This window comes from Pseudorca crassidens, chromosome X (genome assembly GCF_039906515.1).
Source record: "Pseudorca crassidens isolate mPseCra1 chromosome X, mPseCra1.hap1, whole genome shotgun sequence".
NCBI lineage: Eukaryota > Metazoa > Chordata > Mammalia > Artiodactyla > Delphinidae > Pseudorca > Pseudorca crassidens.
Window position 1 is genome coordinate 89,999,876 of NC_090317.1, and position 288,358 is coordinate 90,288,233.

The 288,358-nt window shown below is 40.6% G+C and overlaps 2 protein-coding genes, 1 long non-coding RNA gene and 1 pseudogene across 7 annotated transcripts; 1 reads left to right on the forward strand and 3 right to left on the reverse strand.

The window, feature by feature from the left end:
- Positions 1–27,198: 27,198 nt before the first annotated feature.
- Positions 27,199–186,766, reverse strand: CLCN5 (chloride voltage-gated channel 5). 5 transcript variants are annotated; one of them, XM_067724459.1, is made up of 15 exons: positions 186,530–186,766; positions 184,290–184,446; positions 178,963–179,166; positions 73,598–73,744; positions 54,316–54,467; positions 51,604–51,703; positions 48,019–48,206; positions 45,197–45,319; positions 43,793–43,999; positions 40,876–40,956; positions 40,103–40,645; positions 37,568–37,754; positions 35,954–36,352; positions 35,292–35,508; positions 27,199–33,946 (listed from the first exon to the last, which is right to left on the reverse strand). In XM_067724459.1, exons 4-15 carry the CDS (start codon positions 73,737–73,739, stop codon positions 33,856–33,858), a joined length of 2,430 nt encoding a protein of 809 aa, XP_067580560.1. In that variant the 5' UTR covers positions 73,740–73,744; positions 178,963–179,166; positions 184,290–184,446; positions 186,530–186,766; the 3' UTR covers positions 27,199–33,855. The 5 variants fall into 5 exon arrangements, with proteins under 5 accessions (XP_067580560.1, XP_067580558.1, XP_067580559.1 ...); XM_067724457.1 differs by lacking the exon at positions 178,963–179,166; XM_067724458.1 differs by lacking the exons at positions 178,963–179,166; positions 186,530–186,766 and adding an exon at positions 185,800–185,918.
- Positions 186,767–196,481: 9,715 nt separating this feature from the next.
- On the forward strand, positions 196,482–197,173 carry LOC137216678 (cleavage and polyadenylation specificity factor subunit 1 pseudogene; annotated as a pseudogene).
- A 39,384-nt stretch (positions 197,174–236,557) lies between these two features.
- Positions 236,558–242,411, reverse strand: LOC137216452 (uncharacterized). Its single transcript, XR_010939772.1, has 3 exons — positions 242,330–242,411; positions 237,527–237,799; positions 236,558–236,799 (listed from the first exon to the last, which is right to left on the reverse strand). It is a non-coding gene; the product is annotated as an uncharacterized lncRNA (long non-coding RNA).
- USP27X (ubiquitin specific peptidase 27 X-linked) lies at positions 240,220–242,088 on the reverse strand. The gene has a single exon (XM_067722480.1). It carries the CDS (start codon positions 241,838–241,840, stop codon positions 240,524–240,526), a length of 1,317 nt encoding a protein of 438 aa, XP_067578581.1. The 5' UTR covers positions 241,841–242,088; the 3' UTR covers positions 240,220–240,523.
- Positions 242,412–288,358: the final 45,947 nt, after the last annotated feature.

Genomic DNA, 288,358 nt, shown 5'->3' on the forward strand with positions numbered 1-288,358 from the left:
ATATTTATTTATCAGTAATAAATAAATGTTATACATATGAATTTTTTCAGGTTAAAGCTTGAAATACACTCAAGGATGTTAAGCACTGATTTTTTTTCTCTTTCTTTTTTTAATTGAAGTAAAATTGACCTATAACACTATGCTAGTTCCAGGCACACAACATGGTGATTCAATATTTCTACATATTACAAAATGATCATCATGATGAATCTTCCACTTTTAAAAGGGAATTAGACCTGACTAGAAAGTGTAACTAGTGAACTGGCCTCTCTTTCCTCTTCAGGTTCCTTTGGAACAAGGTCAGGGACAGATAACACTGTTGTAATTCAGGCTCAGCTTCCTACCATCTGGAAGGTTAAGTCATCGGTTTGTTATGTTTTCTCTTAAAGAGCCAACCACTTGGAAGTCCTGAAGAACTGAAATACTTACAGTTGCTCAAGGGCCTGCCAGTGTCCCCTGACTTCTGACCAGATGTGCCTCAAGCTGGCTGACAGTATTAAGAAATATGTGTCCTCAGTGAGTGAGTGAGAAGGTTGACAGGCTGTCCAGTGACGACAGCCTCCTCCTTCTAGCCTCTGTCCTCTGCCCCTAATGTGGGGATGGGGTGGGGCGTACCAGAAGTTGGTCTTCTCAGAGTTGTCTAGCTTTCCTTCAAGGGACTGATAATATTCTCTAGCACAGTATCCAGAAACGTGAGTTGCTTCCCCAGGGACCCAGGAAGGGCTTTTGAGAAAGATAGGTTCATATTTCCTGGGGGTCCTAATTATCTATGGCTGTGTAACAAGCCTCCCCAGAACTTAATGCCTGACATAAAAAAGAATGAAATATGGACTTCCCTGGTGGTGCAGTGGTTAAGAATCCGCCTGCCAATGCAGGGGACATGGGTTTGATCCCTGGTCCAGGAAGATCCCACATGCCGTGGAGCAACTAAGCCCGTGCACCACAGCTACTGAGTCTGCACTCTAGAGCCCACGAGCCACAACTACTGAGCCCACGTGCTACAACTACTGAAGCCTGTGTGCCTAGAGCCCATGCTCCGCAACAAGTGAAGCCACAACAATGAGAAGCCCACTCACCGCAACGAAGAGTAGCCCCTGCCCACCGTAACTAGAGAAAGCCTGTGTGCAGCAACGAAGACCCAATGCAGCCAAAAAATTAAATAAGTAAATAATAAGAATGAAATAATGCCATTTGCAGCAACATGGATGGGCCTAGAGATTATCATACTAAGAGAGTCAGACAAAGACAGATACCATGTGATATTGTTTATATGTGGAATCAAAAAAGTGATACAAATGAACATACTAACAAAACAGAAATAGAGTCATAGATGTAGAAAACAAACTTATGGTTACCAGGGGGGGAAAGGGAGGGAAGGATAAAATTGGGAAATTGGGATTGGCATATACACACTACTGTATATAAAATACATAACTAATAAGAACCTGCTGTGTAGCACAGGGAACTCTAGTCAGTACTCTTTAATGACCTATATGGGAAAAGAATCTAAAAAAGAGTGGGTATATGTATATGTATAACCGATTCACTTTGCTGTACACCTGAAACTAACACAACATTGTAAATCAACTATACCCCAATAAAATTTTAAAAAAGAACTCAGTGGATTAAAACAACCATTTTCTTGTATCTCATAATTGTGTGAGTCAGGAATTCCATCAGGGTTTGGCTGGATGATTCTTGTGTCCCACATGACTGAGATTGCTCTCAGCTGGTGGACTGGGATGGTCTGGAGCGCCCAAGATGGCTTCACTCATATATCTGGCACCTTAGTAGGGATGACTGGAAGGCTGGGCTCAGATGACACTGTTGTGCAAGGTGCCTACATGGGAACTCTGTGGCGTGACAGTCTCAGGGTAGTTGGATTTCTTACATGGCAGCTTAAGGCTTCCAGAGTGAGTGTTATAAGAAACCTGTGTGAAAGCTACAAGACTTATGACTTAACTTTAGAAGTTCCAGAATGTCAGTTTTGCTGAATTCTTTTGGCAAAGCAAATCACTGAGTCTAGCCCAGATTTAAGGCAAGGGGAATTAGACTCTACCTCTCAGGGAGAAGGGTAGCAAAAGATTTGCTATTAACCTTAATCTGCCATACCAGTCTTATAGAAACATTCATTCATTCACTCAACAAATATTTATTGAATGTCTACTACATGCATACCCTAGTCACTAAAGACAATAGTGGGAAATAAAGCAGACACAAAAATTCCTGCACTTGTGGAGCTTACATCTTCCCAGGGGAGGTAAACAACAAATAAGAAATTAGTAAAATAGGGGCTTCCCTGGTGGCGCAGTGGTTGAGAATCTGCCTGCTAATGCAGGGGACACAGGTTCGAGCCCTGGTCTGGGAGGATCCCACATGCCGCGGAGCAACTAGGACCGTGAGCCACAACTACTGAGTCTGCGCGTGTGGAGCCTGTGCTCCACAACAAGAGAGGCCACGATAGTGAGAGGCCTGTGCACCGCGATGAAGAGTGGCCCCCGCTTACCACAACTAGAGAAAGCCCTCACACAGAAATGAAGACCCAACACAGCAAAAATAAATTAATTAATTAATAAACACCTATCCCCAACAGCAACAAAAAAAAGAAATTAGTAAAATATATAGTATGTTAGATTCTTGCAAGTTTTAAGGAGAGAAAACAGGGTAGGGGAATAAGAAGCATTGGAATGGAGGTAGTGTGGCTAGAGAAAGCCTCATTAAGAAGACAACCTTTGGGACTTCCCTGGTGGCACAGTGGTTAAGAATCTGCCTGCCAATGCAGGGGACACGGGTTCGAGCCCTGGTCCGGGAAGATCCCGCATGCCGCGGAGCAACTAAGCCCGTGTGCCACAACTACTGAGCCTGCGTTCTAGAGCCCACGTGCCACAATTACTGAGCCCACGTGCCACAACTACTGAAGCCTGCGCACCTAGAGCCCGTGCTCTGCAACAAGAGAAGCCACCACAATAAGCCCACGCACCGCAACAAAGAGTAGACCCCGCTCTCCACAACTAGAGAAAGCCCACGCACAGCAATGAAGACCCAACGCAGCCTAATTAGTTGATTTCTTTAAAAAAACAGCAGCTGTTATTATTTTTAAAAAGAAGAAGAAAAAGACTTTTGGGTAAAGAGCTGAAGAAAGTGAGGGAAATAGCCATTCACCTCTCTGGGGGCAAACACTCCAGGCAAAGAAAAAAGCAAGTGAGAAGGGCCTGAGAAGAGAGGGTGCCTGGTGCCTGGTGCCTGGAATACTTGAGGAACAGTGAGGAGGCCAATGAGGCTGGAGGGGAGCGAATGAGGAGAGAGAGTAATAAAGTAAGACTAACTATGGAGATTGGTGGGTGAGCGGAGCACCAGATCCCCTATGTTCTTGGGATCCATGGTTAGCAGTTTGGCTTTTCTTCTGAATGAGACAGGAAGCCATTGGAGGGTTTTGAGCAGAGAAGTGATATGACCTGACTTATGTGATGTCTATTTTAAAAGGAACATTCTGGCTGCTCTATGGAGAAAGAAAGATTTAAGGGAGTCTAAGGCAGAACAGGAAGTCCAGTTGGCAGACTCTTGCAATCATGTTAAAGGTGATTCCTGGCGGCTTGCACCAGAATGATGGCAGTGGGCATGGTGAAAAGTGGTTGCATTCTGGATAAATATCTCCAAGGTCAAACCACCAGGATGTGCTGACAGACTAGATGTAGAGTATAAGGGAGAGAATAAGCAGGCACAAAAATACGGCCTCTTCTATAAGTTCACTAAAATCTCAGATCCCTTTAGATTCCCTGTTAGTGCTTTTCATGTGACATCGTTTTGTTGTATTTTTTTCCCCCAGAGGTTCTATTTTATTTTGGTAATTGTGTGTGTACGTGTGTTTTACTTACTTCCAGTATGAAAAAGAAAATTCACATCCTACTTATCTTAATTGAAAAAGTTATCTCTGTGTTTACTGTTTTAATTTTTGTCAACCTTGACTTTCAACATTTTTGGTTAGATCTGAGAAAAAGAATTTAATATAAATGTAAATGAATGTATCATGCTGATGATTGTTGGTTTTGAAAAGATGGGCCAGTAATATACAGCCCATATTGAACACTGTAGGCGTTTAGAAAATGTTGATTGACCTGAATTGGTACCTTCATCTAAGAGGCTAGAGAAACTGAGAATCTGTAGTCTTTACGAAAATTCTGTTAAACTGAGTTTCAGGATCATGTGTTATTTCATGCAGACACTTAGGATGATGGAGACTAAGAGTTTCCCTTCTGTTGTGTGGTGTTCATAGAAAATATACTACTTCTAACAGGTGTTTCCAGAGGCAGTGTCGCTAATTCCAAGGGGTAACTCACCTGTAAGGTCAGACTTAAGACTGGTTTGCTTTCTCATTCAACAAATATTCTCAAGGTATTCTACATGCCAGATTGTGTCCTGGACACTGGGGCTACATCAGTGAACAAAACAGCTGTGAATATCCTGGACTTTACTGATGGCTTGGATCTGGAGGACTATGGGCAGGAAGTTGTTTGTGGTCGTCATACGTTGTCTCCTTTGTGGAAGCGCTGCTATCTGTGGGCAACATGGTGAGATGCTGCTGGCTACCGTTGCTTCTACTCCCAGCAAGGCACCAGTTCATATACAGGGAAGAAGGTGGCTGCAAGAAAAGAGTTCTAGAGGCTGAAAGTCCAAGATCAAGGTGCTAACAGATTCAGTGTCTGGTGAGGACTGCTTCCTGGTTCATAGATAGCTGTCTTTTTGCTGTGTCCTCCTGTAGCAGAAGGAGGCAAAGGACATGTCACATCTTTTAATGGTAGGATTCAGGTGACAAATGCTGCAGTAAGCCTCAGAACACTGGACCAGTTGGGACTTGCAAGCCTAGAGGCACCATTCCACAGGAATTATGCTACTGGGCTGGCTAAATTCTTGTAGCCTGTACATAAGAGGTGGGAGAGCCTGTGTATTTCTAGCCAGTCTACATGTCTTGAGCAGCATTCATTTCACCAATGAAAAAATCATTTCTAATTTGCATTATGCTATTTCACAATCTCTGGTATCAACTGGAGAAAACTTAAGTATTGGTGACAGCCCTCTGGAGTGTGGGCTTCTTCAAATGAAAACTAACACATGGCTTGTGCATTTCTAATTAAGATACTTCAGATGTTAACCAAAAGCTCCTAGGATGTTGATCAACACTAACCAGATACACACACATGGATCCCACTCTCTTTGTTAAAGTATTTAAAAGTAAATTTCCAGAAATTTTAACTCTAATTGGTCTCAGCTCTGTGGCCCAGAAGCACTTGGTCTATGGACCTTGAGAACTTAGATTCTTATTGGGATGGTGTGGGCTAATTAACTGGAGTGGCCTGCAATCCCTTCCCTCTGTGTCAATCTAAGGACACAGAGGTCTCAGAAATTTCAAATGGTGTTTTTCTGCACCACTGTCCCACCTCTGTCCCATGCTCTTTACCAACGAGGCTTATTTTTCCACTTCCCCAACAAGAGCCAGGATGGACACTGCCAGTGCATCTGAGGGGCAGCTGACCACCCCTTCCTCACTCACCTCTGCTCACCTCACTCTGTTGCCCTGCAGCTCTGCCTCCTGGATGGATGGGAATGTGAAGGATGGGCTGGATTTGCTTAGGCAGAGAGGAGAGTGATGACAATCTGAGCTGGGGAAGAGCATGATCAAAGACATAGAAGTGGAAGCACACATGGACAGGACGAGGAGACAGGAATTTATCCCATGCAATTGGAGCTGAAAGCCACAATAGAGAAGCAGTAGGAGACCAAGTCTGAAACACAGGTTAGGGCCATGTAATAGAGGGGCTTGAAAATTTAGCTAATTCATTTGGTCTTCCTTTCAGTAATAAGAGTAATAACTTCTGTTTGTTGAACGTCCCCTATGTGCCAAACTGTCCCAGGTACTTTTCCTACATTGTCTAATATAATCTCCACATTAAAGTAGAAAATATTTACCCTGTTTTACGTTTTGAGGAAGTGGAGTCTTAGAGAAGTTAAAATCCCTTGCTCAAGGTTACCCGGCTAGTGAGTGGTATAGCCCAGCCGCAAACCTAGGTCTGTGGCTCTTTAGACAATTTAAACAAGTTGCTCTCCCATTTAAAAAACCTTCAGGTCCTTTGGAAGGCTCGGATAGAGGTGAGTTGAGTCCGAAGAGCTGATGGAACTCTAAGCTGAAGGTCTCCTTCATCCTTAACAGCCACCCGCTACTCTTTTCCTTCCAGAAACTCCAATCCATCCTGAGGAGCTGCCCCAGTCATCACTCCTACACAACTGGAAGCCCTGAGATCTGCTGTCTTCCCTGCACAACCTCACCTACCAGGCAGAGGCACTTTGGCTCAGTCAGGGTGGCAAGTACCATGTGTACACCTAGGTCTACCTTTGCTTCAGTAACAGGGCTAAAGACAAGGAGCCCTTCCTCAAAATCCAGTACTGATACAAGGTATCAACTGCTACACTGATTATCTTTAAATTGGGACTAATGATAGAGTTGTGAGGATTCAATGAGAATTCAAAAATGGTAGCTGTTACTCATAACAAGAAGACAAAGCTGAACTGAGTCTGTTGATCAAAGGAGAAAGCGTATAAGTTATACTGCATTTCAAGGAAGACAGAGGGACCAGAGAGTGAACCCCTCTGACCTGGTTGTCCCCCATTGCTGTTCCCCATTGGTAAGGTAACCATACAATGTATCATCCAAGCTGGGACACTTTTGAAAGTAAAAAGATGCTATTCATTATTATACCATGAATACAGGTATAAACTGGGACTGGCCCAGGGCAAACCAAGTTGTATGGTCACTCTACCCACAAGGAACATGGTATAACATAAGATAAAGGCCCCAACATTGTAAAGATAAAATCCATATGGTTTGAATCCATAAATCCATGCTCTTGTCTCCTGGGACCTTGGGAAAATCATTTTGCCTTTCTGAGATTTAATTCACACATCTTTAATTGCAGACCGAAAAATCCACTTCACAGAATTGTGGGTGAGGATTAAGTTCCTTGAAATTTTATGTAAAGTAACTGACAGCTCCAGGTGGCTAACAAATGCTAGTTCCCTTACTCCTATTTTCCCTATGCCCTCAGGACAGGGCCCCAGTACCACTGTCTCTCCAAGCCCCAGTTTCAACTCAAAATGCCCAACTGGCCTCCAGCCTCATAACTCTGGGCCCAAGTCCTGCCCATTCAGAAAGCTCAGCTGTTAGCAACCCAGTCTCCTTTTGCCTGGCCAAACTCAAAGGATCTGAGGCTAATTATCATGATCCTATCTGCCCATATGTGCTTCCAGTCTTGCAAAATATTTTCTCATCCAACATTTCATCACTATATGTCCATGCCACTCTCTCACTTCGTCCCAGCTCGATGCTTTGTGACCACCTAAAGGGGTGGAGAGGGAGGGTAGGAGGGAGACGCAAGAGGGAGGAGAGATGGGGATATATGTATATGTATCACTGATTCACTTTGTTATAAACCAGAAACTAACACACCATTGTAAAGCAATTATACTCCAATAAAGATGTTAAATTTTTTTTCATTAAAATTAAATCAGTATTCCTACCCTTAACTCACCATGATACTCAAGAATGGTCTTAAATAGGGACATCTGAAACCATCAAAAAGAATACATGTTACTGCCTATCAGCATGACTACAAAATCCTGGGCCAGTATTTCACAGGATTCCTGGGAGAAAGTGATGAAATGTTGGATAAGAAAATATTTTGCAAGACTGGAAGCACATATGTGCAGATAGGATCATGATAATTAGCCTCAGATCCTTTGAGTTTGGCCAGGCAAAAGGAGACTTGGTTGCCTTTTCTCCACACCCTCTCCAGCATTTACTGTTTCTAGATTTTTTGATGATGACCATTCTGACTGGTGTAAGGTGATACCTCATTGTAGTTTTGATTTGCATTTCTCTAATGATTAGTGATGTTGAACATCCTTTCATGTGTTTGTTGGTAATCTGTATATCTTCTTTGGAGAAATGTCTAGTTAGGTCTTCTGCCCATTTTTGGATTGGGTTGTTTGTTTTTTTGATATTGAGCTGCATGAGCTGCTTGTATATTTTGGAGATTAATCCTTTGTCAGTTGCTTCATTTGCAAATATTTTCCCCATTCTGAGGGTTGTCATTTCATCTTGTTTATGGTTTCCTTTGCTGTGAAGAAGCTTTTAAGTTTCATTAGGTCCCATTTGTTTATTTTTGTTTTTATTTCCATTTCTCTAGGGGGTGGGTCAAAAAGGATCTTGCTGTGATTTATGTCATAGAGTGTTCTGCCTATGTTTTCCTCTAAGAGTTTGATAGTGTCTGGCCTTACATTTAGGTCTTTAATCCATTTTGAGTTTATTTTTGTATATGGTGTTAGGAAGTGTTCTAATTTCATTCTTTTCCAGGTAGCTGTCCAGTTTTCCCAGCACGACTTATTGAAGAGGCTGACTTTTCTCCATTGTATATCCTTGCCTCCCTTATCAAAGATAAGGTGACTGTATGTGTGTGGGTATATCTCTGGGCTTTATATCCTGTTCCATTGACCTATATTTCTGTTTTTGTGCCAGTACCATACTGTCTTGATTACTGTAGCTTTGTAGTATAGTCTGAAGTCAGGGAGCCTGATTGCTCCAGCTCCATTTTTCTTTCTCAAGATTGCTTTGGCTATTCGGGGTCTTTTGTGTTTCCAAATAAATTGTGAAAATTTTTTGTTCTAGTTCTGTGAAACATGCCATTGGTAATTTGATAGGGATTGCATTGAATCTGTAGATTGCTTTGGGTCATTTTCACAATGTTGATTCTTTCAATCCAATAACATGGTATATCTCTCTCTCTGTTTGTATCATATTTAATTTCTTTCATCAGTGTCTTATAGTTTTCTGCATGCAGCTCTTTTGTCTCCATAGGTAGGTTTATTAATTTTAATGAAATTTGATGTGTCATATTCTGATTGTCAAAGAAATATATGCTTCATTGTAGGATACTTGGAAAATACAGAACAGTGTAAGGAAGAAAATTAAAAATCCCCTGAAAGCCACCATTCAGACACAGCACTGTTTCCTTCCAGACTTTTCTAGTAGTGTGAATAATAGAGTAATAACTAGTAATATTTAGTGAGTACTTACTATGTGCAAGCACTATACTAAGGGTTTTGTATTTATTATCTCATTTCAGTATTCACAACAACCCTATGAGGTACATAATAAACTGAGGCACAGAGAGTCTACTTACTTGGCCAAAGTTACCACAACAATTAACTATTGACACTGTAGTTTGAATGCAGAAATTCTGCCTCTGGAGTCCAGCGCCTACCCCTATGCTATGTGGCCTTGTATGTTAGATATTTCCTACCTAATGCTTCCTGCAAGAAGGCAGACAGAACATGCAAATAGTAACTTGAAACTTTTCACTCACCTTTCTTTGCCACATCTGTTCCTTTTCACCAGAGCTGTTCCCCTTCTAGGAGATGGGCTAGAAGCCACAAACTGGTCCAATACCATGCAACAGGAGGAAAACAGAGGAAGAAAATGAAGGTCTGGATGAGGTGGCCTGCAAGTTGAAGGAAGCCAGCATCAGACGGAGTAAACCACAAGAAGCCTATCCTCTGTGAGTTCACACTCTGTGACAGACACTTTTGGCAGGCATTCTCCTATCTTTTTGCTAACAGAACCCCAACACTGATCAAGTCTCCAACAGAGAACTCTTGACCTCAGGGAGGGGTGGGCCAGCACTAGGAGATGAGCCCATGATTGGTTTATGACAGTTACAGCAACACTCTTTTCCTTGACCAGTGATTGGTGCCAGCAGAATCCATTAAAAATAGATACATTAAACTTTTTTATTTTTAAAAAAAATATACACACACACACATCCAATGGGTCTTTAATTGAAGGAACTTAAGAGATATTTTTTTAAAGTCTCCTATTGTATTCCCATCATTTTAAAACTTTTTTTAAATTAAAACTTTTTATCGGTGGGAAAACCTTGTTAAAAGAATGACAAGACAAGCCATCAACTGTGAGAAAATATTTGCAAATCCCAGATCCAACAAGAAACTTGTACACGGAATATATAAATATATAAAGAACGCTCTAAAATTGAACAATAAGAAAACAAAGAATCTGATTCAAAAATTGGCAAAAGACTTGAACAGACACTTTACCAAAGAAGACGATATGGATCTAAAAACACATGAAAACATGTTCAACATCACTAGCCATTAGTGAAATGCAAAGTAAAATCATAATGAAATATCACTACACACCTATTAGAATGGCTAACATGAAGAATACTGAAGATACTAAGTGCTGACCAGAATGGAGTTATTTGAACTCTCATAACATTCCTGGTGGGAACAAAAACTGGTAAAGCTACCCTGGAAAACACTCTGGCAATTTTGTACTATGGGATTCAAAAATTGTACTCGTGGGTATTTATCCTAGAGAAATGTAAACTTATGTTCACACAAAAAAACGTGTACATGAATATTCAAAGCAGCTTTATGTGTAATTACACAAAACTGGAAACAACCCTAACATCCTTCAGTGGGTGAACGATTAAACAAATTGTAATACATCCACCCAATGAATTACAACTCAGTAATAAAGAGAAACAAGCTGCTGATACAGGCAGCAACAGGGATGGATCCCCCGGGGCTTACGCTGAGTGAAAGAAAGCTAATCCCTTGTGATTCCATTCCCTTCTGAGAATATAAAATTCTCAAAAAATGACAATATTATATATAGAGATGGAGAACAGCTAAGAACATATAGGGAATGAGAGGAAATATATAATTATAAAGTAGCAACATTGGGAGTTCCTTTGTTGTGACAGAACACTTCTGTCTCTTGATTGTGGTGAGGGTTATATCCATCTGCACGTGTGATGAAATGTAATAGAATTATACACAAAGACATACCCCAAAAATGAGTGCATGCAAAAACTAGTAAAATCTGAGTAAGAGCTAAGTCTAGATAATTGTATTGAACCAGTTAATTTCCTGTTTTTGATATGCACTTTAATTATGTGAGATGTTACTGCTAGGGGAAACTGGGTAAGGGGACACAGGACCTCTCTGTGTTGTTGCAATTTCTTGTGAGTTTATAATAATTAAGAAATGAAAAGTTTTTTTAAAAGAAAGAAACCTAGAGTTGGTAGTTAAAGCTATGCCCTAATTTTCTAACACTCACATGGCCCTTGTTTGCTAAAGACTATTTGCCCAGGGGTGACTTTCCAGGATATAAACCTTGCCACCAGTGTCTCTATAGAGCCCTTGATCTTGGGGAACTACCAGACTGAAGAGATGGAACATTAAATATTTGGGCAGGCTCTTTCCTCTAAAACAAATGTTCTTAACCTGGAGTCCATGGACCAAGCTTTTCAAGTCTGTCAGTGCCCTCTTTGATATTTTAGAATGGTATTTTTGTTTCTTTAGAAGCTATACACACATGATAAAATATTTGTAATGTACGAATAGTTAAAATCTTAGATTAAAAGCTCTCCAGGGGACTTCCCTGGTAGTCCTGTGGTTAAGACTCCACGCTTACAATGCAGGGGGCATGGGTTCGATCCCTGGTCAGGGAACTAAGATCCTACATGCCATGGGGCATGGCCAAAAAAAACCCAACTCTCCAGCCTCAGAACCCTAGTCCTTCTATCCAAATGTAATTTTACTTTTGACAATTTTGTGTATTCTTCCAGGAAAAAGAAAGATACAAGTGGTAGCATACTATAGTCACAGTTCCTACTTTTCACACTTAAGAACAAATCATTGAGATAATTCCACATCATTGTAAACTGGTACAGCCACTATGGAACCAGTATGGAGTTTCCTCAAAAAACTAAAAGCAGAGTTGCCATATGATCCTGCAATCACACTCTTGGGCATATATCCAGACAAAACTCTGATACGAAAAGATACATGCACCCCTATGTTCATAGTAGCACTATTTACAATAGCCAAGACATGGAAGCAACCTAAATGTCCATCGACAGATGAATAGATAAAGAAGATGTGGTACGTATACACAATGGAATATTACTCAGCCATTAAAAAGAATAAAATAATGACCTTTGTAGCTAGGACCTAGAGATTATCATACTAAGTGAAGTAAGTCAGACAGAGAAAGACAAATACCATATTATGTCACTTATATGTGGAATCTAATGAACACAAATGAATTTATCTATGAAACAGAAACAGACTTGTGGTTGCCAAGGGGGGAGTGGGGAAGGGATGGATTGGGAGTTTGGGATTAGCAGGTGCAAACTATTATATAGAGAAAGAGAAAACAATAAGGTCCTACTGTATAGCACAGGGAGCTATATTCGATATCCTGTGATAAACCATAATGGAAAAGAATATGAAAAGGAATTAATATATCTGTATAACTGAATCACTTTGCTGTACAGTAGGAATTAACACATTGTAAATAAACTATACTTCAAAAAAATAAATTTTTATAAAAGATCATTCCACATCAGCACTACAGCTCTACCTCCTGGTTTTACATAGCTGCTTAATGTTCTCAGAATTAATAGATGAACCACAGTTTATTTAACCAAACTTCAATGATGGACACTTTGTGTTTTGCCATTATGAAAAATTCTGCAGTATCTTTATATACTTACACCATGACATGCTTTTGAGTATATATACATATGGTAAATTCTTAGCAGTAGTCTTGCTGGGTCAAAGATACATAAATGGTAAATGCTGATGCACGCTGCAAAATTGCCTCCAGAGAACCTGTACCAATCATCCATCAACAGTGGAGGGTAGCACCTATTTCCCCTTATGCTTGCCGACCATGAGCATTATCAAACTTTAAAATATTTGTTGTCATTCTGATAGACCACAAATGGCATCACTTTTTTATTCCTGGAGATAACTAGCTTTGGATGATTATGATTCTTCTTCAGTCTTTCTCCGAACTTCCCTCTTTGTCTGTTGTCCTTTATTTTTAATTAAATAATTGTATCTCTTTTTGTTAGACAAGTACTAAATAACATTCATTGTATAAAGACAAATCAAACAATAAAGAAGTATAGAGAGTAAAAGGGAAAATCCCTTTTCTCCTCCCCAACCCCATCAGTCCCACTCTGTCCTCAGAGCTGCAGAGACACTGCTGTGTGCCCATGAGTTTCACTCTGCTAGATGCCAATGCACCAGCACTCATTCTGAGTCCTCTCATTTGGGACTGGAATGCTTGTGCCGGGGCATGGCTGAGGTTCAGCTTTATAATATCCAGAAAGAAGGGGGGGTGCTGAGCACTTCAATACTAATAAAGACTGCAGAGAATGGCTAAACAATGTATGTGAACAAAATGACTTAAAAGTCCTTCAAAAGCTTTAGAGGCACCATTTCCCTACAGCAAACCATAAATAATGTGTTCATGAAAGCAGAATCCAGAAGCACTTCAAGGAACCAAAGCTTAGTTAATTTATTTCCTATATGCTTTGAAAGTAGTGAGATGGTTATTTAAACAGAGAGGGAGAGAGGGGGGGAATTAGTAAGAAAAGACAAAGGCATAGTCTACATGTATAGAGACAGACTGGGGTAAATTATTTGACCCTTAATTTCCTCACATCCGATGGGAATAATTAGAAAATATCTAGCTCATAGGGCTATTATAGTAAATAATAATCTATGTAAAGTGCCTAGCACAGAGTTAGGCATAGAGTAAGTACTCAATAAATTGTAGCGACACTTAGCTATTCCTAAAACCTTTCCTGGAAGGGGGAAGGTATTGTGGATAGGAAGCACGGAATGAATCAAAGCTTGGATTCAGTAATGGGGATAATGTTCTTAGGACAATGATGAGACCTGACCAGAAGTGGAAAATTTGTGCAGGAAAGGAATGATTGGGGAGGAAAAGTATTAAAGCAGTGGGGAAAATAGAGACATTTTAGGCAAAAATCACTGTGAGAAGTGGGCAGAACAGTTTGGGATGGGGAAGTCAGTGGAGCGGGGGTGCAGTAGGAGGCTGTGGCAGTACAGGAGACAGGTCAGGGATATACTAACACAGGAGGAACCAGATGGCAGAAATGTTGTGAATTAAGATGAATGGACAAAGAAAATGTGGTATATACATACAACAGAATACTATTCAGCCTTAAAAAAGAAGGGAATCCTGTCACTTGCAACAACATGGATGAAACTTGAGGACATTATGCTAAATGAAATTAGCCACTCACAGAAAGACAAAAATAAGTGCATGATTCCACTTATATGAGGTACCTAAAATAGTCAAATTGATAAAGAGCGGAATGGTGGTTGTCAGGGGCTGGGGGGATGAGGAAATGGGGAGCTATTAATCAGGCATAAAATTTCAGTTAAGTAAGATGAATAGGCTGTAGAGATCTGCTGTACAACATTGTACCTATAGTCAACAATACATACATACATTACAACAATATCATACACTTGAAAATTTATGAGTAGCTATCATGTTACATGCTATCACAATAAGTTTTTAAAAATAAAATTTAAGAAAAGAAAGAATCCCCAGACCCTGATGCCTAACTATTTAAGGTATTAGGAGAGAAGGGAGAAGAGAAAACTATACTTGTTTGCTGAATGGCTAGAGGGCTGGTTTTACTCTAGGTGGAGAACTGAGGCCAGCAGTCTGTTTCCTTCATATTGGGTATGTGTGCAGTGACTGCAGAAGACTCCAATTAGTAAGGTTTACCTAGAGGTAAAATCAACAAGGCCAAGGTCTTCAGATCTCCTTTCCGAAATTTCTGGCCTCTAAACAGTTCCAATTCAGAATGGCTGACACGACTATTACATGTAACCAAGGTTGCTAATTTAGAAACACTCACTATCCTCCTCAGACATTGTTTTTCACCTGCAGATTTCAGCACTATTCCAAAACCTCAGTCCCAGGCCTGGTGGACCAGGGGTTTGCTACATCAAGAAGGCTGCTTTGAGGCCTGACTCCAAAATGGTGCCCATTCCAACCTATGGTTTCTCTGGCCTCAGACTGGTTATGGTCCAGAGATCTAGACCCTTGCTATTTCAAGTGTGATCCAAGGACCAGCAGCAATGGTATTACCTGGGAGCTCATTAGAACTGTAGAATCTCAGGCTCCACCCCAGACCTGCTGAATCAGAATCTGCATTTTAACAAGGTCCCCACATGAAAGTCTGAGAAACACTGACCTAGAGCATGGTTTTGGGAGTCTGACAGGTTTTGGATTCTTTTGGGGCAGGATGGGGAGAAAATGACTTTGAATGCAAATGTAAAATAATGGTGTGATGAGTCCCAATTTCAGAAATTTGAAAAAGATACCAATTCATAGAATTGAGGAAATGTGGTAGTTATATATTCAATAAATATATTATTACTTCTGTAACCCAGCTAGATGATGATATTAGCAGTTAACATTAACTTTCATTGAGCACTTACCTTGTTTTAGGTACTATTCTAAGTAATTTCCAGATAGCTTCTCATTTAACCTTCAAAATAATTTTATGCCTCACAACAAACCTATGAGACAGGTACTGTTATCATCCCCATTTAACAGATGAGGAAACTGAAGTACAGGGTATTTAATTGACTTGCCCGAGTTCACATAGCTAATTAGTATTGGAGCCACATTTTCAAACCAGTATGTCTGACTCCAGAGGCCACAGACTTAAATTCCATATGTCAGTTGACAAATTTTCCCCTATCCCAGACCTGGGAGTTCGACTGTCTCTCCAAGATGTCTATATTCTCAATGTCACTTGATCACTTTTGGCTCGAAGAACCCACTGTTACTGAAGTACTCTGCATCTCACTTGTATCTTACCTCCTGTGGCTGATCTCTTCTTTCTCTGAAGCAACCACTCCATGACACTCAGTCCCTTTTCCTTAATTTCCTCCAAAATCACTCACAAAAGACATCTGTGTATGTAGCAGACTTTACTGAAATCTCCGTTCTTCACTTTTGGTATTGATCATTGGCTCATTATTAACCTTGGGTCTTACTTATCACCCAGTGCCCATTTGCATTCTCTTGCTCCCATGCCACAAATCATAGCCTATGGCTCTCGTGCTATTGCTGTGCTTTAGTAAAAAAGGGCTTGAATCTGTGACTTAAGGGAGTCACAGATTCTGGTTCACTCCTTCTACCTGTTCCCAGAGCTGCCATTTCTCATTTTCCCCAGTGAGGTTGCAGGTGAAAACATAGTTATTGAACAGTCATATGACCTGAGGCAAGTCCACAGGGGGCAAACTTCCTTTGGGCTTGGAGCCAGAGCCTGAAACAGGCTGAAGCTGGCTCAGAATAGGCTGGAGAACAGGAAGTCAAAAGCCCAGGAGAGAGATCATTCTGGAGGAAAAGACATCTGTGAAAAGCAATCTGCTCTAATAAATATTAAATGGGAGAAAGAAATATAAGGCACTATGAATCAGCATCACTCTAATTCTGTGTGTGTATGTACAAACTGTAATATATAGAACAAATGCTAAAAATAAATTCACTAAAACCTTAACAGTGGTATCTCAGAGAGAAGGAATTATAGGTAATTTTACTTTCTTCACTATGATTTTCTGTATTTTTTGACAATGATCCTACATTTTATAATCAGAGAAAATGGAACATTATAGTTTTAAAAAGCAGACTGTTGCTTTTCACATGTCCCAGTGTCATCTGTTGAGCAGTTGGGAACTGAGGGAGGTGGGTTCTGATCGCTAGATTCTAAGAACTTTACCCAAGGAAGGTGTATTAGTCAGCTCAGGCAGCCATAACAAAAAATACCATAGAATGGGTGGCCTAAACAAGAGAAATTTATTTTCTCATTGTTCTAGAGGCTGAAGTATGAGATCAGGGTGCCAACATGGTCAGTTTCTGATGAAAGCTCCCTTCCTGGTTTGTAGACAACCACCTTCTCATTGTGTCCTCACATGGATGGCCTTTCCTCAGTAAGTACACACAGAGGGAGCAAGAGAGGGTGAGCTCTCTGGTGTCTCTTCTTAAAGGGACACTAATCCTATTGGGTTGGGTCCGGGCCCCACCCTTGCAACCTTATTTAACTCATTACGTCCTTATTCCAATTACAGCCATACTGGGGGGTCTAGGGCTTCAGCATATGAATTTTAGAGGGACACAAATAGTCAGTCCATAACAGAAGTAAAGGGAAGGGGTCTACATAACTACTAAAGACCAGGCAGTTTAACAAATAATCTTACGAAATTCTCACAACAATCTTGGAAGACAAGTGTTGTTTTTCCTCTTGTATATGTAATAATAACAACAGTAAAATTTATTAAGCATTTACCGTGTGACAGGCACAGGGTTATGGGGGAATCCCTGTTAAGTAGTGGAAAAAAAGCTTATTGAAATTGTTGCCTGAAGTTAATGTGGAAAGTAGAACACGAAAGTGATAAATTTGCATATTTACTCAACAAGACTTCCAAGCAAAGTGTTGAAGGTGTGGCCTGGTATTTTCTTGCTACCCATAATAAAATGTGAGGGGAGAAATAAATTAAGAAAAAAAACTGTTAAAACTAGAAGAAACCAGTACATGATTGATTCTCAGCCGCTCCAGATGGCAGAAGATGCAAAAATTAAGAAATGGCAGACTTCCCTAGTGGTCCAGTGGTTAGGACTCAGCACTTTCACTGCTGTGGCCCCAGGTTCAGTCCCTGGTCGGGGAAGATCCACAAGCCACGCGGTGTGGCGAAAAAAAAGAAAGAAAGAAAGAAAGAAGGAAATGGCTTCCAAGCACTCTTAAGAAAGCATGGCATTGAGAAAAGGCTGAGAGAGTGGCTGTACAACCTTCTGTTAAAACCTCAGAAAGATCAAAGGATCAGAGTGGTATTCACTCATACAATGGGCCCTTTCAAGAGATTAAGGGTATGCCTCCCGGAACCTTTCAAACAATAGGGCCTCTAGGAAGCTTAAGAGCTATGTACCTAGCCATCTCAGGAGTCCAAGGTAGAGAAGAGCTTATCTTGAACAGATCTGTGTGTATGTATTTTTTCTAATGGAGTGAACCTCAATTAAATCCACTGAAGACTCCTAAAGTTTTTGAGAAAGTTATTTCAGCAGAGACACTGTTAGCTTGGACTGAGACAGAGTAAAAAATTAAAGAAATTTTGGACCCCCCAAAATTCTATTGGCAGGAAGCAGGCTGATAAAACTACTCAGCTGCAAACTTGTGCCACCTTTCATGAAAAAGGAAGGATAAGTCAGAGGGCAGAACCAAGTGATTCAGAACTAATCAGGGAATATTTAACATTTGCCCAGCTGGATTTCAAAATTGCCATGGACTCTTCGATGCCTCCCAAGACCCCCTGCACCCTTTTCAAATGGAAATGTCTATAGTGGGTATTCTATGCCTCCCCACCATTTTCTGTTGGTTGTATAGGGGTAGATTATTTGTCTCTTTAGTTTTATAGATCATCATATTGAGAGGAATTATACTTAAAGGACCACATCCACACCTGGACCTGATTTAAGTGATGATACTCTGGACTTTAAGCAGATACTATAATGGGACGAGACCTCGGGGAATTTTGGGAGGGAGTGAATGTATTTTGAATGTGTAAGGGATGTGAATCATTGGAAGTCAAGAGGTGGACTGTGGCAGAAAGGCTCTAACATGGCCCCCAGAACCCCCATCATCACCATCCCTTTGAATGCGGGCAGGACTTGTGACTTTCTTCTAACAGAATATGGCACTAGTAGCAGGTTAGCACTTCTGTGGTTATGTTGCATAATCTTGTAAGGACCTTCCTGCTAGGACACTCTCTTCCTTACTGGCTTTGATGAAGCAAGTGGTCATGTTGGGGAGGCCCACAATGGCAAGTGTAATGGTTAGTTTTAAGTGTCAACTTGGCTGGACCATGGTGCCCAGATATTTAGTCAAACATTATTCTGGATGTTTCTGGTGGTTTTGTATGAGATTAATATTTAAATTGATGCCTTTGAGCAAGGCAGATTGCCCTCCATACTGTGGGTGGGCTCCATCCAATCAGCTGAAGGCCTGAGTAGAACAAACGACTGACCTCCCCAGAGCAATAGGGAATTCCTGGACTTAAACTACAACATTGGCTCTTCCCTGGGTCTTCAGCCTGCTGGCCCACCCTGTGGACTTTGAATTTGCCACCTCCCTTATCACATGAGCAAATTCCTCATAACCTCCTCTCTCTCCCCCGCCTCCCTCTCACTCTCCATATCTGTACACACACACACACACAATTGGTTTTGTTTCTGTGGCAAACCCTAACTAATACAGCAAAGAAGCAAGAGTGACCTCTGGCTGACACTAAGTTAGGAACTGATGCCTTCAGTGGGGCAGCCCACAAGGAATTGAATGTTACCAATAATCATGTGAGCTTGGATGTGGATTCTTCCCCAGGTGAGCCTCAGATGAGAGCACAGCCCTGGCCAATACCTTGATTTCAGCCTTGCAAACAACCCAGCTAAGCTTTGCCAAGACTCCTGATCCACAGAAACTGTGAGATAATATATGTGTATTGTTTGAAGCCACTGAGTCTGTGGTAATAGTGTTACACAGCAATAGACAACTAATAAAAGAAGGTATGGAAACTTGGAGATTCCTTTCTATTTAATGTCCTATTTTTTCTTTCAAGAGTTCTCCTAGGGGCTTCCCTGGTGGCGCAGTAGTTGAGAGTCTGCCTGCCAATGCAGGGGACACAGGTTCGTGCCCCGGTCCAGGAAGATCCCACATGCCGCGGAGCAGCTGGGCCCGTGAGCCATGGCCGCTGAGCCTGAGTGTCCGGAGCCTGTGCTCCGCAACGGGAGAGGCCACAACGGTGAGAGGCGCATGTACAGAAAAAAAAAAAAAAGAGCTCTCCTAGCTTTCAGTAAGTCAGTCCTGTGTAATGCTTCCTTAGCAAAAATAGCCAATAGCCTATGGAAATATTGAAGCGTCGTGGTATTACAGAAAGAGGCTCGGGAGTCATACAGACCTGGACTTGAATTCCACCTCCACCACTTCCTAACTGTATAACCTAGGACAAGTCACTTCACCCTCCCACCAGCATGAGCATCCCTTTCCTCAGCTGACATAGGGTATAATAACAGTATCTGTTTCTCAAGGTTGTTGTGGGGATTAAACAAAATAATAGATGTAAAGCATGGAATCTACCACTTCAACAAAGCAAGCACTCAATACGTGGAAATTTTGTAAATGCTAATTTGTGGAGGGTTCCTAAGCCTGCAAAACCCCAAGGATGAACACCATTGCCTATGGCTGCCCCAGATCCAGGGCTACTTGGTCATCTCGGGTAACAACTGGTAGTGGCATGATGTCACCATTCTCTCTAGATAGCAAAAGCCTGGAAGTACCAGGCCCAATAAATATTTGCTGAAAGAGTACAAGGAAAAGAAACAAAAAGCCTCTACTAGCCTGTAAGCCCTGTGAAGACAAGGACCATGTCTGTGTTGTTGGCCGCTGTACATCCAGCACTCAACACAGTGCTTGGGACAGAATTGATGTTCAATAAATAGTTGCTGAATGAATGAACGAATGAATGAATGAATGACTACCTCATAATGGGGCATGAAGGGAAGTAGGTTGGGTGTTTATTTCCAACATGTGTCTTCTCCACTTGAATGGCTCCCCGGAGATCCCTGATACAAATACTGGGGCCATCCAGGGACTCCCTTTAGACCAAATTATTTCTACTACTGTCTTGGGGAATAGTTAATTTCCCCCAAAGGGAGGCAAATAACTGTGAGCAGAAGGGCCCTGGTTATTTAATTAGAGCGAAATAGAAGTAGAATGTCTTTTTTTTTTTTTGCGGTACGCGGGCCTCTCACTGTTGTGGCCTCTCCTGTTGCAGAGCACAGGCTCCGGACGCGCAGGCTCAGCGGCCATGGCTCACGGGCCCAGCCGCTCCGCAGCATGTGGGATCTTCCCAGACCAGGACACAAACCCGTGTCCCCTGCATCGGCAGGTGGACTCTCAACCACTGCGCCACCAGGGAAGCCCCTAGAATGCCATTTTTTAAAGCATTTACCAGGCACTGCTGAGGTTTTTACACACATTATCTGTCTCATTTATTTCTTACCACAAGTCTCTAGGTTAGGTATTAACATTATCCCCCTTTGGCAGAAAAGATTACCGAGGTACAGAGAGGTTAGGTGCCTTGCCCAGGATCACACAGCTAGTAACTGAGAGTTAGGACATGAACTTAGGCCTGTCAGACTCCAAAGCCTATGCTCTTTCTACTACAGCAGTATTGGGATCTGGCAGTAGCCACAGACTTTTAGAAAGACAGCGGGCAGGGACCCTATCTTATTTGCCTTTGTGCCTCGAGTTCTGTCAGAGTGGCTGTCAAGTAGTAGAGATTCAATAAATGCTTAATAAACAAATCTATCAGTGAAGAACTCTTCTCATTCATTCGATCATTCATTCAATAAATATTTATTGAGTGCCTATAGTGTGCCAGGTACGTCTAGGTAGAAGCTGGGCATATAGTGGTGGACAAAAATCCCTATGGAACTTACATTCTAATTGGGGGAAATATACTATAAACACATAACTAAGAAAACCTCAGATGACGATGACTACTCTGAAGAAAAAAGAGCATGAAGTAATTAAGAATGACTGGGAGGTGAGGGAAGGCTTCTATAAGAGAGGTCATTTAAACTGATAATAAGAAGGTACTAATCATGCAAAAGTCTGAGGGAGGTACATCTGAGGAAAATTAAACAGCTAGTGAAAATATCCTGAGGCAGGAATAAACTGGGTGTGTGAGGAACTGAAGAAAAAAAAAGGGAGTGTGCTGGTAGCAAGTGAGAGAGAGGCTGAACACTAAGAGATGAGGTGTATTAGGTTGTTGGGGCTGCCATAACAAAGTGCCACAAACCAGGTGGTTTAAACAAGAGAAATGTTTATTGCCTCAGTTCTGGAGGCTAGAAGTCCAAGATTAAGGTGTTGGCAGGGTTGGTTCCTTCTATGGGTGTGAGGGAGAATCTGTTTGTGCCTCTCTCCTAGATTCTGGTGGTTTGCTGGCAAACTTTGGTCTTCCTTGGCTTGTAGACACATCACCTCAATCTCCACCTTCATCTTTACCTGGCATTCTGTGTGTGTGTGTGTGTGCACGTGCGCGTGCACTTGCTTCTAAATTTCTCCTTCTTATAAGGACATCAGTCATATTGGATTAAGGCCCGACCTATTCCAGTATGACCTCATCCTAATTTAATCACATCTGCAAGGGCCCTATTTCCAAATAAGGTCACATTCTGGGGGTTAGGACTTTAACACATGAATTTTAGGTGGACACAATTCAACGCATAACATGAGGTTAGCAAGATAGGCCAGATGAAGGTCATGGAAGGCCTCAGAGGCCAGGGTAGGGGGTTTGGGTTTGCTCTGGATGTAATGGGAAGCTACCAAAGGGTTTCAAATCAGGCAACTGACATGATCTATCTTTGAAAAGGATCATTCTGTCTGCTGTGTTAGAATATGAAAGAAAACAGCCCCTGTGCCTGCATGAGTCATATGGCTCCCCTACTGGGGATGGGAATTCTCATCATAACAACCATCTACTGGACCTGAGGCTTTAATTTTCTTTATTTATCATTAGTTTGCAAGAAAAACAAATTTAGCTTCCAACTGATGAGATAAACACATATTTATAGCCACATATAAAAATACTGTTTTCTTTCCTGGATGTTTACTTTTAAAAAAATATAAAAGTGACATATGCTCCCGGTAAAAACTTCAAATAATACGAAGGGAAGTCAATTAGTAAATACAGGCCCCCCAGACACTGCTCCCCAACCCCAATCCATCCCCACTTCTCACTTTTCTACACAAGCACATTTTAAAAAAAATCTCCTTGGCGATCCCCTTCCTAGGATTGCTTCTGATCACCTCTACACGCCTCTATACAGATTCTTACCCACAGTAAATTTTTAACACTAGGCCAACTGCCCAACCAGGCAGGCTCCTGTTACTCTCTTCCCATAAACTGGCCTAGAAACAGTCAGGATCAACAGGAGCACATAGCCATAAGATTAGTCTGGATCTGGGGGTCAAAAACACTGAGTTCCAGCTTCTGTTACAACACTTCCTGCCTCTGAGATACTGAGCAAATCACAAACAAGTCTTAGTCTTAGTATCCTCATATTTTGCCTATCTCACGGGGTTGATGTGAAGTTCAAGGGTATTTGTGTAACAAAATATTTCTAAGTATATTGCTGCTAGTGTAGACAACCGTCCTCTCCACTCCCCATATTCACACAGCCGCATCTGTTGGTATTCACCCACATACGAGGGAGTAACTAGAACTAGAAAGAGAAGTTATGCTGGAGGACAGGCAAGAAAGGAAAGGGTACAATCGATTTTCTCAGGCTGGGTGATACCTGGGGTAGGGAAGGGTTCTCTGAGTGGCTTTGCAGGCTTCAGCTGTGGTCAAGTGGGGGCTGGAGCTAGAGGGAAAAAATATAGGTGCATCCCTCTTGACAACCATAGCTGACAGATTGGTTTGAGTGTAGCTGGGATGCCCTGATTCCAGAGTCTCAGAGGCAGAAATAATTGGAAAACATTTTGGTGGGAGAGGAGGTGCCAAGATTCTGCTAATACTCAGCAGAGGCTGCTAAGCCCACAGATATTGGACTTGGAAAAAAATCTCTTTGTCATTAGAACAGACTGCTGGTTGATGCCACTCTTAATTGACTGTGTTTTGGATTGTCATCTCGGGAATGGGTCTATTTTTTCCTTTCATTGAATCTCCATTGCCTAGTGGTGCTCAATAAATACTGGTTGAGCGAACTGACTATTCTCATACATTACCTCCTTTAGCCCTCAGGACCAAATGAATAACAATGATGTTTGCATAGCCAACTTGTAAAACCCTGTTTTCTTACCTAGTTTCATTCATTTCAACAGTCCAATTAGCAGGTTTTATCATCATTACTACTTTACAGATGAGGTTACTGAGGTCACAGAGGTTGAATCACATGGTGAATAAGTAGCAGAGCCTGAAATAAACATGCTCTTCCTCACTTACAAAGGTTGTATGAGATGGTGCTTATCAGGTTGTGACTTGTAGTATAAATTATAAGAATTGCTTGGGGGTGGGTAAGCCTGGTGTCCCTGGAAGGTGGTATACATCTAGGGAAGAGACACATCTTCAGGCAGGCAACAGGAACTAAGAAGGCAAGTTTTACACAGGCTGCTATTCTACCAGTACTGCATTTTCAGAGGTCTTGCTCTGTGCTGGGCGCTCTATCTGGCACTTGGGATACAAGAGTGAACAAGAGGAGGGACAATGAATTCTCCCAGGTGGTACTAAGTTGATGCCCACCACGTAGAAGTCTGATAAAGCTTCAGGGCAGGGTGAAGCCTGTAATATCCCCCATATGGTTTTTCAAATACTAGTCCAAGACCTGGCACCAAACCACCAAGAATCTATATTTTAATACCCATTTCAGATGATTTTGCTGCACAGTCAGGGTCAGCCCGATGAGCTCATTGCACATCACGATGGCTTCATTTTCCCCAAACTTTTAAATTAAAAGTTCTACCTCCATCTCAGCTGTGCTATAGAGGCACTTTCAGACTAGAATATTAAAAAGGAGTGATCTCCACTACACCCCAAGGCCAGTGAGGTAACCAGAAAGATTGTCTCAACAGGAAGGAGAATCTTATGGAACACACAGCTGCACTGTGTGGTCCAGGAGCCCCTTTTCAAGAGAAGACTCTTCCTCCAAGGCCAATCTCAGAGATCCTGAGTTTTGTTTGATGGAGAAAGGTAGCAATTCCTTTATAGGAAGCCTCAAGTCCAGGTCCCCTGGCTCCAAATTCTATGCTTTTTCCATTCTCTCCGTCTTCTATTCTATCTGCAGCCTCCTGAATCAAGATCCTAAAATGTCTACTTAGAGACACTAGCAGTGGGCAATGTATAGACACAGAACTTCCTCAACCCAACAGCTTGAGGAGGCCTAAGGGAACCCAAAAGCCATAAGTGTCTTTCTCTTACCCTGAATGTTGCTCTCTGCTCAGAGTCCTATTATTTTTGAGAATAAAATTTTTTTGTGGTTGTCTGAACACCTCTCTACCCCATGTCCCAGTAGCAGTTAAGATGAGATTGCTTATTATGAAGGAGGGAAGAGAGGCCAGGAGAGGGGCTTTGGGAGCTCAAGGGAAGGGCAGAACCTTTGATCCTAGGGAAGGAACTTAGGAGCCCTGGAGCTAGAGTCCAAAGGACAGGAGCTGGAGATCCCTCAGGAAGAGCGGTTGACCACACTTCTTGGTTTGCCAGTGTTATCGACTGGATGTTTGTGTCACTCCCAAATTCATACATTGAAATCCTAACTCTCAATGTATTTGGAGGTAGGGCCTTTGGGAGGTGATGAAGCCAGGAAGGTGGAGCCTGAACATGAACAGGATTAGTGCCCTGATAAAAAGGACCCCAGAGAGCGCTCTAGCTCTCTTTCTGCCATGTGAGGATACAACAATTCTGTAGTCTGCAACCTGGGAGAGGGGCTCTCACCAGAACCCCACCATGCTGGCACCCTGATCTCAGACTTGCAGCCTCCAGAACTGTGAGAAATCAATTTCTTTTGTTTATAAGCCACTCTGTCTATGGTCATTTGTTATAGCAGCCTGAGCTGACTAACACACCTGGGATAGTCCCAGTTTGTGCCTGTTGTCCCTGGGTAATTATTAACACCACCATCCCACTGTCAGAAGTGTCTTAGTCACACAATAAATTATATGGCGATCCTAATGAAGGAAGAACTGGAGTCCTTTCCTCATTGTTTTTATCTGAGGCACTGCTTCTAAAAAGAAACTACAACTTTCAGACACCAGGACGATAGGCTCCTTAAAGGCAGGGACTGCCATGTGATTGACTTGTTTTAACAATAAGAAAAACACAGTTTATTATATACGTTAAAAAGAGAATATCTGATCAAATAAGGGATACCTTGTGATTGAATTTTGTATTCCCAGCATCTAGCTGTATGTATGAATTAACGCTTTTTGCCCTGCCTACTACCCTCAGACACAGTTTTTTTCTGACCAAACCAGAGCTATACCAGTATTTTAATGATTGCACTGACATCTGGTGGTCATTTCCAGGTTCTTCTCTGGGCAGCTCCTGTACTAGATGATGGATTAATCTGTACCTCGTACTCCATCAAAGCCATTTTTATCTGAGCCCTACAGCAACTAGACATGATACTCTAATTCTTCGCAAGTTGTTGAGAGCTGGTAACAGCTAGATGCAGTGTTTTTTTTCTTTGAAGGTATTTAGATTAGAGGCAGGGATGATGATAAGTGTGGAAGGGGTCCAGTAAAATGATAAATAACATCAAAAACTGAAGTTTCCTTGTGGAATTTCAGGCTTATGAGGGAGTTATTTATACTTAGAGGTGTCCTTCCTGAAATGATACCAAGTAGGCCAAAGTCATTAAAGTTCTTGGTAGCAACAAGGTATCAAGTCAACACCAGTGCAGATGTAATCAAATGTCAACGGGAGAAACTCTTAAATGAAAACTTGGACACACAGTAAACTGCCTTCCTGGTGGTCTGGCTAACAGAGAGAGGGAGGGAGAGGGGAGGAGGAATCAGATACAGGAAAAATAGAGTGAGAAAGTAGGAAAACCATACTTCATAGTATAGCTTTCCTTTGTTTTCTGGTTTCCAGAGAGGTGTGAAATGGAAATGTTTGCATATTCAACCACTTCCCCGAAAAGCCCCACTCCTCAGTTACTTCAAAGGGTTTCCCACAGAAAACATTTTAATCCCAACCCACCATAGCGAGGATACTACTAGCCCTACTATTCATTGGAGGAACATTTCCATCACCTATCCTACTCCTTGTAAGAACTGACTATAGGCAAGAGGCCTGTCAAAGCCCATAATCTTACATCATCAAAAGCTTAAAAAGAGAGGGAAAAAACACAGCTCCAGCTAATCCTCATTTCATCAGGAAAGGATCACCAATGTATGAGACAGGAACATTTAAGTAGCCATAATGAATGAGGTATCTGGAATCTCTCAGAAAATACAAGGTGCTCCTCATTTGTCTCCTTATGGTAAAAGGTATTACTCGATCTGTAAAACTAATTAAGTCTTTAATAAATCATTTTAAGAAGTGAGCCTACTAGCAGGAATTTGCAGGTACCTTTTACACTACCCTCCCCCAATCTCCACACCAAGCTTTTATGATCAGAAATCAATAGCTACAAAATTGAGAGTCTTCAGAAACACACCAGACACCAAGTTGGATAAGGCTGTGCTTTATTACATGCATAATTACAAATCTGTGCTAAGTGAAAAATGTATAAAGCAATGGCGACCTGGGTTTAAGCCACACAGAGAAAGGGCTGGACAATCCCATTAACCTTTCTGCCAAAGTCCATTCCATTGCCTTTAACGTGATTGTTTCCTTTTCTTACAATTTGCATAGCACTTACTTGTCAAAGTACTTTCCTTTCATTGTCTCAGTTTATCCTCACAACAACCCTGTGAGGTAGGTAGGGCAATTAACACTATCCCCATTTTGCAGATGGGAACACTGAGGCACAGAGCGGTTAAGATCTCGAGGCTAGTTAGTAGAAGCATAGGGAATAGAAACCAGGTCTCCTAACTCCCCAGCCCACATCTTCCTTTTTGGACTATGTTCCTATGCTTGACCAGGGAGCAGAATGAACTGTGCAGTGAGCCACAGCTTTGGTACAGGCTGTGCCTATGAACAGGGACCAATGTCTCTAAAAGTTAGAATAAAGCTAAGAAAGCGTGACTAAAGGGTTGGCAACACTCAGATAAATAATTGCTCTGAACAGCTCAGCACCAAGTTTCCTGTGGAAACTCTATTAGCTTTAGTTGACTCTAGTTTCTGGACGCCTAGCTACTGCTAATGTCTATACCTTAGCTTCGGTTGAACTTTTACCAACTCTCAGGAACTAAAATGTTGAGTCAGACAGGTTTTCTTTGGCTACTGCAGTTGGAGCCGGCCCTACAAATGAGCTTATTACAGAGACATTCATATAGTGGTCCATGGGCTGGAACCGGCGGCCCCTCTGATCCTCCTGGCCTCACTGGCTCACCTGACAGGTGGTATTTTTCCCACAGCCAGAAATGAATGGACAGAGGTAAGAGCAGGAGGCTGGCCTTGGTCAAATGAAGAAGAGTCACCATCATTACATCAATGGCATCCTTAGGTGACATGACCAGGGTGCTGTCCGTCAAGCCCAACTCCTTTCTGGCCTGTACCTGGTTAGCAGCATAGCTTCAAAAGACAGTTTAAAAGAACAAAATATTAAACACATCATTTTTTTTTACCTAGAATGAAATTAATTCTTAATCATTATATAGTCCCAAGGGACCAAATATATAATAAAAAGTAAATATTTATTAAAATCTGAGTGCTAAAAAGGCGGGACAATGGGAAAGAGAGAGAAGGAATAAAGTGAAATGGAGGAGGGAAAAGGAACACTCTTGAAGGACCATATATTTGAGGTACACTCAATAAGATAATGAGGCTAAACATTCCTACCCTGACAAAACCATCTCGGGCCATTCCCTTATCTCCATTCTGCCAGGTGGCATTTCACTCATCAAACCCTAGACCGCCTCTGACTTTCAACAGATTTGGACTAGTAGATGATAACAAGGTTTAGCAATGAGTACTTCACATGTCTGCATTAAGATGCTAAAGCCCTGGACACTGCCAACAGATACCATTGGCTTTAGCCCCTACAGTGGAGCAAAGCCCCACTGGTTCCATCAACTCAGAAGTATCTTCCATTCTCTACTCTCAGAATGATCCTCTCCCTCCCCAAGGTCCACATTCAAAATAATACACTTAGAGTAACTGAGAAAATTTTTTGAATTCAGGGTATTGGGGTGAGGAGAGACAGAGAGACAGGGGTGGGGAGGAAAGAGGAGGAGAGGCAGAGATCATTTATTTAAACCCTCATATTTTTATACCATCACACACTTTCTTCCCCTTAAAAGGCCAAACTTTAAGCAAGGCATTCATTCAACGAGTGTGCACCCAGAGGCTGAAGACCCTTTGGCAGGAACTTAGAGGTAGGAATTTAAGACTGCGGGATTGGGCTGGATGACCTGATAGGTCCCATCCAAGAAACGCAAACTCCGCACATCATAGACCTTCTTTCTTTCTTGGGTGATTTGGCAAAATCAGACTACAAGGTGGAAAAACCGATTTTGCTCCCTACGTCACTTCAAAACTTTGCCGAGATGCAGATGTTTAGAAATGAGACTGTGACCAGCAAACATTTAGGGAGTAACTTGAAGTTGCTAACACCTACTAGTCCAGGAACTCTTCCCCTTGGGGCAAGCAACCAAAATTGAGGCTGAGCACAGCTCAGTGGTTACCACAGGTCAAATTTACACAGCTCCCTGAGCTCTGAGAAAGCCTCACCTTTTTCTTTTTAATCTACAATAAGTACATACCAGGGAGGCTAACAATATAGATTTTTAAAATATTTTGCTATCAAAATTCAAGATAAGCTACCTAAAGCTTATCACTTAGGCAATGGCAGTAGACGCTGCCCTCCTCCGCAAGAGGGTCTGGTCTTGGGTCAGCCCTCTCCACAAAAGTAGACTGCCTCCACCAAATGCTGCTTTGAGCCTCTTGGTTGCTTGGAAAGCCTGGTCTTTGGTAGACTACTAATTTTTTCTCTCCTTGAGGCACATGATCAAGCAGTTTATAAATGTGGGGGTGTTTGGCTTGGGGCATGGAATGGCCTTCCTCCCACCATCTTACAAGAACTCGTATACTTGCTTACTAGGCTTTTTCCACTGCCATAACTTTCCATTCTCTCTCCAAAGGGAATCCAGGTTATCCCAGAGGTGGTTAAAAAAAAAAATCAAGGTCGTCGGACACTGAAGTTCAGACCACATATTTAGACACCTTTTTTTTAAGGACTCAATATTTCACCTCCCCTTTACTTTCTGAACTCCTCATTTTTTCTCAGAGTTTTTAAGAGCTCAATACTCTATGCACCACCATGAAAGATGCTCTCCTGCTTTCTCTGAACAGATGAGTGGCCTGCGTTTGGCTCTGATCCAGTGAAAGTAAACCGATTCCTCACAATACAATGTGGTCAGTCATCAGTAAGTACTCTGGCAATATAAAACACACTGGTCATGTCAAATTTTCAACTGTCTTCACTATCATTTATTAAAAACTCAACTTCAAAAACTGCACTCCTTGTGATTTATTAAAAAATAAAACCAAAAGATACTGTGGGGTAACAAGTACACCTTCCTACTCATCACCTAACTAAACAAATCAAGGTCAGGATCCAACCGGGACAGGTGATCCAAATACTTAAAACATACAGCAGTGATTACATTCCCTGATCGACTCTCTTGCACGCTGTTTTAAAAAACACATTTGCTCCCCCGACACCTGAATGGGTTCATAAATTCATAGTTAAGAATTACTTCACAGCCTTAGACCATACAAAGTCCCCATTACTTTATCATTCTTGTGTTCAAGCACAACTGAAGACTTGCTAGAGACATTTATGCTTCTTCTCTGCTCTTCCTGTAAAGGGTTCAGATTCAGCCTCTGGTGCCAAAACAACGGAACTGCTTTGCAGTTCCATCAGCAAATTAATCGACTGCTCTGCCAGCTGGCAAATCCAAAGTACCATCAATGTCAGATTATCCACCAGAGGATATCTGCTCTGTGGATTATACCACCTCTACTCCACAGCTGGGCTGAGCCTGAAGGACACCAGAGCCAGAAAAGAGGGGGAGTGTCTGAACGTACATCCAAATAGAAGTGATCTTAAAAGTGGCCATTATTTTGCTTGTTCAGTCCCCTGCTTCTGGCAGTGGCGTGACTAATCATGCCTTAACTATTTCGGCTTCTTTAATTCTTTACATCACAGATCTGAAGATACAAAATATAGCAGTTAGACTTTTACAAATCCATAGACTCTCATTCCTTTCGTGGCCTGGATGCCTACCAGATATTTTGGCTTGGAAAGCCCTAACTCTCTCGAAGCACTTATTGGCATTCTTTTGTAAATCCTTTCCGTGTGTCGGGAAACCTTCTTTCTTATTACCAGAATCGACTGGTCTCGGCTCATACTAATTTTTAAATCACAGATTATCCAGTCTTTTGCCATTGAGGTATGTGGCCATTTGAGACTACTGACAGACCCCCCTATATCAGCTTTGTTGGTTTAAGTATGTCCAACTGCTGAATTGGCAATGGCAGAAAGAACATTTTCCTTTGCCTCAAGACAAGAAACTCTGAGTGTTAAGGTGCTGAGCTAGCAGTCTAGCAGAGAGCTCTACCACAATTAGCCAAACTTGGAGCCAAACCATCGGACTGGACATATAATGGATACCATACACTACAGCTACTTCTAGCATATGAGTTACAAGGATTCCTGAGAAGCTGAGGTTAATGAATGAGATTTATCAGGAGTGAGGTATCAAAGGGATATTATTCTCTGGAGGGCCAATCGGTGCTTAGTATCTAGAAAGTATACCTTGGCACAGTGTTATCTGATTTCTTGAATTTATTCTCTGAAGTAGCACCTGAACACTGGCTCATCTGTCTCAAATCAAAAACAGAGCCTAGAAGAAACACAAAGGCAAACTTAGACACTCTCCATATCACTGCTGTACTATGAAATGCGACCAAACCTTTCACCATCACCAAATACCAGAGATACTAACATTTCCTGTTTTGCAAACTTTAGTTGGACGGCTGATAAGAAAAGACAGGTAGTGAACCAGAAGTACACACATAAGAACTTTGATTTGCGCACAACAGACGCGGTGGTCAGGCAAATAGCCTCATCTCGTGTGAGGGAATCAGTGGTACAGAAGGGACAAAAGACGTGAAGTTACTGAGTCATGACTATAATATAATATAACCTAGGGAGGTTTTTGTCTTTTTCATTAAAATGCTAGAGTGATATACTTAAGAGGAGAAACTCTGGTGACTGCCTTGATATTTTAAAGATAAAAATCAAAATAAGCCTTGGCTCCCCAGTTCTAGGCAATAAAAGAATTTCAGATTTTGGAAAGATAAGAAACTAGGGGTAAAAAATCCTAGAATCAGAGATAGACAACTTTTAAAATGAGGTACGCTGAGGTGCTTGGAGTGGGAGGAGAGGCTGTGCCGAGTGACTGCTGATTCTAGGCTAGAAGCATGGTGGGAAGCGCTGGGAACAGACTTGTAAAATGGGAAAGGCTCAACTCCCACCCCTAGCATTTGAGTCTCACTGCTGTGGGCGTCAGCATGGAAATGGAGCTACTGGGCTATAAAGCAAAGCAAATGGTTGTGCGTCACCTCTCATCCATGGGCTGTAAGATTGTAGAGGCTGGGTTTACAATTTAACTAGCCCTGGGAGTTACTTTTTTGTAACAGGAATGATTAACCGGGCACACTACTCAATCCCAAAGACAGGACTCAGGACTGAGGCGTGGGAAAGGGAGAATGGAGGGGGAACAACAGCACGTGGGTAAAACTGTAGAAAACGAAACAGTAGTCGGAATGATGATGGTGGCTCTGTAACTCCACCAGGTGTCCCTAGAGTGTGATATTTTCTACTGCAGTAAAGGTGGTAGGAAATTGAGACAGGCACCTTTTCAATTGTATACAAGCACCTTTGGTGTCACCAGGCCTTGTCCACACCCCTGGGTCTCAGGAAGGTTCTGCATTTTATTTAGAATTCTAAGGAGCCTCAAGAGAGTCACAGCTGCCTATCCTGTTCCAATGCCTTGAATATACCTGAAAGTACCCCAAGTCTAAATTCACGATCACGGGGACAACACTGGCCTGTTATATATATGTACTTAACACTGGGAGGAGGCATGAGTGCCCAGTCATTTTAGTACTGGTGGTTGTTATGAAGGAATGCATGAGAACGCAGATACAGTTCGGGATCTTCCCTGGTTTACCAGTATGCAGTCTAGACTTGGTTCCCTTTACTATTCTTACATATTCCAGAAGCTAAAAGCACCATCACTCATGGAGGTGGCATCTGGGTAAGAGTTGGGACCTCACAAAAATGTGAAAGTCCTGGTCATTGACTTTGCTTAGAACTTTACTAATCATTCGTTTCAAGGAAGATGGAGAAATCATTCCTTGCTACTAACAAATTCGTGGCAAAGTCCTTGTCTACTAGCTAACAAAGGCCATCTGGAAAATTACCCTTTTTGCAGACAAGGAGAAAATTCTATAACTTATCTTTTGTGCACTTCAAAAGAGTACCAGGAACAAGCAAGCTATAAAAGTCAACCTCTCTACATTCATTTAGAGGAGATTAACCAAAGCAGCATTGTCTTATAATCAGGTATTAAAATTAACATACACATACACACACATAAACTAATAATGCTAAATATTGTAACAAGAACAAGATAACATTTGAACTGAATTCACAGTCTGGAAAATACCATTCCTATTTTCCTTCTGGTTTTCCTTTCTGTGGTTGGAAAAGCAAAGTCCCTGGTTTACACTTCATCTTCCACCAATGACAGAGTCCAAAAAAGTGACTTTTTCATGAGCTTCCTGCAGGCTATAGGTCAGGACGGTTGGAATTTTTCTTGCATAGTTTTCAGTGATTGCATATTGGCTAATACTTATGTTTTAAATTAAAAAAATCTTTAGAAAAAGAATTAAACCATAGCAATCTTGTTTACTCTTTCATGAAATCTTCCTAATGCAATATCACAGAAGCCTAACTGAATTTTCTCCTAAAGAGAAGATTAATTTCCAGAGATTATGTAGTGCAACTGGTTAACTTGTAGGAAAGAGACAACACACAAATATAACTTCACCATCCAAATGTGGGAAATGTTTTTTGGGTACCCAGTTAATAAAATATATCCATGGTCTGCAATGTCCTTCCTGTTTTATATCCAGTACAACCCTGTGATTCTAGTTGAAGAGAATGGAATCAGGATCTTGGTTCGCCATCTGTGCTATATGCTTTAGCACATCCTTTTTGGTAATGATTCCAAGCAATCGCCTAAAAGATAAAACAAGACAAAAATTAATCTGTAGTTAAAATAACATTCTCAAAGGTGACACTTTTTGTGGTCCTTTTCATCTTTGTCTTTGAATACTATCTGTACTTACAGAACGATGACAGGACTAGATTACATGTACCAGGTAAATGGGACAATGCATGGGTCCCGAAGCATGCTCTAAGCACTTCTTCCTCTAGGTCTTAAATCCTGCTATTTCCTGTGGTTTAAATATTCTTCTCTCTATATACAAATCTTACCTTTTGCAACCCAGTTCAAATGTCCCTCTTCCAGAACACCTTCCCTGATCCTACGAGCCAGTAATAACTGTGCCCTCCTCCTGGGAACAGCATGTTCTGTGCACACCTCTTCCGTAGCATTTGTCCAATTTGCTGTGTTCTCAGCTTCCCTATAAACACTGTATGCTCCTTGAGGGCAGAGAAGGGTCTCATTGCTTTTTGCCTCTCCCCAGAATCTAGTGGAATGCCTTCTTACATGAAGTACAGATTCAGTAAAGGTTGAATGGATCAGTTAGGAAAAGTCCCCTAACTGATCTCAATCCTGCAAGACATCTGCTACGCTATTCAGAAACTGTAGAGGGCGAAATTCTTATATAATCATTAGATTAACATACCAGGGTCAAAAACAACAACAACAAAAACAAAAACACGCACCCTTCTCCTCAACCTCCTTTCTTTTCCAATAAAAATAGCATGGCTTCCTTTACTGGATAAGAAATATCCCAGAAAGAAAGAGCCTTAGCCTTGGAAGTCAGAAGACTTGTGTTTAGGGAGTTCCCTGGTGGCCTAATGGTTAGGATTCCGGGCTTCCATTGCATGTCCTGGGTTCAATCCCTGGTCTGGGAACTGAGATCCCGCAAACTGTGTGGCGAGACCAAAATAAATAAATAAATAAAGGCTACCACTACTAGACAGTAACTGAGGGTCCTTGTGCAAATCTTTAAACCTCACTGGAACTTGGTTTTCTCACCCTCAAATAATAACAACAAAGGTATCGTAAGCACCAAATACTATACATATACTACCTAATACCATTATAATTTCAGTGCTGCCTGTTCATGAGAACATAGTTGTTTCCTTTGTGGGGGAGGAACTGAGTTATTTATAATGTACAACCAGCAGTTCGCATCTCTCAAACCCACTATCTTCCCCAAACTCCTTTTCTATTAATTATGACAAAAAAAGAAACACATTCATCTTCATCTCAGAGCTTCAAAAAGGTCTATAAATGCTACAAGTATTCATGTGAGTTGGGTTCTTCTTTCTTTATCTCTCTACATTCTCTTTTCCTCCCAAATCCAATTTGCCTTCACCAAAGAGCTCTCACCCATTGTGTGTAACCAGGCACTGCCGCAGTCCCAGCTTGCGGAAGATATCTACCACGATCTCCATGGGTGTAAGGTCAGTCACAGTGAAGGGGCTGAGATCCAGGATGTTCCGAAGCTTGAGGGTAGGTGGGGTGTATGGTGGCACTGGAGGAGAATGCTCGGTGAAATAAATGACAGAAGTGCTCACAACTCCATCCTGTTTTTTTCGAGCATTTTCTATTTGAAAAGTAGAAAACAAAAGGTTGAAAAAGGAATGACTACTTCTAAACTTCTGGCCCCTAACCAGTCCCCTCTCCACTCTGTCCTTCCCCTTTTCACGCATGCATGCATGCTTAGTGATTGATTGTATAGTTGATTTACAATGTTGTGTTAGTTTCAGGTATACAGCAAAGTGATTCAGTTTTATATATGTATATATACATATAATTATATATATATTGATATATATAAACATTCTTTTTCAGATTCTTTCCCATTACAGGTTATTACAAGATACTGAATATACTTCCCTGTGCCATACAGTAGCCTTGTTGCTTATCTATTTTATATATAGTAGTGTGTACCTGTTAACCCCAAACTCCTAATTTATCCCTCCCTTCCCCTCATGCATATTTATTTATTTCCATAGTGGATTCCCTTATCCCATTTCTGAAATCCTTACCAATTGAAATAATGAGGTCTCTTCGGAGGACAAAACCCACAAGTCTTTGGGACTCCCGGGACACCACAACTGGGAAGCCACTGTAAGTGGTTTCACTGATTATGGTCTCTACGTCTTCCACAGTCATACTGTCCTGAGTAAGGACAGTCAACAAAGGATCATTTCTCCGGGGTTTCATCACATCCATTGCCAGGGTCTTGTGAGCAAACTCTTCTTTGGCTTCAAGAAAGGGGTATCCATTGAGACGGATGTGGGCATCATAGATGCCCTCCCGCCCAAGAGCATCTGCCACCCACTTGCTTGTCATGGCTGCGGCCATCAGAGGCACAATGTATTCCAAGCCACCAGTTAGTTCAAACATTATGACAACAAGAGAAACAGTCATCCGAGTCACCCCGCCTGCAAAAAACAGACACAGGCTACTTACTGAAGGGAGCAAAAGTATAGGATTCATTACAGTTATGGGCCTGTCACAGGCCCCATCCAGAAAAAGCTACTTACCAGAAACATCACTAAAAGGAGGCCTCACCTATAGACCCCTGCAACTGCATTCAAGCAAGTTTACAGTGAACATGAGTCAGACTTCTAAAAATAATCTCTACAAAAGTACAAGATACCTCCTTCATTCTTCGTCTTTTTTTCATTTGTCTGTTGCTCCCCACCCCCCAATTATATAAGTAATTGCATAAGATCTCTATGATTTGTGTAACACTACAGATACGAGAGGTTCTCTGGGATGTGCAGGCCCACGGTGGAAAGATAAGAAAATACATATATTTTTAAAGTATATAAAAGAAAGCCATTATCCATAAGCTCACTGTCTAGAAATATGCTGAGTAAAAATTTCAAATGACTTTTTTCAAAAACGTATGTTTTTATACAGATGAACTCATATTATACGTTTAAATTCCCCACCATGCTTTTTCTCCTAACTTTATATTAGGAATACTTTGTATATTAGTACAAATGTATTTAACATTGTATTTAAAGATATTAAACCTATTAGCATCACATTCAGTGGCTGTATGGTATGGCATTATATGGATGTACTATACCATAATTTATTTAACCAGTCCCTTATTGTGCTTTTAGGTTGATTCCAGTTATTTGCTATTACACATAATACCATGATGCACATTCTTGTGCAGATCATCTTTGCCCAAATTTCTGATTATTTCCTCAATATGACGGAATTTGAGAGAAGAATTACTCTCAAAGGGGAGGAATGGAGATATATGGTAAAGAATGCTTTCTTAAAGCACTTGAAAATGGCAAGCCCAACAAGAAATGGAGAGTCATCTTTAAAAAAATCTACAGTCGGGCTTCCCTGGTGGCACAGTGGTTGAGAGTCCGCCTGCCGATGCAGGGGACACGGGTTCGTGCCCCGGTCCGGGAAGATCCCACGTGCCGTGGAGCGGCTAGTACCCGTGAGCCATGGCCGCTGAGCCTGCACGTCCGGAGCCTGTGCTCCGCAACGGGAGAGGCCACAACAGTGAGAGGCCCACGTACCGCAAAAAAAAAGAAAAATCTACAGTCAATTGTGTTTAATATCACTCGTCTTTATAATGCCACCTGGGTAGCAATCTCTTTGGAATCAATGCAAACAGTACTCACCCAAGCAGGCTGCAGCCCCAACCATCGCATAAAGGCCAGGGGTGATACAATCCGCTCCTTGACTGCACCAGCTATTGAAGATGGCCCAGTCATGGTGGTAATAAGCCAGCTGTTCCATCCCTACTCCCAAAAGCCGACCCGCTATAGCACCAACAGCCATGCTAGGGATAAAGAGGCCAGAAGGGATCTGCAAAGAGAAAGCAAAAGATGGTCAGTGAGAAGTGATGTGATCGTCCGGCACATGGTAAGGGCTAGAGGACTGACCCTCTGCGAAGCGAACAGGCCAATGACAATTTAACTATGCACTACGCTAGCAAGTGGCCGCAAAGATTTGTGTAACACTACAGGGACTAGAGGTTCTCTGGAACGTGCAGGCAAGGACGACTGCAAAGACGCTTACCCTGATTCGGGGTCCATCAGGCAAGAGCCTGAACTCTCCAGACCAACACAGAACTGGAGGCAGAAATTAAGCCTTTCCCAAAGAAAAAGGAAAATAGATGGAGTTTCTCATATATGCAGACATTTTCCCCAATTTTGAATTCTAATCAACAACAATTACCCTTTATTGACTATCTACAATGTTCAATGCTGGATGCTCTATGGACCAGATTTCATGGGTTCTTTACAACCACCCCAGGAGGCAGGTGTTATAATTCCCAACTCGCAAAGGACCTAAGGTGCAGAGAGGTTAAGGAACTCACCCAAGGCCAAGATTTAGTAAACGCTGGTACTGCGGTTTAAATGCAATGCTTGTAACCACTCTCATGTATTGAATCTTGACCCATTACTCACACAAAAAGGATGGCACATGAGGTTTCAGTTTAACAGTATAAAGAAAGAATAAATGATTAAGTTTTCTTAATGAGATAGTGACTATGGTTGCATGACTGTCCCAAAAAGGAACCCCCATCTGTCTCCCCATTCTTTTTTTTTTAACACCTTTATTGGAGTATAATTGCTTTACAATGGTGTGTTAGTTTCTGCTTGATAACAAAGTGAATCAGTTATACATATACATATGTTCCCATATCTCTTCCCTCTTGCGTCTCCCTCCCTCCCACCCTCCCTATCCCACCCCTCTAGGTGGTCACAAAGCACTGAGCTGATCTCTCAGTGCTATGCGGCTGCTTCCCACTAGCTATCTATTTTACGTTTGGTAGTGTATATATGTCCATGCCACTGGAAGCAACCTAAGTGTCCATCATCGGATGAATGGATAAAGAAGATGTGGCACATATATACAATGGAATATTACTCAGCCATAAAAAGAAATGAAATTGAGTTATTTGTAGTGAGGTGGATGGACCTAGAGTCTGTCATACAGAGTGAAGTAAGTCAGAAAGAGAAAAACAAATACCATATGCTAACACATATATATGGAATCTAAGAAAAAAAAAAAAGGTCATGAAGAACCTAGGGGTAAGATGGGAATAAAGACACAGACCTACTAGAGAATGGACTTGAGGATATGGGGAGGGGGAAGGGTAAGCTGTCCCCACTCTTTTTTTGACTCCTAGGATACAATAGTGCATTCTCAATTTTCTGTGCTAAGAGAGGGAAAATGATGACAGAGATAATCCAAACAGCAGATTATTTTAAAATAGCTTGTATTCAATTCTGGAATATATTTGAATCAGGGTGGGTCTGATGGTCTGCAAATTCACTTTAGATGAAAGAATGAAGCCACGAGGTAAAAAGTAACTCAAGAAGCACTGAAAATCTGTCCAGGGTGTTGAGGAGGATGCATATCAATTCAGAGATTACAGTACTGCCTAAACCGACTTGCTGGCTCTTATTTTCTGGTTTGAATCTCCATTTCCCTAGAGAAGAGGAAATACCTTGGTAGCTGAGTGCTAAAAAAAGAAACAAACAAATGAAAACCAAGGAAGAGAAGGAAAATACTTTACAAATTTTCCTTCCTGGTTTCTTCTGACACACGGAAATGATAATGGGTACTGAAAATAAAAGATGCTGGCCTAATACCAGCTGTTGATAATCTAAATACTAATTTAGGATCACCTGTGAAGTTCTTGCTAATTGGACACTGATAACTGTAAAAAATACATTTAGCTACCTATTGGGTTGAGCCATATGAAATTGCTATTTTAGTGGTCAAAATGGTCGGCAACTTCTTTTGGTTCAACCTACTATCTTGCTTTATTCGTAACTCTAAAGCCACTTTATAAGGACCAAAAATGTGTTGGTCAGATATTGTTTTGATATAAAATGCACTGGAATAAATACCTCAGCATCCTTTTTGAGAGGCAAAATATGTTTTCCACAGAAAAGGAGAAAATCTTTCTACTTGAAATCTCATCACTGAGGTTTGCATTTGGCCTAAAACTGGGCTTGCACAGTTTTAGATAGAGGTACAATCATCTAAGAAGTTATGAGAACACGTGGGGGTAAAAAGGGATTTGGGTCTTTGAAGTTGGATGCGCCACACGAACTATGAGAATCGTACAATATCTTGGCTTTGCCCTCCAAACTTACAGCCACACAAATATCCACCAAGGACCAAAAGAATCTCCTCACCTTCATGCCAAAAGTGAATATAGTGATGACAATTTTCAGTATGAGTGTCAAGGCCAGCTGCCACATTGCGCTGTAGACTCCCACACCAGCTGGTCTGTCGGGCAGCTCACCCGCCTTGCTTGTGTTGAAACGGTTCTCATAATCACAGAGCTTAGAGGAGTCCAGAAGGCCACAGTCATTGAACAGCTCAGAAATGAGCTCACTTGTGCTCATACGGGTGTACTCATTGGGGAAAGCCAGGATGGCAGTGATGGCCGTCATGACGAGTACCTCTATGACAGGATACTTGCCCAACTGGGTGGTCTTACGCTTCCGACACCAGGCAATATTGGTGCGGATAAACAAAGCTCCCCACAGACCACCAAATATGCCCAACAGAATGAAGGGCACGAGCTCAAAGAGATGCCATGGGGTGTGAAACTCCACATAAAATAGAACCAGGCGGCTGTTCCCAAACGGATTGATGGAGCGTAGAGTGAATGCTGCCACTAAAGCAGCAAAAAACGAACGCCACAGTGTTTTGAGGGGAAAGTAGTAGCTGACCTATAAGAGAGAAAATGAGAAAGTAAGCTCAGTCAACGTGCATAAACTGGGGTGAAAACTGGTGCTGCAGGAATTAGAGTTGAGGATGAAAATGGCCTGGAGATCTCTGGCTCCGTGGCAAAGCACTGGAGGTGGGCAGAGCACTTTGGGACTGCAATGTACACAGACAATGGCCAGAATTCCTGGCACAAAATCATGTGCGTGGCTCTACAGACAGATAAAAGTATTACCTCTTCTAGGCTGAATAATACTCCGCCAATAGGTGCCCCAAAGGCTACAGATACACCGGCTGCAGCTGCAGCTGACAAGACCTATGATGTAAAACCCAAAATTAGTGAATAGATCAAGGCCACTTTCCTACCTTCAATCACATTTTAAAAAGGAATGTTAGTGGTTACTAAATAAAAAAACAATTTTATATGCTCCATATCCAGTTTATCAAAAATGAAGTTCAATGTATATTTACTTTGAGAGCAAACACTGTATGCTGAATTTTGAACACATGGTTCACATGCTGGTACATGTAGAGGGCCTTCCTTCGTAATTAATTTAGGCATGTACTTGATCCCAAATTATGCCCCCATCCCCAACACTCCCAATTCCGTAACTGATTTTGAGTCTGCAGACCTATTTATCACCTAAATGAGATACTTCCAGTGATGTATTTACATAGCACTTTCTTTATAAAGGAAAGCTTTTAAAATGAGATTTTAAAGGTTCTAATGATACAAAACTGAAGTAATGATTGGCTCACAGCTAGTCAGAAGTTGAAAATATTCAGACAATAAGTATTTAGAGTTTCCTGTACTATGTGCCCTACTCCATGCCTAGTGACCTATGGAAACAGAAGTAGGGGGGCGACTAGAGGCAAAATTGGGGATAGATTTTGAAAGGAAGAGAAGACCTAAATGTGTTTAGGTGTGGCAAGGAAAAGGGTGAGGAGGGAGGGGAAGAGGAAGAAGCTGTGAGAGAGAAATTAAAAGGGACAAGGAGATGGGGAAAGAGAGCAAGTGATATTTCGAGAGCACCATCTTTGTATGTCATAGGCATTGGCGTGTGTATGTAAAAGGTGCATGACAAACACACCAGAATTAATAGAAGGATAAAGTCCTTTCATTGGATTCTGGTTGCTGTGGGGTGGTATATAATTTGTGGTAGTGAGGAACTATTTTTAAAAGGAAGTTGAATAAAATTAAGAGTTTTTGAAGAAAAAATGGTTCTTGGCAAAAATAAATAGGCAGGTTTCTCTGCGAGTGCAGGATGGCCAAAGAAAATGAAGGGGGTGGGGGGGAAGAGTGATCTCTGGTGCTAGCTGGGGAGGACTTTGAAATTCAAGGCTAGAATGACTTTCATCTGAGAAGGATGAGGACATTTAACATGGAACTTGAGAAAGGGGATTTCAGTGACTTTGTTTAGGTTGAATTATGAGGGAGAAGAAAGAATCGAAGTGGCCTATTTGCCTTAATATTATGTTGTAGAGTAGGGTCTATCTACACCCTACCTTCTCAAATCTCTATTTTACTCTCAACCATCTGGCCACTTTGACAAGGCCCTGGGACATAAAAGGGTTACTGCTGATGGTGAGAACAACAGGAAAAAATAACTGCAAAGTCTGAATAAGCAACAGGAAGTGAATGACATTCAAATATTCATGAGTTTAGTTAGAAATATATATGACATCTGTACAGAGAACCAGCCAAATGAAACTCCTCTCTTATTTTATAAAGAACTATTTGAACAAAAATGCCAATTTTTATGGAATGAAAGTAACTAGCAATCTACAGTTTCAAAGTTACCTCTACCTATGCAAAACCAGCAACAATCAACACTTTACTCTTGACAGTTAAAATGTTTTTTTTTCATGTCTTTAGCTTCTGTTATACATTATTCCTGTCTAACAACCTCACTAATTTAATACTGCCTTTATGTCCCTCTACATTTGACAGATAGCTAAACAACCTACTCAGATTTCCCCCTCTCTCTCCTGCTAGCCTACCTCTCCTGCCAGGAACTTTCCCCCTTGAACTATCAAAATGTATTCCATATTTGAAATTTCAACATGTTTGAGTTTCCTTCCGAGTGTTATGGTGAATTTTGTTTTGTTTTGTTTTGTTTTGTTTTCAGAACAAATCATTAGGTTCCAATTTTGTGAAAAATCCTTTCCAATGAAATGACCTTGGTCTTGACCCATTCCATATGTGATTTCTTTGTAATTCAAGGAAAATAGAGCAAGAACCATTTTCTTAAATCCTTAATTATAGCAGGACAAAAGTAACCAATGACTTGGAACTTTTAAAAAAATGTTCTTCCTCCTCAAAATGACATACATTAACAACTGTATAAACACGAGAACAACTATAGAGATGCTGCAGCGGGGTTAATTTAGCGGGGTTGAGCCAGAAGACAAGGGAGAGAGAGATCCAATACAGAGAGAAACCAATGCAGCGTCCTGTTAGGTAGAAATAAAAGATGGAAAAGCTGGCATCTTAAACACATGCTGAATTTTATATTCTTTCACAGGGATAAACAACTTTCTTTTAAAATAATCTTCCATTAGTTTTGTACTTATTTTGTAATAGAAATAGCACATGCTTGTATAGAATTATTCATAATAAAAAGTTGACGTCCTTACTTCTCCCTCACTTTCCCCCTCACCAGAGGTAGACATTTTTTAACAGTTTGGGGTGAAACCACTTTCCAGTCATTTTCTTTCTAGGTGCATATATACATACTTTTCAAAAACATTAACTGATTTTTACTATACACATTATTCTGAGATTGGCTTCTAAAAGTTTAATGGTATTTTATAGCCATCATTCCATGTGAGTATACATAGCATTATCTCATTCTTTTTAACAGTTGCACAGTATTCTAGAGTATGGACAGAATATTGTTTAATCAGTCCCCCATTGATGGACATTTTGATTGCTTCAGTTTTTCACGATGTTGACAGATGCTTCACTGTCCATCCCTATACATCTTTGTGCACACATGGTAGGATGTCTGTAGGATACATTTCTAGAAGTGGAACTTCTGGGTCAAAGGGCATTTGCATTAACACTGGTAGAATCTCCCAACTCTCATCCCTAAGGTTGTACCATTTATGCTCTCACCAAAAAAGAGACTATTAAGGCCGTTTGTTATTACCTCTCTGCGTTTGGCTTCATTCTTCCTGTATTTGTTGAAGCAGTGGCACAGGATGTTCCCACAGCAGCAAGCCACGTGCACTAGGGGGCCCTCTTTGCCCAAGCTCAGGCCAGATGACACTGCCAGCACCAGTGTTATGGTTTTGATAATCAGGGTCCACTTACCCAGATAGCCCCTAATAATGAAACCACTCAAGATAGTTTTTATCTGCAGGTCAAACACAGAGAGATTGAATACAGACTAAGTAAGGAAACAAGGCTAAGAAGCTATAAATCTGGTCCTCGTTATAGAAACTGCACCTTTTGAAAACAACTGATATATAAATGCTTGACCCACAGTGATCCCAGTTTGGGAGGGAGCCCAGCAGCCCAAGAAAGTGAGAAATGTTCTTTAAACTTTCATGTTCCTTTTTTTCTTTTTGGCCATGTGATAGCTGGGCAAGGTAGTATTGTAAGTATGAGAGTGCATTGTATGGAGAAGGGGCGGCAGAGAGGGAGGGTGTTTCCCTTACTTAATCCTTACAGGCTAGTATAGCCCTGATTCTCTACCAAGGAATCTGTAACTATGACTTGGTCAGGAAACAGAGGGGGCAAGGTCATCCAGGTAACCTAAAATCTCTGTGGTTTCAGTCACTGTCAAGCAATCTAAACCAAAAGTACTTAGAAATAGGGTTTTAGTCACCCTCCTTCTAGCCCAAATCATATTGCAGGAAATGTAGCAAAACAGTTTTATTTCTTCTGCTCTAACAAAGTTAACAATACCACTATTTTTTCAGACCAGAAGCCTGGGATCTACCCTAGGAGCTTCTTGGTTAGGGAGTCGGGGAGGTCTTCAGGGGCCTGGTTCACCAGGAACCCGGAGGAGGCTAGGAATCAACTCCTTTATTTATTTTTAAAATATTTATTTATTTATGGCTGTGTAGGGTCTTTGTTGCTGTGCTCAGGCTTTCTCTAGTTGCAGCGAGCAGGGGCTACTCTTTGTTGCGGTGCACAGGCTTCGCATTGTAGTGGCTTCTCTTGCTGCGGAGCACGGGCTCTAGGCGCGCAGGCTTCAGTAGTTGTGGCTCTCCGGCTCTAGAGTGCAGGCTCAGTAGTTGTGGCACACGGGCTTAGTTACTCCGTGGCATGTGGGATCTTCCCGGACCAGGGATCAAACCCGTGTCCCCTGCATTGGCAGGCGGATTTTTAACCACTGCCCCACCAGGAAGTCCCTCAACTCCCTTTAATGTCCAGGTAGCCCAGCCTGGGAGGAGACTGAAGGGAAGATCTAGAGAGGCCCTAGATTGCCTCGTGATCTGATCCTGCTTGATATTCAACTGTGGTATATGCTGGAATACATATTAAATCGTTTTAACTAAAAAGGATTCATTATTGTTACCATTTATAAACCATTTTAGAGACTCACCTCAGGGATTCCGGAGCCACAGGCGTACGGTGCGAACACCTTGACAAGAGATACGGCAAGGAAGGCAAATAGGAGAGCCCAGAGGACATACATGAAGTAATTGACTATGTAAGCAAAGGCTCCCTGGAACAGGGGAAAAAGAAAGACGCTTGTTTTAGCCCAGACAGCCTCAGTGAGGCATGCATCTCTTCTGAGGAATGGGTTTTCAGGAGAGGAGGTCAGAAAGAAAAAAAAAACATTAAATTGCTCAAGATGTTCCTTCCCAGACTGTCAGCAAAGCAACTGTCAGCCCACTTGCTACTGAAAATGAGAGGCTTTGTTACACCCAGAGGACACTGACAATGCCTTCTAAGGATGGACAAGAACGAAGAAGCAAATTCACTTTCTATATGAGTGCTTTGATAGATTTTGTAGTCAAATATATATGATACTATGTCAATTTCATTAAGAGTCTTAACAGCCCTTTTACTGGAATGGCTGAACCTTGACTACACATTTGAAGTGAAGACTGGCTCCAGAGTTCCATTAAATTCATCCTTGCCTACTACCTACCTTGGTGTCAAATTCTCATAGGTTAGAGTATCTAAAATTCTTTGGTATTTTTCTTAAAATAAGCAATGACATTCTGTAGAGACCAGCACATCTTTGAGAGAATTTTGCCACTGTCGTAGCAAAGGTGTAGTTGCTGACTGGCAACAAGAAAATGCAGTAGAAAGTTTTGGGCTCTGACCATCAAACAAAATCAGTGAGATGCCAGATATCCCAAAGAATAAAACAGCAACAGCTATTTTTAAAAATGGAGAGAATATACTTATGAGACTATCCCCCTATTATAATGAAATCTGCCAGAAATCTAATTTTGACCACTAGCAAGCATCCACCAACATTAAAGGGCTCGCAAAATAGCTATGCCTTACAAAAAAAGATATTTTGAACACTACCAGATGATGCTTGCTCATAGAAACATTTGAAGTTGAAACTCACTCAAATTACATGAAACACAAAACTCAAGGGACTTTCGACTTTTTAAAACCTAAAACACTATCAAAATAATTCATTGACCTAGACAAGGAGAACCAAAATGCTCAGGTTTTTTCTGAGTTATAATTTTGACACAGGTTTCCCATTATTTTAGTCCCTCAGAGGAACAAATAATTGCTCTCTTGGCCTTTAGAATGTAGCTAGGGAGGAAGAATACTCTAGAAGTAGGAGACAAAGAGGAAAAGGGAGGGAAAGAGGAAGTAGCTGAAACTGACTAGAGGCAGAGACCAGGAGGTCAAGTTCTTGGCAGGAGAACTCTTCTTAAAACCTAGAAGACTCTTTCCCCGGGCAAGAATTTCATTCATTAAAAGGAGGGCCAGAGAAAGTTGTCACTTGTGCAAATCTCTGGCTCCAGTTTGAAAGTTATGGTTGGAACACTTAAACGCATGCACACAGCTCTCAAGGAGTAGCATGGGGGAGCCTTGTTGTGATGGAACAGTAGTTCTACATCTTGATTGTGGTGGTGGCTACACAAATCTACACATGTGCTAAAACTGTGGAGAACTACACACACACACACACACACACACACACACACACACACACACACACAGACTCACCCTAAATCCGGAGCTTCTCAAACTTTTCAACCCAAGTACATACTCCTAATCTAGGAGAGAGGATAGGGGGTGGGGTACCCAGAGCAGAGCTGAAATAGATATTCTGTTTTATCTTAAACATAGGACTTTTGCATTCCTTTTTAATGATTGTTTACATTTAATTTTTGAAAAAAATTTTCTTCCAAATACTGATCAGGGAAAACTGATATTCTGGGAAAGCACATAGCATGTATCCTGAGGTTTCACATACCCTCTGGTACGCTGACCTAACCCCAGTCTGAGAAGCACAGACTTAAACCCTCTCACACATATAGTATGTAGCTAACCCAAGCCAATATGCACAGTCAGATATATGTACATAAACACTCTTATTTCTGACTTTATTATTTTCTTATCCTTCTCTTACCTTCACTGAATCTGTGGGGGTGTGTGCCATTTCAAATTGTTTGTGGACCAAGATAGGTACGAAAATAAATTTTAAAAGTACAAACAAACATCCTAGTCTTGTCCCCCTCACTTTACCAACAGAGTAGATGAGGAGTGAGCTGAGATAGCTGTTTTAGTTGGTGGAAGCCAGAGTGGAATTGGGAGTTGAGAGTTGTTTTGTGTGCTTTCGTGTTTAGTAGGAGAGACCTAACATACAAACCAAATGGTAAGAGAAAGGTAAGGAACCAAAAAACAAAATTACTTTTACATCCAAAAAGATACGCTAAAAGACAATGACAAATGAACATTTTAATCTCAAAATGTATGGGCAATTTTATCCCTGGGTTTCTGTTATTTTGCTATGGAATGTATCATAATTTTTTTAATGTTCTAATGCAATGCTCAGGGAAAAATCGCTTAAACACATTTTTAACCCATTCCATCCTTTGTTAGAAATTATAGCTTACCTGTTGGCTGACTCTGACATTTCTACGGAAATAGCTAGAGAAAGATTCAGTCACACGGTGTACTAACAACTAAGAAGAAACATCAGGCTTGTTTAAAACAAGCAAAACATTTTAAGTTGTTGTGTAAGCATCAAAAAACTCCACATGTCAGAAGAGATAGAAATAGGACTGCACTTAAACCACAGAGAAAGGCAGCTGGCACTGGTTCCCCTTTTCATGAAAAGGAAAATAAAGGAAGCTTCCACATTTGCCACAGGGACAGTATAAGAAATGAAGTAAATGTAAGAATAATTAAATCAGTGGTTCAGAAATCTTCACTACGTGTTACCTCATTCGTGCTGATGATAAGCTGGGACCAGCTATTCCACTCTGGGCATTTGTCTCTGTCTTCAAAGGTGACGTGCTGGGAGTTCCAGCAACAGTGTTCATGGTTAAACCAGATTCCCCCTGTGCATATACCTTCTTTTAAGTCTGTCATCCAATGAGCAGAGATGTCTATCAAGCCAGCTAGGGAACCTGATTTGAGGGGAGGGAAGGAAAGGCCACAGTTGTCAGAGAAAATAAGGGAAAAGGAATCAAAATAATGGACAAGTATATACTTTCTCATTCCATCTGCAACCTCCTTCTGATTTTCTGTCTGCTTGCTTTTCACCTTTTATCTCTAATGGATTTTACCTGTTATTAAATGCCTGTTCAAGAGGGGAAAAAATAACAACAACAACATTGTCTGCATTAAACACTGTGTGTGCAGGATCTTTATTGTATATGGGAAACTTAGAGGAGAGCAAAGTGGTGGGGTGGGAGCAGGGGGCGAGTGGATTTGACTTTTAGCTGCTTCCCCGGCAAAGACTCTGCTTTGACTTAGAGTTGATGAATACTGATCCATAAAGACGGTCAAGTTTCTTAAAGTTTATTTTATTCTCACTTTATACATAAAACTGAGAAAATGTGAATTGCCCACGTTGAAGAATATTATATGATATTTATTTGAGATGGCTTGCCAAGGGCAGTTGATGAACACTATGAGGAAAAGGGCTCAGTCTCCACACCGATTTGGCTCCAGCAGCGAGGGAATTTGAGTGGTGGCAGGAAGGCATTCTAGGCTAAGGGAACTGAAGTTATAAAAGCACAAACTGTGATGTACATGGAAGATTAGATGAAGCTGTAGGTAGGTTGAAGCCTCCTGAGCCTAGGATGTGAACATTCTGAAGTTTTCTTAGTGACAAGGAACAAATAATATTTTATACAGAACGTTCCTCAAAGAAAATTATGAGAAAATGAATGGGGACTAATGCACTGCGGCTAATAGACTGATAGGGTTAAGATAGTTATAGTACTTTCAATTCTGCCCTTCTCATCATTTCTGCTGTCCAGATGAAGAAACGCTGGCATAAAGAAATTAAATGGTCTAGAATCGTGCTTTAGGGAAATAGCAAAGACATCATAAAATTCACAGCCCCTGAATTCCCAGACTGTTCCTGCATTCTGACACACTGCTTCTATTGTTGCTCTCCAATGCTTAAAAACAAAATACCCTGTGTGTATGAGGGAAAGAAAAATATTCACTGACCACCTAGTGACAAGATATACATTAAAAAGTTGAGGATATTACGCCTACGTTCCAACAGGCTGGAGGCCATGTCATGTGTATGTTTTGGTAGGTGCTAAGAGTGTTAACACACTCTCTTAGTTATTTACATATTTGAATAACCTAGTCAAATCTAACAAATTGTTTGACACCTACTCTTGGCCACTCCAGTTCCCGCTGTCTCTTCCTTCTAACTCCTATTGCACTTATTGCCTGGATTCAGAAAACTAACACGATGTTAAAGAGTTTGGCTAATTCTCTGGTTGTTTCACGTGTGCATGTCTTATTCTACCTAACACTGGTACCCTTCATCCTATCTTCCCGTCTACATCTCCTTCTCCTTCTTTTCCCAATTGGCTCTTTCCTCCCTGGTTACAAATATTAGCAGGTTTCCCCTACCCTAAAGAATGAAATGCTTCCCCTTGTCTATGCTACCATTTCAAGCTTCTGTCCCTTCTCTCCTTCCAGTGACTACCCAGTATCCCCAAAACTTCTACAATGGTTGCCTTCCCTTGCAATCTGGTTCCTGGGTACTCCCTGGTGATCCAGTGGTTAGGACTCAGTGCTTTCACTGCAGGGGCCTGGGTTCGATCCCTGGTAGGGGAACTAAGATTCTGTAAGCCGCGTAGCGCAGCCAAGAAAAAAAAAAAAGAAATCTGGCTCCTAATATTTATCTGAGATGCTTTTTCAAGGTCACTGGTATCCTCCTAACTGCTAAACTACATAACCTTTTCTCAGTCCCCTTCCTTCTTGTCAGCTTCTGTGCAATACTCGACATTACAGACCACTCAGTCTATTATGAGCCAGCTCTAAATTGTCCAGACCACGTCTCTCTTCTGTGCGAGCCAGAAAAGGGACAGCATTAACACCCTAGACCATGGGTTGGCAAACTATGGCCCGAGGGTCAAATCTGCCTCTGTGTTTTTAAATAGAGTTTTTCTTGGTCACAGTCCAGCGAGTTTATTTTCCTACTTTCTATGGCTACATTCTTGCTATACAGACAATTTGGCCCACAAATCCTAAAATATTTACTATCTGGCCCTTTACAGAAAAGGCTTGCTGACCCCTGGCCCAGATAATCTTTGAAAACTCTGCTATGGATGAACCATTTCTCATTTGCTGCGATCATTTTATACTCCATGGCTCATGAATTATCTCTAGGTAACAGCAGCATTGTGAACAACTGGGCACTGTGTTGAGTGCTGTATCGCTGTATTTCATTCAATTCTCGCAACAAACTTGTAATATAGGTACTCTTATCCCCATTTTACAAGTCAGTAAACTAAAACTTCCAAGGGTTAAGAAACTTGCCTGAAGTCACAAAACTAGCAAGCGGTGGGGCTGGGATTCAAATCCAGGTAGCCATAAACTAGAGCCTGTGCTATTAACTACCATTCCATCCCAACCGCCATCCAATTTCCCACCTTTTATTTTAGCTCAATATTCTAAATCTTCCTAGGCCCATCTTCTAATGCCACAAGGATATAAGTCTCAGCATCTCTGCCTGGTATTCTTGGCTTTCTGCTTTCCCCATGGGAGGGGAAGCCTGCTTGGGAACCTGCTTTAAAGCTGTATTGCATAGCAAGTGTGCTATTCGTGTTTAAGATTATATATTATTTGGAGTGGCTTAGAAGGTTGATGGAGAAGATAGGAAAAGGTGGTACCATCCCAGTCCTCAGTCACCATGAAAGAGTAAGAATTTAGGCCCCCTAAGGGTATGAGCCATATCTTACATGCTTTTCTTTACTCCCAAATGAGAGAGCAGATATTTAAGAAATAGCTACAAAAATCTCTCAGGAAGTCCTCTTCTACATGTTCTTTCCTAAACCCCATGCTTACTAACATGTTAAAAAAAAAGGGGGGGGGGAATTCTCTGGCTGTCCAGTGGTTAGGACTCAGTGCTTTCACTGCTAGGGCACGGGTTCAATCCCTGGTCGGGGATCAAGATTCTGCAAGCCACGCAGCACGGCAAAAAAACAAAAACAAAAAACAAAAAAAGAAAACCCTGTCTCTAATAGAAAGGTTCTTCCTCAAGACAAGCACCAAAAGGCAGTACTAACAGCACCTTTAAATGGATACAATATTTTATAGCATACAAATGCACTTAAATGCATTTCCTCATTTAACCTCATTTATTTAAGGAAGGAGATGAGGTATTACTACCTCTTTATAGATGGGGACATCAAGCTTCCCAAAGGTCCACAAACAATTCCGTTCATGTAGGAAAACAGTAAAGCACAGTATTCAATTCAGTTCATGACTTGGGAGAGGGGCACACCACAATTTTAGGAGATTTGTTTAGAAAGCTCACATGGTTTACCATACCTGATAAAAGCCCAATAAGTAGCATCAACAACCAGCCAGAAAAAGCATCGCTCACACTGTGAATTAAGGCCCATGTTGACTCCTTGCTTTTATTGGTAATCTAGGGAGAGATGAGAAAACATTGATACATTCTACACACACTCTTGCTTTTTTACCTCAAAATGTGCGATAAAGAAACACAAAGACAAACCTATTCATTGGAAATAGATTCCAATTTAGAGTTACTTCTCAAATCTTTGGCTGAACCAACGCCACCGCGAACTTTGAGCTTTATTGAACCCTGTCTTACTGAACCCACCTTCATCTCCAGTATTGCAATGTCTGCAAGTACCTTATTCAGGACTTCCCTATTAGCTGCTAAATTCTTATAACAATCTGTTTTGCTTATTGCAGCGGTCTCTTTCTAGCCTGGACATCAGATAGTCCAAAGATGGTCTCTTGACTCACAGCAAATAGTTTGATTGTTTTTCAAAGAATAAACAAACACGGGCTTATTTGAGGGGTTAAAAGTACAATTTGTGGTTTTCTACCTGGGGCTGTGCTTCAGGTCAGGCAAATTCCAAGACTTGATACCACAAACCTCTTACTGTACAGTGATCACAGATGTTAAATGATATCAGGGATGATCTCTTTCATTTTCAAAAACCTGCTGGGAATATCTGCAGCTTTCAAGAGGTGCAGAAACTTTTACCTTTTAGGTCCTAGCCTTGTTAATTTAACCCTTCAGTGCCCACACTTCAAAACCAAGAATTCTAACAGCTTTGTCATTAGTGCTTCCCCCTTCTCTGTACCTGTTTCTTTTTTTTCTTTTTTTTCTTTTTTTTTTTTTGGCGGTACGTGGGCCTCTCACTGTTGTGGCCTCTCCCCTTGCGGAGCACAGGCTCCGGACGCGCAGGATCAGCAGCCATGGGCTCCGGACGCACAGGCTCATGGGCCCAGCTGCTCCGCGGCATGTGGGATCTTCCTGGACTGGGGCTCGAACCCATGTCCCCTGCATTGGCAGGTGGACTCTCAACCACTGCGCCACCAGGGAAGCCCTGTACCTCTATTTCTTATCTTTGAAAGTGTAAGTTAGCTACCCCATCTTGATCTGCAGTAACATCACAAGTAATAAATTACTATAAAATTTTAAAAGCAGTTTAAAATTTCATTTTGACTTATGACTTTAAGTTTCCAATTTAAGTGCTGAAAGTAGATGAGGTGATACTTTTCCCTATGACACTGTTTCCATTCAGATGATGAACAGTTAATGCTAAAAAAGGTCACCTTTGAACATTTGATAAACACATTTTAATTGATTTTAAATTATTATTAGCTGATATAATGTGCCTCAGATGCAACCATTTTGATATAACGGGAAATGTGCCCTTGTCATATCACAGGTGGCTTTCACAATCTAAGTAACATGTTGAATAAGCAAATGGTGACAAACTGAACTCTGAATACAGATAGCAAAAATTCTAAAGTCGTAAGATTCTATATTTTAAAGGCTGCCTGATGAATTGATATAACAGAAAGCATATGTGTGTATGTTCCCAAATAGCAGGAATCTTATAAAAAAAAACGAATGTTTTACAGAGATCACCTTTTTGAATTAGGAGAAGAAAACTCTATGGGATTATGACAAATCCAAGGACTACAAAGAAATTTCTCAAAACCTGTACCTGGGACAACCTGACTCCTGGGTTTAGGTGGTCTTGAGAAAGCCAGTCAGGAGCTCGGAAAGGAATGAAAAGTGATCTGAACCTGACTGCTCAGGAGATTCACTCAGGTCTAAGAGGAGGAAATCATGAATTTAGGAGAGAATGGAGTCAACTTAAAAATCGAATTTTAAATTTGGAATCAAAGCAGAAATAGTAAGGAAGAAAAAATAATCATACTTACTGTTGGCTGAAGAAATGTTCCCTACTGAATCAGGATGACTGGGGCTGGGGCCCTACCTTTTGAATAAGCTCTCTATGTGCTCCTGACACAAACTAGAAATTGTGATTCCCTGATTTAAATGATACACAGCAATAAGTTAAAGGCAAATGACCTTGGCGGACTGCTCTGAAAAGTTTTCACAGTACTTTGAAAAGAGAAAAGTAGGGAGACTCTCTCGTCATATTCAAAACAAAACTGGGCCATAGCTATAAGTACCATCTATCACCTATCATATTAATATCATTGATTTGAATTTGATTGGTCTTGTGGTTTTGTGTGAGTTGAATGCGTAAATTTGCTTTGGTTTTATGGTTGTACAAGAGCTATAATCACGGGTTTACCCTGTAAGCTTCAGTAAACACTACAGCTCTGAGATTTTTTTTTTCTTTTATTCCTTTAAAAAGAGCCCATTTACTTTTCTTAGGTGTAAAAATCCTGCTTCAAGGGAAAACCATAAAAGAGAGATGAGATGGGGAAGGAAGATCTTTGAAATTTAATTTGGTTCCTCCCACCAACTTTGTTTTCACCTCTCTGCACAGGCATTTATACCCAAGGATCCTTTTCAACCACTTACTATCGGGAGATAAATCATCATTAAATATAAATTCTTTTCAAAATCATATACAAGATACCTTAAAAATAAAAATATATTAAAAATAAAACCCTACATGTCCAACAGATTCAGCCACATCCAGTGTTGAGGGAAAGAATACATATAAAGAATCTGTATCTTCAACTTCTTCTCCTGAAGTTTCCTAACACTCACTCACAAAGCATCTTTCGTCTTACCTCTCGGTGCCTATCCCGGTCTCGAGACTTCTCTCTCACCCAATCAATCGTATTGAAATCATCATAGGTCCCCACACCAGGGATTGGCTCCTCCAAGAAGTCCATCATCCTATTTGAAGAACCTATTCCTCCACCATTGTATGACTTGTCCTCTGGATTGAACAGAAAACAGACATTAGTACTTCAGACACTCTGGACATTTTTAATACCTCTTTTCTGAGCACCAAGAGGTGAGCCCTTAAACTATCAGATGACTACTGTTAGGGTGTGCTGATAAAGCAGAATAATCACCTGGTCGGAACATCCATCACATTCAGAAGTTTCTGTGGCTTAGGCACAAAACGATGAGCATCTCGAGGCAGTGTGAATGGAAAGGGACGTATGAGAGCCACAGTACAAAGGGAGAATTGACAGGGGTTGAAGTTCAGTGGGAAAGGATTTGTGAAACAAAAAACAGGAGCTTGCAGCAGCTTAGGTATTTCAGTTTCTGTTCTAGGATGAAGACAAAAGGGTCAAAGGTCTTTGCAGACAAATCAAGTCAGAAACCATTTTACATTTATAAGGCAGTAATTCCATCCTCAGAGGTGGCTTTTGCCTGAGTGGGGACTCCAAAGAAAGCACGTAGGTCTCTTCTAGAGTTAAGCTGGCTGGAATGTACATATTTCCCTTCCATAGATATAAGACTTTGATTCCTGATGCCATGGGTTTGTGGAAACTTTTACTGAGTATACCAGGACAGTCTAAGAAAAAAAGTGCATGGCTCAGAGATGACACGTCCCTCCCTGATCCTTCAACTGGAAGAAACATATCCTTTTGGCCAACAATCACAGTCCTTCACCTGCTTCGTTTTTAGCACTTCTACTACAATTACTTAAGCAAATGCTTTATCTTCTTTTCTAGACTATAAGCTCTTTGAGGGTAGCCCTATTATCTGATTTACCATTGCCTTCTCCAGTGTCTAGCACATGGCTACGACCCAATAAATATCAGCTGAACCCATGTTTGTTTGATGAACAGTTGGGATGAGGGAGGAGTGTTCAAACTCAGAAGTTGCACTTACACAAGGTTCCTTAGTATTGCTTAACAAACTTCTTCAAAATATTTCCACAATCCTCTGGTGAAACAAGATTTCACTATTAAACACAAAATGTAAAACCGTATTCAGGAATGCATGCAAATGCACAATGAGGAAAAATGCAGAGTAATGCCATCAATGAACTCAACCAGCCACAGCTCACATTTGCAGCATCAACCTTGGCAGGGACAAAGTTCTATCGAGACTGTTTGGTGATGAATCCCTCTGTGAAGAAGGCCAAAGTGGGCCTGAGCTGACCCCCTCTTCCCCCATCCATACCCCCACCTTCACTCTAAACTCCTAATAGACAACTTGAGCACCCTCAAAGGATAAGTTTGAATTAACACCCAAGTTGCACCTGGTTTACAAAGTCTAAGTCTCCTGAATACCTAGTTCAGCATATCTTTCCCAAGCAACACACACACATGAAAGGAAAAGCTCTGCAGAATCCAAATCATAATAAGGGTGGGGGTGGGGTGAGGGTGGAGTGGAGGAGATGAACAAGTTAATCTTAAAACCCCTAACCAAAGTCCTTTCCATATCTTCAAGCATACCTGGCCATAAAATGGTTGGCTGCTTAATCACCAGCCCAGCATTTCCTATCATGTCAGTGGCATACTGATAAAGATTAATGCTGGTGCGTTGTTTGAGAGCTTGGAGGGAAACAGCCAACCGGGAAATGAGGGCAGAAAGAGACTAAAGTATGTGGGGCAGGGGGGAACCAAGCTGTTTCAATTCTCAAGACAAACGCTGACATGAACACAGGACACCAACCAACCAGAAACTGACTTTTTAAAGCAGGTTAATGCTTCAATTGAATTTGGTCTGGTTTAAGTGTGCTCCTTTCAGGAGAAATTTTCAAAGGATTTTGTGAAACTGATTTTTTAAAAGCACCCAATAGTTACCTAACGTTACGCTGTATATCAAATGAGGCCCCCAGCTGGAAGAATATTAAGACAAAATGAAGATCTGCAACAAGCTTCCTAACAGGAAAGAAAAAATCCTATTACATCACTAGGTAACATGAGCACTGCATCATCCTTCTTTGTAGATAGTCTCCTATTATAAATGCAAATTGTCAGGCAGCTCTAAAAGAGCAGGCAGTGATTAGAATCCGACAACAGACTGCTTGTGATTCTCCAGATCCCCTTCTCCCTGGGGTCACGCTTCGGTCCTTGGCCAGGCTCAAGTCTGCTTACCTTCAATCACAGCTTTCTTTTTTTCTGCCTCAAGGAAGAAATAACCTTGGCAGCCCGCATTTGCTCATTTAGGTTGAGGAGCTTTTACAGAAGGAGCCCCTGTCTGAACTGCTTTAGAAGGGCACTTGCTGCATTCTCTGCCTTTCACAGGAACAAACGCCACCTAAAGAACCACCAGTGTTCCCTGGCGGTCAGAATGTGATGTCACCGTTGGAATCACGTGACCAGACCCTTGGACCAGCCTTGGAGAAAGGAAGATTTTTAACCGAGCACAGAAGCCTTAAAGATGTAGTCGCATCTAAACAAATGTCATCAAACTTGGGGCAGTCAGGTCAGTTCAGAAAACTGGGATCCAGAAGTTTTAGTTTTCAGACCTCATTTAGCAGGAAATCTATGAAGGCAAAGTAGAAATATCGGAAAGCATTTAGAGTTACAGAGACCCTAAGTTTAAAAAAAAAAAAAACGAGGCAGGGGAGACAGGCAAATATAGAAAGGCTTTTTAAAAAGGGGCACTGGATACCAATAACAGATAAAATCTCACAAATGTAACAAGCTAAATAAGTGAAATGAGTGACAGATGCTGGACACAAGAGAGCACATAATATGATTCTATTCATGTAAGTTCAAAGTCAGCCAAACCTAAATTATATCATTTTAGGACACAAATGTAAGTGACTACATTCCAAAGAGAAGCAAGAAAATGACAGAAGTAAAGACAATAAAGCCAGAAGTAAAACCAGAGGAGAGAGGGGGTCGCCATCTGGATGGAGCACATGATGAGGGTGGGGCTTCTGGAAGGCTGGCAATTTTTCTTAATCTGGGCAGGGGTTACCTGAGTATTCACATTATAATTATTCTTTAAACTGTACACACATGTTTTATGTCTTTCTCTGCACACATCATAGAGAAAATTATGAAAAACTGAACCACATATGAACTTACTATACTAAGTCAGTTCTTTAATACCACCTAGTAACTTTGAAAACTCAGAAAGCAGTCGAGAAAATGAGGCGTGTTAGTGGTAGTGCTCTACCTAGAAAGCAACATCAAGTCTGATCTCATTAATCCAACCTGAGTAAAAGTAGCTATTTCAGCCATGAAAATTAATTCACTACTACAGTTGCATTGTTTCAAAGGCTTTCCCTTCTCTTGTCTTATTCCAAAGGCTATTTTTAAGCAGGTTTTAATAAACTGTGCAGTAAGGCTAGTCCAGTAAAGAAGAATGAAATTGCCATCTCTCACTATACCTACCACTGCTGTATGATATATAGGAAAGTTGTTAAGAGAGTAAAGCCTAAGAGTTCTCATCACAAGGAGAAAACTTTTTCCTTTTTTCTTTTCTTTCTTTTCCTTTTATTGTAACTATATGAGAAGATGGATGTTAGCTGAACCTACTGTGGTAATCATTTCACAATATATGTAAATCAAAGCATCCTGCTGTATGCCTTAAACTTATACAGTGATGTATGTCAATTATTTCTCAATAGAACTGGAAAAAAGAAAAGAAAAAACCTGCCATCTCCGAACTCCTTACGTGAATCCACAGAACAGCCACTGTTGAACATTAATCTAGTCAGTGTGCTCCAATAATCAGACCTGAATGTAGGGCTTTGAAATGTTGTGATTACTCTCATCAGTTCTTAAGGCCCAATGCATCCTGAAATGTCAGTACAACAAAACCTTAGGAAATGTGAGGCGCTTCATGGAACCTGTATGCTTTTGGTCCGTCCATCATATATCACCATATATGATGATATCTCAGTCTCTTGATGAACTAACCTAGCACTAATGAGAAGTAAAATGAAGTGGCAATGGAAAGTATTGTGGCAAAGAACTAAAAAGCTTAAAAAGCAAAACCTAAGGCCCAAGTGTGACTGTCTTATACAATTACACTTTTAGAAAAGTATGTATATCTTACTTAGAGAGGATGACAGGGCCAACCTCACAAGCCTCCTTCAAAGTTATTCTTTACTCAATAGGATTCTGCCTATAGTATCTGAAGACCACTACAGAATTAACTTACTTTAATAAGATTTACATTATCTTTTTAGATTATTTTATACTTTAAGATACTATCTTTTTGGTACTTAAAAAGTGTGTAGTTCTTCAATGTACAGTGATTGGATTGCATAACCAGTACCATGTCAATAACTTCTGATGAAAGTTCATGTGTTTTTCAAATACTCCATCAGTGCTTCTAGGGGAGGAACTTTTTTATTCCATGTAAATTTACCTCTTTTGAAAATTAGAGGGCTGATAGCCATGACACAGTCCTCATACTAAAATGAGATTTAATTACAATTCAGATTAAGAAATGAGGCACTGGATTTGTAGCAACGTGGGTGGACCTAGAGATTATCAGACTAAGTGAAGTAACTCAGAGAAAGACAAATAGCATATGATATCACTTATATGTGGAATCTAAAAAATGATACAAATGAATTTATTTACAAAATTAAAAGACTCACAGACATAGAAAACAAACTTATGGTTACTAAAGGGGAAGGAGAGGGGGATAAATTAGGAGTTTGGGATTAGCAGATACACATTACTATATATAAAATTGATAACCAACACGGACTTACTGTGTAGCACAGGGAACTATACTCAATATTTTGTAATAACCTATAAGGGAAAAGAATCTGAAAAGGAATACACACACACACACACACACACACACACACACACACACACACACTAAAATTACAATGAGAATTGTTGTATTTTTTTGGCTGTAATTTATGCAATTGCTTTTTGTGATTTTTTAGAAAAGGAGGCACCTGTGTTACTTCATTATTGTAAAATTTTCTTAACCAAAATTTGGTGAATTTTAGTAGTCAGTCTACCTCACTTTTTGCTTATGATTCTAAATTGTTTTAAGTTGTGTTTACAGTATGTTCTTGTCCTTTAACTTGGTGAATGTAGTAAAATTCTCTCCCATCCCCCCCAAAATATATATGAATCACTTTGCTGTACACTAGAAACTAACACAACATCGTAAATCAACTATACTTCAATTAAAAAAAAAAAGAAATGAGGCACTGGTATTCAGAATTTGACATATTTCTTTTACTCTTTTCTACCCCTTTATTCCCTTCTCTGCCAAATTTGTAATCTCTAGCACATGTTTCTTTATACAGACTGCCAGGTCAACATATTATTATGGAAATAAGAGAAAGAAATGCTTACCAATTTTTAATGCATCCTATGATAAAACCACAATGATAAAGTTAATATTTGGGGACAAACAGAGTTATCTTTGTGGAACACAGATCTGATCAGATCATTTTCTGTTTCTAACACGTTAGTGGCTCGTACAACAATGTTTTTAAAACTTTCAACATAGGAAGACCACTTAATGAGCATTTGGCACAAGTGTGGACTAGGAATTGTAAGATATTCATTATAATTTTTAGAATAGGAAAAAATTATTTTATTTTTTTAAATAAGTAAATTTTTACAAAAGAGAGCAGTGTTGTTTAAAAAAAAGATTTTGAAATATTTTTCCAACCACTTTGGAAAAAAATATTTTTAAATGTATAATAAGGATGATGACAATGACACTGCTAATTTTTTAAGGTTTTACCAATGAGAGGGATGAAACTGTTTGCACTCTTTCACAGAGGTATCTATATCTGACTTGATGACAAACAGCTTAAGCTGTGGGTCTTATTCCACATCCAATTGGTTTCTTTTCTTAGCATTTTTATTACTTAGCAGAAAGAAATATTAATGTCATAAAACTAAGTTGTCAAGAATGGCAGTAGAGATTATTCCATTCAGGACCAACTACTGAGGTACAAAGAGAGTAGTAAAACACAAAAGGCGGGCTTCCCTGGTGGCGCAGTGGTTGAGAGTCCGCCTGCCGATGCAGGGGACACGGGTTTGTGCCCCTGTCCGGGAAGATCCCACATGCCACGGAGCGGCTGGACCCGTGAGCCATGGCCGCTGAGCCTGCGCTCCGCAACGGGAGAGGCCACAACAGTGAGAGGCCCGCGTACCAAAAAAAAAAAAAAAAAAAAAAGGAATTAAAAGATTTAAGCTTCTGGTGTGTAAATACTCTACCAAGGGAAGAAGAGTAAAATTAAACAACGACCCTAAATATCAGATTGGGGTGCTTATTAGGCAACTCTAGATTCTTGCCTCTATACAAAAAAAAAAAAAAAAGTAAAACTTAGGTTTTTGAAGGCATAGTGTGCCCTTCAAAGTAAGTTATATTTAAAATGATTTAATGCTCTAGCAGGAAAATGATTCAGGTTAAAGTACATCTAGCTCTTAAATGATAAAAGTCACCCAAGAGCTAACCTGGATTGCTTGAGTCTGGGAAAAAACGTACAAAAAACAAGTCAGAAAAATAAGTCAACCTTGAAACAGCTTTCCCGGTAAGTTACACTTAGGTCTAAAAACTTAATTAATGGGTGTTTAAAAGCACACTGCTTGAATGAGGAGGCATATAAATGAATGTATTTAGCTCATTTTCCTTTATGGAAACCACTTTCTAATTTTTTTCTAAAAATCGCATGATGCTTAAAACTGGAAAACCCCTTAAAATACAAGAAAAGAAACTCCAATTTGAGAATAATGTTTATTTCAATCCCTAACCAATATGCCATTAGACATTTCCCTGGGGAGCTGAACAGTAACTGATTAAGTGAATTAGTTAAACACTAACAAAGACACAAGGGGAAAGAGGATAGAAGGAAACCTCGTGCACCCTGAAGTACTGCTTTAGCGATAACCACAGCTGCATGAGGGCTCACTTATTGGCAGCAGCCTAAAGAAAGAAATAAGCACTCAAAGAAATGGAGCAGGGCTATTGGTACGTATCACAGGACTTGAAAATAGTTCCATTTTTAGAATGTATTTCAGTTTTTACAGGGATATATTGTATTTTTGCAAGGCTAAAAGCACGTGTACAAAAAAGTCAACACTCGACCTAGCACACATCAGCAGATATTCATCCTGCAATCTTTTAAACTGTACCTTCATTCAACAGCAAGTACTAAGGGTCTATTATGAGCCACTTCTCACTTCCATACCTGCACCCTTTTCCCTTCTTGTACTGGTTCATCCATTCCAGATCTCCCAATAAGCCATGAACCCTTTCACATTCCATTCATCTCTACGTTTGAGAATACATTACAGTTGAAGCCCCAATAATTAGTCAACATTTTTAGGACCTTTCTATATATCAACTTGTGCCTCCATTTTGCTTCCCCACTTACCGAAACCCAGTGGCTGAAAAGCAAATGCTTTCCCCCCCCTCCCCCCGCCCCGGCCACACCGCCCTGCGGCTTACGGTATTGAACCCAGGACCACAGCAATGAAATAACAGAGTCCTGACCACTGGACCGCCAGGGGATTGCCCTGAAAAGCAAATGTCTTCCTATGTAAGCCCTGGAGAATGTCACAGGACCATGTTATGTTTTAATATACTACCTTAGTTCGGCCCCAGGACACTTATTCAGGGTGACTATTCCATTGATACACATCTGTACAGCCATACTGGTTGTTAAACAGTGAAATACCTGTGGCTGTAGATAAATAACTACTCTTTCCCAAGGACTCTCCTCCCCCACAACCATCCCCCCCAAGGCTCCTGAACTTTCCCATGATGCAGCAGCTGGAACACTAGGAGGCTCCAGAACACTACCCGCAGCTATATCTGACATCCAATCTGACGGGTCAGTGCCTGTGTTGTTTTGACTGTCACCCTGCACCCATTTCATTTAAGGACTGACTGCTTGGTTCCTGCTCACAGCACGTTAAAATGTGAAGCTAAGAGGCAGGAAGGACAACAAAGAGGAAACTCTCTATCCCAGCTCTGCTGAGCTAGACAATCAGAGAGGTGGTGAGAGAGGTGGGGAACGGGACTGCAAAAACAATAATGAATCTATGATATGTACTATTAAAATGAAGTGTGAGGGCCATGAGAAGTATATAGGAAGGTGGGGCATGGGAGAAAGGGATAGGGAAAAGGCTTTCGAGATATGCGTGAATCTAGATTCTTATACCACCTTCAGACTCCTTGGTTCCCATTGGATACAGCTCTGCCCCCACTGGGTTGTAGACATTTGCTTGACAGTGTACCTTTTGTGCCTTCTATTCCCAGCATCTACTCTAATGCGGAAGTTCCCCACCCAAATCACTTTCATTACCAGTGGAGCCAGGGTGCTAATTGCCAGAGTTACCAGTGTTAGGAAAAATAGCTTGAGGAGTATGGCTTGATATCTGCAGACCCCCACTGTACAAAATCAATGTAGAAATAGAAGTAGAGGGGATAGGTTTGACAATGTTGCTGAGAGGGTTGTCCACATAAAGAAAATAGCCCTCTGCTCCATTACTTGTTTTTCATTCCTTCCTTCTCAAATTTATACATAAAAGGGACTGACAAGAAGACTGGTAAATGTAATGGGTAGGGAAACCCTGCTCTAAAATGCACATTCCATACCAGAGTATTGAGAAAGCTTTTGGCTAGCACGATCCTGTGTGACTACTTGTGCTTATTATTTTAGAAGCAGCATTTCTCCAGTTCTTCTATATTGAGTCTGCATTGGTTTCTCTCTATTAATCTCCAAAAGGAAGTTGGGGAAAAAAGATTAGCAACTATTCTTTAGCAGGAGAAAAAACTTCAAGAGAGGAAATACCAAGTAGGAGATTCTTCTTGGATTCATGGGAATAGTGTGATGTCATGGACAAAAAAAAAAACAAAACAGTTAAACACACACACACACACACACACACACACACACATAACCTAGGAATTGCTCTTAAGGAAACACTTGTACCTGTGCACACCAATGTATGTATGCTATTCACTGCAGCACTGGAAACAATGAAAGAGTCCAGTAATGGGGGAATAGCATAAGGATAGAAGTAGACTGATGTGTACTGAAATAGAAAAATCTCCCAAACTTACTATGTGATAAAAGCAAGTTACAAAATAATAAGTAGATTTTTTTAAAAAATTAAAGTGTGTGTCTCTGTGTTAACTTGATAGAAAAAGAATTGAAAGGGTCATAACTGAGTTATTTTGAAGGGTTATCTCTGGAGTGGGAAGTAGTGAGGGAACTTTCACATTTTATATACATGTGTATTGTTTGAATCTTTAACAGTGACGTGTATTTATGTGTTATATAAGTGTTTCTAAAAATAAAAATAATGATAATGCAGCTAGAAGAGTAGAGACAAGACATTGCAAAGGGAAGACTTCCATTCTGAGAGGCAGACCACTGGGGTATTTAGAAACAAAGCAGGTGACAGTTTCTGTAGAACACTAGGAGGAAAGCACCAAGAGGAAGATGACTTAACTAAATTTTTACATGGAAGTCAATGGGAGGACTTCCCTGGTGACACAGTGTGGTTAAGAATCCTCCTGCCAATGCAAGGGACACAGGTTCCATCCCTGGTCTGGGAAAATCCCACATGCCATGGAGCAACTAAGCCCGTGCGCCACAACTACTGAGCCTGTGCTCTAGAGCCTGTGAGCCACCACTACTGAGCCCACGTGCCACAACTGCTTAAGCCCACACACCTAGAGCCTGTGCTCCGCAACAAGAGAAGCCACCGCAATGAGAAGCCCGCACACTGCAACGAAGAGTAGCCCCCACTTGCCGTAACTAGAGAAAGCCCACGCACAGCAATGAAGACCCAATGCAGAAAGGAAAGAAAGAGGGGAGGGGAGGGGAGGGAAGGGAAGGGAAGGAAGGAAGGAAGGAAGTCTTTGTGATCAGATCCATTGTCCAGCAGTGAGAAGATACAGATTCCAACCCTAGCTCCATAACTCACTAACTGTGTCACCCTGGGCAACTGTCTTGATCTCTGTGGGTTTCAGGTTCCCCATCGTAAAAATGAGGGCATATCAGCATGTATGATTTTTACGGTCCTTTCCAACTCTCGTACTCTATAATTTTAGCAATGATTATTTGTGGGTTATTCGTACATTGTGTTGAATGACTTCTGAGAAGACATTAGCTTTGAGGAATTCCAAATGGTATTTTGATTGCAGAGTTATCACAGAATACCCTTCTGGCAAGATCAATAAATGGTACTACCAATCCTTAGGAAAGTAAGATTCAGCTGAGAGATGAAGTAGAGCACAACCTGGGACCCAACACTTCCAGTCTGTGCCTAACTAGAACTATACCAACATGGCCACGGTACCTCTGGAGTACCTGCTAGCCACAGACCCCGGAAACACCCAGCACACACTCCTGAAACATCACAGCAACCCTCTCATCTACCACATAATGCCATAAATTGGAACAAGGTGAGGTTCATAATAATCCACTCAGGATTTATTAGAGGCCAAACGCCCTCTAATTTTTTTCTCCCTTTGAGAGGGGACCAAAGTGGTCTCACTAATTAGAAAATAAACGGGGAGCTTCCAGATTCAGCTCTGGCAAGTAAAAAGCTCAGAAATTGTCTTGCTGTATACTTGAAACTAATACAACATTATAAATTAACTATACTTCAATTAAAAAAACAAAAAAGTTGTTGCTCCCATTCGTACAGCAAGAAAAAGCTAGACAAACTAAAAAATCAATAACTTTTCTTAGACCCACCGGAGAATTGCTGCAAGGGAAACTCTTACCCCCAAATCTGAAGAGACAGGCTTATCCAAAAAGACACAGAGAGATCTGCTTACCTGGAGTAGAAACTGCTAGAACCATAACTGGTAGGGCTACTTAAAGGCAACTTTGATGAATTGCTGAAGGCTGTGTGTGGACTTGTGTGAGAGTAAGGATCTCCTGAGCCTATACTTCGGTGGCTTTTATCTCCAGGAACCCTACCAAGTTCTCAAAATGAAGAGCTAAGAAACATGTCCTCCTAGCTCAGAGGAGAAGTGAAGAGCTATCATTGTGAAATAGGCCAGACCTGTCTCTGTAACAAAGGCCTATGCTCCAGGGGAAAATACTTTGCCTGAGCCTTATCCCAGTTGGGGGAAGGGCATTCTTCCCTCTCCAGCCCTAACCCGTCTCACTTAAGGGAAAAAAAGCAAAGTCAGTAGGGGTCTGGGCTTCCTGGAAATGGGCTGGGAATGCTGAGGTCAGAGACAGGAGTAGGGGGCAGGGAGAACAAAAAGCTATAACACCGGATTACACTTTGTGAAGGTTAAAGACACAAGACACAGGTCCAACAGACAATGCAATTTAATCAGAAGATTATAAAATAACCTGCTCCCCCATACCATACAACCACACCAATGGGGCTCCCATATCTTAATAACAGTGGATTACAGCTGCAAGACACAGAATCTCTTTCAAGGAATTGTACTTAAGGAAACTCAAAATCAAGAGAGAAGACAAAAACAAGGACACTACAGGAATTTAACCCCTGGCACTAATAATTACACCAAACATTAAACAAAGCCCAACTCCTAGCCAGTTTAACATAAATCTTAACACAAGGGAATTAAACTAGAAACCAGTAACAGAAAAATAGCTGGAAAATGACTAAATACCTGGAAATTAAGCAACATACTTCCAAATAACCCATGGGTCAAAGAAGTCTGAAGACAAATTTTAAAACATTTTGAAGTAAATGAAAATGAAAATACAACATAACAAAATTTGTGGGATACAGCAAAAAGCAGTACTTAGAAATTTATAATATTAAATGTGTATATTAGAAAAGAAGAGCTAAAATCAAAAGATCTGAACATCACCAGAGAAAACATACAGATGGCAAATAGCAAATGAAAAGATGCTCAACATCATTTGTCATTAGGGTAATGCAAATTAACAACAAGTTCCCACTACACACCTATTAGAATGGCTAAAACCTAAAACACTGACAATACCAATTGCTCACAAGGATGTGGAATTACAGGAACTCTCATTCATTGCTGCTGGGAATACAAGATGGCACAGCCACTTTAGAAGACAGTTAGGCAATTTCTTATAAAACCAAACATAGTCTTACCATATAATCCAGAAATTGCATTTATATATTTACCCAACTGACTTGAAAACTTAACGCCCACAGGAAAAACTACACACAGATGTTTGTAGCATCTTTAGTCATAATTGCCAAAAGTTGGAAGAAACCAAGATGTCCTATAGTAGGTAGGTGAATGAATAGACAAACTGTGGTATATCCAGACAATGGAATATTATTTAGGGATGAAAAGGAACGAGCTATCAATCCACACAAAGACATGAAAGAACCTTAAATGCATACTGCTAAGTGAAGGAAGCCAATCTGAAAAGTCTATGTACTGTATGATTCCATTTATAAAGACATTCTGGAAAAGACAAATTTATAAAGATGAAAACGGATCAATGGTTGCCAGGGACTCAGAAGAAAGGATGCTGAATAGGTAAGACACAGGAGATTTTTTAGGGCAGTGAAACTATTCTGCATGATACTGTAATAGTGGATACATGTCACTATGCATTTGCCAAAATCTATAGAGTTTTACAGCACAAAGAGTGAACCTTAATGTATGCAATTAAAAAGAAAATCTCAGGATGGAATGCAGAATGTGGCAAAAGAATCCAATTATATCACAAATGTGTGAAACAGCCTCACTAAAGGAAAAAGATGCTGACCCAAGTAACTGGAAATGAGTGGAGTTTGTAAGACTAAAGGTAAAAGAATTTTGTATAAGCACTTTACTGTAGTTGATAAAGTAGTTTCCCACAGAGGGTATGGGTTAACAATTTGAAACCATGCACATACACTGGAAATGAACAGTTAAATATTGGATGGTGGATGGTGGGAGCCACGTTTCTCACTACCTGGAGGGGAAGGTTACAGACAAGCAAGGGGAGGAGGCAAGAATGATCCATGTGGTAACGGATTACAGTTAGAGACACCAGTATGATCTCATGTTTAGCTTAATATAGATGCAGATAGTTACATACAGATAATCTATTTACAGGTATGTGTAAATACATGGGTCAGAATACACATATATTTATATTTCCTTACTGAGAGGACCTAGAAGCAACAACGCCCCAACAGAAAAAAGCACACCTCCTGCCCAGATCTTGCTTTCTAATACCAATCTCTGCTGAAAGGAACTAGGGCTCCTTGGAGAAATGGCTGATTCTAGGACTGAGGCAGGAAGTATATAACATGGGCCTGGAGCATATTGTAGTACCAGAAAGTAAATAAGTGCTTAAGAAACCTGCACAGTGACAGGGATACATCAAAGGGAGACAGAGCCAATTGAAAGAGCTCCAAATGCAAAGTTAGAAAAATTTGAATAAAATAAAGTAATAATGGATTATAGCCCAAAGTATTAAACAGATGAGTCCCTACTGATATAAATAAGTGAATGAATAAATAACTGAGAATAGAGAAATCTCCAATGAAGAACAATTCCAAATAGTGTTTGTAGATACTTCACCCTCAAGGAGGTAGAGAATAACTTCCTTATTCTTAAGTGTCAGCTACGCAGTGACTTCCTTAATCAAAGAACACATTATGGAAAGGATGAAAAAAGAGTAACTTCACAGGGGAGAAAACTGACAAACACTACCTCAGCCACGTGATCAAGGTGAACATCAGCAGTGATGAGTCATACTGATGGTATATACCTTTGATATGATGTGGTAAGAATGACACTTTACCTCTAGTCTTCCCCCAAGCCCCAGTCCAATTATGAGAAAAACATCAAACAAATCCCAACTTAGCAACATTCTACAAATACCTGGCCAGTAATCCTCAAAACTGTCAAAGGTCACCAAATACAAAGAAAGTCTAAGAAACCAACACAGCCAAGAGGAGCCCGAGGAGACACGACAACTAAATGTAATGCGGTGTCCTGGATAGGACATTCGGTAAAAACTCAGTAGACCCGAATAAAACATATACTTAAGACAAAATATAAATATATAAATGGGGGAGAGATTAGAGGGCATACATTCTGAAATCTGACCGGGTATTTTCCCATTAAAGAACCTAAAGGAAGCCTTTAAAGCCTATGGACCATAACCATAGGCCTCATTTTATGGGGTCAGCATATTAAAACAGGTGAGGTTTATGGCCCCACGGAGCTTTTGATAAGGGCTACTTTTTCTTTTTTTCAAGCTCAAAAAGCAGCGATAACAATTGCCATTCTCCTAGGCTAAGCGTTTAGGGAAGTTTGAATATTATGAGGGTGACGGTTCCCAAATTCCCTTTCCTTCTCCTCCTGGCACCATCCACACAAATGAGTCAGTTTGGGAGAGCCTAACTGAGATGATGAAGGGAGGATTCTCCATGAGCTGAAGCCTAAGATGTTTTCTGTTTCTCTCTGAAGGAATACTATGATCTTTCTTTACAGCGGGGCAGAACAAACAGAACTGTTTCACAGCTTCCATGGTGGATTTCATGCACCGTCATGTTTTTCATTTTAAAAGATTTTTCCCTTCCCTGGGACATCGGGAGGTTATGCTGAGGCTGGCAGGGGTGGTCTGGGCATGTTCTCACACGTGAGAGGGAAATGGCCTGCTCATACTCCACCTGGGCTTTGAAGTCATCTGTGTCTCTTCTGGTTTATTCTCCATGTCTAATTGGTCCTATTGATCCCCACTCTGAAATTTCTCCAGAACTTATTCTTTCCCCCTCTCCATTTCCTGCTGTCCTAATTCAGGCCTTTGCTCTTTTGCCTAGATTGTTCAAAACTAACAGTTTAACTGGTCTTCCAGTCTCCAGCATACTCTTCCCCTGAACCTATCTTCCACACTGCCATAATTCTCTAAAACACCAATCTGATCACATCATTCCTCTGCTTTTAAATCATTTGGTGACTCCTTGGTTACAAGATGAGGTCCAAAAGCACAGACAATCTGGACCCCACCTAGATTTCTAACTAGATCACCCAGCCTATATCCTGCTCCAACTCTCACCATCCCCACCCTTGGAGTCTCAGGCCTCAGACATACAGACTCTGTTTCTTGAGCAGAGGACGCTCTCTCATGCTGCTATGTGCCTTTACCTGTGCTGCTCTTTCTGCCAGGAATGTCTCCTCGTTCTACAGTTAGGGAGTAGCAGCAAGGCATGCTAGGTAGAAAGACAAGGAAGCGAGGGGGAAAAGAGAATCGAAGAACGTTACCAAAACAACACAGTTCGTATCTGGGTGTTCCATAAATGAATGAATCGCTGAATTGCTGACCAGGAGTTCCAGGCTGCGGAGGCAGGCAAGTGAGAACAGATGGACTATGAGAATAGCTCTGAATTTCTTCCTGTTACTCAAACCCTTTTTCTATTTGCCTCCTCCTCCCCTTCTTTCAGATCTCTGTGTTTATGTTTCTTCTAATTTACAGACTACTATAACACTACCTCAGATGCATTTAACCATGACATGCATAATTTATTTATTCATTACTCATAAATCAATCCCTCCAGCCATCTGGAAAACAAGGACCACTTCTACTGCCTTTCAAGCTCCTTTTAACTAATCTTTTTAGTACGTGCCATTGTGCCTGGTACAAAGTGTAATATTTTATGCACAGTTTCACCACCAAATACCAAGGACTTTATGACCTTTTTTTTCTGTTGTTGTGTTCACTAGGAAATCCCATGTGAAAACATTAAATAAAATAAGAACAATTAAAAAGCAAAGCAAGAAAATTATAACACTACGGAGTATTGTAAGTGGACTGATTTTTGTGTGTGGCTCATGGAAAACAGCCTCATTATTATACGGTCAGACGTTGGAAGCCACAAGTAGTAATTCTCCTGTAAAGGCTAGTGATAAGTGATGAAGGACTACTCACCTAAAACTATATTCCACAATCATAAGCAATGTCAAAATCTTGTCTGCCTCAGTTTTCTAGTTTATTAAATAGGAATAATGGATACTTGCCCCAATCACCTACCCAGAGCAACGTGAACACAGAAAAACTACTTTGGTCATACAGATGCCATATGAAATCATTTTTCATTAGAAGCAATGATGGTAACTATGCTAAACCACTCTGGTTTAGCCAGAAGGCTTAAGTAGAGGTAGCCAGTTTAAGCTAATGGATACCCTAACTGACCACTTCACTAGAGCCAGTAATTGGTATGACTGACTCACTGTGGTTGTAAGTACTCATAAATGGACATGACACACACATGTCCCTTTTATATTAGTAGGCAAATAGGAAAACCCACTAAATACCAAACCATGAGTACCTTTCTTTTATGAACTTTAAATTCAGGGGCTCTCTTCTACTGTCACTGCCCTGAGGTACCTTTACCAGGCAAATTTCTTGTTATCCTTTTGAACCTGTGGTTTTCTTACCTGTATATTCATCCCAAGTTGGGCACCTCCCCTCAGAGGAGCCTTCCCTGACCTTTCCAACTATTGTGGTATTCCCCAGTTATCATCTATTATCATTCAGTTTATTTCCATCCTCAAACTTATCACAATGTGTAATTAACTAGAGAATCTGTTTATTTACCCAACTAGATCTAAATTCCAGATCAGCTTGCATCTTATCTATGTTAATCCTGCCACTGTATTCCCAGTGCCTATAGCAGTACCTGGTTCATACCAGGTGCTCGAAAAGTATTTGTTGAATGAGTATGTGAAGGAGTTTTGTCCTCACAGTGACAATAAGGTTAATTCAAACTTCTCAGCATGACATTCAGGCCCCAATTTACTTATTTGGGCTTATATTCTGTCTTTTTATACCTCTGTATATTATGCCTGTTGCTATCTCTGTAAAAGCTTGCTTTCTGCCTCAAATGCTCTTCCTCCTACCAAATAATTTACCTTTCAAGGCCCTTCTCAAACACACCTTTTCTGTGAAATTTTTTCCAATCCTACACACACACACACACACACACAGAGAGAGAGAGAGAGAGAGAGAGAGAGAGAGAGAGAGAGGGAATGCGTCCTCTGCTAAGTCCTTGTAATATAGGGTTATAATAGACATAATAATGCTGATGATTATGATAGCTAACATTTTATTGAGCATTAACTCTATGCTGGGTACATAAGCACTTTATATGTTATTATCTCATTTAATCCTGAAAACAACTCTTAAGAGGTAGGTAGGTAGGTAGGTACTATCATAAGTACTTATGTGTCTGTTAGGCTAGCTAGAATCAACTTCATGAAGGCAGGGATGGTGCCTTAAAGCCTTGCTAATTCCCAGAACCTAGCAAAATATCTGTAATGTCATAGGCCCTTAATACAAATTTGCTAAATAATGAATTCTGACAGTAGTTTCTTGTCCCCTGATTTCACTTTGAGAATGGCAATCCCAATCACTTAAAGAACCAGACAATAAAGTATATAAATTTAATCTTAAAGTGATACAGTCCTTTCTAATTACAACAAGAAACTCAGAAGTCATAAAAGGGTTATATACCTAGCTATACAAAAATTTTAAAATATTTGTAGATTAAAAAAAACAAAGTTAACAAAAGCAAACCAGAAATAGAAAATATACATATTCAACCTACATTAGACAAAAGATTAATAATAATAATATAAAGGGCTCTTATAAAAAAATAAGAAAAGGGCTTCCCTGGTGGCACAGTGGTTGAGCGTCCGCCTGCCGATGCAGGGGACACGGGTTCGTGCCCCGGTCCGGGAAGATCCCACATGCCGTGGAGCGGCTGGGCCCGTGAGCCATGGCCGCTGAGCCTGCGCGTCCGGAGCCTGTGCTCTGCAATGGTAGAGGCCACAACAGTGAGAGGCCTGCATACCGCAACAACAAAAAAAAAGTGTGAGAGAAAATAAGAAAAGATAATCAGCCCATTAGAAAAATAGGAACATCATATGAACAGGAAACTTCCAGAAAAAGAATTTTTTTTGGCCAGACCGCACAGCTTGTGGGGTTTTAGTTCCCTGACCAGGGATTGAACTCAAGCCCTCGGCAGTGACAGTGCAAAGTCCTAACCACTGGACCACCAGGGAATTCCCCAGAAAAAGAAATTTAAATGGTTAATAAACATGAAAATATGCTCAAGCTCATTAATTTTAAAAATTGAAAATTAAAACAATAATAGGGATGTATTTATTTATTTATCATATTGTAAAGATGAAAAAAGAATTATAATATTTAACACCAGCAAGGCTGGTGAAAGGGAAAATAAGCACTCTTACACACTCATGCTACAGAAATGCTCTCATACACTTAAAAGATACACACACACACACACACACACACGCACATGGTTGTCCATTGTGGCATTGTTTGTAATAGCAAGAGATTGGAAGCAACTGAAATGTGCAACAATAGAAGCTTGGTTAAGTAAACTATGGTACAGCTATACCATGAAATTGTATGCAGCCAATGAAGAGAATGATGTTACTGCATAACCAAATAATAGATAAGGGGAATTCTCATTTTATAAATATATTCCAGATAATAAGAAAACAATTATAAAAAGGGGAAAGGATTTGAACAGACACTTCATCGAAGAGGATATAAGGTTGGCAGATGAGCACATGAAATGATGTTCAACATCATAAACCGTTAGGGAAATGAAATTAAAACCATGATGAGATAACACTACATAGCTGTTAGAACGGTTAAAATTAAAATTACTGAAAATACTAAGAGCAGAACAAGTGGAAGAACTACCATACATGGCTAGTTCAGATGCAAAATGGTACAGCCACTCTGAAAAATGGTTTGGCAGTTACTTACAAAGTTCAGCATACATTTATCACACAATCCAGTGATCCCACTCCGGGGTATACTACTCAGCAAGAGAAAGGAATGAACAACTTAAATGAATCTCCAAGGCATTAAGCTGAGTGAATGAAGTCAGTCTCAAAAGTTGAAACTATGTGACTCCATGTATATGACATTCTCAGAAAGGAAAAACTATGGGACAGAGAACAAATCAGTGGTTACCAGGGCTTGGGGGTCAGGGAGGACTGACTGCAAAGGGTAATAAGAAGGAATGCTTTGGGGGTGTTGAACTGTTCTTATCCTGTCAGTGGTGGTGATTACAAGTATCTACACATGTGTTAAAATTCATAGGACTGTGTGCCAGGAGATAAATAAATGTTATTGCATGTACATTGGAAATAATTTTTAAAAAGATAAATTGTCATCAGCAGTAATGATACCTTCTATTTCTCCATCTAAGGGAGGAACATCATCTCTCATGGAGAAATCCATAGCTGTCCCTGGTATGTCCATCAAGTCCTCATCACTGGAGCTGCTCTGGAAGCTATTGAAACTCCCCTGCTGAAAGCCTCTGTTATCCATGGCTCCTGTACAGAAAAAAAAACAGGAGGCTTATTACAATGATTTCCAAGCCCCTTACCACTTATTCTTTTTTTATTGTGGTAAATACACATAACATAAAATTTACCATTTAAACCATTTTAAACTGGCAATTCAGTAGCATTTAGCACATTTACAATGATGTGCAATCATCACTATCCATTTCCAGAAATTTTTCATTATCTCAAACAGAAACTTGCTACCCAGTAAACATAACTCCCCATCTCCCTCCCACCCCAGCCCTTTATAACCTCTATTCTCTTTCTGTGTCTGTGATTTGCTGATTCTGGATATTTCATATAAATGTAATCATATAAGATGTGGGCTTTTGTGTCTGGCTTCTTTCACTTCTCATAATTTTCTCAAGGCTCATCCATGCTGTAGCATGTATCAGTATGACATTCCTTTTTAGAACTGAATAACACCCATTGTATGGATATACCACATTTTATTTATTCATTTATCAGTTGATGGACATTTGGGTAGTTTTCACCTTTTGGGTTACCACTTATTCGTATGTCCTCTTTCGTGCTCTTATTTTGACAGTATAGACACACAAACTACTTAGCATAGTCAGTTACCCTCCAGATATAACATACCACTACCCTTACAATGTAGTTGATATTGGTTTTTTGAGAACCACTGCAAATAAGCAAATCAAATGAGGACATGCATACAAAACTCATGGGAGTTCACAATAAAAATCTGAAATAAAAACTAGACAGCAGTATTCAGAAATGTGCTAGCCATCTGGGAGTGGAAAAATATTATTTTATGCCTCCGGCTCTCCCAGAGTTCTTAACACAATATAGATGCACAGAAATACTGGGAAAAAGAGGCATACTGTGCTGTTCAATGTTGTTCTCTGCTCAAGAATTTAATATTAAAGATGAAACACTTTCCACATCCCAAGTGGGAATCTTCAGATCATAAAATTTTATTCAAAAAAATCTTAGTATATTGATCATTTAAAAAAAAAAAAAACAGCATTACAGCCAACTTTATCTAGCCCTGCACCACCATCACCCCAGTTTTTGATGAAATCTTGATCAAGTTTCATAGCCAGCAAAGTTCTATTCGATTAGGCAAATAATACTATTTTTTAAAATTTCATTCATTCATTCATTCATTTTATTTTTGGCTGCATTGGGTCTTTGTTGCTGTGTGCAGGCTTTCTCTAGTTGCAGTGAGCGGGGGTGCCTCTTCGTCGTGGTGTGTGGGCTTCTCATTGTGGTGGCTTCTCTTGTTCTGGAGCACGGGCTTCAGGCGCGCGGGCTTCAGAAGTTGTGGCAAGCGGGCTCGGTAGTTGTGGCTCACGGGCTCCAGACACAGGCTCAGTAGTTGTGGTGCACAGGCTTAGCTGCTCTATGGCACGTGGGATCTTCCCGGACCAGGGCTCGAACCCGTGTCCCCTGCATTGGCAGGCGGATTCTTAACCACTGCACCACCAGGGAAGCCCTAAATAATACTCTTTTAAGAAACTTCTTACTCTGGGTTATCAGAATTATGTGCAAGAATGTGGTAAATACCAAATATGTTAAATTAAACTTTAGGGGGACTTCCCTGGTGGTCCAGTGGTTAAGACTCTGTGCTCCCAATGCAGGGAGCCCGGGTTTGATCCCTGGTCGGGGAACTAAGATCCCACATACTGCAACTGGAAAGCCCGTACGCCACAACTAGAGAAGCCCGTGCACTGCAATGATGACCCTGAGCAGCCATAGTTAATTAATTAATTAATTTAAAATTAATTAATTAAATGTTAGGCCTAAAAAAATTGGAATCACAGCAGTTAAATTAAATATTTTAAACATTGAGCATAAAGGAGAAATAAGCAACATTTACCAGGACTTCAATTAATTTTCAGGCCCTGGGCCATGCGCTTAAAGTGAACGCTTTCACTTAATTTTTCCAGCGTTCCTAAGCTGTGGCATTAGCACTCCTAGTGCAGATGAGGAAACCAAAGCTCAGAGAGACTAAGTAACTTGCCCAGTTAGTGTTTTTAAAAGACGGTAAGCTCCAAATCATGTGTTCAATTTCACAACATCTCACTTATGATAAAGAGGTCAGCCTGAAGGAGGAGGTCAGCATGAGTGACATTTATGAACCACCTATTATGTATGAAGCATTGTGGGATAGTGGGACAGATACAGAAATGATGCTGGGTAGGCCAGATGAGATGAAGATTGAGAGGCAAAGACTTGGGAGTTATCAACATCAAGGTGATGACTGAAATCAAGAGAACAGATATTCTAAGGGAAATCTGCCATTCACTTATGGATAAGGATGAATATAAATAAAAGAAACACATTCTCAACAACATTCTTTAGTATACACCAATAGCTTGAACTCTGTGCAGACATGAATCTAAACAACAGGTTCTCCAGGAACATTACCATGCTTCCATGGTGACATATGGTCAGGTGGAGACGGTAGGGTCATTTACCCAGAGGTACTAATAATTTAGAAAATTATCTATCATAAAACCATTCCCTCAGCTACAAAACCTCTAACCTTCCTATGTGGATCAAATGTTTCCTAGGATACTAAGAATCCATGCTTTGCATCTTCAGCCCAGCTCCCTCGCTGCCAGCCAATCCTTCATCCTCGCTAGACTCTTCCTCCTGCTCTATCCTGCTTCCTTCACGCCCCTTCTCTGAGCACACCTGCAAAAATGCACTTACACAAATTCCTCTGAATTATGATTCTAAGCAAGAGGGTGAAAAAGCGGACTCTGCCGCTGCTTCCAAGTCTAACCTGACTACCACGGATCCTTAGCAGGTTTTTCCTATTACCAACGACACACAGGAAATTCTGAATCTCTCAGTCTTCCCTCCTGTCATCCAGGAAGAAGTGTCTTTAATCTTTATTTAAGAAAAAAATTAGTCTCTCTATTTTGTTCTTGATCTGACTGAGATAGCAGATCCTTACCTGCCTTACTCTGAGTTACTTTATCTTATCCTTTAAGGAAACCTACTATCTCTAGCCCTCATCTCTATCTCAAGCTCCAGTCCTTAATTCCCAAGAATTCCATTTGACACTTCCGTTGCTGCTTCAAACTCAACAGGATGAAAATGAAAAACAAGCAGAAATAACATTAGCCTAAACACAAATAACAAAATCCAAACAAAGCATGTTTCCTGCCCTCACCCCTCACATCAACTTTCCCTTTTAAATGTAGGTGGCATCAGAGTCAATAGTTGCACTTAATATTTGTCTAACTCTGGGATTTACTACGTTCAACGAACCTATAAAAGCAATCTCAAAAGTAGGTATTCCAGGTTTCTAGAAATCTTAACGGAAAACGAGCACCATTTTAGCTGATGAGAAGAACTTGAGAGATTTTCTTTCTGTTTAAATTCATCCAACGCCTGTGAATTCCAGTGACTAGCACTGAAAGTAGGCAAGAAAATTTGCAAAATGATGCAGAATCCTTTCCCTCTCTCTTCACTGGTTATGTGCTTCATTCAGGAAATGATTTAAAATACACAGTTTCAGCAACTCTACATTAGCCACACAAATCATAGGAAGAAAAAGTATGGGGAGTCCAAAAATAATTTATATTTGGCTTTGGAATATGTCCTGTAGTCATATTTTCAGAAGGTATACCTATTGTTCTGGGAATTCATTAAAACAAAATAATGACGCTACAAGATGAAGACTCAACAAAGGAGAAGCTGGAAAACTCTTCCGTTTCCCCATTAGGACCTTACAAACTCCTTCCTGTAACCCACTGACACAGAACAACCCAGCTAAATTGAGCTGCCTCATTTCAAACATTTCATGGAACAGTTATCTGGTTCAGTGTTTGGGTTATAAAGTGCTTCCTTAATAAGTACATAGAAATAAAGGGTCAACAAAAGAAAATTAGAAGCAGCAAGCAGATCAAGCAAAACAGATGCAACAAACTGGAGTTCAACAAAGAAAAAGAACATAATCAGTAAAATTCAAAGTGATATTTTGCCCGTGGATAATCCATTCTGGTAGTAGTTGGTTTTATTTTGCAGATATAAAAAAGTTCCAGACAAAAAGTTAAAGCAGCAGAATAATGAGGAAATAATTTAAAGTTCCTCCAAGTTGAGATTTGATCCTGCATTTAGTTGAACTCCAAGCCTATTGCTCTTTCCATAACACTCTGGGGCTTCCCTATGACATGTCAGTCCAGAGAATGGCACATCTGGAATAAATCAAACCTCTAGATGGTCACAAGCCTGAGGTCAGCCGGAATTTAGGGTAGACCAGGAACAAAGTAACAGGATTTATTATCCCAACTAGTGGATTACTATAGGGCTCGTCATACAAGGAAGGGTTATGGGGGGAGGGCAAACAGGGAAAAATGTTTGGTTGATATCTGCATTACATAGCTGACACTTTCAGTGCCCTTTGTCACCTTCTTGCTTAAAATCATAAGCTGGTTCCCCATTGCCTTTTGGGTCAAGTTTACATTTCTTTGTATGGTATTCAGAGCCCTATCAAATCTAGATCCCATCTACCCAGACAGACTTATCTCCTGCCATAGATTTGTTATACTCCACATAGGCCATGTACTTTAACACCTCCATACCTTTGCTCAGGCCATATATTCTATCTGAAATCCCACCCAGCCCCCATCCTCTTTTTAGCCTGGTGAAATCCCCTTCAATCCATCTCGGGCCAGCTCATACAAGCTTTTCCTCAACACCCCCTTTGTTCAGACATCTATGCTGATTGCATAATCTCTTCCACTTGAGTCTTGTGACTACACCGTATCCTTCTCATTTTTGTGGTCTTAACAACTCTAGTGTTGTTCCAGAGAAGGTATTCAATAAATGCTTATTGAGGAGGATTCTAGTTGGGGAGGAATGGTTAATAGCCAGTCAACATATTTACATAGCCAATACTCAATAAATCTATGCCTTGCACTATGAGGGTAGAGGATTAAGGATACAAAAAACATCTGTTACCCTGTCACTGCTCTCAAGAATTTATTATCTAGTTGGGGAGGAAACTTCCACATAATGTAATTATACAACAGCTAAGTGTTAAACTGCTAGAATAAAAGTGAAACTGGCATTTAGAAAATGGAAGGGAGATTGTAAGCTAGAGAAGCCTTCATGGAGGAAAGAAGGTATTCGAGGACCAGGAAACAAAATGGCCAAAGGCTTGAGATGAGAATGAGGCTGGCATCTGTGCTTGACTAGAGGACAGGGTAGCTGTATGTGAGCAAATGGTTGGGAAGCCAATGGAGTCGCTGTAGTTTTTGAGGAGCAACATGATAAAAACATAACTTTAGGAGGTAAGTGTGGCAGCAGTGGACTGGAAGAGAGAGGATGAAAAGGCTAGGAAGGCAGTTCACCACTTCCAGTTTCAACGTAGGTCATTTAGGATGGAGGAAGAAGGGGGAAAAGGGGAGGAGGAGTGCATATTCCCAACAGCTGTACTGAAAGAGCCAGGTGGGGATGGGGTGGGATGGTGCTAATTTGTGGTATGGCATACTAGCATCTTGTTTAACTAGTGACAGCAACACATGTTGGTACAAACAAATTAATACCTCCATCTCAACTAGCCCATTTGGCAAAAGCAAATGTATAAACCAATGGGCAGGCTGATACACACAACCCTTCAAATAAAAATATAAAGTATGTCACATATTCCAATGCTAACAAACACAAAGAAGCAATAAACTTTTCTATTTCTTATTTTGGTTCAAGAACGATAACTGTTGACCTGCACATGGCATTCCATGTACGTAATATGCCAGATACCACAAATGTGGAAAAGGGAGGATGCAAAAGGAAAAAAGGGTAAGAGAGGCATTATACAACCTACCAAGATACAAGTATTGTCTTATCATTTAAAAGAAAGAACATTAAGTCAATCCTAAGTATAACATTGAAGGTGACAAGAACTGGCACATACATAAAATCACCCTTTTTCTACCCACTATACTTTGAGCTACTTGAGGACAGGGTACCTTAAATCTGTATTCCTAAGTGCCTGACACAAAGAGAGCTCAGTAAATAATCTAGATTATACTCCGATTCCAGTTTTAGTTACTTTATTTTGAGAGGCAGAAATGAAATGCAAATCTTGGACAGTAGTCTCTGAGGTGCCTTATTTCAGAGGTTTGGGCCAATCCTAACCCAAGTCACCTTCTCTACCTGTCAAAATTTCAAGTAAAAAGTTCCAGGAGGAAATAACAATGCTTCTTCTCACAGTGTGGCCTTCATCTGGGAGTCATCCTCACAGACAAGTAGGGGTTATGAGAAAAAACAGAACTCAGAGCAGGCAGTACGAGAACAGCAGTTCTCAAATTTTTTGGTCTCAGGATCCCTTTAGTCCTCAAAATTATTGAGGGACCTAAAGAGCTTGTATTTATAGGGGTTCTATCTATAGATATTTACTGAATTAGAAATCAAACCCCAGAAATGTTCAAAATAAATATTTATTAATGTATTTAAATATAATAATACTCATCCCATTATATGTTTATGTTAACTTTTGGGAAAAAAATCTATATTTTCCAAAAAAAATTAGTGAGAGGCATTTTGCAAATCTTTTTATTTTTTAATTTTTTAGATTTTTAAATTTTTTATTCTTACTTTTATTTATTTATTGGCCTCACCACGCTGCTTGCAAGATCTTAGTTACCTGACCAGGGTTTGAACCCGGGCCCCCTGCAGTGGAAGCTCAGAGTCCTAACCACTGGACCACCAGAGAATTCCCACAAATCTTTTTAATGTCTGCCTTAAGAGGACACATATTCCATTAGCCATCAGAGCAATGACATCAGCACCTGTCATACAGCCTCTAGAAAACTCCACTGCATATTCATGAGAAAATGAGAATGAAAAAGGCAAAGAAAATCTTAATATTAATGTGAAAATAGTTTTGATTTTGCAGACCCCATGACAGGGTCTCAGGAAGCACAGACCACTCTTTGAGAATTGTTAAAGGAGAGAAAGAACACAGAATGGAGAAACCATACTTGGGCAACACTCATGACTGGTAAGAAGGAGGAAGAGGACAAACCAGTCAGATGAGACCGTGTTGACAGATGAAGGAAGTGGAAGTGAAGCAAACTAATATTTCCTATAAATATTTTTCCAAAGGAGAAATAGCCTTGATATATAAAGAGATTGTTCAAATCATTAAAACTGAATCCCAACAGATGACAGGGCAAAAGATATTGGTAAGTAGATAATTTATTAAAGAAAACGGGGAAAGGGGTTTTAAAAATTCAGAGAAATTAAAATTGAAACCATAATATGCTATTGTCCCTTAGCATTTCTTTGGTTTTATCTCAGAAATTCTTTCTTTCTTTCTTTCTTTTTTTTTTTTGGCTGTGCCACATAGATTGTGGGATCTTAGTTCCCCAACCAGGGATCGAACCCAGGCCCCTGCAGTGAAAGTGCCAAGTCCTAACCACTAGACCACCAGGGAATTCCCTCAGAGATTCTTCAAATATGGTAACACTCTGATAGAAAGGCTTTCAAGAGTGACAAATAAGATGGCTAGAGAAGCACCCTGAAGTTCAAGGACAAGAGCCTGCCAGGCCTGACAAAGACACCACTCATATTTTATAGATCACTTTCACTTTGGAATATATGAGTAAAACACCAAAATAAACTTTAAGAAACTGAAATATAGCATTACATTGAAAGATTTGCCTACTATAAATAAGGAGAGTTTATTCCAAGAACACAAGACTGATATCACAAGGGAAATTGTCGACATCATTTATCAGACTAACAGATAAAATTTTAAAAGCCATAATTATCTCAACAGATGTCAAGAACAGATTTTAAAAGTTTATATTTATTCCAGATTAAAATATTTTAAAAATATTCCAGGTGGAAAATTTGTTTCTTGACATGATACAGAAAATTTAAATTAAAACCAAGAAGCAAAATCTCATTCCCCTTAATACAGGAAGATAATGATGCCTCCTGTTGCCTATTATATTTAACATGGTAAAAGAAAACTTTAAGAGGAAAAAAGTGAAGAATGCATATAGGAAAGGAAGAAATATATTTTGATGTTTGGATTGCATGAATACATATCTATACAGCTCTAAAAATATTAACTAAAAATAACTAAAGGTAATAAATGAATTCAGAAATTATAAGGCAAATAGACAAAAAAACAACTGCATTCCCATGTACTATCACAGAACTAGAAAATACAATAATTTATTTATGATAGAGACATACACTTGAAACACAATATTACTGTAAAATTTATAAAATCCAAGTAGGAGGAAAAAAAGAATGACATAAATCAACAAAGAAGTATCATGCTCATGGATAGAAAGTCTAAATATAGTAAGAACAAAACAGACACCAATCTGAATTGTATTACAACTATATATTAATCTAGAGTCCCTATGGCATCCTTTAGATAACTTGAAAGATTGATAGTGAACTTTACCTGGAAGAATAAGTAGGCAAGGATACTAGTGTATATATTTTCTTAAGTAAATATGGCAAACATAACCTGTCAGATTTTAATCTTCTACAAAGAAACAATCATCAAAACCTTATGGCACTGGATTAAGAATAGAGATTCTAGCAGTGGACACGCACTATTTTACGAACTTAATAGCTGATAAACCAGAAGCAACACAACTATAAGGAAAGGATCAACCACTTTTTAGTAAATAGTTGAGGGATTGCTAGATATCAAAATGGAAAACAATGTACAATTACAACATATACCACATTGTGATAAATTCCAAATGGGTTTTTTTAGGGTTGATTTTTAAAATAACACAGAATAGTATATTCATTCCAGATGTGGTGGACAGGCAAAGTTATTTCTGACCATGGACACATACAAAATGGATTAATTAATATGTAGTAAAATAAATAACATTTTGCATCAGGGAATGTATGTAATAAAATGAAGTGAAAAGAACAGAGGAACAAATCTGTGTCATCATTGATAAAGGTAATAAAAAAGGTGGATGCACATATTCAAGTAAAGATTAAAGGAGGATTTCTGGTCAAGAATGTAATAAGGAGCTTGGAAGTTCTCATTCTCATCCTCACAATGAGAAAAAACTGAACAAACTGAAAATCAACAACTCTCCTTAGATCCATCAGAGAACTCAGATTACAGGACAAACTACTGTCTCCAAACTTAGGGAGACAGACAGGCGGATACAGAGAATCATAGCTTACACTAGCGGAACCCTCTTTGAGAACCAGTGCCAGGGTAGGAGAACCTAAACTGTAATTGAAGAATAGCTAGAGGCTTAGTGTGGACAAATTTGAGAGTTAAGAACTCGAAAAGGCCCAGTGAAGACCAGAGAAAAATCCCCTCGTGCTTCCAGTAGGGGCAGGAAAATGAACAGGGCATTCTCTTCTTTTTACAAGGCTGGTCCTCAGGAGAAACTATTTTACCAACGCCTAACCAACTTAGCGGAAAGGAAAACTGAAGTCTAGCTCCCTCCAGCCTTCCTGTCTCACATAAAGGAGAAAAAACAAAAGAAAATAAAACTGAGAAGCACCTGTGAAGTTCACAGTCAAGGGGGCACAGGCTTGCTAAAAGACTGAAACCTAATCATAGGACTATAGAACACATCCCTTCCTCCATGCCTTACTAACACATCAACAGGGCTCATGAATAACAATAGGAGAATATAACTATAAGAACTGCAAAACCCAAATACATATGAGGGACAAAAACAAAGACATTAGAGAAAATTTTAGCCTCTGACACATACAGATACAGCAAACAGTAAACATATCCTAACCCCCATCCAGATAAACATAAAATCTCACACTAAAGGCCTATTTACTTTAGTTATTTTTACCCAGTATATCATTGTCCAGCTTTCAAAAAAAATTCCAAGGCATACTAAAAGACCAGGAAAAAAAAACAAAAACAGCATGTAGAGACAGAGCAAGCATCAGAACCAGAGTCAGATGTGGAAGGAATGTTGGAATTTTCAGAACAGCAATTTAAAGTAACTATGATTAATATTCTAAGGGCCTTGGAAAAGGTGGACAACATGCAAGAACAGATGGGTAATGTAAACAGAGAGATGGAAACTAAAAGAAAAAATCAAAAGGAAATACTAGAAATGAAAAATGCTGTAAAAAAAAAGGTGAAGAATGTCTTTGATAGATGCATCAACAGACTGAACACAGCAGAGGAAAAGGATCAGCAAGTTTGAAGAAATGTCAATAGAAACTTCTAAAACTGAAATGCCAAAAGAAAAGAAGAATGAAAAGAATATCAAGAGCTGTGGGACAATTACAAAAGGTGTAACATACACATAACGGCAATAACAAGAAGAAATGCTGCAAAAGAAATATTTGAAGCAATAATAATGAAGCAATAAAAACCACAGGTCCAGAAAGCTCAGAGAACATGAAGGAGGATAAATATATACATACATACATACTACAACTAGGCATATAATACCCAAACTGCAGAAAATCAAAGTCTTGAAAGTAGCCAGAGGAATAAACACCTTACCTATAGAAGAGCAAAGATAAGAAATACACCAGACTTCTCTTCAGAAACCATGCAATCAAGAAGAGAGAAGAGTGAAAAATATGAAGTATTGAAAAAAACCACGGATCAAGAATTCTGAATCCAGAGAAATTATCCTTCAAAACTGAATGAGAAATAAAGACTTTTCTCAGAAAAGCAAAAATTGAGGTAATTTGTCAGCAGTAGACCTGCCTTTCAGGAAATGTTAAAAGATATTCTTTAGAAAAAAGAAAAATGATAGAGGTTAGAAACTCATATCTATGTAAAGAAAGGAAGAGTGCTAGAGAAAGAATAAAGTAAAATAAAATATTTTTTAATTCTTAATTGAGCTACAGACAACAGTTTGTGCAAAATAATAACAGCAACAATATTCAGTGATGATATCTTATGGATAAGTGAAATGAAAGACAGGAATATTATAAGGGACAGAGGGAGGAAGTGGGAATACTCTGAAAATAAGGTACTTGCATTATTACTCATTAAGTAGAATTGTGTTATTTGAAAGAAGACTTAGATTAGCTGTAAATGTATATTGCAAACATAAGGGCAACCACTAAAAAAAGTAAAAAGATAAAAAGGAAAGGAAAAAGTATGATTAATATGCTAAGAAAGGAGGAAAAATGGACTCTCACAAAATGTTCAATTAAAACTAGAAGGCAAAGAAAGAGTGGAAGATAAAATAAGAAAACAACAAGGGCAACAAATAGGAAACAGTAACAAATATGGCAGATAATGTGGACTCAACATATCAGTAATCACTTTACACATCAATAGTCTATTAAATATACCAATTAAAAGGCAGAGACTGCCATAGTGGATAAAAATACAACACCCAACTATGTTGTCTATAAGAAACCATGCTAACACTAATTAAAAGGAAGCTAGAGTAGCTATATTAATTTCAGAAAAAGCTAACTTCAGAGCAAGGCAAATTATCAGGGATAAAGAGGTACATTACAAAATGATAAAGGGGTCAATTCTCTAAGAAGCCATAGGAATCCTTAATGTGTATGTGCCTAACAACAGAGCATAAAAATACATGAGGCGAAAACTGACAGAATGACAAAGAGAAACAGATGAACCCACCATTATAGTTGGAGACTTCAACAGCCCTCTACTGGAAATGGACAGATCCAGAACCAGAAAATCAGTAAATACATAGCTGAACTAAATAGCATCAACCAACTGAATCAAGTTGGCAAATATAGAATCCTTCATCTAACAGCAGCAGCAGAATACACTTTTTTTTTTTACACTTTCTTCTTAAGCTCACATGGATCATTCACAAAGACAGATGACATTCTGGGCCCTGAAATACACCTTAACAATTAAAAAAAAAACAGAAATCATGCAAAGTTTGCTCTCAGATCGTAATGGAATTAAACTAGAAATCAACAACAGAAAGGTAGCTGGAAAAACCGAAAATACTTAGAGATTAAAGGACACACTTCTAAATAACACATGGGTCAAAGAATAAGTCACAAGAGAAATTAAACATTTTGAAGTAAATGAAAATTTAAAATCAAAATTTGTGAGAAGCAGCAAAACCAGCACTTAGAGGGAAATTTATAGCATTCAATGCATATATTAGAAAAGAAGAAAGGTCTAAAATCAACCCTCTAAGTTTCCACCTTAGGAAACTAGGAAAAGAAGGGCAAATTAAACCCAAAGTAAGCACAAGAAAATAAATAATAAAAATTAGAGCAGAAATCGATGAAACTGAAGACAGGAAATTAATAAAATAAATCAACAAAACCAAGAGTTGGTTCTTTTAACAGATCGATAAAATTAATAAACCTATAGCCAGGTTAACTAAGAAAAAGAGAGAGAAGATACAAATTAATAATGTCAAAAATGAAACAGGAACCATCACTATTCATCTTATGGACATTAAAAAGATAATAAAGAAATATTATTAGAAAATCTATGCTCACAAATTTGATAACCTAGATGAAATGGACTAATACCTTGAAAAATACAGTCTACCAAAACTCACACAAAGAGAAACAGATCAGTGAATATGCTTATATCTATTAAATAAGTTGAATCACTAATAACCTTCCAAAACAGAAAGCACCAGACCCAGATGGAATCACTAGTGAATCCTACCAAACATTTAAAGAAATTATATCAATTCTCCACAATCTCTTTCAAAAAATAGAAGCAGAGAGATTATTTCCTAACTCATTTTATGAGACTAGCATTATCTTAATACCAAAACAAGACAAAGACAAGAATAGAAAACTACAATATTTCACATGAGCACAGTTGCAAAAAGCCTCAACAAAATATTAGCAGATCAAATCCAACAATGTATAAAAGAGTTATATGCCATAACCAAGTATGATTTATTTCAGGCATGCAAGGCAGGTCCACCATTAAAAAATCAATTAGTATAATGCATTACATCAACAAGCCTAAAGAAGAAAAATCGTAAGAACATATCAATCGATGCAAAAAGAAAAAAAGCATTTGACAAAAATCCAACATCCATTCATGATAAAATCTCTCAACAAACCAGGAATGAAGGGGAACTTCCTCAACTAGAGCTAACATTTTAAACATAATGGTAAGGACCTAGATGCCTTCCTGCTAAGACCAGGAATAAGACAAGGATGTCTGTGCTCACGACTCCTACTCAGCATCATACTAGAAGTCCCAACTAATGCAATAACAATTAAAGGAAACAAAAGGTATACAGTTTGGGAAGGAAGCAATAAAACTGTCTTTGTTCACAGACAACATGATTGTCTACACAGAAAAAAGCTCCTGGAACTAATGATTAACTCTAGCAAGGTTGCAGGATACAAGGTTAATATACAAAAGTCAACTACTTTCTTGTATATCAGCAATGAACAAATGGAATTTCAAATTAAAAGCACAATGCCATTAGAGCTGTAAAATGTGCTGCTGTGGGGAGGACTAAATGAACCAGAAATCATTACTCCTTCTAGCCTGGAAAATCTCCAACATTAGTTTACACCATAGGAAACAATCTTTTTTGCCTGTATCATGAACAGCCACTCTGGGGTATTTGAAAGAGTTTATAATAAAGTTTTTCAATTGGAGATTGTGGCTATAGAGATACTCATCAGAGAACTATAACAACGTCAGTGATTCCCAGAAAGTCATCGGGCTTGGAGGGCAGGAAGCCTCTCCACGATGCATGTCATCTCGGAATAGATCATGTCATGAAATCTCTTTCTACACCACTCTTACAGAGAACCTGGCAGTGTTTTCCTAAACAGATGCCCTAGTATCAAAAGCTCAACTGATGGAATGAGATGTAAACCCCTAACATAGTAGGAAAATACACATAAAGGACTGGAGAGAAGGAAAGAGTTCAGGACTGGTTGTCAGGAAACCCAGTCCTGTGTCCCTTCCTCCTCTGCCTCTCTAAATATCAGTTTTCACATTTGTAAAATGTGCTCCCTCACCCCACCCACCAAGGATCATAAACTCTTTGAGGGCAGTGGTAAGTCTTAGCTCCAGAATCACACATCTAGGTTTGGCCAAGAATAAAACTGTAAAATAAAAAAAAAAAATTAAACACAGTGCCATTTACATTAGCACCAAAAATATGAAATAATTAGGTATAAATCTAATAAAATGTGTACAAGATCTATATGATTAAAGAAATCAAAGATCTAAATAAATGGAGACATATTTCATGCACATGGACAGGAAGACTCAATACTGTCAAAGACGTCAGTTCTTCCCAGCTTGATCTATAGATTCAATGCAATCCTCATCAAAATACCAGAAAGTTATTTTGTGGATATCAACAAACTGATACTAAAGTTTATATGGAAGGGCAAAAAAGTCAGAAAACCTCACACAATATTGAAGGAGAAGAACAAAGTCGGAGCACTGACATTACCCAACTTCAAGACTTATTAAAAAGCTACAGTAATTAAGACAATGTGGTGTTGGTGGAAGAATAGACAAATTGATCAATAAAACAGACTAGAGAGCCCAGAAATAAACCCACACAAACATAGTCAACTGATCTTTGAGAAAGAACAAGAGGCAATTCAATGGAGAAAGGACAGTCTTTTCAACAAACGGTACTGGAACTGGACATCCACATGCAAAAGAGAAAATGAATCTAGACAAAGATCTGCAACTTTCACAAAAATTAACTCAAAATGGATCACAGACCTAAATGTAAAGTGCAAAACTATAAAACTCCTGCAAGAAAACCTAGGTGACCTTGGGTTTGGAGATAACTTTTTAGCTACAACACCAAAAGTATGATCTATGAAAGAAAAAAGTTGAAAAATTGGACTTTATTAAAATTAAAAACTTCTGCTCTGCAAAAGCCACTGCTAAAAGAATGAAAAAAACAAGGCACATATGGGAGAAAATATTTGCAAAAGACACACCTGATAAGGGACTGGTACCCAAAACATACAAATAACTCTTAAAGAAGTTTTTTTTTTTCTTTTGGGCACGCTGCGCAGCTTATGGGATCTTAGTTCCCCGGCCAGATATTGAACCCGGGCCCTCAGCAATGAAACTGCAGAGTCCTAACCACTGGACCACCAGGGAATTCCCAAGAACTCTTAAAAGAGTTTACACATAAGGAAATTCTGACTCTTAAAAATCATCCTGTGGAACACAGAAATCTGTATTGAAGTTATTTAAACCAGTGGTTCTCCAAGCGCACCGTGCATCAGAATCCCCTGAAGGGCTTATTACACAGACTGCTGGGCTGCCTACCGGAGCCCACCCCCGATTTTCTGATTCCCTAAGTCTGAGGTGGGACCTGACCATTTGATTTTCTAACAAGGTCCCTGGGAATGCTGGTGCTGCTGGCCCTGTGCATCAAGAAAGATGTAAAGTCTGAGAAAAATAAGAGCAAAGCCGAGCAGCCACCAAAATGGGGTTTTAGAGTACACAAAAAGTTACAAGGCACATATTAAACAAGTTGAGTCTTTTTTTGCAGAGTACATTAGGCGAAGTTGGGAGAGAACAAGTCCCACTTATTTAAGAACTTGAGAAAAGATTGAAAAGTTGTTTGTCTTTTCCTATCACACTCTTTCTCTCTCTGTGTCTCTCTCACCATCTGTAATACTGTATTGCTATACTGACCTGAAATCATAAATCTGTAATGGGCAATGGGCAAAGGCACTAAGAAAGGTAGGAATGAACAGATCAGCCTAGCTGAAATGGAGAGTGCACTGGAGAATACTGCTAAGGCCTCCTAAAAATGCTAGACTAAATCTGCATTCTCCATCCCCTCCCTCTTTTCTCTTAAAGATTGATCCTAGATAGCATAACTCATTGGACTATCCCTCATTTCCAGGAGACAAAACAGGCTGCTGATAAGCAACTCTGAACTCTGGCACAATATCCTCTGCCACTCTCTCTCTACACCCAAACATGTACGTAGTCAAAAGGTGGATGGAGAACATAAGAAGAGTTTCTAAGAAACTCCTAAATGTGCCCACAAAGCCAAACATCCAATGCTGTCTATTACGTTCACCTCAGTTTTTCTAGCAACCAGCATAGTGGCTGGCGCATAGTAAATGCTCCCTAAATAATTGCTGGAAGAGTGACCAAATCTGAGGGAAGTGATGTAAATCTGAACGGTCCTCCTGTATGATCACAATGCATACTTTCCTTAGACCCAGGCATATAGATGATGGGTTCAGAAAGCCCAGCACCTACATGTAATGAATATGAGGGAGGGAGCCAATCAGAAGGCTCAGGTATGGGAAAAGTGTGTGTACATACATGTGCAAGCACTTCCACCTACCTGCAATGACAAGGCCCATCCCGACACACTACACGTGTACATAATAGATAATGATGAAATCTACTCTTCCATATGCTTCCAATGGTCTGCTAAAAAGAAGATTTGCCTTTCTGTGCACTGAGAGGATGAAACACAAGGCTTATTTCCGTGCACACTGAACATGCAGACACGATGATAATAAAGATGTTTATTCTCACACAAATCCCCTAGACAGTAAGGCCACTGCACCCCCCCAAAAGCCACTCAATAAATATTTATCAAAGAAATAAATGAGGAGGAGGGGGGAAGACGGCGGAAGACTAAGACGCGGAGATCAACTTCCTCCCCACAGATACATTAGAAATACATCTACACGTGGAACAACTCCTACAGAACACCTACTGAACGCTGGTAGAAGATGTCAGACCTCCCAAAAGGCAAGAAACTCCCCACGTACCTGGGTAGGGCAAAAGAAAAAGAATAAACAGAGACAAAATAATAGGGACGGGACCTGCACCACTGAGAGAGAGCTGTAAAGGAGGAAAGGTTTCCACACACTAGGAAGCCCCTTCATGGGCGGAGACTGCGGGTGGCGGAGGGGGGAAGCTTGGGGGCCGCGGAGGAGCACAGCAAAAGGGGTGCGGAGGGCAAAGCGGGGAGATTCCCACACAGAGGATCGGTGCCGACTGGCCCTCACCAGCCCGAGAGGCTTGTCTGCTCACCTGCCGGGGCAGGCGGGGCTGGAAGCTGAGGCTTGGGATTCGGTTGGAGCGCAGGGAGAGGACTGGGGTTGGCGGCATGAACACAGCCTGCAGGGGGTTAGTGCACCACGGCTAGCCGGGAGGGAGTCCGGGGAAAAGTCTGGACCTGCGAAGAGGCAAGAGACTTGTTCTTCCCTCATTGTTTCCTGGTGCGCGAGGAGAGGGGATTAAGAGCCCTGCTTAAAGGAGATCCAGAGACGGGCGCAGGCCGCGGCTAAAAGCGTGGACCCCAGAGACGGGCGGGAGACGCTAAGACTGCTGCTGCCGCCACCAAGAAGCTTGTGTGCGAGCACAGGTCACTATCCACAACCCCCTCCCAGGGAGCCTGTACAGCCCACCACTGCCAGGGTCCCGGGATCCAGGGACAACTCCTCTGGGAGAACGCACGGCGCGCCTCAGGCTGGTGCAACGTCACGCTGGCCTCTGCCACCACAGGCTTGCCCCGCACTCCGTACCCCTCCCTTCCCCTGGCCTGAGTGAGCCAGAGCCCCCGAATCAGCAGCTCCTTTAACCCCGTCCTGTCTGAGTGAAGAAAAGACGCCCTTCAGTGCAGAGGCGGGGCCAAATCCAAAGCTGAGCCCCTGGGAGCTGTGAGAATGAAGAAGAGAAAGGGAAATCTCTCCCAGCAGCCTCAGAAGCAGCGGATTAAAGCTCCACAATCAACTTGATGTACCCTGCATCTGTGGAATACCCGAATAGACAACGAATCATCCCAAATTGAGGAGGTGGACTTTGAGAGCAAGATTTATGATTTTTTCCCCTTTTCCTCTTTTTTGTGAGTGTGTATGTGTATGCTTCTGTGTGAGATTTTGTGTGTACAGCTTTGCTTCCACCATTTGTCCTAGGGTTCTATCCGTCCGTTTTTTTTCTTTGTTTTTACTTAAAAAATTTTTTTTTCCTTAATAATTATTTATTTTAATAACTTTATTTTATTTTACCTTACTTTATTTTATTTTCTTTTATCCTCTTTCTTTCTACTTTTTCTCCCTTTTATTCTGAGCCGTGTGGATGAAAGACTCTTGGTGCTGCAGCCAGGAGTCAGTGCTGTGCCTCTGAGGTGGGAGAGCCAACTTCAGGACACTGGTCCACAAGAGACCTCCCAGCTCCATGTAATATCAAACGCCGAAAATCTCCCAGAGATCTCCAACTCAACACCAACACCCAGCTTCACTAAACGACCAGCAAGCTACAGTGCTAGACACCCGATGCCAAACAACTAGCAAGACAGGAACACAACCCCACCCATTAGCAGAGAGGCTGCCTAAAATAATAATAAGTCCACAGACACCCCAAAACACACCACCAGACGTGGACCTGCCCACCACAAAGACAAGATCCAGCCTCATTCACCAGAACACAGGCACTAGTCTCCTCCACCAGGAAGCCTATACAACCCACTGAACCAACTTTAGCCACTGGGGACAGACACCAAAAACAACGGGAACTACGAACCTGCAGCCTGCAAAAAGGAGACCCCAAACACAGTAACATAAGCAAAATGAGAAGACAGAAAACCACACAGCAGATGAAGGAGCAAGATAAAAACCCACCAGACCTAACAAATGAAGAGGAAATAGTCAGTCTACCTGAAAAAGAATTCAGAATAATGATAGTAAAGATGATCCAAAATCTTGGAAATAGAATAGAGAAAATGCAATAAACATTTAACAAGGACCTAGAAGAACTAAAGATGAAACAAGCAACGATGAACAACACAATAAATGAAATTAAAAATACTTTAGAAGGGATCGATAGCAGAATAACTGAGGCAGAAGAACCGATAAGTGACCTGGAAGATAAAATGGTGGAAATAACTACTGCAGAGCAGAATAAAGAAAAAAGAATGAAAAGAACTGAGGACAGTCTCAGAGACCTCTGGGACAACATTAAACGCACCAACATTTGAATTATAGGGGTTCCAGAAGAAGAAGAGAAAAAGAAAGGGACTGAGGAAATATTTGAAGAAAGTTGAAAGGAAGTTGAAAACTTCCCTAATATGGAAATAGTTAATCAAGTCCAGGAAGCACAGAGAGTCCCATACAGGATAAATCCAAGGAGAAACATGCCAAGGCACATATTAATCAAACTGTCAAAAATTAAATACAAAGAAAACATATTAAAAGCATCAAGGGAAAAACAACAAATAACATACAAGGGAATCCCCATGAGGTTAACAGCAGATCTTTCAGCAGAAACTCTGCAAGCCAGAAGAGACTGGCAGGACATATTTAAAGTGATGAAGGAAAAACAACTACAACCAAGATTACTCTACCCAGCAAGGATCTCATACAGATTTGATGGAGAAATTAAAACTATTATAGACAAGCAAAAGCTGAGAGAGTTCAGCACCACAAAACCAGCTTTACAACAAATGCTAAAGGATCTTCTCCAGGCAGGAAACACAAGAGAAGGAAAAGACCTACAATAGCAAACCCAAAACAATTAAGAAAATGGGAAAAGGAACATACATCTCGATAATTACCTTAAATGTAAATGGATTAAATGCTCCCACTAAAAGACACAGACTGGCTGAATGGATACAAAAACAAGACCCGTATATATGCTGTCTACAAGAGACCCACTTCTGATCTAGAGACACATACCGACTGAAAGTGAAGGGATGGAAAAAGATATTCCATGCAAATGGAAACCAAAAGAAAGCTGGAGTAGCAATTCTCATATCAGACAAAATAGACTTTAAAATAAAGACTATTAGAAGAGACAAAGAAGGACACTACATAATGATCAAGAGATCGATCCAAGAAGAAGATATAACAATTGTAAATCTTTATGCACCCAACAAAGGAGCACCTCAATACATAAGGCAAATACTAACAGCCATAAAAGGGGAAATCGACAGTAACACATTCATAGTAGGGGACTTTAACACCCCACTTTCACCAATGGACAGATCATCCAAAATGAAAATAAATAAGGAAACACAAGCTTTAAATGATACATTAAACAAGATGGACTCAATTGATATTTATAGGACATTCCATCCAAAAAACAACAGAATACACATTTTCTCAAGTGCTCATGGAACATTCTCCAGGAGAGATCATATCTTGGGTCACAAATCAAGCCTTAGTAAATTTAAGAAAATTGAAATTGTATCAACTATCTTTTCCAACCACAACTCTATGAGACTAGATATCAATTACAGGAAAAGATCTGTAAGAAATACAAACACATGGAGGTTAAACAATACACTACTTAATAACGAAGTGAACACTGAAGAAATCAAAGAGGACATAAAAAAATATCTAGAAACAAATGACAATGGAGACATGATGACCCAAAACCTATGGGATGCAGCAAAAGCAGATCAAAGAGGAAAGTTTATAGCAATACAATCCTACCTTAAGAAACAAGAAACATCTCGAATAAACAACCTAACCTTGCACCTAAAGCAATTAGAGAAAGAAGAACAAAAAAAAACCCAAAGTTAGCAGAAGGAAAGAAATCATAAAGATCAGATCAGAAATAAATGAAAAAGAAATGAAGGAAACGATAGCAAAGATCAATAAAACTAAAAGCTGGTTCTTTGAGAAGATAAACAAAATTGATAAACCATTAGCCAGATTCATCAAGAAAAAAAGGGAGAAGACTCAAATCAATAGAATTAGAAATGAAAAAGGAGAAGTAACAACTTACACTGCAGAAATACAAAAGATCATGAGAGATTACTACAAGCAACTCTATGCCAATAAAATGGACAACCTGGAAGAAATGGACAAATTCTTAGAAATGCACAACCTGCCAAGACTGAATCAGGAAGAATTAGAAAATATGAACAGACCAGTCACAAGCACTGAAATTGAAACTGTGATTAAAAATCTTCCAACAAGGCTTCCCTGGTGGCACAATGGTTGAGAGTCTGCCTGCCGATGCAGGGGACACGGGTTCGTGCCCCGGTCCGGGAAGATCTCACATGCCACGGAGTGGCTGGGCCCATGAGCCATGGCCGCTGAGCCTACGCATCCGAAGCCTGTGCTCCACAACGGGAGAGGCCACAACAGTGAGAGGCCCACGTACCGCAAAAAAAAAAAAAAAAATTCTTCCAACAAACAAAAGCCCAGGACCAGATGGCTTCACAGGTGAATTCTACCAAACATTTAGAGAAGAGCTAATACCTATCCTTCTCAAACTCTTCCAAAATATAGCAGAGGGAGGAACACTCCCAAACTCCTACGAGGCCACCATCACCCTGATACCAAAACCAGACAAGGATGTCACAAAGAAAGAAAACTACAGGCCAATAACACTGATGAACATAGATGCAAAAATCCTCAACAAAATACTAGCAAACAGAATCCAACAGCACATTAAAAGGATCATACACCATGATCAAGTGGGGATTATTCCAGGAATGCAAGGATGCTTCAATATACGCAAATCAATGTGATACACCATATTAACAAATTGAAGGAGAAAAACCATATGGTCATCTCAATAGATGCAGAAAAAGCTTTCGACAAAATTCAACACCCATTTATGATAAAATCCCTGTAGAAAGTAGGCATAGAGGGAACTTTCCTCAACATAATAAAGGCCATATATGACAAACACACAGCCAACATCGTCCTCAATGGTGAAAAACTGAAAGCACTTCCACTAAGATCAGGAAGAAGACAAGGTTGCCCACTCTCAGCACTCTTATTCAACATAGTTTTGGAAGTTTTAGCCACAGCAATCAGAGAAGAAAAGGAAATAAAAGGAATCCAAATCGGAAAAGAAGAAGTAAAGCTGTCACTGTTTGCAGATGACATGATACTATACATAGAGAATCCTAAGGATGCTACCAGAAAACAACTAGAGCTAATCAATGAATTTGGTAAAGTAGCAGGATACAAAGTTAATGCACAGAAATCTCTGGCATTCCTATACACTAAGGATGAAAAATCTGAAAGTGAAATCAAGAAAACACACCCATTTACCATTGCAACAAAAGGAATAAAATATCTAGGAATAAACCTACCTAAGGAGACAAAAGACCTGTATGCAGAAAATTATAAGACACTGATGAAAGAAGTTAAAGATGATACAAATAGATGGAGAGATATACCATGTTCTTGGATTGGAAGAATCAACATTGTGAAAATGAATCTACTACCCAAAGCAATCTACAGATTCAATGCAATCCCTATCAAACTACCACTGGCATTTTTCACAGAACTAGAACAAAAAAATTCACAATTTGTATGGAAACACAAAAGACCCCGAATAGCCAAAGCAATCTTGAGAACGAGAAATGGAGCTGGAAGAATCAGGCTCCCTGACTTCAGACTATACTACAAAGCTACAGTAATCAAGACAGTATGGTACTGGCACAGAAACAGAAATATAGATCAGTGGAACAGGATAGAAAGCCCAGAGATAAACCCACGCACATATGGTCACCTTATCTTTGATAAAGGAGGCAGGAATGTACAGTGGAGAAACAACAGCCTCTTCAATAAGTGGTGCTGGGAAAACTGGACAGCTACATGTAAAAGTATGAGACTAGATCACTCCCTAACACCATACACAAAAATAAGCTCAAAATGGATTAAAGACCTAAATGTAAGGCCAGAAACTATCAAACTCTTAGAGGAAAACATAGGCAGAACACTCTATGACATAAATCACAGCAAGATCCTTTTTGACCCACCCCCTAGAGAAATGGAAATAAAAACAAAAATAATCAAATGGGACCTAATGGAATTTCAAAGCTTTTGCACAGCAAAGGAAACCATAAACAAGACCAAAAGACAACCCTCAGAATGGAAGAAAATATTTGCAAATGAAGCAACTGACAAAGGTTTAATCTCCAAACTTTGCAAGCAGCTCATGCAGCTCAATAACAAAAAAACAACCCAATCCGAAAATGGGCAGAAGACCTAAATAGACATTTCTCCAAAGATGATATACAGACTGCCAACAAACACATGAAAGAATGCTCAACATCATTAATCATTAGAGAAATGCAAATCAAAACTACAATGAGATATCATCTCACACCGGTCAGAATGGCCATCATCAAAAAATCTAGAAACAATAAATGCTGGAGAGGGTGTGGAGAAAAGGGAACACTCTTGCATTGCTGGTGGGAATGTGAAATGGTACAGCCATTATGGAGAACAGTATGGAGGTTCCTTAAAAAACTACAAATAGAACTACCATACGACCCAGCAATCCCACTACTGGGCATATACCCTGAGAAAACCATAATTCAAAAAGAGTCATGTACCACAATGTTCATTGCAGCTCTATTTACAATAGCCAGGACATGGAAGCAACCTAAGTGTCCATTGACAGATGAATGGATAAAGAAGATGTGGCACATATATACAATGGAATATTACTCAGCCATAAAAAGAAACGAAATTGAGCTATTTGTAATGAGGTGGATGGACCTAGAGTCTGTCATACAGAGTGAAGTATGTCAGAAAGAGAAAGACAAATACTGTAATGCTAACACATATATATGGAATTTAAGAAAAAAAAAAAGGTCATAAAGCACCTAGGGGTAAGACAGGAATAAAGACACATCCCTACTAGAGAATGGACTTGAGGATATGGGGAGGGGGAAGGGTAAGCTGTGACAAAGTGAGAGAGTGGCATGGACATATATACACTACCAAACGTAAAACAGATAGCTAGTGGGAAGCAGCCGCATAGCACAGGGAGATCAGCTGGGTGCTTTGTGACCACCTAGAGGGGTGGGATAGGGAGGGTGGGAGGGAGGGAGATGCAAGAGTGAAGAGATATGGGAACATATGTATAACTGATTCACTTTGTTATAAAGCAGAAACTAACACACCCTTGTAAATATACTCCAATAAAGATGTAAAATAAATAAAAAAATTTTTAAAAAAGAAAGAAATGATGGGAGAGACAGGTAATCTAAGGGCACTCTACACTTTTCCATGTCAGGCAAGGCTCACCCTCCTAGAGTCCTTTTACTGGGGCACTGCACTGAGAGTACTCGCTCCCAGGTACCAAGGACAGGAGAGACGGAGTAAATCCGCACATGCACCTGCATGCCCTAGGTGAGTCAGACAGGGACACACTGACAGAGACAGAGAGAGATGGAAATAGACAGTATGGTAACATAAAAATCTAGGGTGTTCTCATCTCCATAGTGTGTGGTATGCATATAAGATGAGCAATAAGATGGGCCCCCTGCCCTTATCCCCCACCGAGTTCAAGAAGAGTCTGTGGTAGGCATCTTAAGGAAGCTCACAGTCCTGTCTGCAGGTCCTGGGAGATAAGGGACAGCTTATGAGTGCAAACTCCTACACATCCTATAGGCAGGAAGTTTCTCCACAATTGTGCGCACCTCTCCATCATCAGAGGAGAGGGGGTGAGGGTGCCCTCTTGATTTGGGGGAATATCAAGACTCACTCTTTGGCACCCCCAATATTCATGCCCATCTGCACTGTGGATCTGAAGTTCATTCTCCTAAAGCTGCTCACCAGAGGGCAAGTCCAGTGATTCTGCCTGTCTCATTCCTTACTGTATCCTTAACACTCAACACAGTGCCTGACATGTGGCAGAAACTCTGTACATATTCAGGAAGGCAAAAAGGGAGACAGAACGAACTCAGTCCTGCCCTATGTAGGCAAAGCTCCAGCTATCTGAAGCCCTGACTGGAGACAACACTTGAGATAGTGCTCACTTCTGGGCTGAAAGGGAGGGAAGGAGGGAGGGAGGGGGTGGGAAGGCTCTGGTCTCCGCCCGCCACCCCAGGTGGAGAAGGCAGGAAGGGAGTAAAAGGGAAGCTCACTCTCTAGCACTCTGCACATCTGAGCACATAGACATTATTTAATAGGACATCTCTTCTAGAACACTGGCAAGCCCACTAGACAGAGAGCCCCAAATCCCTGATTATTCTGTTTTCCTGTGCTTTCCCAATATCCACCAGTCACTCAAAAACTCTTACTGGAAAGGAAGAGGGGATGGAAGGAGGGAAGAAGGGAAGAAGAGAAGGAGAGAGGGAGGGAAGGAAGGAGGGAGGGGAGGAGGAGGGGAGGAAGGGGAAGAGGGAGGGGAGAAGAGAGGGGAGGAAGGAGAGAAGGAGGGAGGGAGGGGTGATTTATAGACTGTCCTTGGTGCAGTTCAGCCCACCCTCTCTGAATCCTTGCTCAGGTGCATTGCATCAAGACAGCACTAGCACCCAGATAGCAAGGATTAGAGAGGGGGAGCAGGGCAGAAGGCTCAAGCTCAACACGGAGAAGGTTCTCTATTACCTAAGTCTTTGCAAGAGCAGGAAGCAGAAGTCTGCACACTGTGTGCCCTGGGAGGGGAATTCCTAAGAAGCCCCATCCCGCAGCTCACCCAAACTCAGCACATGCAGGATATTAGGTGCCACAGAAGTCCACTCACCTACACATATCCTTTGAGATAAGGACCACATCCATCTTCTCAGCCCAATGTCAGCACACTTGCTCAATAAGTACTTGAGGAAGGGAGGGGGAGGGGAAAGGGAGGAGAGGTGATTCACAGGCGCTTTGTCCTTCCACCTGTAGAAAAGGGCCCCGCTTGGGGTCCTGGAGTAGGTGCACTGGGGTCCTGGAGTAGGTGCTAGCACTCACATCTGGGGCTCAAGGGAAGTGGGAGCAGAGCAGAAGGCTTGGAACGTGCACACCACAGCGCATCTGTGTGAGGGGATAAAGAGAAGCCCAGGCCCCACACGCTGAGCCTGTGTATCCACAGGCACTGTCGTGAGAAAACCAACTGTCCCAGGGCCCTCTAGACAGTGAGGTTGGCGTGCCTGACCAGCTAGCTCACCGTGGCACCCCCAAATAGCAGGAGCTCAGTAAATGTGTTAAATGGATGAACAAAAAAATGCACACACAAATAACTGACTGAAAGAGCATCAAGCACAGCAAAGCAAGTGCTGTACAGGCTTCGTCCTACACGGAGACCAGGCTCCCCATCTTGCATCCTTGCGCAAGCTCACGGCACAAAGCTGGCACTCAGCCTAGGTTGCAAGGAGAGGGGAGCAGAAGTGAAAATCACGGTCCAGGCAACGCCATACGTGCTTTTGAGCGTGTGTGCACAACAAGGAAGTTCGAGCTTCTACAAACAAGTGTAAATACTAACAAAGTCTCTCTCCTGCCTTTCAGTTTGGGGCAGAAATGTTGTCTCTACTTAGGTGTGTCTGTGTGCATGTGCACGGGGGCACATGGGTACGCACAGCACAATGAGAGGCCTCAATTCCTGGCACACCCTGCGTGCCTGTGTTCTAGGCTTGGGGGAGTTCATTCACCACACACCTCCACCTGACAGGAAGTCCTGTAAAGAGAGAAGCTATCCCGTATTCAGCAGGATGCTCCCAGCCCAGTTCATGGAACACAGAAAGGGATCAATACACATGTAATGACTGGATCGTTCAGCAGAAGGTGCACGATGACAGGGCTCGCCCTCCTGTAATCCATGCACATAGGAGGTGCTTTGAGAATTCACAACTCCGATATGCAATGGGTACGGGAGAAGGAGCAGTTCGTTCTTCTGCACACCGTGTGTGTGTGTGTGTGTGTGTGTGTGTGTGTGTGTGTGTGTGTGTCTCTAATGTTAAGTGCATACCCTGAAAAGTAATGATAAGGCTCTTCCTTGATAGAGTCTTGGCTGTGACTTCACATAACCTCCTCTGCTCACCACGTGTGTGGCTCTAGTCATGAGCACATGTACCCTCTGCCACAGCTTGCGGGGACACAGCACTGGGCACATACATGACAAATGGGGAAACGTGTTCCCTTCCACCCTCTATGGGCTAAGTCACTCGGAGGCTGATTTGCTTGTCACTGCATCCCCAGCACTTCCACTAAATCAGTGACTCTCAAACTTGAGCGAACATCAGAGTCAGCGGGAAGGCTTGTTAGAATACAGATGGCTGTGGTCCATCATTTAGTAGGTCAGGGGTGGGGCCCAAGAATTTGCATTTCTAACAGCTTCCCAGGTGATACTAATGGTGCTGGTCCAGTGACCATGCTTTGAGAGCCACCACTCTTAAAGATTTTTTTTATGTGAATCATTTTTAAAGTCTTTATTGAATTTGTTACGATACTGCTTCTGTTTTATGTTTTGTTTTTTTGGCCATGAGGTATGTGGGATCTTAGCTCCCCGACCAGGGATCGAACCTGCACCCCCTGCACTGGAAGGCGAAGTCTTAACCACTGGACCCCGCCAGGGAAGTCCCAAGAGCCACCACTCTACACGGACATGAAAGAAATGAAAGACTGGGACGGGTGATGTAAAGACTCTCTACTATTTTAAACATGGATGAGATTCATTTTCTAGGAAATTTTGTACAAGGGCAATGGACTGGGACAGTATTTGTCTCCAAGTACCAAGAATGAGAGAGGGACCCGAATAGAAGGCTCAGGGTTCTTCAGACTTAGTCTATCACTCGTGTGTGTGTGTGTGTGCGCACGCAGGTACAAGAAACATCACTCTCCTGCTCACAGGTGATTTTCCTATGATTGTGTGAAGATGACATGCCCTTTCTGCATATGCATGTGTGGGATAAGCAATAAATAAGGGTGACTTCCACCCAGGCTCTGGCTGTGGAAGAAGCGTGCAGAAAGCTCACTGTCTTGCACACTGGATACGGGCGAGAGCACACTGCCAGTGACACTTAGTATCCTGCACACTCCGTGGATGCAGTTCTGGGTACAGGGGACACACCTTCTGTGTTTCTATGCCTGAGTGCTCTGTGTGTGTGTGTGTTTACAGGGAAGGCTCACTTTTCTGCATCCAGTGTGTTCACATGTAATCGTACAGAGAGGGAAAGACAAGGCTGTCTCCTGCACACAGCAGCATGAATGGGAGCAGCAGTGAGAAGGCCTCCCTCACTGACTCCTATCCATGGGAGGGTTAGGAAAGCTGATGGGTCTGCACGCTGGGGTGGCAGTGGGAAGGCACAACAGGCTCCATCTCCTGCCCTTGCTGTAAGCGGGAGTCTCTGCACACAGGTCCACATTGCTGAGCATTTCTGGAGGCTGGGGTGTTGAGAAATCGCACTGTGGCATATCCTGCACATGTTTGTGTCTGCAGAATGGACAGCAGGGAACATAGAGATCTCCTTCATTCCTCTGAACAGTGGCCTATTCGTGCACAGCATCCATGTGTCATAGTGTGTTTATTAGTCCCCCACCAGAATGTAAGGGTAGCAAACATGTCCGTTTTGATCCCTGCTACATCCTCTGTGATGACATAGTAACTGGCATTTAGTAGACACTCAAATATCTGCGGAAGGAAGGGAAAGAAGGAAGGAAAGTTGCTGCACAGGAGCTCTGTCCTTCTAAATGTAGACATGGCTCCTTCCCTTGGAGTCCTAAACAGGGGCAGTGACTCAAGACAGCATGGGCTCCTAGACTGAACGAGGGAGGGTGGTGCACCCAGCCTGGGCACATGTCTGTGTGTGTGCAACCAGTCGGGCCCTTCTCCTGCACACAGCACATTTATGTAGGACTGTACTGAGGCTTAGAAGATTCTCCTACACACATCTGGCTGTGACCAGGATTGGGGGTGGTGGTGGCCGTGTCAAGTCCCAGTGTGCAGCCTGCCCACCCTCAGGACATGTGGGCATGATGAACGAAAAGGGGTCCATTCTCCAACCTGCAGGGAGGGACCAGACGCGGCTCATTCTCTCGTGGGCCGGTTGCCCAGCACAGCAACTGAGCTAGAGCAGGTACTCAGTAGGTAGCTGTAGAAAGGAGGGGAGGAGGACACAGAGGTGCTCTGTCCTATGCGAAGGTGGTGCTCCCTCTCTCAGAATCCTTGCCCAGGTGCATTGCATTCAGAAAGCACTCTCACCCAGGTAGCAAGGATTAGAGAGGGGGAGCCAGAACAGAAGATTCCAGAACCTGCATGCCTTGCATGTGTATTTAACAAGGAGGCTCACCATTCTTGCCCAGTGCATTTATGTAGGATTGAACTAAAGCTAAGAGAAGGTTCTCCTACACAGATCAGTGTGAAAGCGGCAACGAGAAGTGTCATACTTGTCTGTATGTTGGGGGGTGGGGTAGATAAGTCCCTGACGTGGCCCACTCACCCTGGGTACATGCAGGGGTGATGGGTGATGACAAAGTCCACTCTCCTCCCTGGACTGTAAGATCCAGGAGGGCAGAGGCCAAGTCGGTCTTGTCCAACTTCTGTGTCCCATGTCCAGCACGGTGCCTAATAAATATTTTTGTAAAATGAAAGAATGAATGAGGGACAGACGGCAGGCAAGCATGCAGCAAGCAGCAGAGAGGTGATGTCCATATCCTCTGTCCTGCTCCATGCAGAGCAGGCTCGCCCTCAAGAATCTCTGCGCTGGTGCACTGCATTCAGAAAGCGCTCTCACCCACGGACAAAAAAGAAGAGGGGGGAACAGAGCAGAAAGTACTGGTGCTGGCACCCTATATGTGTGCATATGTACATAGTTAACTCTCACGGTCCCATTCCCACGAAGTATCACTATGTGCATGTAATGAGACTGATCCCTTTCCCCAGCATGTGCATGTGTACTCATCTCCATGCACGAGGTCCCATGGCCATTCTCTCTCAGACAGCCTCTGAATAAAGACCGTGAGCAGCATCTTTTTCAGATCGTACATGAGAGTTTATGCGTGTTGGCTGTGTGTGTGGGTTAACAAGAAGGCTGGGATGATCACCAATGTACATGCACATGCTGTAGGATGGTACAGTAAAGAGGCTACTTTGCCCCCTTCCATTCCTCTGCTAAACTACAAGCTCAGGGAGGGCAACAACTGGTTGTGGGAGCCTCGTCACCCACTGGATATTTCTCCATTACAGTGTCTGAACGTAGGAAGCCAGAATAAAGAGAGAGCTCATGCCCTGACATAGGTATAAGCCTGCCCACGGGGAATGATGCCCATTCTCCCACATGTGCCCTCCAGAGAACCCAGGGACGAGGACTCTGGGCCAGTCCATCTTATTCACCAGTGAATCTCTAACACCCAGTGCAGCGCACCTCATAGCAAATGCAAATATTATAAAGACGGTGGGATGGTGGAAAGGTGATATAGAGGTGCTCGGTCCTTCTCCATGCAGACCAGGCTCAGCCTCTTTGAATCCTTGAATAGGTGTGTTGCACTAGAGCAGCACTCACACCTAGGTTCCAAGGATTCGAGAGGGGGAGCAGACAAGAAGGCTCAGGCACCTGCAGTGTGTGTGTGTGTGTGTGTGTGTGTGTGTGTGTAGCTATGACAAAGAGTCTTGGCCTCATGTATATACATTGATGAGTGATGGTATAGAGCGGCAGAGAATGTTCCATGTGAGATCAGAGAAGGTTCCTGATTTTGTGTACTTGTGGGTGACAGCAGCAATGAGAAGGCCACTCTGTGACCACCCACTCTCGGGGCAGGTAGGGGTAATGGCTGATGAGGAATTCCATTCTCCTCCCTCAACTGTAAGCAACATGAGGGTAGGAAAGCGGTGTGCCTTGTTGACGACTGTAGGCTCAATGCCCAGCTTAGTACCATGTATAGAAGAGGTGATCAATAAACATTGGTGGGGTGGCTGGAAAGGTGCTCTGTCCTGTATGAAGATGGAGCTCTCACTCTCAGAATCCTTGCCCAGGTGCATTGCATTCGGACAGCACTCTCACCCAGGTAGCAAGGATTAGAGAGGGGAACCAGAACAGAAGGCCCCGCGTGGACTTAATCAGAGGGCTCCCTCTTCTTCACAGAAGCTGCTTAGTTGTGGCACAGAAGTAAAGACAAGGTTCTGGAGCTTCACATTGAAGATGTCCAGTTGAACAGATATTTTGTCTGTTCTCTCAGATAACAACAACAAAGAAGTATAAACCTGTTAGGACAAAGAGACCAGGAGGAGAGAAGAGTGTGAGAGGAAAGAGAAAACAAATGAATATCACTGAGGCTCATTATCCCCCAAATCCTTTGTGTGAATGTGACCACATACAGTCGAGCACAGTTGTTCTCAAACTGCAACATGCATCAGGATCACCTGGAAAGCTTGGTAATACACAGGTTATAGGGGTTTCTGACTCCACAGGCCTGGGGAAGGGCCCAAGAATTTGCATTTTTAACAGGTTCCCAGGAGCTGCTGCCACTGCTAGTGTCTGGGACTACAGTGGTGTGCTGGGAAAACCATGGACCCTGTGAATACTCAGGGTATTCACATTACCCTTGTTCGAATTCAAGCTCCACCACGAATGAGCTTAGAGAATCAACACTTTCTGAAAAATGGGGTCAATAAAGCCTACCTCCTTACGGTGCCAAGAAAACGAAATAGGATGACAAATAAACGCAAAGTGGAGTGCCGCACCTGTCACGCGTCTGTCGTCACTTGTACTTCTTACCCTCCACTTATATGTGTCTGTGTATTTGAATGAGTGTGCATTTTTAAGGGTGGGGGTCACACTCCTGCAAGCAAGGGACACATGAGAGGGAAGAGGCCTGAATACCTGTGAGACTGAGTACCTGCAAGGGTGGGGGATGAACAGATTCATTCTCTTGAATTCCTTGTGTGCGTGAGTTGACGAGTCTGTCTCTCCCTCAATCTCCCTTATCAACAAAGTTCACACCCCATCATATATAAAGAATATGAAGGAAAACATCAGAAGTTTCCTCTACTCTGTGTGCGTGTGCGTGTGGGGGGGGGGCGCAGTGGGGAACCACTGCAACAAGATGCACCCTGGCACCCTTGTTCAAACGTAGAACATAGGAATGGGGTTTAGAGAGCTCACTGTTCAACTGCAAGAACAGTGGAACCAGAGGGCCTGTGCCTTTGTACTGGGGATCCATTATGCATGAAGTTCTGCACGCAGGCGTGGGGGGCGGGGGCAGCACATACGCCCACACACCAGAATGGGGCAGATGAGGCTTGCCCTCCTGAAAACCCTGCATGTTGGAGGGCGTTTTAGACAGCTCACCCTCCCAGGCAAGGGATGTGAGAAGGAACAGGTGAGGAGAAGAAGTCAGAAAGTGAACTCTTTGAGTGAGAGTCTGTATGTGCCTGTGGTGAGGGGTGGGGAGGGAAGGGGTGGGGAGAGAGAGAGAAAAATAGAGAAAACATACAAGTGGATGAATGAGAATGGGGCATTTGCCCCTGTGAGTATAAAACCAAAGGCACCAGCTGTCTCCCATCTCTGAAAGCTCACCTGCCTGTCTACGCTGGAAACTTGGCCATGCGTGGGCCTCCTGTGCACGCTCACCCTCCCGTCTATCTTGCTGGTGTGTATGAGAATGCTGGTATCTGTGTATCTGTGAACGTGAGAGCAAGCACTAACAAGCGAGTGCACCTTCATTCAATAACTTCTCAAGGGAAGAACCCTGAGACAGCTCACTGCTCTTCCTGGGAAGTATGAGAGAGCAGGGTCAAGGGCAGGAAGGCTCCATCCCTGCTCACCCCGCCAGTGGGACTCTGTGCATGCAGGTCCACACCCCTACGTAGATGCCCGGCTGTCCTGGGGGTGAGGCAGGGTGCTTGGTGAGTGGAGTCTAAAGAGTAAAAACTCATTCACTAGCGTGTGTGCACACCTGCGCAGTGGGTACAAATGAGGTTCATCCTCCTTTATGTGCCCACTAGCCAGTATGCTCAGGGGAATATGAGTGTCCTGTTTGCTGCTGGCTCCCTACAGCCAGTGGACTGTCTGGCACATAGTAGGAGGTAACGAAATAATGGCAGGCAGGAAGGAGAGAGAGGTGACATACAGGCACTCTGTGCTTCCATCTGCAGATGAGGCTCAGCCTGCTCGAAATTCCTGCCCAGGTGCATTGCGTGTACAAAGCACTAGCAACCAGCTAACAAGGATTAGAGAGAAGGAGCAAGTGAGAGGGCTCCCAAGGGTGGTGCGGGAAGAAGGACAGAAAAATCTCACTTTTCCCAGCCCCTTGAACACGTGAAGCCAGGCTTAACGGGAGTGAGGAATTTTATTCTGTGGCACAAGCTCACAGGACAGTAAGCCCAGGGCCCCTGATGCTTTGCTTAGATTCCCAAATCCAAGAGATGTTCAAAAAGATCTGTGAAAGGAATGAGGAGAGGTGATAGATAGGCACTGTTCTCTCTGTGTAGAAGACACTCACCCTCTGAATCCTTGTTCAGGTACATTGCACCAAGACAGTACCTCCATCTGGGTATTAAGATTAGAGAGGGGGGAAAAGAGCAGAAAACTCAGGCACTCACACAAGCAGTGTCGGCACAGGTGCCCAACTGACACATGAAAAAGAGGAAAAAGAACAATCTTTGACCCCTCTTTCTCTCATACCTCACATCCAATATATTGGTAAATCCAATTGGCCCTAACTTTAAAATAGATCCGAATCTGACCAGTTTTCACCACCTTCACCACTACCACCAATACCACCATGTCTCCATCAATCTTTCACCTGAATTATTTCAATCGTTCTCCCTGTTTCTGCACTTATAGTCTATTCACCACACAACAGTCAGCATGATACTTTTGAAACAAAGGCATGTAAAACCCCTGTTATGATTTTGAATTGGAAGTGTAAGAATGATCTCATGTTTTTGTTTTTGGCCGTACCACGTGGCTTACAGGATCTTAGTTCCCTGACCAGGAACTGAACCCACACCCTCGGCAGTGAAAGCACAGAGTCCTAACCACTGGACGGCCAGGGAACTCCCTGATCTCATGTTTTATCTAGAAACAAGACAAAGCAACAATAACAAAACCTTTTTTTTGTTCTGGTCATTAAAGAAGCCTGAAAACAATGACTAATCCAGAGGCAGTGAGCACCCCTAGGGCCTAGAATGTGGTCTCCAAATACCACGTCTAATAAAAGGAACCAAGGCTTACTGAAGACATGGCAGATTCCAGGTCTGGGGAATGAGATGTCTGAGATAAGCCTGGAACAATTTTTCAATCCAGAAAGCAGAGAAGCTATTGAATCAATACTGGGGCCATGTCAAAAGAACTCAGGAACCAAGTTGAAGGTCTCCTGGCTAAACATGGGACATTTTAGCTTTACTGAGGACAAGAACTGCAATGGAAAGATCAAGTATATTTAAATCCATGAGTTTATCATAATAATTTTTTTAAAGATTCTCTTTGGAGTAAGCTAGTGAGACAACTCATTATTTTGAGCACTGATAAAGAGAATCAAGCATTTATCCTGCCTTTTCTATAAAAACTGTACCACTGGGTAATCAAACAGTAGTTGAGGGGAAGTTTTTCTTTACAGAAGTATTTCAGCTAATAAATAAGAGAGAATATATCATCATTTTGCAAACCTAATGAAATAATGGCTCTAGGAATTGAGCATCAATGGCAACTAACATCACAAAAGGAGGGACAACCCATCATTATGTGCCTCTTAACAGAAGTACTTCTGCCCCCTTTCCCAAAATTAAGCTTGAATCTGATCAGGCTTCTAGATACAATTAACAATTTACGGGAAACACAAACAAGGAAAAGCAACATGTAAACTACACCACAGGGATGCAATGGGAAAAATCCAGCCTGTGGGAGACTGCAGAACAAATAGCCCACTTTCTTCCAACAAATAAATTACAATCAGAGAAAAAAGACAGATGGTGGGAAAAGGTATAATTCAGAGACTTCAGATCTCTATCAACCAAATGCAGTGTATGGACTTTATTTAGATCCTAATTTTTTTTTTTTTGGCCACTCCACACGGCTTGTGGGATCTTAGTTCCCCAACCAGGGATCGAACCCAGGCCCTTGGCAGTGAGAGTGCGGAGTTCCAACCACTGGACCACCAGGGAATTCCCTGGATCCTAATTTATGATATTCTTGAGAAAACTAGAAATTTGAACAATGAGTATTTGATGATATTAAGAACTTATTAACTATTATTGTGTGATAATGGTATTATGGTTATGATTTTTTAAACAAGAGTTCTCATCTTCTAGAGATACATACTAATCATCAGCTTTCCATTTCCTCCATCGGATCTTACTACTTCCCATGCCACAATGGCCTCTTTGTTGTTCCTAGAACACAGTAGCCCTCTCTTTTTTTTTTTAATTTTTACTAGAGTATAGTTGATTTACAATGTTGTGTTAGTTTCAAGTGTACAGCAAAGTGAATCATTTATACATATACATATATCCACTCTTTTTTAGATTCTTTTCCGATATAGGCCATTACAGAGTCTCGAGTAGAGTTCCCTGTGCTCTACAGTAGGTCCTTATTGGTTATCTATTTTATATATAGTAGTGTATATATGTCAATCCTAATCTCCCAATTTATCCCTCCCCCTCCCTTACACCCTGGTAACCATAAGTTTATTTTCTACATCTGTAACTCTATTTCTCTTTTGTACCATTTTTCTAGATGCCATATATAAGCGATATTATGTGATATTTGTCCTTCTCAGTCTGACTTACCTCACTCAGTATAACAGTCTCTAGGTCCACCCATGTAGCTGCATATGGCATTATTTCGTTTGGCACTTATCACTAATTGACACACTATGCATTTTCCTTGCTCACTTTGTTCACTGCCTGTCTCCCTCCCACTAGGGAAGGAATTCTTTTCTTTCCATCACTGATGTTTCCCCAGTGCGTAGGAGACTGTCCGATACATACTAGATGTTCAATAAATATTTGTTGAATGAATGAATGAATGGCTCACTGAATAAGCTGCAAATTCTGCATCTGGGAAGAGAACAGAGAAGGCTCACACTCTGATTCATGTCTATGGAAACGCCTAAGAAAACAGACCTTCACACGCCCTCTTGTGCAAATAAATGTGCATTGGGTAAGGCATGGGATAGTGAGGAACCCCACTTCTTGCACCCTATATGGATGTGTGCGTGTATGCACACTTCCATATGTGTTAAGGAACAGACACTTCTTAATTTCCCTCACACCTTGGGTTTGTGAGAATGAGCTAGAAGGCTCCCTTTCCATCATACCCCATGTATGGGAATACTGAAAAGGCTCTCTCTTCTCCCCGCCAGGTGCTGACAAGGAAGGAACAGGTCAAAAGACTCACCCTCCTTCTAAGTTGTCCTCATCCCTGAGTATGAGGACCTGCACTTTGTACAAGATAAAGGTAAGAGAAAACTCCCTCTCCTGCAAGATCTACATATGACTGAGATGGGAGAAAGGACATAGGGCAGAGCGTTGTCCTCCTTCCCACTGCCGGTGGATATGTCCGTCTTTTCTGAAGGTGTGTGTATGTGTAGGCGTAAAGGCACAAGAGAGCAAGGAAAGCCAAGGCTCACCATCCTGCAAACCCTGCATGTGGGAGGGGTTTTCAGAAAGCTCACCCTCCACCATGCAAGGGATGTGAGAGAGGGAGCAGGGAAAGGCTCACTCTCTTGGCACAAGGTGTGGGTACCCTCTAGAAAGTGAGATACAGCAGCCTGGGGGTTGCCCATGGGCAGCAAAGGAGTGAGGGAGGAGTGTTGGGGGGTAAGCCAGGAGGGGCACACATGGAGCGGGACAGCCACGGTGGGGGGTTTGGTGTAGCGCACACACGGCTTAGGAGGGAGGGGTACATCAAGACCCGGATCACCTACAGTGTCTATGTGTTTGTGCTCATGTTTGTGCACTGCAGAGGGAGGAGAAGGCTGGCCCTCCTGCAAGCCTTGGGTGTGGGAGGGTAATTGAGATGCCAACGGTCCTACACTCAAGGCATGTAAGAGAGAAAGCAAGTCAGGAGATTTGCTCTCCTGTACACTGTGTGTGTGTGTGTGTGTGTGTGTGTGTGTGCCCCAGATACTTTGGACAGGTATGTATGTGACTGTGCCCCATATATAAAATGTTTCCCATTTAATGAGACTGTGTGTCTGTGTGTCCATGCACAATATGTACCTTCAAGAATGTTCACTATTGCCTATTTTTTTCCATTTTCTTTCTCTTTCTTTTTATTCCAAACACCAGTATGGCATTCATTATTTAGAGGGCACTGTTCCAAGTGCTTTTCATATATTAACTTATTATATCCCCATAAAATATATACAAGGTAATCATCACTCTATTTTATGTATGAAACAACACTGGACCATTCAGAGAGGACACGTGATAAGAAACCTCAGAATCTTAGATGCTGCTGTTTAGAAAGAGGCCCCACAAAGGCGGCGCAACCTGCTGACAATTGTATGCATATGAGGGAGTGAGATGGCAGGAATCCTAGGCTGTGCAAGGCATAGGCGAGCGTCTCATATTCCCCTTGTGCTGCATGGAGGGAAGGACGTGTGAGTGTGAGAAAATGAGGTGGAGGAGATCTGTGTTCCGTGTGTGCTGTATGCAACAGGGAGGTTCATTCTCCTGCTTATAGTAGGTGTTAAAGTCCACAACCCTACACACATGGCATGAAAAATGATAGGGTCTGGGTGTGGGAAAACAAAGCACAAGAGTGTCAGAGGGAGAGACAAGGTGATCAATTTGCTAAGAAGTTTCCCTTTGGTGCCAGATCATAAGAGGGAGATTCAAAAAGTACAGCTTTTGGGACTTCCTTAGTGGGGCAGTGGTTAAGAATCCACCTGCCAATGGAGGGGACATGGGTTCGAGCCCTGGTCCAGGAAGATCCCACATGCCGCAGAGCAACTAAGCCCATGCACCACAACTACTGAGCCCACACTCTAGAGCCCCCGAGCCACAACTACTGAGCCCGCATGCCACAACTACTGAAGCCCGCGTGCCTAGATCCCATGCTCCACAACAAGAGAAGCCACTGCAATGAGAAGCTCATACACCGCACCGAAGAGTAGCCCCTGCTCGCCGCAACTAGAGAAAGCCCGTGTGCAGCAACGAAGACCCAACACAGCCAAAAATATAATTAATTAATTTTTTAAAAAAGTACCACTTTCTGCAGGCAAAGGATGTGAGATGGAAAGGGAACAGAAGAAAAGCCTTATTTACTGGCATGTGAGCAAGGTAAGCCAAGGTTCCCTCTCCTGCATATCGGCAGTGGTTTCAGAAAGCTCACCCTCCACTGGGCAAAAGATGCAAGCAAAGGAGGTGAGATGATTCACTCTCCTGAATACCTGTATGTATGGATGTGTGTGTGTACATGCCCCAAACAAGATGCAGAAAGAATGTGGAGTGTGTAAGCCATGGGTAGGCAGGTAGAAAAGCAAAGCCAGGGCCTGGGCCAAATAAGGTGGCTCATTTTCCTGCAGGCCTGTGTCCCTGCACTATGCATGTGTGGTGATGGCTGAAAGGCAGGGGAGGGACTGCAATAAGCCTCCCTTTTGTTCAGACTGCATATGGGGGCAGGGTCAGAGGAAAGCTGAGTTTGGGAAAAGGGAACAGTGAGAGGAAAAAGACAGAACCAGACAAAATGGGAGAGGGGGAGGGGGGAGGGGGAGGGATAAAGGAGGGGGAGAAAGGGAGAGAGGCCCAGCCTGGAAATATCAATAGGGAAGTCATCCACATAGGATGGTGTTAAGAACCACAGGACAACATAAGAACTGCTGAGGACTAATGAGAAGTAGAAAGAAGTCATCCAAAGACTAAGCCCTGTGTCTCTCTAAGGTTTAGAATTCAGGAAGAAGAAGAGGAGCTATCAAAAGAGACTGAGAGGACTTCCCTGGTGGCGCAGTGGTTGAGAGTCCGCCTGCCGATGCAGGGGACACGGGTTCGTGCCCTGGTTCGGGAAGATCCCACATGCCGCAGAGCGGCTGGGCCCGTGAGCCATGGCCGCTGGGCCTGCGCGTCCGGAGCCTGTGCTCCGCAACGGGAGAGGTCGCGACAGTGAGAGGCCCGCGTACTGCAAAGAAAAAAAAAAAAAGAGAGACTGAGAAAGAGAGGCTGCTGAGGTAAGAGGACAATAAACTGAGAGACAATGGAGTCCTGCAAACCAGAGAGAGGCAATGAGCAACTGTGTGTGGATCTGTCAAAAAAGACGACAAGATTGTCCAATGAACTGGGGGGTGCTAAAGGCATCAGGGACCTTGACAAGAGTGATTTTAGTGGTGTGGTGAGGATTAAGGCCTTAATTGGAGGGCGTTCAAGAGACAATGGGAGAAGCATAAATGGAGTTAGCTCCTTGAAGGAGTTTTTCTGTAAAGTGGAACAACAAAATGGGGAGAAACTGGAGGAGCTTTTAGGGTCAAGGAAGGAGGTAGTGCCTTTTAGTTCTTTAATTTTTTTCAATTTAATTTTTTTTCAGTTTTTAATATATATATTGTGGAAATTGAGACAACAAGAAGAAAAGTCGCTTGTCCAGGATCGCGAAGCTGGTAAGGGATCATACCAGGATTCCACCACAGGTAGTCTGACTGCCGAGACAGCACACCCAACCACCAAACCCCAAGCTGTGTGTGCCCATGCGCGTACAAGAACCACAGGTAATAAGGACTCACTTTCGGTGCATCCTGGGCACACATGTATGGGAGAGGGAGTGGGGAAATAGAAGGGAAAAAGATGAAGGATGTGTCCTAAGAAGGCTCAAGCTGCTGTCATAGATGTGTGGGGGTGGGCACAGAGAAAGGAGTAATAGGGAGACTGACACTGTAGCACAAGCAATGCGGACTACGCACGTGTGCATGGGAAAGAAAGAAAGAGGACTGCGGGATAAGAGAGAGAGGCTAGTGGGACGGGGGTGGGAAAACACACACCAACAGACAGGACACGTAAGAGAGAGAATACGTTGTCAGCAGGGTCACTCGGTGTGTGTGTGTGTATGTATGTGTTTGGGTAAGCTTAAAGAAAGAACAAGCTCATAGTCCTACATGTTCAAGGTAGAAAAGATGGGACAATTCAAGAGGCTTGCACTCTTGCATTGACAGTGGGGGGTGGCTGAGGGGAAAGAAGAGGCAGAGATGGGACAGGTATAAGAAGAATGCTTTGGACATATATACACTACCAAACGTAAGGTAGATAGCTAGTGGGAAGCAGCCGCATGGCACAGGGATATCGGCTCCGTGCTTTGTGACCGCCTGGAGGGGTGGGATAGGGAGGGTGGGAGGGAGGGAGACGCAAGAGGGAAGAGATATGGGAACATATGTATATGTATAACTGATTCACTTTGTTATAAAGCAGAAACTAACACACCACTGTAAAGCAATTATACCCCAATAAAGATGTTAAAAAAGAAAAAGAAGAAGAATGCTTACTGATGAATCTTATAAAAATGTTAAAACAGAAATAGTCACACTATTTTTATGATGTAAATACTTATTTGAACAAAGTTCCAAAACCTTTGAAACAACTAAAAGATAAAGGGCTTTTAATGTATAGACTAAGCAAGCAAACTTATCAACTGTAGGATGATTCTCATACTCTTTTCCTTACATGTCAGTTGCTCGACAACGCTAATTATAGTGTAAAGAGCCCAATGTATATTCACCTTGGCACTTTTTCTTTAGTTTTCAATCTTGTTGGCCAACAGATGAAAGCTTAGAAGTTCCATGCCATCCTTGAAGGATAAACTCCAGTTTCTGATCCTTCTGTTGTCCCCACTAAGTTAAGAGGGGCAGATAGTTTTTATTCTTCCACACACTCCACCATCCAAGACAAATACTAACAGGCAGAAGGATTCTTCTCCCTCGCTTCGTGTGTGTGTGTTTGTGTACACATCTAAATACATATGTGCCTGTGAGTCTGAGGCAATTTTTTTTTAAGTTCACTGCTGTTCTACAAAGCATGCTTATAAGAAGGGAACTTTAAGGCATGCTAGGTGTAAGAGACAGGGCACAGCTCAGAAAGCATGTATACCTATAAAGCTTGTGTGTGGGAGGGGACCTGAGACAGCTCACACCCAACATGTGAGGCACTAGAGCCCAAACAGGTCAGAAGGCTGCTGGTCCTCAGACAGAGAACGTGCACCGACACAGGTACAGGGAGGTGGGGGGATAATCAGGAGCCTCCTCCTCTCACCACCGGTGTGCATCATCTCTGTGTGTGTGTTGGGGCAGGGAGGGTGTCACTGTAATAAAGCTCAGTCTTGTGCAGCGTGCCTATGAGAAGGGCATGAAGAAATCTCCGTCCTGCCTGCTGGGCGAAGGCTCACTTCTGCAAACTCCACAGCTGGGGGTGGAATTCGGAAAGTTCACTCTCCTCGGGTGAAGCCATATAAAAGGGTGATGGGGTCAGAAGGCTCTTCTCTTGGGCTCTCTGTGTGAGGAGACGGGGAAAGGCTCGTTTGCCTGCAAACCTTTGGTGTGGGAAGCGGAATGAGAAAGTTCACAGTGTTCAAAATTTTTTTTAAATTTTTGGTGAATTAAAATTTTTTTTTTAATTCACACTCTGACATATATAAGGCCTGTGAGGTAGCAAGCAGGTCAGAGAGTGCATGTGCTTATACATCTGAGGTGAGAAGCCTTGTTTCTCTGCACCTTTTTTGGGGGGCTGCTCATGAGACAGTCCATCCCTCTGTGCAGGGATGTGCAGGTGCCCGCTCAGTGGCAGGCGGTAGGGCACCTGCACATCCCAACCGTTCACCTCCTCCCTTGTCTGGGGCCAGAAAGGAGCTGCTAAAGAAGGGGAGGCCCAGACTCCACTCTGTGCTCAACAACCTGGGGCTCAGAGAGAGGGAGAAAGAGAGAACTAAGAAGATAGACCCAGGGGTGGAATCTGCCATAAAAATGTTCACTGTTTTAATTTTGAAGTAAAGGAGCTGGCAAAATGGACTGGAGACCGAAATGGCTGTATGTATGTGTTCTGGAGGAGAGGAAGGAGCTACTGAGGTAAGGGGTGAAGGACGGACACTGTACAATGGGGACATGACACATGGGAGGCAAGATAATAAAGTGGTGACTCTGATGGCTCTGCGGGAAACATTGGTGATCAACAGGATAGGCTAGATAATGAGCTCCTGAAAAATCATGAGATAATGACACATTTAATGGCATCCAGAGTGCAGAAAACCCTAAAAAGCAGCCATATGTTCGAGGCTTGATATGTATAATGTGACTGCTTTCCTCAAGGAGCTTGCAGTCTTTACATCAAGTAAGAAAGTCCTAGGCAAAGTTCTTTAAGCGCCATCCCAGCTCTGAGACTTTGTGATGCCCTAAGGACAGACTTAAGCCAGATCAAATGAAATGCTGAACTAGTGACACAAGGCAGCAGGGGTAAAATGCAGGAGTTTAGAGAGGAGAGACACTGCTGTAGACCACATGGGTTGGCTTGAAGAGTGACCAAAGAGGATGGGAAAGATGCTGACAGGTCAAGAGGAAGAGGAGGTGGAGGAGGGTATTCCAGAAGGTGGAGGAGAATATGTTAAGGTGCTACTTAAGAGGCTACAAATAAACCAGTTTAGCTGGAGTGGGAAGTTCTGCCAGGAAGATGAGGGTGGATAAGGCCAAGGCCATGCTGTGGTCCTTAAATGCTGCAAGAACAATAACGAGTTGGACTATCCATGCAGTGAGCAACCACTCTGGAGAGGGAACTCTTAACGCGTCCACTTTAGTGTCAAAGAGGAATAAACTAAAACTAACTCCAACTTGCATTTCTATGGAGTTTATTGCTTGAGATGAGACTAAAAGATTTAATTTCTTTTTTTCATTTTATTATTTTAAAAAAAATTTTTTTGCGGTACGCGGGCCTCTCACTGTTGTAGCCTCTCCCGTTGCGGAGCACAGGCTCCCAACGCGCAGGCTCAGCGGCCATGGCTCACGGGCCTAGCCGCTCCGCGGCATGTGGGATCCTCCCGGACCGGGGCACGAACCCGTGTCCCCTGCATCGGCAGGCGGACTCTCAACCACTGCGCCACCAGGGAAGCCCAAAAGATTTAATTTTTAAAATGAGCTGATTCAAAGGAAGATAACAAGTCCGGATGGACATGAAGATTGTGAAGGCAGGATGCAAATGACTAGGATGCCTGCGAAACACAGCTATAGGCAATGGGCAGTTTCCAACGTTTTATAAGTTGGAGAACAAAATGCTCCTTCAGGAAGTTTAGTCTAGCAGCAAGTGAAAATATGGATTAGCACGAGGGGGATCAATTTAAAAGCTCAGCTCTCATGACTGACAGTTGTGAGAGGAAGTGATGCTGGGCAGGGTGGTGAGAGATTCGGTAGATTTCAAGAGCAGGAATTGGCAACTCACACTATGCGGTGTTTTATGAACATGAGTCTTGTGACAGTGTTCGAAACAAGGCTTGATGAGGGTGGTAGCTGAGTCAGTATAGATGTGATGGGCATGAAGGATGCTTTAAACAATGTACAGAACTTGGATGATTAAGCTGGGGCATGATTACATCAGAAAATGCCAAGGATTCCAGCGTTAACACACAGATAATGGCTTTGGGCTAAGCATTAGGTATTTGGGGTCTTAGCATCCTTCACTGAAATGATCATGTTGTATTGCAAAGCACTAAACAACAGAATGCCGTTTGCTGCACAGATACCAATGCATTTAATATACTTTTGCTACTCTGAATTCTGGGCAAGCTACCTATCTGTGACGGTGTTCCCAAGGTGAAACACTAATTTTTCCTCTCATTTCCCAACCCCTGTAGCTCGAAAGCCAAGATATAACATGTGATAAAACTGGCAGTTGAGTGGATTTTATTACTCAAGGGAAATTTAAACAAAAAACGACAACTTGGAAGGACTTGACTCATGAGCTGAAGTCCCCTCTAAAAATAGACACAGTTACACCATTCATTTGGTACATAAACTTATTACGTCTTACAACTTGGAGGACTGGCAGGATGAATAGAGTCATTATGTCTTCATTTATGCTTTTCTTAGTAGCTGTCAGGCCTTTGCACTGTCTCTCCTCTGACTGGCTCCCATAGCACGTACACACACTCGGCCTTGCGTTCCAGTTATTTGCACTGTGTCTTATCTCTCCCAAAGGGAAGAGACTGACCTTAACTTCACTTGGAGGCCTCAGATACAGGGTAGAAGCTCCATAACTAACTGTGAGATGAATCCGTTTGCTTTTAACCTAAGTACAGCTGCTCCGATTCTGTTTGAAGTACTGCCATTACAAGGCCCCACAAAGGTCATATCAGTGGCTCTTCAAATTACTTCCCCTTCCCCATTATTGTGCAAGAAGATATGGATAAAATGATTTACTCATTCAGGAAGATTTCAGGGTATGTCAGGTTTGGGGACACACACATACTCCATTCTTCAGTCACTGTTCTGCCTAACTGCCCACGCAAGGCATGGCAACTACTAGTCTGACAAATTACCGCCTACACCTCACTCTGTAATTCTTAAATGTAAGCTTATGAATAAGTCTTGATCTGAATTTAGTTCCAAGAGATAAGATATATAGAGTTGAAGGTTAATCCTTATTTTCTCAATGGGCTAGAGGAACAAAAAACATATTAACCAATCTGGGGAACTGGATTCTAGCTCCAACCCTGTCACTGATGTCTCCATCTCAGCTACTCATGGTGATATGACTAAACATTTGTTTTGGGGAGAAAATAGTCTGCTGAAACTTTGTGGAAAAATTCACCCAATCTTGTTTAACTTTTGTGACCTATCATATATATTTGAAGATAACATGCATAAGCCTGTATTTTATGCTGTCCCTCAGGTTTATGCAGCAGAATGGAGTCATGGGTAAGATTCTTCTAGAAATATATCCCTTCTTAGAATGGAGTCCAAGACTGTATCAAATTCTGCACTATTAAAAGTTGTGTTAGGGGTTCCCTGGTGGCGCAGTGGTTGAGAGTCCGCCTGCTGATGCAGGGGACACGGGTTCGTGCCCCAGTCCGGGAAGATCCCACATGCCGTGGAGCGGCTGGGCCCGTAAGCCATGGCTGCTGAGCCTGTGCGTCTGGAGCCTGTGCTCTGCAACAGGAGAGGCCACAACAGTGAGAGGCCCACGTATCACAAAAAAAAAAAAAAAGTTGTGTTATAGTGAGATTCTAACTTTACCAGGTCAAAAGGGCTTAATATCTTCCAGAACCTAACGCAGCTAAAGGGAATTTTTTACACTTCCTACTCTTCTCATTTTTTTCTTTTAAGCATCTGACATAAGGTGACTCCCCAATCCTTGAAATGCCCTCATCTTCGTTTGTGTTATCCTGTACTGTAGTATGGTTCTCCTACTGCTTCTCTGAGCTTTCCTTCTTTTCAATCTTTGTTGCCACCTCTTCCTTCTTCAGGGTTCCTACTGTTTGTCTTCCCTCCTCCCCCACCCCTCCTACTCCCTGGCAAAAATACATCCTTGGCTTTCTAATCATCTCTCTGAGTTCTATTTCAGGTTTCAGACGTCATTGTTCTCAAACAAATTCTAAGTATCTATTCCTGCTCTCCCATTCAAGCCACAGGATATTTCAAAGCATTTATCACAAAGCATTTATCACAAAATAAAAAGGCTGACACCTAAAAAACATACCTAAAGCTAAACTCACTACTTTTCCCCAAAGCAAATTTCCTTAACCCCCAAGTTGCCTGCAGTTGCTATTGCTATTTTGAGCTTACCAATTTAGAATGTTAATTATCTTTTGCTCCCTCCTACTGTCATCTCTATATTTAATTAGTTACCAAGTCCAAACTTTCTGGTTTGCAATGTTTCATATTTGTTCCTTTACTTTCTATCCCCACCTTTCTCACAGGAGTCTGGCCCTGGCTGCTTTACACCCTTCATGATCTGTTATTCCTCTCCAAGACCGTCCCCACTGCCACATTCAATCTCAGACTCCCCTGCCCTCCTACTCAGAATCTCTACAATCCTCTTGCTCAGTCAAGACAATTTCCTCATGGTCAACCCCTACCGACCCCCAACCAAACCTGTGTTACTGGGCCAGACTGGACTGTCACCTCCCCTTTCTGCATGTCCAAATGCTAACTGTTTTAAAGGCCCAGCTCAAGACTCACTTTCAAGACGCTCTGCTTTTCCCAAACTCCCACTGGACAATGCTACTCACTTGTTGACAATATTCTCATCCTCCACCCCCCTTGTTGTTTCTTGAATAATAAGGCCAAGAGAAGCCGGGTTGGGGGCATTTTTCTCTTATATCCTCTTCCACAGTGCTAGACACATAACGAGTACTCAAGAAGTGCTTTTTGGTTATGCAATGATTAACGTTCAAACTATATTATTTAATTTGAAAGCCTCTGCTCTAATTTCTCTCCTCAGTGATCACATATTGAATCTAGAAGGGCCCAAGAGAGTCATGACACTCTGGTCCACCTCCCTACTCCTCTCCTTCCCTTTAACACATGAAACATAACACACGAAAAACATACATATGGTACTAAAAGTCTGTAATTTGAGAACTTTAGTAACAAAGGACCACAAAATAACGCTAGATACTTCCCTAAATGTGAAAAACTGCTTTCCCGCCCACAGGAGTCAGGTTAAACAAAGCCCTTAAATTAAAAAGCAAGGACAACCGGAAACCTTTCCTCTTCAGGTCCCTGGGGAAATGCTGCTCTGAAGCTGACATTGGTAGTGGAGAAGGTGGGTGTGGGGAAGAAACTAGAATCTAGGGCTCAAGCCAAGAGAGGAAGAAACCCAAATCCACTGGGGCCCAGAACATCTTTCTCTAACACCAGAAGTTCAAGGGCGGGGGTCTCATTTCCTAATTTGTCTTGCTGTACGCTTAAATCTCTTTAAGTTATTGTACTGCTTATCGCATCACCCACCAGCCACCAAGTAACAAGCCCTTTCTAGTTAGCTGAAGGAAACAACAGCACACCAGTCACACACCCTTCTGTACTCTGCCTAAGAGTAACTGCAACAATTAGTTTTTTGTGGGCCAGCAGAACTTACTTAACTACGTTATAAACCAAGTAAAAATTATAGCTCCACATATATGCAAACCTTTAGATTTTCAATATGTTCCTCAATTAACCATAAGGGCAAGCAAATTACTTGCATTAAAAACAATCTTTAAAAAAGGTTGCTGGCTTGCTGCAAAATTAATATATCATTGAGTAAAGAAATTATTGCTAGGGGGAGAATGAAGAAAACAACGTGCAGAACATTTAGCATATTGTAGTAGCAAAGTGCGAGTTTTGTTGCAATAGATTTTAGGAATGTGGCCCTTTTTTTTCCTTGACACAAACCGCAATATTTAAGTATTTCTTCTCTTTGTTCCTTTTTTATTCCTAAACAGAGGTCTTGGAGATTCTGCCAGTGATGCACCTGGATGGTAACTGGGTATTTTAATGTGGGTACTGATTAAAATGCCAACCCCACAAACCACACAGGACCTCGAAGAAGAAAACAGGCAGGTTTCCCAGCGCAGGTACTTTATGAGCGCTGTGTCTAATCCCATGGTAGGACACATAAAATACTGGCTTGGCCAAAACGTTCATTCGTTTTTTTCTGTAAAATGGCTCTAGTAGCACTTAGTTGTCTTTAACTACATTCAAAACAATTTTGTTAGATTGTACTGTGACAGCTGTCACATCAGCACGCATTTTTAAAAAACATCAAAATTGGTGAATTTTTGTGTAGCCATTTTAATATTGAATATTAAAGGAAAAACAATATTTTCAGCGTATTATGCATTATTATTTCAAAAAAGGTAAAAACGCAACTGAAACGCACAAAAAAAGATTTGCACAGTGTATGGAGAAGGTTCTGTGACTGATCGAACGTGTCAAAAGTGGTTTGCGATGTTTCGTGCTGGAGATTTCTCGCTGGATGATGCTCCACAGTTGGGCAGACCAGTTGAAGTTGACAGAGATCAAATCAAGATATTAATTGAGAACAATCAAAGTTATACCACGCGGGAGATAGCCGACATACTCAAAATATCCAAGTCAAGCGTTAAAAGTCATCTGCACCAGCTTGGTTACGTGAATCGCTTTGATGTTTGGGTTCCACATAAGGTAAGCAAAAAAAATCTTCTTGGCCATATTTCAGCATGCGATTCTCTACTTAAACGTAACAAAACCATTCCATTTTTAAAACATTGTGACGGGCGATGAAAAGTGGATACTGTACAACAATGTGGAACGGAAGAGATCGTGGGGCAAGTGAAATGAACCACCACCAACCACACCAAAGGCTGGTCTTCATCCAAAGAAGGTGATATTGTGTATATGGTGGGATTGGAAGGGAGTCCTCTATTATGAGCTCTTTCCAGAAAATGAAACGATTAATTACAACAAATACTACTCCCAATTAGACCAACTGAAAGCAGCACTCAACTAAAAGCACCCGGAATTAGTCAACAGAAAACCCATAATCTTCCATCAGGGTAACGCAAGACTGCATGTTTCTTTGATGACCAGGAAAAAACTGTTACAGCTTGGCTGGGAAGTTCTGATTTATCCACCGTATTCACCAGACACTGCACCTTCGGATTTCCATTTATTTTGGTCTTTACAAAATTCTCTTAATGGGAAAAGTTTCTATTCCTTGGAAGACTGTAAAAGGCATCTGGAACAGTTCCTTGCTCAAAAAGATAAGAAGTTTCAGGAAGGTGGAGTTACGAAGTTGCCTGAAAAATGGCAGAAGGTAGTGGAACAAAATGGTGAATACATTGTTCAATAAAGTTTTTAGTGAAAATGAAAAATGTGTCTTTTTACTTAAAAACCGAAGGAACTTTTTGGCCAACCCAGTAGTATGTCAGAATTCATCGTTTGAAAGCCCAAAGAAAATAGTAACCATGGAAAGATAAGGATGTGGGAAACTTTTTATAATTTTTCCAAGCTGAAATGCAGAAGGCAAAAGAGAAAAAAAAATAGACTGGGGTGGGGCACGGTGTAGAGACTGACCCCAATATCTTTTTGTACCTTTTGCAGATTCTACAGCACAAGTCAAGAAGATGTAGCCAGCCAGCTCATAAATTTGCCACTAACCACAACTAAATATAATTCAAAACACCTGGAAAGTTTTTTTTTTTTTTTTTTTAAAGAAGTGAACTGAAAGACCCTATAGATTTGGGCAGTTGTCAGAATTTGTGCTGCCAGACAGATGGCGTCAATACTCTCAGGACAATGATACAAGTCAAAGGCTTAATTCAGTCAACTGAGCAGCACCTCTGCACATGGATTACAATTTACACTTCATAATGTACACTCCAACTAACACCACATGTTTAAGGAACCATCATTGGGTTTGTGAAAGGAGTGCACACTATTTTGTAGGTGTGTTATAATATAAAAGTTAAAAAAAATAAACCCTTCCCAGCATCCTCTGACTAAACTAGTAGCACCATTAAACACCTTGCTGCAGAAACACTTAAATGGCATAGCATTCCAATCATTTGGAATAGACTCGCTGGTTGAGATAGAAACATAAGCACTTGTGGACTACTGGCACAAGGACGATAAGAACCAACCCTGCATCTAAATGCATAGGGGAGGACTTCCCTGGTGGCGCAGTGGTTAAGAATCCGCCTGCAGGGGCTTCCCTGGTGGCGCAGTGCTTGAGAGTCCGCCTGCCGATGATGCAGGGGACACGGGTTCGTGCCCCGGTCCGGGAAGATCCCACATGCCGCGGAGCGGCTGGGCCCGTGAGCCATGGCCGCTGAGCCTGCGCGTCCGGAACCTGTGCTCCCGGTGCTCCACAACGGGAGAGGCCACAACAGTGAGAGGCCCACGTACCGCAAAAAAAAAAAAGAATCGACCTGCCAATGCAGGGAACACAGGTTCGAGCCCTGGTCTGGGAAGATCCCACATGCCATGGAGCAACTAAGCCCGGGCGCCACAACTACTGAGCCTGCACTCTAGAGCCCGCGAGCCACAACTACTGAGCCCACGTGCTACAACTACTGAAGCCTGCACGCCTAGAGCCCGTGCTCCACAACAAAGACAAGCCACCGCAATGAGAAGCCCGCGCACCACAACGAAAAGTAGCCCCTGCTTGCCGCAACTAGAGAAAGCCTGTGTGCAGCAACGAGGACCCAATGCAGCCAAAAATAAATACATAAATAAATAAATTTATTAATAAATAAATAAAGGCATAGGGGAGAAATTATTCATTGATTAAGGGGTGTGCAGACTGGGCCACTTAACCTAGAACAGGGCAATCCAACAATTTCCAAATTTGGGGCAACTGTAATACTCTCTCAGTTTAAAGTTTCCTCTAACCTTTAAAGGGAAAAAGCACTGCATGGTGTGTAAATGTGTAACAAAAATTAATAGAAATTGGGTAAATAGGAATCAATTTTTGAAGTTTCACAACATTCTTAACATGTGACACTCCATGGAATCATCAAATCAGGGCTGAGAATAACCAGTCTGAAGCAGCAGAAAATGCCTATGTGAGGCGGTACACCTAACCTGTGCCATAGTCAACCCTATACAGTGGCCCACAGATTATGTAACAGGGCAGTATTGGAAAGTGAGTACTCTGCATGTACCCAGACTATAGTCAATTTAATATACTTTTAAAATACATGTTTCAATCAAGTGCCTACTCTGCATTGTGGAAGACACATTTTAGGGGGAGAAAATGTTATTTTTATTTGGATAAAAGAAGATTCATTCATTTGTTCAACCAATATATATTAAAGAACTTACATGGCTAGGTGCCAGGATACAATTTTTTTTTGGAAGACACATTTTATACTCTTTAGCATCTCAGGCTACTTGGGAAGGCAGGAGGGTGGGCGGTATTAACAGAGATGGAACAATTGTAGAAAAATAAAATATGGTGTGTAATCAGGTGCTAAGCGGTGCAGTATTAACTGTAAGTAGAGCAGCAGATTAAGGAAGGGGTATATTCAGTATGGCTTAGTATAGCTGCAGAAGTGGAGGAAGGAGGGGGCACACAGTCTGGATCTTCTAGCATGGGCAGGTAAGATTACTGAAAAATAGGGCGTTCTGAGCCAGGGCAGGTATGTCTAAACAAAGGGCAAGGCAGTGTAAATCAGCAGGAGGCAGAGCTGTGGTACTCAAAGCATAATTCAAAGCCTAGTGCCAGGCCCCAAACTTTATTACCAGTGCTCACCAAGGCAAGTCCAGAAATTAATAAGCATTTAGAAACTTTGTTTGACAGAGTAATTTTATGTTTCATGACTAATAATAAATATGAAGCTTTGTATGTCTTTATTTTCTATGTCTTTATAATTTGATTCTCTGAACGATTTTTATTGTGTTATGCAAAAGTATCAATTCACGATGGGTTAGAAGCTAAAACAAAAACAAAAGCAAAAAAAACAGTGGGTCTCTCAGTACAGCTCCTTGAGAAGCACTGGTTAAGATTGATGGTACGTCTGACTCAAGGGGCTGGGGTGTGGAGGAGAGGTAAAGGAAGACAAAGATGGATAAATGAGGTGAGGCAAGATAATAAAGACCTTGAAACCCAAACACATGGAGGAGTTTACACTGGAGACAATAAGCATTGGAAAATCACCCTAGGTTCATCAATAAGGAAGTGACATGAAGAAAGCAGTTATTTTGTAGGGCAGAGTCCATTGGTTGGGTTGGATTGGAAAGGAGCTCAATCTCTCGGAAAATAAAGGGATTGGAGTAATTTGGAAACCTGGTGAAGAAGCTGAACTTGATTCTCCCCTAGCCTGGGGTGATGGACAATCGCACTGTGGAACAAGGGGTAAAGTTTAGTACACTAGCTATCTGGGGGTGAAAAAGGTGAAACAGAACTCCAAGGTTTCTTGCTGGAGGCCAGACACAAAGGGACCTCACTTCTCTAAAAGGAGAAGCTAAGCCTTGAACAAGGATGACAGGTAAAGACAGACTAGTAAGGAACATGGGAGACCCAAAACACTTACTTGGAAGATGGAGGGCTTTTTCTGGGAGTGGGGGAAGGCAAGGGGTATAACCATGGGAAGAAAGAAAGGTCTAGAAGAGTAACACTATAAACACTGAGACTATGTATCTGTACCTCATCGAATCTGTATAATCTATAAACTAACCTATACAGTTTCTACTCTGAGATTCCTCCACACTGGAGTTAGTGTATGTTAAAATGGCTGCACTTTGGGGCAGGGGCCTTTCTGTAAAGGTCTAAATAGCAGACCTTCCCTGAGCTTCTTCTCACAGGCACAGGCAAGAGAATGTTACCTGAGATTTAACAGGAGTCTAATTAAGATGGCCTCTGCTTGAGGACTTCCAGGAAAAATGTTTTATAGGGCTTCCCTGGTGGCGCAGTGGTTGAGAGTCCACCTGCCGATGCAGGGGATATGGGTTCGTGCCCCAGTACGGGAAGATCCCACATGCCACGGAGCGGCTTGGCCCGTGAGCCATGGCCACTGAGCCTGTGCGTCCAGAGCCTGTGCTCCGCAGCGGGAGAGGCCACAACAGTGAGAGGCCCGTGTACCACCACCAAAAAAAAAAAAAGTTTTATAATGACTTGAAAACATCTTCATACAAAGTTTACAATTATAACACCACTGGTCTGTTAACATTTGGTCTTATATAAAGGGCAGTGATTTTCCCCCCTTGCCATAAGTATCAACCCATGTACCTGTCAGGGGTTGATTCTAATGGATTTAATAAGCAATATTTAATAGACTGCTTCTATATAAATATATTACTGTTAGTAACTTTCCAAAAGGATATACAGACAAATTGCTCCCAGAATCTGGCTGAGAGAAGTCTTATCAGATATCACCTATCTTGTACAAGAAATGTGTTGTTTACACCACCCACCAAGGGGGTAAGGGTAGGGTGGACCACAAACAACCTTGGACAGGTTCAGAAGATAAGAAAGCATTACGGGGCTACAGTCTCCTAAGGGGTCAAACTTCTTGAAACTTCAATAAACAGGCAATGTCAATGAACTTTTGCCAATGAAATAGTTTAGAGACACAAGGTGGGGTGAGGATGAGAATGTCATTTCAAAAATGTGTTGGGTAACATAAGCTGGGTCTCCTGTCAGCACTCAAGCTTTTGACCTAGTCTACACCTGTGTTAACTGTTGAGCGTGTCTTGCATTATTCCTTATTACATAATCTTCTGTTTTTGAAGATTATCAAGTCCAGCAGCTTCTTTTGAATGAGTGCAAGTATATATTCCTTAGACCAGCATTCTCTAAACTGTGAATTATGGAACACCTGGTTACATGAGATGTTACCTCAAAAAATTTTTTTAAGTATGATTGCTCTATGGTCTTTAAAAACCTTTTCTCCCCCTCTTAGAATGCTTCTGAACCTCCTGGAAAACATTGTTTTGTGTAGGAAGTGCTGCCTTGCCTAAGCACAGTATTTTAAAATCAGTACTTAAAAGTCATTTATACTAGGTATCACAATTCATTTCACATTTTTAAAGTATATTTACTTTCCCAGCTGTACTTTCCATACTTTTCATTTTTATTCCTGACACTGATGGAGAGCATTTGCCAAAACATCAGACAGGCGGCAGGAGGAAGGCAGGTGGGATGTAAATGTAGCCACACACTGTTCATTCACAGAAAGACCTGACTGAGGATATATTTTTAAAGCTTATAAATATATATATATTTATGATTTAGTATTACATATATATTACATAATTGTATTTTTAAATGTTAAGATACAGTGTAATAAGCAAGCTAGAAGATAATATAGTCACTTTGCTTGTCGGAAAAAAACTTGCTGTATTATACACTGCTAAATTTTAAGACAGTTTATTAGAGCTGCTAGTGCATAGAGGAAGGTTGATTTCTAATGTTTTCTTCAATAACTGACATTTTTCTAAATTAAAAATGATGAGAAAAGATGGAAAATTAAACCATGAATGCAAAGGAAAACAATCATCTTTAAAGGTTTGCCACATATGAATGTGCTAAATATCACACCTAAGATAAATATTTTTTTAATTTAAACAAATCCTTACATACATTTGACTTAAGGAAAAAGCAATTTATTTTCATGTCCTTAGAAAAAAATTCTACAGATGTTTTAAAAACATACTAATTCTTAATAGTAGAGAAAATGAATAACTAAAGCTGTACAAGAAGCCAGACATCTCAGCAGATATGGTAAAACAACAGCTCCTTTGAAATTAAACACATTAAAATTTTTTTCAAATCTCAAAGAATAATGAATATTATTAATTAAAAACTAATCAAGATAGGATGCAATTACTATGATATCTTTTCTCCTCATCTATAAAATGGAGATAATAAAAGTATTTATTTCTTGGGTTGAGGAGGGGATAATATGTAAACCTCTTAGCACCACACCTAATAAAGCTCATAACTACAATGTTCAATACATATTATTTTTAATTATTTTTATTTATTTAAACTAAAACCCAAAAAGCAGTTCACCGATTTTTCCACCTCACACCCCCTGCCTCTAGCAACCACCAATCTATTCTCTGTATCTATAAGCTATAATATATATATATATTATATATATTAGATTCCACATATAACAAAGACCATATGATGTCTTTCTCTGACTTATTTCACTTAGCATAATACCTTTGAGATCCATCCATGTTGTTGCAAATGGCAAGATTTCATTTTTTTTAATGGCTGAACAATATTCTATCATGTGTATGTATGTATATGTGTATACACACTCACATACACACACACCACAATTTCTTTATCCATTCATCCACCAATGGACGCTTAAATTGTTTCTATATCTTGGCTCTTGTAAATAATGCTGCAATGAATGTGAAGGTGCAAATATCTTTCCAAGCTAGTGTTTTCATTTTCTTCAGATAAATACCCAGAAGTGGGATTGCTGGATCATATGGTAGCTCTATTTTTACTTTTCTGAGGAATCTCCATACTGTCTTCCATAATGGCTGCACCAATTTACATTCCCACCAACAGTGTAGGAGGGTTCCCTTTTCTCTACATCCTCCCCTACACTTGTTATTTCTAGTCTTTTCGATAATAGCCATTCTAACAGGTGTGAGATATCTCATTGTGTGTTTTTTTTGAAGTATAGTTGATTTACAATGTTGTGTTAGTTTCAGATGTACAGCACAGTGATTCAGATATATAAATATAAATATATATATATATATCTTTTTCAGATTATTCCACTTATAGGTTATTATAAAATATTGAGTAGAGTTCCCTATGCTATACAGTAGACCTTTGTTGGTTATCTATTTTATATATAGTAGTGTGTACACATTGATCCCAAGCTCCTAATTTATCCCTCACCCCCCTTTCCCCTTTGGTAACCATAAGTTTGCTTTCTATGTCTGTGGGTCTAACTCTTTTTTGTATATAGGTTCATTTGTATCTTTTTTTTTGCATTCCACATATAAGCGATATCATATGATATCTGTCTTTGTCTGGCTTAGTTCATTTAGTATGATAATCTCTAGGTCCATTCATGTGCTGCAAATGGCATTATTCCATTCTTTTTTATGGCTGAGTAATATTCCATTGTATGTACATACCACATCTTCTTTATTGATTCATCTGTCGATGGACATTTGGGTTGCTTCCATGTCTTGGCTACTGTAAATAGTGCTACAATGAACATTGGGGTGCATGTATCTTTTCGAATTAGAGTTTTATCCAGATATATGCCCAGGAGTGGGACTGAAGGATCATATGACAACTCTATTTTTAGTTTTTTAAGGAACCTCCATACTGTTCTCCATAGTGGCTGTACCAATTTACATTCCCACCAACGGTGTAGGAGGGTTCCTTTCTCTCCACACTCTCCCCAGCATTTATTATTACTTTTTGATGATGGCCATTCTGACCAGAATGGGGCGATACCTCATTGTGGTTTTGATTTGCATTTCTCTGATGATTAATGATGTAGAGCATCTTTTCATGTACCTGTTGGCGATCTGTATGACTTCTTTGCATAAATGTCTATTCAGATCTTCTGCCCATTTTTTAATTGGATTGTTTGGTCTTTGCTATTGAGTTGTATGAGTTCTTAATATATTTTGAATATTAACCCATTATCAGATATATGATTTGCAAATACTTTCTCCCAAGCAGTACATTGCCTTTTCATTTTGTTGGTGGTTTTCTTTGCTGAACTGAAGCTTTTTAGTTTGGTGTAGTCCCATATGTTTAGTTTTGCTTCTGTTGCTTTTCCTTTTGGTGTCAGGTTCAAAAAATCACTGCTACGACCTATGTCAAGAAGCTTACTGCCTATGTTTTCTTCTAGAAGTTTTATGGTTTCAGGTCATATGTACAAGTCTTTAATCCATTTTGGGTTAATTTTTGTGTATGGTATAAGATGGTGGTCCAGTTTCATTCTTTTGCATGTGCCTATCCAATTTTCCCAATACCACTTATTGAAGAGGCCATCCTTTCCCCATTGAATACTCCTGGTTCCTTTGTCATAAATTGATCGTATATGCATGAGTTTACTTCCAGGCTCTCTATTAGGACCCATTGATCTATGTGTGTGTGTTTTTATGCCAATACCATATTGTTTTTATTTCTCTAGCCTTGTAATATAGTGTGAAATCAGCAAGCCTGATGCCTCTAGCTTTGTTCTTCTTTCTCAAGACTGCCCTGGCTATTGGGGGTCTTTCATAGTTCCACACAAATTTTAGGATTGTTTGTTCTATTTATTTGAAAAATGCCATTGGTATTTTGATAGGGATTGCACTGAATCTGTGGATCACTTTGGGTAATATGGACATTTTAAAAATATTAAGTCTTCCCATCCATGAGCATGGAATATCTTTCCATTTATTTGTGTGTCATCTTCCATTTCTTTCATTAATGTCTTAATAGTTTTCAATATACAGGTCTCTCACCACCTTGTTTAAGTTTATTCCTAGGTGTTTTATTCTTTTTGATGCAATTGTAAATGGGATTGTTTTAACTTCTCTTCCTGATAGTTCATTATTAATTTATAGAAAAGCAACAGATTTTGAGTGTTGATTTTGTACCCTGCAACTTTACTGAATTTGTTTATTAGTTCTAACAGTTTTTTGATGGAGACTTTAGGGTTTTCTACATATAATATGTCATTTGAAAATAGTGACAGTTTTACGTCTTCCTTTCCAATTTGGATGCTTTTATTTCTTTTTCTTGCCTAACTGCTCTGGCGAGGACTTCCAATACAAGCATACCTCGGAGATATTGCGAGTTCAGTTCCAGACCACAGCAATAGAGCAAATATCAAAATAAAGCAAGTCACATGAATCTTTTGCTTTCCCAGCACATAAGAAAGTTACATTTACACTGTACTGTAGTCTATTAAGTATGCAATAACCTTATATCTAAAAAAATGTACATACTTTAATTTTAAAAATACTTTATTGTTAAAAATCGCTCACCATCGTGTGAGCCTTCAGCGAGTCATAACCCTTTTGCCAGTGGAGGCTCCTGCCTCAATGCTGATGGCTGCTGACTGATCAGGGTGGTGGCTGCTGAAGGTTGGGGTGGCCGTCGCAATTTCTTAAAACAAAACAACAGTGAAGTTTGCCCCATCAACTGACTTTTCCTTTTGAACACCTAGAGGCTATTGTAGGGTTATTAACTGGCCTAATTTCAATACTGCTATGTCTCAGGGAATAGGGAGGCCGAGGAAAAGGAGAGAGACAGGGGAACAGCTGGTCAGTGGAGCAGTCAGAACATACACAATTTATCAGTTAAGTTCGCGGTCTTATATGGGCACGATTCATGGCATCTCCCCAAATTACAATAGTAACATCAAAGATCACTGATCACAGATCACCATGACAAATAATAATTAAAAAGTTTGAAATATTGTGAGAATTACCAAAATGTGACAGCAACATGAAGTGAGCAAATGCTGTTAGAAAAATGGCACCAAGAGGCTTACTTGATGCAGGGTTGCCACAAACCTTCAATCTGTAAAAATCACAATATCTGCGAAGCACAATAAAGCAAAGTGCAATAAAACAAGGTATGCCTGTACTATGCTGAATAAAAATGGTGAGAATGGGCATCATTATCTTGTCCCTGATCTTAGAAGAAGTTTTCAATTTTTCACTGTTGAGTATGATGTTAGCTGTGGTCTTGTCATATATGGCCTTTATTATGTGGAGGTACATTCCCTCTATATCTGCTTTGTTGAGAGTTTTTATCATAAATGGATGTTGAATTTTGCCAAATGCTTTTTCTCCATCTATTGAGATGATTATATGATTTCTATCCTTCATTTTGTTAATGTGGTACATCACATTGACTGATTTGTTGATGATGAACCATCCTTGGGTCCCTGGAATAAATCCTATTATGATCCTTTTAATATAAGTGTTGAATTCAGTTTGCTAATACCTTGCTGAGGATTTTTGCATCTATGTTCATCAGGAACATTGGCTTCTAATTTTCTTTTCTTGTGGCATCCTTATCTGGTTTTGGTATCAGGGTCATGCTGGCCTTGTAAAATGAGCTTGAAAGAGTTCCCTCCTCTCCTGTTTTTTGGAAGAATTTGACAAGGATTGGTATTCTTCTTTGAATGAAATGAAGCTGTCTTCTTTGAATGACCAGTGAAGCCTCTGGTCCTGGACTTTCATTTGTTGGGAGGTTTTTGATTACTAAGTCAATCTCCTTGCTAGTAATAGGTCTGTTCAGATTTTCTCTTTCATCAGTCTTGGTAGGCTGTACTTTTCTAGGGATGTATCCATTTCTTCCAGGTTGTCCAATTTATTAGCATGTAATTGGTTCATGGTAGTGATCCTTTGTATTTCTATGGCACCAGGTGTAACATCTCCTCTTTCACTTGTTTTTATTTGACCTCTCTCTTTTTTTGTTGGTGAGTCTAGCTAAAGGTTTGTTAATTTTATTTATCTTTTCAATGAATAAGCTCTTAGTTTCACTGATCTTTTCTACTGTCTTTTTAGTCTCGATTTCATTTATTGCTGTTTAAATTTTTGGTATTTCCTTCCTTCTATTAAATTTGGGCTTTGTTTTTCTTTTTCTAGATGCTCCAGCTTTCTTTTAGTTTCCATTTGCATGGAATATCTTTTTTCATTCCCTGATTTTCAGTCTGTGTGTGTCCTTATATTTATAGTGAGTCTCCTGTAGGCAACATATAGATGGGTCGTGGGTTTTTTTGGTTTGTTTTTGTTTTTTTTTTAATCCATTCAGCCACTCTCTCTCTTTGGATTAGGGAATTTAGTCCATTTAAATTAATTATTGATAGGTATGTGTGTGTTGCCATTTTGTAGTTGTTTTTTGTCTGTTTCTGTAGTTCCTCTATGTTCCTTTCTTCTTTTCTTGCTCTCTTCCTTTGTGGTTTGATGACTTTCTTTAGTGGTATGCTTATATTCCTTTCTCTTTACCTTTTGTGTATTTACTATAGGTTTTTGCTTTATGGTTACCATAAGGCTTACATATAATAACTTATATCTATAACAGTCTATTTTAACTTGATAACAACTTAAGTTTGATCCCATTTTAAAACTCAACATTGTTACTCTCCCCCCACTATGTTTTATATGTCACATTTTACATCTTTTACCTTGTATATCCCTTAACTAATTGCTGTAATCATAGTTATTTTTACTACTTTTTTTTTAAGCTTCATACTAGCTTTATAAGTGATTAAACTACTACCTTTACTATATATTTACCCTTCCAGTGAGATTTAGTCTTTCACATGTGTTACTAATTAACACCCTTTCTTTTCAGCTTAAAGAAGTCCCTTTAACATTTCTTATAAGGCCAGTTTAGTGGTGATGAACTCCTTTATCATTTGCTTTTCTGGAAAATTCTCTCTCTCCTTCACTTCTGAATGATAACTTTTCCAGGTAGTATTCTGGGTTGGAAGTTTTTTTTCCTTTCAGAACTTTGAACATATTGCACCACTCCCTCCTTGCCTTCAAAGTTTCTGCTGAAAAATCTGCAGATAGTCTTTTGGGGGTTCTCTTCTGTGTAACAAGTTGTTTTTCTCTTGCTGCTTTTAATATTATTTGTCTTTAACTTTTAACATTTTAATTACGTGTCTTGGTGTGGGTCTCTTTAGGTTCCTCTTATTTGGAACTCTCTGGACTTCCTGGATATGGATGTCTGTTTCCTTCCCCAGGTTAGGGAAATTTTCAGCCATTATTTAAAAAGCAAGCCAGGTCCAAGTAAAAAGTTTCACAACACTAAAAGCAAATATGCAAAGTCACAAGGACAGGGTGAAAACAGTAGCAATTAAGATAGTATAAGAAAAACAAATATAAGATAGATGGCCTAACAAGTATATAAGAAAGACTACCATTCGATGGCAAATAGCCATTAGATTATTAAAAATAAAAAAATCACTGAGCACGTCTATAAGAAACTGAGGCAATATTATAAATTAAGGAATTAAGGCTATCCTTCCACATCATTGAACCATCTAGTAAATCTATTAGAGCATGAATTTAAAAAGAAAAACAGTTCATTGTTAAGTGAAAAATACAGGATAATCACAATGCTAAATTTTATGCAGTAAATCCAATAAAAATAATTATAGATTGGTTTAAATAAAATCTGACCCTAACTGATTACAAAAATACTTTTTTTTTTAGGCCGCGCCATGTGGCATGTGGGATCTTAGCTCCCCAACCAGGGATCAAACCTGTGCCCCCTGCGTTGGGAGCGCAGAGTATTAACCACTGGACCACCAGGGAAGTCCCTATAAAAATACATTTAAAAAATGTCTACTCCTGCAAATGGCAACAGAAACAGACTCACAGATATGGAAAACAAACTTGTGGTTACCAAAGGGAGAAGGGAAGGGAGGAGGGGCAGATTAAGGGTATGGAATTAACAGATACAAATGACTGTGTATAAAATAGATAAGCAACAAGGATACAATGTACAACACAGGGAATTACAGCCATCATCTTGTAACAGCCTATAATGGAGTATAATCTGCAAAAATACTGAATCACTATGCTGTACACCTGAAACTAATACAATATTGTAAATCAACTATACTTCATTCTTTTTAAAAAGGCTACTCCTTTTAGGTTTGCTAATGTAATTTAAAAGATATTAGTCACAGAATTTTTTTTTAAAAAAAGCAAATTTTAAACCAAAAACAGACATTTTAAAATGATTTTTTTTTTTTTTTTGCGGTACGCGGGCCTCTCACTGTTGTGGCCTCTCCCGTTGCGGAGCACAGGTTCCGGACGCGCAGGCTCAGCGGCCATGGCTCACGGGCCCAGCCGCTCCGCGGCATGTGGAATCTTCCCGGACCGGGGCACGAACCCGTGTCCCCTGCATCGGCAGGCGGACTCTCAACCACTGTGCCACCAGGGAAGCCCATAAAATGATTTTTTAAAGCTCTAGATAATGATTTTTTAAATATCCTGGAAATAAAAGAAAATCTAATGTTTTTTTACAAAACAAAAAATTGATCAATTTAACATGACAAACACAATTCTAGTTGGAGAACTGCTCCATTATTTGAATGTGAGAAATCGAATTAGCAACAAAAACAACGAAAGAATTCAATATATCTAAACAAAACAATCAATACAACTATCAGGTTTATCATAATATTCAACTGGAAAATTTTGAGAAAATTTTTTTCACAAAATATTTATCATATACTCAGACACAAAAACATTCTCAATAAATATGAAGTGGCAGGATTTTTAAACAGCACAAAGCAGTAAGATAAAAGTGGGATAAAAGAACACAAACCACATGGAAATTATAAAATATATCTTTCTTAAATGACAACTAAACGAAGAAAGTAAGGGACTATTTAAAATTCAAATATGAATCAAAATAGATTCATAGCTCTACATGCCACTCTTAAGAAAAGAGCGGTTTAAAATAACTAATAAAATTGAGAAATTGGTAGTACAATTCAACGAAAGAGAAAAGCACACAAATTACTGACTTTAAAGATATATAATTCATGCAAAGATGATTTACATTAGGGCATTCCATATGCAAATATGTTTTTTTTTAAAAAGAAAAGGAATAACTTTCTTCAAAAGAAAAGCCCAAGTACCCAGAGTGAAATAAGGACTCTAAATAGACCAGAGAAATAAGCAACATTATCAACAAACTTCAAAAGAAACAAAAATGGCACTTAAATGTCTAAATAGTAAATGAATAATAATCCTATTACACAAATGTTTCCTAAAAGTGTTGTATCAAATTCATTTTCATGAGGTGAACATCAGGTTGATTACTAAACCTCATTTATGGCTAAACTCTGAAAAGGAAAATTATAGTTTTGTCTTATCTGTGAACGTAGATGCAAAATTCTAAATGAAATTTTAGCAAACCATATACCAACACTTTATAAGAATTGATCTTCATGGGCATTCAGGTTTTAGCCTGAGGTTGCAAGGCTGATTTCTAAATAAGACCAGCGATTCACGAGAAAAATAATAAACACAAAATTAAGTGAATAAATATGGTTTAAATAATCTGAAAATTCATTTCTGATTTTTAAAAAAGGATTTTCTTTTAACTATAAATATGATATGTCTGAAAGAAGTCAACACTATTCTTAAAGCAGACACACTGGAGGTATTCATCCAAAAAAAAAAGCAGAAAAACACAAAGATATCTAGTCACCATTCCTAATTAATCATGTTAGAAAACTGGACCATTGTAACGGCACATGAAAAATGAGCAAGTAGTATAAGGAGATAAAATTAAAACAGCAGTTTTTGCACATTATGTAGTTATATAACCTGAAAGACCAAGATATTCAAGAAACAAAATTAAAAGTAATGACTTCAACAAAGGGGCAAATTATAAGATAAAATCTCAAAAATCTATTGCATGCCAATAATAAACATCTACAGAAATTTGTTTTACCACAGCAACAGCCACCAAAAAAAGTTAACCCAAGAGTTATCCTAACTGGGCCACATATACTTTGTGGGGACTAACTATGGCAAAGATGACAACAGTTTAATACAATACAGAAATGTTTAGGCCTTCATTTCTGCATAGACGTTTGCTGAATCCTGTCAAGTTTACTTCTGTAATGTGACAGTATGATGTACAAACCACAAGTAAATGATTACTTAGTACCATATTCACCCACTGTGTTAGTAAAACAATAAAGCCAAATGACTGTGGGCTATTGGGATAATGAAGACACACTCAAGATGCTATTGACTATATTACCCCATAAACCAACTGTCTGACCCAGTACTCTCAGTTCAGGAACAGGTCGCCCCCCTCCCCAAAGTAAATCTCTCCTCTCCCATTTATAAAGGGTGCTTTGCACAAAAGATAATTGTCACAATTGCATTCATAATCTTTTTTAAAAATCCCAGAGATGTGATTAAACCAACTCCAATATAGCACTTATTCCCCTCACTCACTGATTGTTCAAGTGATACACACATGAACGAAACATGCACTCTCTAATATCAAGGAACTTGGGTGATATTATTTAATTCAACCATTTAAATAAGTGTTATATCATGATACATGGAAGTGTAAAAACTAATGTTAGCTGAAAAGGTCTATCAATGACAAAAACAAAAAACTGCATAACCAATGGTAAAAGCAATGTGGAAAGATTTTCTCTCTATACACACAAATAGAAACAAAGGAGAGAGACAAGAATGTGTAAGAAATGTACAATAATATAAACAGTTGGTGTTTTAAATCACACATGCATACAAACTTGCACTGCAACTTCTATAATGCTTTCAATGGCAAAGTTTGGCATTATCTAGCTGCTTCTGTTTCTATTTTTTTACAGGGAGACCAGCCTTTATGTAAATGTAACTCAGTATTCCCCGCTTTTTCCTTCTCCTCTGTTTCTCTTCTAACTGCCAATAACGTAAAACCCAAGTACTTCTTGTAAATTATTGTACTTGCTGCATTTACTGAATAGGGGGTTTTATGTTCCCTTTTTCTAATTTTAAAAACAGATGAACGGAACATGTTATATTTCTTTACTTTTAAAAAGTTGCTTTTTTAAACTTGTGATCCTTAAATGAAATCTTTCAGTGGGTCAGTGACCCTTGATAGAAAAAATAAAATACAAGTTCCCCCATCCTGTTTTATATGATGCTACTTGTTGGAATGTAAAAAGGAATCCTGAAAGTCGACATTACAAGTTTCCCACCAGGGGGCAAGGGGCTCCTCTACATTTAGGCTCCCCCTGGCCCTTCAGGACATTTAAAGGGATTTTATATTTAGTCTTAAAACTTCCAACTTATTTTGTTCCTAAATGTCACCTGCATTGAAAACAATGTTTTGTCTCTGTTGCCACTTTGAAAAACAGCTCAAAATTAGGAGATCAAAAACACAGAAAGAAATGAGCACGGATGATAATGGCAGTCAAAGGGAAAAGAGGAACGGCAGCAAAAGCCAAGATAATTCCCAGGCCCCCCCCCCCCCCCCGCCATTCCCGAAGACGTATGGCCACTGGCTCCAGTTAGAAGCATCACAAAGCCTTCAACACAGGACCCGAGGACTTAGACTAATTTCCTTAATGATGCCACTGAGAGTTTGGTGAATTGAATCTTTAGAAGGTTTATTCTATTGGTTTCAGCTTCATATTTTAGCTTGAACACAATTAACGGTAGTCCAAATACATTCTCTGTGTTCTTTGCTATTCTCTCAAAAGCTCAACAGCTGCTGCTCTCTGGCTACTAGTAACAGAAAGAAATGAATTTAGTAATATTTGGATTTAAATCCTGAATCTTGAAAGGCCTGACTTCTGTACTTGAAAACTTGACTTAAAAAATAAGTAAATAAATGGAATAAAAATCTGCTAAAACTGAGATGCTGAGGCATGGAAAAATAAAATAAAATACCTATGGTATCTTTCCATGCAATTTCAAGATGCAGTTTTTTGTTTATTTTATCACTGTTTTTCTTTTGGTTAGGGTGTAGTATAGGGTTGAGTTTCCAGAATAAAAAGTAGGGAAATATATTTTTTTAAGTAGGGAAAGATATGTATAAGGCTCACAGATGGAGGAATGCATTTACCATGAAATCTGAAATTAGAATAGGATTCAAGCAACTTCAACTATGTGGGAGAATGGATAGCAGAAAAAGAATTCACACAATGTCTTTGAATTACAGTGTGAGAAATGACGGTTCATTGGGGAAAGGAACTTTCGATAAATGCTTTTGGGAAAACAATTAAAATTCATTCCAGATGAGTCAAGGATTCAGTTTTTTTTTAAATTATGAGACACTATAACAAAATGGAAAGGTACATTTATAATCAATGTGTGAAAGAATTTTATTAATACCAAAGCAAAAGAAGAAATTATCACCTATGGGTGATGAAATATGACTAAATAAAAATAAAGCTTTTCGTACATTAAAAAATTACAAAGTTTAAAAAGAAAGCAATACAGATAAAAGCAGCCATGATTTTGATGGAAAAAGAACTTAATACAGAAAATAATAAAGATCTGATACAACCTGATAGTTAATACTACTTTCCTTTGGGTAAGTAGCTAAAAAATATAAAAATCTTACGTCAGTCACCAAGAAAGGAACACTGAAAACTGTTTAGCCTCATCGGCGATTAAAGCACTACCTATTAACTCTGTAATAAAATTCAATGCTACAGCCACATTTTATTCTCCTGACAAATGATACTAGTTTTTAAGGTTACAGTACTCTATTGGCTCCAGATGAATTAGTTAAAGCAACAAACAGGAAAAAAATCCATATTTTTTGGTCCCTGGCATTTTTTATACTATTTCCATGCACCACTAGGATAGTTCTGTAACCTTTAGGGCATGTTTTTAGCATTTCAGTTCCTTTCAGATTTTTTTTTAATTTCAGATTTTTAGCCTTTTATGCCTAAATCTGTTTGGCAATCTTTCATAAAAATTTCTCCAGTTTATTTCTGCCATTAACTGAAACTGCTTTTGCAAATTTGGTTGAAAATATTTCCAGTCACAAGCTTCTTTATCAATAAATAACTTTTATACACTTTCTGGTGATTTTACAACATTTAAAACATACTTCTAAAAAGGCATTTTGGGCTATTTTAATCATTTTGTTTCATTAAAGCCTATATTATGAAGAGAAACAAAGCTTTCAACAGTGAAGGACTGGCTGAATTTATTCTAAAAGTGGCATTAGATGTTAAATATTATTTTATGATAGAGGTGTTAGCTAACACTACCGTGGTAACCATATTGCAATATATAAATGTGTCAAACCAACATGCTGTACATCTTAATGTTATATGTTAATTATATCAATAAAAATAAATGTTATTTTAACTCTGTAATATAAAACTAAGAGATACATACAGATATATAATTAATTCGGCATCCCAATAATCATAAGAATATTTATATCTTTAATCCTAAATACATTAGACAGTACTAGACCTTTAATGTGACTAATTAGAATTTATAAAAGTAAAGTTGCTTCAATACAAAAAAATTATAGGGAACAAAAAGTAGAGAAAGCATAGCCAAAGAAGTGAAGCAAGCAGAGGAGCTAGAAAGTCACCTAACGCTTACCTAATAATGGAGGATATTTTTTAAATTCACAAAGACACGGCCAAACGAGTAGATATGTATGATGGGCTGAAAGTGAATTATATTTTGTTGAGTCTGAAGAATGGACAGAAATAATTCAAGGCAGATGCAAAGCTTCAGAACTATCCTGCGATACACAGAAATGAGCAATGTTGAGAAAACTGTGGACAAGTTCATTCTTTCAAAGAAATCATCTGCTTCCCAAAAGTTTTAAAATCGGTAAATGGTTAAATAAACTGTGGTATATTAGTGACGGACTAAAATCTAGCCATCAAAAATGAAAAATGATAAATGTGTGGCCCGTGGTGGAGGGTGTGAAGAGAAGTGGGCTGTAGGCAAGACTTTAATAAAATAAAATGAAGATAGAACACAAAACATCTGTCTTTCACTAAAAATCATAAGGACACAGAGGTAAGAGTTGTGGGGAAGATATTGCCCTCTTTTCAGGTATATTAGTATACAGTAAAGAAAAACATATTATATTCAACCTTTTTCCTTGTTTCAGAGGATGAAATTCCCCCCATCCTCTGCAAAGTTGGCCCCCTAACCTGCATTTTGACTACCTTCTTCCTCACCTTTGTGCGGGCCTTTGGTTCAACTGCCTCCAAGGGACCCCTATATCTCCAGTGACACGTGGTCCACTCCTTCCATTTAAAACAGAACCACAGACACTCCTTCAATCTTGCTGTCCCCTCAAGTAATATACACCCCACTCCATCCATAGATACTTTGCTCCTACCTTTATCTTCCACCTTGGTTGGAAAAAATGTCCATCCTTTTGGGAGAGTCTACAGACCAAACCTACCCAACCACTACTTTATCCTGTCTCCTGGTCTTCTATGCAAAATAACTGCTTTAAAAAAAAGTAGTTAAGGGATCAGCTTACCCAATGTCACACCGTTGATTTGCAACAGAGAGAAAACTGGAATCCAGAAAGCTTGACGCCAGTTGCCCATGGCCACAAAAGACCCTTTTGCTCCCTGTCCCTCTTCCAGGTGATTGAGATCTGCTAGTTATGGGCAACTGGAGAGGAGCAGCTGTCACCATCACAGCTGAATTGGCTTGAGGCTGGCTGGCCCAGCCCTGCCCGCCACCTGCTCCACACTCTAAAATCAGCCTTTGTACAGCCTGGCTTCTGGGAAAGAGGAGGCACTAGGAGGAAATGGGGGTGGGGGGAAAGTGGTTCTTTTTTTTTTTTTTTTTCAGTCTCCCTCCATAGATCCTCTTTGGGGGAAGTCTAGACACACATATTTTGAAAACTCCCCTTGTGGTCCTGATGTTCAACCTTGGGTACTGACTGTAGTCCAATAAGGAGAGGTATGAAGATATATCAGATACCTCTAGGAAACTGATCACTATAGCAACTCTGTTGCTATGTTAATTACAGTAGACTTGCAGAAAAACATACCAGGGTTTAGAATTCTAGCCCTGACACTTACTTGCTGCCTGACTCCAGGCCCATCATTTTACTTCTTATAGCCTCAATTTCCTCATCCTACAAACTGGGGATACCACCATTAATTTCCCTGGCTTATGAAGTGTGCTTAAAGATTCACTGCACTGTGCCTGACACACATATAGTCATGAAGTTTCTTTTTAAAGAGAATTTTTTTAAAGCCTTGTATGGAAAATAACTGCTTTAAAAAATTATATTCAATGTCAGCATTTCTCTAACATACTCAACTTGTTAGGGAAACAAATCCCTAATACCAGCACCTATTTTAACTCTCCCTCCCCCAACATAGACAAGGCTCTAAAATTCTTTTCTACCCTCACGCCCACTCAATAAAAAGCTTCTTTAGAAAACTATCCAATCCAAATCGCTCTGGGTATCTACTATTTACGATACAAGCTTTTCCCCTGAAGGAGACTTTTCCTCTCCCATTGTCTTATCTATATCCTTGACTTCCTTAATGAGGCTTGAGAAAAATTTCTGTTCTGAAGTTGGCTTTTTTATTGGTTTCTTCCCAGAGAACCAAAATTAGCCTAAGGCACCTGCTTAGCTTTTCCTAGGACCTCCAAGTCCACCAAACCACCCTTCCCCCAAGCAGAACAAACTGGTCATGGGATCCAGTTTACCTTTGCTGCCTACCGCTCTGGCATAACCTTTGAAAACACCTTTTTATGTACTGTTACAGCAACACTCCACTGTAAAAATACTTATGTACATAGACAAAGCCTGAAAGAAAACACAAAAAAGAATAAGAGCTGCTGTGTTAGAAGGATGAGAGTCCTGGCAAGTTATTTCCAGAAGCCTAACATTAAATACAAATTTTAACAAGCAGTTCTTTTGCATAGATGACTGCAAACTGAAAGCTTTCAGGTCCCCCCTACTCAAACCTGTCACTTCTGAATGACATTATCCTCGCCGCCCTCCATTTCAGGAGTCTTAACTATCAGCAGCAGTCTCAACTCCCTTTGCCTGTTCTCATATTTAGCAGTTCTTCAGGAATATCTGATACCAAGGACCACTTCACCCTGGAAACCATTACCTCCTGTGGATTGTTCTACCATTATTCCTTAACCACCACTCCCATGCTGGGAGTCTCTTGGGGTTTTGGTTCTGGCTCTGTTACCAACCCGCTCCCCACCCCCCACCCGCAGTGAAAGCACAGAGTCCTAACCACTGGACCATCAGGGAATTCCTGCTAACCCACTTTTTGACTTTAGAAGTGGTTCTCAAATGTCAGCCTGTACCAGAACCCCCTGGAGGGCTTGTTCAAACAGAGTGGGCTGATCCCTGGAGTTCCTCCTTCAGTGGCTTTGGGATGGCACCCTAGAATTTGCCTTTCTATCAGTTCCCAGGTGGATGCTGCCACTGCCGGGGGTGGGGACCACACTTTGAGAACCACTGCTTTACATAGAAGAGAGCTAAACTTGGTTAGACCCGGGTTTCTCAACCTCAGCACTACTGACATTTTGGGCTGGGTAACTTGTGGTGGGTTGCCTTGTACACTACAGAATGCTTAGCAGCATCCTCGGCCTCTACTCGATGCCAGTAGACACCTGCCCCCTCCCCCCAGTCAACTGTCACAACCAAAAATGTCCCCATACATTTTCAAGTGTTCTGGGCTGGGGAGGCCGGGGTAGGCAAAATCACCCCAGGTTAAGAACCACTGAGTTAGACTGACAGCCAAGCTCTCTTTTTAATGAAGTAATGAAGCCTCCTCCTCTTGTTCATAAAATGCAGATTTTTCTCCAGATGTGATCATTTTTGTTTAATTCATCCATGCATCTATCCTACTATGTGTCAAGCACTGGGGGGCTACTCAGGTCGATGAACAGGTCCCTGCTCTTAAGGCACTTACAATTAATAGAAGAGCCAGTGTGATCAGTAGACCCAAGAAACTGTGGGGACACGGAACAAGGGGTCACAGCAGACTTTCTGAAAGATTACGATAAAGATGGGCAGGAGTTGGCTAGACAAAAGGGATGGGGTAGGAAAATTCCAGGCAGAGGTCATGGCACACTCAAAGGCATGGAGGCAACCAAGCATGAGAGTCAGGGAACTACTAGTTGTTCCTTGTAGCTGTAGGCAACCATCTTCCCCCCCCCACCCCCCCCACCCCCCCCACCCCCCCCACCCCCCGTGTAGGAAGGGGTTAGTTAGGGGAAAACAACATTATCAACCCTTCAATCTTTTTATCTCCTATATCCGTCTCTGGTAATTCTCTGTCCTTCCCCCATTTGTACCTTAAGCTATAGCCATTTTATTTTTCTAAATTTGTTTTATTGAAGTATAGTTGATTCACAATGTTGTGTTAATTTCTCCTGTACAGCAAAGTGATTCAGTTATACACACATATATATGTATATACACACACACACACACACACACACTTTTTCATATTCTTTTCCATTATGGTTTATCACAGGATATTGAATATAGTTCCCTGTGCTATACAGTAGGACCTTACTGTTTATCCAAGCTATAGCCATTTTAAACTTCTTTCTACTAACCCCGGAGCCTCATAGAATCACTTTCTCCAGGCGCCTGAATTAAATCCTTCTCCTCACTTCTATCATGACACCCATTACACTTAGTTATAATTGTTTTTGTCTGTCTGCCCTACTAAGCCCACAATCTCCATTAGGGCAGGAACCATGACTAGGCCTTTCTTCAATGTATCTCCAGAATCCTGAACTATGCCAGGCACAGACAAGCCACTCAAATTAAGTATCACCTGAATGAATGATGTCCTCAAATTCTGTATGTCCCAGACTGAACACTCGCCAACACCTTCCTTCCACAAACTAGGTTCTACTTCTATATTCCTCTACCATCCCTTCCACCTCCCACATACCCCATTCATGTATTCTCATCAAAATCTTGGCATAATCCCTCACTTCTTATTTTTCTCACTCCATACATCCATTTTGGTGTCTTCAGTGAGAAGCAAGATCTGTCCTCTAAACCTCAATAAATATTCATCTGGTAGACAATCTATGGAAAGAGCATGGGCTTTGGAATCAAATAGAAGTGGGCTCATCTCACATCTGCCTATTAATCACTAGGTGATTTTGAACAAGTTATAATCTCAGAGCCTTAGTTTCCTTATCCTTAAGTGGGTTTAACAGCACCAACCTTACATAGGTTTTTATGAAGTTAAACGTGAAGTACTTAGCACTTCAATGTTACTCAATAATAAATGTTTCATTTCTCCTCACAGCATCCCTGACAGGAGTAAGCAGCGGTCAGGAAGACATGTAAAGAGCTAAATAAAAGGTCAATAAAATGGGAGAGAGTGAGAGGGATAACATGGAAAGCCAAATAAGAAATAAAAATTTAATTCCCTTAAAGAATCATGTTCACTTTTCTATTGTTTTCTTTTCTCAAAATGTAACACATAACGTTTATATTGATCAAGGAACACAGTTAATATCCAAGAGAAATGAAAATATATGTCCACCAAGAAACTTGTATGCAACTGTTCATAGCAGCATTATTCATAATAGTATACAAGTGGAAACAACCCTAATGTCCGTGAACTGGTGAATGGATAGACAAAATATGGTACATCCATACAATGGAATATTATTAGGTAATAAAAGGAATGGAGTACAGTTACATGGATGGACCTTGAAAACATTATGCTGACTGAACGAAGCCAGACGCAAAAGACCACATATTGTATGATTCCATGTATATGAAATGTCTAGAATAGGCACAGAAAGTAGTGCAGTGGTCTCCTAGGGTTGGGGGTGAATATAATTAAAACCATTGAATCATATACTCTAAATGGGTGAGCTGATGGTGTGTGAATTATATCTTAATAAAGCTGCTAAAAAAGAAGATAGAAGAACAGCTGGAGAAATGTCCAAAAAGTTTTTTCCTAATTATTTCCTTCCTACATCCTAGTAGATTATCTTGTATATCCCACTCTGAAGACTGCCACCTTTGACTAAAGAGAAACTGTCTGACTACAGAGAAAGTTTCTCTGGCACCGGCCATGACAAGGCCATGACAAGGCACTGCCAGAGAGGTTGGTGAGAGCCAGGCTTGAGTAGAAGTGAAGGGTCAGTGCCCTAGACCAGTGCTTCTCAGACTTGAAGGTACACATGCATCACCTGGGGACTTGTTTTCCCAGGGTTGGTGTGGATCTAAAATGAAAGAATGTATGAAAATGCATTATAATTGGTAAAGCACCATATAAATGTTGCTGTTAGTCAAGTCAAACATTTCTGAGGATGTGGGGGGGGGGTCCTTGTGAGAGGAGGAAGGGAAATGGCAGTAAGGTTTCCTTTTTCCTACTTTGCTTAAGGAAGTTAACAGCCACTTAACCTCACTGAGCCACAACGTCTTCAAATCTGTATGTTGCAAGCAGCCGGCACAGGCTGTAGAATCATATGATTTTAAATGGCTTTAAAATTCCTAAGTAGAAAAGTCACATGTAGACAGCTGAGAGCTTATTCAGCAAGGTCACTTGGTGTGGAAACATATGAACTCTGGGGTCAGAAATCCTGGGGTTGAGGCCCAGGTCTAACAATCGCTAAGCTTTATATCTTTAGTAAATTCCTCAGTGTTTCTCCATATTTGATAGGGGTGGGAAAATACATCTTGCCTGCGTCACAGAGTGGTGGTAGGATCAGCTGAGCTGATAGTGAAAGCATTTTGTCAAACTCTGGATGGGTTGCTTCACAAATCTTTTTATTGCACAGGTCTATCAGTAGAAAAACATTCAGAAAAGAATCTGAAAAAGAATATATGTATGTATAACAATCATTTTGCTGTCACCTGAAACTAACACAACATTGTAAATCAACTACACTTCAATTAAAAAATAAATAAATAGAGACTTCCCTGGTGGTGCAGTGTTTAAGAATCCGCCTGCCAATGCAGGAGACACGGGTTCCATCCCTGGTCCGGGAAGATCCCACATGCCGCGGAGCAACTAAGCCCGTGCGCTACAACTACTGAGCCTGCACTCTACAGCCCACGAGCCACAACTACTGAGCCCATGTGCTGCAACTACTGAAGCCCACACGCGCCCAGAGCCCATGCTCCACAACGAGAAGCCACCACAATGAGAAGCCCACGCACCACAACAAAGAGTAGCCCCCACTCGCCGCAGCTAGAGAAAGCCCATGCGCAGCAATGAAGACCCAACGCAGCCAAAAATAAATAAATAAATTTATTTTAAAAAATATATACATATAATGACACAAATGAGTTAAAAGTAAGAGACAATTTAAGGCTACAATGAGATACCACCATGCACCTACTAGAATGGCCAAAGTCAAATACGTGACCATATCAAGTATTGGGACAGACGTGGAGCATCTGAAGCTCACTGACTCTACCATTTTACATTACCATCAGCAACCACTGTGGATAACAAGTTGGCAGTTTCTTAGAAGTTAAACATACACCTACCATATGATGCAGTCATTCCAATCTTAGCTATTTACTCGAGAAATGAAAGCATATGTCCATAGAAAGATTTGCTCACAAATGTTCATAGCAGCATTATTCACAGTAGCTAAAAACCATAAATAACTCCAATGTCCATCAGCAGGGGAATGGATAAATAAACTGTAGTATGTCCACACAATAGGATAATAAAAAGCAATGGGCTGTTGGTATGTACAACACGGCTGTACCTCAAAATAATTATGCTGAACAAAAGGAGCCAAACAAAAGAGACTACGTACTGTATGATTCCATTTACATAAAACTCTAGGAAATGCAAATTAACACGTAGTGATAGAAAGCAGATTGGTGGGGGGGTCGGTGGCGGGGCGGTGTCTCCACTGGCTGAGAAGGGAGGAATTAACAAAGGGAAACTTTTGGAGGTAATGGATATTTTCATTGTCTTGATTGTGGTGATGGCTTCATAGGTGTATACATATTTCAAAACTTATCACATTGTACACTTTAAATATGTGCCGTTTATTGCGTGTCATTATGTCTCAATAAAGCTGATTAGAAAATAGATAAAGGGCTTCCCCGGTGGCGCGGTGGTTGAGAGTCCGCCTGCCGATGCAGGGGACACGGGTTCGTGCCCCGGTCCGGGAAGATCCCACATGCCGCGGAGCGGCTGGGCCCGTGAGCCATGGCTGCTCGTACCGCCAAAAAAAAAAAAAAAAAAGATAAAAATCACACATTCTCAAGGCCGAACAGATTCTTACAAATCATTAAACCAATCCTGGGCAGATCCTTCAGCCCCTCTGTCACTTTGATGTTCCTGGTTTAAGCTGAGGAGTATGAGCCTGTGCGTTCAACTTCCAAGTGGAATGAGCAGCACGAGACAACACAAGACAGACCTATTTCAATCCCCCTGCTGGCTGCCCTGGAAGCACATATGCTTTGTTGTATGTGACACAATTTTCAGTCATGTAGATATTGATGAAGTTCAAGAAAGGTTTTTCCTTGAACTTGGGACACTCAGTCACTAACAGACTAAGGCAGGATAAAAATTGTCCCATGTGGGGTCTGTAGGAATCTGCTATTGAGGGAGCAATGGAAGAGACGGCTTGTGGAACTGAACACTCTTGATGGCTGAAAGAATGAGCCTTGGAGACAAGTGCCCGGCACATAGTAGATACTCAAAAAATAAGCAAAAAATAATAAAAATAACAAAATTAGGGCTTCCCTGGTGGCGCAGTGGTTGGGAGTCCGCCTGCCGATGCAGGGGACACGGGTTCGTGCCCCGGTCCGGGGGGGTCCCACATGCCGCGGAGCGGCTGGGCCCGTGGGCCATGGCCGCTGGGCCTGTGTGTCCGGAGCCTGTTGCTCCGCGACAGGAGAGGCCGCAACAGTGAGACGCCCGCGTATCGCAAAAAAAATAAAAATAAAAAAATTAAAAATAAATACTATTAATTCAGAATCTGTCATAAACTGGATTATAGCTAGGTAGAAAAATATCTTCAAAAAGGGAGAAAGTTCAATAAACAGATCAACAGCATAAGCAGGATTTCGGGGGCATGACAAATTCAATTAAGCAAATTAAACTTACACGTCCTTCAGAAAGAATCTACTTGCAGCTTAATACAGGTAGCACAAACTGCCTGCATTTCAAATCCTAACATCATGACTTAATATCTTGTAACCTTGAATAAGATGTCAAACCTCCATGTTTCTTCACTTATAAAATGGAGGTGAAAATAGTATTTACCTCACAGGGTTGTTGGGGATTAATGAGTTCTTATTTGTAAGGTGCTTAGAACAAAGCCTGGCACTACACTGCTACTTGTTCATTAAAGCTGTAACTGGCAAAAGTTTGTTTCAAGCTACACTTTTTGCTAAAATACAGTGACTTTACCTACAATTGGATGGAATTAATGAAGTTTTTTTCAAGAAGTAATCTCTCACCTACTCCTCCTGTAACAGTTCTTTCAAAAGAACATACCTTGTTTGCTGCTCTAATTTCAACAAAAACAGCTCTATTATTCAAAACATTGCTTGATATTTTCTGACACACAGTTGGTGTTCAATAAATGGTTGCTGAACAAATATTCTTCCAGACCAAAGCAAATGTACCAAAAGTAACATTACTGTTTTTATAGTCAGAGTTAAAAATGCAACATGCATCCCATCCAAATAGGAAATAACCCAAAAGAGGTAGAGTTACCACCTAACCGGTTAACCAACTTCAATGAAGTTGCCCAAGATAAGAAAGGTGCTAGTTCACTGCAAAAGCAGCAGAATTAAGGCTTTGGTTTAAGCCAAAATGATGATGCAATGCAGGCATTCCTTAGCACTTTTTGGTGAGAACAAGAAAAAAAGACAGACTTAATGGTCCACAAACAGCAAGAACATGGACTGTACCCTAAATGGCCTCACTGGGAAACAGCACAGGTCTTCAAAGTAACTGACATGGGGACATCCCTGGTGGTCCAGTGGCTAAGACTCCACGTTACCAATGAAGGGGGCCCGGGTTCAATCCCTGGGACTAGATCCCGCATGCCGCAACTAAAAGATCCCACATGCTGCAACTAAAGATCCCGCACACTGCAACAAAGATCCTGTGCACGGCAACGAAGATCTCACGTGCTGCAACTAAGACCTGGTGCAGCCAAATAAATAAATATGTTTTAAAAAAAACAAAAACAAAGTAAATGACATGGAATTCACCTGTTATCCCTCTTTTGCAGGGAATACTGAGCTGGTTTGTAACGTTTGTCCTGAGATACCTTCTAAGGTGGGAAATCAAATTCCCTTTTTCCTAACGAAAGGCTGGAATCAAGCAGGAAGAAATATTTCCTTGCTTTGAGTGGCCCAGGTGAGCAGAAGTTGAAAGCATCATCTCCACAGGTAGCAAGTAAAGTGTCCTCAAAGAAGCAGCCAAGTGGTTACCACTTTGTCCTGGGTACTGCCAGACATTTCTGTTCCTCCTCCTTTCTAGACTACTTTTACATTACTGTGATGGCCACCTGTTGCAATAGTCTCTTCTTAAATCTTAATCAGCCTCTCCCCAGTCCTCAAACCATGTACTTCACTGGGAAGAGAGATCAAACACAGCTTTCTTGTTCTTTGCCTCTCCAGTCTCAAGGGAAGGGTTACTGCTCCAACATGACTTGTTCATTCCGGCTTCCATCCTCTTACACAAGTCATTCTGCTCTACCCAGAATCACTTGCTCTTGCCCCTACCTCAAGTCAAACACTTCCTTAAAAAAAATTTTAAAACCAACGTATGTCTCTCACTTCTTTCACCACCCACCTCTTTCTGGAGTCACTGGCTGGCTGTTCATTAAGTCTGCACCCCTTTTACCGTCACTTGTAGTACTGGCCCAGGTATGTCAGGTCCCTAATCTCGTTCCAGTACTGGATTTTCAGCTCATGCTATTGCCTCTAGGCTAAGATGGCACCCTATCAATCTGTTATCGGCACTATACCTGGTTGGGCCAGGAAGGGGGTGGGGACCTTCATTCTCAAGGCAGAAAATATGGAACTGGGCCAGGCTTGAACTTTTCAAATAGGCCAAGCTCTCATTTGGGGTAAGTTCAAAGTGAGAATGACGTTTCAAGCTTAATCACCTAGAGATCACCAAGGTCAAGCCTATAGTCTGACAAAGTCAGATTTATTCATGCATCATAAGGGAGGGCACTCCAGAGGAACCATGGGATGCTGCTCAATGAGAAGAAGGGAAACATCTTTCAGGGATGTTTCTGAATGATTCTGAGAAGGGCCTAAGGAAAGTGGGGATCAGTTCTGGATTGGTTATTATTTTTGAGGCAGGATTAGGAGAAGCAGCGATAAACTAAGGGTTCGGTGCTCTTCTGAGGCAAGGGCAGCTCAGCAATTGGGAATCCCCAGTAACGGATGGGAACAGCAAAGTGGATCTCGGGCACCATTAACAAGAAAGCAGTATTCACTGAAAGAGTATATCTTTATGGCTTTTTACAGCTGCTGCCTGACTTTGGGAGAAACAATGTTTCCTGTTAACTTTGCAGTTGTCTTCATTGGTGTCTGTCCTTCCAGCCCAATTAACAGAAAGAGCTGCCTTTTTTTTTTTCAGTCCCAGCTAATTCTCCCATCCTGGACTTTTTTGACTCTTTCAGTGAGATGGACATGGATGCCATGCATCTTCCAGTTTATTTTCAGTCCTGAAAATGTCTAGATCTGGCAACAAATTATACAACCAAGAAGAACCTGGACTATATCTACTGACTTTGTAAGTTTAGGCAGAAAACTGAAGACTTTAGGGGCATGTGGGAGCTTTCTACCTCTTCTTCCTTGTTGAAGGTCATGACTCTTGACCAGAAGGGAAGATATGGGAAATGAGTATTGCTACTTAGATGATGTCAAAGAATAGGATGTAGTTCTCTGGATAATCACTTAAGATCTCAGAATGATGAACTTCTGGCAAGGGAGGGGGAAATTTCACACAGACAAGGAAGAAATGATTTTGCCGGAGATTCATTAACATGATGAATATGGACTTAAAAGAAAATGTTAAGGAAAAGAAAAAAACACCACCAAAAATGTGACGTAGAAAGAAAAACCACAGTGGAAGAGACACCCTCTGCTCTTCAAGAGATAACCAGACAAAAGAGCTAGAATCGAAACTGACACACCATTGTAGAGCAGTTATGCTCTAATAAAGATGTTTTTTTTTTTAAAAAAAAAAGAGCTAGAATCATGCCTAGGGCTTTAGAAGTCCTCAGACTGATTTAAAGAGTAGTAGTAATACACAAAGTCACTGGGGCACTTCAAACACCAGAAAGCAATGACCTCACAGTTACCATCATCAAGAAGGAGTGAGATGGCATCTGGCACTAGATCACAGAAGGCAGTAAAGTATAATGGTTAAGGAGAGGTTTGAAGTCAGGCCGACCAGGGTGCTGGCTCTTGCTTGTCACGTAATCTTGGTTAAAACACTTACCCTCTCTGAACCATCACTGGCCCATCCATAAAATGGGTATTAGAATACTTACTTCACTAAGCTCTTATGAAAACCAAAGGCTATTTAATACATTCAAGTATCTATCACAGTATGTGGCACAGAGTAAGCACCCCAAAGGTGGCCATTATCATCATCATCACCATCATCATCATCACCATCATCATCCTCATCATCATTTGTAGTAAAAAGGCAGTAGTACTTTCTTATGGAATTTAATAAACCAGATGGTGGAAACACAGTGAACAACAGCTGAGAATAAAGCAAAGAGAAAGAAGTGATGTTATTACATCGTGTTATTTATGAACTTTTCTGGAACAGAAGAAATGTATAGTATTGAATTCTATCCCCTCTCCCTGATACTTCTTTTCCCCTCTAAACAAGCATGGGCAATCTTGTATGTACACACACACACACACACACACACACACTCCTTCCTTCCCTCCTCTGTTTTCTGTACCTCAGGACATCGAATCCACACAGTCTGAATTTCAAAGTCAATGCTAACCTATGAGAGGTCAGTTTTTACTAGAGGGAAGGGTGCACAAGCCAGATTTTATGAGTTGAAGGCTGAAAAATGAGGAAGCATAGATGGCTCTTTCAAGAAATTTTCAGATAAAATAAACAAAAAAGATTTCCCATTAGTCTGTAGGGATGGAATTTGGGGGAAGTAAGTGAAAGAGGGATTCTTGGATATGTGCAAGTAGAAGAAAAAGAGTTCTTTGAGGAAAATACTAAAGAGACAGAAGGAAGAGATGAATGGAACAGAGAATATCATTAAGGAGGCATCGGGGGATAAGTAAAAAGCATTGGAAAAGACGATATGAGAAGAATGAAGATAAAAGTAGCCATGGAAATAAATGTTTCAAGGGAAAGAGAGTCTGTGACCAGTGGGCTCTATCTTTTCAGGGAAGTACGTAACTAGATTATCTGCTGAAAGGAATTGGGGATAGGGAAGGCTAAATTAGGGCAATGGAGGGGTGCAGTAAGAAAATGGAACAGATGCTGTGGGAAATTGGAAAAGGAACCAACTAGGAATGTGTAAAAAAGGATTAGTGAGCAGCCGTTGAGGATCCAGCTGTGGTCAGAAATCACAGTTTGGTCATGGATATAATCAGCATGGTGAGGTGATTTTCCCGAGGACAACTCAGCAGCCTGGGAACAGGACGGAAGAAAACATATGCTAAAGTCCATCGAGGTTCAAGGATTGGCAGGGCAGGTGCAGGGGAACAAGAGGGACGTGAGGTAATTGAGGATACTGGTGGGAATTGATATCAAATGGCTGGCAGGGTTTAGCAGGGGTGAGAAATGGCTGACTGAGTGGGAAAGACCGTAGAAGTAGGAGAGGACTGAAAGTCAGGAAGAAAAGAAAAGGGACAATGAGGTCAGAAAGGTTCTGTGAGAGGAAGGGAATATGGGATGTGGAAGGCTAAAGGTACTAGTCAAAAAACTGAACTTCAGCGTTTGAAATATCAGAGGTAGGACAGTACCAGCTGGTGACAAGGCCCAAAGTGTGGCCGTAAGATGAAGTTACTGAGGCAGACCAAAAATGAGGGTCACAGTATTGGAGGTCAAGGAAGTGTTATGCTGGAGCATTTGATGATGCATCAGTGTGGCCACTGACATGGTCTAGGATTATGCCAGGAGTCAGAATAGCACAGAACACTAAGCTAGGTGCCAGAGGTCTCAAAGAATTTGAGCAAGTAAGCCAGGGATCAGATTATGCCAATGAAGAGAGTTGGTACACTACCCAATGGCATGTGCATTCAAGAATAAGGAAAAGGATGGTGTTGAACAACATCCTGGCAGCAGAAGCCAGCTTTGAGATTGAGGAACTATGAGAGAATGAGCAGCTTCCATTTAAGAGGGTAGTGAAGAAAATAGTGTCATCAAGGCAAAGAGTTCCAGAAAAAAAGTTGAGAATATACGGACATTTCCTGACCAAAGAACAGGAGTTCTGGAGGCCACAAGGGACCTGAGAAGGGAGTGTCAGCCAGGGAACAATATGTCTATGGAAGGGGAAGGGCTGTACTGAACTTATAAGAGGGAAATTTCATCCTTTAGGAGGCTGAGGAAGCAGCAAGGGAACTACAACTCTGTAAGTTTGACCAAGAAAGAAGAACTGATTGGTAAAAGTAGAAGTTAAAGAAACTTTAGGAGATACAGCCATGATATCATCTTAAGTACTGTTGGGTAATGACCAAGAACAAAAAAGTGTGATAGGTACCAAGATATTCCCCAGATATTAAGGATGGACATTTCTACAAGAGACCATAGTGACTCTTAAGTGGACTACTGTTTAAGAGGAATAAAAGATTTCAAGGGGAAAGTTCTCATAATATCAATCGTCCATGATCCTGAAAGGAACAAAGGAGAAATGAGTAAAGAACCCAATGTAGCTACACAGGAAACATGCTGGTAGGCTACAGGAACTAATGTAGCTATAGCAAGCTCAGATTTTTCGAGGTAAGATCATCAACCCTAAATAGAAGATATATGTGAACAGGTGACAAAGAGAGCAAGTGAGGGAGCAAGAACACCAGTGGGATGACTGACTCAGTTCCTATTTTGATTCCGTCTTAAATGATAAGGATCATTTTCAAATTGAAAATGGTGGCACAAATGTGAACAATAGTTTGTCAGAGCCCAACAGACATTGAAATATTGAGACAAGCAAACAGTTTCAAATCAGTTTGGGTCTGTTGGCCCACATAAAGAATACCGGGGCTTCCCTGGTGGCGCAGTGGTTGAGAGTCCGCCTGCCGATGCAGGGGACGCGGGTTCGTGCCCCGGTCCAGGAAGATCCCACGTGCCATGGAGCGGCTGGGCCCGTGGGCCATGGCCGCTGAGCCTGCGCGTCCAGAGCCTGTGCTCCGCAGCGGGAGAGGCCACAGCAGTGAGAGGCCCGCATACCGCAAAAAAAAAAAAAAAAAAAGAATACCGCATGCTACTGAGATACCCAACATTCCTGATTGAGAAGCCACTACTGGTATCTCTGAAAAATCACAGCCAACTACAAAAATGAAGGAAGACTATAACTGGACACCTAACAGCCCAATTTTCAAAAGTCAGATATTTCTAAAACAGCTCAGAAATCAAAGACTGCTGATCTTGATGAAAAACAGTCTACAATGGGGTATTAAACTTATGGTTATGAGCAATGGGTAGGTAGTGAGACTGGTAGATTGAGGTAATGCCACCAAGTGTTTTCCCCTGTAGAATACATTCACATGAGACAGCGAGATGTGCTCTGCACTGTTATACAGATAGGTTGATTTATGATTGATTGAATAACCTTACTCAAAAAGAATACTAATGGAATACTCAAAAAGAATGCTAATGGAATGTTATTCAGCAACAAAAAGGAACAAACTATCGATACATGCAACAACTTGGATGAACCACAAGGAAATTGCACTGAGTAAAAATAAAACAATCTCAAAAGGATACACACTGCACAATTCCATTTATGTGACATTCATGAAACAACATAATTATAGAGAAGGAGAACAGTTGCCAAGGGGGTAGACATGCGGGAGGGGGAAGAGATGTGGCCATAAAGGGGTAGAACAAGGGAGTCTTGCACTGATGCCAGAGTTAAGTATCTTGATCGTGGTGGTGGTTACACAAGGCCACACGTATGATAAAATTTCATAGGGCTAAACACACACACACACATGCACACGCACACACACACACACAATCTGAATTAAGCTCTACAGATTGTACCAAGTTCAATTTCTTGATTTTGATACTGTACTATAGTTGGGTGAGACGGTAACACTGGGAGAAGCTGGAAGGAAGTGTGCACGGACTTCTCTATACATTTCTTTGCAACATCCTCTGAATCCATAATTATTTCAAATTAAAAAGATTTTTTACGGGAATTCCCTGGTGATCCAGGGGTTAGGACTCGGCGCTTTCACTGCTGGGTCCCAGGCTCGATCCCTGGTTGGGGAACTAAGATCCCGCAAGCCGCATAGTGCAGGCAAAAAAAAAAAAAAAAAAGGTCTTTTTATTGGTTTGTTTTTATAAATTTACTTATTTATTTATTTTTGGCTGCACTGGGTCTTCTTTGCTGTGTGTGGGCTTTCTCTAGTTGCAGCAAGCAGGGGCTACTCTTCGTTGCGGTACACGGGCTTCTCATTGTGGTGGCTTCTCTTGTTGTGGAGCATGGGCTCTAGGTACACGGGCTTCAGTAGTTGTGGCGCGCAGGCTCAGCAGTTGTGGCACGTGGGCTCTAGAGCGCAGGCTCAGTAGTTGTGGCGCACGGGCTTAGTTGCTCCGCAGCATGCAGGATCTTCCAGACCAGGGCTTGAACCCGTGTCCCCTGCATTGGCAGGCGGATTCTTAACCACTGCACCACCAGGGAAGTCCCAAGGTTTTTTTTTTAAAGAGCACTAATTAACGAATCAATGTCCACCTCACAAAAGGAGATCTAGCTGCTCATCTCAGGGCTCTGTACTGAGACACCATTTTTAACCCAACAAGTTAGGGAACACAGAGGAAGCATGTTGATCAAGTTTATGAATGATATAAAACATAGAGACTCAGCTAATCTGGTTTCAAACAAAACTGGAATCCAAAAATATCAACAGGCTGTGCTAGGGACTGAAATACAATAGAGACAAAGGTGGAGCCCACCATATTGTATCCCAAGCACACAGCACCATGCCTGGCACAAAGAAAAGGGCTCAAAAAATGGTGAAAAAGTAAGTGAAGGCAAGTTTTAAAATATTCAACAGGTTTAATGGGAGTTCACTTGAGAAGGCCCTTAGGGACTTCCCTGGTGGTCCAGTGGTTAAGAATCCACCTTCCAGTGCAGGTGGCGTGGGTTCAATCCCTGGTCAGGGAACTAAGATCCCACATGCATGGGGCAACTAAGCCCATGCACTGCAACTACTGAGCCCGCGTGCTCTAGAGCCCACGTGCCACAATGAAAGATCCCGCGTGCTCTGGAGCCCATGCATCACAACTAAAAGATCCCGCATGCCGCAATGAAGATCCTGCATGCTGCAACTAAGACCCGACACAGCCAAATTAATTAATTAATTAAAAAGAAAAGGCCCTTTAGCCAACACAATGATAATATTCCCTCAAACCAATACAATTTTCCACTTCATGACAAAGTATATATTTTTTAAGGGCAGGTGGAGGTAAATATTATCATTGTGCTCTGCACTAATCTGACTGCATATAGAGGACCAAGTTCAAGTCCTAGGGGCCATGTTTTAAAGGACACATGAATAAACTAGAGTATATCCCAAGTAAGGCAACTAAGATGATTAAATATCTAGAAATCTTGTTATATGAATAACACTAGAAGGAGCGCAAAACACTTAGCCTGGAGAACATACAATGTGGCAGATGCAAGGGACACATTAGATAATAATTACAGTGTAGGGAATTCCCTAGTAGCACAGTGGTTAAGAATCTGCCTGCCAATGCAGGGGACACAGGTTCGAGCCCTGGTCTGGGAAGACCCCACATGACGTGGAGCAAATAAGCCCATGTGCCATAACTACTGAGCTTGCGCTCCACAGCCCACGAGCCACAACTACTGAACCCACGTGCCATAACTACTGAAGCCCACATGCCTAGAGCCAGTGCTCCACAACAAAGACAAGCCACCATAATGAGAAGCCCGCGCACCACAAAGAAGAGTAGCCCCCGCTCGCCGCGACTAGAGAAATCCCCTGCACATCAATGAAGACCCAACAAAGCCATAAATAAATAAATAAAATAAATTTTAAAGTAATAATTATAGTGTAGACCATGATATAATGATAATATTAAATACTCCTTTGGAGGTAGCATGGCATTTTACAATTTACAACGTGCTTTCACACTGTGTCCCTACCTGTCCAATATCTGAATGTCTGGCAAGTAGGGAAAGGGTTAGATTTTTTTCTTTCTGTGCAGCACAGTGGTTAGAGATTACAAAGATAGATATTTCAGATCAAAATAAAGAAGGATTTTCAAACATTTCAATCTTCATGACAGTGAAATACCAATAGCGGTAAGAGCAACAAGAAAGTGCTAGAAGATATAAGTACTGTCACAACATTCTCGTGAGGTAGGTACCATTATCCCCATGTCACAGATGAGAGAAGTAATGTACACAGGGATTAAATAATCTGCCCAAGGCTATAACCACAGCTAGTGAAGTATCAAAACTAGAATTCAAATTCAGGCAGCCCCACTCCAGAACCACTACATGTGGGGTATTTGGAACAATCACCCGCTGAGGCCACTGCAGGGTGAGTTGACTGCTAGCCTGAGTCAGAGGCTGGACTAAATCAAATGTAAGCCAACAGGATTCTAGGAATCTTAGATGACAGGCTAATTTGGACTGGAAATACAAAGTGGTGCCCTTCTGAAAGTGGTATGGCTCTAGTACAAAAAAAAAAGTAACATTTTTAAAAGAAATATATAGTTTACTAGGAAGGTAAGGGACATTGCTGTCAAAATATTTCTTACACATATATTTTTAATCTTGTAATGGTTGTTTATGTTATTTCCTTATACATCTGCTCTCCTTTGTTTTTTTGCAGAGTATTTTGACCATAATTCTATAATTTCAGTCTTATCCTAGATTTATGAGTGAGGAAAACAGCATAATGCAATGTGCATAGTAACTAAAAGAGCAATGCTATTGTGTGTTATGTCCACATTGCCCCTAAACTGAAAACAAACAAAGAAACACAGTAAAACAAGAGGGAAGGGATATGGGGATATATGTATACTTATAGCTGATTCACTCTGTTGTACAACAGAAACTAACACAACATTGTAAAGCAATTATACTCCAATAAAGATATTTTTAAAAAAAGCAAAACAAGCAACCAAAAAAATACTAGCTCTAAAGCAGGTTGTCTGAGAGTGAAGGCAACAGGATAAGGCCCAAAGAGCTAAGACACCTTGGAAGTAGTGGTACAGTTCTCCACACACTCAGATCAGTTTTGGTTTCATCAAAATCTGCAGTTTGAAGATCTAACAGAAGATTAGTGTCATCATAACTGAATCACAAAAGTACCTGGGAATTATTTCCTATTTCAACCCCTGCCCCCATCAACTGATGCAACATATATTAAATTCGCAAAGCTCACTCCACTTTGACAGTTTTAATTAACAAGTTTTCTCTGCTTGAACATAAATTGAGATTTCTATCTCTGGGGAAATAAAAGTAGGGTTTTCCTTCATTAAAGATTAAAAAAAGAAAGAAACCTGCCGTGTTGAAAGTCAGTTTAATAGTTGGTAGGCTGAACTGTCTTTGGGGTATGGAGTATATGATTAAAAGTAGAGAAAGAAGATAAAAAGTTGAGTCAAATCCAGATGAATTTCTGAAAAAAAAGTTAGAGAAAAATAAACCAAGGTCGTCACAATAAGCAACCTGCATTCAGAAGCAGCCAATGGCTATGCTTACAGCATTTCAAGGGAATTAAGGGCTGGGGTGACTGAATAGCTCATTAGAAGCCTTAAGAAAAACAAAACCACGCCAATTCTGTAAAATAAAAGTATTCATCAGTGAAGGACATGACCAACGATTTAACTCTCAGGATGTTCATGGTGACACTGGTAATGATAGACAACAACTGGAAACAAATGTACAAGGGATTGGTTAAATCAATCATGGTACAACAATACAATGGGGCATTCAGAAGTGTTATTGTAAATGAAGAGATGACAATAGAGAAATAGGTCCATGATGTAAAAACGAAAAAAGGTGGTTTATAAAGTGGTACAATTCATTTTATTGTTAAAGTTATACACACAACCTAGAAGCCTACACACATGGGTGTTAAAAATGTTCTCTTTTTTTAAAATTTGGGATGTTAAAATTTTTCTTTGTCCCTTATTTGTATTTTCTAGTTTTTAAAAACTGGTTACAATAAAAATGAATGACATTAATATTTTTAAGAGAAGAGATGGATTATCATTTTTAAGGGACTTAGTTACACTAACATTCTACAACAGCATCCCTTTGTAGCTTCACCATTTTGGACTCTGAAAGGAAAAACTAATGAACTGTATGGTATCCTCTGGAGAGCAGGAAGGGGGTCACTGCAGCATCTTGTACATTAATGCGGCAAAACTCTATTAGCATAAAACAAACAAACAAACAAACAAACAAAACCTTCCTAGAAGACAAAGGCCCTGCAAGTATAGGGTGGAGACTCCCCACCGCTTAAAGCTATAGAGTTTTACAGTCTTTTAATGCCAAATGACTTCCACACAAAACCAAAACCAGTCAATATGATGCACAATTGGTAGGTGGAAGGACAGGAGAGAATTAAACACAGTGGTATTGGTGGGGGGAGAGGGAATGATTTTATTTTCTACTTCTTCCATTTCAAGGTAGAGAAGCTTCTGTTAGAATAACATTTCTGGCCTCTTTCTACCCCCTTACTTACTCCTCCCCATGGAAAGAGCTACAATTATTTTCTTGAGAGATTAGACAACAATTTATAAGAACAAATTGGTGTTAAATGTAAATTTCAAGGTTGGTCCATTGTAACCACAGTTTAAAAACAATTTATCTGCCTGCCCATCCATCTATACATACTTAAAAATATATGCACGGGCACGAGATACATGCTTAAGCAACACTTGCTCTCTGGCTAATCCAGGAGATTAGAAATCAAAAGACTTAGATAAGTAGGCTGTTCCGTAAGCGGAAGTTTCCATGTCTGTGCAAGAAAAGGATCTGCCAAAGGAAGGCACAGCAACACAAACGGGTCCTTAACAAATCCCCATTTCAATGTACAGGACCTCTCTCCATCTTGTGCCACACAGAGCTTCTGTCTGGTGAGCAGAAAACCATGCCAGCTCAATGAACTGTCACCAATTTCTGCATGTCATTGGGAGTACAGAGGGGACATCTATTAAAATCCTATCCATCTTTCTCCAATCAGCTCAAATGTCACCTCCTTCCTGAGCCTTCCCTCTTCCTCACCACAGCTGCAAATTACTTCTTGTCCTCGTAAGATTCTAAGCCCTTTGTTTCTATTCTACCACTCATTACATATGACTTTATGTAGAGTCTCGTGGGTACAGGTTCTTTCACTATCAGTAGATAATAAGCTTCTTGGTGGCAAGGTCCAAGTCACTGATTTTTATCTGAGCCATACTGTCAACACAGTGTCTTCCACAGTTATTCATTAGATGTGCACAGGACTAAAACTTTAGAACTTACATAAGTTTAAAAGCATCTTCCCTCCCCACCCCTTAATGCAAGCATTAGAGAATAGCCCTGAAGTTCCCCCTTAGAGACTTACTGGTGACCGCAGCAAACTTTAGCCCAAGGTATTTAATATTTTTGCCTTCCTCAGCTTTAGCTTCATGTACATAATAGGGTAAGATATCACCCACCCACAGGAGCTAGCCTGATAAAACTCTCTAGAGCAGTGTCATCTAACAGAAATATAAAAACATATGTTGGGCTTCCCTGGTGGCGCAGTGGTTGAGAGTCCGCCTGCCGATGCAGGGGACGCGGGTTCGTGACCCGGTCCAGGAAGATCCCACATGCCGCAGAGCGGCTGGGCCCGTGAGCCATGGCCGCTGAGCCTGCGTGTCTGGAGCCTGTGCTCCGCAACGGGAGAGGCCACAGCAGTGAGAGGCCTGCGTACCGCAAAAAAAAAAACCAAACAAAAAAACATATGTTAACTTTATGTCAACTTTAAATTTTAACTTTATGCCAGCCACATATGTTAACTTTAAATTTTCTAGAAGCCATGTTAAGAAAAGTAAAAAGAAATAGGATGAAGTTAATTTTAATAATAGATTTTATTTAACCCAATATATCCAAAATGTTATCACTTCAACATGTAATCAATATTAAAAATTACTGAAATGCTTTATATTTTTTTATCATACTAATTCTTTGAAATCCAGTGGGTATTTTCCACTTAGAGCATATCTCGATCCGTATCAGGCACTTCTTATTAGCTATAAAAGCTAGTTATTTAACCTCTCTTTACCTCAGGTTCCTCAATTTCAAAACGGGAATAACAATATTCACCTTATAGCACTGTACTGAAGTTTAATAATATGTGTAAAGGGCTTAGAACAGTACCTGGCAAATTGTAAGGACTCAATAAATATTAACTACCTGTAGGAAGTTAAATAAATAGTTCTACATTCCACCCAGAATAACTCTGTGAGTTTCATTTCTCTTATCTGTAAAATAACATAACATGGCCCACTTTGTAAGGTAATTATGATAATTTGAGATAATGTGTGTAAAGAACTTCTTATGTTGTTGTTGTTATGACAATTTACAAACCTCATACCCTTCCAACCTTTGTGGTTCTATCAATAGCATTGTACCTTTGGATGTTCTTAATCCTCAGTAAAAGATACCTGTAATATTTTTAAAAATTAACTACTTTTATCATTAACATCCTCCATTTACTTTATGAAGGAACTGAGCATATGAAGAAACTAAGTATATTTCCTAAGTTCATAATGCAAATCAATGTTGGTTCTATTCCTTTAGGGGTTTTTTTTTTTTTTTTTTTTTTTTTGTGGTACGAGGGCCTCTCACTGCTGTGGCCCCTCCCGTTGCGGAGCACAGGCTCCGGACACGCAGGCTCAGCGGCCATGGCTCACAGGCCCAGCCGCTTCGCAGCATGTGGGATCCTCCCGGACCGGGGCATGAACCCACGTCCCCTGCATCGGCAGGCGGACTCTCAACCACTGCGCCACCAGGGAAGCCCTATTCCCTTTTAAATACTCGTCTATTACAGTATGGTACTGGCCCAAAAACAGAAATATAGATCAATGGAACAGGATACAGAGCCCAGAGATAAACCCATGCACACATGGTCACCTTATCTTTGATAAAGGAGGCAAGAATAAACAGTGGAGAAAAGACCGCCTCTTCAATAAGTGGTGCTAGGAAAACTGGACAGCTACATGTAAAAGTATGAGATTAGATCACTCCATAACACCATACACAAAAATAAGCTCAAAATGGATTAAAGATCTAAATGTAAGGCCAGAAACTATCAAACTCTTAGAGGAAAACAGGCAGAACACTCTACGACATAAATCACAGCAAGATCCTTTTTGACCCACCTCCTAGAGAAATGGAAATAAAAACAAAAATAAACAAATGGGACCTAATGAAACTTCAAAGCTTTTGCACAGCAAAGGAAACCATAAACAAGACCAAAAGACAACCCTCAGAATGGAAGAAAATATTTGCAAATGAAGCAACTGACAAAGGATTTATCTCCAAAATTTACAAGCAGCTCATGCAGCTCAATATCAAAAAACAAACAACCCAATCCAAAAATGGGCAGAAGACCTAAATAGACATTTCTCCAAAGAAGATATACAGATTGCCAACAAACACATGAAAGAATGCTCAACATCATTAATCATTAGAGAAATGCAAATCAAAACTACAATGAGATATCATCTCACACCAGTCAGAATGGCCATCATCAAAAAATCTAGAAACAATAAATGTTGGAGAGGGTGTGGAGAAAAGGGAACACTCTTGCTTTGCTGGTGGGAATGTAAATTGATACAGCCACTATGGAGAACAGTATGGAGGTTACTTAAAAAACTACAAATAGAACTACCATATGACCCAGAAATCCCACTACTGGGCATATATCCTGAGAAAACCATAATTCAAAAAGAGTCATGTACCAAAATGTTCATTGCAGCTCTATTTACAATAGCCAGGACATGGAAGCAACCTAAGTGCCCATCATCGGATGAATGGATAAAGAAGATGTGGCACACATATACAATGGAATATTACTCAGCCATAAAAAGAAATGAAATTGAGTTATTCGTAGTAAGGTGGATGGACCTAGAGTCTGTCATACATAGTGAAGTAAGTCAGAAAGAGAAAAACAAATACTGTATGCTAACACATATATATGGAATCTAAGGGGGAAAAAAAGGTCATGAAGAGCCTAGGGGCAAGATGGGAATAAAGACACAGACCTACTAGAGAATGGACTTGAGGATATGGAGAGGGGGAAGGGTAAGCTGTGACAAAGTGAGAGAGTGGCATGGACATATATACACTACCAAACGTAAAATAGATAGCTAGGGGGAAGCAGCCCCATAGCACAGGGAGATCAGCTCTGTGCTTTGTGACCACCTAGAGGGGTGGGATAGGGAGGGTGGGAGGGAGGGAGATGCAAGAGGGAAGAGATATGGGAACATATGTATATGTATAACTGATTCACTTTGTTATAAAGCAGAAACTAACACACACTTGTAAAGCAATTATACTCCAATAAAGATGTTAAATAAATAAATAAATAAATACTCGTCTATTAAACCATGCAGGGCAGCTGGGAGCAATGGAAAATCATATTTTTTACCCATTTAAAATTCCAAAGTGCTAGCCAAATGGAGCTTGGGAGTCAGTCCAAAAGGCAACATTTTTCAAAATGGTAGCTTAGAGAAATGCCATCCAGCTATATTATACTAACAGTCCTTTTACCCTACCACTTCCTTTAAGCTCCACCCCCCATTTGTGTAATATTGCATCCATGTTAATTGGTGGAGAAGTATAACTCCTTGAGTTTTACTCTGCAGTATTTTAGGTTATTTTTGTTGGTGAGGTTGAATATTCTTGCAAAAATCTGCAAAATGCCCAGCACCTAAGACTATCCAATCTTGACATACTTGATTGTGCTCTTCAGGAAAAGCAGCAACACAGAAGAGATGGCAGAACTGAAGGAACAATAGCCTAGAAATCAGGAGACCTGATTTCTGGCCCAGGGTTGATTAAATCACTATGTGACCTTGGGCAACGCAACTTAAACTCCTGAGCTATATCTCAGTTTAAGATAAGGTCACCTGCAGTATTCAGGATTAAGAATTAGAACACCAGAGCAATAACTGAAAACTGCATCAGGTCTTAGCATTCTTGTTTATCTCTCTTTAAGTGTTCTGGCAATAAGTTTCCCTTGAAAAAATGAGTATTGACAAAGTTTGGGAATAATTTCCTTTAGTATCCAAATAATTAGAATAGCTAGAAAAGCAAATAAGGGTCTTTTATCTGATATTTATGCTACTATCACTGGAATCCAAACAATCATCATTATCTTCCAAGGTTAAGAATTACAGGACATCAGCATAAATACAAAGGGGCATCAATGACCACCTCCATGGATCTCTCTCAACCCCAAATTCCCTGGTTTCTCAACTTCAGCACTGCTGACATCTTGGGTCAGATCATTCTTTGTTGTAGGGGGCTGACCTTTGCTGTGGGGGGCATTATAGGATATTTAGCAGTTTTTCTGACTTCTACCCACTAGATGCCAGTAACATCCCCCGCAGTTGTGAAAACCAGAAATGCCTCCAGACATTGAGGTGACCCTCAATTCCTTTGTAATTAAGCTTATACCGAGACCTGCAATTTTCAGTGTGTCATCTGCTTATGACACAGCTTCATTAATATGACATGGAGTGGGCTTCCCTGGTGGCGCAGTGGTTGAGAGTCCGCCTGCCGATGCAGGGGACACGGGTTCGTGCCCCGGTCCGGGAAGATCCCACATGCCGCGGAGCAGCTAGGCCCATGAGCCATGGCCACTGAGCCTGTGCGTCCAGAGCCTGTGCTCCGCAACGGGAGAGGCCACAACAGTGAGAGGCCCGCGTACCGCAAAAAAAAAAAAAAAAAAAAAAAAAATGACATGGAGTAATCAACTTCCACTGGCAATCTGGATTCTCAAAAGGCATGACCTTACCAGTAAATTTGCGTTTAATAAACATACAGCGGAAAATACTTTTGTAAAGTGACCCATTACACTGCAGAGCTTATCCATATATCTTTTTCAGAGCCAAAACAATGTTTTCACACAAATAGTGATTCTGGTAGCTAATATTTTAGATTAAGATATTTAAGTTTTAGAGCCCATGATATTTTTCTTTAATGTTAGAACCCTGGCTTTAATTTACTGATCCAAGTTTCCAATAAACTATCCATCACTTTATTCTCCTCCAACAAATCCCCATGCTTCCTCTTACTCACCTAACCGCTCACAAGTTCTGGTTCCCAGTGACTGGGCCCTATACCCAGTCATCCACCTTTTCATCTAAAGTTTTGACAGAGGGTTATTCTACTTCTTTGGGATTAGAACTGGGAAGGAGTACTAATGAGAGCTTATCAGCCATAAAATAATAGGATCAACCAAACATATAAGGAATATCTTTAATGCGATGGGGACACAAAAATAAATACATATTAGACAATGAAAGAACCACAGAATAGAAACAACCACAGAAAGAATCACATCAACCACATGCCCAAAGTCATTCAGCTAACTCATTTGATAGGCTGATAGTAGAGCATTCAAGTTAAGGGTATTCAGACTGCAGTTATAGGTGAAAAAGTAGAGTTTAGAGCTAAGTTTATGGGTTTGTGACTCAACACCTGGAAGGTAGGACACCAACATGATAATGGTGGTTACCTCTAAGGAAGAGGTTGAAAGGGAACTTTCACTTTTTACTCACGATGCTTCTGTATTATTTTTTTAAGATAAACATGTAATCATGTGTTACTTCTATAATTAAAAACCAAAAGAGGTAAAGCCAGAAGAGAAGACAAAATTTCACAGGGAGAGAATATAAAGGGAGAAAAGGCAAAGGACACTCCCAAATATGGATATAATTAGGGGGCAGAAGGAAGCAACAGCAGGAGAGGCAGGCAGAAAGAGAACTAGCAGGGTACAACAACTCTGTGGCCAAGGGAGGGAAGTTTCAAAAAGGAACTGAACTGTCAACAGGACCAAAAAGGGAAAGGGGGAGAAAAATAAGATGGCAGAACAGAATTTAGATCTGAAAGAGGCTTCTTAAAAATCATAACCTTCTGCCTATATTTTGCCACTCAATCTTTGAGAAAATTGAGGCCCAGAAAGGTTAGGCTGCTTGCTAGATAGGTATTAGTAGCTAGAGGGCACAGCAAAGGGAGACCACAACATTTATGGATAGTCTAGCGAATGGGTCCAGTGGAAAGAAAGAAAAGATACCAGAAGAAAAGGGGGGATAATTGGATACACGCTACCTAGAATAGACAGGAAGAGACGGGACTGAAGACAGAAGCAAACAAAAATAATACAACTTTTCCTCTGAAGCAGCATAACTTGTTTCCTTTTTCATTTGGGTTGTTAGATTGGGAGGTCAGGGGACTCACTCAAAGTACTTGGGTTTCCCCAGAACTTCACCCTTGGCACCTTTCCCCTCTCAAACTATACACACACCCTAGACTCCATTTACCATCTTTATATGAAAGACTCCCAAATCTCTATTACACAGCCCAAACCCTCTCGTAAGGCCCAGACCTGGGGGAGATGAATCTCTACTTGGATACCTATAGGCATCCAAACCGGAATCTCTGTCTCCACAAGTCTACTCCTGCTCCAGTGCTCTTTGCCTCAGTGGAAGGCCCCACATGATGAATGATATTAGGCGAATAACTGAACATCACCTCTCATTATATCTTTGTAAGCAAGATGAAAAAAAAAAACATTCACTGGATGACAATAAAGTTAGAGTCACAGCTGTTAGAGCAGCCTTACTCAGTAAGTGTCCCTTAATGTCTTAATGGTAAGTTGCACGTCTTCAATTAGCCTCATTCAGCTCTATGCCAAGTGTAGCAGTCACTTGTAGACCACCTCCAATCATTCGTACCTCCTGGTGTTCATGCCCTTGCCTTCAGTGTGGGTGGGACCTGTGAGTAGCTTCTAGCCAACAGAACACAGCAAGGATGATGGATGTCACTCCCATGATTATTATAATTCCTTCTTGCTGTGGTGACATAAAGACTTTATGGTTTGCTGGCCTTGAAGAACTAAGCTGCTATGTTGTAAAGTGCCTTTGGAGACGCCATGTGGCAGGGAACTACAGGTGGCCCCTAGGATCTGAAGGCCTCAATCCTACAACCAACTAAAGAACTAAATTCTGCCAACAGCCATGTAGGCTTGGAAGAAAACCCCAAGGCCTCAGATGAGACTTGTGGTCCCAACCAACACACTGATTGCAGCCTGAGAGACTGAGCAAAGGACCCAGACAAGCCATGAAAGACTTGACTCACAGAAACTGTGAGATAATAAATGGGTATTGTTTTGAGCCGTGAAGTTTGTGGTAATTTATTATGCAGCAATAGAAAACTAATACACCAAGCAAAATTTTATTAATTACTTGGATAAAGATATTCATAAAATATATATAATAATAATGCAAAAACTAACAAGACAAACAAATAAAAATTTAACTACATTAATGTTTAAGTAAAAGCCTAGATAGAAAGGTTTTTGTAAATAAAAATAATTAAAAAGAGAGAAAGAGACAGACAGACATAGACATACTTGGAGTAAGAAGTAGGCCTTAGGCTCATTACAAGCTCATAGTAAGATGTAGCTGCCCAAAACTCAATACTATTTGAGGCCATATTAATAAAGTATAATGGACAAAACAAAAGGAGGGCAGTCATATTGTACCATATGAACTGGTCAAATCAAATCAATAACTATTTCCCGGGTGCTTCTATTTAAGGCATTAGGAACATGTATGTTCCTGTCCCTCAAGTATTTTACACTCTATCTGGGGAGCTAAGATAAACATTTCAATAAGTTAAACCATAATAAAGATTTTAAGAAACAGTTTAAGACAATGATAGAAAAGATATTATAAGGCGGGCATTAGAATTCATCTGGCAGTTAGTTAAAGGCGGTAACAGAAGCAGAAGTTCAGAAGAGGGAGACAACACATCATTATCAATATTATGATTATTGTTTTGCTGATATAATATAAAAATGAATGTATTCAACACTGGGATTCAAGTTCACATTACTGAGCACAAGCTCTCAAATTTTGAAAAGATGGAGGTAAAAAAATCCATTCAGACAAGCTGTGCTATTTCCGGGGCTTTTTAGTGACAGATAACACTACATTTTACAGGTGAGTAAATATTGGCAAAGGAGGGTTAAATAATTTGTTGATTATAACCCAGTAAGTCAACTGTACTGAGAAGCAGATTTCCTCTTAGTCTAGAATGCTAATGAAAACTCACATTACCTTTCTACATTACAATGGCTACTTTTGGTTAACAACGTTTTCACTAAATAATTTGAAATCCTGAGTTGTCCTTTACTCTTCTCCCTCCAAAGTTGACCAGTAATCAAGCTTTGTCATGTTTTCCTTTGTGATGGCTCTCACATTTATCCCTTCCTTTAATTCCCCCAAATTAACTTCTTATATCCAGGCCCTCACACTGTTCTACCTGAATCTCTTTCAGCGATCTCCTAACTAATCTCTGCAATTCCAGTATCTCCTTCCCATCTGCCTTACATAGTTCTAACCATGACATTCTCTGCAAAAAGCCCTTCAATTGCCCCCCCCCCGCCCCCACTGCTTGCAGAATGAAGTATGGACCTTTTAGTTTGTGAGCCAGAGTTGGATTCAAGTCCTGGCTCTACCACGTCCTGCTATGTGACTTAAGAGCCTCGTTTTCCTTGTTTGTTAAATGAGGATACCAACTGCCTCATATGTCTTGGTTTTCCTGGATCAGTCTCTGTCTAGACTAATGCCATTTGATTAAAAGTGTCCTGGTTTTGACATTAAATCATTTGGTCAATAAAGGGTTGTTATGAGGATTTAATGAGACAATGCATATAATGCATATAATAGGCCTGGCATGACACTTTTTCTCATTTTCTCAAATGTACCTTGTACTTTGCTGCCTGAAATCATATCTCTAACATCAACAACTATAGAAGAACCTACCCCATACTACCCGGTCTACCTCAGGTGCCACCTCCTCACCTTTGCCTAACCCCTATGGTATTCTAAACCTCTCTTATCATGTGTATCTAACACTAGCTTGGGTCATAGTTATTTCTACACGTTTTAACTTACTCAGAGATTAGCTGTGGGGAGGACAGTGTTTACTTCTGATTCCTCTTAGTCCCACTTGTGACACCTAGCAGTGTCTTTCACACAAAAGATACTCACTAAATTACTTAAATTTAGGAAGAATCCAGAATTTTGGCCACAAAATTCCATTTCACTTATCCATCAACTGTTTATTCAAGTCTTCTGCCTTCTTAACTGCCTTGAGATCGTTTCACTTCCTCATTAGTACCACAGCAAGGTCATTAGAGCCAGACTGCCTTGGATCTAGGCTCTATCAGTTACCAGTTAAAAATGCATGTAACAGGACTTCCCTGGTGGCACAGTGGTTAAGAATCCGCCTGCCGAGGCAGGGGACACGGGTTCGAGCCCTGGTCCAGGAAGATCCCACATGCCGTGGAGCAACTAAGCCCATGCGCCACAACTACTGAACCTGCGTTCTAGAGCCCATGAGCACAACTACTGAAGCCCACGTGCCTAGAGCCCATGTTCTGCAACAAGAGAAGCCACCACAATGAGAAGTCCACGCACCGCAATGAAGAGTAGCCCTCACTCGCCACAACTATAGGAAGCCCATATGCAGCAACGAAGACCCAGTGCAGCCAAAAATAAATAAATAAAATAAATTTATTTTTTTAATGCATGTAAGGCACTTGGAAGAAGCACACAGCAAGTACTGGATAAATGATAGCCGTTATTATTTGTTCTCTTCTCTTCCTCGACCTCAGTCAAATCAGAACACTTTACTATGGAGTTAGGCCTCTCAGCAACATTTTCTACACAGGGCAGTCAACTTCTGGCTCTCAGCAGATACAAAGTTCAGCCCATTTGTCACTCAGGACCTTCTCTGTCTTTCTAGGATTTCTGTTTCTTGTCCCAGTTTCCCCCTCCTTTATGCCTAGTCCAAGGTGGGGCTGTTTCTTACAGCTTCTCTGATCACTAGCAAAGACAAGAATCTTCCTGTCTGGTTCTCTAAGCATAACTTCCAGGTCCAGGTTCAGGTTCAGTCTAAAGTCACACTCCAGGCAACTCCTCATGCTCTACGGTTTCGCCAACCAGAAACATCTCTCAAAAGTTGCACTCTTTATGATTCCAGTCCTTCTACACCAATCTACAGCCTGAAATTGCTTAGCCTTTCTCACTCCAGCCTCTGCCACCTGCACAATTACACATACAGTTATACATCCTAGAGTAAAACATGTCTTGCTTCTTAACCCATTTTTAAGTCTTCTACCATCCATCACCTGGCTAAAATTCCAAATATTAGAGAACCAGGGTCAGTTAAGACTGGCTAGCGACTCACCTCTACGTGCACACAGTTGAGTGAAGGAAATATTCATTACACCAAATCAAGAGGACATTCAGCTAGAAATTCCATTTACCTCTTGTAGCTCAGGCAAAAGCCTTCTTTTGGTGGGGGGAGAGTGGGCTAAAATGAACCTGAAGCATTTGAGGATTTAATTTAATCAAAACTTTATTACGTAAATATAGTCAACTTAAATCTTCTCCGCTTCAAACTTAAGACTATACCTGCATTCCTCCTCGGGTCCTTAAGCAAAAAGCTCGAGAAACTGTAGCCTAGCATTCACTTACAATATTTAAACAAGTTGAACAAGAACAAGAACTATTTATCCAGACACTGAGACACGTAATTGTTTAACTGTGTCCTAAAATACAATTACTATGCAACTTAGGTATTAAAATACCCACAGATCAAAACTAATGACATAATTAAAATTGCTTCATCAAAAAAAAAAAAAAAAAAAAAAAAAAACCTGAGCTTCCCTGGTGGTGCAGTGGTTGAGAGTCCGCCTGCCGATGCAGGGGACACGGGTTCGTGCCCCGGTCCGGGAAGATCCCACATGCCGCGGAGCGGTTGGGCCCGTGAGTCATGGCCACTGAGCCTGCGCTCCGCAACAGGAGAGGCCACAACAGTGAGAGGCCCACGTCCCGCAAAAAAAAAAAAAAAAAAAAAAAAAAAAAACCTAACAAAATCCTGATTTTTACCTAATTTTATCTCACTTTCTTAGCATTAAGCTTTAAACAGAGCCACACCCACCCCACACCACCCCCCAAGCCTCCTGGTCATGATGATTCCCTGGTAGCTTTCTGAGACCTTAGATTTGCCCAAACTCTGCCTCTGGTGCTTCAGACATGACCTCTCACCTCAACCACTATTACACCTTTTATTTCTTAGTATAATAGTGTCAAGAAAAGAATTGTGTGGAATACAGGTTTTATTTAAAGTTTATTATTTAAAGGCATTATAGCTTGTTGTAAGCAAGTCAAGCAGTACAGAAAAGTGTCAAGTGAACATGAAAAAACCCTAGCCATCCCTAATCCACAAGTAACAACTGATAATTGTTTCATGTGCATCATTCCAGAAAACGTCTATGCATATGTAAGTATATATATTTACAAAGTTAGATCTATCTATCCTATAACTCTCCCCTTCTTTATGCTGTACAGATGGGATCATACAATACCATTCTGCACCTTTCTTTTCCCACTTAAAATGTATCTCGGACATCAATCTCTGTCATTATATAGAGAGCTATCTCACTCTTCTTAATGAAATACATTCCATAGTGCGTATACACCGTTATTAATATAACCAGTCTCTCATGATGGACATCATGATTATCGACAGTGAAAAAATGGCAACAACGAGGCAACTAACATCTTTGTAACATATACTTTTGTGCAGTTCCTTTTTAGACTACATTCACCGGGACAAAAGGTGAATTTTACATTTTGATAAGGACTTCCAAGCTGCCCTCCAAATGGGCTCTAACAATTTATACTCCCACCAACACTGCACAGAGGGTGGGCTTTTTAAAATCAATCACCTGGTCTGAAGTTCCTGCAGCTCAAATAGGGAACTAAATATTTAACACAAAAATAGAAGCACAATGGGTTTCCCTGGTGGCGCAGTGGTTGAGAGTCCACCTGCCGATGCAGGGGACACGGGTTCGTGCCCCAGTCCGGGAGGGTCCCACATGCCGCGAAGCAGCTGGGCCCGTGGGCCATGGCTGCTGGGCCTGTGCATCCGGAGCCTGTGCTCCATAACGGGAGAGGCCACAACAGTGAGAGGCCCGCGTACCGCAAAAAAAAAAAAAAAAAAAAAAAATAGCACACTGATGATTTTGTTACATCTTTTACTTTATTTAACACAGTCTAGAAAACCAGGTGCCATGGCTGGTGGCAGCCACACCTTGCTGTGATTAGCCTGATTAGCCTTGCCCCATCCAAATGCAAATTCAGAGGTACTGTTCCTCACAATTCATCCAGCTCTTCAGTAACGAATTCTTTAGGCTCTTTAGGCTCGGAGATTTTATTGAGTGAATTCAGCACAGAAGAGAAACCTATACTTCTCCTGGCAACACAATTATCTCTAACACCAGAGAGATTTTGCTAGTTTAACAATTTGGGGTTTTTTTCCCCCAGTGGTAGTGAACATCTGTAAGCATCACTGCACAGAATCTAGTGAATCGCATCTAGAATAACACTTGTTTAACATTTTACATTTTGCAAAGCACTTTAGCATATCTTACCTTCTTTAATCTTCATGGCAATCGTGGCAGGAAGGCCAGGCAAGTATTACTCATTAAACAAAGACTCAATGAACCCATAGTATGTGGCAGGCACTCTCTACTAGACAGCTGGTATGCAAAGGTGAACGAGACACTACCCTCTCCTTCACTGATATCCTGCCCTGTCCAATCTATCTGCAAAGCCTCCACACTGCACTTAGGATACTTCGTTACATGGCCTACAAAACCCTGTGTACCAGCCCCTGCCCACCCTTCCAATTTCTTTCTTTCTTTCTTTCTTTCTTTTTCCCTTTGGCTGTGCCACGCGGCTTGCAAGATCTTAGTTCCCTGACCAGGGATCAAACCTGTGCTCCCTGCAGTGGAATCGTGGAGTCTTAACCACTGGACCACCAAGGAAGTCCCCACTCTTCCAATTTCATCCCGTGCCCCTTTATACCTCCTTCACTATGGTACAGCCCCACTGGGCCATGCTAGGGAAGAATTCAGGTTCTTTCCACCTCAGGGATTTCCACTTTGTTTCCTCTGCCTGGGATGCTCTTCCCCCAACTCTTCACCTGGATGACTGCTGCTTATCTTTCAGTCTCAGCCGAACTTGTCACTTCCTCCCAGACCCTCCCTCCCAATAAATTATGTCTCATTTATTATTCTTTTTCAGAGGACATTATAGCACTCATGACACTTCACAATGAAATATTTCTGTATTTATTTGTTTGCATTCCAACTTCCCCATATGACTGTAAGACTTAGGAGAACAAGAATCATGACTTTTGTGGCCACTACTATACCCCCAGCACCCACCTAACGCAGTGCCTGGCACATGGCAGACACAAAAACAAAAGTACTAAACAAAAATAGTCAATGTCTTCAAGGGATATACAATATAGTGTGGAAACACACAAAGAGAGGAAAGGTGAATTTTACCAGAGGATGTGCAAGGTTTCAGGAAAGGCTATAGAGAAGAGATGACCTCTGAGCTGATAGCTGAAAGATAAGTAGACATTTGCCAGGAATGTGACCTACTGAAATGCTCTAGGCCACCAAAGGTGGACTGCACGTGGGGAAGAGCAAGAACCATGTGATGCCACACAGAATTTTGGCTTTGATAGCTGGGTAGATGGTAGTTCAATTAATACAGCGAATGTAAGAAGAGGGGTTCTACTATTATTATTTATTACCAGGGTCCAGAACCCAAGGAAAACAAGCCCTTGGCAGAGTTGGGCATTTGGATGGTGGCCATTCCCCTGCCAACCTGCTTCTCATCACTCTCAAACTAAACAGGAAAGATCATGATTTCAACCTGGGAATATTCAGTGCTTAGTCATAGGTGGCCACACAGCAGGCCAGGCCAAGGAAGGGCAGTGGAAGGACCATAAGACCCAGTACAGACAGGGCCAGGGGGTTCCTCTATATCTGAACACTTTTTATGGCCAGGAGATGTCAGTGATGTAATTTAGTGTGCTTATCTTTTTGTGTGGGGGCCAGAAGAAGAAAAGAAGAGGTGGGGAAAAAAGGAAAAAAAATTTTCAGTGCCCAGAATATCTCACACACCTGATAACATCTATTTCATTGCCACTAGATCGTCCCTGTCCTGGATTTATTTCTATGTTGCAATTTCTGTGATGCTCTTCATGGAAGTAGTCAGGGCAGAAATCCTAAATAAATACAATAAAATGCTACCTCACCCCTGAATGGTATTGGGTTGAAAAGCATGAAAATATGTCATTACTACGGGGGTTACTTCATCCTATTAACTCCTCAACAGCTTCTCTGGTCTGACCACAGGGCTATAAATACCTGCGTGTTAACAGAAGGTAGGAAGAAGAAGAATCTGGCATTTGTTGCCACCCATAGTGCCCCCCTCCCCCTGCCCCACCACACACAGAACAGCGTTACATGAAACAGGAAGCTCTGAATCATAATCCCGGTTAAAACCTAAGGAACCTATAGTTTATTTCAAAAATGCTAACAGAGGCACAGGAAAAAGAAAAACACATCCTGGAAACCTCAATGACAAAACAATGCTTTGGGGGAAAAAACCCTAAACTTTCCAAAGCAGCAATAAAGTAGGAAAAGCAATAGTAGGGAAAGACTAACAATTATAGAAAATTATAAAATAGTCAAGCCTGGGGGAATGGGGGGCAGTGTAATGCAGTAGAGCTAACAGACTGGCATTCCCACGAGACAGCTGTATGACCCAGAATGAGTCTCCCTGGGCCTCAGTTTCTTCCTTTGCAAGATGAGACACTGGAAACAGATCACCTCAAAAGATCCTTTCCAGTTGAAAGATGAAAACTCTAATTCAAAAAGATACATGCACCCCAACGCTCATAGCAGCACTGTTTACAATAGCCAAGACACACAAGTAACCTAAGTGTGCATCAACAGATGCATGGATAAAGAAATACACACACACACACACACACACACACACACAAACACACACACAAATATTACTCAGCCATAAAAAAGAATGAAATAAAGCCATTTGCAGCAACATGGATGGACCTAGAGATTATCATACTAAGTGAAGTAAGTCAAAGACAAATATTATATGATATCACTTATTCGTGGAATCTAAAAAATAATACAAATCAACTTATTTACAAAACAGACACAGAAAACAAACTTACAGTTACCAAAGGGGGGGGATAAATTAGGAGTATGGGATTAATAGATATATGCTACTATATATAAAATAGATAAACAATAAGGATTTACCGTATGGTGCAAGGAACTATATTCAATATCTTATAATAACCTATAATGGAAAAGAATCTGACGCTGTATACCTGAAACTAACACAATAATGTAAATCCACTATAGTTAAATAGAAAATAAAATAAAATAAAATGTGGGGGGGCTTCCCTGGTGGCGCAGTGGTTAAGAATCCGCCTGCCAATGCAGGGGACACAGGTTCGAGCCCTGGCCCGGAAAGATCCCACATGCCGCGGAGCAACTAAGCCTGTGCACCGCAACTACTGAGCCTGCACTCTAGAGCCCACATGCCACAGCTACTGAGCCCACGTGCCACAACTACTGAAGCCTGCGCACCTAGAGCCCGTGCTCTGCAATAAGAGAAGCCACTGCAATGGAAGCCTGTGCACCGCAACGAAGAGTAGCCCCCCGCTCGCCGCAACCAGAGAAAGCCTGCATGCGGCAACGAAGACCCAACACAGCCAAAAATAAAAATAAATTAATTAATTTAATAAAATAAAATAAAATGTGGGGGAACTTTTCATTATAAATGAATTCTAGCTTTAAAAAAGAGGGATGATAAAATTAGAAAAATTATCATTTTTCAACAATTCAGGTAAAGATTGCCAATTAATGCTAAAATTACTGGATGAATGATTTGGGAAACAGGATATTCACAAGGTCTTAAAGTACCATACCATAGATTTTTTAATTAATTATCTATGAAAAACAGAACCTCAGCAATGAAGAGATATGGCAGACACCTCCTTAATAAGCGATTACCTTAGCATCACCAATAATGGGATAAACTGACATTACATGTCTTCAACCAAAATGTAATGCAGTGGGACATACACAACATCATCTATGTAATTTTCTTGCCAAAAGCACAGAACTGGCATCTAATCTCAAGAAAACAATCACACAAAGCCAGACTGAGGAATGTTTTACATGACAACCGTCCTGGACTCTTCAAAACTGTCAATGTATTGAAACAAACAAAGGAAAAGGAACAGGGGATTAAAGGGAGAGATAATCAAATACCTCCTCCTTGATTGGATACTAAATGCCCCCTCAAGAAATGCTATAAAAGATATTTTAGGATAATTGAGAAAAATGTAATTATAGGCTATAAACTAGATAAAATTATTGTATAGATGATAATTCCCCGCGTGTGAACACTATTATTGTTATGTAGGAGAAAGTCCTTGTTCCCCTGTTCTTTTTTTAATTAAAATTTTATATTGAGGTAAAAACTTTATTTGTAGATTCACATGCAATTGTAAATAGTACAGAGTAAGGCCATATACCCCCTGAAGTATGATTATTATTAACCCCATTCTACAGATGAAGAGGGTGAGGCCCACAGATGAAGTAACTTGCCCATAGCTATCAGTGACACAGCCAGGATACAAACCCAGGGAGTCTGTCTCCAGAGACTACACTTGACCCCAGAGGAGACAATTGAGGCTTTTGGAGCTTAGGGAACTCTGGCTACCAACTGGCAGAGCTGGGTTCAGATCCAGGTGTATCGGATTCCAAGGCCCATGTTCCTTCCACAGTGTACGCTTGGGAAGGAATGACTGGCTCTTACAGAAAAAATTTCTTAAAGACTGGTTTTAGTTACCCCCTATTCAACGTTTTTCATCATAATCCTTCTCCCCCGCCCCCATTCTGCCCCGCTGAGGAGTTGTGGAAGGGCAATAATGCAGAGAGACAAAGAAGTCATTTCTTGTACCTGTCGGAGATGAGACACACAGATACTAACGTTTTGATCAACAGAACAGAACCAGATGGCTTTTCCTAGGTGATGGTGGTCCAACTATCAAGCCACACAGCCATCTAGATTTCACACTGAAGTTCTGTTATCAACTCACTGACTGCTTTGTGATGCTCCCCTTGGCCCCCAAGTGTTAGCTAAATCACCAGAGTGTTTACAAATACACTGTGATGTGCTTAAAAAAAAACTGCAAAGTTGAAACTTACTTCCTTTGGATCTGAAGCCAACAGAACAGTTTCTCATTGCAACTGTTTTATTTTCACCCTTACCTGACATATTTTGCCACTCCACCTTATTATGTAACTTCCACACTAAATTAAGTGTAATTTCTCCATTTTTGTACACTTTCCCTGTCCCCAATCTCACTCTCAAAAGAGTTTTTGGAGTCAGTAGGAGAGACAGCTAAAAGTTACAAGAGTACTTGAGGACGTATTAGTAGCAAAAAACTGCTCTAACCAAACCCTCAGGAGTTTGGTTGTTTTTTTTCCTTTAATTTGGAGGCAGGGGGGCACAGAGAGGCTGAAACAGTTGTACAGAAGCCCACACAATTCACTCTTTGTTGGAGGCACTGCTATTTTATACCTCACTTCCAAATTATTAAAAGTAATACATTTATTACATAAAATTTGGAAAGTAAAAATAAAAGGGAAAAAATATAAATGCATCCTACTACCTAGGGATAGCCATGTCAACAACTTTGGATAATTCCCATCTATTCTGTATTTATTGTCACATTCATAGGTATTTTCTTTTTTGAAATATATTAGATTTGGTTTTTACTGCAGAGCACACATAGCAGGGCAAAGTGCTACACACACAACTACAAATCATTTTGGGGAAAAAAAGCTGTAAAAAAATAAAACTGCAACTGCTTTAGTTATGCAGTCCCAACTTGAGGGATCCACGCTGGCAAAGGTGGATATATATATTCACAGGTATATACATAACATGTAAAGACAGAGATATACACAAAGCCCCACTTAAATTGAAGACAGAAAAGGAATAATCCCAATACTCTTCCATTATGTCATGAAGATTTTCCTCAGCATTGGTCTGGATTTTTAATCTGTGGACCTGCCATAATTTACTAACATTCCCCTACTATGGAAATTGTCTTCAGTTTTTCACCACTTATAAATACCTTAGTATATAAAGCTGTGTACATATATCTGATATTTCCTTCAGAAATTATACCTTTAAAAATTAACAAGGAACCCATGTTATGTACAGAAAAAATGGAAGATACAAATAAGTAAAAATAAAGTCAACCGTAATTTCTTTTTAAAATACTCGTGTGTCTATCCTCTTAGACTTTTCTTTGTACAAAACATACATGGACACACCACATATATTAATATGGGACCATACTATTAATAAGAAAAAGTAACAGTTACTAATAATAGTTATCATGTATTAAGTACTTACCACATGCCAGGCACCGTGATTTTCTGATTTAATCCTTTCAACCATCCTATATATTAGCTCAGCAGTTCCCTAACTTGTCTGCACACTGGAGTCACCAGGGGCTTCAAAATTCCCGGAGTGCTGCATCTCATTCCCAGAGATTCAGATTTAATCGGCCTGTGTGAGGCCTGGGCTTGGGTGGGCTTAAAAGATCCCCAGGTGATCCTAATGGACGTACAAGTTAAGAACTGTTAGGTTCGCTGCTATTTTATCCCTCTTTTAACAGATGTGGAAGTTTGAGGAACACTAAGGTAAGTAACTTCACAAAACCACGAAGCTCATAAAGCTGGGATTTCCATCCAGCTCTTAAGCCCAGAGGCCACACTGTTAACTACTGATAATTTGGGATGTGCTTCCCAACCCCACCATTTAACACCATATCATGAACCTATTTCTACGTTAATAAGTATAATAACTCCACAGTATCATTTTTAGTAACTATAGTATTGCATTGTATCAATGCATCAGAATGCAAGTGTTATCAATTTTCCCTAGTATAGAAAATGCTGCAATCGATATCCTTATTGATACATCTTTGTGCACACCCTTCATTATTTCCTTAGGATGAGTTCCAAGAAAAGGAATTGCAGGGTGAAAAGGTAAACACGGTTTTTAAAGCTTTTGATGAATATTGCCAAATTGACATCCCCACCAGAAGTGTATGCAAATGCCTGCTCCCTCGGGTCCTTGCCAAAGCTGCGTTTTGTCATTCCTTTCAATCACTGCAAATTATATTGGAGAAAATAGTATGCTATTTTAATTCCCCCTTTCTTTGACTACTACTGAGATAGAACATTTTTTCATGTTTATTGGCCATTTGGATTTCTGAGTATGTATTTTCCTACTCCCATGCTTTGCACATTTTTTCTAGTAAAATACTTGTATTTTTCTCACTGAGCTGTTAAGTCTTTACATATTAAGGATAATGAGTCTTTTCGCAACTGTTTCCAGTTTTCTCATTAATTTTATGGTTTTGTGCAGAAATTTTAAATTTTCACACAGTTAAAACTGTATTATTCTACCTTTCATATTATGCATACAAAGATCTTCCCTATCCCACGATTATATGAGTATTCTGTATTTTTTCAGTTTCTTTATAATTTTTTTTTAACTTTTAATTCTTTAATGCAGCAGTTCCCAAACAGGATTACACATCAGAATTGCTTACAGCACTTCTTTAAATGCTCAGGTCTTAAGACTGAATCACAACTGGGGGGGATGAGAACTGAGCAGGAATTTTTTTTAACATCTTTATTGGAGTATAATTGCTTTACAATGGTGTGTTAGTTTCTGCTTTATAATAAAGTGACTCAGTTATACATATATGTATGTTCCCATATCTCTTCCCTCTTGCGTCTCCATCCCTCCCACCCTCCCTATCCCACCCCTCTAGGTGGACACAAAGCACCGAGCTGATCTCCCTGTGCTATGTGGCTGCTTCCCACTAGCTATCTATTTTACATTTGGTAGTATTTATAACTTCATGCCACTCTCTCACTTCGTCCCAGCTTACCCTTCCCCCTCCCTGTGTCCTCAAGTCCATTCTCTACGTCTGTGTCTTTATTCCTGTCCTGCCCCTAGGTTCTTCAGAACCATATATGTATTTTTTTTTATTTATTTAGATTCCATATATATGTGTCAGCATACGGTATTTGTTTTTCTCTTTCTGACTTACTTCACTCTGTATGACAGACTCTAGGTCCATCCATCTCACTACAAATAACTCAATTTCGTTTCTTTTTATGGCTGAGTAATATTCCATTGTATATATGTGCCACACCTTCTTTATCCATTCATCTGTCGATGGACACTTAGGTTGCTTCCATGTCCTGGCTATTGTAAATAGAGCTGAGCAGGAATATTTTTAAAAGGCAATTCCGATGCACCAGCCTCCTTTATTAAGAAACCCTATTTTAATCCTTCTAAATTTACGTTGGTGTCATTTTTCCAAGTTACTTCAGCACATTTGTTAAATAAAGCATTTCATAAGCTTGAAATTCTACTTTTATCCTCGTTGGTAAGTTCCGTGAGAGCAGAGCCCATACCTGTTTTTACTGACCACTGCATCTCTAGAGCTCAGCACAGTGCCTGGTGCACAACTGGTGCTTGATGTTAATTGAATAAATAAATGAGATCTGACAACACAAGTCTCCACTCTCATCCCGCCCTAAACTGGCTAGTATTCTCTTCAATATTTCCTTGACCATTAGACCAATGAAACCGATGTTATTAATGATGACCCTGAGTTATCAAAGATATTAAATTATGCCCAGTACACTCTGTTTAAAATGGCCAGGAAATGTCTTAGAGGACTCCATCAAACGAAGTCAAAAATAATAATGTTGGCCATGTTAAAGAGGCATGGGAATTCGGATCCAATTCTCCATGAAGGAACTAGACAGGACTGACCCAAGAGACTAACGACACTTGGCTTCCTCTAGCTTTTAGAGTTCCTCTACTAGATCCAGAGATTGACTCAGAGCTCCCTTGAGCTGGGGACAGACCCACACATTCCCTCTTCCACGAGTCCATGGAAAGAAAATTGGAATAGGGAATCAGGAGGCCTGGGTTTTAGTCCTATCACTACTATTAACCTGTTTGACTGTGGGTATGTCACTTAACCTCTAGGGGTTGGGCTAGATGTTTTCTAAGGATCTCTTCATATCTAAACCTCTACATAAAGGCCCAAACAGATGACTACAGGGCAGGCCTTCCAAGGACAACCTGAAATTCCCTCCACAGAACAGGGTGCCAGGCCCACTCCAGGCTATAGCAAATAATAATGACAGCAGTAGAAGTAGTAGGAGTAACAATAACAGCTATTGCTAAATTTTACTAAGCACTTATATGATAGACAATATTCTAAATGTCTTACTACTAATAATAATGGCACACATTTATATGACACTATGTTCCAAGTGTTTTGTTTAATATTAACTAATCATCACAACAGCCTTATAAGGTGAGTTCTATTGTTATCCCCATTTTACAAAAGAGAAAACTGAGACAGAAAGATTAAGGGACTTGCCCAAGGTCTCACAGCTACCAAGTGACAGAACCAACGGAGTTAAACCTAGACCCATACTTTTAACTACTCTACCATACTGCCACCCAAACTATCATTGTACTATGCTTGTCACTTCAGAGGTTGCAGAAAACAAGGAATGATTGCAGTTATTTCTGTGGAATACTCCCCTATTCACTAATGCTAGGAAAATTGTTTTCCTCCAATGTAATCTTAAGCAGATCGGATTTCAGGGCCTGAGATAGCAAAATATATTACTTATTAAGAAATTATGACATTTTTATTAAGAATTGTTATCCATTAAAATGTTTTTATTATAAATCATTAACTACTGATGACATTTCCATCAAAAAGAGAGAAAACACACAAGCTCTTTATGCATCATTAGGAAACTTTAGCTCCCCACTTACACAAACTCTAATTCTATACTTTCAGGACTGTCTTTTAAACATTGACCCGACAGCTCACAGGTGTCTCAAACAAAACAGGCCAAACCAAATGCTGCACAGTAACTTCCCACAGTCCCCATGCCCCTCTCATTACCTCCCATGTTCCCCATCTCAGTGAACGGCACCACCGGCCCCAGGCACCCAAACTGGCTGTCAACCCAGGCTCGGTGTCTCCCTGCATCTAGTCACAGGACGTTTCTAGAATTCATCCCATTCTCTCTATCCTTGCTGCCCCTGCTTCTTCTCAGACCCTCACCATCTCTTCCCTAAACCACTATAACAGAAACCTCCCAACTGCCTCTTGGCTTTCATTCTCTCCGGCTCCAACCCCACCTCAACATTGCTGCCAAAGTAATCTTTCTAAAACAAAATCTGATTATGTTACTTCCCTGTTTAGAATCTTTGTCTTCGGGATAAAGTGTAAAATCCTTCCTAGGACATACAAGGTTCTTTGTTATCCAGCCTCCTACTACCTTCCCTGCTTCATCTGAGGTCGTGGCCCACACATCTCACACGAGTCCAACAGAGCAACTTGGAAGTTCCCAAACAGTGCTTCTCTGTCTGCCCAGAATGCAATTCTCTCAGTTGCCCATCTGGCAAACTCCCACTCATTTTTTTTTAGCCCAGCTCAAAACTCACAGTTCATCATGCTTTTCTCTGGACGTCCATCACATTTTGCATCTCTCCCTATTATAACACTTATTCAACCTGACACAATTATTTGTTTGTATGTTTGTCTCCTCCATAAGACAAGGAACCCTCTAGGGTTCTGCATCTTACTCATCTCTGTATTCTACTTGTTGAATGAAAGAATGTCTCAGGATTTCAACAAGAATATTCAAACTCCTCCTGATAAATGCCCATTGTGTGAGTCAAAGCAGGGATACAGGCCGAATCTCACATCAAAAAGTATCTTTAAATTGACAACCCTCACACATCAAAAATTCTTCTTACGGCTGTAACCAACTGGAGACGGTTTTAAAAGATACATTAGACCACCAACAAACCTACCTATTGAATATTTATGGACATTCAAGCTCCTTTCATTCTACTGCATATAAGTGGCCCTTAACCTTCTGTGGGTCACAGACCAATTTGGGTAGTGTTTGTCTACCATTTCTTAAACCCACATTCCCTTCTGATAAACATAAAAATCCCACACACCCCTGGAGATTCTGATACTCTCCCAAAGGGCACCATCCCCAACCCCACCAAAATAAAAAGTAACTTTATATGTGGTAAGAATTCACAGGTTCACAAGAGATATAGTCTATCAGGCAAGACATCACTGAGCTTTGCTCTCAAGTCGTTCCATAATATTAAAATAGGCATTTCCCTTCTATCACCAAATATAATCATTATAACGCTAAATATGCTTTCAAGTCTTTACTGCGAAGAGGAAGTCAAGGAGGTGCTGACATCTGTCTCCCCGACCTTTGAAAACCTTATGATAGAAATTTGCCGGAACCAAATAAAAAACAGAAATATGAGAAGATATCCTCCATCTCTTCACCTACAACCCCCACGAGCACATGTTAAAATGAAGGGAGTTCTTTGAAAATGCTCCTGGCACTACATTTTCCCGCTACTCCTACCCCCCCAAACACACACCCCCCTCCATCCCTACTTTAAAATAATCTGAACTTCCAGCTAGCAGCAACTCCTTTTAAACCAATATGCTTTGTCCTGGCGAAGACAAAGGGTTAAATTAAAGAAACCGCTGCCTGGCTGCCTGCCACTGGCTTGGAGGGTTGGGCTGGGATAGAGAATAGAGGAGGAAAAACCAGTTGAAGGCATAAGTGCTAACTTCTTACCCTGCCACATGGCCATCTTGATCCTATTCTCTCCCACGCTGGGGTCACAGGCTCAGAGTTTCCCGGACCCCCCAGTTTTGTAGGGAGACTCGACTGGGATGTAGATGGAACAGCAGCTGTGTCGTCTCGTTTTCTGCAAGATGCTCAAGCCCAGAACCTGAAAATATCAACAGGAAAACAAATACCTAAATGAAAAACATTCAAATCCTTGAAAATCATCTCCTGTCCGTCTCTGGACCTCTCTTTCAAAGATAAGCAGACATGGACAGTGTTAAGTTTCCACCTAAGCAACAAGATCTCACCAAAAAAAAAAATGGGGAGATCTGGAGTCAGTTAATATTGCCCTTGAGTGCTGTCCAATTCTGCATGAATCACTGGATCTTCAGTAAGTGGGTTTCAGAATCTCAAAGGATGGGTGGTTGGATGAGATAACCATTAAGTGTCTCTCCTATCTCAAAGTTCCACACTTTGGGGGAATGAAGAACAGCATAATATCCGATGCCCTCCCCAACCTCCCCAAAACACCCAACTCTGCAACAAAAAATTTGTAGAAAGGAGAGGAAATTTTGTGACTAAAAGTTTTAAAACAGATCTCGTATAGGAAAAGAAAAGAAGGCATAATAAAAACTGAAGAGCGATGCCCTCGAGGTCGTGGTGCTTCCTCTCCGCTTCATTATATTTTCCCACATTTTGCCAATGTCCTGTAGAGAGCATAGACTGCTTTTAAAATCAGGAAAGAACCAAAGGAAAAGAAAAATGTAAAAAAAAGAATACTAATTTAAGTAAAACCAAATTAATTCAGATAATTCCTATTTTTAAAATGTCAAATTCAGTCTTAGGACAGTACTACTTGGAAGGATATGAAAGGCGCTAGGAATGGGAGAAAAAAATGAAAGGTCTGACTACTTCGTTTGATTCAGAAGGTGAATATATTAAATGCTTTTCTTGTCCATTTAAACAAGTTCTTCATTAAGTCTTCCTTTTGTAGCATACAAGCCAATCTGCTTTTTCTAAGAAAAAGTCCTCACCTTTTTGACCTGGGGAACTTCAAAGCAGATTGCTATTTCCATAGCTTTCATACAAGCAACACCTCCACCCCTTAAGTGAAAACGCTAACGTATACATACTGAAGACTAATACGAACTTGAGAGCCATCATTTTGGCCTTTTTTAAATACCTTTTTTTAAAGGACTAAAGTGTGAATGTGTACACTAATCCCAAAAAGCCGATAGAGAAAAGACAACGCTTTGGATAAGGAAAGGCTTGTGAAGTCCAAGAAAACTAGGAACTCACAAAGTCCCAGGATGAATTCACCAGGAAAAAGCGCTCTGATGACTTATCTGGCACCCAGGACAGTTTGTTTTGGTTTGCCTTTTTTTCCCTCTTATTTAGCGCGCAGTTAAATAGTACTGCTCCGCGCCTCGTGGGACCAGGAGAATTTAACATCTCCGTAGTCAAACCCGGGTAGTTGCTAATAAATGTATGAAGCGTTCATAAAGCAGATTCTTACTGGCTTTTTGTACTCCACAGTTCTGGATTTCCCTCACTTATTCGGGGTAGCTTACACTGACGTTATCACACGGGCACACGTACAACTTCACTTGGCACTCCTGGAAACTGATTTGCTCTGAAATATTAATAAAGTACACGCGCATCAATGTGAAGGTAAAGTTTTGCCCTTGGGGTGGGTGAAGGCGCTCAAGCGCAAGCCTGTAAAGTCTAGAGAGAACCAGCTCCCCGCGTTAAGTGGGAAAAGGAAAACGGAGCAACTGCTTTTCCGAGAGTGTGGACTCGGCTTCGCTACGACCCACACGAACCTGCCAGTCCAGAGCAGGATGGATAAGAACGGGGCCTCGACAGGGCTTTACCAGCCAAAGCCACCCTGCCCCAGTCCTGGAAAGGGGACGCCTGCAGCTAACCTCCCCCATTCAAAAGCGGGGCGGGCTTGGCGCGGCTCCGCTAGGAAACTTCGCTGGGACAGCGCAGGGACCCTGGCTCGGAGAATAGGGCTGGGCTCCCTGGAAGATGCCGCCCTGCACTGGCTAGAACTGGCCGGTCTAACTCCTCCGAGTGCCAAGCAGCAGCGGCCGGGCACGGGGAACCCCCATCTCCCGGGTACGGAGCCAGCGGGGGAGCGCTTCCCCTGTGTCGCTGAGCCCAAGGGAGTGCTCCGGAGGTGGGCCGGGGGCCAGCGGCCCGCCAAGGACCTGCTGGGGTAGGAACAGCCCATTCGTCTTTACCTGTCGCCGAGGTCCGGAGCGGCAGAGCCCGTGCCCGCCGCCGGCGGGCCGAGCGCTCAGTCGGCTCTGGCGTCCGGGACACTAAGTTGAGCTAGCGCCCCACGTAGCCTGCAGAGCTTCATTCACAGCCCAGCCGGGAGGAGGGGGAACGGAGCGGGCGCGCGGCTCATGTGACAGACGCCTCGCAAGGATCTGCCAAGCACGGCCGCTGCCTGCGCGTGCGCGCCCCGTCCAGCCCTCTCCCCACACCTCTGCCGAAGCGCGGAGGAGGTGATGCCCGCCCAGGAGGCAGCAGGGCGGGGAGATCCGCGGAGAAGGCGGTGCTCAGAGGAGTTTCCGCGCGCGCAGCCGCAATAGGTCGGCCCTGCTCGCTGCCATATTTAATGAGGACTGGGCGGGTCCTAACCCAGTGCTGGGCGTGTCAATTGCTTTTGAAAAAGAAATGCTCCTTTATGTTTCACTCTTTCGAGCCTACGGTATGTTTTTTTGGTTTTGTTCTTAAAACAAAACTGTTTATCCTGAGCTTCTGGCCCACAGAATAGTTAGTGGTAGAAATCTAATACTAATTACATTAGCTCACGTATTTTGAGCCTCTAATTATATGCCGGGCACTGTTCTAAGCCCTTTACTTTTTTCATCTCATTTAACGTGCACAATAACCCCACTGGGGTACGTACTATTATTTCTCCACTTTTATTCATAAGAAAACAGAGGCACAGAAAGGTTGTCCGAGCTCACATAATAGTGGTAGTATGAATAGTGATCAAATATAGTGATGCTTGTAACAGCCAACTCGATCCTCATAGTAACACTGGAAAATCTACACTGCGGTTTTTGGTATTGTCTCCATTTTAATAATTACAAAACAGAGGCTCAGGAAAGCAAAAATTACAGGACTGGTAAGGGGTAGAACTGGGATTCCAACCTAGGTCTACCTGACTCCAAAGCCCTTTGGCCTAGGTTTGGAAGAAACAGCCCCTCATTTTACAAAAGAGAAAACAGGCCCTTGGGGTTTGTTGACCTACTTAACATGATCCAGCTAATTATTTACTGGCAGAACTGAGACTAGAATTTATATAATCAATCCAGGTAATCTAAGTAGAACCCCAGTACGCTAATTCAGAGTCCACTGTAGTGAACAATTTTGAACGCCTGCTTTGGGCAAGCTAAGTGGTGTGGGATACAAAACCTGTATCCTAGACCAGTCAGCACTAGGCCACCAAGGACAAATCTATAATCAAAAAAGTCCGGCTTTTGGACCTATTGCAACAAGGGAGACGGCACACCAGAGAAACCATGGGACATCTTACCAAACAAAAAAAAAGTCATTATGGTGTTGGGGGGGAAGAGTGGAGTTTAAGTGAATTTTAAACGAAGCATTGTTTTAGTAAGCTCAAAGCAGGGCTGTGTGAGGGGGTCAACATCAGGTCTGGACTTCGAAGTGAACCCAGAGTCCTGTTTCCTTGGGAACCACAAAGTAAAGATAGATGTGGAATGTTGTGTCCAGATACCCCTTATCTGAAGCTCTGCACCTGGATTGGAAATTGAGGCTGCTTCTCTGGATCCAAGAAACGTATGTACTCCAGACAGATGTGGAATGTTTTATTCTCACTGATATGATTTCAAGCAGCAAAGTTCCTGATAGTCTATGATTGTAGAAAACAAAGTTTCTCAGTGAGTAAAAAACATGGTGGTCACTCAGATAAGGCGACTGTTATCCTCTTACAGCTGCAGCATGTCTCTGGGAGAAATATTGTTCCCCATTAAATTTACAGCTGGTTTTGTTTGTGTCTGTTATTCCAGCCTGATGAAAGGCCAGGTTTTTGCTTTCTCAGTCCAAGCTAATTTTTACTTTCTCACCTGAGAACATTTATTCTCTGCTTTCAGGCACTGGCAGTATATAGGTGGGTGGGTGCATGGGTGGGGGATAGCCACAAGCGACTAGAAAGAATCAGGGCAGGTTGTGCTGAGTCCTCTGATGATGGTAAATGCAAGCAGAGGTAACACCTTGTACAAAGGTATGCAGGCAAGAAATCACATATGAGGACCTGTGAGTAGTCCTCCATGGTTGAAGCTTAGGGTAAAGAAGTGTATGGAAGTTGTAGGCGATGTAACCAGAAGGTAAATTCAGGCCCAATTTTGGAGAATCCTGAATGTTGGACTGAGATTTGTACTTAATTCAGAAAGTGATTGAAAAAGAAGGTTTTTGAGCAAGGTAATCCCTTTATTGAGACACTTCTTTTTTTGTAGTTGAGGTATAATTGACATATAACATTATATTAGTTTCAGGTGTGCTGACTCGCTATCATTACCACAATAAGTCTAGTTAATATCTGTCACTCTTCTTTAAGAAGGTGAATTTGGAGTAATTGTTCAAGGAGAGGTTGGTTGGTTGCTTGGCTTTTGTCGTTGCAGGATAGGAGAAACCAGAGCTTACCTGTAGGTTGAGCAGGAAGAGACACTAGTGAAACAGAAATTGAAGAGGCAAGAAAAGGAGGGGATAAATAGTGGAGTAAAATACATGAAATAGAAATGAGATGCAAAATACAAGCTAAGCTTGGAAAAGATGCCTTTCCCTATGAGACAAGAAAAAGATGGTTGCAGGATGGCAATCTGGTTGGAAGCCACCACTGTAGAGCGAGCAAATATTGGCTTTACGTGGAATACGGGTTTATTTGGGAGAGCTTGGGCAGGAGTGATTTATGGAGAGTATGAGGGCTGCAGTACAACCAGATGACCACGTGGTGTCGCCACTGACCGCTGACAGCTCGGAGGGCTCCTGTTTTAGGAGTACACTTCATAAAAGAACATTCTATCTTTTGCGAATTGCAAAACAAAACCAGTTACGTGAATCGACTCTGGAGCCAGACTGCCTGGGCTCAGAACCAACCAGACTCAGACACTTATTAGCTGTGTCACGTCGTTCAAGTTTCACTCTCCTTCAGGTTTCTTATCTGTAACATGAATAATAGGATAAAATGTATTAATAGATTTTAAATAGTTGGAAAATGTTAAGTGCTCAATAAATGTGAGCTAGTATTACTATTAATGGTGATGATGATTAATAAGCCTCCTTTGGATCCACAAGTTTTGCAGGAGTTATTTATGTGGTGAGTAATAAATGCCTATACAACAATACCTTCCCAAGTGAAATGGTTAGAGTGTGGTGCTAATGAGGCAAAGTTAATAATTTAATCAGGAGGTATGGATTCTGTTAACTCTGTTCTCTTCCCCATGAGAACCTTAGCCAGGTGCCCCACAAGTGTGTGTACACGGTCACAAGTGGATCTGGCCAAAAGAGTGTAGATAGATCAACATAAATGAGACCCTCTGTTCTCCTCCCCCATCCTTGGAAAAACTTGAAAAAATGTTCCCGCCCAACCCCCCACAGTGGTCAGCAGACTTTCGGTCAAGAGCCATTTCAGGTCTTACAAAGTAAAGAGTAAACACAATGTGATCTTAAAAGTTAATTATAAAGATACAATAAAACAGTGGATTTCTCTGTATAATAAAATGTAGCATTTTAGAGTTAATTTTGCAAAAGAAAAACCTTTAGAGCAATAGGTCACAGTGGCACCTAAGCTGTCATATCTAAAGCAGCTTTATCTTTTTTTAACCATTTTTTAAAATTGAGGTACAGTTAATTTACAATGTTGTGTTAGTTTCAGGTGAACAGCAAAGTGATTCAGATACATATATATATATATATATATATATATATATATATATATATATATATAATGTTTCAGATTCTTTTCCATTAGGGATTATTACAAGATGTTGGATATAGTTCCCTGTGCTATACAGTAGATCCTTGTTGTTTATTTTATATATAGTAGTGTATATATGTTAATCGCAAACTCCTAATTTATCTCCCCCCGTTTCCCCTTTGTTAACCATAAGTTTGTTATCTATGTCTGTGAGTCTTTTTTCTGTTTTGTAAATAAGTTCATGTGTATCTTTTTTTAGAGTCCACATATAAGTGGTATCATATAATATTTGTCTTTCTCTGCCTGACTTACTTCACTTAATATGATAATCTCTAGGTCCATCCATGTTGCTGCAAATGGCATTATTTTATTCTTTTTTATGGCTGAGTAATATTCCATTGTGTGTGGTATTCCATACCACATCCTCTTTATCCATTCATCTGTTGATGGACATTTAGGTTGCTTCCATGTTTTGGCTATTGTAAATAATAAAGCAGCTTTATCTTTAATTTTGAAATTGTCATTGCAAATCCAGAGTGAAATAGTTACATGAGTACATAGCCATGTAAAGTAGTAAGTGAATGTTTCTGGTATTGTTCTTTATTTGTTCCACATTTTGTTTGAGTCTTTACTATTGTGCCAGGCACGTGTTAGCCCCTAGGGATACTAGTTTTAAAATAAAATAAGTGGTACAGGCTACTATATATAAAATAGATAAACAAGGTCCTACTGCATAGCACAGGGAACTATATTCAATATCTTGTAATAACCTATAATAGAAAAGAATATGAAATATATGTATGTATGTATAACTGAATCACTTTGCTGTACTCCAGAAAGTAACACAACATTGTAAATCAACTATACTTCAATTAAAAAAGAAAATAAAATACCATGCATAAATAAAATAAAATATCTGGGGTGCCCAAGGGATGCCTGGAATAGTTCTAAAAAAATGGGGCAGAATAAAAGGAAATGAACAAAGTTCTGTAGCTCAGGGAATCTATCAAGACAGTAGGTTAAGTCTGAAAATAGAGTGATCTAAGATCATTTGCAGTCACCTTGTACTGGACTTCCCTGGTGGTGCAGTGGTTAAGAATCCGTCTGCCAATGCAGGGGACACGGGTTTGAGCCCTGGTCCAGGAAGATCCCACATGCCACGGAGCAACTAAGCCCATGCACCACAACTACTGAAGCCCACACGCCTAGAGCCCATGCTCTGCAACACGAGAAGCCACCACAATGAGAAGCCCGCACACCACAACGAAGAGTAGCCCCCACTCACTGCAACTAGAGAAAGCCTGTGTGCAGCAACGAAGACCCAACGCAGCCAAAAATAAATAAATAAATTAATTAATAAAAAGCAAGAAAACCAATCACCTTGTACCTAGAGAGCTGAGTATCAAAATTAACAAATGGTTTCTAGGACATAATGGTAGCTAACCTCATGATTGGAGAAACACTAATGAAAACCACAGTGAGTTACCCTCAGTAAAGCATAAAAATGTTGGTAATATACTGTGTTGACAAAGCTGGAGGTGGGAGGAGTCCTCTCAAATTGCTGGTGGGAGTGCAATTAGTCAATTGAGGGCAACTTTGAAATAGCAATAAAAATTTTAAATACATGAGGCTTTGATCCAAAAATTCCATTTCTAAGAATCTCTCCTTCAGTTATGTTTGCATAGGTGTAAACTATTGTGTGCAATTGTTTGTAGTAATAAAAATAAAAAACAACAAGATCTCCATCAGAAGAGGATTGATCAAATAACTAATGTAATTTTTAACTTTTTTATTGAAGTATAGTTGGTTCACAATGTTGTGTTAGTTTCAGGTGTATAGCTGTATAGCACAGTGATTCAGTTTCTATTTTATATATGCTCTTTATGTGCTTATATGTAAAATTCTATGAAAAAAAGGAAGGTGTGGAGCTGTGTACTTTCTCAATTTTGTGCCATGGAAGTGTATTACCTATTCAATTATGTATCTTAAAAAGTAATATAGAAAAATTTTTGAATAGCCTGTCAAGGATGATATTTAGATTGAAGAGAGAGTTGGTCAGCTTCCTGCCTTAGTGTCAGCTAAAGAAAGATCCTGTTAGCCTGTGAGCATATACTAGAAAGTCTATGTTGTGCAAAAACTCAGTCTTTATAGTTCTCTAATTGGGCCCAGCAGAATTTTTGACAGATGGTTTTCATGAGAAATTTTACTTTGTATAAATCCCATATCAGGTTGCCCTCTATTTGAGAGAAGTCCAATTCTATTTAGATTAGAGCTGCTAAGCTCTAAGGGCGCAAATAAGAGAGTTCATTTAGAGAGTGGTTTTGAGGATGTGCAGGTCTCTACTCTGTATTCCATCCAGGTCTGTATTGCCTTCTTTTCCATGCAGCAGTGCAAGCCCACAGAGTAGTGGTGGTGTTTTCTCAGAACCACTGTGATGCCTTTTCACCTACTACCGTGAGAGCTCCTTGAGGACACGGTCCATGTCCTATACTTCCTTTATATTCATCAGCAGAGCTTCTCAAACCATTTATGGTGAAGGACCCTTTTCCCCCAAATCCATTGTGTACCAATAATTTTATATAACACAATAAAAATGAATGACTAGAAAAATGAAATCAAAACAAAAGAGAAATACAAGCCCAATTCTTTTCTGATTGTATTCAACAGACATAAAATTACTCTGTCAATTTTCTGTTAAGGTTTTGAAACATTTAATCTCAATTTCTTGTCATGGACCAGCAATAAACTGTTGAATACATCATACTTCTAGTGTTTCCTATTTTGCAGAGTGTTTTCACATCTCTCTCCCGCTTCTACCATAACACCACCTTCGGAATTAAGTAGAGCAGATTTTATCATTCCCATTTGACAGATGAGGAAGATGAAGCATGCAGATTAAGTGATTTGCCTGGTCTGAAACAGCCCAAATTAGTCTCTGACTCCTATTGCATTTTGCGGCAGCTGCACTAAGAAAGCCCTCCAGTCAAAGAGAGCCTCCCAAAGAATTCCACCAATTAGAAAAACTTGCCTTAGGCTTTCCAAAAGACCGCTTGGCGTGATGGTGTGATGGAAAGAACAGAGATTCTGGAATCAGAGAGGTAGTTTGGAATCCAGGCTTGAGCAAGAGATTTTACCTCTGAGCCTGACTCCTTATCTCTAAAGTGGGGATAATGATAGCTTCTCCACAACGCTGCGCTAAGAACTAAATGGTGAATGTAAATAGCCAGGTACATAGTTCAGAAAGAATGGTTATTATTAAAATCAGGCTCGGTTTAGAAGGGCCCCATTGAACGACGCGCTCTGTAATCTAATCACGTGGAAATGTGCGCCATCTACTGGTGGAGTAAAGAACATGGCTCTGAGAAGAGAACGTTGCTCTCTGCTAAGAATGGGATCAGTAAACTGTGCCCTTCTTGTCTTTCTTTTTACTCCTTCCCAATAGTAACAAGTGCCTCTCCTGCCTCACAGTGAAAACAAGGTAGGAAATATGGTCTTCCACCTCTAACTGGTAGTAACAAGGCCGCATCCCCTTTCTGACATGGTATCAGAGGAGGTCAGCTCAACAGACGATTTAAGTAAGATCCAGAGTCCCATCACATAATGTCAAAACTGTCCAGGATACAAATGAAAATAACTTGTCATAACAAGAAACAGGAAAATCTCAAATAAGAAAAATCAACCAACAGATACCAAGACCTATGTCACACAGATGTTGGAATTATATGACAAGGATTTTAAAACATTCAACATAAAAGTGCTTCAAAGAGCAGTTCTGAACAGGTTTGAAGTGAATGAAAAAGTCTCAGCAAAGAAATAGATGACATAAAGGAGAACCAAATGGAAATTGTATCCTTAGTACAGTTTTTTAAATAGAAATATAGTTGATTTACAATATTATATTAGTTTCATGTATACAGCATAGTGATTCAGTATTTTTGCAGATTATACTTCATTATAGGCTATTACAAGCTAATGGCTATAACTCCCTGTGCTATACAGTATACCCTTGTTGCTTATCTATTTTATAAATAGTAGTTTGTGTCTGTTAATCCCATACCCCTCATTTGTCACTCCCCTCGTCCCTCTTCCCTTTACTAGCCACAAGTTTGTTTTCTACATCTGTGAGTCAGTTCCTGTTTCGCATATACGTGCATTTGTATTTTTTTAGATTCCACATATAAGTGATATTATACAGTGTTTGTCTGACTTATTTCAGTAAGCATAATATTCTCTAGGTCCATTCACATTGCTGCACATGGCAGAATTTCATTCTTTCTTATGGCTGAGTAATATTACAGTACATGCACGCACACCACATCTTCTTAATCCAATCGTCTGTTGATGGGCACTTGGGTTGCTTCCATGTCTTGGCTATTGTAAACAGGGCTGCTATGAACATTGGGGTGCATGTATCCTTTCAAATTAGTATTTTCATTTTTTCCTGGATATATACCCAGCAATGGAATTGCTGGATCATATGGTAGTTCTAGTTTTAATTTTTTGAGGAACCTCCATACTGTTTTCCATAGTGGCTACAACAATTTACATTCCCACCAACAGTATATAAGAGTTCCCTTTTCTGCATATCTTCTCCAACATTTCTTATTTGTGGACTTTTTGGTGATAGCCATTCTGACAGGTGTGAGGTGACATCTCATTGTTGTTTTGATTTGCATTTCTCTAACAATTAGCAATTTTTCATGTGCCTGTTAGCCATCTGTATGTTTTTTTGGAAAATTTCTATTCAGGTCTTCTGCCCATTTTTTTTTATTGGATTGTTTGTTTTATATTGAGTTGTATAAGCTGTTCGTATATTTTGGATATTAACCCCTTGTCGGTCACATCATTTGCAAATATTTTCTCCCATTCAGTATGTTGTCTTCTTGTTTTGTTGATGGTTTCCTTTGCTGTGCAAAAGCTTTTAAGTTTAATTAGGTCCCATTTATTTATTTTTGCTCTTATTTCTTTTGCCCTAGGAGACTGATCTAAAAAAAAATATTGCTATGATTTATGTCAAAGAATGTTCTGCCTATGTTTTCTTCTAGGCATTTTATGGTTTCCATTCTTACATTTAGGTCTTTAAACCATTTTGAGTTTATTTTTGTATATAATGTGAGCACATGTTCTTGCTGTTTTACACGTAGCTGTCCAGTTTTCCCAGGACCACTTGTTGAAGAGACTGTCTTTTCTCCATTGTATATTCTTGCCTCTTTTGTCATGGATTAGTTGACCATAGGTGTGTGGTTTTATTTCTGGGATCTCTATTCTGTTCCATCAAGCTATGTGTCTGTTTTGTGCCAGTACCATGCTGTTTTGATTACTGCAGCTTTGTACTATAATCTGAGGTCTGGGAGGGTTATACCTCCAGATTTGTTCTTTTTTCTCAAGATTGATTTCTCAAAATGTCATGAGTATTTTGATAGGGACTGCCAAATGGAAATTTTAGAACTGGAAAATACAATGACTGAAATTTTCCAAAATTTGGGGAAAGAACCTACAGATCCAATGGCTGAGCAAATCACAAACAGAATAAATGCAAAGAAATCCACACCAAGATACATCATAATCAAACTTTTGAAAACTAAAGGCAAAGAAAAAATCTTGAAAGCACCAAGTGAGAAATGACACCTTACTTAGGGGGAGGGGAACTATTTGAATGAAGGCATGGTTCTCATCAGAAACCATGGAAGCCAGAATGAAATGGCACAACATTTTTCAAGGGCTAAAAGAATTGAATATATAAAGAACACTTGAAATTGAACAGTAAAATAAAACAAATAATCCAACTAGAAAATGAGCAAAAGACATGAAGAAGCATTTCACTGAAGAGGATAAACGGAAGGAAATAAACACCTAAAAAGATGCTCAATGTCACTAGCGTTTAAGGAAATGCAAATTAGGACTATGGTGAGATATCACTAGACACTTCCTAGAACTGCTAAGCTAAAAAAAAAAAAAAAACAGTGATAATACTAAATGCTGGCAAGGATGTGGAGAAACTGGATGTTTCATAAATTTCTGGTGGGGATGTAAAACGGTACAGCCACTCTGGAAAACAGTTTAGCATTTTCTTAATAAACTAAATATATACTTAGCATATAACCAAGAACAAGCTCAAGGTGCTATATGAGACGGAACAGAAGAGGCCTATGACCACCCTGTGTCACTGAAACTGCCATCTGGTATCAGCCATCAGCCAGAAGAGCTTCCTGTGAAGCCTGTGGGCCAGCAAGCTGAGGGGCATGGTCTCCATTAGCGCCCAACTGTACTTCCACCAGGTAATCACTGTGAAGCATTTCATCTTGGCCATGGCTGTCCCGAAGAGTATCTCACTGCTATGCTACCAGTAGGACAGCAAGACTCTAAGCCTCAGGTTCTGGGATGACAAGACCCCTCAAAGTGTACAACGTGGACCTCATGGTGGACAATGCTCAGCTGGGCTTCAGCGTGTCTGTCCAAGACCACAAGCTCATGGTCTACCTGTACCTGCTGAAAGCCAAGGAGAGTTCTGGGGGCATATGCCTGCTGCAGTGGGCAGACGTCCACGTGGGCACCCAAGTGAACATGATCTGGAGGACCCCAGGTGGAGGGTCACCTAGGGGCCCAGCAAAAAGTCAGTAGTGTGGGAGAACAAGCATTTCACATGGTTTGTCACACTGGATAGTGGCATCGGGCTTCAGCAGCTGCTGAAGCTGCAAAACAGGCTGACCACTGTGCTGCCACACCTGCGCTGGCCACAAGTCCTGCAACGGGTGGATGCAGCGTGTGGACTATGTCCTACAGAATGTGGTGTTGACCTTCCTCACCACAGCTTCTCAACTGCTGTCTTCACTTCAGAACCGAGGAGCACTGTGAGCTGGCCAAGATCAGCACCATGCCTGGCATTGTCGTGGATGACCTGATTGAGACCTATGGCATCACCACCCGCTTCTAGACCCAGGGACACTGCCACCGTCCCCATGCACTGCTTTCTACCCCCTTTTTGTATAAAACACGGGGAAATGGGTAAGCGGGGAATGATTGATACATGCAATAACTTAAATGGATCTCAAGGATGGTGAGTGTAAAAAAGCAATCTCAAAAGGTCACATATTATAGGATTCCATTTACTTCAGATTTTCAAAACGAGAAAATTGTAGAGATGGAGAATAAATTAGTGGTTGCCATGGATCAGGAATAGTGAAGGGAGGGGAGTGACTAGAAAGGAATAGCATGAAGGAGATCTCCATGGTGACGGAACAGTTCTGTATCTTGATTGCAGTGGTGGCTACACAAATCTACACATGTGATAAAAATGGCATAGAAGTATTCACACACTTGTACCACTGTCAATTTCCTGGACTGGATATTATACTATAGTTTGTAACATGTAACTGTGGGGGAAATCTGGGTGAAGTTTACAAAGGACCTCCGTAGTATTTTCACAACTTCTGGTGAATCTATAATTATTTCAAAATTAAAAGTTTTTTTAAAGAATGGGAAGAGAGGAATTGTAGACATCGAGTATAGACAATTCTAATGAGGAATTTTGCTGTAAAGGGGAACAGAGAAATCAAGTGGGTAGAGAACAAGGGAGGGTGGCTCAACAGAAGATGTTTAAAATTTTTTAATGGGAGCAATAACAGCATGGTTGAAGCTAATGGGAAAGACACTATAGAAGGAAAAAAAATTATGCTTGAGGGGCAAGAGAGGAGAAAATTGCCAAAAGAGGAGTGGAGGGGTTGGCCTCAGCTAAGAGCAGGGAAAGTTCATCCATAGTCATAGGAGAAAGGGTAGAATATATACATAGATTTAGGTAGGTAAGTAGATGCAGTGGTAGAAATTTGTGAGCTCTGTTTTCTGATTGCCTCTGTTTTCTCAGTGAAATTGGAAGCAAGGTCATGAGCTGAGAGTGAGGACGGGTACGGAGGTGTTAGAGGTTTAAAGGGAGAAGGTATGAAATAGTTGTCTAGGAAACAGGGAGAGTAAATGGACTGGGATAATATTATGTGATTTCCTGGCAACATTAAGTGCCCACTTGAGGTTCGTGGTCTTGAATTTAAAGCGAGAGTGTCATTTTGTGTTTTTCTCCAGCCATGTTCAGCTCCAGTGATATAGGAGAGGGATAGGAGTCATTGGTAATGACAAAATGGAGGCAAGAGACTGCAATTAGGTGGAGGAGAAAACTGGAAGAGAGGATTTCAAGGGACTGAGAGGCTAGGGTGTTAGAAGGATCAGGTATTGTGATACTGAAATCACAAAGAATTAAGACAGGATTAACTGCAGAGAGTTACAGTGAGACAGAAACTAAAATATTATATAGCATGTATAATATATTTAACATACTCTGTGACAGAAATTCAAAGATGGGGATTTTTAGGGAGGAGAAAGGGAGGATGACTTGAAAATAGCAGTGAGGGACCTCAAGCTGTGGCAATAAAAATAACCACTGCTCGAGAGGGCTGTAAGGTCCTTGGGTAGATCTAGATTTCAATCAGATTAAGAAGGTGAGGGAAGCATTCAGCAAACCAGGAAAGAATATAGAGGATTTTGCTGAAGACTTTGAGTACTAGTTAAGATGACTATATAATTTATCATCCAATCTGGGATACTTATGAGAATGACAAGTGTTAAACTGGGCAGGATGGTGGCACACCGTGTGTAAACTGGAATTGTCCTGCGCAAACCAGAACCATGATTCTAGAGGACAAAGTGGAAGGATTTCAGGGCTAAGAGATGCGGATAGAACATGAAATATTCAGATAGTGAGCAAGGAGTCCCAGGGTTTTTGTGATGACTGACATAAACAAAGTTGAAAGGCATAAAGAGCTTAGTTCTGGTGATACTAAGGCAAATTGTGGTGGCAAGTCTGTGAGTGTTTAGAGGGAGAAAAGGGTGGGTGTTCAGGGCCTGCCCTTCACTCCTACCAATGGAAATAGAGTCCTGGATACGGGAGTTCTATTCCCAGCCAGACAGCAGCTGGATCCTAAGCCCCACTGAGGAATACCTTGATATTTCTGAAACTCTTTGTGCTTCCAGTATGAATTATTTGGGCAACTGGGACTGGACTGACTGCAGCTAAGGAAATTAATAGACCTAGCTGTGAAAAGGTGAGGATGGGAGAGACAAGGGACTCAGTGGTATTTCCAACAGAAACTACAGGGAAAGACACTAACGTTGACAAAAGTAGAAAATACCATGCTGAATAGGAAAAAATATAGAGTCCACCACTTAGATCTAAAAACCTAACTGCACAAGAACAGAATGGCTAATACGCTGCTTATTAATGGCTAATAAGGTCTCTTATTCCTCTTTTCTATGTTCATTCCCTAGGTGAGTTCATCTAGTCTCATGGTTTTAATTACCATTAATATGCTGGTGACTTCCCTACATATACCAAATGCTGGAGAGGGTGTAGAGAAAAGGGAACCTCCTACACTGTTGGTGGGAATGTAGATTGGTGCAGCCACTATGGAAAACAGTATGGAGGTTGCTCAGAAACTAAAAATAAAGTTGCCATATGATCCAGCAATCCCACTCCTGGGCATATATCTGGACAAAACTATAATTCAAAATGATACATGCACCCCTATGTTCATAGAAGCACTATTTACAATAGCCAAGACATGGAAGCCACTTAAATGTCGATCAACAGATGAATGGATAAAGATGTGGTATATATATATATATATACAATGGAATACTACTCAGTCATAAAAAAGAATGAAATAATGCCATTTGCAGCAACATGGATACACCTAGAGGTTATCATACTAAGTGAAGTAAGTCAGAAAGACAAAGACAAATACCATATGATATCACTTGTATGTGGAATCTAAAATATGGCACAAATAAATTTACCTACAAAACAGAAACAGACTCACAGATATAGAGAACAGACTTGTGGTTGCCAAGAGGAATGGGGGTTGGGGAGGATGGATTGGCAGTTTGGGATTAGCAGATGCAAACTACTATATATACATATAACTGAATAACTTTGCTGTAACCAGAAACTAACACAACATTGTAAATCAACTATACTTCAATAAAATAAAATTTTAAAAATATGCTTATGACTTTCAAACTTATTACTCTAGACCTAATATCTCCCCTAAATCTCAGATCATACAACTGCCTTATTGAAATCTCAACTTGGATGTTTAATAGGTGTCTCAAACTTAATATGTTCAACACTGAACCCCTGATTTTTTCCTTAAAAATATGTTCCACCCCCACCATGCCTCATCTCAGTTGATAGAAAACTATCCTTCCAGTTACTCAGGCCAAAATACATTGGCCATAGCTTTAACTCTAATTGTATCCCCAATTCTGTTTGGTTTGTCTCTTTTTCTCACACCCCGCATCCAATGTATTAGTAAATCCTTTTGGTTTTCTCTTCAAAATGTACCCAGAATTATACACTTCTCACCTTCTCCACCACTACCTTACCGTTCCTAAACACCATGATCTCTCACCTGGATTACCATAATATTCTCCTGACTGGTCTCCTTGATTCTACTCTTGCCACCCTATATTCTGTTCACAACACAGAAGTCAAGGTGATCCTTTCATAACACAAATCAAATTATGCTACTCCTGTGTTCAAAACCCTCCAATAGCTTCCCCATCTTACTCAAACAAAAATCCATACACCTTATCATGGCATGCAAGAAAGGCCCTATGATCTGTTCCCTGCACAACTCTCCTCTAGACACACTAACTTTGTATTGCTGTTTTGGATTTGCCATACTCTTCAACCTCAGGGCCTCTGCACTTGCTGCTCTCTCTGCCTAGAAAGCCCTTCCTCACCCTCACCCTCACCCTCACCCCTACCAGATATCCCCTTGGCAAGCTCCTCACTTCATTTGGGTCTCTAGTCACATGTCTTATCCTTCCCTTCTACCACTCCTAAAATGCCACCTCCTTTGTCATCAATTCCCTTGATTTATTTTTCTTCAAGCACTTTTTACAAGGCTATATATTTTACTCATTTCATTTATTATCACTTCCTCCCACTAGAATATAAGTTTCATGAAGGCTAGAATTTTGTCTCATTTATCACTATATCTACGGCCCTAAAAACAGTGCCTGGTACATAGTAGGTACTCAAAATTTTGATTGAATGGAGACAAAGGTATAAATAATTAAATAGATAGAAATAAATTTTAAGTGGTATTATATGTATATATGTTATTTTAAGTAAAATACTGGTTTTAGATTTATTCCTAGATACCTTATAAGTTTTTTTTATATTGCAAATGAAATCCTTCTTTAAAATTACATTTTAACTGTTAATTGCTACCATACAGGAACTCTATTGACATTTATGAGAAATTCTTATATCTAGCAACCTTGTTGAATTCTCTTATTCTAATAGTTTTATAGATCCTCATAGCTGTTTTACATAGAGAGCCATGTCATCTGTGAATTATATATATTTTATCTTCTTTTTCAGTCTCTATTCCTGTTTTTATTTCCTTTTATCATCTTAGTGCATTCTTAGAACCTCCAATTTAATGTTGGATGATAATGGCACTGGGTTTCATGTAGATTTTGGGCAGGTATCCTTTTTCAACTCTATATCTCTTATGTTTTGTTGTTTGTTTTTAAATAATGAATGGGTGTTCAATTTTAACAGTTACTTTTTCTACAACTAAGATGATCATATGGTTTTTCTCTTTTTTAACTCTTAGTGTGGTGAATTATATTAACAGTTTCTCTAATTAAATCACTTTTGAACAATGGGAAAGCCCTACTTGTTCATATTTTTAAAATATACATGAGGGAATAAATCTGCTTGTATTTCAGTTAGGTTTTCATTTATGTTTATAATCAAGATTGGCCTCTAAAATTTTTTTCATGCCCTGTCTTGGTCAGGTTTGGACACTAAGGTTATTCTAGCCTCAAAAAATGAGTGTCCTATTCACCAGGAAATTTGACGTTATATAATTGTTGAAGGTTGGCTTTAAAAAAAAAAGCTATGGTAAAGTCATTTTGGCCTCATGCCTTTCCTTAAGTGGATTTTTTACTACCATTTTGACTTATTTAATTGTTAAAGGTCTATTCAGCTTTTGAAAGTTCTATATACACTTTGGATACAAGTCCTTTGTTAAGTATGGATTTGCATATATTTTATCCCAATCTGATGTTTGTCTTTTCATTCTCTTAACAACATCTTTCTAAGAACAGATTTCGATTTGATAAAGTTCAATTTACCAATTTATTATTTTATAGGCCATGCTTTCGGCATTATTTATGAGAAATATGTGCCTAACTCAAGGTTTAAAAAAAAGATTTTCTACTATGTTTTTTCCCAGAAGTTTTATAGCTTCAGATTTATGACCATTTTGAGTTAATTTTTATAAATGGGGAGAGGCATGCATCAAAGTTTACTTTTTTGCAGGTGGATATCTAATCATTTGAGCACCAGTTGTTGAAAATGCTATCCTTTCCAAATGAATTGCCTTTGCATCTTTGTCAAAAATCAATCCTGTGGGCCTATTTTTGGACTCTCTATTCTGTTCCATTGATCTATTTACCAATATTCATGCCGATACCACACTGTCTTGATTACTGTACCTTTGTAATAAGTCTTGAAGTCAGTTGTTGTAAGCATTCCAACATTATTCTCCTTTTTCAAAATTGTATTTGAATATGTGTATCAAATCATCACATTGTACACCTTAAACTTACACAATGTTATATGTCAATTATATCTCAAAAAAGTTGGAAATAAATTTAAGCAGACACCAAGATAACTCAGTAATAAATAGTGCTTTATTTCAGTATTTTAAAAAATCAAAATTAATGTAAAAATCCATATTGAATAAAATATAAAATTTTAAATGAAGATACAATCTGACCCTGGAATCAATTGCATGCCCCTTAAAAAATTGTATTTGACTATTCTAACTTCTTGGAATTAACATGAATTTTAGAATTTGCTTGTCAGTTTGTACAAAATTCTTTTAGGGTTTTTATTGAGAATACATTGAATCTTTAAATCAATTTGAGGACAACTGACATTATAACAATATTGAGTCTTCAGATCCACGATGAGGATATACCTCTTGATTTATTTACATCTTTTGTAATCTCTTTCAGCAATGTTTTCTAGTTTTCAATGCATAGATCTTGCACATATTTTGTTAGATTTTTATCTCCAAGTATTTTATGGCATAGTTTTTTAATTCAACTTCCAATAGTATGCAACTTGTATGTAAAAATGCAATTGATTTTTGTTTATTGATCTTGTACCCTACAGTGTTGCTAAACTCATTTATTAGTCCTAGTAGCTTCTTTTGTGAATTCCTTAGCATTCTCTATGTAGACTATCATGTCATCTGACTATAGAATTTTAACTCTTCCTTTCTACTCTGTATACTTTTTATTTCTTTGTCTTGCTCTATTGTATTGGCTAGGACCTCCAGTAGAATAACAAATATAAGCAGAGAGTAGATATTCTTCCCTTGTTCCTGATTGGACTCAAAGCATTCCATCTTTCACCATAAATATGATGTTACATATAGAGTTTTTTTGTGGGTTTTCTTTAATGGATTGAAGAGATTCCTTTCTTTTCCTAGTTTGCTGAGAATTTTTATCATGAAAGGATCTTGGATTTTGTAAAGTACTTTTTCTGAATCTGCTGAAGTGATCATATGGTTTGTTATTTTTTCATCTTTTAATACTTTGCTCCGCGGCATGTGGGGTCTTCCCAGACCAAGGCTCAAACCCGGGTCCCCTGCATTGGCAGGTGGATTCTTAACTACTGCACCACCAGGGAAGCCCTCTATCATTTATTGAGAGAGGGATGTTGGAATCTCATACCTGTGAATTTATCTGTTTCTCCTTGAAGATCTCAGGTTTTATTTCATGCATTTTGAAGTTCAGTTATTTGATGAATTGACCATTTTATCATTATGAATGACACTCTATCTGTGGTAAAATTCTTTGCCCTGAAATCTATTTTGTCCTGCACTAATATACCCACTCCAGCTTCCTTCTGATTAGCACAGAATATCATATTCTATCCCTTTATTTTTAATATAGTTGTGGTTTTATATTTATTGTTTAAGTGTGCAGCAGTTTTATTTTTTTAAGATTTATTTACTACTTATTTATTTATTTTATTTATTTTTGGCTGCATCGGGTCTTAGTTGCAGCATGTGGGATCTTCATTGAGGCATGCAGGCTCTTCGTTGTGGTGCACGGGCTTCTCTGTAGTTGAGGCATGCAGGGTTTTCTCTTCTCTAGTTGTGGTGTGCAGGCTCCAGGGTGCATGGGCTCTGTAGTTTGCAGCCTATGGGCGCTAGTTGAGGTGCGTGAGCTCAATAGTTGTGGCAAGTGGGCTCAGCTGCCCTGCAGCATGTGGGATCTTAGTTCCCTGACCAAGGATCGAACCCCCTGTCCCCTGCATTGGTTGGTTTTCAGACATTGGTTGGTTTTCAGATATTAAATCCTCTTTGTAGTCTTGGAATAAGTCACTTGTTCATGATATTTTAGATTATTTTCTAAAATCTTAAGAATTTTTGCATCTATGTTTGTTAGAGATATTGGTCTGTAGTTTTCTTTTCTTTCAAATTTATTTGTCTCCTTTGGGTATCAGAGTAATGCTGGCCACATAGCATTAGTTAGAAAGTGTTCCTTCATCTTAAATGTTTGGTAGAATTTGTCAGTGAAGCCATCTTGCCACGAGTTTACTTTGTGGGAAGGTTTGTAAATAAAATTTTAATTTCTTTATTAGTTATGGGTCTGTGTATGTTATCTATTTCTTCTAGAGTGAACTATTGTTCGTAATATTCCCTCATTATCCTTTTAATATGTCTATAATATTGTCCATAATATTCCCTCATTATCCTTTTAATATGTCTAGGACCTGTAGTGATGTTCCCTTGTGTTATATCTGATACAAGTAAATTGTATCTTCTCTTTTTTTCCCTACTCAGTCTGAGTGGATATTTATTTATTATATTGATTTTTCTCAAGGAAACTGCTTTTGGTTTTATTGATTTTTTCCCCATTTTATATTACAGTGATTTCTGATCTAATATTTACTATTTTTATCCTTCTGTTTAATGTGTGTTTGATTTGCTTCTCTTTTTCCAGTTTCCTAAGATGAAAGCCTGGGTCATTTATTTGAGACCTTTATTCTTTTATAATGTAAATGTTTAGTGCTATAATTTCCCTCTAAGCACTGCTTTGTTGTTGCCCTTACATTTGGTAAGTCATATTTTCATTTTCATTCAGCCCAAAATGCTTTCTAGTCCCCCCTGTGATTCCTATTCTCTGACCCATGGGTTATTTATAGGTGCATTAATTAGTTTCCAGATATCTTGGGATTTTCCAGATATCTTTGTGTTATTGATTTGTAATTTAATTATTTTATGGTCAGAGAACATACTTTGTATTACTTGAAGCCATTTAAAATTATTGATACTTTTTATAGCTCAGAATTTGGTGTCTTGGTCATATTCTGTATGACCCTTAATAATGTATATTCTGCTGTTTTGGGTGAAGTGTTCTATAAATGTTAATTAGGTCATGTTGGTTGATAGTTTTGTTTGTCTTCTATACCTTTATTGATTTTCTGTCTCCTTGTTCTATCATTTCTTTAAATTAATTTATTTTTATTTATTTATTATTTTTGGCTGTGTTGGGTCTTTGTTGCAGTGTGCGGACTATCTCTAGTTGCAGCAAGCAGGGGCTACTCTTTGTTGTGGTGTGCGGGCTTCTCATTGTGGTGGATTCTCTTGTTGCGGAGCACAGGCTCTAAGTATGTGGGCTTCAGTAGATGAGGTACATGGCCTCAGTAGTTGTGGCTCACGACCTCTAAAGTGCAGGCTCAGTAGTTGTGGCGCATGGGCTTAGTTGCTCCGCGGCATGTGGGGTCTTCCCAGACCAAGGCTCAAACCCGGGTCCCCTGCATTGGCAGGTGGATTCTTAACTACTGCACCACCAGGGAAGCCCTCTATCATTTATTGAGAGAGGGATGTTGGAATCTCATACCTGTGAATTTATCTGTTTCTCCTTGAAGATCTCAGGTTTTATTTCATGCATTTTGAAGTTCAGTTATTTGATGAATTGACCATTTTATCATTATGAATGACACTCTATCTGTGGTAAAATTCTTTGCCCTGAAATCTATTTTGTCCTGCACTAATATACCCACTCCAGCTTCCTTCTGATTAGCACAGAATATCATATTCTATCCCTTTATTTTTAATATAGTTGTGGTTTTATATTTATTGTTTAAGTGTGCAGCAGTTTTATTTTTTTAAGATTTATTTACTACTTATTTATTTATTTTATTTATTTTTGGCTGCATCGGGTCTTAGTTGCAGCATGTGGGATCTTCATTGAGGCATGCAGGCTCTTCGTTGTGGTGCACGGGCTTCTCTGTAGTTGAGGCATGCAGGGTTTTCTCTTCTCTAGTTGTGGTGTGCAGGCTCCAGGGTGCATGGGCTCTGTAGTTTGCAGCCTATGGGCGCTAGTTGAGGTGCGTGAGCTCAATAGTTGTGGCAAGTGGGCTCAGCTGCCCTGCAGCATGTGGGATCTTAGTTCCCTGACCAAGGATCGAACCCCCTGTCCCCTGCATTGTAAGGTGCATTCTTTACCACTGTACCACCAGGGAAGTCCTATCTTTTTATATTTAAAATGAGTATCTTGTAGGCAGCCTATATTTGGGTCATGCTTTTTCATCCAATCTGGCAATCTCTGCCTTTTAATTGGGGTATTTAAACCACACGTCTTTAATGTGACTGTTGATATAATCATATTTAACTCTGCCATCTTGCTATTGATTTTCTCTTTATCCCATCTGTTCTTGTTCCCATTTTATTCTTTTATTTATTTATTTATTTATTTATTTATTTAGGCTCCGTTGGGTCTTTGTTGCTGCGTGCTGGCTTTCTCTAGTTGTGGCAAGTGGGGTCTACTCTTTGTTGCAGTGCACGGGCTTCTCACTGCAGTGGCTTCTCTTGTTGCAGAGCATGGGCTCTAGGTGTGGGCTTCAGTGGTTGTGGCACATGGGCTCAGTAGTTGTGGCTTGCAGGCTCAAGAGCACAGGCTCAGTAGTTGTGGCGCACGGGCTTAGTTGCTCCACAGCATGTGGGATCATCCCGGACCAGGGCTTGAACCCGTGTCCCCTGCATTGGAAGGCAGATTTTTAACCACTGTACCACCAGGGAAGTCCCCCCGCTTTTATTCTTTTATTGTCTTCTTTCTGGATTAATGAGATTTTTTTTGGATCCCACATTATCTCCTTTTTGGCTTATTAAATATAACTTTTTGTTGTGTTACTTTACTGATTGTATTAGGATTTACAGTATACTTTAACCTATCACAATCAACCTTGAGGTAATAACAGTTCATGTACAGTATAAGAACCTTACATCAACATCCTTCCACTTTCCCTCTCCTTGCCTTTGTGCAATTGTTTTCATACATTTTGTTTCTACATACAAGCCTCATAATACATTGTATCCTTTTTGCTTTAAGCTACCTATGATCTATTCTAGAAATTTGTAATATATGGACAAGAAACAGTATTTACCCACATAGTTTCCTTTTTCAATCTCTTCATTTCTTTATGTAGATCCAGGTTTCCACTGGGTATTTTATTTCTGCCTGAAAGACTTCCTTTAGCCTTTCTCATAGTACTGGTCTGCTGGTGGTTAATTCTTTCAGCTTCTATGTGTCAGCAGAGGTCTTCATTTTTCCTTCATTTTTAAAAATATTTTTACTGAGTATAGAATTCAATGTTGACAGTTTTTTCTTTCAATCCTTTAAAGATGTTGCTTCACTGTTTCCTGCCTTTCATGGTTTCTGGTGAAAAATATGTATAATTTTGATATTTGCTCCTCTGTATATAATGTGTCTTTTCTCTGGTCTGTTTTAGTATTTTTTTTCTTTATCACTGTTTTTTGAGATATTTGATTTTGATATGCCTTAATATAGTTTTCTTTATGTTTCCTGTGCTCACAGTCTATTGAATTTCTTAGATTTATAGGTTTATAGAGTTATCATTTTGGGGAAATTTGGGGCCATTATTTCTCCTAATTATTTTTCTTTGCCCTCTTCCCTCTCCTCTCCTGGGAATCATATATATATATTAGGCTACTTGCAGTCATCCCATAGCTCACTAGTGTTCTGTTCATTTATTTTCAGACTTTTCATTTTTGTGTTTCTTTTTTGAATCATTTTAAGTGCTATGTCCTCAAGTTCACTAGTCTTTTTTATTGTCATGTCTAATCTGCTCTTAATCCCATCCACTGTATTTTATATCATAGGCATATATTTTCATATCTACAAATTCAATATGGATCTTTATTTATATCTTCCTTTTCTCTCCTTAACATACCCCTACTTTCCTCTACATATATGGAATGTATTTATAGCAGTTGTTCTAATGGCCTTATCTAGAAACTATATCATCTGTGCCATTTCTGGGTCTGTTACTATTGATTATATTTTCCTTAATATGAGTCATATTTTCCTACTTCTTTTCATACCTGGTAATTTCTTATTGGATGCCAAACATTGTGAATTTTATCTTGTTTGGTACTAAATTTTCTGTATTTCTCTTAATGATTTTTAGCTTTCTCTGGGATACAGTTAACTTACTTGGAAAGAATTTGATCCTTTTGAGGGTTGCTTTTAATCTTTGTAAGGTAAAATCTGGAAGAGTAAATAAAAATAAAATTGAACTTTCCCTATTGCCAAAAAGGAAAGATATCTTTTTTCTCTCCCTTTTCTTAGAGTTTTTTCCTTGAGAAACCTAGTATTTGTGAATTCATCCTCTGTTGCTTTGATATGTATGTAAATCTTTTTAAAGGACTAAATAAGCTTCTTGCCAGCCTTATAATCCAGAAATGTTTTTATGAAGGGACTGGGAGCCATCTCTCTGAAATGTAAACATCAAGGAAGGGGCTTCCCTGGTGGCACAGTGGTTAAGAATCCACCTGCCAATGCAGGGCACACGGGTTCAAGCTCTGGTCCGGGAAGATCCCACATGCTGTGGAGCAATTAAGCCAGTGTGCCACAACTACTGAGCCTGCACTCTAGAGCCCACGAGTCACAACTACTGAGCCCACATGCCACAACTACTGAAGCCCACACCTAGAGCCCGTGCTCTGTAACAAGAGAAGCCACCTCAATGAGAAGCCCACACACTGCAACGAAGAGTAGCCCTTACTCACCACAACTAAAGAAAGCCTGTGGGCAGCAACGAAGACCCAACACAGCCAAAAATAAATAGATAAATAAATAAATTTATAATAAATAAATAAATAAACATCAAGGAAGATAGCACCCCTATATTTCTCTGGCATCCTGGGAGTTTAGCCTAGGTGCTTTGCCCTAAGCTGTAAGCACCTGCTTGTTACAGAGATATGAGAAGCTGTATTTTTCCTTCAGATAAAGGCAATTAACTAGCACAGATGGCTACTCCAATTACCAGGTGAACTTAGGATGAACTATGAAAGAATGTGTAGCAAACAGTACTTTCAAGTCCTCTTACATAAGGACACGTTATAATTTAAAAACATGTATGTAATAGATACATGGCATACATAAGAATGGGATTTATTTCTTTCTTTCCAATCTCATTAGCAGATTGCCTGTAATGCATCACAGTCTGGTTTAATGCCTATTCAATAATAAAACTTTTTCTCTCTTGTCTAGATTCATGGAGAGGATTTCCTGGATTGGCAGAAAATTGTACTTTTAGTTTTTCTCCAACAGATCAGACAGCAGTTTAAGGCTAATATTGTCCTCTACTGTGGCACTATTCTTCTGAGTACTCTACCCAAAACTCTATGTATTACAAGATCTCTCTACTCTGGATATTGGGGATATGAAATCTTCCCAATCCAGTTTGAGCTCATAAACTTGTTCTCTATTCTCATTTCTTGTAATTCGTTTCCTGGCCTTGGGTAGTTTCCTCACATACATGTGCTGATCAGTACTCAGCTGAAGACTCTAGGAGAACCCACTGCATATTTCCAGAGCTCTCAAGTATGCTCTCTCTCTCACTCTTGGTCTCTCTCTCTGTGTCTCTGTCTCTCTCTCTCCCTCTCCCCTTCCCCCCAACCCAATACTATGCCCTGTGAATCTAATCACCTTGTACTCCTTGAATTTTCAGCTCAGTCTTCTTGACTCAGGAAGACTGCCAAGCTCTGTTTAGATTCCCCCTGCCTGTGCTGTGACCTGAAAACTCTCCAGGCAGTAAGCTGAGGTAATCATAGGGCTCACTTTGTTTGTTTCCTTTCTCTCAAGGATCAGTGTCCTTTGCTGCCTTATGTCCAATGTCTGAAAAACATTGTTTTATTAATTTATCCATTCTTTTTAGTTGTTTAAGGCAAGAAGGTAAGCCCAGTTCCTTTTACTCCATCATGACTGGAAGAGAAAGTCCCTGCGTTATCTTTGAATCATAGTTTCTTCTTTTTCCCCCTCTTTTCCTGCCTCTCTTGGATTAATCACTTTTTTAAAAATCCCTAATGATTTTGAAGTTATTCACTATATGCCCTTTCTTTTATAGGTGACCATTTTCCACCTATTGTCTTGGACAAATGATGAGCTTCTTTGCTGTATTTCAGGCCCTGTAGGTGAAATTTTACTAGTTCCCTTTGTGTGAAAGGGCTCAGGGCTTAATGGATAGAAGTCAGTTTCTGCTTTGTGGCCACATCTTCCATCTCTGGAAGGGTATTATAACTCCAGTACCTAAAATGCAGCGATTCTCAAACTTTTTTATCTCAGAACCTATTTACACTTAAAAATTATTGTTCTGTTTTGCTGAGTTAGAGTAAACAAATTCCAAACTGTCTCTCCCACTAAATATAGCTGTAAAACCTGGACAGAATGCATGGAACAGCTATTTGAGTACTCTGAAAGTAAATAATAGAGTAGATAGGGGAAGAAGAATAGATTTTGTAGTATTACTGAATTATCAGTAAGTTTACCATTTTATTTCTTCTGGTGTAACCTGGTTGGACTCATGGAAGTCCAAAACCCAAAAGTGTATGCTGAAAATTACTAAATGCTGATGGAAGAAATCAGAAAAGGCCTAAATAAATGGAGGTACATATCATGCTCATCGATTGGAAGACTCGACATAGTAAATATGCCAGTTCTCCCCAAATTAATCTATACATTTAACACAACTCCAATCAAAGTCCCAGCAATATTTTTTTGTCAATATTGACAAGCTTTTTTTTTTTTTTTTTTTAGATTCCACATATATGTGTTAGCATACGGTATTTGTTTTTCTCTTTCTGACTTACTTCACTCTGTATGACAGACTCTAGGTCCATCCGCCTCACTACAAATAACTCAATTTCGTTTCTTTTTATGGCTGAGTAAGATTCCATTGTATATATGTGCCACATCTTCTTTATCCATTCATCTGTTGATGGACACTTAAGGTTGCTTCCATGTCCTGGCTATTGTAAATAGAGCTGCAATGAACATTTTGGTACATGACTCTATTTGAATTATGGTTTTCTTAGGGTATATGCCCAGGAGTGGGATTGCTGGGTCGTATGGTAGTTCTATTTTTATGAAGAACCTAGGGGCAGGACAGCAATAAAGACGCAGACATAGAGAATGGACTTGAGGACACAGGGAGGGGGAAGGGTAAGCTGGGACGAAGTGAAAGAGTGGCATGGACTTATAAATACTACCAAATGTAAAATAAATAACTAGTGAGAAGCAGCCGCATAGCACAGGGAGATCAGCTCGGTGCTTTGTGACTTAGATGGGTGGGATAGGGAGGGTGGGAGGGAGACGCAAGAAGGAGGAGATATGTGGATATATGTATATGTATAGCTGATTCACTTTGTTATAAAGCAGAAACTAACACACCATTGTAAAGCAATTATACTCCAAAAAAGATATTAAAAAAATATTGACAAGCTGATACCAAAATTTCTATGAAAAGACAAAGGAATGAAAATAGTTAAAACAATTTTGAAAAGAATAAAGTCAAAGTAATCACACTATCTGATTTTAAGACTAACTGTGAACTTTACTTTGAACTTACAGAAATCAAGGCAGTGTGGTATTGGTGAAGGGACACACACATAGATCAATGCAGGATAGAGAGTCCAGAAGCAGAACCACACCAATATGACCAATTGATTTTTTATAAAGGTGTAAAGGCACCTTCATACCTTCCTAAAATGGAGGAAAGGTAGTCTTTTCAATAAATGGCATTGGAACAACTGGAATTAGATGTACAAAAAAATGAATTTCAACCTTAACCTTATACCTTACAGAAAAATTAACTCAAAATCAAAATAGATCTATATGTAAAACATAAAACTATGAAACTTTAAACAGAAAACGTAGGAAAACTAGCTTCATGACCTGAGGTTAGGTAAAGAGCTTTTTTCACATGACACTGAAACATGATCCATAAAAGAAAAAACTGCTAAATTGGACTTTGTCAAAACAGAAACTTTTTGTTCTGTGAAAGACACTGTTAAGGGAATGATAAGAGGAGCTACAGACTGGGAGAGAATATTTGCAATTCCCACATCTGACAAAGGACTTGTATCCAGCACACATAAAGAACTTTCGTAACTCAACAGATAGAAAATAAAAACTCCATTAAAAAATGGCCATTGTATGGAAATATGTTAATATAAATATTTCAGACATTACATGAAATTTCTAAAAATCTTATATGTTCTGGTATAATGTTATAAGTCACAATTCTAGTTATTACTTTAAAATGTATATCAGAAATAACTGAATTTCCTTGTCAATTGCATTATTATGAACTTTCATCAAATCTTTAACCGTGGTCACTTTTAAGTATTTTGTCATTTACAGACAGTTCTGGGTGTACTCTGATGCTTTTGCAAAAATGTTCCTATAAAAGGGTTTCATCTTCAAGGAATTCATGGAAAAGACTCTGACAAGTACAGGTTTCTGATAACTGACTATACTGCTGAACTGAATGAATAAGCATTTTCAGAACTCTAATGGAAAACTGATGAATTCATAAAAGTGCTAACAAAAGATCAAGATGAAAAAAAATTAATTACATGGGACTGAGTGAACTGATGAGGATGATTATAATTTTTGTGAATTTCTGTTTGAATAAAAAAAAATTCTCCCCCAAAAAACAAAATGGCCAAAACACTTGAACAATCACATCAACGAAGAGGATTTATGGATGAAAATAAACACATGAAAAGATTTTCAACATCATTAACCATTAGGAAAATATACATTAAAACCACTACATATATATTAGAATGGCTAAAATGAAACAGACAAAACCAATTGCTAGCAAAGATGCAGAGCACCTGGAATGCTTTTACATTGCTCTTCTAAATGCAAAATGTTGCAGCCACTTTGGAAAACAGTTTAGAGTTTCTTATAAACATACACTTACCATATGGTCCAGCAATCCCATTCCTGGGTATTTACCTTAGAGAAATGTTCACATGAAACCTGTACATGGAATGTTCACAGTAGCTTTATTTTTAACAGCCCCAAAGTGGAAATAACCCAAATGTTCTTCAGTGAGTGAATGGATAAACAAACTGTGGTACTACTCAGCAATAAAAAGGAATGAACTATTGATTCGCCCAACAACTGGAATGGATCTCAAAGGCATTATGCTGAAGGAAAGAAGCGAGTCTCAAAAGGTTATATATTGTATGATTCATTTATATGACATTATCAGAAGGATGTAACTATAGTGACAGAGAACGGATCAGTGGTTGTCAGGGCTTAGGGGTGGGGGGATGGTATGATAAAGGGATAGCACAAGGGAGTTTGGGGGGTAATAGAACTTTTTTTTATTATTCTGTTTGTGGTGATCGTTGAATGACCCTATACAAGTGTTAAAATTCACCAAACTGTATGCCAACAAAATCAATTTTACTATACATTCATTTAAAAACAAAAATTAAAAATTATTGAACATCCTAAAGAGCTTTTGTTTATGTGGTTTATATCTATCAGTATTTGCCATTATAGAAGTTACAAGTGATTTAAAAATTAAATATTAATTTGTTAATTCATTTAAAACAATGCTGGATACATGTTACATAAATAACATACTTGTAATGAAAAGTGACTATATATTCCAAAATATGCAAAAAATGTAATCTCATTGTTTTACATCTTTGCAAATCTCTTTCATGTCTGGCTGAATAGAAGACAGCTGGATTCTCATATCTGCTCTGCATCAATCTGTTGCAGTATCATAGGTCATGTAGCTTCGGGAAAACTGCTAAACACTTGATGGAGAGAGTGATAAATGAGAGTGATAAATGCAAAGAGAATCTCAGCATTCCTGTGAAAATACTTTTGACTTTGTGGACCCCTAAAAGGATCTTGGGGACCCCGAGGTGTCCCTAGACCTCCCTTTCATTATCACTGCTAGTGTATGCCAAAATCTGATACCTGCTTAGGTCATTTTCAGCTTCAGCTCGGCGTCACTGATCTAACTTGGCCTTCCCTCTTTGTTTATGGTGCTTGGGAATTTCCTTTTCTTGATTCTAAACATGGCTATATGTATTCTGTTTCCATTACATGTATCCAGCATTTATGTATCTGAAGTGGGATACATATCACACCAACTTCATCTTCTTTATCAGCTGTAGTTCTCTCTATATATAATCATTGTGCTATTGATCTTTTCTGTTTTGTTTGGTGTGATTTCCTTGTGCCTTTTCACAGTGTTTCTACCTTTTCAGTTGTGGGGTTTCTTTTCTTGTTTGCTTCTAATGTGGCTTTGTAATTTATTTTTCTTTTCTATTTTGTTTTGAGATTTAAAGCTTGTTTTCTTAATTTCCTACCGTCTTCAATATCTTCTTTTGACCCTAGTATTTTTCAGTTGTTCTCTTTTTAAAGAGCCATCATGATACCTATAATAACTATATACCATCATGATAACCTATGGTATCTATATACCATCATGATATCTATAATACTTCCAGTGTTTCTTTGGTACCCTTTCTCACTGTGTATGCTCTTCATTTGCCTTTTGCTTATGTTCCTTTCTCTTTTCCTCATTTCCCCCTAGTTTCTATGCATAGGCCTTGAATTGGTTACCACTCATATTTTGATGGGTCAGCTACCTGTTGCAAAATACTATAAAGCAGTCCACATCCTTGATATAGGTTTATTGTATCAAATACCTTGTCTCAAATCATATTAATTTATTTGTTCTAGGAGAACATCTCTATCTTTGTCATGCCCTACCAAGGGCAAGGGTAGTGGGAACAGCTTTCTGCACTGGGTGGCAAGGCAATAAAGGAGTGTATTGTCTTTAGATAATTTAAAAATAATAATAAAAAACAACTAAAACTCAATCTGATTTTTATTATCACCAAACATCAGAAATTGTAAATAAATATCAGTGATAAAATACTCCTCCCCAACACCCGGGGAATGCTCCCATGGCCCTCCCCCCACTCCCCTCCCTGCCCATGCCTCTGATTCATCAGATCCATGTGAGTCAAGCCCTTTAGTGACACAATATCTTCACAAAGGGGCCTTCCAGTTTTTGCTGGGCTGCTTATGTTTACTTCCATTGCAGATCTATACTCTATTCCCCTGTTTTCAGTCCCACTTCTCATTCCTACAAACCTCCAAATCCTCTCTAGGACTCCACTGGCAAGATGGGCTTCAACCTCTACTCCAGCATCCTCATAAAAGTACTCTGGGGGCTTCCCTGGTGGCACAGTGGTTGGGAATCCACCTGCCAATGCAGGAGACGTGGGTTTGTGCCCTGGTCTGGGAAGATCCCACGTGCCACGGAGCGGCTAGGCCAGTGAGCCATGGCCGCTGAGCCTGCACGTCTGGAGCCTGTGCTCCACAAGGGGAGAGGCCACAACAGTGAGAAGCTCGTGTACCGCAAAAAAAAAAAAAAAAAAAAAAAAAAAAGAAGTACTCTGGAGTTAGGCTTCTCCTCTTCCACTCGAATATGGGCTCCATGAAGTCAGGGGTTTTTTTCTGTTTTGTTCACAGATAGCAGGGACACTGCTATTTTCCCAGTGTCCAGTAAAGTGCCTGACATGTAGTAGGTGATTATCTATCTATCTATCTACTTGACCATGGTCATATGTTTATCTGTATTGCTGTGTGGTGCATCTCAGCAGATGGTACAATAAGCAGCATTATGAAAGATTTACATGTCCCACTGTGGTATGGACTCATCAGATAGCCACCAGACTTCATGGGGCTGTAAGGTCCAAGATTTACTCAGCAGCAAACTATGGGGACAGATGATTGAGGACTAGCTGCCAATCTCCGATATCCTGGCAGTGTCTAAAATATCAGGCAGAGGGGCTTCCCTGGTGGCGCAGTGGTTGAGAATCTGCCTGCCAATGCAGGGGACACGGGTTCGAGCCCTGGTCTGGGAGGATCCCACATGCCGCGGAGCAACTGTGCCCGTGAGCCACAACTACTGAGCCCGCGCGTCTGGAGCTTGTGCTCTGCAACAAGAGAGGCCACGACAGTGAGAGGCCCGCGCACCACGATGAAGAGTGGCCCCCGCTTGCCACAACCAGAGAAAGCCCTCACACAGAAACGAAGACCCAACAGAGCAAAAATAAATTAATTAATAAAATAAATAAATAAATAAATAAAATAAAATATCAGGCAGGGAGGGATAAATTAGGAGGTTGGGATTACCATATACACACTACTATATATAAAATGAGCATTCTCTATTTACAGTGTATTAATTATTAATTCTGCCTTTATTGGAAAAATAAGTATAAAGTAAAAATAGATCTTTTTGTTCTCTAAAAAATAGAATAATAATTCTAAATAAATAAACAAACAAACAAATAAATAAAATATCAGGATTATAGCACCAACTTGGTGGTAGATAGGGATAGGTCTGAGATAGTATAACTGAAATGGGGGCTCAGGGGCAGAAATTAGGTTGAATTATTGAAATAAAGTTGTATTTATTTCACTCAAGTTTGTGGACAACAGGTTAATACTACATACACATATATATAGCTAACATAATTGAAACCATATCTTTGGAATAGATAGTACATTCACATGTGATGGTGGCATTTCATATTTACTGTTCTGTACTTTGCTTTTTTTTTCACTTAACATATCTTGACAATTATTCCATCTGAGTACATAAAGAGTTGTCTTTTTAACATCTGCATTTTAGTCCATTGCCTAGAGATACCATAATTTATTTAACCAGTTCTCTATTGATAGACGTTTAGTTGTCTCCAACATTGCAATAAATAACCTTATATATCATTTTGCCTGTATGCAAGTATGTCTATAGGATAAATTCCTACAAGTGAATTTGCTTAGTATAAATATATGCTTTTGTTTTGTTTTGTTTTAAACATATTTATTGCAATAAATTTGACAACTTATAAGAAACAGACCAAGTCCTAGAAGATGTGGCACATATATACAATGGAGGGTTTCCCTGGTGGCACAGTGGTTGAGAGTCTGCCTGCCGATGCAGGGGACACAGGTTCGTGCCCCGGTGCGGGAAGATTCCACATGCCGCAGAGCGGCTGGGCCCGTGAGCCATGGCCGCTGAGCATGTGCGTCCGGAGCCTGTGCTCCGCAACGGGAGAGGCCACAACAGTGAGAGGCCCGCGTACCGCAAAAAAAAAAACCCAAAAAACAAAAACAAAACATATGTACAACGGAATATTACTCAGCCATAAAGAAACGAAATTGAGTTATTTGTAGTAAGGTGGATGGACCTAGAGTCTGTCATACAGAGTGAAGTAAGTCAGAAGGAGAAAAACAAATACCGTATGCTAATACATATATATGGAATCTAAGGGAAACAAAAAAAAGGTCATGAAGAACCTAGGGGTAAGACGGGAATAAAAACACAGACCTACTAGAGAATGGACTTGAGGATATGGGGAGGGGGAAGGGTAAGCTGTGACAAAGTGAGAGAGTGGCATGGACATATATACACTACCAAACGTAAAATAGATAGCTAGTGGGAAGCAGCCACATAGCACAGGGAGATCAGCTCGGTGCTTTGTGACCACCTAGAGGGGTGGGATCGGGAGAGTAGGAGGGAGACGCAAGAGGGAAGAGATATGGGAACATATGTATATGTATAACTGATTCACTTTGTTATAACGCAGAAACTAACACACCACTGTAAAGTAATTATACTCCCATAAAGATGTTAAAAAAATTTACAAAACCAAAACCGGCAAAAAAAAAAAAAAAAACATTAAATACCTGAATAGCCCTATATCATCTGAATAAAAGAAATAACTTAAAATCTTCCAACAAAAAATACCTTAATTCCATATGCATTCACTGGTGAATTTTATCCAACATTCGAGGAAGATATAATAGTTGTCTTACAGAAAGTTTCAGAAAATAGCGGGAATACTTCTCAACTTATCATGAGTCTACCATTACTCTGACACCAAAAGTATAGCTATCACAAGAAAAGAAAATTAAAAACCAATCTCTCTCCTGAGCCTACTTGGAAAAGTTCCTAACGAAATATTATCAAATCTAACTTAGCAACATATAAAAAGGATAATGCATCATGACCAAGTGGGATTTACCCCAGTAACAGAAAGTTGGTCTAACCTTTTAAAAATAATCAACGAAATTCACCATGTTAACAAACTAAAAAAGGAAATCCATGTGGTTCTCTAAATAGATTCAGAAAAAGCACTTGATAAAATTTAACACCTACTCAGGAACAACAACGACAACCAAAAACTCTCATCAAATTAGGCATAGAAAGGAATTTCCTCAAACTTTTTCTCATAGATTCAATGAAATCTCAATCAAAATCCCAGAAGCCCTTGTGGTAGAAATTGACAAGTTGATTCTAAAAAATTTTTTCTTGGCCGCCCTGCACAGCTTGCGGGATCTTAGTTCCCCAACTAGGGACTGAACATGGGCCACCGCAGTGAAAGCACCAAATCCTAACCACTGAACTGCCAGGGAATTCCCTGATTCTAAAATTTAGGTAGAAATACAAATGATATAAAACAGCCAGGACAAATATTTAAAAAAAAGAACAAAGTTGGAGTGATTATATTTTCTGACTTCAAGACTTACCATAAATTACAGTTATTAGGACAATGGATTTTGACTAATTGCTCTACACAGAGGCTGTATCCATTTAATAGCTACCAACAATATCTCTCTGTCATCCTCACCACTATGGTGGGTTAGTAATCTTTTTTAATCCTTGCCAATCTAATATAGAAAATATGGCAACTCAACTTAGTCTTAATTTGCCTTTCTCTTATTATGACTGAAGTTGAGAAACATTTACATGTAGGAGACTTTTATTTCTTTTTCTGTGAACTGTCAATATTCTTTGCCCACATTTTTTACTGTGGTCTTTTTCATATGGATTTGTAGGAGTTCTTTGTATTTTAGGAAAATAAGCCTTGTGTGATATGAATTGTAACTATTTTTTACAGTTTGTTATCAGTCTTTGGTGTTGCTTATGGTGGGTTAGAGCAATAAATCACACTTTTATTATAAAATATTACAAACATATGGAAAAGTGCACAGAATAATATATCAAATACTCGTGTACCTTAAATTTTGTTATTTGGGCATGCTTACATACTTTTTTTTTTTTTGGCCTCACTGTGCGGCATGTGGGATGTTAGTTCCCCAACGAGCGATCGAACCCGCATCCCCTGCATCGAATCTTAACCACTGGACCGCCAGGGAAGTCCCTATTTGTCTTTTTAAAGAAATAAGATACTACAGATGAAGCCCCTTTTTGTTCTCCTTCCAGATCCACTCCCCTCTCTCCCTCCCCCAAGGTAATTACTATTCTGAAATTTATCTGTATTCTTCCCATCAATGTTTCTATACTTTCACTTATAGGTATGTGTCCATAAAAACAGTACTTAGTACTGTTTGGTGTATTTTTTTAATTCTATATAAATAATATCAAACTGTATGTATAACTTTCAAGTTTGTTTTTTACTCAATATTATGTTTGTAGGATTTATCCTTGTGGCTACATATAGACCAAATTAACTGATTTTTATTTTTATAAAGCATTCCACATATTAATATACCAACATTTAGTCATCTCATCTCTCACTGGTGGAAATTTTACTATAAAAAGCAACACCCTGGGCTTCCCTGGTAGCGCAGTGGTTGAGAGTAGCCTGCTGATTCAGGGGACGCGGGTTCGTGCCCCGGTCTGGGAAGATCCCACATGCCGCGGAGCGGCTGGGCCCGTGAGCCATGGCCGCTGAGCCTGCGCGTCCAGAGCCTGTGCTCCGCAACGGGAGAGGCCACAACAGTGAGAGGCCAGTGTACCACAAAAAAAAAAAAAAAAGCAACACTCTGTGTGCAAGAGTTCTCTAGGGTTTATACCTAGAAGCCCAGTGGCTGGCTAGTACCACGTCCCTTTCAAAACCTGTGAGAAAACAAAATAAAACAACCAAACTCCAAACTGTTCTCTAAAGTGGTACCAATATATACTCCAGCCAGCAGTATATGAAAATCCCAGTTATTCTAACATCCTTGCTGATGCCAACTTGATATTCTCAGACTTTAAAAATTTTCCAGTCTGATGAGTATGAAAATGTGTCTCAATATTGTTTAATTTGCATTTCCTAATTGCTAGTCAAATTGAATGTCATCCATCTGGGTTTCCCCTTCTGTGAATTGCCAGTTCATATCTGTTTGCTCGTTTTTCCCATTGGTTTGTATATACTTCTTATTGCTTTATAAGAGTGATTTCTATATTCTGGATAATAGAGGTACACGGAACACACATGAATGACGTCCATGTTCAGTCAAAGTCAAGGCCAAAGCTGAATATCATTATCATAGCATAAACTCCTGAATTACAAGAATAATTCTGAAATTTTATCAGTAAGTGTTTTTACAATTACAATTTTATTAACAAACTTTTAACAATTTGACATTATAATGCAAGAATATGAATTTCTCAGTGCTGTCAGCAGCTAGACTCCTCCTGTGCTTACTAGAGTGCACATTTTTAGTACTAAACACTACTCACCTTCCACTGAGATCAGTGGAAAAATAAGATATTTACACTTATATGTGGAATCTAAAATATGACACAAATGAACTTATCTATGAAACAGAAGCAGACTCACAGATGTAGGAACGGACTTGTGGTTGCCAGGGGCCGGGGGAGGGGAAGGGATGGACTGGGAATTTGGGGTTAGCAGATGCAAACTATTTTATATAGGATGGATAAACAACAAGGTCCTACTCTACAGCACAGGGACTATATTCAATATCCCGTGATAAAACATAATGGAAAAGAATATGAAAAAGAATGTATATATATATATATATGTATAATGTGAATATATGAATCACTTTGCTGTACAGTAGAAATTAACACAACATGCAAATTATATTTGAATAAAATAAAATTTTTAAAAAAGAATAAGATACTTAGGGCACTTCTCATTTTTCTCTAAAACTTTTTTCTTTTGAACTCTTTATAATCTTTAAGTCTGAACTAAAGGTGATTTATAATAAATGTTGTTATACATGATTTTGGAGTTTTTCTACCACACGAAATTTTGACATGGAAAAGATGACATATTGCTCTTAATCCATCTTCACAAGCTATGAGGAATTCTCAAATAAGTCTTATAGTCTAAATGGAACTAAGCAACTAAAAATTAAATGTAATTCTTAAATTTTATTTTGTTTAACGTTATGAATGCTCTGTGTGGAAACAACTCTTACAAACAATAAAATTATTGTATAATCAAATATCTATTACTCTGCCTTGGATTATTATATAAAATAACATAAACATCTGTTAGTTCAAAAAGCATATAATGCCTTTCCTAAAATTGTCTAGCTAACATACTGTCTCTTAATATTGGCATTAAAGGTCAACCTATGTCCCTATTTAACTATTTGAAATCTCTTAATCACTTTTTGATATAAAATTAACAGCTTGCCCAATCATTAATTATTGCAGAATTTGCTCTTGCAATAATAAATAAAACTTTATTCTTCAAGGGACTGATAGAATTTCAATATATAAAACAAATTTTTTTGGCTTCAAGTTACATCTGGAATATTTTCCTTCATGCCTTTTGCTGTTTATGTTCTGTATAAGAAATCCTGAAGTTATTATATTCTCCTGTATTTTCTTATGAAGGTTTTAAAGTTCTGTTTTTCACATATAAGACTTTAACCTATCTGAAATTTTTTTCAGGGTTACGATGTCAAGTACTGGCTTAATTTAATTTTTGCATGTGAGTAATCAATTGTCCCAGCAGATTTATTAAATTTTCTATCTTTACCCACTAATTTGTAATGCTCCCTCTGTTGAATACAAAGTTTCCATATGCGTGTGGATTTTTTTTTCTGGATTCTCTATTCTGCTCCATTGATCTATTTATCTATACCTTCTTCTCCTTCAAAATTATTTTGGCTGTCCTTGGCCCTTTGTTTTTTCATATAAATTCTAAAATTTGTTTTCCCAGTTACATGAAAAAATCTTTGGGTATTTTAATTGGATTTGTGTTGAATTTTAAATTAGTGAGATTTTTAAAAATTCCATGAACATGCTCTATCTCTCCATTTATCTAGGTCATATTTATGTGTTACAATGAAATTTTTAACATATTCCATGTAAGTTTTGCATTGTTGGTTAGATATTCCTAGGAACACTATATGTTTAGTTGCTATTGTGAAAGTCTTTTATTTTTATTTTTTATTTATTTATTTAATTAATTTATTTTTGGCTGCGTTGGGTCTTGGTTGCTGCGCGCCGGCTTTCTCTAGATCAGGGGCTACTCTTCGTTGCCGTGCGCAGGCTTCTCATTGCAGTGGCTTCTCTTGTTGCGGAGCACGGGCTCTAGGCGCACGGGCTTCAGTAGTTGTGGCACGTGGGCTCAGTAGTTGTGGCTCGCGGGCTCTAGAGCGCAGGCTCAGTAGTTGTGGCGCACGGGCTTAGTTGCTTCACAGCATGTAGGATCTTTCCAGACCAGGTCTTGAACCCGTGTCCCCTGCACTCGCAGGCAGATTCTTAACCACTGTGCCACCAGGGAAGCCCCTGAAAGTTTTTTTAAAAAAACATTTTCTAATAGGTTGTTGCTGGCACATAGGAATGTTCGATTTCTGTACACTGATCTTGTCTCCAGCAACACAGCTGAACTCTCTTGTTGGTTCTAATAGTTTGTTGTAAACTCTCTCGAATGGGGTACTGTTGATGCCCTGTCCCATACCCCTTGACTCATCTCTGTGTTCATCTACAGCTGTGGTAGAAGGTATTTGTCAAGCTGACTACTTTCCTCCTAAAAGGCATGAGTGTCTCTGCTTCTTTCCTTGAGGGCTTTGTCCAGCAAAACAAGAGCTTGGAGACACTACCGGGAAGGCTGTGGGGGAGCTAACACCTCTGGGGTAATATTCAACCAATGGGGGTGGGGAGAGTCAGTGGATAAATGCTCCTATCTCCCTGTCCTTCAGCGGAGTGGCTCTGACACATGTGCCACATGTGTGGCACACAGGGGGTCCTAGTGAGGTTGATTCCCAGATACGCATAGTGCTAACCAGCTCATTAATATATCTTGTATTGTTTTTTCTCCCATTCCCATATAACTTCCTCACTCCCTCACTTGTGCTTATTTGGATCACCTCTCAAATAAACTACCTGTCCCCAAATCCTACTGTCTAAGGGTCTGCTCTTAGGAGAATCCTAACTAAAATAAATGGTTTATCTAGTTAATCTTATCATCTTTAAATAATGAGTCTTTTCCAACTCCTATACCTTTTTCTCCTGGTCTTACACTGGTTAGGAACTCCCCCACCGCCAGTACAGACTAAATATAAAATAGAATGTAAAGTCAAGTGATAAAGGCACCCTAGTCTTATTTCTGAAATTAAAGGGAATGCTTCTAATATTTTATTTTCAAGTATGATGTCTGCTATAGAGTTTTGGTTCTCTATCAGGTTAAGAAAAATTTCTCTACTCTTAGTTTGAAATATTTTAAAAATCATGAATGGGTATTTTATTAAATGTTTTAAATGTATTTATTAATATCATTTTTCTTTAATTTGTTAATGTGATAAATTTTATAGATTTCCTTTAAATAATTTTTAAATTTAGATTTGCATCTTATCAAAGTTACATAAGCATTTAGAGTCAAATAATTCTACAAGGTTTTTTATGAAAAACTACATTCCCCTCTAGCCTTCCCCCATTTCTCACTCCCCAGAGGCAACAACTTCCAACTCATGTTATTTTATTTTGATATTATTTTTAAAAAGAATATTCTGACACTTGTTAAAATGGTAAGGAAGACTGTATTCAGGACTTTTGTGATAGGTGTCAAGACTATCACAATAGGGGAGAGAGATTGGACTCAACTCTGAATACAACAAGGATAAGTGGGGATTTATAGCCAGTGGGCAGAATAAGGGGGTCAGTGGATGAGAAATTACTAAGAGGAGACATCGCGGTAGGGGGATTCTTGTTAAACTGACCTAACAGGATTCTTGCTGAAGGCAAGCCAGGGTGATCAGACATCAAAGTGGGGGATTCTCTCTAAAATAACTTAGCAGGATTCCTGGTAAAACTGGACTAGGCAGGCAGATGACAGGGCCCAAGGATGAGATCTAGTCCAAAAGAGGTCTCAGAGGAGCCTGACTAAAGTTTGGTCAAGGAGAAAATCTTTGTCAGTTTTTACCTTGTGGCAGAGATTGTTAGTTTTGCTCATCCAAATCTATCTGGGCACACAGCATTTCTGCAGCTTCCCTTGCAATTAGGTGGGTCATTTGTTCTGTAAAATTTCACTTAACCCCCTGTTTTCAGGATATCACCCCCATCTTCAACTATGTTTTTTGTCCCCTGGTATGGAGATCCTTTTTTACCCTCTCCAAAGAATAAATCTCCTTCTCAGCTTAGATGGGAGAGAGGAAGTTATATGGTTGAAGACAGGAAGAGGGGATGGGTTCTGGGGTATAACTAACGAAGCCGAATCCGGCCTCTGTACCCAGACACCGAATTAAATCTCAGACACAGAGTTTTGGATGAGGCAGAAAAGATAGCTTTATTGCTTTGCCAGGCAAAGGGGGCCACGGCAAGCTAATGCCCTCAAAACTGTGTGTCCCAACCTGTAAAGGGTAGTGAGAAGTTTTATAGTAATGGTTCAAAGGGGGCATGATCAGCTCGTGGGCAGTCTTATGGTTGGTTGGTGGTGAGGTAAGTGGGAGTCGGCATCATTAACCTTTTGGTTCCAACCTGTCAGGGGTCTACGTGCTTGTGGGCAGCTTTGGGCAGCATACCATCGTTAACCGTTAACTTCTCTCACCTGGTGGAGGTTTCAGTATCTGCAAAAGGGCTCAAAGATATTGTTGTGTGTCTCCATCGGTGGGGAACCAAGACGTTGCCCCAAGCCTGCACTATTGTTTCTCTTGACTATTTCTCTTTGGTTTTGCATCTCCTCCCTTCCCTAATTAGCAACTGTTTGAACCTGCCCATTGGAACTCAGGGAAGCTCATGGAGGCTGAATGAAGCCTATTTCCTGTAATCAAAGAAATGGGGGACACAGGAAGGCTTTTGTGCCAAGGAGCTCCACAGGGTCCTGCTTGGTATCACTACTGCTGCTTCTTCTTCTTCTTTTTTTTTTTTTTTTTGAAAGAATTGCACCTTTAATTTATTGAATACTTATGATAGTGTGATGGTGCCAGGAATTCTGCTAAAGACTAAACATGCATTATCTCTTTGAACCTTCACAACAACTCTTTGAGAAATATTCTGTTATTATAATCTACATTTTAAATTTGAGGTACAATTCACAGGCTATAAAATTTACCCTTTTAAAGTGTACAATTTGGTGGGTTTTACTATATTCACAGGATTGTGTGCAACAATTACCATTATCTAATTCCAGAACATTTTCATCATCCCCAAAGGAAACCCTGCAACCACTAGCAGTTACTCCCACTCTCCCCTCCCCCAGCCCCCAGCAATCATTAATCTCTGTCTCTGTGGATTTGCCTATTCTGTACATTTCACATAAATGGAATCATACAATAAGTGACCTTTTGTGTCTGGCTTCTTTCACTTAGCATAATGTTTTCAAGATTCACCCATGTTGTAACAGGTATTGGTACTTCATTCTTTTTATAGCTAAATAATATACTATTTTATAGGTATACCACATTTTGTTTTTCCATTCATCAGTTTAGGGTCATTTGGCTTGTTTCTATATTTGGGCTATGAGGAATAATACTGCCTTGAACACTCATGTACAAGTTTTTGTATGAACATATGTTTTCACCTTTCTTGGGTATATTCCTAGGGGTGGAATTGCTGGGTCATATGATAACTCTGTGTTTAACTTTTTGAGGAACTGCCAAACTGTTTTCCAAGGAACTGCATCATTTTACATTCCCACCAGCAATGTACGAGGGTTCCAATTTCTCCACATCCTTGTCAACTCTTGTTATTGTCTTTTTTTTCTTGTCAAATCCTTTTTCTACATCTATTGAGAGAATCACCTGTTTTCCTTCATTCTATTAATAGGGTATATTACATTGATTGATTTTCATATGTCGACCCAACTTTGCATCATGGGATATATCCCACTTTGTCATGGTGTATAATCCTTTTTATATGCTGCTGGACTTGGTCTACTAGTATTTTGTTGAGGATTTTCACATCTACTTTCATAAAGTATATTACTGGTCTATAGTTTTGTAATATTTTTGTCTGGCATTGGTATGAGTTGTAATACAGACCTCATAGAATGAGTTGGGAAGTGTTCCATCCTCCTGTATTTTGGGGGAGAGTTATGAAGGATTGTTGTTAATTCTACTGTAAACACTTGGTAGAATTTACCAGCGAAACCATTTGCTCCTGGGCTTTTCTTTGAGTACTAACTGCTTCTTAAATTTTCAAATAAGCCCTCTATTTTTGGTCTCACCATCACCCCTAATTTCAGAGGTTCTTGGCGACATCAATTCCTGAGAGTTTTGAGAATTTCTTGGCATAAATTGGGTTGGCTCTCTATTTGCTCCACTGCCATTTTAGGATTCAGCTTTCATTGGGTCTGCTAAGTCAGTTGTCATTCATCCATCTGCTTTCTCTGGCTTCTTTCAAGACTTTCTCTGCCTTTGGTTTTCTGAAGTTTGAATATGCCTAGGTGTGGGTTTTTTTGTGTTTTATTTTGTTTTGTTTGGTGTTCTCTGAGCTTCCTGGATCTGCAGTTTTGTGTATGTAAATAATTTTGGACCATTATTGCTTCAAATATTTCTTCTGTATATATATATATATATATATATATATTCTCTCTCCCTCTCCAAACTCAGTTTTCAGCAATATGTCAAAATTACTCGTTAAGTAAGTGGCCTTACTGCTATGGCTTCCACTGGCTTCTATTCCAGGTAAGCACATCTTGGGTGCTGAATCTCTTTGAATCTGCCTGTCTCTCTAGATTTCAAGATGGTAGTTTGCCCTGTGACTTCAGTTCTCTGACGGTATAAGAAAATAATCTATTTTCAGTTCACCCAGCTTTCTTGTTGTAAGAATGGGAGTAATAACTTGTAAGCTTTTTACATATTGGAGCTGAAACCAAAGCTACTTTCTAGATCTCCCAACTTTATTGCTGTTATATACTCTCTCATTCTCCTTATCTTTGTGGATTTGTTGCTTTTTAAAATTCCTTTAGGGACTTCCCTGGTGGTCCAGTGGATAAGACTCTGCACTCCCAATGCAGGGGTCCCGGGTTTGATCCCTGGTTAGGGGACTAGATCCTGCATGCATGCCACAAGAGTCCACATGCTGCGACTAAGAAGCCCATGTGCAGCAACTAAAAGATCCTGCGTGCCGCAACTAAGACCCGGTGCAGCCAAAATAAATAAATACTAAATAAACAAACAAATAAATAAAATTCCTTTACTATTAATTTAGTGGGGTCTTGGGAGAGAGGAAGAGCTAATGCGGGATTCAACCCTCCATCTTTAGCCAAATGTCTCAATAGATTTTTTAGTATTAACCCATCCTTGCATCCTTTGGACATGATATACCTTTTTCATATACATTGCTATACATTGCTAGTTTGCTAGCATTTTGGGGATTCTTGTGTCTAGGTTTCTAAGTGAAGTTGGTTATTATCCATAAAGATTATATATTTGTTGCACATAATGATGTGAAAGTATTCCGTCCTTTTATATTTCCTGGAACAGTTTCTATTAGGTAGATTTGATAGATCTCACCTTAGAAACATATTTTTTAATTTAGGGGAGAGAAGATTTTTACTAACTATTGATTCAAATTTTTAAAATATTTATATAACTTTTAGGCTTTCTATTCTCCTTAAATAAGTTTTGCAAAGTTATATTTTTTTAGAAGATTGCTCGTTTCATCTACAATTTTACATTTATTGGTAGAAAGTTGTTTGTAGTATTTTAAAATTATTTTTAAAATCCATTGTACCTGTAATTTTGTCACTCCATTCTTTTTTTTAAATAAATTTATTCATGTATTTATGTTTGGCTGCATTGAGTCTTCCTTGCTGCATGCAGGCTTTCTCTAGTTGTGGTGAGTGGGGGCTACTCTTTATTATTTCTTTTTTTAACATCTTTATTAGAGTATAAATTGCTTTACAATGGCGTGTTAGTTTCTGCTGTATAACAAAGTGAATCAGCTATACATAAACATACATCCCCATATCTCCTCCCTCTTGCATCTCCCTCCCACCCTTTGTTGCGGTGCGCGGGCTTCTCATTGCGGTAGCTTCTCTTGTTGTGGAGCACAGGCTCTAGGTGCACGGGCTTCAGTAGTTGTTGCACGCAGGCGCAGTAGTTGTGGCTCACGCGCTCTAGAGCGCAGGCTCAGTAGTTGTGGCGCACAGGCTTAGTTCCTCTGTGGCATGTGGGATCTTTCCGGACCAGGGCTCGAACCCGTGTCCCCTGCATTGGCAGGTGGATTCTTAACCACTGCGCCACCAGGGAAGCCCCCTATTCATTCTTAATATTATTCACTTGTGCCTCTTGTTTTCTTGTTCAGTCTTGCTAGAGGTTTATCTTTTCTAAGAACCAGATTTGGGTTTTATTGATCTTCTCTATTGCTTTCTTGTTTTCTATTTCATTGATTTATGATCTTACATAGCTTATACCTTTGTTGTGCTTTCATTACATTTAATTTGTTGTCAGTTTTCTAACTTCCTGAATTAGATGATTAAGTCCTTAAAATTCAGCCTTCTTTCTAATAAAAAGTATTAAAGGCCATACAGTTCCCCCTAAGTTCTGCTTAAGCGGTCTCTCACAAGTTTCAATATCAATGTTATCATTCAGTTCTAAATACTTTCTAATTTACATTATGATTTTTCTTTAACCCATGAGCTAATTAAAAGTGTTTTTTAAACATTCCAAACAATTTTTAAAGCTTGTTGTTGTTGTTTATTTGTAATTAAGTTAGTTCAGGGAAAGTGATCTGGATGAAACCAATTCTGTGGTATTTATTGAGACTTACTTTATAGCCAAGAATGTGGTCAATATCCCAAGTGTGCTTGAAAACAAAGTGTATGTATTACCTCTTATGTGCATGGCAATGTATTTGTGAGTGTGTGTGTGTTTGTGTATGTATATATATATGTGTGTAATATATATTATTGTGTGTGTGTATATATATATCCATCCATTAGATTGAACTTGATAATTGTACAGTTCAGATATATGTTCTTATTGGCTTTTTTGTCTGATTAATCTAACAGTCTCTAAGGAAGGTATGCTAAAATCTCCCACTATGATTATAGATTTGTCAGTTTATCCTCATAATTCTGACCATTTTTCCTTTATATATTTTGAAGCTATGTTACAAAATATATAAAATTTAGAATTTTTATATCTTCCTACTGAACTGTTTCTTTCATCATTACACAGTGATGCTCTCTATCACTAATAATGGTTTTGGTCTTATAATCTATTTTGTATGTTATAAACAGAGCTACGCCAGCTTTCTTTCATTTAGGATTTTCCTGAATATCTTTTTTCATTCCTTAATACTTCCAATATGTGACCTTCTGTTTTAGATATGTCTCTTTTAAAGAGCACATGGCTAGATTTTTCAAAATCTAATCTGACACTATTAACTGGAGAATTTAATCCATGTGGATTATTGTTGTCTTGTATTATTGTATTTGGATTTGTTACCACCATTTTTATTTGCGCTTTCTATTTACCCTAATTTTTCAGCACTTCTTTATGTTTCTTCTCCTTTCTTGCCTTCAATTTGATTGATGGGGTTTTTCCCGTTCAGTAGCTTGGAAGTTATATAGTTTTTGTTGTTGTTGTTTGTTTTTGTTTCTGTTTCTGGCCGTGTTGGGTCTTTGTTGCTGTGCACGGGCCTTCTCTAGTTGCAGTGAGTGGGAGCTACTCTTCGTTACAGTGCGCAGTCTTCTCACCATGGTGGCTTCTCTTGTTGCAGAGCATGGGCTATAGGCACGCGGGCTTCAGTAGTTGTGGCACGTGGGCTTAGTTACTCCACGACATGTGGGATCTTCCCGGACCAGGGCTTGAACCCATGTCCCCTGCATTGGCAGACAGATTCTTAACCACTCCGCCACCAGGGAAGCCCTATATAGTCTTTAAAAAATTATTCCAGGGCTTCCCTGGTGGCGCAGTGGTTAAGAGTCCGCCTGCAAATGTAGGGGACACAGGTTCTTGCCCCGGTCCGGGAAGATCCCACATGCCATGGAGCGGCTAGGCTCGTGAGCCATGGCCGCTGAGCCTGTGCATCCAGAGCCTGTGCTCTGCAACGGGAGAGGCCACAACAGTGAGACGCCCACTTACCTCAAAAAAAAAAAAAAGTAAAAAAAATTATTCCATTTTCTCCCTCCCTTAGTGTGTAAATTAGGAAATTATGCACTGCACTATGTTTCTATTTTTTAATGATTACCTCAGAAATAATGACATGCATAATTAACTTACAAAAGTCTAAAATGAAAAAAAATTCCTTTACCTTCCTTCCACATAATACAAGAGTTTAGAACATTTTAACTCCATTGACTGTCCCAACTCACATGCTTATTATTGTCTAGTATTTCAAGTCTAGACTACCAATGATTATTAATACCTCATATTTATTTACATTTGTCCACATGTTTACCATCATCTTTACTTTTCATTCTTTCATTCATCCCATATCTTCCATCTGGGATAATTTTCCTTCTACTTTTTACTCACAATACACTCCTTTGAATTTCCTTCAGTGAGTATCTGCTGGTGAGGAACTATCTCAATGTTTGTGTGAAAATGTCTTTATTTCACTCTCATTCTTTAAAAAAAATTTTGCTGAGCATAGAATACTAAGTTAACAATCAGCAAATTGAAGATCATTCCACTATCTTCTGATTGTTGAGACGTCAGCTGTCAGTCTAATGACTGTTCCTATGACATGATCTGTCATCTTTCTCTGACTTCATTTTCTCTCTCTTTGTTTTTTTGCAGAGTCTGGGTTAGACCTCTTTTTATTTATCCTACCTAGGATTTGTTGGGCTTCTTGAATGTGTGGGTTGATTTCTTTTATTAGGATGAGAAATATTCTCAGCCTTTATCTCTTCAAATATTGACTCTGCCCCATCAATATTCATATTCTCTTTCTCTCACACTATAATCAGATGTGTGCTAGATTTTCTCATTGTATCCTCCACGTCTCTTACTCTCTTTCCTGTATTTTCTATTTCATTTCGTCTCTCCATAAAGCATTCTTGATCATGTCTTCGGGTTTATCTTCTAATTCATTAATGCTCTCTTCACTTATGTCCACATTTCCGCCAGATACATTTACTGAGTTGGTATTTTTCACTTCTAGAAGTTATTTTTCATTTTTTCCCAATATGCGATATCACTTTTTATAGATTTCTCTTCCCTGTGGATATTTTCAAATTAACAATTTGTTTCTTTAAACATGTACGCATAGTTGTTTTAAAATATGGGTCTGGTAATTCCCTTATCTGAAATCTGTGTGAGTCTGTTTCTGTTATTTCTCATCCCTGCTGTTTCTAACTCAAGTTGCCTTGTTTCTTTGTATGCCAATTTTAGTCTGTTTTCTGGTCATTGTGCCCTTGAAAACTTATTTGTGGGGGTTCCCTGAGGCCTGGAATGGATAGATTCTCCTCCAGAGGCTTTGTATTTGTTTCTACTGAGTACTATGGAGTACTACCTGTCTGGAAGCCACTTAAATCCAAAGTAATAGCTTGAAGTTCCCTGGCTGATTCAGGCCATGGGTGATAGGGGTGCAAATCTGAGGACTGGAGTGTGGCCTCATTTTCTCAGGGATGACTTTTTTTTACCCACTCCCCCCTTTTAAAAAATTTTATAATCTATTTATTTACTTTTATTGAAATATAGTTGATTTACAATGTTGTGTTAGTTACAGCAAAGTGTACAGCAAAGTGATTCAGTTATACATCTATATATATATGTAATATATTCTCTTTTTAGATTCTTTTCCATTATAGGTTACTATGAGATATTGAGTATAGTTCCCTGTGCTATACAGTAGGCCCTTGTTGGTTATCTATTTTATATATAGTAGTGTATATATTTTAATCCCAAACTCCTAATTTATCCCTCCCCTTCCCCCTTTGATAACCGTAAGTTTGTTTTCTATGTCTGTGAGTCTATATCAGTCTTGTAAATCAGTTCATTTGCATCATTTTTTTTTAGATTCCACATATAAACTATATCATATGATATTTGTCTTTCTCTGTTTGGCTCACTTCACTTAGTATGATAATCTCTAGGTCATGTTGCTGCAAATGGCATCATTTCATTCTTTTTATGGCTGAATAATATTCCATTGTGTATATGTACTACATCTTCTTTATCCATTCCTCTGTTGATGGACATTTAGGTGCTTCCATGTCTTGGCTACTGTAAATAGTGTTGCTATGAATATTGGGGTGCATGTATCTTTTTGAATTAGAGTTTTCCCCAGATATATGCCCAGGAGTGGGATCACTGAATCATGTGGTAACTCTATTTTTAGTTTCTTAAGGAAACTCCATACTGTTCTCCATCCCACTCCCCCTTTTTCTTTATTTTTTTTTTATTTTTTATTTTTTTGCTGTACGCGGGCCTCTCACTGTCATGGCCTCTCCCGTTGTGGAGCACAGGCTCCGGACGCGCAGGCTCAGCGGCCATGGCCCACGGGCCCAGCCGCTCCGCGGCATGTGGGATCCTCCCGGACCAGGGCACGAACCCATGTCCCCTGCATCGGCAGGCGGACTCTCAACCACTGCACCACCAGGGAAGCCCCCCCACTCCCCTTTTTTATACCCTTTATTTTTAGCAAGAGAGCTCTGCTTGGTGCCTAGACAGCCTTTTGTACAGTTCTCTGGGACTGTTGGGAACAGGGGCAGATTTCATTCTGGTTGGCCCTTACACAGCTGATGTAGTTCTTTGGGGTCTCAGCTTAATGTGGAGAGGGTCTCCTATTAAACCCCTACCATGGGCTGGCCCTGAGCCTTAACTTCTCTCCCTCCAGCCCCGTGTGGCCACTGGTTCAAAGCTCAGGTGGGCAATGTAGGCAAATGCCCTCAGAGCAAATTGGCTTTGGTGTGCCAATACTCTACTTAACCTGTCTGGTTACAAGCTTTCATCCAAAACTTGGCCTGAAAGTTTCCCTTTGTCCTCTCAGCTCTTCAGTGGTTTTGAAACTTTTTATCCAGTATATTTCATTACTTCAGTAGGAAAGTTGAATCAAATAACCAAGCCTGCCATTGCCAGAAACTAGAAGTCCACACTCTTAAATGTTTAAACATTCATACTTGACTTAACAAGGTCCAAACGCAGGCAATATCTCTACTCTCCTCCCAAACAATACAAGAGCCTTAGAATGCTTTAAATGTTAATAGCCTCCTGCTGTTTTACAGGTTTTTGTGCTCTAGTGCCAGTTTTTTTATACCTCCATATGATTCAACATTATTGTTTTATGCACTTAATGCTTATTTAGATTGCTCCATGTTTACCAATTTTTGTTCACTGTTCCTTGCCTCCTATTCATTCCTCCTCTCCAATTTCAATTTCCTTCTTCCTGAAGTACATCTTTCAGTAGTTATTTTAGTTGTCTATTATTGCTGAACTTTCTTAGGTTTATTTTTTCTGAAAACGTCCTTATTCCACTCTCAAAAAAAAAAAAGAGTAGAAGTCCATCTCATCAGTATTTCTTCGGAGTACTAATTCTCCTCCTTGTGGCAACTGGTGACTCACCTTCATGGCATGTCATTTCTTTGCAAGTACAATCTTTTTATTGTTTGTTTCTGAGTACATCTTGGGCAGATATTGTCTTTTTCTGTGGGATTCTATGTGCCCAGTATTGTAAAAATGTGTTTGCTTTAGCTGAGGTTCTAGAGGTTTGAATTGTTCTGCTCCAATTTCTGTTTTAATTTTTCAGCATGTGATTCCCATTATACACAGTAGGGTAAATTTAGACCCCATATCCACATATGACATAGGCCTGGGATTTTTATTTCTTCTTGTGGCTCCAGAGAGAGCATAAGACTTTTCATGGCTTACTCTCCAAACCCCTTTTTAATGAACAGAGAAGCTACTAAAGGCTTTATCCAGAGGCTTTAATTACAGCTTCTCTGCCTCTGGTGGACCTGAGGCTGTGTTGCCAGTACCTGCATGAGCACTAGATTCGCAGCTCTGAGCCCCAGCCCCTACGGCCTGATATCTAGAACCAATACCACAAATAGGTTATTGCAGTGTCCGTTTACAATTACTAGACTGGCTTTTTCTTTTTTCTCTGGAAATTTTACCTTTTGTTTTTTTAAGCTCAGCTATAAGTTAAAATTTTTGTTACAGTTTATCTAGTGTTATTATGTGTTTGTAGTTGAGGGGGGCGCTATTCATGTCGTCTTAGTGTGCTATATTGCCAGAAGAAAATCATACTTTATACATATGATTTTGCACTGTAGTTATACTTAAGCATTTTCTCTTATCACATCCATCCTCATAAATATGCACTTCTCTGAGTTCCAAGGAAATTAAGTCCCCCTCAGGACCATGTAGATTAAGGGTACATATGAGGCCAGGTCTCTGTAGCATGTTGGATCATTCTCTGGATATACCACCTATGTAGTTTAAATACATCACTCCCCTGGGGTCTAAAGTTCCTTAGCAGAGTGATTTTCAACTTCACAAAATTTTAGTAGCAGAACTCTTTCTTCAGATATTACTTGGAACCCCCAAATATAAAATCAATAACTCCCTCTTATTGATTTTATATTTCAGAGTTCCTGATTCTCACCAATTTGCCCCTCCTCTAGCTCCCCAAGGTGTTCTCCAGGGCCATCTTCATAGATTCCTTGGGCACCAAGTACCACAGTGTGAAAAGAAATTGAATGTGGTCCTCAGAGTGTGGTCCCAGAGCCAGAAGCATGAGCATCAACTGGAAATGTGTTTGAAATGCAAATTCTCAATGCTGCCCCCATCCCAGGACTACTGAAATCAGAAACTCTGGGGGTGGGACCCAGCAATCTGCATGTTAACAAGCCCTCTAGGTGATTCTGACGCACGTTTAAGTTTGAGGCCTCACTAGAATAGAGTAGCCTATTCAGGAGCTATTGGAACAGGGTTGGAGTATTTGCCCAAAATTAACATTTCTGGGTGCCTAAATAAGCCCAAACTTATCTGGCAGGCTGTTTTCCATCCACTGTTTTCTTGTACATGAAGGTGATTAAAGACCCTCTCAAGGTCCAACTTTGCAATGGCCTGGGTCCCTTTGAATTGGTTCAATAAGTGAGAAATCACTAGGAAGAGTAGGAAACCCTTACTTTTAGTTCATTAGGCAGAAATAATGACACTCTACATAATTTTTCTTGACAACAAGACTTCAGATCGGAAGCTCATAAAATTATGTTGAGCAAAAGAAGCCAGACACAAAAGTGTACATACTGAACAGTTCCTTTTATAGATGGCACTTTAAAGGCAACACTGATCTACAGTGAAAAAAGTCAGAATAGGGATTACCCTTCGGGGTTATTGACTATAAGGAAGCAGAAAGGGGGCCTGACTTATGGGTAATGTTCTATTTCTTGATCTGAGTGCTGTTTACAGAGGTGTGTTCATTTTGTAGAAATTCATGAAGTTGTACCCTGATGATATGTGTATTTCCTGTATATTTGATATGCTTCAATGCAAGAGTTTAAAAGTAGCATTAGGTCACCTGCAGGGGAAGGTCAGTGTGTAAATGACACACTACTGTGGGTGCTCGGATACATACTCTCAGAGGACCAGGGCCTTTGCTTCTGGGTGTGAAATACACATTTGGTGCAAACATAGGTTCCTGGCACCAGGTCTATTGCGTTATGACAATGAGTAGTATGGGGTCCATTTTTGTTTGTTTGTTTGTTTGTAATTTATCTTTATTTTTATAGCAGAGTAAAGCTGATTTACAATGCTGTGTCTTTCTGGTGTACATCCACTTGATTCACTTACAGAGAGACATATATATATTCTTTTCCATATTCTTACCAGTCTTATATATTCTCTTACAGTGATTACAGTGTGTTGAGTCGAATTCTATGTGCTATACAGTGCTTTTTCTTGATTGGAAAAGACCTCTTGGTTGATGGCATCCCTGATCAGGATTCCCTGTGGATGGGGAAGAAGTGAGGCAGTTACCAAATGTGAACTATAGGCCAGAGTAAGTTTTAGCACCTGGCTACTCCAGGAAATGGGAAGTGATAGGGTTCTGGATTTCCAAATCCAATTGGAAATTGGATTTCCAATTTCTTAGGCCAAGAAACTGTGGGAAGCATGTGTAGTGGGTAAAAGGTAAGTACCCCATTGTTTGGTCCCTCATCCTGAGCTCTATGGGTGGATAAGGCCCCCAGTTGTGAGCACCCATCTTTTGCCTGTACCCTTCTGGGCCCAGATCATAAACCTACATATGAACTGGGTTTCCCTGGCTTTATCAGCTTGTGGAAGTAGAGAGTCTCAGTTAAAGAATTAGCTTAAATTTCACCAGCTCTTGCCCACATCTGCTCACACAGGAATTCCAGCCCCCATGTAAAATAGCCCAATTGTGTCTGAAAGTCCCCAGTATGTCACAAACCAATCTGTTTTGGGCATCTCCCATGTTCTTCCTCACTTATTCTGGGCCCCACTTTTATGTGCTTTGCCCATGAAGCTCCTTCAGGAGTATTTACGCCCTCCCTGCCACCCCACTGCTGCTGTGCCCACCATGGGAATATTGATGAAGGTGCCAAGGGTGCTACCTCCTGATCCCCCTAAAGGCCCCAACCATGGAGGTGCCCGCCCATGTACAAGACATGCTCAAACATGCCTGAATGGCATTTGAGCTCAAGGTACCACATACCTGCCAAATACATGATGCCCTGGTTCCCACAGTGATGTGATCTGAAAGCAGGCCCTGCTGCTGTTACACTCCATGGCTCAATTTGGGGGTTGGTGATGGGTAGGGGCATAGGGCTGGGCTTGAATGGCTCCCCTGTTGCTGAGGGACAATGGTGTTTTCCAGACAGAGGTGAATGCTTCAATCAGGAACTGCCAGGTACAGCTGCTCCCTCTGGTGGAGACAGGGAGATCAGCTTCAGCAGTCTCGCGCCATTCATATCTCTTAGAACTATTCCTGAGTACAGGGTATTTAAAAGACAGTTTCTGTATCAGACAAACCCAAAATGAAGAATATTCTATTAAAAATGCTAATGCCATACAAGATGCAGAAAGGCTGTGAAAATATTCCTGATTAAAGGAGGCTAAAGAGACATGACAGCTAAAAGCAATACCTCATCCTGGACCAGATCCTGTGATGAAGAGGAAAAATGCTATTAAGGACATTATTGGGTCACCAGACAAAACTGGAGTACAAATGGTAAACAATAGTATTATGCCAATGTTTAACTTACTGAAGCTGTTAACTATACTGTGATGTAGGGAACATGCCTATTCTTAGGAAGTGCACACTGAGGTACTCGGGCATAAAGGGCCATGATGTTATCTGTCCTCAGTCGGTCCAAACACACACACACACACACACACACACACACAGAGGAGTGCATACATGCAAACGATAAAGCAAATGGGGTAAAATGTTAGCAACAGGTAAATCTGTTCTTTATACTATTTGGTTTTTTTGAAACTTTCCTGTAAGTTTGAAATTATTTCCAAATGAAAACGTTTTACAAATGTACAAGACAGCATCTGTGCAAGCAGTCAGGATCTGGTGGCACATGCCCGACTGAACTCTTCCTGTGGCAGAGATGAGGAAGGAGGACATGGCGGTCTTCCCAGGCAGGGCTCCTGCACATCCCAAAGGGGAGTCAGATACCTGCATGAAGGTGCCAAGTGGCACCTGAGGCCACTTACCTCTTGCTCTCCCCCAGCCTACAAGATATCAAAAATAACACTTTTTACATTTTCTCCTGAGGATTATGAGCCTTGGGGTGGGGGGATGATGAAAATTTGGTTATGAAAGGAAGGTGATTCGGTTAATTCATCCATCTGGAAAATGTTTCAAATACTATGTGCCAGGGTCTGTGCTAGGGGCTGAGGACATAGCCCGGGGTACAAGAGGGGACAAAACCCCTGTCCTAAAAATGCCTATGAGCTAGCGGGGGATGCATCCACAACCACACAAATAAATATATATTTCCAAATGAGCTGACCATGAAGTAGACTTGGGGAGCCCTGGGGGAGCCCAGCCTCTTACCAGAGCCAGTGAATCCAAGCCCCATGGGTCTGAAACATTCAGTTCCCCTCCTCCCCCTCAGGATTTTCTAGGTACTAGGTCCTTTTGTATCTGATGCTGAGGAGAAAAGAAGGAACCACCACCAGTGCTTAACCCATCCTGGGCACATCCCATCTGTTTGAGCTTAGCCCTCCACAGGCCACTCTGCCCTCCGTGAGAATCAAGAGAGGAGGCCAACATGCCACTCCCCCACTACCTCTGGGCTGATGGACCAGTGAGCTTTGGAAAACAGTCTTTCTCCTGATCTATGCCTGTAGGTGAACATAGCTATGCCCATAATGCTTTTGGAGGGCAAAGACCACCAACACCCTCACGTGGAAGCCTGTCAGTCTACTGGCCCTGAGTCCCATCACTGGGGTGCTGAGTCATGATAACAACATGACAGTTTTCCAAATGGACAGAATAATGACTTTGGGGGGACAGCTGTGGTTCTCCCCCCAGTCCCAGGTGTGGAACCGACTGGGATGCCCTGTACACAGGGAAAATAGTGGGATCCACTGCCTTGGGGCTCCAAGTAGACAGTACTAGGGAGGGAGTTATAAGAGTGTGTGTGTGTGTGTGTGTGTGTGTGTGTGTGTGTGTGTGTGTCTACATGTGACACAATGTGTGCCCCTTCTGTCCATGGGTCTCAGGTAGGGCTGACCCTCACCTCTAATGCATTCTGGTCCTGGTCCAAAGAAGTTTCAGATCCAACGAACACTTACTGAGCCCCTACAAAGTTCCAAGCCTTTTTACTTTATACTTTGACACATTTTATATCCTTTAATCTTTAACAGTAACCCTTTAAGGTAGGAATTATCTGCATTGTACAGATGAGAAAACAATCGCAAAGAGGTTCATTGATTTGCTCAAGTATATCATACAGCTTTAAAAAAAAAAAAACACTCACACACTATACTCTTAGCTGAGGCCTGTCTGTGTTGGTTGCTTATCTTACAGTGTCTCTTGTCTTCTCTACCTTTGGAGCAATTGCTCCCCTTATACAAAAGCCCCCTTCTTTCTTGTTTCACAGGCCCATGTGGGCTTTTCTTTGTTTAATACTGCATTTAATAGCACAAAAAATCACGAATACAAAGAAACTGGCAAAGGTGTTTGTCAATGAGATATCCCTGCCTCCTCCACTTTTCCACTTTCATACCCATATATGTAATGGGCTACATTTGTATGAACTTTTCCTTTTTCCCCCCAGACATATAACTGTTATGTGATTGGTCAGTTGAAGCTGAAACACCCATGGAGAAAGATGTTTTATGGTTACAAGGGCACACACCCCCCCCACACCACCCCCCTCCCACCCCACACTTTCCCACACAATCTTTTGGAGGAATATAGGATATGTACCAGTGTCAGGATTTCCCTGCTCCTGCCTTCCCCACCCAGAGCATCCTGCCATTTAATCTTCCTTTAAATGACTGCTTAGACTAGAGCCTCTTCTCCCGCCCCTTCTATTTCTCTTCCAATCAGGACCTTTTAGACACTGGGAACTGTTCAATTCTTACTCTGTCAGGCCCGTGGGCCATGCAAGTAGGTCCTTTAAATCTCAATGCCAGTTGTAGTATGGGTGCTGTCATCTTCCATTACAGGTAGGTAGGTCTGTGTGTCACTTCAGTAGGCTTGTGTATTCACTTCTTTCACTTTTTCTGACTCATGTTCCAGGACCTGTTTGTGATAGAACAGTAAATACCCTTCACTGTCCAGAACGTCCTTAATACTGGCCTTGGTGATGACGGCATCATCACACTTGAACCACTGGTCCTTGTGGTGCCGGATGAAGCTGGTGTAGTGGCCACTCTCCAAGGTTCCTTGGTGATTAACCACAGCAAACAAGGAATACTTATTCTCGTCGTTTCCACTATTGGTTGGCAGCTGCAACTGTCCATTCATCCTGCTCTCTTTACTCGAGGCCATGAATGGTGTCATATCCAGCTCCAGAGGAAAGGATATGTATGTAGTGATCTTGCGCCTCTGTTTGGCTGAGTGTTCAAACCGTTTGAAATGAAAACAGGCAACGACAGGTAATTTATTCATTGTGAGCTGTTTGGTAGATTCCTGGTAGCTTTGGCAACTACCGCACTTGATTTTGGCACTGCTTCCTAAGTGCTCTGGCCTCGTAAACCTTCGCAGGCAGTCCGTGAGGGTGGTGATTCCTGGTATGTGGCTTTCCCCATTCACACTGCCCTCCCTCCCTGGGCTCATAGGCCAGAAGGAGGTGCAAGAGCCAGGCAAGTCCAAACTGATGTCCCAGCATGGGTCTATCGTGGTGGAGACACCATGGCAGGCTTGACAGGTAACATCAGATTGCAGGCCACCTGTGAAGATTTGGTCAATGATGCAGTTACAGTGGTTGGGATTGTTGGCTGCCTTCCCGGCATCATCACCTTTGCAGTGCCTGTGCAGGACATCTAATGCTGCGATGAGGAACTCATGGGCATCCTGTTGCCTGTACCCTGCTAAATGCCGTGCGTGTATCCACACCAGGTGCAGTAATTTATAGGGAACGTGAGGAGATGGATTTCCAGAATACAACTCCCGAAAAAGCGAAGACATCTCACAGACCAGACACAACTCGGGACTTGGCATTTCACATCTGTGCCTGTCGGAGAGGAAGAAATCTCTCAGGATCGGAGTGTGGGTAAGGGCCTGGACAATGCAGTTCATAAAGCACGTGTTGCCAAGATTGATTAGTCCTCTTAAACCGATGGTAAAGCTGGAGGTAATTCTTCTTCTCCTTGGGTTGTGGCCCAGCAGTTCTAACTCGGGTTTGGTTGTCTCCCAGGTTGGATATTTCTCACTGAGGCCTGGCATTGAACACTGCTGGTGAGAAACCTCGGTTGAGGTGGAAGCTTGTAATTTCAAAGCTTCCCCTTGCTCTTCTTTGGCAATTTGCTCAATGTCTTTGTCATATACATAATCCTTACACATAAAGCAGTATATACCTCCGTAATAAAGGTCTACAGCTAAGTTGTGTTGTTTTGTCTCGGCGTGCTCATGAATGTGTTTCTCTGTGAAGCAGCCAAAGAAGACACAGGAAAGGCAAGAGTGGAGTCTGTTCAAATGGGTGCCGCACACATGGCAGATGCACGACTTTGCCTTGCTTTTCCTGGTCTCTGGGGTTCCACACCAGACGAAGCACTGGTAGATCACCCGCAGTTCCTGCCTCCAGTTCTCTCCCACCTTAAAGCTGTTCACGTGGGAACAGCCTGGTGGACCCACAGCGAAATCCACATCCAGGCATCCGCCCCCAGGGCCGCGCCGGGGCCGGGGCCGGGGCGGGGGCCGTGGCCTAGGCTGCGGCGGGGTACGGAGCCGGGTCTGCGGCCGCGGCCGGGGTCGGCGGCGGGGGGCACGGCTGCGCCGCGGGGAGGGATCGGGGGGCCGCGGGGGGTCGGAGGGAAGGGTGGGGAGAGGAACCTCGTCGCTGCCGCCGCCACCGCCGCTCCGCGCCGGGTTCTCATCCTCTGGCTCCTGCTTCGGTTCCCCCTTCGGCCCCTGCTCCGCCTCCCGTGCCGGCTCGGGTTCGGGTTCGGGCTCCAGCTTGAGCTCTACCCGGCGGCCCGGACCCTCCGCCGTCTCCACCTTCCCGGCAGCGTCCACCTTCCCTGCCGTCTCCACCTTCTCGGTGGCGTCCACCTTCCCCGCCGCCTCCACCTTCCCCGCCGCCTCCACCTTCCCCTCCACCTTCGCCTCCGCCTCCACCTTCCTCTCCGCCTTCTCCGCCGTCTCCGCCGTCTCCGCCTCCTCTGCTCCTCCGCCTCCACTGGCGGCGGCTCCTCCCCCTGCTCGCAGGGATCAGGCGGCCACTGGGCGTGGTGGCGCGGGGGCCACGCAGACCTGGGGTGTCCCCCGCCCGGCCTGAGGGAGCGCGGTGGCTGTGGCAGCTGGAACCAAAAGGGACTTTCACTGAAGGAGGCGGCGGCGGAAGCAGGCGACGCCCCCGGGAATCCTCCCGCCGTAGCCCTCTAGCGGAGGCCGCTCGGCAGCCAGGCCCCGTTTCCTTTAATTCAATATTTCCCAAACTTGCTTGTTCACGAGAATCACGTGGGGAGCGTGTTAAAATTACAGATTCCTTGGCTCCACCCGCAGCCCCACTGAATCAGAGTCTCGAAGGGACGTGCTCCGGAACCTGTATCTTTAACTAGGGCCCGAGAGGATTCTTATGATCAGGCAAGTTTGGGAAACACAGCTCTAATTCATTGAGGCTGGCGGGAAGGGGGGCGGGGACCGCGCAGTCTCTTTAAGGCGCTTCCAGTTCTCGGCTCCAATCGCTGCTCTGACCCCCTTCATCGTCTCCTCCCCTCTCCTCGTCCTTCCCTTCATCCATGTATCCTCCCCCAGCCCTGCGGGGCCAGGGACGGAAGGGTAGCCAAGTCCAGAAACGCCCCTGGGGCTGGGCAATGGGCCCCCAGAGGCCGGGTCCTGAGGAGCGCTGGCAGAAGCTGTGATAGGCCATCATCTTTGAGACTGAGCGTGTCCCCATCCCTGTCCCAGGCTCTCCGCCCACCCTAGGTTCTGCTCTGCCCCATAAGGATGAAGCCCCAGCTCCATTCTGGGACAGGCCTGGACCCCAGATCCAGAGGGGTAGAGCTCCCAAGGCCACCGGGCCCGAAGAGGCATGTCCCACGCCCATCTTATTGGTGCTCTGCACAGTCTGTGCCTGCTCCTCGCCTCCTCTTCACCTTTTCCTCGGGCTCCCAAGGCCAAGGGTGGGCTGAGGGTTTGGCAGCCAGCCTTTTGGCCCAGCAGACGCTGAGCCGCCCCGGGAGCAGTGGGAGGAACAAGGCACAACAAGGCCATGCCTGCTGCTGGCATCTCCCCTACAGCTGAGAGAGGGGCCTGAACTACAGGACACTGTCCCAAGACCCTCAAGCCGTAGCAGAGACCCGGGTCGGGCAGCAGGTGGGAGGGGCGGGGAAGCAGCTTCCATCTGTGGAGCTACCCGTGGGGGGAGTGGGCGGCCACGCGTCTGGGAAGCGCTGCTGCGCTGAGAGCTGCTGGCAGTGGGCAGCAGCACCAAGGGGCCCACGAAGACTGAGCCCAGGACAAGCGGCTTAGGTCTTGGGCAGCTGGGGGATGTTGGGAAGCGACCGCAGGTGCTGGTCCCAGGGAGTGCAGCCCAGGGCAGGCGTAAGCACAAGGCTCAGGAGAAGCAGATAGCCCATGCTCGAGAGCCAGGGAGACTGTTCCAGGAAGAGTCTGGCCCCTGAGTCCTGGTGAAAGCCGGCCTTGGCCCAGTACACACTGCACTGCCTGGCCCGGCCCGTGGGGCTGTGCTGCCTGATTACATTGTGGCAGAGTTCTCCCTCGTTAGCGCTGGATATCACCCCTCCACCTGGCCCCTTCCTCCAGGTAGGGGCATGTGCCTATGCCTCCTGGGGTCAGCAGCAGGAGGTGGTTGTCAGGAATCAGGAGCCCCTAAGGAGGATAGGATGCTGGTTCCCATACACCTGAGGTCCCCAGAGCTGCCCTGGTGCCTCCCCTTTCAGCATCCTTCCAATAAATGCCTGCCCTTTTTGGCCTGCAACAAGAGGAACTGCAACTAGAGCACCCACTGAAGGAATCCTGCTCCTGCAAGGGTGGAGGCGGGGAAGCACAGGAGATACTCTCATCCCACCTCCACAGAGTAACAGACGTCAAAGAGACCTAAACATCTCAGTGCACCCAAGGCTATCTGCCACTGAAGACTAACCATGGCAACCTGACTGCTTTACGGATCATCTTCCTGCAGAAGCCCCCACGTCCAGCATGTTCTGGAATGGAAGGGGGCGACTCTGCCATCATTCACTCACTCGACAAATGTCTATTCAGCTCCAACCCAGACCAGGTGTTGTACTAGGAGCTGTACCAAACACACTTGCTCCAGGGCCAGAATCAGGGCTGGGTTCCCCAAAAGGCAGACTGAGGAAGTGTCTAGGTCACCAGCAGAGAAGAGACACCAAAAACAAAAGAATCAAGAAAAGAATATCAGAAACAGTTTGACATTCAATTTTTTTTAAACAGTCCTCATGGGAAAAGTCAGAATTTTATTGTACTTCCTTACATTCCTTTCCTGATTGCATGTTGCTTTTGCTCTGAATCACATGCGGGGGCGGGTGGGGGGGTCAGCATAATCCTTTCGATGCTTCGTGCTTGTATGGGTCTGGATTCAGTCCTGGGCGAATGCCACCATCTCTGCCTCACAAAGACCTGACTGAAGGCTAGCCAGAGGGACTGACCTAAGAAGAGACCCCCCTCCTCATTACAGCTGCCATGCCTAGGGTTGAATACAACTCTGGCCACAAGGTGGCAAGAGAGTATATGATGCTCCCTCTGATATTTGTTTTGTATATTTATATAAAACTTGGTTTATATCAAAATGCTCTCTAAAATATTTTTTAACGTTGTGCTCCTTCACACACATTTAGGTTGACATCTCAAATTTTGCATCCAAAATGTCAAGCTGCACATAATGTGATTTCTGACAGATATTAACATTCACAAACAAAACGTGACAGTTTTACGTGAAAGCAGTGACGCCTAAATACGTTAGTGATTTGAGAGCCACCGTCATGTTTTAAAAATTCATAACCGAGCTCTTCTTTGATAGTTAGAAGGTGTACATTTTCCCTTTTCTCCCTGGATTCTCAATTCCATTTTATTCTTCTAATAGAATTTTATCTTTATAATATATATTTTTGCACTTGAAATGATTTTATTGATTATCCTATCGTATTTCCCTGCAGCAAAAATATGTGTATATTCTGCTATTTAAATGCTTTTTAAATGTTGCTGTGATCCTAAAGCTCTAAGTGTTGTTCAGAATTTACTTTTGCTCAAGTTATCATGACAATTAGTATTGCAATATGATAGATCAAAAAAATTGTAAACATATTACAAAAAATTGTAAACATATTACAAATTTTGATGGGTAATTATTAAACATAAAAACAAAAATTTACTAAAGATAGATAAGTCTTTTTTTTTTAAAGGTTGGTGTATCCATAGATAAATATTGCTTATTTTTAGAGTGAGGCAGGATTCAGCATCAATTCTCTTCCTACTTTTTTTTGGTTAAACGTTAGCACACAGAAACCTCTTTTATATAAATAAGTAAATGGGAATGAATATTTTGTTTTAGCAGTATCACTCAAGTATTTGAACTCCTTTGAAGATATATGGGGGGAAATTACACAATGATTTACCTTCAAAATTATTTTTCATGATTAGCCAGCTGACAGCTCCATTGGGTTCGCTTTCAATTTTACTGGAAGCCATCTGAATTGCAAAAGGATTTGATACCAATATATTCATTTGTTAGAGCAATTTGTTTCTTCACCATCGGCAGCAGTGTTTGGAACTGTCTCTCTGGTTCCCTGAGGATTTTTTCAAAGATATGCTTTTCTTTTGTAAAGTGCAAAAAGGACTATTGTGAAAAGGGAGATGGAAAAAGAGATCCAGCTTGATTCTTCCACGGCTAGTGTGTTCTCTGGCAGATCAATTTTAGGAAATATGAAAATGAAATTTGAGGATGTAGAAATCGATCCCCTTAAAACTGTAAGTGCTTATTTACCCCTTGGAAAGTCCTATAGCCCCAGGGTAATACACACTCCACTTTTTTTTGTTTTGTTTTGTTTTTGTTTTTGTTTTTGTTTCTTGCGGTACGTGGGCCTCTCACCGTTGTGGCCTACTCCCGTTGCGGAGCACAGGCTCCGGACGCGCAGGCTCAGCGGCCATGGCTCACGGGCCCAGCCGCTCCGCGGCATGCGGGATCCTCCCGGACCGGGGCACGAACCCGTGTCACCTGCATCGGCAGGCGGACTCCCAACCGCTGCGCCACCAGGGAAGCCCCACACTCCACTTTTAAGGTTGCTGGTTTATATTTGTTATTATAAAATAATATATACATTGTATATATTATTGTATATATATATATTGTAATATATACAATATTTGTGGTTTTTAAAAGGGGGATAAAAGAAGGCATAACATGAAAAGTTAAAGCCCCTCTCTCCCCTGCCAATCAAACCCAGTTCTATTCCCCTAAAATAACCACTTATTAACAGTTTGTCATGTATCCTTTGGGAAATTTTCTATGCAAATACAAGCATGTTTTATACATTTATCCTTTTTATGAAAAATAAATGAGACTGTAATATACGTATGGACCAGCAGCTTAGCACTATATGCTGGACATTAGGCAGCACTCTCTAAGTTGATCTACACAACCAAGGCAATGCCAATAAAAATTCCAATGAGATTTTTGGAGGAGAATTTTACAAAATTAATATGGAAGAATAAAAGGCATTTCCCCTTTCTTCATTTCTCCTTCTTCCTCCTGGAAATGAGGATTTAATGGCTATAGCTGAGTAGCCATCTTGCAACCAAAAAACTGATTACCTCAGGACCTAATCTTACATGAGAAAAAAATGCCGTATGTTACCAACTCTAAAAGGTACATCTCTTCATGCTTCAACATCTCTGAAATCTTTGAATGACAGCTTGTGGATTATATTTGCCAGCATTTTTTTCCTCTTTCTTGGTACATCAAATAATGATGTGTCCTGGAATCAATATAACACTTGAAACATCATCCTATTTAAGCCTTTGTTATTTGGATCCCTGTTATGCGTAGCTGAATACATTTCCCAAGTGAGCAGGCTTTCCATTTCACTCTTAGTGAAGTCCCAAGTCCTTATCCTGTTCTGTAAAGCCCTGTAGAATCTGGCCTCAGTCTCTTAGACTTCATTTTCTATCAACTCAGCCTTGCCTCAAACAAACTATACGTACTGTTGTTCCTTGAATAAGCTAAGCTGGCTCCTGCTTCCAAGCCTGTGCCCTTATTGTTCACTCTGCTTGGAAAGCTCTAGCCCTAGAAATCCTCATGGCTTTCTCCCTCACTTCTTCAGATCACTGCTTAACTATCACCTTATCTCAGAGCCCTTCCTTGGCCTCTATATAAAATGATACCCCATCCCTGCTTTATTTTTCTTCAAAACACTATTACCACATGATGTATTAAATATTACACACACACACACACACACACACAATTACTATAATGTAAACTCCATGAGAGTAAGATGTTCACTATTCTATTCCCAATGCCTCTTTGGCACTTAAAACATATGTAAATACATGTGAAATAAACAAATTAATGCTTTTCATCATGAGTGAAGTCAACCATATTTTCAGGTTTATTGATTATTTTGTATTACCTTTTTTTGTGTGAAATGCCTGCTTACATCCTTTGCCTAGTTTTCTTTTGGCTTCTTAGTAACCCTAATAATAAGTAAAACTTACATGATGCTTGAAGTATACCAAGAGTCATTCTACTAAATTGCTTAACCCTCACTACAATATTAAGAAGTAGGTGTTGTTAAAATCCCCATTTTACAGATGAGGAAACTGAGGCATAGAGAGATTGAATGAAACCCAAGGTGACACAGCTAGTAAATGATGTACCTGGGATTCAAACCCAGCAGTTGGAATCTAGAGTTTAGATTACTAGGTATTAGTCCTTTGGCTGTCATATGTTTATTTTCCCAATTATCATTTAACTATTATATTTTATTTCATTTGGTGATATTAAACATATGGTGTTTAATATTATTATGTAGTCAAGATTCACAAACTTTATGGATTCTGGATTTTTAGTTTCTCACGTTTTTTGTTGTTATATTGTTTTGTTTTTCTGAGTATAAACATGTAGAGCAAGTGCAAGGTCCTGAGACAAGAAGCTTGATGATTTTAAGAAATGAAAATATGGCCAGATTGGCTTGAATTTGGAAGACGGAGAGTGGTACAAGATGATGAGTATAGAGATGTAGGCAGGGACAAGATCACCTGCAGCCTCATAGACCATTGTATAGGATTTGAATATTATCCCAATTATGATGGGAATCATTGGGGGGGTTAGCAAGGGAATGACATGATATAATTTATGATTTACATACAATAATTATAATCAAGTAAAAGTAACTAACATTTATTGTTTCTGATAGTACAGGCACACCTATTTGATAAGTACTTTACTAAGTTATTTAAACTTCATAACACCCTGATGAGGTAGGTCCCAATATTATTCTCACTGTACAAATGAAACCAAGGCACAAAAACAATAAGTACCTTGAATTTGCTCATGCTTACTCTCTGCTTCTATACCTGTTCCCATTCAGAATATATCTACCATCAACAATAAGATATCCGAAACCTACTTTGTCCAGGCCCCTGACGTCCCACTAGTGGTCCGCAAGTCTTCACTGGGCTAAAGAAAGGGAAAAAGGCAAGTTCACTCAGCACTAAGGCCCTTAGGTCTGGGAGCTGGTCAGCTGGGCTCTTCCCATCCCATTTGGGCCATGCCAAGCTGCCCTAAGTTCAGGAATAGCCAACCTCCTGGCCTGGTCATAATGACCAAGGTAGCCAGCTCAGCAGCCCTGCTCATCGTTGTAGCAGGACAGGGCCTTGCACCCTGCATCCCCAGAGCCATACCAGCAACCAGGGAACTAAGTGATGGGCTCATCAGGATCCACCACAGGCTTCCGGGAGATGCAAGCCCTATAAAAGGAAGCAGCAGGCCTAGTGGTGTGGAAGGGGGCAGAGAATGGAAGTTAAGGCCTTCTTCAAGCACACATAGAGCCCTGGGTAGCCTCACCCATGTGATTCCAATGGCCCAGGCCTTTTGTTGGCTGAAAGAAAGGAAAGGCTCAGAGAGAGAGCAAAGTCAGGCGTGTGAGGGATGACAGCAAAGATGTAGGTTATATACTACATCATATGCTAACCAGCCATTTTCCCAGTTTTCACCACATATTGCTTCCAGTAGTCTGTTTCTTAGCTTCCCTCAGTCTTCAGCAACTCTGACTATACCTCTTCAGACTGCTGCCCCATTTGACTTATATGTGTTTTCTTTCTTTTTTTGTATTGATTTATAGTTGATTTACAATGTTGTGTTAGTTTCAGGCATACAGCAAAGTGATTCAGTTATACATATATATAATGTATTATTTTCTCAGATTCTTTTCCATTATAGGTTATTATGAGGTATTGCGTAGAGTTCCTCGTGCTGTACAGTAGGTCCTTGTTATTTATCTATTTTATATATAGTAGTTTGTATGAGTTTGTATCTACTAATCCCAAACTCCTAAATTATCCCTCCCCCTGCCCTCTCCTCTCTGGTAACCATAAATTTGGTTTCTATGTCTGTGAATCTATTTCTGCTTTGTAAATCAGTTCATTTGTATCATTTTTTTTAGGTGCCACATATAAGTGATATGATATTTGTCTTTCTCTGTCTGACTTACTTCACCTGTTATGATAATCTCTAGGTCCATCCGTGTTGCTGCAATGACTTACACTTTTGATTCCTTACCTCTCTGCTTTATAACATGGGCTCTGAACAGCCTCCTGCATGCTGGTGCACATCTGGCCAACCACCTATCTTACCTCTGCCTTTTAGAAAAACACTGGAATCCCAAAATCTGTTTCCAGTGCTGGAGGTTGGCCCTGTGGAATATAGCATGGCCCTGGGTCTGAGTTTAGACAGAGGCACAATGAAGAACATATTCTCCCATTTTATTCACCAAAGTGTGGAATCTGACTTTCTGTGCTTGTTCTAAATGTCTCTTTCAAGTTCAAAGGGTGGGAAAGGTAGATCTTGTAGTATTGTACCAAAACTGGTACTTAAAATCTTAATCACACTTTCTCCTCTTTTTCAAAACCTTATTCCTATTTTTATTTTTTAAATTCTTATTTATTTCATTTATTTTTATTGAAATATATTTGACATACCACATTGTGTCAATTTGAGGTATACAATGTGTTGATCTGATGCATTTATATATTGTAATAGGATTGCCATTGTAGAGATAGTTAGCACCTCTATCACATCACATAATTATCATTTCTTTCTTGTGGTTGGAATAATTAAGATCTAGTCTCTTAGAAAGTTTGATGATTATAATACAATATTGTTGTCTATATTCACTACACTGTGCATTAGATCACCAAGATCTATTTATCTACTAGTTGCAAGTAAGTATTATTCATTTTTAAAACCACAAAAAGCAATATAGACAAAATTATATAACCTCAATAGAGGGGAGTTTAGCAATGTCTAGCAAGATTACATATGCACTCACTATTTGACTCAGTAGTCCCACTTCTAGGAATCTAAACCAAACATACACCAGCAAAAGTACAATGACACATACACGAGGCAACACTATGCACAAAGTGCAACACTATGCACAAAGTGCAAAGTGACATATGCACAGGGCAACACTATGTGAAATAACAAAAGACTGGGAGAAAACAAATGTCCACCACTAGGGAACCAGTTGAATAAATTATAGTGGAGCCATAAAATGGAAAGCTGCAAAAAAATTTTAATAAAATGAAATGGAATACTATGGAATGAGATAGATTTCTATATAATATTTAGGAGTAATATTTGGGATATATTGTTAAGTGGAAAAAGCAAAGTATAGAATATTATATATACAGTAGTATGTTAGCTTTTGTGTAAGAAAGATGAGGAAATACAAATATTTACAGAAACATTATGAACTTATGATTTATTTATTTTTCTCTTTCTAAAAATAAATATTTCCTAGCTCTGTCCACTGAAAAGATATAGCAGCAATGACAACCTACTAGCAGTGTGTATATTTAATGCCTAGATTGTGGTCTCTAAATCTCATTTCCTACCAAAAGGAACCAATCTTCCTTGAAGAAATAATTGTTTATAGGTATTTAACAGGAAATGTACAAAATGATCCTGGGACATCTTTTTTTGTCAAAGAGTAAGGAAGATAGCAAAGACTAAAGTAGCCATGTCAAAAGAACACAGGATCCAAGATGAAGGGGAGTTCCTATTTGCCTATATTGGACAATTAGAGCATCAAAAAATCTGCAATTAATCAACCATCAAATGTATAAAATATGAGTTCATAATGACATTAAAAAAACATTGGTGGGACTTCCCTGGTGGTGCAGTGGTTAAGAATCTGCCTGCCAGTCCAGGGGACATGGGTTCAATCCCTGCTCCGGGAGGATCCCACATGCCGCGGAGCGACTAAGCCCATGCACCACTATTACTGAGCCTGCGCTCTAGAGACCATGAGCCACAACTACTGAGCCCACGTGCTGCAACTACTGAAGCCTGGGTGCCTAGAGCCCATGCTCCGCAACAAGAGAAGCTGCTACAATGAGAAGCCAGCGCACTGCAATAAAGGGTAGCCCCCACTCGCCGCAACTAGAGAAATCTCACATGCAGCAATGAAGACCCAACGCAGCCAAAAATAACTTTAAAAAACCAAAAACCAAAAAAAAACATTGGTCACCCTTGGGTGATGCTAGGGCACCAAATTATTGTTGCAAAAATTAATAAAGATAAAAATTAAGAACTTATCCCACCTTTCCCATAGTTAACGATATTCTTCTTTATGCAATAATTCCAGATAGCAAATGCAGAAGGAATGATAGAATTACTATATCACTATTTATAATCCCTAGTGAAATAATAAATCTAGGCCATGGTTTCTCGTCCCCAGTGCTATTGACATTTGGGGCCAGATAATTCCTTATTTGGGGACTATCTATGCATTGTAGGATTTTTAGCAGCATCTCTGGTCCCTACTCCCTAGATGCTATTAGTACCACACACACAACCCCACTTGTGACAATCAAAAATGTCTTCAGACATCGTTAAATGTCCCCTGGGGGACAAAATCATCTCTGGTTGAGAACCACTAATCTAGGGCAATGATCATGAATGGATTGAAAAGAAAGATTAGGCAAATGATGATGGGGAACTTTACAATGGAGGGATCAGGTTGATACCACCTGAACCCACTGATCAATTTTAGCATCACTAAGAGTGGGACAGCTAGATATTATGTGCCTTCTGATGTGATGCAGTAGGAATCATACAGCATCATCTATTATATATTTATGCCAAAAATATAAAAACTGAACCTAAATCTAATCAAGTATCTAGCTCTAATCCCCAGTTGATGGTGAATATGGGAAATAGAAGAACAAGTTCAGTGTCACCACTAAGAAACAATCAGCAAAATCCAGAATGTGGAATTTTTTATAGGAAAAATGACCCATTTTTAAATGATAAATGGCATTTAAAAGAAGATGAGGAAAACAATAAATGTTTAAATAAAACAACTACAAGGTAAACTAATACTGTATGATTCCACTACATGACATCCTGGAAAAGGAAAAACTATGGAGACAGTAAAAATATCAGTGGTTGCCAGGGGTTAGGGAGAGATAGGAATGAATAGGCTGAGCACAGAGGATTTTAGAGCACTGAAAATACTCTGTATGATACTATAATTGTGGATACATGTCATTATAAATTTATCCAAACCCAAAGTGTGTACAATACCAAGAATGAACCTTAATGTAAACTATGAACTCTGGGTGATCATGATGTGTCAAGGTAAGTTCATCAATTATAACAAATGTACCACTCTGGTGGGGGTTGTTGATAATGGGGGAGGTTATGCATATGTGAGGAACGGGGGTATATGGAAATTTTCTGTACCTTTCACTCAATTTTGCTGTAAACTTAAAACTGCTCTAAAAATTAAAGTGTATTTTTAATTGAAAATAACAGAGAATGAGGAAAAGAAAGATGGGAGACTTACAAATTCTTTTCTAGCTTTATTGAGGTATAATTTACAAATAAAAAATGTATATATTAAGGTGTACAATGTGATGTTTTGATATATGTATACATTGTGAAATGATTACCACAATGAAGCTAGTCAACATGTTCATCACCTCACATAGTTACCTTTTTTTAATGGTGAAAACAGTTAAGATCTACTCTCTTAGCAAATTTCAAGTATACAGTACAGCATTATTAACTACAGTGACCATGCTGTACATTAGATCCCCAGAACTTATTCATCCTACATAATTAAAACTTTGTACACTTTGACCAACATGTCCCCATTCCCCCACCCTCCAACCCCTGGAAACCACCCTTCTACTCTCAGCTATATGAGTTGGGCTTTTTTAGATTCCACATATAAGTGACACCATGTAGTATTTGTCTTTCTGTGCCTAGCTTAGGAAATTTAAAGATTTTTAAAAAAGACTTAAGAGAGATAATGACCAAATGCAACATTACATTTGGTTTGGGTCCTATTTTGAAACAAATCAATTTTAAAAATACTTCTTGAAACAATCAGGAAAATTTGAATATGAATTAGTATTTAATTACATTAAGGAATTATTATTAGTAAATTGTGATAATGGCATTGTGGTTATGTAAAAAAACTATTTTCTGTTATAGATACACACTCACATTGAATGAGGTAATATTATATCTAGGATTTGAGTTAAAAGACTGCAACAAACCTTGGGGTGGAGAAAATAAATAAAACATGATTGGCAAAACATTGAAAATTGTTGAAGCTGAGTAAAGGGGATTCATTCTACTAATTTCTCTACCTTTGTGTATGTTTAAATTTTTCCATAATAAAATGAAGTTTAAAAACAAACCGAGTGAGGGCTTCCCTGGTGGCGCAGTGGCTGAGAGTCCTCCTGCCAATGCAGGGGACACGGGTTCATGCCCCGGTCCGGGAAGATCCCACATGCCGTGGAGCGGCTGGGCCCGTGAGCCATGGCCGCTGAGCCTGCGCGTCCGGTGCCTCTGCTTCACAACGGGAGAGGCCACAACAGTGAGAGGCCCGCGTACCAAAAAAAAAAAAACGAGTGAGACTTCTGTTTCTAGAAAGATGTGGTAGGTGTACTTCTCCCTATTTCTCCTGCTAAGTACAGTTTAAAACCCTGGACACTGGTTATAAAACAAACGTAAAAAGAGTCTGAAAAGTAGACAAGAAGGCAGACTGGCTTTAGAACTCAGAACCCAAGGAATGACAAAGCAGTGAGTTCCCTGAGGTTTTGTTCTGTTTTGTTTTGCTTCATATATCCTATGCTGGGTGCTGGAGAAGCTGAAAACCTGGAAACATCAATGGGTATAGGAAAAAAAGAAAAGAAAAGGAGAGGAAATGAAAGGAAAAGAAAAGACAAGGCAAAGAAAAAAAGCCTGCTCTCTCTAGGCAGAGGACCAGGAAAGGGGCAACCTTGCAAGACAGAAAAGTTTTAGATAATAACCACTCTACTCCAAGCAAATCCCACAGAAAAAATTGAGCCACCATCCATGCCAACAAAGGCCAAATGGAAAGGTTAAACTTCCACCCTTGGCAGGCTGTAATATGCTAGGATGGTGTCAGAGAAAGACAAGTTGGGAGCCTGAACGTTCATTCCTACTGGGCAGTAAAAAGGCCCCTTTGATGCAGTGTCTGTGGAGACTACATGGAAAGCCAGGACTTCATGCCCACCTGGTGATAACAAGGGGCCCCTCCTCTTCTCCTCACTGGAGTGCTATCAGAGGAGTCCCAGTAGAGAATCAGCACTTTTACCGCCATCTAGCAGTAACTAGTATCACTCCCCCACCGTGGTGCCAGTGGCGGTCATGAGAGCTACAACAAGGCATTCCTGCTCCTCTCAGCCAGGGTGAGAGAGTATCAGCAGAGGCATAGGGGAGAGCCAGAACTCCCACCTTGCCAGGTATTAATGAGGAGATCCTCACCCCCAGGTGTCAATGGAGGCAGAATTAGGAACCTGGACTCCACTCCACCTGGCAGCAATGAAGTGGCATTCCCCTACCCCTGCCAGAGCAGTGTCAGAAGCATAAAAAAATAAGAGATTTAAATGCTATCCAGAGTCTCATAAAATATTATCCAAAATGTCAACATTTCAATCAAAAATCAGTCATCATATCAAAAGCCAGGAAAATCTCTGCTTGATGAGAAATGACAACTAAAAGACAGAAACAATATGACATAGATGTTCATTAAGATGCTTCAATAAGCAATTACAAACATAATAGAAACAAATTTTTAAAAAGAAAGTCTCATCAAAGAAATAGAATGTATAAAAAAGAAGTAAATTGAATTTGTAAAACTAAAAAATGCAATAACTGAAATTTTAGAAATTAGTAGATGGGCTCAGCAGCAGAATAGAAGAGACAGAGGAAAGAATTAGTGAACTTTCAGAGAACTAGAACAAAAAATTTCACAATTTGTATGGAAACACAAAAGACCCCGAATAGCCAAAGCAATCTTGAGAACAAAAAACGGAGCTGGAAGAATCAGGCTCCCTGACTTCAGACTATACTACAAAGCTACAGTAATCAAGACAGTATGGTACTGGCACAAAAACAGAAAGATAGATCAATGGAACAGGAAAGAAAGCCCAGAGATAAGCCCACGCACATATGGTCACCTTATCTTTGATAAAGGAGACAAGAATATACAGTGGAGAAAATACAGCCTCTTCAATAAGTGGTGCTGGGAAAACTGGACAGGTACATGTAAAAGTATGAAATTAGAACACTCCCTAACACCATACACAAAAATAAACTCAAAATGGATTAAAGACCTAAGTGTAAGGCCAGACACCATCAAACTCTTTGAGGAAAACATAGGCAGAACACTCTATGACATAAATCACAGCAAGATCCTTTTTGACCCACCTCCTAGAGAAATGGAAATAAAAACAAAAATAAACAAATGGAAACTAATGAAATTTAAAAGCTTTTGCACAGCAAAGGAAACCATAAACAAGATGAAAAGACAACCCTCAGAATGGGAGAAAATATTTGCAAATGAAGCAACTGACAAAGGATTAATCTCCAAAATATACAAGCAACACATGCACCTCAATGTCAAAAAAACTAACAACGCAATCCAAAAATGGGCAGAAGACCTAAATAGACATTTCTCCAAAGAAGATAGATATACACATTGCCAACAAGCACATGAAAGAATGCTCAACATCATTAATCATTAGAGAAATGCAAAGCAAAACTACAATGAGATATCATCTCACAGTGGTCAGAATGGCCATCAGCAAAAAATCTACAAACAATAAATGCTGGAGAAGGTGTGGAGAAAAGGGAACACTTGCACTGTTGGTGGGAATGTAAATTGATACAGCCACTATGGAGAACAGTATGGAGGTTCCTTAAAAAACTAAAAAGAGAACTACTATGCGACCCAGCAATCCCACTACTGGGCATATACCCTGAGAAAACCATAATTCAAAAAGAGACATGTACCAAAATGTTCATTGAAGCTCTATTTACAATAGCCAGGACATGGAAGCAACCTAAGTGTCCATCATCAGATGAATGGGTAAAGAAGATGTGGCACATATATACAATGGAATATTACTCAGCCATAAAAAGGAACGAAACTGAGTTATTTGTAGTGAGTTGGATGGACCTAGAGACTCTCATACAGAGTGAAGTAAGTCAGAAAGAGAAAAACAAATACTGTATGCTAACACATATATATGGAATCTAAAAAAAAAAAAGAAAGAAAGAAAATGGTCAGAAGAACCTAGGGGCAAGACAGGAATAAAGATGCAGACCTACTAGAGAATGGACTTGAGGATACAGGGAGGGGGAAGAGTAAGCTGGGACAAAGTGAGAGAATGGCATGGACATATATACACTACCAAACGTAAAAAAGGTAACTAGTGGGAAGCGGCCGCATAGCACAGGGAGATCAGCTCAGTGGTTTGTGACCACCTAGAGGGGTGGGATAGGGAGGGTGGGAGGGAGAGAGATGCAGGAGGTAAGAGATATGGGGACATATGTATAGGTATAACTGATTCACTTTTTTATAAAGCAGAAACTGACATGCCATTGTAAAGCAATTATACTCTAATAAAGATGTTAAAAAAAATTAGTGAACTTGAAGATAGAACAATAGAAATTATCCGGTGTGAACAATGGAAAGAAAATAGACTGGGGGCAGGAAAGGATGGAATGAACAGATCCTAAGGAATGTGTGGGACTATAACAAAAGTTTGGACATCTGTGTCATCACAGTTAGAAAAGGAGAGGAGGAAAAAGAGCTGAAAAAGTATTCAAAGAAATAATGGCTGAAAAATTCCCAAAAGACATAAACCAATAAATTCAAGAAGCTGAACAAACTCCAAACTGTATACACATAAAGAAATCCACACAGGGCTTCCCTGGTGGCGCAGTGGTTGAGAGTCCGCCTGCCAATGCAGGGGACACAGGTTTGTGCCCCGGTCCGGGAAGATCCCACATGCCGCGGAGCGGCTGGGCCTGTGAGCCATGGCCGCTGAGCCTGCGCGTCCAGAGCCTGTGCTCCGCAACGGGAGAGGCCACAACAGTGAGAGGCCCGCGTACCCAAAAAAATAAAAATAAATAAATAAATAAAAAGGCAGCAAGGGAGATGATGCCTTGCCTTTAGGGGAAAAACAACTTGAATCACAGAGGATTTCTCATCAGAAACCATGGAGCTCAGAAGAAACAGATACAATATTTTTCAAGAGGTGAAGGAAAGAACTATCAATCGAGAACTCTATGCCCAGTGAAAATATCCTTCAGGTATGAAGGGGTAATCAAGATATTCTCAGATAAAGGAAAACTAAGAGAATTTGCCACCAGCAAACCTGCCCTGAAAGGATGGCTAAAAGTAGTTGTCTAAACAGAAAAGAAATTATCAAAGAGGGAATCTTGGAACATCAGGAGGGAGAAAAAGCATAACAGAAAGAGTAAAAATATGGATAAATACAACAGGTTTTCCTTCTCCAATTGACTTTTCTAAATTATGTTTGATGGTTGAAGCAAAAATTGTAAATACTATCTGATGTGGTCTTCAATGTATGCAGTGGATATATATAAGACAATTATATTATAAATGAACTAGAATAAGGTTTCTACATTTCATCCAAACTGGGAAAATGTTGATACCAGTAGACTATGATAAGTTATGTATGTGTAATACCTAGAGAAAAAGTTCTCTCTTTCTAAATAGGTGGAGAGATGTACTGTGTTGATGGGATGGAAGACTCAACATGTAAAGATGTCAATTCTCCCTCAAATTTATATACAGCATTTTTAATGTAATTCCTATGAAGATCCCAGCAAGATTTTTTTTACAGATGTAGGGAAAGTTATTCTAAAACTTATATGAAAAGGCAAAGGAACTAGAATAGCTAAAACAATATTGAAATAGAATAATAAAGTTAGAGGAATCACAATGCCTGATTTTAAGATTTCCTTTATGGTAATCAAGAATGTGTAGTAGAAAAAAGAAGGAAGATGGTGGAAGAGTAAGACGCGGAGATCACCTTCCTCCCCACAGATACACCAGAAATACATCTACACGTGGAACAACTCCTACAGAACACCTACTGAATGCTCGCAGAAGACCTCAGACCTCCCAAAAGGCAAGAAACTCCCCACGTACCTGGGTAGGGCAAAAAGAAAAAAGAAAAAACAGAGACAAAAGAATAGGGACGGGACCTGCACCAGTGGGAGGGAGCTGTGAAGGAGGAAAAGTTTCCACACACTAGGAAGCCCCTTCGCGGGCGGAGACTGCGGGTGGCGGAGACTGTGGGTGGCGGAGGGGGGAGCCTCGGAGCCGCGGAGGAGAGCACAGCAACAGGGGTGCGGAGGGCAAAGCGGAGAGATTCCCGCACAGAGGATCGGTGCCGACCAGCACTCACCAGCCCAAGAGGCTTGTCTGCTCACCCGCCGGGGCGGGCGGGGCTACGAGCTGAGGCTAGGGCTTTGGTCGGAGCGCAGGGAGGGGACTGGGGTTGACTGAGTGAACACAGCCTGAAGGGGTTAGCGCACCATGGCTAGCCGCGAGGGAGTCCGGGAAAAGGTCTGGAGCTGCCGAAGAGGGAAGAGACTTTTTCTTCCCTCTTTGTTTCCTGGTGCACGAGGAGAGGGGATTAAGAGCGCTGCTTAAAGGAACTCCAGAGACCGGCACGAGCCGCGGCTAAAAGCACGGACCCCAGAGACGGGCGGGAGACGCTAAGGCTGCTGCTGCCGCCACCAAGGGACCTGTGTGCGAGCACAGGTCACTATCCACACCCCTCTTCCGGGAAGCCTGTGCAGCCCGCCACTGCCAGGTTCCCAGGTTCCAGGGACAACTTCACCTGGAGAACGCAGGGCGAGCCCCAGGCTGGTGCAACGTCACGAGGGCCTCTACCGCCGCAGGCTCACCCCGCACTCCGCGCCCCTCCCCCGCCCCACCCCGGGCATGAGTGAGCCAGAGGCCCCAAATCAGCGGCTCCTTTAACCCCGTCCTGTCTGAGCAAAAAACAGACGCCCTCCAGCAACCTACACGCAGAGGCTGGGCCAAATCGAAACCTGAGCCCCTGGGAGCCATGAGAACAAAGAACAGAAAGGGAAATCTCTCCCAGCAGCCTCAGAAGCAGCACATTAAAGCTCCATAATCAACTTGATGTACCCTGCATCTGTGGAATACATGAATAGACAACGAATCATCCCAAATTGAGGAGGTGGACTTTGAGAGCAAGATTTATGATTTTTTCCCCTTTTCCTCTTTTTGTGAGTGTGTATGTGTATGCTTCTGTGTGAGATTTTGTCTGTATAGCTTTGCTTCCACCATTTGTCCTAGGGTTCTATCTGTCCGTCTTTTTAAAATTTTTTTTGTAATACTTAATTTTAATTATTTTATTTTACTTTATCTTCTTTCTTTCTTTCTTTCTTTCTTTCTTTCTTTCTTTCTTTCTTTCTTTCTTTACTTCCTTCCTTCCTTCCTTCCTTCCCTCCTTTAGACAACGAATCATCCCAAAATTGAGGAGGTGGACTTTGAGAGCAAGATTTATGATTTTTTCCCTTTTTCCTCTTTTTGTGAGTGTGTATGTGTATGCTTCTGTGTGAGATTTTGTCTATATAGCTTTGCTTCCACCATTTGTCCTAAGGTTCTATCCGTCCGTTTTTTTTAAAATTTTTTTTCTTAATAATTATATTTTAATTTAATAACTATTATATTTTACTTTATTTTATTTTACTTTATCTTCTTTCTTTCTTTCTTTTTTCCTTCCTTCCCTCCTTCCTCCCACCGTCCCTCCCTCCCTCCCTCCTTTCTTTCTTTCTTTCCTTCTTTCCTTCTTTTCTTCTTTCTTTCTTTCTTTCTTTCTTCCTTCCTTCCTTCCTTTCTTTCTTTCTTTCTTTCTTTCTTTCTTCCTACTTCAACTAATTCTTTCTCTCTACTTTTTCTCCCTTTTATTCTGAGCCGTGTGGATGAAAGGCTCTTGGTGCTGCAGCCAGGAGTCAATACTGTGCCTCTGAGGTGGGAGAGCCAACTTCAGGACACTGGTCAACAAGAGACCTCCCAGCTCCACATAATATCAAACGGCAAAAATCTCCCAGAGATCTCCATATCAACACCAACACCCAGCTTCACTCAACGACCAGCAAGCTACAGTGCTGGACACCCTATGCCAAACAACTAGCAAAACAGGAACACAACCCCACCCATTAGCAGAGAGGCTGCCTAAAATCATAATAAGTCCACAGACACCCCGAAACACACCACCAGACATGGACCTGCCCACCAGAGAGGCAAGATCCATCCTCATCCACCAGAACACAGGAACTAGTCCCCTCCACCAGGAAGCCTACACAACCCACTGAAACAACCTTAGCCACTGGGGACAGACATCAAAAACAACGGGAACTACAAACCTGCAGCCTACAAAAATGAGACCCCCAAACACAATAAGATCAGCAAAATGAGAAGACAGAAAAACACACACCAGATGAAGGAGCAAGATAAAAATTCACCAGACCTAACAAATGAAGAGGAAATAGGCAGTCTACCTGAAAAAGAATTCAGAATAATGATAGTAAAGATGATCCAAAAACTTGGAAATAGAATAGACAAAATGCAAGAAACATTTAACAAGGACCTAGAAGAACTAAAGATGAAACAAACAATGATGAACAACACAACAAATGAAATGAAAAATACTCTAGATGGGATCAATAGCAGAATAACTGAGGCAGAAATGGATAAGTGACCTGGAAGATAAAATAGTGGAAATAACTACTGCAGAGAAGAATAAAGAAAAAAGAATGAAAAGAACTGAGGACAGTCCCAGAGACCTCTGGGACAACATTAAACGCACCAACATTCGAATTATAGGGGTTCCAGAAGAAGAAGAGAAAAAGAAAGGGACTGAGAAATTATTTAAAGAGATTAGAGTTGAAAACTTCCCTAATATGGGAAAGGAAATAGTTAATCAAGTCCAGGAAGCACAAAGAGTCCCATACAGGATAAATTGAAGGAGAAATACGCCAAGACACAGATTAATCAAACTGTCAAAAATTAAATAAAAAGAAAACATATTAAAAGCAGCAAGGGAAAAACAACAAATTACACACAAGGGAATCCCCATAAGGTTAACAGCTGATCTCTCAGGAGAAACTCTGCAAGCCAGAAGGGAGTGGCAGGGCATACTGAAAGTGATGAAGGAGAAAAACCTGCAACCAAGATTACTCTACCCAGCAACGATCTCATTCAGATTTGATGGAGAAATTAAAACCTTTACAGACAAGCAAAAGCTGAGAGAGTTCAGCACCACCAAACCAGCTTTACAACAACTGCTAAAGGAACTTCTCTAGGCAAGAAACACAAGAGAAGGAAAAGACCTACAATAACGAACCCAAAACAATTAAGAAAATGGGAATGGGAACATACATATCGATAATTACCTTAAATGTAAATGGACTAAATGCTCCCACCAAAAGACACAGACTGGCTGAATGGATACAAAAACAAGAACCATATATATGCTGTCTACAAGCGACCCACTTCAGACCTAGAGACACATACAGACTGAAAGTAAGGGGATAGAAAAAGATACTCCATGCAAATGGAAACCAAAAGAAGGCTGGAGTAGCAATTCTCATATCAGACAAAATAGACTTAAAATAAAGTCTATTACAAGAGACAAAGAAGGACACTACATAATGATCAAGGGATAGACCCAAGAAGAAGATATGACAATTGTAAATATTTATGCACCCAACATAGGAGCACCTCAATACATAAGGCCAATACTAACAGCCATAAAAGGGGAAATCGACAGTAACACATTCATAGTAGGGGACTTTTAACACCCCACTTTCACCAATGGACAGATCATCCAAAATGAAAATAAATAAGGAACCACAAGCTTTAAATTATACATAAAAGAAGATGGACTTAATTCATATTTATAGGACATTCCATCCAAAAACAACAGAATACACATTTTTCTCAAGTGCTCATGGAACATTCTCCAGGATAGATCATATTTTGGGTCACAAATCAAGCCTTGGTAAATTTAAGAAAATTGAAAGTGTATCAAGTATCTTTTTCGACCACAGCGCCATGAGACTAGATATCAATTACCGGAAGAGATCTGTAAAAAATACAAACAAATGGAGGCTAAACAATACACTACTTAATAACGAAGTGATCACTGAATAAATGAAAGTGGAAATAAAAAAATACCTAGAAACAAATGACAATGGAGACACGATGACCCAAAACCTATGGGATGCAGCAAAAGCAGTTCTAAGAGGGAAGTTTATAGCAATACAAGCCCACCTTAAGAAACAGGAAACATCTCGAAGAAACACCCTAACCTTGCACCTAAAGTAATTAGAGAAAGAAGAACAAAAAAACCCCAAAGTTAGCAGAAGGAAAGAAATCATAAAAATCAGATCAGAGATAAATGAAAAAGAAATGAAGGAAACAATAGCAAAGATCAGTAAAACTAAAAGCTGGTTCTTTGAGAAGATAAACAAAATAGATAAACCATTAGCCAGACTCATCAGGAAAAAAAGGGAGAAGACTCAAATCAATAGAATTAGAAATGAAAAAGGAGAAGTGACAACTGACACTGCAGAAATACAGAAGATCATGAGAGATTACTACAAGCAACTCTATGCCAATAAAATGGACAATCTGGAAGAAATGGACAAATTCTTAGAAATGCACAACCTGCCAAGACTGAATCAGGAAGAAATAGAAAATATGAACAGACCAATCACAAGCACTGAAATTGAAACTGTGATTAAAAATCTTCCAACAAAGAAAAGCCCAGGACCAGATGGCTTCACAGGCGAATTCTATCAAACATTTAGAGAAGAGCTAACACCTATCCTTCTCAAACTCTTCCAAAATATAGCAGAGGGAGGAACACTCCCAAATTCGTTCAACAAGGCCACCATCACCTTGATACCAAAACTAGACAAGGATGTCACAAAGAAAGAAAACTACAGGCCAATAACACTGATGAACATAGATGCAAAAATCCTCAACAAAATACTAGCAAACAGAATCCAACAGCACATTAAAAGGATCATACACCATGATCAAGTGGGGATTATTCCAGGAATGCAAGGATTCTTCAATATACGCAAATCAATCAATGTGATAAACCATATTAACAAATTGAAGGGGAAAAACCATATGATCATCTCATTAGATGCAGAGAAAGCTTTTGACAAAAGTCAACAGCCATTTATGATAAAAACCCTCCAGAAAGTAGGCATAGAGGGAACTTTCCTCAACATAATAAAGGCCATATATGACAAACCCACAGCCAACATCATCCTCAATGGTGAAAAACGGAAAGCATTTCCACTAAGATCAGGAACAAGACAAGGTTGCCCATTCTCACCACTCCTATTCAACATAGTTTTGGAAGTTTTAGCCACAGCAATCAGGGGAGAAAAGGAAATAAAAGGAATCCAAACCGGTAAGAAGAAATAAAACTGTCACTGTTTGCAGATGACATGATACTTTACATAGAGAATCCTAAAGACACTACCAGAAAACTACTAGAGCTAATCAATGAATTTGATAAAGTTGCAGGATACAAAATCAATGCACAGAAATCTCTTGCATTCCTATACACTAATGATGAAAAATCTGAAAGTGAAATCAAGAAAACACTCCCATTTACCATTGCAACAAAAAGAATAAAATATCTAGGAATAAACCTACCTAAGGAGACAAAAGACCTGTATGCAGAAAATTATAAGACACTGATGAAAGAAATTAAAGATGATACAAATAGATGGAGAGATATACCATGTCCTTGGATTGGAAGAATCAACATTGTGAAAATGACTCTAAAACCCAAAGCCATCTACAGATTCAGTGCAGTCCCTACCAAACTACCACTGGCATTTTTCACAGAACTAGAACAAAAAATTTCACAATTTGTATGGAAACACAAAAGACCCCGAATAGCCAAAGCAATCTTGAGAACAAAAAACGGAGCTGGAAGAATCAGGCTCCCTGACTTCAGACTATACTACAAAGCTACAGTAATGAAGAGAGTATGGTACTGGCACAAAAACAGAAAGATAGATCAATGGAACAGGATAGAAAGCCCAGAGATAAACTCACACACATATGGTCACCTTATCTTTGATAAAGGAGGCAGGAATGTACAGTGGAGAAAGGACAGCCTCTTCAATAAGTGGTGCTGGGAAAACTGGACAGGTACATGTAAAAGTATGAGATTAGATCCCTCCCTAACACCATGCACGAAAATAAGCTCAAAATGGATTAAAGACCTAAATATAAGGCCAGAAACTATCAAACTCTTAGAGGAAAACATAGGCAGAATACTCTATGACATAAATCACAGCAAGATCCTTTTTGACCCACCTCCTAGAGAAATGGAAATAAAAACAAATATAAACAAATGGAACCTAATGAAACTTGAAAGCTTTTGCACAGCAAAGGAAACCATAAACAAGACCAAAAGACAACCCTCTGAATGGGAGAAAATATTTGCAAATGAAGCAACTGACAAAGGATTAATTTCCAAAATTTACAAGCAGCTCATGCAGCTCAGTTACAAAAAAACAAACAACCCAATCCAAAAATGGGCAGAAGACCTAAATAGACATTTCTCCAAAGAAGATATACAGACTGGCAACAAACACATGAAAGAATGCTCAACATCATTAATCATTAGAGAAATGCCAATCAAAACTACAATGAGATATCATCTCACACCAGTCAGAATGGCCATCATCAAAAAATCTAGAATCAATGAATGCTGGAGAGGGTGTGGAGAAAAGGGAACACTCTTGCACTGCTGGCGGGAATGTGAATTGGTACAGCCACTATGGAGAACAGTATGGAGGTTCCTTAAAAAACTACAAATAGAACTACCATATGACCCAGCAATCCCACTGCTGGGCATATACCCTGAGAAAACTATAATTCAAAAAGAGTCATGTACCAAAATATTCATTGCAGCTCTATTTACGATAGCCCGGAGATGGAGACAACCTAAGTGCCCATCAATGGATGAATGGATAAAGAAGATGTGGCACATATATACAATGGAATATTACTCAGCCATAAAAGAAACGAAATTGAGCTATTTGTAATGAGGTGGATAGACCTAGAGTCTGTCATACAGAGTGAAGTAAGTCAGAAAGAGAAAGACAAATACTGTATGCTAATACATATATATGGAATTTAAGAAAAAAATGTCATGAAGAACCTAGGGGTAAGACAGGAATAAAGACACAGACCTACTAGAGAATGGACTTGAGGATATGGAGAGGGGGAAGGGTAAGCTGTGACAAAGCGCGAGAGAGACATGGACATATATACACTACCAAACGTAAGGTAGATAGCTAGTGGGAAGCGCTGCATAGCACAGGGAGATCAGCTTGGTGCTTTGTGACCACCTAGAGGGGTGGGATAGGGAGGGTGGGAGGGAGGGAGATGCAAGAGGGAAGAGATATGGGAACATATGTGTATGTATAACTGATTCACTTTGTTATAAAGCAGAAACTAATACACCATTGTAAAGCAATTATACCCCAATAAAGATGTTAATAAAAAAAAGAATGTGTAGTATTGGCATGGAGATAGACATATCAATGGAAAAGAATAGAGATCAGTGATAAAGAATCAATGATCAGTGGAATAGAATTGAGAACCTGGAAATAGACCCACACAAGAATGTCCAACTGATCTTTGACCAAGGTGCAAAAGGAAACCAATGGAGGATAGTCTTTTCAACAAATGGTGCTGGAGTAATTGTATGTCCATAGGCCAAAAAAAAAGAGAACCTCTACCTAGACTTCAAACCTTACACCAAAATTAACTCAAAATGAATCATAGATTTAAATGTAAAACTATAAAACTCTTAGAAGAAAACATAGGAAAAAATCTTCAGGCCCTAGTGTTTGGTGAAGAATTCTTATACATAATACCAAAAAGCATGATCCAGAAAATTAAAAAATTGATAAATTATACTAAATCAAAATAAAAACTTTTGTAAAAGACTCAGGAAAATTAAAATATAAGTTACAGACTGGGAAAAATTATTTGCAAAACGCCTATCTGACAAGGATTTCATAACTAGAATATATAAAGAATCCTCAAAACTCAACAGTAAAAAAAATCCAATTAGAAAGCATACAAAAGACTTGAAGAGATAGCTCACTGAAAAGGATAAACAGCTGTCAAATAAGCATATCAAGAAATGTTCAATATCATTAGCCATTAGGGAAATGCAAATTAAGACCATGATGAGATATCACCATATACCTATTAGAACAGCTAAAATTAAAAATAGTGACAATACCAATATTGGTAAAGATGCAGAGAAACTAGAGCTCTCATACATTGCTGGTGGGAATGTACAGTCACTCTGTAGAAGAGTAGTTTCTTAAATGACTAAACTACCATATGACTCAGTAATCTTACTCCTAGGCATTTATGCCAGAGAAATGAAAACTTCCACCCACACAAAAATGTGTACTTGAATGGTCATAGCAGCTTTATTAGTAATAGCTTAATTTGGAAGCAACCAAACTGTCTTTTGATAGGTGAATGGTTAAACAAACTGTGGTATATCCATACTATGGAATACTATTCAGCAATAAAAAAGTCAAACTATACACACAATAATTTTGACGGATCTCAAAGACATTATGCTGAGTGAAAAAAGTCAATCTCGAAAGGTCGACTCCATTTATTTAACATTCTTAAAGTGACAAAATCAAGAGATGGAGAACAGGTTAATGGTTTCCAGGGTTTAGGGATGGTGGGTGGGAGGGGAGTGGGTGTGAATATAAAGGGTAGCAGGAAGATCTTCATAGAACTTCATAGAATAGTTCTGTATCTTGATTGTGGTGGTGGTTACACCGAACTACACATGATGAAATGACATAGAACTATGCACACACATTGTTCCAATGCCAATTTTTTGTCACACAAGATGTAAGTTTTGGGGGAAACTGGGTTAAGGTTATACAAAACAAATATAATCTCTTGAAAAAGGAATTTAAAATAAAAACAAGAGGAAATTGAATTCACAGCAATAATTTTCTATCATGTTGTTTTTAACTAGAATGTTAGGGTTTTTTCCTGAAAGCAGAGGTTCCCAAGTGTCTCCAGAGGCTCTAATAAGCCTGACTCCAAGGGTCTATGTGACAACATGTCTTTTGCTGCTCCCCTGGGCAACACTGGTGGAATACAGGAAGCCCAGGCCTTCATCCAAGACCACAGCTATAGGAGGAGCTTTCAGAACCATGCAGGCTCTCACTAGACATGCTTCCACAACAAGGAGCCTTAGCAGACTGACTTGGCTCTCTTTTGTTGTGCTCTAGGCCATAGGCCTCCAGCTAAATCAGAGTTAAATACCCTCCAATCCAGCCTAATCAGTGACTGGTGAATACTAGATCTTTTCATACAAACATGCTCATTCATTCACACCAAAGTGATTTGTATAAATTAAATATAACCCCATGTCTGCTATCTTGGCTGGCACTCTGCTACTTCTTGACCACCATGTTGTCCTTCTAGGAGGGATAAAGTGAGGAAATGGTTTCATGAAGTCACACTGTAGGTGAGCTTAGGCAAGATATTTAACCTGGATCTCAGGACCTGGAGTTGAGAGCAGTAGAAGATCCAAGTGCTGCTCTTTCTGTCTATCATCATAAATGCCTCTGTGACTTTTATTGTAAAAACAACACCAACAACAAGAATTTCATTTACCCAGTTATAAATTCATCCTTTTTAAAAATTATTATTATTTTTGAGTGGAATAGCAGCAGATCAGAACTAGGTAAGCCCTGAGTCAGCAAATTTATCAGGAAGACCTCCCACAGAATTGGAAAGATCTCTAACATCTTCACATTGTCAATATGGGTTTGGGGAGCCCTAAGAATGCCAGAAAAATCTGCTGCCAATAAATGTGACATGGAGGGGACTTCAGCATCCTGGGGAATTTTGGAGTGTTTCACTAAGAGCTGAGTGATCAACTGGGATGGGGTTTCTTAAGAAAGACTCATTCCTAGGATGAGCTTACTTTACTTAAGAGTCAGATCAAGATAGATTGGGGAGGGATGGGCAGAAGATTCTGGAACTACATTCTCTTGGGTGAAGACAATGTCCCTAGTGGAGGGGCAGGAAACAGGAAAGTTAAAAACAGAGAAAGGGATCACATTACCAGAATTTGTGACAGAGCTTTCCCTTTACATAAGATGGGGAGAGGGAGCATGAACAAACTGAATAAAGCATAGTACAATACTGACAGATTTCTCGTGGACAGATGAAAGTGGCAGGCCAGTCAGTTTCAGCTTTTAAAGGTCAAAGGGCAACAGCTCTAACAAATGGAGAGAAAATTGTGAGGAGCTGGAGAGATAGTCTCAGTGATTCACTAGGGACTCCACCCCAAGAAGTAAATGGAAAGAATTTGCCTGAAAATCATGAGGTATTTGAAGAATGCCAAGGCAAGGAACAAACCTCTTTCATTATGGTGCACCCACCACCAGTTGTGCTTCACTAGGAGGGCAGGTCTGCACATGAATCTGTCAAGGTGAATCAAACAAGGAAGATGATTTGCAAGGCAGACAACAAACCTGCAGGAGGGAGGGGGGACAGAGCAGCCTGGGGAAACACCCCCAAAACCTACTCTGCTCTGCCATCCATCCACACTGAAGTGGACATTTATCATTGAAAACCTTGAAGTCCAGTGAGTCCAAGAAGGTTTTCAAGTCCAGGGAGGGTGCCCTAAGAACTGAAAAGTTTTCCAAGTGACTGATGGAGCGAGCTTAGGTATGGAGCAACATAACACTGGAGACAAGAGGAAGTTATGGGGGCCTTTGCTCAGGCAGTTGGTACGGGGATCTGTAGAAGGAGGTCAGAGAACATATAGGGAGTGTTTAGGGATTGTGTCAATTACAAGGCAATGGTGAATCAAGAGAGAGATCCTCATGAGAATCACTAAGAAGCCTTTTTGCTGATCATCACAAGGGCTACACACTGGGCAGCCATGCCATTCAGTTAGGATGGAAGCCCTGGTCTTACCAACCCCAAGAATGGCAATAGACATTCAAAGACAACTTGAAAATTCAGCACTTGCCCCCAGTAATGTGAAATACGGAAAAACTATATGACTTTTCAATTATTACAACCAGAAAAACTAGAAAGTCAAAACAAATGGTTGATGCTGATACTTTCTAGAAACCTTCTAGAAAACAAATTTTTGGTGTTGAACTAAAGGCTTGGGGATGGTGAATCCCTGCAACAAGCCAACAGTAGTTATCTTTTCAGAGAGGAATGGGCAGATACTAGGGAAGAATAGAAGGGTGTTAAGTTTCTTATAAAGTCAAATACATACTTATTATATGACCCTGCAATCCCACTCCTAGGTATGTACCCTAGAGAAATGAAAATTTATGTTCACACAAGAACCTGTACATGAATGTTTATAGAAGTCCCAAAATGGAAACAATCCGAATGGATATATTGATTTTGGTATGTCCTTACAATAAAAGGACAATTGTCAACAATAAAAGGGAGTGAACTATGGATACACACAATAACATGGATGAATCTAAAATGCATTATGCTAAGTAAGAGAAACCAGAATCAGAAGGCTACATACTGTGTAATTCTATTTATATTCTGGAAAAGGCAAAACTATGGGGATAGAAAACAGATTAGTGGTTACCAGCGTCTGGGGGCAAGAAGAGGGACTGTTTACCAAGGGGCACAAGGGAACTTTTTGTGATATGGAAATTTTCTATATCTTGATTGTGGTGTTGATTACACAACTGTGTAAGTTTGTCAAAACTCATGCAACTGTACTTCTGAAAAAGGTGAGGCTTACTACATATAAATTGTATCTTAATAAACCTGACTTTTAAAAATGCTGAGTTAAAACATATTTAAAACTGATTATCCAGGGCTTCCCTGGTGGTGCAGTGGTTGAGAGTCCGCCTGCCAATGCAGGGGACACGGGTTCGTGCCCCTGTCCGGGAAGATCCCACGTGCCGTGGAGCGGCTGGGCCCGTGAGCCATGGCCGCTGAGCCTGCGCGTCCGGAGCCTGTGCTCCGCAACGGGAGAAGCCACAACAGTGAGAGGCCCGTGTACCGCAAAAATAACAACAACAACAAAAAAAACCCTGATTATCCAAAGAGGCTACATTGGATCAAATAGGCCAGTCTGGTTGGTTCCTGTTTGGACCTGGTTTCAGATCAAGGGCAGAGCCCCAAACCAAAAACCCGCGTGAACTCATCTATCATCCTTGGGAAGAGACCAGTGTCTATACTCCTCAGGGAAATGGATATATTCTGAGGCATTATGATGAGCAATACATTTTGCCTGACTCTTGTTGTACTTTACATATGGGACTCTGCATCCAGGGGGAAATGGAAGAAGTTGTTTTGGTTCTGAGCCAAGAATATTCAGAAACATCTGAACATTTAGGCCTCGCAAATTTCAAACTAAGAAAGCAGGAGTAGTGGGTTCCCAGCACATAATTACTTCCCAAGGCCACAATGGGCTTGTTGAGAAGAATACAGAAGGAATAGATACCTGGACTTCCCCACTGAATTCTGGGTACAGATATAATTTATTTAAAACTTCTCAACTGTAGGTATTGTTTATGGGATGGGAAAATTGGCAGGAGTACCTGAAATCCCACAAGCAGCACCCAAGGTTGAATTGGGCTTAAAGTGAGCATGTCTTAGGAACCTCAAGGATTTTTTTATTCTTCTTTTTCTAACCTAATAGAGTCATCAAGTTTTGTAATAGGGTGTGGAGAAAGAAACAGCTGCCACAATACAATTAATTTTGATGGAGGAATCAGCTAGATGGCAAGTCATGTATTCACATTTGAACTCAAGTTGGTATAAGGACTATGGATACCCCAAACTCCAACAGAAACATAACCCCAATGCTGTTGATGTCATTGAAGAAATGAAGACAATAGTCCAAAAATTTTTGGCTTGGAAATAGCACTATTACAAGGTTCATCCATAACCATTCCTGCCTGATTTGGAAGCCAAATGGAACTTGGTGAATAACTACACTCTATTATGGAGGTTTCAATTTGTTCATAAAACTCCTGGCATTAGTGGTAGCCTATGACCATTAATTGAGTGGAGAAATTCTCAGAGAAGCCTCCAACTTCTCCATGGGAAATAGCTATATCAATATCAATCAATGACTATGTTTCTATAACATATTTATTATTATCTTCTAAATAACCTTGGGAGAGAACTACTAACTGCAGGAGAAAGCAAATTATATTTTGAGGATTACTCCTTTGTACAAGGAAAAGCTGGAATGGGAGTCCAGGGACCTGGGATTTCAATAAGCTACCTTGGAAAATGGAATTGGATCTCGGAGATTGAAATTGTGGCCTTGGGGCTTCCAAAAGAGCAATCCATTTTGAGGATGTCAAAACACCATGGCAACAAAGTCAGCCTATATATTTCTGACAGTCAGTAGGTTGTGGGACTACTGAAACATCCAGCCCTTGGTGAATTCTATTTGCTACCACCTCTACCATGTTTCCTGTTCGAGAAGGAAGTAGTCTGGCATAACAGTTCAGTGCAGACTCTGGAGCCATTGTTGCCAGTGTTCAAATCCTATCTCCGCCATTCCCTGGCTATGGCACCATTGGCAGATTATTTAACATCTCTGTTTCAGTTTCTTCATATGTAAAAATAGATATATTATGCCAATGACTCCATTTTACCATTGTTGTGAGTCGCAACTTTATAAATGTAAAAGAACTCAGAACAAGCAAGAGCTCTGATAAGTATTATCTAGTAGTATTACTATTTTCATTTCCAGGGGCCCAAAGTACCAAAGCAAGTGGAGAAATAAGAATTGGGAACACTGGATACCTTGGCCAAAGTGTGCAGTGAGACTCTTAACTAGTAAGACTTCGGAACCAGAGACCTGAGCTGGATCCTCTTCTCTGCATTTTTGTTCCTGGCTAATAAAACTTGGAGGAGGGCCAGGAACATCAAAGTATTGCACACATTCCTCTCTGATGGGTAGGTCCCAACTTTCCCCTTTATATTTCTGGAAAGTCCTACCATAACTAACCAAAGTCAGTATAGGCATCTATGTTAGTTTCCTAGGACTGCCATAATAAATTAACACAAACTGGGTGGTTTTAAACAATAGAAATTTATTCTCCCACAATTCTGGAGGCTAGATGTCCAAAATCAAGGTGTCAGTAGCACCATGCTCTCCCTGAAGGCTCCAGGGGAGAAGATGTTCCATGCCTTTCTCTTAGCTTCTGATGTTGTCGGCAATGGTTGACATTCCTGAGCTTGTAGACATATCACTCCAATCTCTACCTCTGTTGTCACATGGTATTCTCCCAATGTGTCTCTGTCTCTGTGTGTCTTCTCCTCTTCTTACGAGGAGACCAGTCCTATCACATTAAGGGCCCACCATAATGACCACATCTTAACCTGATTACACCTGCAAAGATCCTATTTCCAAATAAGGGAACATTCAAATAAGGTACTGGAAATTAAGACTGCAACATATCTTTTGGGAGACACAACCCATGACAGGATCTAGGACAACAAACATTTTAGTATACCTGAAACAATTATGCCATCACACATACTGGATGGTGGAAAGAAGTAAACATTGAAGGGGAATGCTAGAGTTCTCCCTGAGATGGCCCCAAACCAACCTCTCTAAGAATTCCTTTCAGGCAACCTCTAGTTGGGGGCATAGCTTAAGGTAATCTTTGTAAAACACTGTTCTTGGTGGTAGTTCACAGCCACTCTTCTTGAGTTGAGACCATTCTAACTATGAAGGAGGTTTTCCCCCCCCAACACCCATACTGGAATTCATCCAATTAAGATACTTTGCTACTAAGGCAAGGGGGTTACTTTCAACTAAGAAACACCCTGATAAACAGCGACAGAAATGGATGGACAGTCACACATATCTCTCACATCCTCAATTCTGTGGACATCATAGAGACAATGAATCAGGTCTAAAGTTGCTCTGCCTAAGGGCTGTCATGTCTTAGGGCTTAATGGTGCTAAATCCCTTCCTTTCATGTTGATAAACCTGAGAAAGCAAAAACCATACATATTAAGGCCTGGCTGACTACCTTGTGTGGAGGCCTTAATACATTGAGAGTCCAAGAATGGGAGTCAGACGTAAAACATAGTTTGGCAAAGAGTTACAAAAGTTAGTCCAGAGTTTTACATTTTAAATAAATAAGGTGTATGGTAGAGTCTAAGGTCCAGGCCAGGGCTCTACACAAGCCAAAGAGAAGGCCCTAAAATGATTGAAAGTTGGTCATGGCACATTTCTAGGTCCCATTCCTGTTCCCAAACTTGAGTGAGGGGTGGAAGATGAGGGAGCCTTTCTCGGTAATGTGGAAGCTCATACTGGGTGTATTCAAGGGGCATAAAAATATCCCTGGTTTGTCCATGCATTGCACTTAAAGAAGCATAGGCAGAAGCCCTCAATCCTTTCTCCAGGGGTCAAAACCAGGGATAGATGCAAGGTTTGTTCGTAGGATGCCACCTGTAGTAGCCATAAAAATGTACCACTGAGATCTTCTGATGCAGGAAGCATGGTTGACTAATAGCCCCAGCTTCCACCCAACTTGGTCCACCACCAAGTTTGCACCAAGTTCATGCTTCCCCCAGGCTGCCAATAGCACTGACTGAACATGGTGCAAATACTAGTGCTGGCCCATTCTTGTGGTACACAATATTTCTCTAACCTTTCTGATGGGTTCAAACTTTCTTTGAACTGTGCTACAGACTGGAACTCTCTCGAGCCAATCCTTTTCCTCCCACTCTCCTTTCACTGGTGTCAGACCTACATTGTAATCTGAAAGCTCTCCCTTGCCTACATCTACTTCTTCCTCTTTATCACCCACAGGCATTTCTCCCAATAAGTTTCTTGCAAATCTAATCCCATCTTGGCATCAGCTTCTTGGAACATTTGAATAGACATAAAGTATACTGTTGATGGGATCCAATAAAGTAGATGGTCAGATGGGTTTCAGGGACTGGATCACTCACCACCTGTTGGGCAAAGAAGATGCCATCCTGAGTTGTAGATGGGAACAGGTATTCCTTTCCACAAGGCGGTAATGCAAATGCTGACTCTTTCATCATTAGTGACCTTGGAAAATGTCCAGTGGAAAGGAACACTATTGCAGGTATGATGATTCTGGCATTTGAAAGAAAGGTCAGCAAAGTTGACTGGTTATTACTAATTTGTATTAATGTCCTACAAATGGATAATGAGATTGAGGGCTGTTAACAAGCAATTGACGGCTAAGTGTAAGAGCCAAAGGATCTTGTCGATAGCTTATAAAGACACAATTTTCTCCTTCAGTAGAAGAGCATGTAATAGGGAAGAACAAATATGACTCCATATTGGATCTGTTTCTTTTACTTTAACCTTTGTATTCTATTGCTTGTGCTACAAGTTAATCACTAAAGGAATGTTGCTTATATCTTAAAGTATACATAATGCCCATCTCCCAGAACACTGCCTTCCCATGCCTGAGAGTTAAGCTGAAATACCCTTGTTTAAGCTCACAAGAAACATCCTGACCCGGGGCCACCTGTGAATGGCTGCAGGAAAGATGAAGTTAACACATCCCCTCCCCAGTCTGGCTGGAACCAGGAAATAGTTACAACAATTTATTGTCTTTCTTACTTTACTTCCTCACCTCCCACTCTTTCCTCTGTAAAAGAAACTAGCATCCAAACTCAGGCAAGATGGTACTTTGGGACACCAGTCCACCATCTTCTTGGTCTGCTGACTTTCAGAATAAAGTTGCTATCCCTTGCCCCAACAACTTGTCTCTTGATTTATTGGCCTGCTATGTGGTGAGCAGTAAGAGTGTGGACTCAGTAACAAGCAGACACATCAGAGGAGTAGACTCTAGACTTGATAGCAAAAGCCTCAAAATGATTAAATGCCAATCCCAGGCAAGACTGTCATGCTAAAGTCAGAGCCCTGGTTGGAAAAACCTGGAATCTGAAAAGTAGGATGGAGACATCTGGATGGATACTTCTAAGATGTCAGCTCTGTAGAAACTGAACTCTCAGAAACTGCAGAGGTAGCTCACCCTTCCCTAGTAAGAACTAGCACATCTCTCATGCCGGAAGATATCAACAAGTCCTCACCCCACAAAACAAATGGTTTCCCTTTCAGGAGCTGCCCCAATCTTTTCTCCTGGCTGCCAAGATAATAATCTTTGTTAAATCCCAGGATAACCCAACTGGAGATATGCTGGGCCTGATAAGGAAGGAAATAGATTGTATACTGAAGGAGCTGGAAGAATTAGCTAACACAGATTGGCATGAGCCAGTTTAAGTACCCCTGAGTACTTAGTGAGTACTTACTCAGTGACTACCACTGAGACTAGATTTTGAGCTGCTCGATCAAGGTAGCTGGAACATAACATTGAAGAAGTAAGAATTTATCAATTTGAGGGTACTTTCTTAGGAGATTGATTTAACACCCTGGCAAGCACCCAAGGGATGGGGCAAAGTCATTGCTGGGGTGGCTCTTAGAAGCCGGGAGTAGACAAAGGCTCATGATGGCTGAAGTGGAAATGCCTGTGTTACCTGAAGGATGGTAGAAGAAGGAATAGAGAGGCTGAAGGAATTGAACATGTTGCAATGGACAGACCTTGTGAGGTCAGAAATACTACCAGAAGATTATGTTCCATGGAGGGCCAAGAAAACTCACTATTCACCAAAGCCATCAGGAATGTACTGGTGAGAGGGACACCAGCATCACTAAGAAGCTCAGGGGTGGCTCTCACTTGCTGGCTAGGGCTGAGGGTAGGAGAGGTGGTTACTGCTCATTAATGTCCATGGGAATCATGGAGCCTTGAATTAACAGAGCCAGGTGGTGGCAATTAACTGCCAGAAGCCAGGAGGCTGCAGTCACCATAATGACTGACAGTATTTTTAAGTCAGAAGAGAAGCCAAGGGGGCTTGCTATGTAGCGTGTTGTGGAGATGGTGAACATGGCATGCTTAGGAGGCAAAATAGACAGGTAGTCCACAAAGGCACTGCTTAGCACCTACAACCAGATAAAGCCAAGAATGGAGGAGAAGGCTGAGTATTTGCCCTCATAAAAAGTGTGACCATAAAGGGGTAGCATGAGGGAGATCTTTGTGGTGCCAGAACACATCTTGATTGTGGTGGTGGTTATACAAATATATACATGTGATAAAATGTCATTGAATGATCCACAAGCATACAAAATAAACGAGTGCATGCAAAAATCGGTAAAATATGAGTTAAGATCTGTAGTCTAGTTAATTGTGTTGTGCCAATTGGTTTCCTGGTTTTGACAATACACTATAAGCTGTGTAAGATGTCACCATTGATGGAAGCAGGGTGATGAGTATGTGGGACCTCTCTGTACTCTTTTTTCAACTTCTTGCAAGCCTAAAAGTATTTCAAAAGTTAAAAAAAAAAAAAGAGCGAGCTTTGGAGCAAGTTCAACTCTCAGAGGCATATTAGCACAAAGAGTAATGGGCACCCTCAGGCTAGAAATGGTGATCTGTGTAGCTGTGGTTTGTCATGAAGCAATAGACACCTGAAAAAATGGAAAAATTATTGCAATTCCACATTTTCATGCAGGGCAACGACAAAGTGTATTTTGAATCCAAAACAAGGAAGATACTTACACGTAGCTGAAACACTCGTTGTATTTTGTTGTTCAGATATGATCAACCAGATTGCTTTTTACAAGCCGAGCGAGCAAGCCAATGTCCAAACTTGTAGCTTGGAAGCAATTTGGAAGAAAATCCCCTGGACATTTCTTTTAAGAAATGCTACATCACCAACAATCTTGATGGCACAGAGGACAGCATCGTGTGGGAAAACATGGACAATTCCAACTCTGAGCTGAAAAGTGATTCAGAATATTCAGGTTATAGATGTGAAGGAATTTTAGAAATACTTTAAGCAATTTATATTCTTTATATTTTTAAAGCACTCATAAGAGTGATATCTGATAAGATACTATGTCTATATAAGACTAAAATAAATCTTTCAATAAGTAAAAATTTTAAATTATAAGTGCAAAGAAAACATTATGGCATGGTTTAATTGGCAGCCTTTTTACTTTCTTAGTGTAGTGATACATAAAATAATGGTACATCTTACACTCAATGACAGATTTGGTGAAATACAGTATCTGGGAATAGCCCTTAACTAGACTTGGGTGAATATCTTTGCTTCCTACAGCCCAGCTCTGACCAAGTCATTCACCTCTGACCTTTACACCTTGAGGATGCTCATGCCTAGATCAGGACCCATGCATCAGCTACTCCTGGAATGAGGCAGCCCACCCCAGACAACTCTCACCTGACCATGATGCAGCTCCATTCCAGACCAGCCCTGCCTTCTGCTCCCCACAACGTGAAGCACTTGTCCTCTTCAACCTCCTCCAATCCCCAGACTTGGACCTCACCTTTTCTCCATCAACACCCCACCCAATTGCTCCAGCCTTTGGCCTGCCTATGGAAGACATTCACAACAAGCAAAAGAATCTGTGAGTCACCTCCAGAAGCCAACAAAGGGGGAAAAGGCCAAGGTTGACCATCATCACCCAGCTGCAGCAGCCATCTGGGAGCAGAAGCAGGTAGGGTTTTCGTCCCATCACATCACGTGATCTGGCACTGCCAGAAGCTCTGGACAAAGCTCCTCGTTCAATCCAGGGTGAGAGAATGCTACTGAGGAGGGTGGGGGCACCTAGGTCTGTTTGGAAACTGTTGGGGTCTCTCTGGGGTCTCGCTATGGGCAAAGACCCACATCTTCATGGTGTGAAGAGCAGACTTGAGAGTTTTGATTTGGCAAACTTGTGTCATGGTGTGAAAGGCAGAAGTGAGAGCCCTGACCTTTGGGTGGACTGTTGCTGTTTATAAGTGCCAAAGGAATGCCTCCTGGCCGGCTCAGCTGCCTAATTGGGTGGGGGATTTAGTTTGAATAGAGTACAGGGGAACTTGGAAAAGAAGAAATTTTAGGGTGTGGCATTGTTCAATTGGAGCAAAATTCTCAAATTTTTAATTGGTTTGAAATTAAACGTTTCCAATCAATAACTAGGATCTTTCAATAAATTTGAATGGTTTGGGGTTTGCTTTTCAATGATTTTATGAGTCAAGTAGACTTGTTTCAGGTTTTTTGCAGAGTCATTTCCTTGTTGTGGCTCTTTTGATATTATTACTTTTATTTCAATTTCATTTTAAGATAAGTAGTTTTATTCTGTTTGATTTCTAAAGTTTTTATAAGCCTTTTGAGTTTTTGAATTGGCTCAAAGCAAATATCTCCCGACTGTATTCATTTTTTAAATAAGTTTATTTATTTTATTTATTTTCATTTTTGGCTGTGTTGTGTCTTCGTTGCTGCTTTCTCTAGTGTCAAGAGGGGGCTACTCTTTGCTTTGGTGCGTGGGCTTCTCATTGCGGTGGCTTCTCTTGTTGCAGAGCATGGGCTCTAGGCGTGTGGGCTTCAGTAGTTGTGGCATGCTGGCTCAGTAGTTGTGGCTCGTGGGCTCTAGAGCGCAGGCTCAGTGGTTGTGGCACACAGGCTTAATTGCACTGCGGCATGTGGGATCTTCCCAGACCAGGGCTTGAACCCTGGTCCAAGAATCCGCCTGCACTGGCAGGCAGATTCTTAACTACTGCGCCACCAGGGAAGCCCCAACTGTATTCATATTTGAACTATTTTATGTTACTGTTCTGGCATCAAAACACTTTTTCATTTGTGGATTCTTAAAAATTCACTTACAATTGAAACAATGATTTTGTTTTGAATGCTTCTTTCATATTCAGTAAGCTTTTCATTTTCACAATTTTATCAGTCTCTGATATTATTTTGATACCATACACCGTTCTATCAAAATTGAGGATGTGAACGTTCCTAGGCTTTCCATTTGGACATTTGATTAATTTTTAAATGCTCTGTGGCATTTTCTAAGCTTTTAAAAAATTATATATTTGCATGTATTTCAGAATTTCAGGAGTTATTCTCTTTCTATTAATTTTTAAAATTGAGATATAATTGACATGTAACACTGTGTAAGTTAAAGGTGTACAGTGTGTTGATTTCATATTGCTATCACTGGTTAACTAACACCTCTATCACCTCACATAATTATCATTTCTTTTTTGTGATGGGAATAATTAAGATCTAGTCTCTTAGCAAGTTTGATGATCATAATACAGTATTGTTGTCTATATTCACCATACTGTGCATTAGATCTCCAGAACTTATCTACCAGTTGCAAGTTTGTACCCTTAAACAACATCTCTCTTATTCCCCCACCCCCAGTCCCTAGTAACCACCATTCTACTCTGTTTTCAGGAGTTCAGCCTTTTTAGATTTTACATATAAGTGAGATCATACAGTGTTTGTCTTTCTCTGACTTATCTCACTTAGTATAATGTCCTCAAAGTTCATCCATATTGTCATAAATGGCAGGATTTCCTTCTTTCTCATGGCTGAATAACATTCCACTATATATATCTCACATCTTCTTTATCCCTTAGTCCATTGGTGGACACTTAAGTTGTTTCCATATCTTATGTATTGGGAATAATGCTGCAATAAACATGGGAGTGGAAATATCTCTTCAATATCCTGCTTTCATTCCCTTTGGATATATTCTGAGAAGTGCAATTACTGGATCATAGGGTGGTTCTACTTTTAATTTTTGAGGAACCTCCATACTGATTTCCACAGTGACTGTGCCAATTTACATTCCCACCAACAATGCAAGAGGGTTCCCTTTTCTCCACATCCTCACTGACACTTGTTATCTCTTGTCTTTTTGATGATAGCCATTCTAACAGGTGTGAGGTGATAGCTCATTGTGGTTTTGATTTGCATTTCCCTGATAATTAGTGATGTTGAAGATCTTTTCATGTACTTGTTGGTCACGTGGATGTCTTCTTCAGAAAAATTCTTGTTTGGTTTCTCTGCCCATTTATTAATCCTATTGAGGATTTTGTTGTTGACTTGTATGAGTTCTTTATATATTTTGGATATTAACCCCTTATCTGATATATGATTTGCAAATATTTTCTCCCATTTTGTAGGTTGCAATTTTTATATTTTAAATCTCATTTATTTAAGTAAATTATTCCTGCTCTTTTTAGCAGTGTTTTCGTGAAATTTTCAGTTGCAAGTTAGTTTAAAATGCATGCCTCCAATCACCAGTTAACACTTTTGGTAACTTTAATGTATCCTATTTAGATGTTAAAAAAACAGGAGTTGGGACCTCCCTGGTGGCGCAGTGGTTAAGAATCCACCTGCCAATGCAGGGGACACAGGTTCAATTCCCGGTCCCGGAAGATCCCACATGCCGCAGAGCAACTAAGCCCGTGTGCCACAACTACTGAGCCTGTGCTCTAGAGCCCACGAGCCACAACTACTGAGCCCACCGTGCCACAACTACTGAAGCCCGCGTGCCTAGAGTCCATGCTCCGCAACAAGAGAAGCCACCGCAGTGAGAAGCCCACGCACCACAACGAAGAGTAGCCCCCGCTCGCCACAACTAGAGAAAGTCTGTGTGCAGCAATGAAGATCCAACACAGCCAAAATAATAATAATAATTTTTTTTTTTTAAAAAAGCAGGAGTTGAACTATTCATACCACACAGATTATAGCACACTTTTATCATCACTCAGTACAGGCTATTCTCTTTTTTAATTTAATTTAATTTTTTTTCTCTTTTACCCCAAATCCCTACTCTCATTCTCCTCTCTCTACCACAGACACTCTAAATATTTTTGAAATATATCCTAGATGTTTGTATCTTTAAATATATATATATATGTATGTATATTGTGTTGCTTGATGTCACAACTTTTTAATGCATTTTTTTCTCAAAAATCATTTTTCAGATTTTAGGGTTTTTTCCAGACAGTAATATTCACTTTATAAACCTAGTTTTGTTATATTTTTGATTTTATCATTTATGTCAATGCAGGCTTTAGTCAACATAATGTTCCCAGACCAATGACATTATATTGCTACTTTGTTTTGCTTTCAAAATTGAAGCTTTTATCTAATTGGGCTTGTTTCATATCATGAAAGCCCACTCTCAGTGTCAGGGGCAGGGATGAGGGCTTTTCTCTGGGCAGGGAATGACTGGTAGTGAACTCTGTAGAGTGGCTTGCTGAATCTCTCTTCTAACCCTTCTCTGGTACGCCTTCTTTTATGACACAAAATAGCGCTAAAAGCTCTATTTTCTCACTCCTTTTAAACCAGGAAATGGATGTAATTTATGTTCTGCTAATCATATATACTCCTGTGAGAACTGTCTTTGAAAATTTAGTCAAGTGGAGAGGGAGGTGGCAATATGAGAAGCCTCAATTCTGCTGCTGGCACAGGTGGCTCTGGAACAACAGATGTGATGGCAGCTTCCTGATCTCAGGAGCATAGCTAAGGTAGTATATTCCTAGAGTCAACAGTTGTGATGGCCGATTCCTGATTCCAGGATTGTGACTAAGGTAGTGTGATCCTGAACCCAGCTGTCAGGAAAGAAACTTCCTGATTCCCCAGCTTCCTGACTGTGGCAGAGGTAGCCTTCTTCCTAGTGGGGCAGTTCATTTTATTGTTCTAGGAGTCATTTCTGGCAGCTGAGCCTAGAAGTTGCTCCTTCAGCCCTTCTGATAATTTTGTAAGCACCTTATTCCCTCTGTTCAATCCATATCCTGTTAAAGTAACTAGAGTGATTTCTGTTATAGGCAACTGAACTTTGACTAATGCACATGCTGATCAAAATAAACTTCTTCCACAACCTAAGTGTCCAGCGACAGATGAATGAATGGATAAAGAAGATGTCATGTACACACACACACACACACACACACACAATGGAATACTACTCAGCCATAAAAAAGAACAAAGTTTTGCCATTTGCCACAACATGGATGGAATTGGAGGGCATTATGCTAAGTGAAATAAGTCAGACAAAAAAAGACAAATACTCTATGATATCAGTTATATGTGGAACCTAAAAAATACAACAAACTAGTGACTATAACAAAAAAGAAGCAGACTCACAGATACAGAGAACAAACTAGTGGTTACCTGTGGGGAGAGGGAAGGGGGAGAGGAGTAAGAGGTATAAACTATTAGGTATAAAATAAGCTACAAGAATATATTGTACAACACAGGGAATATAGCCAACATTTTATAGTAACTATAAATGGAGTATAACCTTTAAAAATTGTGAATCACTATATTGTACACAGGTAACTTATATAATGCTGTACAGCATCTATACTTCAATAAAAATAAATTAATTAATTTTTTAAAATAAAGTTCTTCCAATAGGAACACTCTACTGGGAATACCAAGACTAGTGTCCTTTCAGACAACCACTCCCACAAGTTGTTCTTATTTTTAGGGACCTTCATTAAGGCATGTCAGGTACAGAGCCTCTTTCATCACTCACAAATCCCAGACTACTGACCAGATGAAAAGAGTCTATCACATGTGGATGGAGAAACTCTTTTCCTCAGGCAATTAGAACCCCTTATCCTCAATGGAATTTTCTTTTAGTTACTGCATTTCCCATCTCAGAATAAATTGACTTAATAGAAAAATGTGTCACTCTTTTTTGCTCAGGACCCTGACACCAGAGGTTGAGTCCAAAAAGGGAGGAGGTGGGGCTTCCCTGGTGGCGCAGTGGTTAAGAATCTGCCTGCATGCAGGGGACATGGGTTCAAACCCTGGTCCAGGAAGATCCCTCATGCCGCGGAGCAACTAATCCCGTGGGCCACAACTACTGAGCCTGCGCTCTAGAGCCCGCGAACCACAACTACTGAGTCCACGTGCCACAACTGCTGAGGCCCGCATGCCTAGAGCCCGTGCTCCACAACAGGAGAAGCCACTGCAATGAAAAGCCCGTATACCGCAACAAAGAGTAACCCCAGCTTGCCACAACTAGAGAAAGCCTGAGCACAGCAACGAAGGCCCAATGCAGCCAAAAATAAACAAATAAATAAATAAATAGTTTTAAAAAGGGGAGGACGTGAGAGGAGAAGAGTGGTATCTACACATCAACTTTAGCAGGGCATCAAAAGAAAAAGAGCAAAATTTGTAAGCTTCAAGGACTTGAGATGTGGGAGCTGGGCAGGCAGGCTCCGTCTATCTCCTTGGGGCCATCTGGAACTGCACAAGCTCTGGAAGGGTCAATCTGCTCAGCCCCTTCAGGGTGAACAAGGCTGTCTACTCACCAGCCCTGCTCCCTGCTTGCCTGGCATCCTCACATCCATCAATTGTCCCATCAATCTGAGAAAGAGGAAGGCATGCTACTATGTAGAATGCTTGTATGTGCAATGCTTCCTGATGTTTGCTAAAGGCTTGATGGATGGGGAGGCCCCTGGGTAGCCCAAAGGAAAGTATGCAAAGGGTGCTAGGCCACACAGACAACTATACAAATGGTACTTCCACCAAATCAGGTCCTAACCAGCCCTTCTCCACCTCTGCATTCATAACATCCCCAGCTGTTCTGTTACTTATCTTTCTTCTGTATTTTTAAGCTTTACTTGTCTAGGCTGATACCCCTGTTTAACCTATACTCTGAGTTTTCTACCTTTTAATTGCATTTCCTAGGCTCCTATTAACTGCCTGCCTGTTAGGATTGTGTCTTTCCCAACTGATAAATTCCTAAACACCTTCCTTTGGGGCCCAGCCCTGGGTTTACTTGCCTGTGACCTTTCCTGAAAGGCAACCCTGATAGAACCTGACCCAGCTCAGACTGAGGGCTTACCAAAGAATACCAATCCCCCCCCAGCCCCCAACCATCACCTCAGGCATTATTTTTGTATGGCTTTCTGAAATACATTTCAAAGTTAGAGGGTTTGGAAAGGCAGAGTGTATTCCAAGGTTAAGCTCTGTGTACAAGATTGATGATTGACCGGAGAAACCCCTGTACTGGTTAAAGTAATGCTAGCTACTGTAATAAATAAACCCTGAAACAATTTCAGTGGTTTAACACGATAGATTAGATTCTTGCTCCATAAACCCAGTGATGTTGTTCTTGCCTGGCGGTGGCCTTTTTCTATCCTGTGACCTCACGCTTCCCTAGGGCCCCAGGGTTCCCTCCATTAAGCTGGCAGATGGGGAAAGAGACCACGGAGAATGCACAGGCCCTTATTTGGCCATGCAGTTACTCACATTCTACTAGCAAGTACTAGTCACCTGGATGGGGTAGGGGGATGGGGGCCCTGAGAACTGTATCCCCGACTGGGCAGCGGCTCTTAGCCACAGTTCCATTGCCATAGAAAGAGAGCATGAATCTTAGGTGGCCACTGAGCCATCTCAACCACACACGCCTTATTCCTTTTCAAATAATTAGCTTCTAAATCAATCATAGCTGAAGATAAAATGTTAACTTCTATAAAAAGGCAGTGAGGCAAAAGTTCCTGGAAATAAATTCGAAATAAACCCTCTTAATATCTGAAAATCGGCCCGAAATGTATAAGTGGACTTGAAAAGTTTTAAGACTTTTTCATGGTGCATAAAAAATAACACCCTCACTCTTCATCAACATTTAAATAATTGGTCACAAAGGCTGAAAGGTAAAAATTATCAAAAGTCCTGAAGCTCCTTGATACACAAATTTTTCAAATACTTGGAAAACATTGATGATGAAATAATTGTTAACTTTTGTGTTTTTTTAAGACAGAATGTATGCTTATCCCTGCTGATAAGCTGCTCTTCTGGTTCTGGCAAAACTATCCCCAGCAGGGGTCTGCTCTCCTGAGTACATCTTTGGGGATCATGAAGCCCAGGCCCATTTCCAGGTGGTCAGATAGGCTCGCATTCAAGGAGACTCCATCTGGCTCCTCCCCATGCCTCTCTGGCCTGTGGTCCTCCAGCTAGGCACAGTAAATACCCTCCACCCTAGCCTAACCAGTGGGTGGTGAACACTAGGTCTTTTCATGCAAAGATATCCCTTCATTCACACAAGAGTGTCTATAAGCCACATGTCTGCTACCCTGACCCATAGGCTGTTTTTCTCTATATCTAAACCTTCAAAACAGATTTTGTTCATATTCCCCATAAAGAATCCATTCCCATCAAACAGTGAGGTTTGTAGAATTAAATTGTAGCAGATTTCCTAAGGGGAGATATGTTGAGGTTGGGGGTTGCTCCCATAGAATTTAACTAGCAAGTCGCCATTAGACATATTTCTTCTCTCACATCTTTCTTTTTAGTCTCTAGCGATCAGCTCCCCTTCGTCCCCACTGCCTGCACCTTCTCCCAACACCCTTCCATTTTCCCTGGCTTCATTCTCTCCTTCAGAGGATCTTACCCAGGTCCTCTTGATCTTTCCTCTTGCTCTTTCAGGGAAATTATCGTCTCCTTTAGCTTCTCCTTCTAAACTTGTACACTCCATCCACTACTGAAAGGTCCCCTCACTCCCTGTGACAGGCCATTAATTATATTAAGGTTAATGACTTTGTACCTAGCTCCCCACCCCAACCCCCAAAAAACCCTCTTCTGTTAATAGACCTACCCTCCTTAGAAAGTTGTGTGGTATTACATCTAATTTTCTCTTCTGCTACTTGTGCAGCATAAACATCCTGGTATTGTTCAGCTGATTTTTAGGGGAGACACTGTGTTTTGGGGCACTGGATCTGCAGAAGCCATTCAACTGGATATTGTCAGATATCGAGAGGGGAGGAAATAAAAATTATGGACCATATGTAAAACACATACGACATATTTTCACCGAAAGCTGGTCAACGTGCCTACTCTTGTGACTGAAAATCAATGATTGACCCCTGAAACCGATCGGGTCGTAGGGGAATCCAACCCCCCACAGTTGTTTGTTTACTCCAGCTCTCAGAATCAGACAACTGCCCTGAAGTTCTACTAGATGAAGAAATGGTACAGTGGCACAGATTTATTTAAAAAGTGATTCTTTTTAAAACTGGTTGATGATGCATATAAAAATACTAAGGTTATATACGTTGTAGAACTAAGAGTATGAAAGACTATGACCAGGGCAGCATGTTTGAGTTGGGTTACGTAAAAAAAGGTAAACAAAGATAATTTTGAAAAAAGACACTGCCTCAAATAGTACATGTGCCAAGGTGATTCCTAGGTCCCAAGTCTCCTATGGATCCTGGAAACGTCATGGGGTCCTGGTCCTGGGGCAGAAAGGCCGCAGGAGCCAGCCTATAAAGGTGGGGGCTGGGCTTGCACAAGAGGTTTCTTTCCTCAGCTATATCCTTCCAGTCTGGGAGGACTGAAGGCCAGAAGCGCAGTCTTGAGAACTGACCTCCCTAAACTGCTATAAAAACGGACAGGAGCTTATTGGGGATGCCCAGCAATGAGAACAAAATAGGAAAGCTACCCTTAGGGAAGGGATTAGTTCTGAGCTAGAGCAGCCTCTAAAGGGCTCCTGAGAGTGGACTGCGGGCATCTATTTGCAACTCCACATGCTGTTCATGACTTTATGTTGGCAGCTTGAAATCAGCCCTAGTAGGAGCATTTACACCATGGAAATCGGGCAAATGCTACAAATCAGGGGTTTTCTCTCTCTGAGAGCTGTTTCACCAGTACACCACTGCCTGTGGGCATGTGTTTGTCTAGGGAGGAGACAGGCCTCCCCCATGCAAGCCCCTTTGAATGCCTAGCACCTACCCACCCACTACCTGGAGTGGGCATCTTCTATTGATATTTTCTGTCTGCTGCATCCCTACTTGTTTTCCTTTTGGTACTAACACCCCCTGTTCTTTTCCTTGATCCTGATTATTTATAAATTCCTGTTTTACTCCATGGATTCGCAGTGGGCCCACTCACTCTATGCATAAAGAAAAGTGGGGCATAACTGTACAAATGAAATCCAACCTGACCACGACATCAGGGCATTTTACTGCAGAACAAGGAAAGTTGTGGTTCCATCACCTCCCATCGCCCTTATTAGTATAGGTTACACCTACTGAGCCTTTACTGTGTGCAGGTGCTTTCCATGGATTTTATCCCTCAATCCCCACAACCACTCTAGGAGCTGGGTGTAATTATCCCCCATTTTACCCATGGGGAAACTGAGACTCAGATCAGCTTCTCTAAGTGAATAGCTAAAGGATACATCGAGCCAAATTCCGAGCCTGAAATTGAACCCAGGTCTGCATGACTGTAAATCCCGTGTTTTATAACCACTTCCTTGCTCCACTCTCAACACATTTATCAGACATCATGATAACAGCGCTGTGGGGGAAGAGAGAAAGCGTTTGGGGACCGTTATCCTGCTTTGCCC

Coding starts and splice junctions, on each gene's coding strand:
- CLCN5 (XM_067724456.1), bottom strand. CDS start 140,739: ATGGGCAACTGGCGTCAAGCTTTCTGGATTCCAGTTTTCTCTCTGTTG. Junction 51,704..54,315: donor ACCGGGATAGGCACCGAGAG/GTAAGACGAAAG, acceptor ATCTCTCCCTAG/ATTACCAATAAAAGCAAGGA. Junction 48,207..51,603: donor ACTTATTGGGCTTTTATCAG/GTATGGTAAACC, acceptor CCCTCAAATCAG/GTTCCCTAGCTGGCTTGATA.
- USP27X (XM_067722480.1), bottom strand. CDS start 241,840: ATGTGTAAGGATTATGTATATGACAAAGACATTGAGCAAATTGCCAAA.